This window comes from Oryx dammah, unplaced genomic scaffold, assembly GCF_014754425.2.
Source record: "Oryx dammah isolate SB20612 unplaced genomic scaffold, SCBI_Odam_1.1 HiC_scaffold_2, whole genome shotgun sequence".
Lineage (NCBI taxonomy): Eukaryota > Metazoa > Chordata > Mammalia > Artiodactyla > Bovidae > Oryx > Oryx dammah.
Window position 1 is genome coordinate 171,396,368 of NW_024070186.1, and position 243,484 is coordinate 171,639,851.

Below are 243,484 nucleotides of genomic sequence, written 5' to 3' on the forward strand. Positions count from 1 at the left end.
AGAATTGTACACTGGAAACTATGAAACATTGCTAAAAAAAATTAAAGAAGACCTAAACAAACTGAAAGACATCTCATGTCCATGGATTGGAAGACTTAATATTGATAAGATGGCAATGCTACCCAACAGAATCCACAGATTCAATGTGACCCCTATGGTCATCCCAATGAACATTTTTTGCATAAGTGAAAAAGCCAATCCTCAAATTCATAGGGAATTGCATAGGACACTGAATAGCAACAAACAAGCAAAACGTGTAACAGAAGAACAAAGAGGAGGGACTCTTCTTGATTTTTAAAACACCACAAACCTACAGTAACCAAAACCATGTGGTCCTGACACAAGGATAGACATATACACCCCTTGAATAGAGCTGAGAATCTGGATATAAACCCATACATATATGGCCAACAGATTTTTGGCAAGGATTCCAAGACCGTTCATTGAGGGAAAGAACAGACTTTACAACAAATAGTCCTGGGACAAATGAATATGTATGTGAAAAGATTGGAGTTGGATGCTTATCTCACACCATATACAAACATTAACTCAAAATTGATCAAAGATAAGAGCTGCAACTATAAAACTCTTAGAAGAAAACATAAGGGTGAATCCTTATGATTTTGGATTTGCTAATGGATTCTTAGATATGACACCAAAAACATAAGCAGCAAGAGAAAAACAAACAAATTGGACTTCATCAAATTAAACACTTTTGTGCGTCAAAAGACATTGTCAAGAAAGTGAGAAGACAACCTACAAAATGGGAGAAAATATTTGCAAATCCTTTATCTGATAAAGGTCTAGTATCCAGACCATATAAAGAACACTTAAAACTCAGCAACAAAAATGCAAACAACCCAACTAAAACATAGACAAAGAATTTGATTAGACATTCCTCCAAAGCATAGCTATAAATGGCCAACAAGCACATAACAAAATGCTCAACATCATTAGTCATTGAGGAAAATACAAATATACCCACTAGGATAGCTATAATTAAAATTAAAAAAATCCAGAAACCAAAGAGCTATGGGATTTCCCTGGTGGATCAGATGGTAAAGAATCTGCCTGCAATGCAGGAGACCTGGGTTGGATTTGTGGATTGGGAAGATCCCGGAGATGGGAATGACTACCCACTCCAGTATTCTTGCCTAGAGAATTCCATGGACCAAGGAGACTGGGGGACTGCAGTCCACTGGGTTGCATAGAGTTGGACACATTGGAGCCACTAACACATGCACACAATGAAGCTATGGATAAATTAGAAGCTTCAAACATTGCTGGTGGGAATGTAAAGCGTTTTAGCTGTTATGGAAAACAGTGGTTCCCTAGAAAGTTAAACATAGAGTTACCATGTTGTTCACGGTCACGTATTGCTGAAGCCTGGCTTGGAGAATTTTGAACATTACTTCACTAGCATGTGAGATGAGTGCAATTGTGTGGTAGTTTGAGCATTCTTTGGCTCTTTGGGATTGGAATGAAAACTGACCTTTTCCAGTCCTTTGGCCACTGCTGAGTTTTCCAAATTTGCTGGCATATTGAGTGCAGCACTTTCACAGCATCATCTTTCGGGATTTGAAACAGCTCAATGGGAATTCCATCACCTCCACTAGCTTTGTTTGTAGTGATGCTTTCTAAGACCCACTTGACTTCACATTCCAGGATGTCTGACTCTAGGTGAGTGATCACACCATCATGATTATCTGGGTCATGAAGATCTTTTTTGTATAGTTCTTCTGTGTATTCTTGCCACATCTTCTTAATATCTTCTGCTTCTGTTAGGTCCAGACCATTTCTGTCCTTTATCGAGCCCATCTTTGCATGAAATGTTCCCTTGGTGTCTCTAATTTTCTTGAAGAGATCTCTAGTCTTTCCCATTCTGTGTTTTCCTCTATTTCTTTGCATTGATTGCTGAGGAAGGCTTTCTCATCTCTCCTATTTTGGGGGGCTCCAAACTCACTGCAGATGGTGATTGCAGCCATGAAATTAAAAGATGCTTACTCTTTGGAAGGAAAGTTATGACCAATCTAGATAGCGTATTAAAAAGCAGAGATATTCCTTTGCCAACAAAGGTCCGTCTAGTCAAGGCTGTGGGTTTTCCAGTGGTCAGGTATGGATGTGAGAGTTGTACTGTGAAGAAAGCTGAGTGCTGAAGAATTGATGCTTTTGAACTGTGGTGCTGGAGAAGACTCTTGAGAGTCCCTTGGACTGCAAGGAGATCCAACCAGTCCATGCTAAAGGAGACCAGTTCTGGGTGTTCATTGGAAGGACTGATGCTGAGGCTGAAACTCCAGTACTTTGGCCACCTCATGCGAAGAGTTGACTCATTGGAAAAGACCCTGATGCTGGGAGGGATTGGGGGCAGGAGGAGAAGGGGATGACAGAGTATGAGATGGCTGGATGGCATCACCAACTCAATGCACATGAGTTTGAGTGAACTCCGGGAGTTGGTGGTGGACAGGGAGGCCTGGGGTGCTGTGATTCATGGGGTCACAAAGTGTCGGACACGACTGAGTGACTGAACTGAACCAAACCGAACCATGTTGTTCAGTCGCTAAGTTGTACATGACTCTGTGACCCCATGGACTACGGCACAACAGGCTTCCCTGTCCTCCACCATCTCCAGAGTTTGCTCAGGTTCATGTCCATGTAACCATATGACCCAGAAATGCCATTCCTGGATATATACCTAAAATATTTGAAAATAGGTATTCAAACTAAGGGCTTCCCAGGTGGCACTAGTGATAAAGAACCCACCTGCTAATGCAGGAGACACAAAACAAGGGTTTGATCCCTGGGTCAGGAAGATTCCCTGGAGGAGGCATGGCAACCCACTCCAGTATTCTTTTTGTGGTTGTTTTGTTTTCTTATTTATTTATTTATTAAATTTATTTTAATTGGAGGCTAATTACTTTACAATATTGTGGTAGTCACTCCAGTATTCTTGCCTGGAGAATCCCCACGGACAGAGGAGCCTGGCACGCGACAGTCCATAGGTTCACACAGAGTTGGACACGACTGAAGCAACTTTGCACATACTCATTCAAACTAACATGTGTATACATACATATATTGACAGCAGCATTATTCACAATAGCCAAAAGATGGAAGCAGTCCAAATGTTCAACTGATGAATGATAAACATTGTGCAGCATCTCTGTGCTATGAAATATTACTCAGATGCCGAAAGGAATGAAATACAGATACTTGCTGCAATGTGGATGAACCTCAAAAACATTATGCTAAGGGAAAGAAGCCAGACAAAAGATCACATATTGTATGATTCCATTTATAAATTCCATTTGATGGTTTTCATTGTTCATGGCAGACACGTTTTATAATGTCTCTGGGAGCCTAGGGAAACACCGTTCCCATGAACCTCTGGTCATAACATTTTCATGAACCAATCAACACATAATCTTGATTTATATGTGTTCCTTTTTAAGGAAATCTTATTTAGGGAATTCCCTCGCCGTCCTGTAGTTAGGACCCCATGCTTTCACTGCTGAGGGCTCAGGTTCTATCCCTGGTCAGGGAAATAAAGTCCTGCAAGCTGCATGGTGTAGCCAAAATTAAAAACAAAAAAAATTATTTAAAAGAAACCTTATGTAATACATATTTTTGGTTCACTAACATGGAACTCATGGCCAGCAGCACTCACGCCTGGACAAAGCTTACCTAATGCATCTACTTTTTCGGAACACCAGGCAGCACTTCAGTACTATACTTGGGGCCACTTTAAACAGCGAGTTCAGTTCGGTCGCTCACTGTGACCCCATGGACTGCGGCACACCAGGCCTCCCTGTCCATCACCAACTCCTGGAGTTTACTCAAACTCATGTCCATTGAGTCGGTGATGCCATCGAGCCATCTCATCCTCTGTCGTCCCCTTCTCCCACCTTCAATCTTTCCCAGCATTAGGGTCTTTTCTTCAAGAAGGAAATGTCAACCCACTCCAGTATTTTTGCCTGGAAAATTCTATGGACAGCAGATCCTGGTGGGCTATAGCCCATGGGGTCGCAAAGAGTCAGACACAACCGAGCAACTGAGCATGAGCATGAGCACTGTACAAAGAATAATCCGGAATAGGTCAATCCATAAACACAGAATTCAGACAGATTGTTGCAGAGACAGGCGGAGAGCAGCCTGGGTTGGTTTCCTTTTGGGCAGTGACTTGAAGCTAAATACAACTGATAGCTACACAACACTGTGAATATCCTAAATACCAGTGAATTGTTCATTCTGACGTGGTGAATTTTATGTCATATAAATTTCATCCTCCCCCCTCAAAAAACAAAAACTGTATGACTCTAAGTGGGACCCTGAGCCTCTCTTTTCCCTTTGGCGTGGTGATCATCCGCCTACAGATCAGGGCTGCTCCAAGAAGCGGAGTGAAGACAACCCACATGGAGACATAATGTAAGCAAACAACGCACACAGTTCAGTCCAGTCGCTCAGTCGTGTCCGACTCTTTGCGACCCCATGAACCGCAGCACGCCAGGCCTCCCTGTCCATCACCAACTCCCGGAGTTCACCCAAACTCATGTGCATTGAGTCGGTGATGCCATCCAGCCCTCTCATCCTCGGTCGTCCCCTTCTCCTCCTGCCCCCAATCCCTCCCAGCGTCAGGTCTTTTCCAATGAGTCAGCACTTTGCATCAGGTGGCCAAAGTATTGGAGTTTCAGCCTCAGCATCAGTCCTTCCAATGAACACCCAGGACTGGTCTCCTTTAGGATGGACTGGTTGGATCTCCTTGCAGGCTGTTTTAAACTACTGCGATTGAGGGATTTTTGTTACTGCAGCGTAACTGAGTCTATGTTGACTATCTCAGAGGTCTAAGCCTGTCATCATTGTGGGAGCAAGGAGGGATGGGAACTTGGGTATCTCACCATTCCTCGGTATCCTCTTTCTTCATCCCCCTGTTTTCAGTTTCATGATTCACTTCATCCTCTACTGTGTCCCTTCCCAAATCTAGACTCTCTAAAACTTCCTGTTTTATGCTGTGGCTGGGGAAGATAAAGTCACCTGCTCCAGAGAGTGGTAAGAATCCACCCTCTCCTCATGACAACTTCCACACAATTCTTCAGCTTCCGGTCCCAACTCAACCCAGCTTTCATAGGTGATGGGCATTTTAGTTTCTCAAACTTCTCTGGTTTCTATGGTGGAAATTAGCTTGGCCTTCATCTCTGTGTTCAGCTAATTCACTTACCACCTGTTTTCTATCTTCTGAAAATTTTTTTCATATGAATTACATATTTATTTTTCTTTCTTTATTTTTTAAAATTTTTATTTTTACTTTACATGTTTGGGAACTCATGTACACCTGTGGCGGATTCATGTCAATGTATGGCAAAACCAATACAGTATTGTAAAGTAAAGTATCTTCTGAAATTTTGCCGGCACTTTTCATCTAATGTTGTTTCCTCTCCTATTTTGCTTTTCCTCATTAGTTTAAGACTTCCCTGGTGGCTCAGACAGTAAGCATCTGCCTGCAATGTGGGAGACCCAGGTTCAATCCCTGGGTCGGGAAGATCCTCTGGAGAAGGAAATGGCAACCCACTCCAGTTACTCTTGCCTGGAAAATCCCACAGGCAGAGGAGCCTGGTATGCTACAGTTCATGGGGTGGCAAAGAGTCAGACAAGACTGGGTGACTTCACTCACTCATTAGTTTAAACCTTTCTTATTCCTTGGTGGTCATTTTAGGGAGGTTATGGGAGGCATCCGGACTCATTACTTCATGGCGAATAAAGGGGAAGAGGTGGAAATCGTGACAGATTTCCTCTTCTCGGGCTCTAAAATCACTGCAGATGGTGACTGCAGTCATGAAATCAGAAGACAACTGCTTCTTGGCATGAAAGCTATGACAAACCCAGAGAGTGTGTTGAAAAGTAGAGACATTCCTCTGCTGACAAAGGTCTGTATAGTCAAGGCTATGGTCTTCCCAGGGGTCACATATGGTCGTGAGAGCTGGACTGTAAAGAAAGCAAAGTACCAAAGAATTGATGTCTTCGAATGGTGGTGCTGGAGAAGACTCCTGAAAGTCCCTTGGACAGCAAGAAGATCAAACCAGTCAATCTTAAGGGAAATCAACCCTGAATACTCATTGGAAGGACTGATGCTGAAGCTGAAGCTCTAGTATTTTGGTCATCTGATATGAACAGCTGACTCTTAGAAAAGTCCCTGATGCTGAGAGATTGAGGGCAGAAGGAGAGAAGAGGGCATCAGAGGAGGAGATGGTTCAATGGCATCTCCAATGCAATGAACATGAACTTGGGCAAACTCTGGGAGCTGGTGAGGGACAGGGAGGCCTGGCGTGCTGCAGTCCAGGGGGTCACAAAAAGTCAGACACAACTGGGTGACTGAACAACAACAACAATGGGAGATAAAACGTATTCAGTTGGTGTGACTTGCTGGGGTCATGAATGTTTTTCTGTTCATCAGCTCTAGACCAGCACAACCATAGTTCTGGTGACTGTGTAGCACCCCATTATCAGGATGTATCCCAGCCCACCCTCACTGCTGCAGAGGATGTCTGGCAATGTCTGGAGACATTTTTGATTGTCACAGTGGGTTGTGAGATGAGGGGGCTACTCACATCCAGTGAGTAGTAGACAGGGATGCTGTCAAACATCCTTCAATGCTCAGGACAACCCCCACAACAAAGAATTATCTGGACCAAATGTTGATAGAGCAGAAACTGAGAAACTCTGTTCTAAAGGATTCCTATTATCTTCAGAATAAAAGTCAAATGCCTCAGCACAGCTTATAACACTCCAGCCTACCTTTCCCACACTCTCCCTGTCTCACCATGCCTCAGCCACAAGCATCTTCTCTATTACTGGAACACACCAAGCTTGTTTCTGCCACAGGGCCTCTGCGCTCGCTGTTTCCTCAGCCTGTATCTCTCTTACCCAGATTTTCTGGTTGCTGACATCCTCCCTGCTCTGGTCTTAGTTCAAATATCACTTCCTTTGTGAGATCTTCACCAATCCATCTTTCCCTCTCCACCCACCCCTGCCCTCATCCTTATCCAAAGAACAGTCTGTTATACTTACTGCACCCTTCAAAGTATCAATCCTGAAACGGGCTGTTTTTCTGCCTTTGTTTATATTTATTACTTGCTGTTATCTCTGTGAGAGCAGGAACCTGTCAGTCTTGATCTCAAGCATTTTGCCTGCCCATGGTTTCTGCTCAGTAGATGGACAGAAGGTCTTGTTTAGAGATCCTCAAGTATTTTACGTGTGTTTCTTCTTAAAGAATTTCTAAGAACTCTGTACCCCTTGCATATTTTTACTTAAGGTCTGAAATCTGTTTTTTGTAAGTTTAAATAGTTGCAGTCTTAATTTCCCAGTTATTATAAATATTGATATTTTAGAACATAATTTTACTTCATACTTTTAAATATACCTATCATTGTTTATTTTTAAAAATCCTTGAGCATAATCACACAGCATTATGGAAATAAATGGAAAATTTTGTAGGGAAAAATATAAGAACAGGCTCTTAGCTGGAAATTTTATTTTATTTGTTTTTTTTCTCCTTGAACTTGTATTTCCATTCTATTTCTCTCACAGACTTCTATCCTAATATAATATACTTGAAAAGTTTTAAAATTAATCACCAGATCATACTTGTCTGCAACAAAATGCTTATGTATATTAATATATGTGTATAAAAATAATTAATATATATATTAAAGTCCTGTTTCCCCAAGACTTGAATTTTGATGATTATCCAGTGTTTATAAGGCTCCAAGTTTTAAAAATTTTCTCTAAATTATCATTACAACTATTATTGGAATATAACTGATCAAAATACCATAAATATATTGCATTATGATCAGTAATGTTATACACTGAAAAGTATGTTTTGTCCTCAATGAGTTTTTAGATGAGAGAGATGGGCTAGTTATTTTTTGGTGAATAATTTTAGATCTATCTGTCCATGGAAAAGGGGCTTCTCTGGTGGCTCAGTGGTAAAGAATCTGCCTGCAATGCAGAAGACCTGGGTTTGCTCCCTGGGTGAGGAAGATCACTTGGAGAAGGGAATGGCACCCCACTCCAGTATTCTTGTCTGGAGAATCCCATGGACAGAGGAGCCTGGTGGGCTGCAGTCCATGGGGTCGCAAAGAGCAGGACATGACTAGGCGACTAAGTGTGCACACATCTGGATTAACATTATCTATTGCTGAAATGCGACAGTTTAGAAAAAGTGCTATTGCCTCCCCCCCTTTTTTGCTTTTATAAAGTAAATTCCGAGAAATGTTTTTCACATAGATAGGAGACCTGAATGGAAATTTTGTAACAGCTAAGTAATCCAAGATTACCCATGTTTGAAAGCCTGGGTAATTTGCCACATATCTCATTATGATAAGTTATCACAAATTATTTGTAACAATTTATTATCCAATAAGTTGGATAATGTTGGTTGGAAGCAAAGAACAAATCATCTAAATTGCAGAAGGATTTGTCATCCTGTCGTCGGGGGCGTTGTCCTTTCTAACTACACATTATTATCTTTTATCTTTATGCCTTTGTTTGGCATCCAGGATTTTACACCACAGTACAACACACCTCAGTAAGTTTCAAGATGATTGAGAAGCACTGCCTTGCTTTCGTGCAGTGGAGGAAAGAGAATTGTGAAGGCGGGAACATGTTGGAGGCAGGCACTTTCTCAGGTATCTTAGTTTTAGGAGAGAGAACACACGGAAGCTGAGTTTTAAGCAGATTCTCTTTCTCCTCTGTTGAGATCTAACTTCATAAAGATATTTTTATACAGATTATATAAATAGTTTAATATGAGTGTACCCATATGAAGTATCCACTTTGATGGGTTCTGACAAGTATACATCTGTGTAATTTCCATTGCACTCAAGGCACAGGAAATTTCCATTATTTCATAAAATTCCCTCGTGCTCCTTTGCTTCAATAGTCCCTCACCCAGGAGCTCCTATTCCAGGAAGAATGTATACTAACCTGATTCCAATCAAGCCTTTAGATGGTAAGTTTACAGAAAATACAAAGGACAGAGGAACACATTAAACCATGCTAATGAAGAAATGAAAAAGGAGAAATCCAAGACTGTGGTGTATTCTACAGTATAATTGTCTTGATCTTTTTAACAAGACAAATGTTTTATACACACACACACACACACACACACACACACGTATGTATATAAATATAAGAGTGAAAGTGTTAGTCGCTCAGTAATGCCTGACCTCGGAGAAGGCAATGGCACCCCACTCCAGTACTCTTGCCTGGAAAATCCTATGGATGGAGGAGCCTGTAGGCTGCAGTCCATGGGGTTGCTAAGAGTCGGACACGACTGAGTGACTTCACTTTCATCTTTCACCTTCATGCACTGGAGGAGGAAATGGCAACCTACTCCAGTGTTCTTGCCTGGAGAATCCCAGGGATGGGGGAGCCAGGTGGGCTGCCATCTATGGGGTCGCACAGAGTCGGACACAACTGAAGGGCCTTAGCAGCAGCAGCAGCAGCAGCAATGCCTGACTTTTTTCGACTCCATGGACTATAACCCACCAGGCTCCTCTAACCATGGGATTTCCCAAGCAAGAATATTGGAGTGGGCTGCCATTCCCATCTCCAGGGGACCTTCCCAACCCAGGGAATGAACCCTAGGTCTCCTGCATTATAGGCAGATTCTTTCCTGTCTGAACCACCAGGGAAGCCCTCATTAATATAAGAGTGGGGACTCTTCTAGATTAAAAGACACTTAAGAGCCAGAAATATTAAATGTAGTACATGATCTTTCATTGTGAGAAAGTAAAAATTGGATCGGACTGGGAGAAGAAAACTCAGCCAGGCCATTCCTTAGGCTGGGCTAACAGACAGGATAAAGCTGGCTGCCGAGGTAACAGGAAATAATTTTTCTTCCAAGGACACTTGCAGCTGTGGTGTGACATAGTGACCTCCTGCTCTGAGCAACCACTACTTTCTCACTAGCTGAGAAACTCTGTTTTCTAAAACTATAGAAAATTCGCTGTTTGAAATTCTGTGAATACCAATGTCCTGCCTTTCTTTCTCTGGCAACTCAGACAGTGAGCTGCCTTGAGTTCCAAGCCAGGAACAGAGCTTCAGGTAAAAACGTTCCGAATACAATGGTCCACAATTATTCAACTGTGTGCTTTCAGAAAGGACCTCGGGTCCACTTGGCTGTCCAGGCTGATATTAACCCCTTTATTCCTTGATCTCTTTGAGCTGTTGACTGGAAAGAATACACTCAATCTCAACGTTGAGTGTTATGGTTTATTTGGCAGAAATTTTTCAGATTTAAGCCCAGGAGGCAGGATCTCAAGTAACCCTAGGAGAACTGCTCCTGGGAAGTAGGGGAGGAGCCAGGTTATATAGAGGTTTTGCTACAAACGGCAGGTAGTCTGAACATCAGATTATTGTAAATTAAAGAAAACTAGATATTCCAAATTAAAGGATTTAGTGCTTCTCTATGTATGGGAAGATGCAAGAATCTGGGCTCCTTGAAATCATTCCTTTGATAGGCACCTTAACTAACAGGACACTGATAGGGTCAGTATTCAGCTTTTTGCCACCCTGACCCCCCCCACCCCACCAGGTACACAGCTGGAGGTGGCTGCAGTAGCTGATGGCTTGATGACCACACATTCTTTATTTACTAATAGGACAGTTGACATTCTTTATCATGATCTACTTTCCACCCAGCAGCCTGAATGATGCTGATAAAAATCAAGTCACTCCAGCTCCTCCACTCAATTCCTTCCCGTGACCTTCTGCTTCACTCCAAGGATAACCCAGGTCTTCGCTACGAGGCCCTTTGTGAACAGGCCTCATCTCCACTCCAACCCCACTGGTTCTCTGCTGTTGTTTGGCTGTCATGCTTCAGCCCAGACCTTTGATTTACTGCTCCCTCTTCATACATTTACTTAAATACCACTTCCTTGGCCCATCTTCCCACATCACGCTTCCTCAGTCATGTCCAACTCTTTGTGACCCAGTGGACTGTAACCTGCCAGGCTCCTCTGTCCATGGAATTTTCCAGGCAAGAATACGGGAGTGGATTGCCCTTCCCTCCTCCAGGGGATCCTCCAGACCCAGGGAGTGAACCCATGTCTCTGTGTCGCCTGCATAGGCAGGTGGATCCTTTATCACTGCACCGCCTGGGAAGCCGCTTCCTGCATCACTCCATCTAAATACTCACTCTCCAGACCCATACTTTATATTTTCCTTCTTAGCATTTGACTATCCTAAGTCATCTATATTATATTGTCCCATTTGCCTTGTAAATAGGTAAATCTTCTCTCTCCCACAAGGATTTCAGCTCCATGGTATCAGTGGGGGAGTTTGGTACATTTTGCTCTCCGATGTAGCCCAAACTCCTGGACCAGAGGTCGGTAAAATTTTTCAGGTGAAGAGCCAGGCAGTAAACATTTCAGGCTTTATGACCACGAGAGCTCTGTTATAACTACCCAGCTCCAAGGTTGTAACAGCTATAAGAAAACATGCAGGACTGTGTTCCAATAAAACTTTATTTGCACAAACAGGTGGCTGGTGGTAGTTTGTTACCTCCTGCTCAGAACACAGGCTGGCAATAAATATTTGCTGACTGAAATGGGAAGGAAGACGAAGTCATGCTCTTATGGTAGAAGGAGGAAGAACCAATGACAAGTTTCAGATTGCGTTAGAGCAGGGGTGAGATGAGGGGATGGTGGCTAAGCCTGTCTAAGGGAAGCCTGGGCTACGTGATGCTCCAGAGGCTGGGCGTTCCAGATAGAAGGATCAGCCAGGGGAAACATTTGGAGGTGGGATGAGCTTGGTGGGGGGTTCAAGAAACAGAAAGCTCTCAGTGTGGCTGCAGCAGCACAGCGACTGAGGACAAAGGGGTTCAGGATGACATTGGGGGGCTTCCCAGGTGGCTGAGTGGTAAAGAATCTGCCTGCCAATGCAAAAGACGCAGGTTTGACGCCTGATCCGGGAAGAGCCCAAATCCCACTAAGCTCACGCGCCACAACAATTGAGCCTGTGCTCTAGAGCCTGGAGCCATAAGTACTGAGCCCACTCGCCACAACTACTGAAGCCCGTGCACCCTAGATAGTGTGCGCTCTGTAAAAAGAGAAACCTGTGCACTGCAGCTAGAGAAAATCCTGAGCAGCCACAGAGAGCACAGCCAAAAATAAATTAAATTTTAACAAGAAAAAAGATGACAAGGATGGGTAAAGACCAGGTCACAGAGGCCTAGTAGGTGTGTTTGTTTGTTTTTTAAAATAAATTTTATTATTTTATTTTTGGCTGTACTGGGTCTTCATTGCTGCACGTGGGCTTTCTGTAGTTCTGGCGAGCAGGAGCTGTAGTCTAGTTGAGGCGAGCGGCTTCTCATTGTGGTGGCTTCTCTTGTTGTGAAGCACAGACTCTAGAGCCTGGATCAGGGGGTATGGCACACAGGCTTGGTTGCCCTATGGCATGTGGAATCTTTCTGAACCAGGGATCGAACCAAGTCCCCTGTACTGGCAAGCAGATTCTCAACTACTGGAAGAGATTGAGATTCTCAACCACCAGGGAATTTCAGGATTTTTTTTTAAGTTTCTTGCTCCTTTTTCTCACATTTTTTTTTTAATCGTAGTAAAATGTACACAACATAAAATAATAAATTTTATGACCGTTTTAAGTGTACATTAAAGTGTACATTTAAGTTCTGTGGCATTAATTATATTTATATTGTTGTCCAACTGTCAAATAGAAACTCAGTGCCCATTATACATCAAGTCCCCATCACGTCCCTCACCCCTGGCAACCACCATTTCACTTTCTCTCTCTGTGAGATTGACTTCTCTGGGAGCTTCATGTACGTGGACTCATCCAATATTTCTCCTCTTCTGACTGTCCTATTTCACTTAACATAATGTCTTCAGCTGAAGCTGAAGCTCCAAAACTTTGGCCACCTGATGTGAAAAACTGACTCACTGGAAAAGACTCTGATGCTGGGAAAGATTGAAGGCAGGAGGAGAAGGGGAGGACAGAGGATGAGATGGTTGGATGGCATCACTGACTCGATAGATGTGAGTTGGGCAAGCTTTGGGAGTTGGCGATGGACAGGGAAGCCTGGCGTGCTGCAGTCCATGGGGTTGCAAAGAGTCGGACACAACTAAGCAACTGAACTGAACTGAAGACTTCAAAGTTCATCCCTATAGCATGTGTGAAAATTTCTTTCCTTTTTAAGGCTGAATAATGTTCCATTGCCTGTAGATGATGTTTTCTTTATTCATCTGTTGATGGACACTTGGGGTGCTTTTGCCTCTTGGCTATTGTGAACAGTGCTGCTATGAACATGGGTGTGTGAGTATCAAGTTCCTGCCTTCACTACTTTTGGGTATCTACCAGAAATGGAATTGCTGGATCACATCCCATAGACTTTTGTACTAAGCACAATAGGAGGCCAGGGGAACTTTACACAAGTGTGTTGCTTTCTTGTTTTAATAGGAACTACCCCTCACCCCTGGTTGGTATGTTGAGCTTTGATCACAGCGGGGAGGGACAGGGATGGGAGACCAGGGAGAAGGCTGGTACAGCAGTCCAGGTGAGAGATAGCAGGAGCTGGAAGCTTCCAGTATGGCTAGGGAGGCCTCTATGGCGCAGATAATTAGATGATTACAAATAATGAAAAGTCCTGTGAAATAAATGAACAGGAACAGGAGGTTCCGATTCCAGAGAAAAATAAAAAGGATCTCTCTGGCCTTCTTCATATATGATTCACTGAACTCATGGTCTACCAGGGCAGCTGATACTTGAAATTGAGATCCTGCATTTTCACCATCAATTTATTTTGTTTGCTTTCATTGGGTGGGTTTGGCCCAGGGCCCAGAGCCTCTGGGTCTAAGGGTGTTCATTACTGTTCCAGGGCTGCAGAGAGGAAGGAAGGGGCTTGGAAAGAAGGGGAGGGGAAGACTTTTGAGTTTGTGGCTGAAAAGAAGTACGGGGAGGGCTTGGCAGTTAAGAGCAGGGCTGGGCCTCCTCTCTGCTACATCCCAGCTGTGGGTTCGTGGGCAAGTTATCTCATCCCTCTAAACCCCAGTTTCTGCTCCTGGAAAACAGAAACCTCATTTGTTTGGTCTGTCTTCTGCTTGCTCCTCATGAAGGCAGAGATCCTTGTTCTGTTCACTGATATGTCTACAGCACCTATATGGTAGGCACCAATAAATATTTTTAATTTCTATACTTATTTTCTATATTAAATTTTCATATAAGATATAACTTTGTTTGTTTTGGCCACACTGTATGGCACGCAGGATCTTAGTTCCCTGACCAGGGGTTGAAACTGTGCCTTCTGCAGTGGAAGCACAGAGTCCTAACCATTGAAACACCAAGAAGTTTCCTAAGGTATAACTTATAGAGCAAAGCCTAGCTTCCTTAAGTGGCCAGCTCAATGAATTTTAACATGTGTCTTGTGTGTATATGTGTGTGTGTGCATGCTAGGTCCCTTCAATGTCCGACTCTTTTGCAATCCTACGGACCATAGCCTGCCAGGCTCCTCTGTCCATTGGATTCTCCATGCAAGCATCCTGAAGTAGGTTTCCATGCCCTCCTCCAGGGGATCTTCCTGATGCAGCGACTGAATCCATGTGTCTGCATTGGCAGGCAGGTTCTTTACCACTAGCGCCACCTGGGAAGCCTCATTACATTTTCACGTAAGGTCTAACTTTTTTTTTTTTTTTAGTTGCAGTGTGTGACATGTGGGATCTTAGTTCCCCGTCCAGGGACTAAAACTGTGCTCTGAAGTGGAAGCATGTAGTCTTAACCATTGGACTGTCAGGGAGTTCCCTAAGGTATAAGTTTTACAGAGCAAAGTATAGCAAACTTAAGTGTCCATCTCAATGAATTTTAAAATGTGTGTGTGTAGGTATAAACCACCTAATGACCAACAGATCAAGTTAAGGACATTTTCAGCTCTCCAGCAGGCTCTCTTGTACGCCTTCCTAATCATACTCCCTAACAGTAACCATTATTCTGACGTCAATCAACATCTATTAGTTTTCGCCTGTGGTTGACCTTTATCTATATGTGATCATGAGAAATATACTCTTTCGCGCTTGTCTTTTTCTGTTTCTTATTACATGTTGTGAGATTTGTCCATATTGTTACATGCATTAGTTGCTGGATGCTTTTTTTTTTTTTGCTCTCTCATACTCTATTGTGTGAGTATGCCACAGTTCATTCATCCTTTTGACAAGTTGTTTCTAGTTTGGGGTATCTGAAGAAAGCTGTTCTGAACTTTTTTGGTAGGTGTCTTTTGTGGACGTAAGCACTCCTTTGAGAAATGGAATTGCTGTATCACTGTGTACTTGCATGTTTAGCTTTAGGAAAAACTGCCAAATGGTTTTCCAAAGTGGTTGAACCAATTTACACTTCCACTACAGTTTCAGTCGTGCTGTAACAGCTGTGACAAGATTTAGCGATTTCCTTTTAGTCATTCTGGTGGGTGTGTAATGGTATCTCACTGGGGTTTTACCTGCAATTTCCTGATGACTAATGATGGAGAGCACCTTTTCATATGTTTGCTCAATAAATACTTGTTGGAAAAATGGATGAATAAAGAATTTGAGTAAAAATGGAAATAAATCTGACCATCTTGGGCCCTGCTTAAAATCCATCAGTGGCTCCCCATCACTTGTGGGACCAGGCTGAAATCTCTCCCCTGGGCAACATGGCCCTGCACACTCTGGGCCCTCCTGATCCCTCCTTCCAAAGATGAGCCCTTTCTGCTTCTCTCCCTGGATTCCTGTCTTCAGGTTCCTCCAGGGACTTGCTCTGTCCTGCTACATGGTTTTCCACAAACTATTTTCTTATTCCAGAACACAGCTCAGACCCCATGAAACCAGACTCATCACTTGTTTCCTCAGCTCAAAAGATTCTTCCTCCAGGCAGCTTTCCCTGACTTCCACTGCCAGTAGGCCTGGATCCTTTAAAACCCTCTTCTACTTTCTTCTTAGGTTTTATCACAGCTGTAAATACCCTTTATGTGATCATTTGATTAACCTGTTCCTCCCATCAAAAAAAAAAAAAAAAAAACCCACACACTTAAACCCTCACAAGAAACCCCACAAAGAAACCCAACAAGAAACCCCAATGCTTTATAAAAGCATTATAAGAGCAGAAACTTTGTCCTGTTTCTAGCAAGACCCAGCATATAGTAAATGCTCAGTAAGTATTTGTTCACTATAAATGTCAAAGCAACAGCCCAAAGAGCTTACCTGAAAGTAATTATCCCATAAAAATCCACTCACCCTGAGGGGGACCTAGGCCACTTACTGTCTACACCATCCCTGACAAAGTACTCTTGCCTCACTGGGCTTCAGTCTCCTCAACTGCAAGATGGGGATAATAACAGTACTTACCTCTTGGGGTTCTAGTGAGCATTTCACAAGTTAGTTCAAGTTCATTGCTAACTCAGCCTTCAGAAGCCCCATGATTGTGAATGCTTATTAATTTTTACTGTATCTCTAGCCCTCCCTTTCTTGACTTCAAAGGTGAGGATAATAGCCTGGTTATTTCCTGAATGCTATAGAGAGAGTGGAGAAAATGCCAAGCTTCTCTGCACAGAGTTGTTCGGGATAGAGTTTGGAGTCTTCAGGCCTTGAGTCAGGCTGGTCCAACTCCTGCTATTTGTCAGCTGTGTGTCCTTGGGTCAGTCGCTTCACCTCTCTGAACCTAAGTTTCTCCATCTGTACAGGGCAGATTAGATTGAGTATCCAGCTCTTGCAGTTTCCCAGTCAGCTCTTGAGCCAGCAGGCTGGGTTAGCCCGGAGGACCCTGGAGAAGTCACTCAACCTCTCTGCCTTGTTTTCTTCCTTCATGAAAAGGGAGTCACAACAGAGTCCAATGAGGACTCTGGCACTCTGCGCTCATAGAGGGATCAGTGCATATTTTTGCCCCTGGTGGTTTCTATTACTGTTGCTGTCGTCTCGATGTTGCTACAACAGGATTTGAAAACTGGTCTAGGGTCTGGACACAAGTGTCGCGCTCGGTCTTTCCCGAGCCTCTAATGGGGGTATGGTGGGGGAGGGATCGGGCGCCTGGGGAGGGCGGCGGTCCGATCCCGGCGGCCGCAAGGTCTAGCGTGCAGCCTCTCCGCGTGGCCCACGCGGGCCGGGCGAGGTGAGCGGGGCGGGGTCGGGCGGGGCGGGGCCGCCGCATCCCCGTGACGCGCCGGCCAACCAGGCGGCGTTGCGGCCCCGGCTCCCTCCGTCGCTGCCTCCCGCCCTCGCCACCACCGCCGCCGCCGCCGCCAGCAGCCGGGCCCGTCCGCCCGCCGCCGCCCGCCGTGCCCGAGCCGGCCGCATGGCGCTCCGGGACTTCTGCAGCGTCGGTGACTCCGACCCCTTCTGGGTACGTGCTCGGCGGCCGCTCGGATCGCGTGGGGCCGGCGGACGCGAGCGGGAGCGGCAGGGAGGGCGGCCGGCGGGCTGGGAGGCCGGCCGGCGGAGGGAAGCGCCGGGCTCGGGCGGGTTGGGCCCGCGGTCCCGGGGTCCCTTGCCACCCCGAACGCCGCTCTCCCCTCCCCGCAGCCGGCCTGGCGGGGCCTGCTCCCCACCCTGCCCTCAGCCGGCCCCCTTCGGGAGCGCAGCTGATGGGGGCGGAAAACTTGGGTGACTGGGTTCCAAGGAAGCAGGGCGTTGGGGAGGGGTTGCAAATGCCCGGCTCTCGGGCTTTTTGGGAAAGGTGAGGGGCCGGAGCCTGGGAGAGGGGGCCGAGAAGAGGGGCCCTTTCTTCTCTGGGGTTCCCCCTCCACTTGAAAATAACCTTCCACGGACGAAGACGCCAGAGATGGGGAGTGTCTCCCTGCTTAAGTTCCCCCATCTCCTTTGTGGCTTGGAACCCCGCTTTCACAAACACCCGATTGCCAAAGGGCTGAGCTGGGGAGGGGCTCAGACTGTGGAAAGGGGCTTCCAGTGGCTGACTTGAGGTTTGCCCCCTCCCCAGTTGTTTTGCATACACATTAATTTCCTGTGGTTACATGTTTTTGACATCTTTTACTTCTGTTTAATTACTGTGGGTCTGGGTTGCGGGGGTGGGGGAGGGGGCTAGTTTGAGGGGATAGGGGAAGAATTAGGGAAGTTTCAGGAATAGCTAGGAAAGAAGGTGGGGCTGCTCACCCCCGCCCTGACTTGCTTGACCCTGGGGTCAGATTTGGGGGTCAGCTGAGGATACCCAAGGGTCCTGGTACCAGTGGATTTTGTGCTGTTCCACACCTGAGACCCGCGCGGCTCCTCTGTGTGGGGACCAACCCGAGGTTCCTTCTGAATCTTTGCTGTTGAGGCTGGCCGGGTCTCTGGAGGCCACTCTGGCTTAATCCCCAGTGTCTTGGGCTTTAGTTTCTCTCTAATGCGATTTGCCTCTTTGTTACAGGAAGCACTTCTGTGTCCTACTCTCTTGATTATTAACAGTAGGCAAACTTGGGCAGGATAGTTTTCCCACTTTTGTTTAGGAATCGGAAAACACCCCTGGTTCTTTGGAGCCAGTGATTAGCATCTCCAAATACCTTCTTGTTCTGTTTTGTGGTCCTCTCCTTGAAGGCTGCATTTGGAGTGTTGATAAGTCATCTTCGAGGGCCCCATGGGAAGGGTTTATTTGGGGGATGGGGGCGGTAGGTATCACTTGTTAGAACAACCACACACATCTGGCTGTGTCTCACATTTTCAGGCCAACGGGATTTACTCGGGGGCTGGAAATAGTACAGATGCTTTGCACTCAAGGTCCAGGATTGATTGGGGAGCAGACTTACTTGCAAAGTAGTATTGTACTTAGCAGAGACAGGAAAATCTGAGGAGTCCTTGCTCCCAGTACCCAGTGTGGCAACAACAAGATTGTTTCTGCAAGAATCAGATGGGGATCTGGCCTAATGTTGCTGTGATACTGGAGAATTTCCTTGTTTATTTTGTTCTGAATTACAGAGGGGATAAAATAGGTGACCATGAATTCTTCACCAGGATGTGTTTTATTGATGGCAACTGGCGGTTGATGGATGGCATCAGGTTTTCCAACGTCGAATGGGTTTGGGGGTGTCCTCTGTTTATTTAGTTGAAGAAGCTCATCTGAGGAAATCAGTTGTGTGTTTTGTTTTTTATTTTTCTCCTGCAAGGACTTTTGCTCCAGAAATTGCCAGGTGGTTGGCTTTCCCTTCTGTCAGGCCCTCCATCTCCCTGCTAGTCTTTGGCCTTGCAGACTTTCCTCTGCCCTTCCTCCCTCTGGATTTCTGGACTCACTGGTTGTCCCAGTTTCTCAAGGTGCCCTGGAACCAGGGTTTGAGTGCAGGCAGCGGGGGCATGAGCACTTCCAGGTAGCCTGAGAAACCGAATGTAATCAAAAGCAGGTGACTTCTGTGTTTCCCAGGGCACCCACTCAAGGCCAGGAGAGACTGACCTGCCAGCCACTAGGTAACTATGTGATCTTGGGCAAGATATGTCTATCTCTGCTTCAGCTTCCTCATCTGTAAAAAGTCTCAACCTCCTACAGTTGTTTTGAAGAGTAAAAATGAGTTCATCTGTGCAAGCCACTCAGCCCATGCCCTGCACAGAGGTAAACAATGGTTATTGCTTTCTTTCCAGAGATGAAGTTATGTGTTTCAAGTTGCTGGTCCTTCCTTTGGACCCACTTTTTCTTAAGCTGGGGCATGGGATTGGGCCATCCATCCGGTCATGCCTGGCTCCTGTCTTGACCAAAGTCATGTGTTTAGAAATCAACGCGACTAGCCCACCTGAGACTCTAATCAGAGTTTTGTTCCTGAGTCTGCCTGCCTCTGAGCCCCAGGAAAGGGCCAGAAAAACCACACGATGTGGAAATAACCCATGGTGAGGGTTCGGCTGACTTACCACCTTCACCCAGGCAAATGCTCTGGGATGAAAAAAGAGGAACCTGGTTATCTAAATGGAAAATAGGGGCCAAGTTCACCAGCCCTGGGTTTGCTTTTTTTTTTTTTTTTTTTGAGGGTGCTTGGTGTCTGGCAGGTGGGAAGGGCTGTTTTGTGGCTGATGTTTGAATGATGGTTGGGCAAATAGGCTGGGGCCTCCCCTTGCAAGCTAATTTTTTTTAACAAAAATATTGTTTATTTATTGCAAGTCCAGTGTAGAAAAATCAGAAAATGTCACAAAGTAAGTGACAAGTCAGTAAGCAGTGGAGTATGGCGGCTCTGAGCAGTGCTTGGATCCCTAGAGTTCAAATCCTGGCTCTACTCCCTGGGCAGATCACTCCCCCCCACTCCATGCCTCAGTTTCCACACCTGAATAATGGGGATGTTAACACAGTACCAAGCAAATCTTTGGCAGGTACTTAGGATGTTGTTGCTTGGTATACAGTTGGTATGGTGTTTGGTGGTTTAATCTCTTTAAGTCGTGTCCAAGTCTTGCGACCCCATGGACTATAGCCATCCAGGCTCCCCTTTCCATGGGATTCTCCAGGGAAGACTGCTGGAGTGGGTTGCCATTTCCTTCTCCAGGGGATCTTCTGAATCCAGAGATTGAACCTGCGTTTCCTGTGTTGCAGTCGTGTTGTCTACCACTGAGCCGCCAGGGAAGCCCTGGTATACACGTGTCCCTCGGTAAATTTAAGTGATGCACTAGCTGGAATTCTCTAGGTAATTTTTGCTACTGTACTTGCTGCTGCTGGGAGTGAACGGATCGGTGGCTGTGTCATGGTTCATGGAGTCCTGTTAATCATTTGGTCCTGGTGTTGATATTTGCCTTGGAGATGCCCTGAGCCTTCTTCCACCTCAGTAACCCCCTGAATATTCAGTTTGGTTGCCAAAAGGTGAGAGAAAAGGAGTGTTTTATTTTTTCAATTTTTTGGCTGCACCGCACAATGTGTAGGATCTTCGTTCCCCTGACCAGGGATTGAACTCACACCCCTGGCGTTGGAAGCTTGGAGTCTTAACCGTTGGATCACCAAGGAATTCCCCAAAAGTATTTTAGAAGCCATTTGAAATTCTCCTTGGGGTAAGGTCTGACCTTGGCGTCAGTCTAATTTCTGGCGTAATTAACTCCCTGTGGCTTCACTATAATGTAGAAAGAGCCAATTTTTTTCTCTCCATCCCTTAAGCTTCCTGTGGGTTTTTAGACACATCACTGTGCTTTCCTCCACGTTTCTCTCCTTTACGTCTGCCCCTCCTTCTGGTCTCCTCTTCCCTTGCGGACTAGAGCCACAGCTAAGTAGCTTCAGTCGTGTCTGACTCTGTGCAACCCCAGAGACGGCGCCCACCAGGCTCCCCCGTCCCTAGGATTCTCCAGGCGTCCCCTCTGTCCACCCCAGCTGAGGCCCAGAATGGCAGCATAACAAGGTAAATGGCTTTGGGAGGAGAAAAGGGGACTCTCTGAAATGACCGGGCAGGGCGAAGCTAGTCTCCTTCTCCCCGCTGGACAGGCTCTGTTTGGGTAGCTTTACCTTTGGAACGTGATGGTGGATGAAAAATCTCTTTCCGTTCGCATTCTTAGCTTTTTGGAACGGACATTTCCACCTGGTGTCGCTAGTTTACCATGTCCCACGCGGAACTTGGGCTTCCCTGGAGGCTCACAGTAAGGAATCTGCCTGCAATGCAGGAGACCTGGGTTCGATCCCTGGGTCAGGATGATCCCCTGGAGAAAGGATTGGCTACCCACTCCAGTATCCTTGCCTGGGAAATCTCAGGGACAGAGGAGCCTGGTGGGCTACAGTTGATGGGATCATGAAGAATCAGATATAACTTAGCAACTAAGCCACCGCCACCACGATGAACTTTGAGGTCTCCCTCCCGTTCCCCCTATGCCCCCCCACCTTCGACTGCCCCAGCCCTCCCCATCTTAGTTTATTACCAGGGCATCTCTGCCCTGGAAGTTCAGGCCCAAACCCTGTATCAGCTCCTTGACTCCCCTCCTTGCCTCCCATTCCACATCTGATCAGCAAATCCTGTTGCCTGTTCAGAATGTTTCCAAATCTGCCTGCTTCTCACTGCCTCCTTGCCTTCCTCTCTGGCCAGAGCCATCACAGCCTCAATCCTGCAGCTGGCTGTTCCCACCCCAGTGCTTTCCTTGCTGCCCTCCTTGACCCCACAGTCTGGTCTCAGCCCTGTAGCCAGAGGAATCCTGTTAAAGACAGGAGCAGCTCAGACCCTCTTCCGCTTCTGCCCTATACCCTGCAGCAACTCCTTGCATCCCTCAGGGAAAAAGCCAGAGGGCCTCAGAGAAACTTACAAGGCCTAAGAGCATCTGATCCCTCACCTCTCTGACCACACTGTCTGTCCCCCTTTGCTCCAGAACCGGCTGCCTTGGGGCCTTTGCACTTGCTGTTTCCCCTGCTCAGAATGCTTGTGGACTTTCAGATCCTGGTTCCAGTGTCAGCCCAAGCAGCCTTTCCTGGACTCCCTGCTGCTTCGTTGTGGCTCCCTCCAACCCCTTGACCCAGCACTTACTGCCAAAATAAGTCTACTTATTTTGTTTACTGTCTGTAAGCTCCCACCAAAAGGTCAGCTTCACAGGGGAAGGGGTTTTTGCCTGTGGTTGTTCTTATGGCTGTAATCCCAGCCTCAGCGCCTGGAACATAGTAGATTCTCAGTAACTAATGAATGAATGACAGGAGGCTTTGGAGTGACTTTTGAGCTGGATTGAAGCCTCTTCCCAGAGTCTTCTAAGGATACAAAAAACCCTCACCTGTGTAGAATGGAAACCCAGGTGGACTGAGCCTTCCATGTTCCACATCTGACTGCTTGTGTTTCGTCTTGCAAAGTTGAGAACTGAGTCTGGCCTCTTTTTCCAGGACTCAGTACGTTGCACATACAGTAGGTGCAATTAACGTTTGAATTTGAGTGTCTTGAGGTACAAGTTCCATTGGGGGATTAGATCTAGCTCGCTAGCGTTCTGCTCTGGCTTTATTTTAATGTGAAATTATTGTGATTGCTGATATTTACTGATGGGAAGAATTCATAGAACGATCTGCATTTCTGACTTTTGGAAAATCAGGAGATCTGCTTGCACGAGGGCCCTCGCTTGTACGTCGTGGGTTGTCGGCTGGGGCTGCCCCCTCCGACAGAGCAGCCTGCCAGAATACGCTGGCCCTAGGTTGGCACAATCCCTTCCCCTCCTTATTGCTGCTTTAATTCTAAGGCTTGGCATCCATTGCTTTTTTCCCTTTGTGCTTTCTCCCTTGGTCTGCTTCCTTCATTGATGGAGCCCACCTGGACCTATAGGTGTTTGAGTCAGTGTCTCCTGCTTTGAAGCCCATTAGTGAGATGACTGGGGCTGATCTGGCTCACCAGTTTGGTGTTGCTCTGTCTGGCTTGGTCGTGTTGGCAGGAGGGGGCTGGATAAACAAATTATCAATGCCCAGGGAATTTGAAGCAAGTGTCTGGTTTTGTATGTTGGCTCCAGATTTTCATGGTGGGATAAGGCCTAGATTTCATCAGATCTTAGTGGTCAGTAACATGCTAGCCCATAAAAACTTGCCTGGACCTTTTGCAGAAAGAAATAAATGGCCAGTAAAATGCTTCTGAACTGTGATGCTGGAGAAGACTCTTGAGAGTCCCTTGGACTGCAAGGAGAGCCAACCAGTCAATCCTAAAGGAAATCAACCCTGAATATTCACTGATAGGACGGATGCTGAAACTGAAGCTCCAATACTTTGCCCACCTGATGTGAAGAGACGACTCACTGGAAAAGACCCTGATGCTGGGAAAGATTGAAGGCAAGAGAATGGAAAGACAGAGGATGAGATGGTTGGATGGCATCGTTGACTCAATGGACATGAGTTAGGGCAAACTCCAGGAGCTAGTGAAGGATAGGGAAGTCTGGTGTGCTGGAGTCCATGCGGTCACAAAGAGTCGGACACGACTGAGCGACTGAACAACAACAACCAGTGTTTTGGGATACTGACAAGGACTTGAACTTCCTGAGGCCAGTGTTTCCCCCAGCCTTACCTGGTAATGGGACAGACAGGTCTTTTGTGTTGAAGGCATGGGACTCGACTTATCTTGACAAGGCTTGGCCATGCGGAAGCCCCCGTAGGGGAGGGCTGGTAGGTGTAGAGCAGTTTCTCAGCCTGGACATGCTGGACCTTTTGGGCCAGGTAATTCCTTGTTGTGGGGCCGCCCTGGGCATTGTAGGCTGTTCAGCAGCAGCCCTGGTCTCTCCCCGTGAGATGCCGGTAGCACCTTCTCCCTGTTGTGACAACAAAAATGTCTCCAGATGTTGTCACCTGTCCCCTGGGTGGGGAAGTCCCACAGCCATTGATGTGGAGGAAGCCGGAGAAGAAATTGGGGCAAGACTTTTGCCTCGACCCGAAGCCTCCTGAGTTTTTAGGCTATTGAACACCTCACTTAATTGGATTATTGGGGTTGCCGTGGAGAAGCTTAATGAGATGCGAAGAGGGTTTAACTCCAATTAGCCAGAGAAGGAGATTGCAGTTGTTTTCATGCTGTTTGCCTGCCTCTTTCCATCTGGGGCTGCTCTTCCCTAATCCATTCTGGCTGGGGAGAGGGGTGGGAAAGGGTGGTGTGGTGTGAAGGTTTGGCCCCAGAGTGAAGTGCTTGTCTAGAGAGATCAGCTGCTCCTGCATCTTAAACTGCTCCAGGAGAGGTGGACAATTACAAAGTGGAGATTCTACTTAAGTGTCCCCTTGGTTTAATTGTGGGATTGCATCTCCAGCAGGGAGGTTGCCAGGTCCTGGAAAATGGGTCTAGATGTCCAGGGAGGGTGGCGTCCGGCCCTCAGGCAGTAGTTGAGGTTTTATGAGGCTTCACCCTTCCCTCTCGACTTCCCTGATGGCTCAGAGGTTAAAGCGTCTGCCCACAATGTGGGAGACCCAGGTTCCATCCCTGGGTTGGGAAGATCCCCTGGAGAAGGAAATGGCAACCCACTCCAGTATTCTTGCCTGGAGAATCCCATGGACAGAGGAGCCTGGCGGGCTACAGTCTATGGGGTCGCAAAGAGTCGGATGCGACTGAGCGACTTCACTTTCACTTTCCCTTCCCTCTAGGTGAATTGTCTCTATGAGAACCTTCCTTCATGTTTTATTGCCTACTTGCTTGGAGTGCCTTCCTCCCTGGAGAGTGCTTATCAAGAGCCTGTGTTTCCCTGGTGCCGAGTACTGGAGTGTGATCTTTACAACTGGATTCGTTTTCCTGTTCTTCCCACAACCATTTCTCACTCATTCATTTATTCAGTTTTTTATTATTAGTTGAGCATCTGCTGTGCACTGCCACAGTTCTAGACACTGGGGATATAGCCATGAACAAGACAGACGAGGCCCATGTTCTCATGGAGCTGATGCTGGGGATGACCAAAGTGATTTTGGATAGCGGCGAATGCCACAAAGACATGAACTGGGATGAACTAGGGTGTGAGCTGCGATAGGGGTATGTCCAGGGAAGGTCTTTCAAAGGAGATGACTCTTGACCTTTGACCCATGGCAAAGCTGGCTGTGCGAGGGCTGGGGGAATGGAATCTCAGGTAGAGGGGACAGCACGTGCAAAGGCCTTGAGGTGCATGGAGTGATCAAAGGAACTGTGGAGCCCATCTAAGGAAAATCTGGCCTGGAGCCTGCTACCAAAATGCCTACAGCACTAATAAAATGACTTGTGATACCAAGAAGGGCCTGGAAATTCCAAGGAGGAAGATTGCTGCAGCTTGGCAGGGAGATGGAACATTATTACCTGCTCCTCGATATCATGGTCTTCTGATTTATTTAGGTTTGAATGGGTCTCAGGTTTTAAAAATTAAGTTTATGTGTTTATATGTTTTTATCTGTTTCAGAACATTGGCCACACTGTTTAGGGTCAGATCAGGTTGGAAATCCCCACTGCCCTTGATTCCCCTCCAAAGGCTTTTTAGGACCCATTAACATGATGAGGTGCTTTTCTTATTGATTAAGATGACTTTCTAAAGGGTTGCTAAAAAAGTCTTCTTTTTAAAATAGATGTTGAATTGACCTGGAAGGTCTTGCACAGTAACTCTTTTGATTGTGCTGTTGCTTTCAAAGAATTATCTTTTAGAAGTTACAACTTTAGGGACTTCCCTCTTGGTGGCTAAGACTCTGTGCTCCCAATGCAGGGGGCCCAGGTTTGATCCTTGGTCAGGAAACTAGATCCCTGATGCCGCAACTAAAAGATCTGCAACTAAAAGATCCTGCATGCCTCCATGCAGACCCACTGCAGCCAAAGAAATAAAATATTAAATAAATAAAAAGTTGCAACTTTAAAAAAAGTTTATGGTATAGCCACTATGGAGAACAGTGTGGAGATTCCTTAAAAAACTGGAAATAGAACTGCCATATGACTTAGTAATCCCACTGCTGGGCATACACACCAAGGAAACCAGAATTGAAAGAGACACGTGTACCCCAATGTTCATTGCAGCACTGTTTACAATAACTAGGACATAGAAGCAACCTAGATATCCATTGGCAGATGAATGGATAAGGAAGTTGTGGTACATATACACAACGGAATATTACTCAACTATAAGAAAGAACACATTTGAGTCAGTTCTAATGAGGTGAATGAAACTGGAGCCTATTATACAGAGTGAAGTAAGTCAGAAAGAGAAACACCAGTACAGTATATTAACCCATATCTATAAATTTAGAAAGATGGTAACAACGATCCTATATGCAAGGCAGCAAAAGAGACACAGATGTAAAGAACAGACTTTTGGGCTCTGGGAGAAAGTGAGGATGGGATGATATGAGAGAATAACATTGAAATATGTATATCACCATATGTAAAACAGGTGACCAGTGCAAGTTTGATGCATGAAGCAGGGCACTCAAAGCTGGTGCTCTGGGACAACCCAGAGGGATGGGATGGGGAGGGAGGTGGGAGGGGGGTTCAGGATGGGGGGACGTATGTGCACTTGTGGCTGATTCATGCTGATATATGGCAAAAAACACCACAATACTGTAAATTAATTATCCTCCGATTAAAATAAAAATTTTAAAAAAGTTTAAAAATGCTAGAATAAAGCTGTATTCTAGAAGAATATGAAGGGAAAGTAAAAGTTTCAGTACTTCCCCTCCCTGCGCTCTGTTCCCAGATGTCACCATTGATGGTAGTTTCTTGGGTGTCCTTCTAGAAAATTTCAAGCATATGCAAATATGTATGAAGTGTGAGTGGGCGGGGAGAGATTGAATATCTTTTTTCCCTCCCCAAATAGTTTCATATTCTAAATAACGTTCTATATCTTGCTCCTTTCGCTTAGAAACCAGTGTTGATTTTTCTGTCCGAGCTAAGTCCAGGGAAGTTGAAAGAAAAAGAAATAATAGTTTACCAGCCATACTCTCTCTTGTTACATGACTGTGCTGCGTATTCACCCAGTCCTCCCTGGGTTGCTTTCAGGGTCTTTGGTTTCAGTTTTCAGCACAGTGAACAGTGTTGCCTCAGACATGCTGGGGTGCTCATCTCGGTACTCTCTGTGGAGAGGTGTAAATGACTCAGCAGAGTCAGTTTCCCCTGAGAAATTGCTCGGTGGGGGATCTGTGCATTTTGAAATGTGACAGTTCTTTTTTCTTTCTCTTTGCTTTTCTCGGAGTTTCCTTTGTTTATTTTTTCAAATTTATTTATTTTAATTGGAGGCTAATTACTTCACAATATTGTATTGGTTTTGCCATACATTGACATGAATCAGCCACGGATGTACATGTGTTCCCCATCCTGAACCTGCCTCCCACCTCCCTCCCCATCCCATCCCTCTGGGTCATCCCAGTGCACCAGCCCTGAGCTCCCTGTCTCATGCATTGAACCTGGACTGGCGATCTGTTTCACATATGATAATATACATGTGCCTCCCCAGTAGCTCAGAGGGTAAATTGTCTGCTTGCAATGTGGGAGACCGAGGTTCAATCCCTGGGTTGGCAAGAGCCCCTGGAGGAGAGCATGGCAACCCACTCCAGTATTCTTGCCTGGAGAATCCCATGGACAGAGGAGCCTGGTGGGCTACAGTCCACGGGGTCACAAAGAGTCAGAGATGTGATAGTTCTGATTCTCAAGTGACAGCTGTGGTTTAAACTCCCACTAATGGATTTACTGGGTTTCCCAGGTGGTGCAGTGATAAAGAATCTGCCTGCCAACGCAGGAGGTGCAAGAGACGTGGGTTCGATCCCTGGGTCGTGAAGATCCCTTGGAGGAGGAAATTGCAACCCCCTCCGGTATTCTTTCCAGGAAAATTCCATGGACAGAGGAGCCTGGCAAGCTGCAGTCCATGGGGTCCCAGAGAGTCAGACACAGCTGAGTGCACACACACAATGGACTCACCAGCATTTATTAAGTACCTGTTGTGCTCATGGCATTTGAAAGCATTGATCAGGCTGGGAATTGACCAGACTCATGTTGCTTCCTTGTGTATGAGAGGATTTTGCCCAGCAGTTAAACATCCTTCCAGTGGGTTTGGTCCAGAGAGTGAGTGGTTTATGTTCTAATTTTAAAAAGATATGTTTAAATTTTAAACATATTTTGACTTTCTTTGTTTAAAAAGTACTTTTACATTAACAGTTCAACAACATGTAAAAGTTTTACTCATAATTTTATCGTGCTAAAACGATAAACGTTATTTTATCATGACTTACTTATTTTTACATGTAAACTTTCTAGGTTAATTGTTAGAGTTTTCTGGTTCACAGAGTGATACTCCTTGTGAGAAAACAGCCTAGAGGTATTTAAATAAAGCGTTAACTCTCTCTAACCAATAACCAAACTATTCTTCCTGTCCTTTTTCTGTAATCATGGAAATGTTTACAAACATAAATAATATGCTTAAAAATAAAGTGGGTTATATTATTATCATCACTCTACCTTTTATTTTTGCTTAACATGATCCATGGCAGTACACATAATCTCACTAGTAATTCTTAAACTATTGTATAATATTCCAAGTTATAGCTCTGTTATGATCGATTTAGCCGTTTCCCAGTTAATATCATTGCTTGCATTGTTTTCCATTTTTTGGCTTCTATAAACAATGCTCCAGTAAACATCCTTGTCCATGGGTTAAAATTCTGTAAATGTTAGTTTTTAATGAGTATTGGGGTTTCCCAGGTGGTGCAGTGGTAAAGAATCTGCCTGCCGATGCAGGAGACAAGAGACGCAGATTCAGTCCATGGGTTGGAAGATCCGCCGGAGTAGGTAATGGCAACTCACTCCAGTGTTCTTGCCTGGGAAATCCCATGGACAGAGGAGCCTGGTGGGCCACAGTCCACGGGGTCTCAGAGAGTTGGACATGACCGAACACACACATATGCAGTGGGCATTGGCTGGTTATTTTCCAGAAAGGTTGTAGCAAGTCCATTCCTAGCGACAGGGACTGGGAATTCCCATTTCTCGGCATCCTTCCCAGCCCTGTACATGGCTGACTTCTGTTAATTTGATGGACAAAAAAGGTGTCTTATTTTCACCGGTATTTCTCTGAGAAGTTAGAAGTTGAGCATCCTACTACATATTCCTCGGTGACTCATGTGTTCTTTTGTGTGCGTGTAATTGTCCTTTTTGTGCATTTTTTTCTCTGGTTTGCTCTTTCCTGTTAATTTGTGGGCGCACTCGGTATATTGGGACTCTTGCTTCTTTTGTTCATATTTTTCCATCGGCTGTTGTTTGTTGGTGCGTTAACACCCGAGTCTTGTCCAGATTGTTATGTGGTCTTCTCTTTCCTGCATTTTCATTTAGTCTTGTGAGAATTTTCCCATGTTCCTACACAACTTTTGTAATTATACCTTTAAATGTCCAAGCAGTAGTTTCTGGTATTGGTGGACTGTAATTTACTTAATTATTGCCTGTGGTTTGACATTTAGCTTGCTGTTTCCCCCCTTTTTTTTTCTTTCAAAGAGAACATTGTAATGAATATCATATGGTAGTTACTTCTTTAGAACATATTGTTTGGAGTGGAGAGAATATTTAAAATCATTGAAAATGTTTTATTTCCTGTCTGCAACAAGCCCAGCTTGTTTTTAAGAAAGTGGTAGGTCGGTTCTAGCAGGGTCTCTCTGAGGGTGCCCATCACTGTGGTAGTTGTTTCCATGATTATTTAGAGCAGATGATATGTGTACATTAGTGGCGGTGCCTTCCTCAGTTCCTCTAATCAGCCTTGTCAGGCTGGAGACCCGGAAGCCCAAGGGGAAGGCTGAAACTCTAGGGTGCTGGGGAAGGTGACCCGGTAGTAATTTAGATTATCCAGGAGCTCTTTGATAAGGCTTCTTCCTCAGAAGCAATTTCACTCACCCAGGGCCGAGGAGAAAAGGCACGTGGTAAATTAGACTCTGAGGATGGTAGTGCAATGGGGCTCTCCCTTCTTTTCTTTTTTAAAGTAATTTATCTATTTATTTATTTTATACTAGGTCCTTGTTTGTTGTCTGTTTTAATTGTTCATTTACTGTCGGCTGTGCTGGGTCTTCGTTGCTGCCTGGGCTTTGCTCTAGTTGCAGAGAGCAAGGTTCTTATTGCGGTGGCTTCTCTTGTTTCGGCTTCCGGACTCCAAAGTACAGGCTCAGTAGTTGTGGCGTGCAGGCTTATTTGCTCCGAGGCATGTCAGCTCTTCCTGGATCAGGGATCGAACTTGAGTCTCTGGCATTGGCAGGCGGATTCTTTACCACCGAGCCACCGGGGAAGCCCTGGTTATCTACCTGTTTTAAATATAGCCGTGTGGACACGTCAGTCCCAAACTCTCAACCTATCCTTACCCCCGTAACCATAAATTCATTCTCTAAGACTATGAGTCTGTTTCTATTCTGTAAGTTCATTTGTACCATTTTATTTTTTTTTTAGATTCTGCACGTAAGTGATATTACGATATTTGTCTTTTTCTTTTTGATTTACTTCACTTAGTATAATAATCTCCAGGTCTATCCATGTTGCTGCAGATGGCATTATTTCATTCTTTTTAATGGCTGAGTAATAGTCCATTGTATGTATGTATATCCATTCCTCTGTCAGTGGGCATTTAGGTTGCTGCCATGTCTTGGCTATTGTAAACAGTGGTGCAGTGATCCTGGGGTGCATGTATCCTTTTGAGCCGTGTTTTTCTCCAGATATGTGCCCAGGGGTGGGATTGCTGGGTCATATGGTAGCTCTATTTTTAGTTTTTTAAAAGGATCTCTATACTGTTCTCCAAAGTGTGTGTACCAATTTACATTCCCACCAGCAGTGTACTTTTGTCTACTGAGATCCCTGGGGGATCTAGGGGGACTATTTCACACTTGGTGCTGGAGTCAGAGCTGGCCCCGTTCCAGTTCATTTGCATATTTGGTGGGGAGGGGCTGGAGAGAGGGCTTATTCCTGGGTCAGACCCTCTTATTCCCAAAGAGGATGGATATTAATTAGTTGGGGGAGGTGTGGGGGATCAGAGAATTGGTAGCTGAAGCCACCAATTGGGCGAGGGGAAGGTGCAGCACTAGAGAAAGCCAAGGATGTATACGGCTGGGGTCTCAAGGCCAGGTTCAGGAGCCCAGGCTCGAAAATCGGTCCTGCCAGTTCCCAGGCTGGTGCAACCTTGGGCCAGTTGCTTAACTTCTGGGAACCGCAGTGTCCTCATCTGTAAAGTGGGGGTCACGATCTTGCTGCGAATCCCTCAGATTTGGAAAGAAAGGAGGCAGGATGTAGAGGAAGCTCAGAAAAGCTCAGCAGGCATGTGCTGTGTTTCTGTAGGAGGCTGGCCTGGAGGGGACTGGGACGGACAGTCATGGGCAGTAGCGTGGGGATTTCTACTGTGGCGATTCTCTTCTGGTTTATCACCTCCCTGCAACCTCTGGGCTCATGCAGGCCTTGGCAGAATGAGGATGGAGCCCAGCCTGATCTCAGGGATTCAGACATCCGTCTCCAGCATCTGAGAATTCAGGCTAATTTGCCCAGCTGTTACAGGGGGTCTGTAGGGTGTCAGGGTCTGGGCGAGGCATGCTCGGGTGTTGGGTGTCAGTTCTGAAACTGGGCTGATGGGTGGGAAAGTTCGTTCTGGAGATTTTCTTTGTCTGGCATTCAGAAGACGTGTTTAAGTGCCTAAGTGCACAGGGATGAAGGTGGGCTCTGACAGCTGAGAGCTGCTGACGGATGCATACTTGGGAAGTTCCAGGTTTTCAGTTACTGTAAACATGGTCATGATTGAATTACTTAAAGGGACTTTTCTCGTATTCTCTTCTTTGACGTTATAAGAGATCCAGTATAAAATGAAATGACAGGAACTAGTACAGTAAAATGTGATAGTCCTCCAAAATTACGCTCTTCTGGAGATTATCTGTTATGGGCAGTTTAATTTTCACTTCCTTTCCTCTGCATATCCCACATGTTAAGATGTTTTTTAAAAACAAGAGTGAGGTTTTATGAAAACGTTCTCTGTGTTTCATTTACTGTTCATCTTGGATTCCACCCATTTTTAATGAATATATTTACTTGAAGATGAAATGTCAACATGAGCCTAATTATATAATTTGCTAATAGTTTCCTTTCTAGGCGGTTGGATAGCCTTGTTTTTTAACTTCTGTGTAAGGGAGATCTGGGGAAGATGTGAAGCAAGGTGGCATGGGTGTCAGAGGGGCACTTGTTCCACCCTCTTGGATGCCCCTGGCAGGTCAGTGCCCCAGGGCTGTGAGGACAGAGCTCTTGCCCGTTGGTCCCGTGGCCTGGCCCCATTCAGTCTGCATTCTCTGAGGGGCTCCTGATTATCCTTGCACTGAACTTGATGCTGGGAATCCAAAGATGTGCAGAGCAGGGCTCCCCACCATCCTTGAATTCCAGTCTTGTGGGAGATTGAACAAATGAGTAGAAAATCATAGCCACGAAAGGCGGTGAAGGGGGGCTCAGTGGTGCTCAGTGAGTGCATTAGGGGTTTTATTTGATCCACGGATGGAAAGAAGAGACTCCCTGAGTGGGGAGATTGTGTGACGATATAAATGTAACTCTGTGTGACAAGGACCCCAAACACAGCGGCTGAAGATAGAAGCTAATTTCTCTCTGGGCTTCCCTGGTGGTAAATAATCCACCTGCCAGTGCAGGAGACATAGGAGATGCGGGTTGGATCCCAGGGTCAGGAAGATCCCTGGAGAAGGAAATGGCAACCCAACCCACTCCAGTATTCTTGCCTGGAGACTCCCATGGACAGAGGAGCCTGACGGGCTACAGTCCGTGGGGTTGCAAAGAGTCGGACACGACTTAGTGACTAAACAAAAACCACTTCTCTGTGGTGTAAAAATTCCAGCTTGGCATGGCAGCTCTGTCCCTGAGGATGCCAGGGGCCCAGACTCCTCCTGTCTCGTTGCTCTGGTATCCCAGGAGCTGCCCTCATTGTGAATCAAGAATGTGCACCCCCATGTCAACTCCAGCCAGAGCGAAGGAAGCAGAAGGGTGCAACCCAGAAGTCACCCACATCACTTCTGTACACATCCCACTTCTGTCCACATGGCCAGTAAGTTAGTCATATGACTGCATTGCTGCAAGGGAGTCTGGGAAATGTAGTTTCCTTTCTCAATAAACATGTGCTCAGCTGAAGGTCAATTCTAGGGGTTCAGGAAGAGTGGATATTGGGGTAAAACAGTTTGCTATATAGGCAAAAGCAGAAACTTAGAATGTTCTAGGCAGTGGAATAAAGCACGTGCAGAAGCTTCAGCTTAATAAGGAAGACCATTGTGGCTGGAACTTGGAAAGAAGAGGAGGGTGTTGTGAGGAGACAGACCTGGACTCTAGACGTGGATCCTCCAGAAAGCCTTGGATGCTTGCTTTTCCCTCCCCTCGCTTCACCTTTAGCACCAAGGCAGGGGTATTACACAGAATCCTTAAACCAATGGCTAAATCAATTCTAGTCTGTATTCCTATTTTTCTGGGTGACTTTGGGAAGAATTCACTTTTAGGAATAAATAACGTACATTGACGATTATTCTGTCAAGTAGTAAATCTTTCTCGGTGAATGGTTTGTTTTCAGCTTATGGTAATGCTGAGTATGTGCTCTTATGATCCCTTTTTTAGATGTGGAGACAGAGGCACAGTTAAATTTGCTCATATTCACACAGCTGGCAGAGGATGTAAGCAGGTAGTGTCCAAACCCTCCAGTTAGACCTCAATGCCTGCTCTCTTCTCCACTGTCTCACCCTCAGTTGTTTGTGTGTATTCTTCATGGTCTTGACATTTATATCTCAGTGCATCACTGTTAGGATTGCATTTGGTTGCAAGAAACAAAGTGTAACTCCAGTGGCCTAAACATCAAGGTATCTATTTTTCTACGTATCACAGGGTCCACTACCTCTGACAAGTTGCTGGCATTGAATTAGCAACCCAGTGGACTGACACCATATTCTTTGTCTTTTCCTCAAGGCCGCAGAATGGCTGCTATAGCTCTAACCGTCACATCTAGGTTCAAGGTAGGAGGAAAGAAGGAACACACCAGCTTCATTTACCTACTTTTTATTCAGGAAAGTAAATCTCATGGCCACTCTATCTGTAAAGGAGGTAGGAAAAGAGCGTTTGGTTTTATGCTTCGAGATGGCACCCCACTTCAGTACTCTTTCCTGGAAGATCCCATGGACGGAGGAGCCTGGTGGGCTGTAGTCCATGGGGTCGTGAAGACTCGGACACGACTGAGAGACTTCACTTTCAGTTTTCACTTTCATGCATTAGAGAAGGAAATGGCAACCCACTCCAGCGTTCTTGCCTGGAGAATCCCAGGGACGGGGGAGCCTGGTGGGCTGCCATCTATGGGGTCGCACAGAGTCGGACACGACTGAAGTGACTTAGCAGCAGCAGCAGTGGGAGGCAGCGAAACAGAAGGGAGTTGGGAAAGACTGTTGAGTAAGCTAGCCAGTAGTGTCTGCCACATGCTTATTTAGTAATTTAAATAAGTCCACCTTTTTGTAACCTAAATAAACTTATCCCCCCCGCAAAGAAGTTTCATATCACTTTAGAATGTCTGTGAAGTTTCAGGTTGGTCATATTCTTGTATTTACCTAATAGTTATTAAATATGTCACCACTAAAGGAAAACATAGGATATTCTGCAAACTGACTCGATCACTGCTTCTCTCCTCCAGGGAGTTTTGCCCCCAGGGGACTTTTGCCAACAGTGGAAACGCTTTTGGTGGTCGCACCTGGCATCCAGTGGGTAGAGGCCGGGGAACCCTTTACATCTGAAGCCTGCTTGTAGTTTTTAGGCGTGTTCCCACAGCCAAGGAGTCCAATCTCCAGTAAACCCGAGAAGTAGTTTACATGTGGACCTGAATTCAGCAGATTGCTCCTCCCCAGGGACCTTACAGAAACTGGGGTGAAGAGAGCTTGTAGACCTGGAAGTGGTTGAAATGATATCCCCTTTCCTGGGCAAGTCCTCTCTAAGGACGTGTTTCGGAAAGAACACTGTGCTGGCGACAGGGTTTCTCTTGTGGAGCTAGGCAGAAACCATGGCCTTTTGGAAAGGGCTGTACATACTCAGTTGAGTAGGAGATTTTATTGCCTCCTCTCTGCCTGGGTTTGGCAAAAACAACCTGGCCTGGGCAAGGGCCCGTGGAAGGAGCTGTGGAGACAAGAAGGCAGCTGGCAGATGGAGATGATCAGATCAAGCTGCTGGTAGTTTTGCCTGGGGTGGCCCGGTCAGGTAGCTTGACAATTACACGCATCCTCCTCCACCCCCATTAAAGTTAATTGAGTTGTTATGGAGCCACAGTGAGGGAGTGGGAGCGATGTCTGCCTCTTGGGAGTTAGCTTTGCTAAGACGTAAGGGTTATATTCTGGAGAAGGCAATGGCACCCCACTCCAGTACTCTTGCCTGGAAAATCCCATGGATGGAAGAACCTGGGAGGCTGCAATCCATGGGGTCTCGAAGAGTCGGACACGACTGAGCGACTTCACTTTCACTTTTCACTTTCATGCATTGGAGAAGGAAATGGCAACCCACTCCAGTGTTCTTGCCTGGAGAATCCCAGGGACGGGGGAGCCTGGTGGGCTGCCGTCTATGGGGTCGCACAGAGTCGGACATGACTGAAGCGACTTAGCAGCAGCAGCAGCAGCAGCAGCAAGGGTTATATTCATTTCTCTTTCTTGATTCTGGAAACTTAGAAAAAAGTCTCTTGCCATCCTAATGTGCAGTAGTGTTAGAGAAGAGCCTGGGGTGTAGAGAGAGGCACACCACGTCTCATCAGACCCACAAGGCCGGCAGTGGTGACTTGCATCCCAGTCTCAGAGATGCTGGGCTAGGAAAGCATGGTCGGCAGAGATTGTAGGATGCGTTGATCGCGAGACGCAGATACCGTGTGAAGAAACACGGTCTTCGAATCGATGCAGTAAGATAATAGTTTTTGGTGCCTCTCTCTTCTGTGCATGCATCCTTTTATTGTTGTAGGTCTGATGCTAAGTGTAAGTGAGACCGCAGCCTCCCTGCCTCATGGAGGCCAGTTGGGAAAATTGTTTAGAGTGAAATAGCTGCATGGGGAACCGCTGTAGCCTCTGCTCAGATGCCTGATTCTGCTGCTTACCCGCTGTGTGACCTGGTAAAGTGACTTTGCCTCGCTCTGCCTCCCGTTTTCTCACGTATGCAGAACAGGGGTGATGGGAGTGCCTGCCTCATAGAGTGGTAAAATTATATGAGTTAATATACAGCTAAGGTGCTGCTCCTATGATTGTGAAGTGATGTTATCATCACTGTTGCTCGCTATCACTGTTATTGCCATCTTCATCATCAGTCATTGTCACACAGCAGTCCCTGCTCTGATCCAAAGTGAAATCTGAGGATCCAGGAGGAAGTTGAAATGGAAAAAGTACTGGACGGTGACATAGGCCCCTTGATTGGCCCCTGAGTTAGCCACCGATCACTTCTGGTCTTCCGGGTAACACCAGCCCCTTGCTCCAGGACAGGAAGCCCTTTATTCTGTGCCTCAGTTTAAGCATCTGTTAAGTGGAGACTAGTAATGGGACCCGTGTCCTCAGAGGTTTGTTTCGGGGACTAGACAGGTTGAGACCACACCTGGGGCTATTTAAGGACTTGCTCTGAGGGTCTCTAAACCACTCTGGAAAAAAACACACCTCCCTTTTCACCTTCAGCACCAAGTGTTTCCTTGATGTGGGATCTTTCCCTGACCCGTAACCACAGCTCTTTGGTGATTGTAGATGGGGTCTGTGCTCTATGTTCTTGGTCTGCCTTTACATGCAGGTTAGAAACCCTGGTCAGAAGGAATTCCCTGGCGGTTCAGTAGTTAAGACTCCAAGCTTCCACTGCAGGGGGAGCACGGGTTCAGTCCCTTTTGTGGGAACTGAGATCCCTCATGCTGCACGGCATGGCCAGAAACAAACAAAAAGCCCCACAAACAACCCGAATCAGAGGGCACGAGGCCGGGTGGTCAGTGCCCGCCCCCCTCTACTGGCGGCTTCTCCAGGGCCGGAGGTAGCCCCGGGTCTGGTTCGTGACAGCTGGGTCATTTTTAGCAGGATCCCCCGCCACTGTTTGCTCAGGTCTTGCGTGCCTGGGAGCTTCCTGGTTGTCACTGAGAACAGCCCAGCATGGGAAAATTGTTCCTTTTCTTGCCGTTTGGGTTATTTCCTTTGGACTCGTGCCCATAGCTGGGATTGTTGGGTCACAGGCAGGGCCAGAGGTTCCGGCTTTTCTTTGTGTGTTTCTGGATTGCTTGGCAGATAGTTATTCATCCCCTCCTTTTGTTGGTTGAACAAGTCCTCAATGAGCGCCTCCTGAATTTGGTCATACTGTGGGGAGGTTACAGGTTGTCTTCTAAGAGGGCCACTTAAAACTCGGCTAGGAGCTAATTGAGAGTGCTGACTTATGGGCATTTCTGAAGCTCCGAGGACTGTACTAAGCTCTTTGTAGGTCCTAATGATTCCATCCCAACGGTAGTGGAGTAGAGGCTGATGGGGAAACAGAGGCAGAGAGACGGGAAGTCACCCAGCTGGTAGATGGCAGAGCTGGGTCCAAACCCAGGCTGTCTGGCTCGAGTCTGGATGCTAACCCGTGTCCTCTGCTGCCCTGTAAACATGGAAAGGAAGGAAATACACAGAGTTAGGTCCTAGTGAAGAACCAGGAAGGGGGCACTTGAGACGGGTAGCCTCTCTCCTCCAGCACTGCTGGAAAGAGGAGGAGGAGCTAGCTAGGCCACAGGCATTCCGGGCTGGAACAGCGGGTGTGAGGCCCTAAAGTGGGGAAAAGCTGAGTGTGATTGAAGAGCAACGGGGAGGCCATTGAGGCTGGAGCATCAGAGGTCAGGGACCAAAGAGAGTATCATGGGCCAAAGAAGTGGGGGCACAACTGTGCCTTCCGAGATCCAGTGAAACTGATGATTAATATGGTGCTCGTTAGTCCCCAGCCGTGTATGAAACAATTTCCATTTAATCCTCAAAACAGCCCTATGAGGTTAATAGACTGTTATCATTCCCATTTTACAGATGGGAAACTGAGGCCTGGGCCTGTTATGTGACTTCGTAAGGTCTTACAGCTCATATGTAGTAGAGCTGGGATGGCATTCCCGATGTTTGGCCCAGGGTCTAGGCTCTCAAGGGTGGCACCATCTCCACTGTGATGGGAGTGTCCCTGGCTGTTGCCATAGTGGCCTGTTTGACAGTGGCCATTGTCGGTCCCCCCTGGTGGCTCAGATGGTATAGCATCTGCTTGCAATGCAGGAGACCTGGGTTTGATCCCTGGGTCTGGATCCCCTGGAGAAGGTAATGGCTACCCACTCCAGTACTCTTGCCTGGAGAATCCCATGGACAGAGGAGCCTGGTGGGCTACAGTCCATGGGGTTGCGAAGAGTCAGACACAGAGTGACTAATATGTTGTAGGGTCTTGCAGGTCAGTGGCTGTGGTAGGAGGACACGGGTGGGACAGAGGGGAGTCTTTTCCAACAGACTATGTCAGATGACTAAGCCTGGAGCTGGAGAGAGGAAAGAAAGTCTCCTGGGGGAGGCTTCAGCATTCTGGCACATGGCTTTATGAGCAGCTGTCCTCACTGAAATAATGATGACGACGACAGTGACGATAACAGTGGCAGTAATAATAATATGGAAAGAGCCGACTCATTGGAAAAGACCCTGATGGGAGAGATTGAAGGCAGGAGGAGAAGGGGGACGGCAGAGGATGAGATGGTTGGATGGCATCACCGACTTGATGGACAGGAGTTTGAGCAAGCTCAGGGAGATAGTGAAGGACAGGGAAGCCTGGCGCGCTGAGGCCATGGGGTCACAAAGAGGCAGACACGACTGATCGACTGAACGGCAGCCACAGTAATACAGGAGAAGGAGCAGCAGCATGCTTAACCCCCGTGGCCACCCCCGCCCCCAACACTGAGTGCTTTTGGTTTCTGTTATCGTCGTTTTGCCACGCTGCATGCCACTTGGGGTCTTAGTTCCCTGACCAGGGCTCAAACCTGTGCCCCCTGCAGTGGAAGCTTGGAGTCTTAGCCACCGGACCGCTGGGGAAGTCCCATGACATTGACTGCCAGTAGTCCAATGAGAGATGAGTGGCTTAAAGTCAGAGAGGTGGATTGACTCCCCCAAGGCCATACAGCCAGGAAGCTGTGGGGATAGGATTCAAGGCCTTCTGCTCCAAAGCTTGTGCTTTTGGCCACTGAGTCGTGGTCCTCCCTTCAACAGGGCCTGCTCTGGGCCGTCTCTACTGTGATGGCTCCTGGCGCGGGTGCGGAGCCCAGAATTCAGGTATCAGTTGGGTGTAGGGATCCCGGGATGGGGAGGTGAGCGAGCTATAACTCCTTGGGTTGGAAGGCTCTGGGGCAGGGGCTGCAACAGTGTCTCCAGGGGATTTTTTTTTTTTTTTTACGGATGAGGTGGCTTTCCCAGTTTCCTGTTCTTGGCCCGATTCAAGAGAAGGGAATGAGACGAGTAAGCCAGGAATTTTTCTCTCTGGGTTTCACAACTCCCTGGAGCTTTTGCAGCGTGTCGGTGATGCAGCACTTTGCTGGTGGAATCCTCAGTGAATCTCTGCTCTGCTTTGCTTAACTCGTTCAGGCCCTGGCCTGCCCTCCCAGCCCTGTTTGTCACCCAGTCCCCTCCTGGCACTTTGTTCCACTTCTTTGTTCCACTCACGCCCCAAGCTTGTCTAGCAGCTACCTTCCATCCTGCCCAGGGCTCCTCTTAGAGTGCCATTCCCTCCTGTCTGCATATGAGCAAACCTGGGGCCCCTCCCTTTAAAATTTTGCCTACAGGCAGTAGCCTGCTGAGTTCCCAAGTGGAAAGTATGGTGACAGTAACTTTCATTAAGGGAGTGGTGGCTGGGTACCCGTCTGTTGTCGAGTGTGTATTTTCTCAGGGAGGTAGGACCTGCCGTAGTGAGCCAGCCTGCCCACTGGCTAAAGTCTGCTTTGGCCACAAGGCTGTGCCACCTCGGGCAAGTTCCTTTACCTCTCTGTGCCTTGGTCACTTCCTCTGCAAAATGGGAGCAATAGTACCCACTCCAGAGGGTTGGGGATGAAGATGAAATAACGTGCTATGTGGATTCAGTCTTCTTGATGACTCTGAGAAGTAGGTATTATTGTCCTTGCCATGTGGAGGAGGAAGCTGAGTTTTCTTCCTGTTCACTTTGGAATTAACCCTTCTCCCTTTTCTGAAAACATCTTGCCGTTTACGTGTATGTCTTTGATGGCACTTAGGGCTTTTAAAAATCCTTTAGCCACTTAAAATGTATCTACCCGCCCTACCTGCTGCACAAAGTTCTAAACTTCTTGAGTGCAGGATACAAATGTGGATGTTTCTGGTTCAATCCTGTTACAAAGTGGGGTTTAGTAAATGTGTTGCCTGGAGAATCCCATGGGCAGAGGAGCCTGGCGGGTGACCGTCAGGATGTGACTGAAGCGACACACACATGAATGAATGGGCAGGTGGGCAGGTTTTCAGAGTCACTAGGTATCGGTAGCAGGAGTGGGGCCAGATGGAAAAGCTGCTACAACGGTGGATCAAAACTGGGGCAGTTAAGCTTCTCGGGGACATTGATGAGCTCTATTGTCGTGACTGGGAGTGGGCAGAGGATGCTGCTGGCTTCTGGTGGGTAGAGGCCAGGGATGCTGCCAGACATCCCACAATGCACAGGGCAGCCCCACAATAGGGAATTAAAATGGTTCCAAATGTCACTAGGGTGGAGGTGAGGAACCTTGGGTTAAGGGAGCAGATAATCTAGTTGTAAGCAAGATGGCAATAGGAAAAGACATTGCATTAATTTTTTTTCTTTAACGAGAAAAAAATGCAAACAAATTCCTTCTAGATGTGTCCTCTTACCGAGGTGATGAAGTGAGGGAGGGAGGGTCTATGTATATTTATTAATTTGTTTTGAAGATTGTTAGGTTTAAGGACAGCATATGTCAGGAGAGCAGACGGCTGAGAGCCGAAGAATTGATGCTTTTGAGCTGTGGTGCTGGAGAACGCTTTTGAAAGTCCCTTGGACAGCAAGGAGATCAAACCAGTCAATCCTAAAGGGAATCAATCCTGAATATTCATCGAACGGACTGATGCTGAACCTCTGATACTCTGGCCACCTGATGCAAAGAGCTGACTCATTGGAAAAGAACTTGATGTTGGGAAAGATTGAAGGCCTGAGATAAAGGGGACGACAGAGAATGAGGTGGTTGGATGACATCACCAACTCCATGTACATGAGTTTGAGGGAGCTCCGGGAGATAGTGAAGGACAGGGACACCTGGCATACTGCAGTCCATGGGGTCGCAAAGAGTCGGAGGTGACTTAGCAACTGAACAATAACAACAGTGCAAGGTGAAAACCTAACAGAGTTAAAATGATCCTGGGTCTTAGTCATCCTTTTTTTTTTTTTTTTTAAAGCCAGCTTTACTGAGATATATTAATAGTTCACATGTCACGTGATTTGCCCATTTAAAATGTATAATTCGGCAGCTTTTCGTGCAGTCACGGAGCTATAGGTCCATCACCACTGTTGATTTGGAACATCCCATCACTCCACTTGCCTAACTTTGTGTCCTTAAGAGCTGGTGGAGCGTGTTCCCCTTCGGGATCACACATGGCGGCTGCATCCAGTTTGCAGTTTGCTGAGACTCATTCTGGTGCCTGCTCATGGCTTCCACAGGTGCTTACGAGTGCCTGCCACATGCCAGGACCTGCAGGTGAAGAAGCAGGGAGTGGTACATCCAGGAACCAGACCTGGGACCAACAGTCTGGTGGGAGAGCGGGATGCAGAAGAAGTAACATATAAAGTTAGCAGCATCAGGAACTTCCCTGGTGGTCCAGTGGTTAAGAATCCGTTTTCCATTGCAGGGGATGTGAGTTCGATCCCTGGTTGGAGAACTATGATCCTACACGCCAAGGGGCAACTATGCCTGTGCACTGCAATGAAGATCCCTCATGTTGCAACTAAGACCTCATACAGCAAAAAATAAGTCAAAAAATAAATATTAAAAAAAATTAGTAGCATTTGATGGAGCCATGTGAAATGCATTCAGTGTTTCTTGGCTTGTACCCAGGGTTTGGCAGACTTTTTCTGTGGAGGGCCAGGTTGTAAATATTGTAGGCTTTGCAAGACAAGAGGCAACATCAAGCCACACCCTTGGCAAAAACCAAACTGTCCTTTTTTTTTTTTTTTTAACATTTAAAATTTTAAAATTGTGGAGTCCATTCCTAGTTTGGGGACTGTGCAGAAGCAGCAATCTGGGCAAATCTGGCACATGCATTGTAGCTTGCCAGCCTGTGACCTACCTGGTAATTCATACGGTTTATCTCAGTCATACATTATATATTATTGTTGTTTATTCGCCAAGTCATGTCTGACTCTTTTGCGACCCCACTCATTGTAGCCGGCCAGGCTCCTCTGTCCATGGGATTTCCCAGGCCAGAATACTGGAGCAGGTTGCTATTTCCTTCTCCAGGGGATCTTCCCAACTCAGGGATCAAACCCATGTCTCCTACTTGGTAGGCGGATTATTTACCACTGAGCCACGTGGCAAGCCCACACTATACATGATATATACTATATTTTTGCATGTTCCGTAACATATAAAATGTTGAATAACAGATGATGTCAACAAATAAATCATATCTAAAAGAAATGTAAGGACAGAGTTTGGTGAGTGCCTAAAGGAAACAGAGTTCAGTGAGGGGTTTGTTTGAACAAGGCTTGGGGGTTGGGCAGGCCTCCCGAGGAAGGGATGTTTCGTTGCAGAATCAAAGGATGCCTCTGAGTGGAAGTCAGGGCAGAGGGAACTGGCCGTGCAGAGGCCCCGAGGCATCGGGTGGTCCAAGAACAGCAAGCAAGGGCGAGAGCCAGAGGCTGCCGTGAGGAGCTGTGGGCAGGGTGGAGTGGGATGGGGTTGTTGGCTGACGCTGTCCCCTTGGCTGTGGTGTGGAGGGTGGACTGGAGGCTGATTGGGCTGCCTGTTAGGAGGCTGGGGTGGCATAAACATTTGTCAAGTTTGGTTTACATGGAAGCAATCACATACCTTCTCATGGTGTGTCACTCTTTTCTTATTGTATTATTTCAGGTTAGCTTTCAAAAGGGTTTCGTATTTATCAAAAGGTCATGGGTAGGGAATTCCCTGGCAGCCCAGTGGTTTGGACTCCATGCTCTCACTGTTGGGGCATGAGTTTGATCCTGGTTTGGGAACTATAGATCCCGCAAGCCACGTGGCACAGTGAGAAAAAAAAAAAAGTTTGTGGCTGTGTCTTATTCCAGCAAATCCATATCCAGTCATTTCACCTGCTTTTGTTTTTGTTTTTGTTTTAATGTGACTGCACACTGAAATTCCATATGTGGCCTGTGTTGTATTTCTGTGGGCTGTGCTCAGTTAGCTCCACTGAGGTTTTAGTGACGTGTTGTGTCTGTGCTTCGTGACCCAGTCGTGTCTGACTCTGCGACCCCAGGACTGTAGCCCGCCAGGCTCCTCTGTCCATGGGGATTCTCCAGGCAAGAATGCTGGAGTGGGTTGTCATGCCCCACTCCAGGGGATCTTCCCAACCCAGGAACTGAACCCAGGTCTCCCACATTGCAGGCAGATTCTTTACCCACTGAGCTACCAGGGAAGCCCCAGAATACTGGAGTGGGTAGCCTGTCCTTTCTCCAGGGGATCTTCCCGACTCAGGGATTGAACCGGGGTCTGCTGCGTTGCAGGCGGATTCTTTACCAGCTGAGCTCCCCAGTAAGTCCTTCATTGAGGTATTAGTGACATACAACATATGTAATTTGAAGCTGCGCTGCATGACGATTTGATACATGTGTATATCGTGCAATGATTACTACAGTGAGGTTAGTTACCACCTCTATCCCCTCACAGTAATTACTTTTTTTGTCTTCATTTGTGGTGACAATTGTTAAGACCTACTCTCTTAACCATTTTGAAGTATACAGTACCGTATTACTAATTGTAGTCACTACCCTGGACATTAGATCTCCAGAACTTACTCATCTTACAACTGGAAGCATAACCTTTGACCAATATCTCCCCATTTCCCCCAGCTTCAGCCCCTGGCAACCATCGTCTTCCCCATTTGAGTTCCGTTTTTTGGGTTTCAGGTGTAAATGGACACAGAGCACTGTCTTTGTCTGACATTTCACTCAGCATGATGCCCTCAGGGCTCACCTGTGTTGTCATGAATGGCAGGATTTCCTTTACTTATGGTTGAATAATATGTTACCGTGTGTGTGTACCACATTGTCTTTACCCTTTCATCCATTGCTGGGCACTCGGCTCGCATCCACGTCCTGGCTGTCTGAGTAATGCTGCGGTCGGTGAACGTGGGGCAGAGTGATTGCATTTTCTTCGAGTGTATTTCGTCATGCTTTAAGGACTCTATCCCCACAGGAGTCCCTGGGTCAGTGTTTATCTTTAGTGTCCTGATTCTCATTGTGTGTCTCTAGGTTATCTATCACGGGTACCCTGGGCCACCTTGTTTTCTGCCTGCAGAGCTTACGAGCGATCAAGGGAAGCTGTGTTGGTCTTCGGGTCAGGCTATCCATGTTTTCTTTAGCTTAAGGAGTGCTTTCTAAGGGAATTCATTGTGTCATTGTTTGGAATAGTGAAAGGTTGGCAGTCACCCAAGTGGAGGGCAGTTGGGATCGTGCAGAGCGGATGGACTTATGGGGAAGAGGAAGGAAGAGTAACTTTTTACTATTTGCCTAGTGGGCTTCCCTGGTGGCTCAGACAGTGAAGAATCTGCCTGCAAGACAGGAGACCTGTGTTTGATCCCTGGGTTGGAAAGATCCCCTGGAGAAGGGAGTGGCTACCCACTGCAGTATTCTTGCCTGGAGAATTCTATGGACAGAGGAGCCGGGTGAACTACAGTCCATGGTATGTGTGTGTGTATACCCACACACATATACACACATTTATGAATTTAATTTGAGTCATGCATGACCTTTTAAAGTGAACTTAAAAATGAGTCAATGTTTTCCATCATTCCCAGCTCCCCTTGGGGGGAGGCAAGGACGAGCCCATCCTTCAGGAAGGTGTCGGAAGTGCCCTGGGCCAGCAGAAGCCAGGGCATCGGGGAGCAGGTACCAGGAGGCTGACCTTGACTCAGAGCAGGGCAGGGGCCAGGGCCTGCAGGAGGGCATAGAGGCGGGCAGGTGTGTCTCTTGCTGGGGGCACCCCTGTCCAGCCCTTGTCCCTCTGCTGGCTCTGCTGTATGAGTGTCCTGTGGCCGCTGTAGCAAATCACTGCAAACTTTTGGCTTAAAGCAGCACAGATTTATTCTCTTAGAGTTAGGAGGTCAGAGGCCAGAATGTGGTGCTGTGTTCCTTCAGGTGGCTCTTGGAGAGAGCCCGTTTCCTTGTGTTTTCTAGTGTCTTGAGGCCATTCACCTGTGTTCATTGACTTTTGGTCCTGCATCACTTTGACCTTGGCTTTGATCAACACATCTCCTTCTCTGACTCCAGCCCCCCTGCCTCTCTCTTTACCCTTGTGATTTCCTTGTGAGTCCATGGGGCCCACCTGGATCATCTTACATCTCAAGATCTTCAACTTAATCACATATGCAACATCCCTTTTGTCAAGTATGGTAATACCCTCACTCATTCTGGGATTGGGAGGTGGGCATTTTGGTGGACTCTGGCCACCACAGTTCCTGGCACATTGTGGGGGCACAGAACATCTTTGTTGGATGAGAGAATCGTTTGGTGAGGCTGAAAGTGTGGAAGGGACAGAGCAAGAGGTGGACCCCTGGCAGTTAGACAGGAATAGCAGGGACATTTGTTGCCCACCTGCCGTATGCTCTGGTTCTTGCTCAGCTGAGTGTGTGTTTGCATCATCTGATTTGTGTTCCCAGTTTACAGATGTGGAAACTGAGGCTTAGTTGCTTGCCCAGTGATGCATGGTGAGGAGCTGAAACTCTGTCTGCCTGATAAAGGGGTTAGAGAATATGGCCTCTAACCTTGGGAAGGGGCCAGGATTCTATTAAAACAGGATTTCTCAGCCTCAGCTCTACTGACATTTGAGGCCAAGTGATCCTCGGCGGGGAGGCTGTCCGGGGATTGTGGACTTTAGCAGTAGCCTTGACTTCCACCTGCGAAATGCCCAGCCCCATTTCAGGAATGACGCTGAGAATGCCTCCACACATTGTCAGGTGTCTCCTGGGGGATAACTTGCGTCTGGTTCAGAACCACTGTCTGAAAACATAAAGCAGATGATGGCACATCAGATCCACAGTATCCGTGTCACTCAGTGAAAGTCAGAATCCCTCCGATGGCCTGTGAGTCCTGCACCGTCTGTCCTTCCCCGTCTCCCGCCTTCCTCCTTGACCGCATCTATCATTACTCTTGGATCATACTGGCCTCTGTCTTACTGCTCCCGAATGCCAGATGTGTTCCTACCTCCAGGCCTTTGCACTTGCTGTTTTTTCTACTTGGAGTGCTCTTCTCTCAGATTCTTTCCCCAGATGGCTTGCTTTCTTGTTTCCTTCAAGCCCTTACTCACCTGTACCTTGTCTGAGTCCTTTTGATCGTCACCATCACACACAGACGTTACATATGTATTTTGTGTAATCTATAGTGTGTGTGTATATGTATCCCTTCTAGTTGATGCTCTGTCTCCTGTCATCAGTCTAGACTGTCAGTCCCAGGAGGGTAGGCCATTTGTCCCTGCTGTTCACTGCAGGGCCCTCAGCCCCTGGAGTGGTGCTCGCTGGATGGAGAGACGCTGCCTGCCCTGTTTGTCCCCAGACATGTTCCTGTGCCTGGCACACGTGTGACCCCTTACTGGTCCCTGGAACCTGACCAGATGGAGGCCTGGGTGAAGCCCTGGCATCTGATCCGAGGAGTCTCGGCAAAGGGGTCAGGGCTGGATGGAGAGCGCAGGGACAAGTGTGTGCTTTGCGGGGAAGGGCCCTGGAGAGGCCCCGAGGTGCTCGCTGGGCGGGTTGGGGTCAAGGCAGGTCAGAGCAGGCCGCCCGAGGCTGACACTCAGACACCCGTGATGGGCAGGCATGGCTGTTTTCTTCTTGGTGCTGGAAGTGCTGTTTAGGCTGGAGCCTTAGTTTGGCACGTCTCTCCTGTCCCTTTCTCACCAAAGTGTCCAAATCTGCAGCCTGGGTGTGAGGATTCGGCAAGGATTTTGGGGCTCCCCCCTGGGCAGGGCCGAGGCTTTCCCAGGCGCTGGGGGTGAGGGCTGGCTGGTGCCCTGCCCCACCCCCCAGGTCCCTGGGCTTTATTCTTAGCTCTGGTGAGTCAGAGCTGGGGGAGGGCTTCGGCTCTGCCCACAGCGTGATGCTGGCAAGGCTACCTTCTCCACTGCTGTGTTGGGCGGCAGCCTCAGACCTTGCCCGGCTCTCTTCCAGGACCTCATGGGGCGCTGGAGCCCCCCTGCTGTCCCTGTAAACAAGATTAATGTCCCAAAGCCCAGCAGGTCCCCTGACCTAACTCAGACCTCCCAGCTTTCTTCCTCTCAAGCTTCCCTTTTGCTCCAGAGCTCCTCCTTTGCCGGGGATCTCGCACCCAGGACAGTTCTGCACATGGGCTTTATCCACGGCCTGTCGCCTCTCTCTCCATCCCCGCCCGTCCATGGTGGGCCCCGGTCCTTGGCTTGGTCCTCCCGACCTCCTTCCTCCCTTTGCTGGGGAGCTGGCCCAGTCTCTAGGTTTGAATCCGGGCTCCGCCAGGTGCTGCCCAGGTCCCTTACAGCAACTCTTCTCACCTCCGTTTGCCTCTGTGTTCCTTCCTGTAAAATGAGAATAATCAGAGCCTCCCTCACAGGGCGGTGATGGTGATGGTGGAATGGACTGATGCACATTAAACTCAGAGCATGGTACTTCGCGTCTCAGTCAGGCTGCCGTTTTATTACTGCTGTTACTGCTATTGTTGCTGAGTGTCAGCCCCCTGGGCTTGCACCCTGCATCGTGGCTGGTGGCACTGAGCCTCGACCCTGGTCTGTAATCTCTCCATCCCAGCATCCCAGCCCCTGCTGCTGACGGGGCCCATCCAGCAAGCCAAGTCCCCCCTGCCTCCCCTGCTCACAGAGGATCTGAGTATTGATGCCATTATTAGTCCTGTTTTGCAGGTGAGGGGCCAGGGCGAGAGAGATGAACTAATTTTCTGAAGGCTGAGAGCCAAGTGGCAACTGGATTTAAGCCCAGGCTCACTGGCTTCAGGGTCCCCACGCTTTGTAGCTGGTGCTGCCGTTTGCATTCCTTTCATTTCCTTTCTCCTTTCTCCCCTTCCCTCTCTTACTTCTCCATTTCTGAAAGGGTGGACAGGCACCGGGGTCTCTTTCCCCCTCCTTGTACGTGTTTCCCCCATCTCTGAGTGGCTGGCTGCTCCTGACCCTTCCCAGACCCTCACCCTGTTATTTTCTGTCCCATCGCTTTCCCCCCTTCACAGGAAGCGTTGTCCTTTGTAATTATGTTTTGATTCGTGAGCTTATACCTTCCATGGACTGTGAGTCTTAATAGGGTAGGGTTGGTGCCTGATTGATCCCTGTGTCCCCATGCTGAGCCCAGGGCTTAGCACAGAGTAGGTAGTCAGTACATATTCTTATATGATGGAGTAATTGAACATGTGAATGAATGAAACCTTGCGCTTGTGTCTGTTGATTAGCCTCTTGGCCAAGAACTGAAACTGGAGCCTTTTGGACCATCTCACCCTTTTGATCATTCTACAATAGGAAGGTCCTGGAATTAAGTCTCATTTCACAGATAAAGAAACCCAGGCCTGGCAAGGCCACTGCATTAGGGCAGTGGGGGCAGTTTGCCCATTTTCCCCCGCCCCCGCCAGGGGGACGTTTGGCAATCTGAGACATTGTAATTGTCACAGCTGGCTGTCTATGCCACTCGCAGGTTACGTGACCTTCATTTCTTGCTCTGTAAAGTGGGTTTAATTATAATACCTGCCTCCTAGGGTGACTTGTGGGGATTCAGTTTGATGAGCGCTGTTGGCCTCTACCGGGTGGAGCTCAGAGATGCTGCTCACCACCGTACAGTGCACGGGCCAGCCCCTTGAAACAAAGAATGTTTCAGCCCCGATTGTTAGTAGTGCTGAGCTTGAGAAGCCTTGTTTTGGGGCAGTCCTCAGTGACCTGAAGGAGACTAGAGCCCAGACCTTGAACCATGGTTCTTAACCATCACCCTGCATAGCTCACGTTGAGGGGACGAGTTGTAGAAGATTTCTGTGTCTGAGTCAGCACGTTGGTTCTCTGTTTCGTACAGATGACCTTGGAATCCCCAAGGCCTGAGGACAGCATGGGCTTCCAGGCTGTCTCTGGGGTGGGGCCATCGGCCTTGCAAAGCCCTTAGCGTTCCAAGAACCTGGCTGAGAGATGGTGGAGCCCAGAAGTTAAGAACCCAGGGTCAGACTGTGCGCGGGTTCAAATCCCCATGCTGCCTGCGTCTTCCTGGCTGTGTGACCCTGAGCCAGTTCTGTAAACTCTGTGAGCCTCACAGTTCTCCCCTGAAAAGGTGGCGTTTTCACGGTCACGACTCCGCAGGGCTGCTGTGAGGTTTAGAGGGACTCACCCTTAGAAAGCTTCGTGTGTACAGTTGCGTCCAAGTCTTTGCGACCCCGTGGGCTGCAGCCCACCAGGCTCCTCTGCCCATGGAATTTTCCAGGCAAGAATGCTGGAGTGGGCTGCCGTTTCCTCCTCCAGGGGATCTTCCCTACCCGGGGATCGAGCCTGCATCTCCTGCATGGGCAGACAGATTCTTCACCACTAGTACCACCTGGAAAGTCCACACACAGGGTCTGGCGTGGCAACTGTGTCCTAACAGACTAGGCAGCCCCACAATATGTGCTTTTTCTTTATTCCCAGCTCAGCGTTTGGAAATTTTTACATTTAATAAACTCCCACTGCCGCTGTTTATTTAAAGTGTGAACTAGTTTTGTTTTTGTTATTTTTTAGAAGTAATACATACAGAGTAAAAAAATTCAGACAGTACAAAGGAAATAAAACAAAAACTAGTAGTCACCTTCCTCTCACTAGCTTCAGCCCTACCCCCTGGAGATATTCACTTTCCATGTTAACAAAATGTTAGCTTTTGTTGTTCTTGTCTCCTGCTAAGAAAATTTCCCTGCCTGGACAAGCATCTACGTCCTCTTCGATAGTAATTTTAAGTAGCAATAGGGGTACACGCACATGACGGAGACTGCAAACAATACATTTTCTATGTACAGAGACGCGTCTGCACTGAAATTCAGACCCTTGGCTATTCATGTCGCCTACAGGCTATAGGACCCAGCCTCAGTTTCTGTATCCGTAAGATGGGTTTAACTGTTCTCTAGGCCGTGTCTCCTATAGTTGTTTGTGATGTAAAGCACTTAGATCAGTCCTGGCACATGCTACTAAGAACCTTAACCAGCCCTCAGTCTTTCTGTTTCCATAGAAAGTAGAAGGCAGCACACGTATCTTCGTTTGCTTCACGTCGTCACTCAGAGGTCATCTTGGCCCAGAGCCCTTTCCTGTCCACCTGGTATAAGAGGAGTATCCAGCGCCCACCGTGATCCTCTGTTTCCCTGACTCTTCATCAGGGCGTTTGCTGTCTAGGCATACACAGAGTTGTTTGTTTAGTAGCTACCTCTTGTAATAGTATGAAACTGAGAATGGAAACCTAATTTACCTCTGAAGGGTATTGGCACATAGGGATCTCATGATTAAGAATTGTCCATCGAGCCGTAGAAACCTGCTGGTTGTACGTTATCGAGACAGTTGAATGGGAAAACGGCTGTTCAGGCCCCGGGGAACACGCGGTCCTGGTAGGTCCTCGTTACTGGACAGCATCAGAGCGACTCCGCTCCCCGATGCTGGGTGACACTGAGCAGCAGTTCAGGCTCATACCCCCCGCCTGTTGTCTGCCCGTCCTCCTCGCGGCAGCTTCCGTCCTGTCCTGAGGTCGGCGAGCTGGGTCCTAGGCAGGGCTGTTTGTGTTGTCTCCTCAGACCCAAACAACAACAACAACTCAGGCCCCAGCCAAGTGTCTGTGAAGCTGTGTTGGCCAGGCCGGGGCTGTAGGTAGCACCGCAGAGACCCTGGGCTCTAGCAGAGGGGACAGCTGGGACCCAGGCACTCCTGGGACAGGCACCGCTGAGCTGAAAGGGCCGGTCAGCATCCCAGCAGATGGTGTGAGGTCTTGCCTGGAGCTGGCAGGACTGTGATGGCTTCTGAATCTGACCCAGCTAAGGGGAGCGATGGTGTCCCTGGACATCCATAGAGTGTTTGGGATGGCCCAGAATAAACCCGAGGGTGTGGTGGGCAGAACGGTGGCTTCCCCACAGATGGCTATAACAAATCCCCTGAACCTGTGACTGTGTTACAGTTACGTGGCCAGAGGAATGAGGGTGGAACTAGGGTTGCTCGTCAGCTAACCTTGAAAACGAGCCATCGTCTTGGGTTATCTGGTGGGCCCAGGGTAATCACCAGGGTCCTCATAAAGTGGAGGAGGGAGACAGAGGAGAGAACCAGAGAGTTGGCAGCCTGAGGAGGACCTGACCTGCCGCTGCTGGCTGTGAACAAGGAAGAACGGGCTGTCAGCAAGGAGTGTGGGCGGCTTCCAGGAGCTGGAAAAGGTGAGGGAATGCATCCTCCCTGAGAGTCTGCAGAAGGAATTCAGGTCTGACAGCACCTTGACTTTAGCCTGGTCAGACCCATTTCAGACTTCTGACTTGTAGAACTATGGGATGAAAAAAAAAAAAATCAGTGTTGTTTCAAACCATGATGTTTATGGTATAAATAATTTGCATCAGCAGTTGTAGGACGCTGTTACAGGTAATTGGTTCTGAACTTGGTGGTCTTTGGATACTTTCACATCTTCTTCTTGGCCTATATACCCTGTGGGTAAAGGCATGTGCTCCAGAAAATCCTGTTAAAATTCTTACATTACCCATCACTGGGAGTCGTCAGGGATGGGGTGACTCGGTAGTCAAGCTTCCTAGGTTTGAGCCCCAGCCTCATCCCTTACAAACTGTGTGATCTCAGGCAAATTATTTAACTTCTCTGTGTCACAGTTTCCTCTTTTACCAAATGGGGATCAAAACAGAACCTGCCTTCTATGTAATCATTAAGAATAAATGAGTTTATTCACATGAAGTGCAGGGAAGCAGTGCCTGGCATATAGTTAGTGCTCAGTTAAAGCTAGGTGGTAGTATTATAAATACATTGTCATATTGAGTATAATGCTGTAAACTTCATTTATTTTTATTAATGATGTAAGAATTAAGGTTAGTGACAATAGCTCTTTATCAAGTGTTAATATATGACACTGAGCCCTGGACCCATAGCTATAGGAGATAAGTATTCTTAGCCATCCTATCTTTTTGCCTTTTCATACCGTTCATGGAGTTCTCAAAGCAAGAATACTGAACTGGTTTGCGATTCCCTTCTCCAGTGGACCATGTTTTGTCAGAACTTTCTGCCCTGTTTTAGGTGGCCCTGCTGGCTCATGGTTTCATTGAATTAGACAAGGCTGTGGTCCATGTGATCAGTTTGATTAGTTTTCTGTGATTGTGGTTTTCATTCTGCTTGCCCTCTGATGGATAAGGATAAGAGGCTTATGGAAGCTTCCTGATGGGAGAGACTGACTGAGGGGGAAACTCAGTTACAAATTGGGAAACGAGTGCGTCAAGGCTGTGTATTGTCACCCTGCTTATGTAACTTACATGCAGAGTACATCATGCGAAATGCCGGGTTGGATGAAGCACAAGCTGGAGTCAAGACTGCTGAGAGAAATATCAGTAACCTCAGATATGCAGATACCACCACTCTTATGGCAGAAAGCGAAGAAGAACTAAAGAACCTTTTGATGAAAGTGAAAGAGGAGAGTGAAAAAGCTGGCTAAAAACTCAACATTCAGAAAACTAAGATCATGGCATCCAGTCCCATCACTTCATGGCAAATAGATGGGGAAACAATGAAAGCAGTGAAAGACTTTATTTTTGGGGCTCCAAAATCACTGCAGATGGTGACTGCAGCCATGAAATTAAAAGATGCTTACTCCTTGGAAGAAAAGCTGTGACCAACTTAGATAGCATAATAAAAAGCAGAGCATTACTTTGCCAACAAAGGTCCGTCTAGTCAAAGCTAGGGTTTTTCCAGTAGTCATATATGGATGTGAGAATTGGACCATAAGAAAGCTGAGCACCGAAGAACTGATGCTTTAGAACTGTGGTATTGAAGAAGACTCTTGAGAGTCCCTTGGATTGCAAGGAGATCCAAGCAGTCAATCCTAAAGGAAATCAGTCCTGAATATTCACTGGAAGGACTGATGTTTAAGCTCCAATCCTTTGGCCACCTGATGAGCTGACTCATTGGAAAAGACTCTAATGCTGGGAAAGATTGAAAGTGAGAGGAGAAGGGGATGGCAGGGGATGAGGTGGTTGGATGGCATCACCAACTCGACGGACATGAGTTTGAGTAAACTCAGGGGGTTGGTGATGTACAGGGAAGCCTGGCTTCCCTGCAGTCCTTGGGGTCGCAGTCCTTGGGGTCACACTCCCAAGCACTGTGCTGCAGTCCTTGGGGTCACAAAGAGTTGGACACGACTGAGTGACTGAACTGAACTGATTCTTAGCCGTAGTCATAAGTGAGGCTTCAGTTCAATTCAGTTCAGTCGCTCAGTCATGTCTGACTCTTTGCGACCCCATGAATCGCAGCACACCAGGCCTCCCTGTCCATCACCAACTCCTGGAGTTCACTCAAACTCGAGTCCATCGAGTCAGTGATGCCATCCAGCCATCTCATCCTCTGTTGTCCCCTTCTCCTCCTGCCCCCAATTCCTCCCAGCATCAGAGTCTTCCAAAGAGTCAACTCTTCGCATGAGGTGGCCAAAGTACTGGAGTTTCAACTTTAACATCATTCCCTCCAAAGAAATCCCAGGGCTCATCTCCTTCAGAATGGACTGGTTGGATCTCCTTGCAGTCCAAGGGACTCTCAGGAGTCTTCTCCAACACCATAGTTCAAAAGCATCAATTCTTCGGCGCTCAGCTTTCTTCATAGTCCAACTCTCACATCCATACATGACCACTGGAAAAACCATAGCCTTGACTAGATGGACCTTTGTTGACAAAGTAATGTCTCTGCTTTTTGATATGCTATCTAGGTTGGTCATAACTTTTCTTCCAAGGAGGAAGTGTCTTTTAACTTCATGGCTGCAGTAACCATGTACAGTGATTTTGGAGCCCACAACAATAAAGTGAGGCTTAGAGAGGTTAAATAACTTGTCTAAGGTCACACAGCAAACAGAGAAGAAAATTGGACCTGTAAGAAAAGGGACAAGGGGACAGATAGTTTTGAGGGGAAGCGAGGAGGGGTGATGAGAAAAGAGAATAGGAACAAGAGTGAATTCCAAAATTTCAGCTGAAGAGCTTATAAATAGTAGTAATAATCAATATTTATTAGGGCTTTTTATGATTCCCCATGAAGGAGATGATAGTGCCTCCGTTTTGCTGGTGGGCTTTTTGAGCCCGAGAGAAGAACAGCAACCTACCCAGCAGTATGCTACTAGTAATGGTGTATCTGTGGCCTAAATTCACTTGTGTCAAATTCTGAATTGTATTGTTGAATAAAAGTTGATGCAGTGGATCAGAACTTGTATTACTAGGACGGTTTGTCTTGTAGGTGAGAGTAAATTTATTTCGAACTTGTGTAACTGTTGAATTTATTGGAGAGATTCACTGGGAGGGTGTGCTGCAGGTGATGCTTGATCCAGCAGCCTACAAAACACCAAGCTCCAGTTTCTTTCATCTCTGCTTTGCATGACATCAGCTTCATTTTCACACGTGCCCTAGTGATGCCACCCCTTCCCTCCACTCCCGACTCTTGGTGCTTTCCTTATGAATGGCTGTTGTTCAGTAGCTCAGTCTTGTCCGACTCTTTGTGATCCCATGGACTGCAGCACGCTAGGCTTCCCGGTCCTTCACCATCTCCCGGAGCTTGCTCAAACTCATGCCCATGGAGTCAGTGATGGCTCAATATAAAATGGCTAAGACACCTGTAAACCCCATATCTTCACTCTGTGTCACTGGGGACAAGGGAGCATGTGTCCTTGCAGTGATTGGATAGATTTGGACCACGTTCTGGAGCTGCTGATTAGCAGACTTATTCCATGGAGCTTTGCCCCAAGCATGTGGCCGACCAAAGGATTTGTGTAAGAACAACAGCTCCCGCTATTATCAATGAAGGGAAAATAAGTGTGGGCCTTGGACAACTCATATCCACTGCAGCATGACTTTTGGGAAAATGTCTTGTCTTGCCTCGGTTTCCTTATCTGTGCAATGGGGATAACAGCAGTGCTACTTCTCCTGAGGGCTGAGTGATGAGCATGGCCCATCCTGCTCAGAACATGCTGGCTTCGAGCGAGGTAAGAGTACCACATGACAACACACGATAGAAGTTTTATGAACTCCCAAAGTTTGTGGGCTAAGTAGGCTTGGACTGTGTTCCACAGATCCTTGAATTTCAACGCTGGGGAGAGAGGGCCATAAAAGGGTGACGAACATGTCTTGTGAAGAAAGGCCTCAATTGCAGAGATTGGGGGTGCCTTTCTTTCTCAAAGATTTTCTTGGACCAGAGCCCTGGAAATGCAGAGCCTGGGCCATTGCTGATGTTCATGTTCTAGACTGCTTACCTGTCACTGAACTCTGTTTCCTAGTAGTGGAGTTGACTGTGGCTCAGATCATGAACTCCTTATTGCCAAATTCAGATTTAAATTGAAGAAAGTAGGGGAAACCACTAGACCAGGTATGACCTAAATCAAATCTCTTACGATTATACAGTGAAAGTGACAAATAGATTCAAGGGATTAGGTCTGATAAGAGTGCCTGAAGAACTATGAACAGATGTTCCTGACGTTGTACGGGAGGCAGAGATCAAGGCCATCCCCAAGAAAAAGAAATGCAAGAGGCAAAATGGTTGAGGAGTTCTTGCAAATAGCTGAGAAAGCAAGAGAAGCTAAAGGCACAGGAGAAAAGGAAAGATATACCCATTTGAATTCAGAATTCCAAAGAACAGCAAGGAGAGATAAAAAAAGCCTTCCTCAGTGATCAATGCAAAGGAATAGAGGAAAACAATAGAATGGGAAAGACTAGAGATCTCTTCAAGAAAATTAAGGTACCAAGGGAACATTTCATGCAAAGATGAGCTCAATAAAGGACAGAAATGGTATGGACCTAACAGAAGCAGAAGATATTAAGAAGAGGTGGCAAGAATACACAGAAGAACTGTACAAAAAAGATCTTCATGACCCAGATAACCACAATGGTGTGATCACTCACCTAGAGCCAGACACCCTGGATTTCAAAGTCAAGTGGCCCTCAGGAAGCATCATTATGAACAAAGGTAGTGGAAGTGATGGAATTCCAGTTGAACTATTTCAAGTCCTAAAAGATGATGCTGTGAAAGTGCTGCACTCTATGCCAGCAAATTTGGAAAACTCAGCCATGGCCACAGGCCTGGAAAAGGTCAGTTTTCATTCTAATCCCCAAAAAAGGCAATGCCAAAGAATGTTCAAACTACTGTACAATTGCACTCATCTCACACGCTAGCAAATAATGCTCAAAATTCTCCAAGCTAGGCTTCAACAGTACATGAATCGTGCGCTTCCAGATGTTCAAGCTGGATTTAGAAAAGGCAGAGGAACCAGAGATCAAATTGCTAATATCCATTGGATCATCAGAAAAACATGAGTTCCAGAAAAGCATTTACTTTTGCTGTATTGACTATGCCAAAGCCTTTAATTGTGTGGATCACAACAAACTGTGGAAAATTCTAAAAGAGATGGACATACCAGATCACCTTACCTGCTTCCTGAGAAATCTGTATGCAGGTCAAGAAGCAACAGTTAGAACCGGACATGGAACAACAGACTGGTTCCAAGTTGGGGAAGGAGTATGTCAAGGCTATATATTGTCACCCTGCTTATTTAACTTATATGCAGAGTATATTATCTGCATGACAAATGCTGGACTGGATGAAACACAAGCCGGAATCAAAATTGCTAGGAGAAATATCAATAACCTCAGACACACAGATGACACCACCCTTATGGCAGAAAGCGAAGAACTAAAGAGCCTCTTGTTGAAAGTCAAAGAGAAGAGTTAAAAAGCTGGCTAAAAACTCAACATTCAGAAAACTAAGATCATGGCATCCAGTCCCATCACTTCATAGCCAATAGATGGGGAAACAATGGAAACAGTGACAGACTTTATGTTTTGGGGCAACAAAATCACTGCAGATAGTGACTGCAGCCATGAAGTTAAAAGATGCTTGCTCCTTGGAAGAAAAGCTGTGACCAACTTAGCATATTCAAAAGCAGAGACATTACTTTGCCAGCAAAGGTCTGTCTAGTCAAAGCTGTGGCTTTTCCAGTAGTCATATATGGATGTGAGAGTTGGACTATAAAGAAAGCTAACTGCTGAAGAATTATTGATGCTTTAGAACTGTGGTGTTGGAGAAGGCTCTTGAGAGTCCCTTGGACTGCAAGGAGATCCAACCAGTCCATCCTAAAGGATATCAGTCCTGAATATTCATTGGAAAGACTGATGCTGAAGCTGAAACTCCAATCCTTTGGCCACCTGATGCGAAGAACTGACTCATTGGAAAAGACCGTGGTGCTGTGAAAGATTGAAGGCGGGAGGAGAAGGGGATGACAGAGGATGAGAATGTTGGATGGCATCACCGACTCGAAGGCCATGAGTTTGAGCAAGCTTTGGGAATTGATGATGGACAGGGAAGCCTGGCATGCTGCAGTCCATGGGGTCACAAAGAGTCGGACCCAACTGAGCGACTGAACTGAACTGATGGAAGCTCAGCAGAATTCTGGCAGTGTTCCAACCAGCTTGATTTCTGGAACTCCCTGTGTGAGGAGGCAGAGACCCTAGGGAGGAAGACCAGGGTTAGCTGTCATCACTGGGATTGGGGGCAGCAAGTAGCTGGTAGTCTCCATGAATCCTCCTTCCTTAAGCCTTTTAATGGCCCTCAGCGTTCCCTGTTTCCCCCAGAAGCCCTCAGTAGAGGGGACCCCGCTGCCTATCTCCAGGCATGGGGGCAGGGATCAGTTCCCTTGGACAGTTGTTGTTTAGTCACTAAATCTTGTCCGACTCTTTTTTGACCCCATGGGCTGTAGCCCTCTAGGCTCCTCTGTCCAGGGGATTTCCCAGGCAGGAATGCTGGAGTGAGTTGCCATTTCCTTCTCCAGGGGATCTTCCCCACCCAGGGATTGAACCCTGGCCTCCTGCATTGGGAGGCAGATTCTTTACCACTGAGCCACGAGGGAAGCCCCCTTTGGACAAAGGATTCATCAGAGACCTGGCCAGTGAGGAACACACCAGAGGCCCCTGACCCTGTTACATCACTGCTGTGACAGTTGTGGTCAGGGCCATATTGGTGGGTGGTTGTGGCCGTGGAGGTGGTGCAAGTTCAAGGTCACGGTCAGATTTCCTCTTCTCAAGCCCCACCTCCTTCCTCCTCTGCCCTCTCCGTCAGGACTTGCCATCTGGCTCTGGGGAGGAAGCTGCCTTCTGAAGAATAAACCCAAACCCCTTCGTTGGCTAAGTGTTTCTCCGACCTCTCCTTCCCCAGAGTTCTGTGTCCTCGGGTGCTCCCGAGTTTCCGCTTGCTCACTTCCGAACTTGAACTTTTCTTTGTCCTTGAAGCTTCCTAATGCTAGGCAGCGCTGAGGGTAGCGGTGGTGATTATGATTAATTATTGGTCTGCAGCTAATAGCCACCACTTACTACCTCTAGACCATACCAGCTGGTGCAAAGCGCAGTCCCATTTGATAGTTCTTCCAGGCCTGCGTGTTTCCCTGGCCACACTGGTAAGGAGATGGAGGCTTGGAGACGTTAAGTAACCCACCCAGGTGCAAGTGAGGTCAGCGCCTTTTAATCCACATCCATCCGACCAGAAAGCCAGGATCATAGTCAAGTTCTACCTGGATGGATTGTTTCCTGGAAAACAAAGTAGCAGATAATGCTGAGGACGGGAGGCCTAGTTTGGGTCATTTGTTTACTCAGTAACCTCTGGGTCCCTGCTGGGTGAGGAGGAGAAGAGTCAGAAGTCCTGGCAGGACAGAGGTACTGATGGACAAGTAAGTCATCATTGCAGTGTGGGGGGGCTGTTCTCATAATCTGGGGAGTGAGGCTTTTTTTTTTTTTTTTAATAATTTTGTTTATTTATTTTGGCTATGCTGGGTCTTTGTTGCTGCTTTTCTCCAGCTGCAGTGAGCGGGGGCCGCTCTCTAGTTGCGGTGCGTGGGCTTCTCACTGCAGTGGCTTCTCTTGTCGCAGAGCCACGGGTTCTAGGCCGGCGGGCTGCAGGAGTTGCGGCTCCCGGGCTCTAGAGCTCAGGCTCAGCAGTTGTGGCGCACGGGCATTAGTTGCATCCCAGCCTGTGTGATCTTCCTGGATCAGGGGTCGAACCTGTGTCTCCTGTATTTCAGCTGGATTCTTTACCTCTGAGCCACCAGGAAAGCCCAGGAGAAAGGCTTCTTAAAGGAGGTGTCTCTGAGTTGGATTTTGAAGGATGAGTAGGAGTTTGTTACTATGGAAAGGCAGGAAGAGCATCTAGCAAGACATATCCCAAAGCACCAATCATTGGATCAGCCATTGGGGAATGCATTAAAGGCAGGGACCACAGGCCTTCCTAAATCTCTAGTTCCTTGAGCAGTGCCTGACCCAGGCTTGATAAATGCTCCTTTGAATGAATAGCCAAGTTAACACACTGGGAAATGGGGCTGGAGAAATCGTAGAAGAAACAGATGGAGCTTGAATGTGGATGTGGAAGGCCTCATGAAGCAAGCAAGGATTGGCTCCGAAAGGTGACTGGAAGCTATTGGAAGCTGTTTACCCAGGGGAGAAGGGTGTTCAGATTTGTCCCATTTAATAACACACAGGTATTTAAGCCTATGGTTTTTCCTCTTAGTAGAAGAAACTGACTGCTTTTAAATACACAAAGTGGCAAAATCTTCAGTTTCATTCATCATGAAAAAGAAAGGAAGTTAAGCTACAGGGAGATATTTTCCATTATCAGATTGGCAGAGATCAAAAGCTTATAATATACTGTAGTTTGGAAGCAATGACCGTGGTACTTTGTGTGGTGCAGAGTAAACTGATGGTGCCCATTGGATTCAGTGACCGTTTAAATTTTAAATGCATACACCCTTTAATCCAGCAGGTCCACGTCTAGAAAGTTATTTTACAAATATGCTTGCTTTGTGTGAAATGAGGCACTTGCTACATTTATTCACTGCTTCATTGTAAGAGCTGCCTAGCGCCCCGTTAGCTGATTATATAAGGTCAAGGCCATCCATACAAAACAGCCGGAGCAAAGGATGAGGAAATGGGCAGAGTAGAATAATCTCTCAGATCTGTTCTTAAGAGATGAAAGGATGGTACAGAACAGGGTATGGAGTATGTTTCTCTCCATCTGATTACAGAAGATATGTATTTATTTTTGTTATAGATGCATAAAATGTTTCCTGGAAGGATATAGAAGAAACGGATGGTGTTGCCTCTAGAGAGAGGGACCATTTTGGGACCAGGAAGGGAGGTAGCTTGTCACTTCTACCCTTTGTTCAAAAGAAAGGAAGTTAAACTAGCAAGAATAAAGCAGATCTCTGGCACTGACAGAGAGCAGTTTCTAATATTAAGGGGAAAAAAGTGAGGTGCCAAACCAGTATGTATTATGGCACCTTCAGGGGAAACAAAGTAGATAAACTATATTTGGAAGAATAACAATATATTGTTAGCAATATAGGAGTTTTGCCTGTGGGGTAGGAAGGGAGCGCTTTGAGTTCAGGGAGCAAGACTCATTTTTCACAGTGTACCATTTTGGGTAGTTGGGGAAAGTTTAGCACAGAAATGTGTTACCTATTAAAAGTAAATTAATATGAAGAGAGGCCAAGTGAACACATTGGGAAATGGGGCGGGAGAAATTGTAGAAGAAACAGATGGATGAATGCCTGGGTGGACAGGTGGGTGGATGGATGCATGAATCAGTGGGTGGGTAGGTGGGTGGGTGGATCATTGGATGGGTACATGGGTAGAGGAGGTGGGTGGGTGGATAGATAGGTAGATGGATGAATGACTTGGTGCCTGGATGGGTGGGTGGGTGGATGGCAGGGTTCACAGATGAGTGGATAATTATATCTGTGGATGCATGTATAGATGCATAAAACAGAAAATTTATCTGGCTGTGGTGGGGAGGACTAGGTGAGGCCCAGAGGGTCTGGAAGCAGGGTGTGGCTAGCAAGCTACTGCAGCAGTCCAGTCAAGCAATAATCAGGGCAAGGATCAGGTGATTGAAATGTCTCATATATGAACCAAGCTTCTTATATACGTAGAGAAGTGAAGTGAAAGTCGCTCAGTTGTGTCCGACTCTTTGTGACCCCATGGACTTAGTCCATGGAATTCTTCAGGCCACAATACTGGAGTGGGTAGCCTTGCCCTTCTCCAAGGTATCTTCCCAACCCAGGGATTGAACCCAGGTCTCCCACATTGCAGGCGGATTCTTTACCACAAGGGAAGCCCTTCCTACAAGGGAAGTTATATACATGACTCTATTAAGTCTTGGTATTGTTTTCTTAGTACAAAGGCAAATTCCTTTGGAATGAGTTTTTTCTGGCCAGAATCTGCTTTGTATATAATAACCACCAACAGTTAAATCCCCCTTTTCGCCATCATCTTAAGAATTTTAGGACTTAAGACTAATCATTAAAATAATTAGTCTTTGATATAAACTACTCCTCTCCATGATCAGATAAATTATTTCCAAGGCTGTCTTCCAAGTGCCCAAGTCTACAGAGGCATGAACTTTGTCCTTTTTAGGGTTTCTTTGTGTCTAGAAGTTTCCTAGCTAAATTCCTTTGTCTGTGTTGACCTTTTAAAGTTTATTTTTCAATAATTCCTTTTTCTTGGTTCTGGAAAAATAACCATTTATATCATAGAATAATTATACCTCTGAAGAACCAGTTTGGGTACTTACTTAATACTAGATCTTTCTCTCTCTGTTTTTAAAGTCAAATCTTTTCTTTTTCTGCTACTTTTTTTTTTCTTTAACTATCTTAACCATTTTTATACCTAGATAGTGTATTAAAAAGGAGAGACATCACTTTTCTGACAAAGGTCTGTACGATCACTTTTCTGACAAAGGTCTGTATAGTCAAAGCTGTGGTTTTCCAGTTATCATGTATGGATGTGAGAGTTGGACCATCAAGAAGGCTGAGTGCTGAAGAATTGATGCTTTTGAATTGTGGTGCTGGAGAAGATGCTTGAGAGTCCCTGGGACAGTAGGGAGATCAAACCAATCAATCCCAAAGGAAATCAACCCTGAATATTCATTGGAAGGACTGATGCTAAAGCTGAAGCTCCAATATTTTGACCCCCTCATGGGAAGAGCCTACTCGTTGGAAAAGACCCTGATGGTGGGAAAGACTGAGGGCAGGAAGAGAAGGGAGTGGCAGAGGATGAGCTGGTTGGATGGCTTCATTGATTCAGTGGACGTGAGTTTGAGCAAACTCTGGGAGATAGTGAAGGACAGGGAAGCCTGGTGTGCTGCAGTCCATGGGGTTGCAAAGAGTTGGACACGACTGAGCGACTGAACAGCAGCAACCAGTTTTAAGTGTACATCTCAGTAGCATTAAGTATGCTTGCACTGGTACACATCTAGGCCTCTTTTTTAAAGCTCAGAACATAGATTTTGACTGATCATCAAATGTAAAATGGTCTGCTTGTTCCCATTACTTTCTATTCTGTAATGTTCTTTGATGTGGCTTTAAAGCTTGCATGGAGTTTTAAGAATCCAGGTTCCTTGGAGTTCCTTGGTGGTCTCTCTTAATCTGATTCCGGGAAGGCTTTTGGAATCAGAGGTGTCTGGAGAGCACACATCCAGCGGTGGGGAGATGGTGCTATGGGGAGGGGGCTGCACGGGGACTGGCCGCTGGACCGCATGAACCTTACCCAAAGACTGGCTCCTCCCTAGTTCCTCCCAATGGTTGTGAAGCGGGAATCTGGGCCCAGTGCTGCCAGACTTTCTGGTTTTTTATTTTTTAAAGAGACACTGGAAATCTAATTTTTATATGAAATTTCCCCATTTTTAAGTGTTGGCAGCTAAACTGAGATTTTGTTTTAAAAGGCATGTTTAAAGTACCAACAGTAACTGCACATCACCTCTGCGGGCCTAATCAGCCTGGGAGTCACCTGTTTCAGACCTCTAATTTTATCTCGCCTAATTATGGTAGAGATAGGAAATTGAAACCCCTGGATAGGGTAATACCTTTCCCCGAAGTCATATAACAGTTCAGTGGTCAGATCAGGGCTTGAATTAAAATTTCCATTGCAGAAGTCTGAAGGCTGGTTGAAGTTTTTTTCTTGGGCAGATATACCTGCTCTATTTATGCATGTGTTTATCTTTTTACCTATTTGGTGTTGTCTCTTATGAAATACAGGTGGCTTCTTAAAAAGATAAAAGTAAAATGGATTTGTTTCTCAGCCTGGATAGCTTTGTGGTTAAACGCAGGAACTCCAGAATCAAATTGTCTGAGTCTGAGTCAGGCTCCAGGTCTTACCAAATAACAGGGTAGGTACTGTGAGATACTGGGAAATCACTAAACCTCTCTGTACTGTAGTTTTCCCTTCTAAGAAAGAAGTGATAAAGTAATTATAGAATTAAAGGAGATAATACATACAAAGAACTTAGAATAGGGCCTAGAACACAGAACTGCAATTTGGGTATCATCTATGGCGGTGGTGCTATTGGTGGTCATGCTGCTGAGGACAGTGCTGATGCCAGTGACAAAGATGGTGGTGCTGATGGTGATGCTGATATCAGTGATAAAGATGGTGGTGCTGATGATGACTGCTGTAGTGATGCTGATGGTGCTGATGGAGTGATCATGATGTGATCACTGTCATGCGATCACTGATGCATTGATACAGTGATATGGGGATCATAGGGATGACAAAGAAGAAGAATATTAGAAAGCTCTTAATTCACAGGATTGTAAAGTAGGCATGATTTATGTGATTAAAGGATGACTCGATTTACAGGAGAATACCCTTTAGGATTCCTTTAAGTGGTGGTCTCCATCTTTTGTACAATAATGGAACCTGCCCATTGTTGTCTCAGGAACTTATCTGTGAGGTAAGGCGAGACATAACCTTCATTTGTCATTCTTTGTTTGAAGTCTTTCTGGCTACTGATCTTTCCAGTTTGCCTGTTCTGCCTGGGAGGGCATCATAGTTCTTAAACCCCACAGCAGGTAGCTTTGAACTCTATGCAGGACCCTGGTCCACACTCTTGGGGGCGTCCTGTTTACCTGCGCCTGTGTTTGTGTCCGCAGGAGTGGAATGTCACGTGGAACACCAGCAACCCCGACTTCACCAAGTGCTTTCAGAACACCGTCCTCGTGTGGGTGCCTTGCTTTTACCTCTGGGTCTGCTTCCCCTTCTACTTCCTCTATCTCTCCCACCATGACCGGGGCTACATTCAGATGACACATCTCAACAAAGCCAAGACTGTAAGTCTCGTGGGATTTCATTGTGATGTGTGTATTGGGGGGTGGAGTGTGTGCTTGGGGTAAGGAAGACTGCTTGTGAAAACTGACATGTTCCTTCTGCTTAATTGACCCTGAGCTGCCTTTTACTAGGACACAGAATAATAATGTGGTGAATAAAGCCTGGGGCTCTGAATTCAGATGTGGGTTCAGATGTTGGCATTGCCACTTATTAGCTATGTGACGTTGAGCAAATTTCTTTCTTCCTTCCAGTTTTATTGAGATATAATTGACAAACAGCACTGTATTAAGTATACAGCACAATGATTTGACTTACATAGGTCATGAAATGATTATCGCAGTAAATTTAATGAACATACACCACCTCATATAGATACAAAATTAAAGAAATGGGAAGAAATTTTTTTTTTTAAGAATTTTTTTTCCTTGAGCAAATTTTCTTAACTTCCCTGAGCCTCCGTTTCCCCATATTACAGTGGGGGTGATAGAATCTATCTCACAAGATCATATGGAGGTCTTCTTCCCTGACTCAAGGATGTCTTTTTAATTAAAAAAAAAAAAATTTTTTTTATATTGAAATAGTTTCAAACTGCAGAAAAGTTGCAAGGATGATATTAAGTACTCCCTCAGCCCTGAATACCCATTATTTATAGTCACTGATTTTTAACATTCTGCCACATTTAACATTTTAACATCTTCTTACTCTCTTTTGCTCTCTCCATATACACACAGTATTTATTTTTTTCTGAATTATTTGAGAAAAGCTAGCATCCACCATGCCTCTTTGCCCCTTCTTCAGTGTATCTTTTCTCAAAGCAAGGATATTCTGTTATGTAACAACAGCACAATTAAATGTAGGAAATTCAACATGGATGCAATACTTTAAAAGAAAAAAATAAAAACCACTATGTATATTCCCCTTTTGTCGCTTGTCCCAATTCTGTCCTTTCTGGCATCCCCTCCTCCTCCCCCCCAATTAAGGGTCATACACTGCACTTGGTCACACTGTTTCTTTATTTTTCTGTTATTTTGGAAGACCTTTTCACCGTTTTTTTTTTTTGTTTGTTTGTTTTTTATGATGCTGGCATATTTGGAGAACATGGGTCAGTTCCTCAACTTGGGCTCTTGGGACCATGTTTTCTCACGGTTTGATTCAGTAATGCCTGTCTGGCTGGAGAACTACAAAAGGGCCACGGGGTACTTCTCTGGGTTACATCTAAGGCCATGTGGTGTCCATCTGCCCCTCCTTGATGGGCTTGATTCTGGTCATCTGGTCAACGAGTCTGTTTCTCCACTATACAGGTGCTGGTATGCCCCTTGTAAGAATGTGCTTTCTGGGGGAGACACGTGAAGGGCATGTATATATCCTGTATATGTGTGTGTGTATGTGTGTGTTTGCATTCCACTTTCTCCTCTTACCATGTGTCTCGGTCCTTTCTTAAAGCCCCATTTCCCAAGATTGATTTCCATAAGCCCTTGGCAAACAGGTAAACTTGAATGATTTTACCGAAGCTGTCCCCTTGCCTGTGATACCATTGCTCAGACCACATTCCAAGCCCATCTCACCATGCTGTCTGCTCCCCTGTCTTCAGCTGGATCTGCTGTCTTCCTCTTAGACCTCTAGCAGCACTTTGTACTTTTCATGGAGAGCAACATCTCCCTTTAACATGTAAATCAGAGGACTTCCCTGGTGGTCCAGTGGCTAAGACTCCATGCTCCCAGAGCAGGGGGCCCTGAGCTCAATCCCCTGGGGGAACTAGATCCCGCATGCCACAACTAAGGCCAGGCACAGCCAAAGAAATAAAAATATTTTTTAAAAAACTGTAAGATTTTGTCTGTGCCTTGCTGAAAAACACTCTAGTAACTTCTCATCATAGGGAGTAAAACCTGGACGTCCGCTCAGTGGCCCAACTTGATCTGGCTCCAGGCTCCTCTTAAGCCACCTCCCGTCACACCCACGGCTCATGCCACAGCAGGCATGAACCTGCTGAACACATTTCTGCCTCAGGACCTTTGCACTTGCTGTACCCTCTGCCCGAATTGTTTTCTCCCTCAAGTAGTCACTGTTGGCTCTTCACCAGATGTCACCTGATGGGAGAGGCCTTCTCTGACCACCCTATCTTATCTGTTTTATTTCTTCTTCCTGATGGCTCAGACAGTAAAGAATCTGCCTCCAAGGCAGGAGACCCAGGTTCGATCCCTGGATTGGAAAGATCCCCTGGAGAAAGGCGTGGCTACCCACTCCAATATTCTTGTCTGGAGAATTCCATATACAGAGGAACCTGGGGGTGGGCGGCTACAGTCCATGGTTTCATAAAGAGTCAGGCGCCACTGAGTGACTAACACTCTCACTTTCCATGCACTCATTCCTTTCTAGCGTTCAGTTCAGTTCAGTCACTCAGTCGTGTCCGACTCTTTGTGACCCCATGAATTGCAGCACGCCAGGCCTCCCTGTCCATCATCAACTCCTGAAGTTCACTCAGACTCATGTCCATCAAGTCACTGATGCTATCCAGCCATCTCATCCTCTGTCATCCCCTTCTCCTCCTGCCCCCAATCCCTCCCAGCATCAGAGTTTTTTCCAATGAGCTCTTCGCATGAGGTGGCCAAAGTACTGGAGTTTCAGCTTTAGCATCATTCCTTCCGAAGAAATCCCAGGGCTGACCTCCTTCAGAATGGACTGGTTGGATCTCCTTGCAGTCCAAGGGACTCGCAAGAGTCTTCTCCAACACCACAGTTCAAAAGCATCAATTCTTCAGTGTTCAGCCTTCTTCACAGTCCAACTCTCACATCTATACATGACCACTGGAAAAACCATAGCCTTGACTAGATGGACCTTTGTTGGCAAAGTAATGTCTCTGCTTTTGAATATGCTATCGAGGTTGGTCATAACTTTTCTTCCAAGGAGTAAGCGTCTTTTAATTTCATGGCTGCAATCACCATCTGCAGTGATTTTGGAGCCCCCTAAAATAAAGTCTGACACTGTTTCCACTGTTTCCCCATCTATTTGCCATGAAGTGATGGAACTGGATGCCATGATCTTCGTTTTCTGAATGTTGAGCTTTAAGCCAACTTTTTCATTCTCCACTTTCACTTTCATCAAGAGGCTTTTGAGTTCCTCTTCACTTTCTCCCATAAAGGTGGTGTCATCTGCATATCTGAGGTTATTGATATTTCTCCCGGCAGTCTTGATTCCAGCTTGTGTTTCTTCCAGTCCAGCGTTTCTCATGATGTACTTTGCATATGCGTTAAATAAGCAGGGTGACAATATACAGCCTTGACGTACTCCTTTTCCTATTTGAAACCAGTCTGTTGTTCCATGTCTAGTTCTAACTTTTGCTTCCTGACCTGCATACAGATTTCTCAAGAGGCAGGTCAGGTGGTCTGGTATGCCCATCTCTTTCAGAATTTTCCACAGTTTATTGTGACCCACACAGTCAAAGGCTTTGGCATAGTGAATAAAGCAGAAATAGATGTTTTTCTGGAACTCTCTTGCTTTTTCGATGATCCAGCAGATGCTGGCAATTTGATCTCTGGTTCCTCTGCCTTTTCTAAAACCAGCTTGAACATCAGGAAGTTCATGGTTCACGTATTTCTGAAGCCTGTCTTGAAGAATTTTGAGCATTGCTTTACTAGCATGTGAGATGAGTGCAGTTGTGCGGTAGTTTGAGCATTCTCTGGCATTGCGTTTCTTTGGGATTAGAATGAAAACTGACGTTTTCCAGTCCTGTGGCCACTGCTGAGTTTTCCAAATTTGCTGGCATCTTGAGTGCAGCACTTTCACAGCATCATCTTTCGGGATTTGAAACAGCTCAACGGGAATTCCATCACCTCCACTAGCTTTGTTGGTAGTGATGCTTTCTAAGGCCCACTTGACTTCACATTCCAGGATGTCTGGCTCTGAGTGAGTGATCACACCATTGCGATTATCTTGGTCATGAAGGTCTTTTTTATACAGTTCTTCTGTGTATTCTTGCCACCTCTTCTTAATATCTTCTGCTTCTGTTAGGTCCATACCATTTCTGTCCTTTATCGAGCCCATCTTTTCATGAAATGTTCCCTTGGTATCTCGAATTTTCTTGAAGAGATCTCTAGTCTTTCCCACTCTGTTGTTTCCTCTATTTCTTTGCATTGATCGCTGGGGAAAGCTTTCTTTTTTCTCCTTGGTATTCTTTGGAACTCTGCATTCAGATGCTTATATCTTTCCTTTTCTCCTTTGTTTTCGCCTCTCTTTTCACAGCTCTTTGTAAGGCCTCCCCAGACAGCATTTTGCTTTTTTGCATTTCTTTTCCATGGGAATGGTCTTGATCCCTGTCTCCCGTACAATGTCACGAACCTCATTCCATAGTTCATCAGGCACTCTATCTATCAGATCTAGGCCCTTAAATCTATTTCTCACTTCCACTGTATAATCATAAGGGATTTGATTTAGGTCATACCTGAATGGCGTTATACTGTGTATTTCTAGCGCTGTACTGTGTATTTTTTGGTTTGTCTCTTGCCTGTTCCATCCACTGGAATCACAGCTCCGTGAAAGCAGTGACTTCTGTCTGTTTTATTCATCATTCTATCCTTCACGTCTGTGGCCCATAGTAGACCCCCAGTAAATTTTAGTTGGCTTAATATTGTTGGATGAATGGCCATCGTGTGAGGGCCCCCATGTAGGCCATGGATGTCGATAAGTCAGGGACTGGAGTCTTCAGGTGCTGGGGAGAATAGTGACAGAGTCATGGCGGGGGTGCAGAGGAGACACAGACAGCATGGGGCGGCATGGATACTGGCTCACCCTGCCTAGGACTGGACTGGATCCCAGAGGATGTATGCTGTGTCTGAAGACCACAGGTGATGGTTTAGGGGGTAACCCGTTCCTCCGAGGCTGAGCTTTTTGCAGGGGTGCTGGGAGCAGTTCCAGGGCTGTCCATTGTAAGACGTGCATGCACTTCTCTTCCAGGCCTTGGGATTTTTGCTATGGATCGTCTGCTGGGCAGACCTCTTCTACTCTTTCTGGGAAAGAAGTATGGGCAAGCTACTGGCCCCAGTGTTTCTGGTCAGCCCAACCCTCTTGGGCATCACCATGGTAAGTAGTGGCTGCCATTTGGAAATGAGAAGATCTTACAGTAGAAATATGGCTGTCTTGGGTGAATTTGATTTGGTCTTGTTGGGAGGAGGGAGGAAAGGATGATGGAACTAAGGTGTAAAGAATGAGCGGGATGTTAAAGCTGAAGGGGCTAGAGATAGGGAGGATCCAGTGGAGAGACCAGCACGTGCAAATGTCCTGGGGTCAGAGCGGGGGCGATGGAGAGTTGGCCTGTGTGGCTGGGGCAGAGGCAGCGAGGAGGGGCTCAAGGGAGCTGGAAGGGCAGGGGCCCGACTCTGAAGGACCTTGAGCTTCAGGGTGAGTGGGTTTTGTCTTGTTTTTCAGTCCCAGAATTGGGTTCCAAACCTTTTCTGTGCCACACACCCCTTTCTTCTTTGCCAGTCAGGTCTCAGAATAATGTTCTTAAAATCATAAAACACATAGGCTTGTGGAGGAAACCAGTCATACACACATATGTATATGTATGAAGATCTTAATGAGGTCCGTTTATGTTTTTACTTGAGGTTTATTTTGCATAGGGTAAAATTCACTTTTTTCCTTGAGCAGTTGATGAGTTTTGATAAACCGATACTGTCAGGTAAGCACCATGCACACAATGGAGATTCACGGCAACACAACAATTCATAGCCCCTGAAAGCTCCCTCATGCTGCCCCTGCCCTCCGCAACTCCCCCACTCCCACTATGTTTTCTGCCCCTGTGACTTTGCCTTTTCCAGAAAATCATGTGCATGGAACCATGCAAGCTAGAGCAGTTGGAGTCTGACTTCTCAGCCTCTGCTGTTCCAGAGACCTGTATTTTATTTTATTTTTTTCCACAGTTGCTCAGTGTGTTTGATTGTATGGACTGGTTGGATTCTTCAGTTGCAGGACATTTGGGCTGGGAAACCAGTTATCTTTAATCACAGTTTGCAAAAGGGGAAACAGCAAAAACATATGGGCTTCTTTATCCACCAGCAGGTGTGATACCTCCTTAATTTCCAGACAGCAACCCAGCGTCCATGGTAGTTGGAGGAGAGGCCTTTCGCTTTTTGTTTTTGGGTATGACTTCTAGTGGTGACAGAGCCCCGGGCACTGCTGATGCCATTGCGCTTTGTTGCTTTCAGTTGTCATTGGTGGTTCTGATGAGGGAAAGCAAAGCTATGATTGTTTCCCGTCCGAGTTTATGGACCCCCTGGCTTCTATCCAGAGCCTCATGGACCCTGGGTTAAAACCCCTCAACCTAAAGTGAAAGGTGTGGCGTGGCAGGCTGTGCTTATTTAAGAGCTGAGCATGGTGAGAATGGGTTGTGAGCAGAAGTGGAAGCTGGGAGGCCAGTAGGGGCCCAGGGGCACCTGGGCCAGGGGGATGGAGGCTGAGACCAGAGTGAGCGGTGGGTGAACTGAGGTTGGCCTTGGTGGCAGAGCCAGGCGCGTTGCTGATGGTGAGATGCAGGGAGGGAGGGAGACGAGGGGACCGGGGAGGACAGGTGAGAACAGACATCCAGGTTTCTGGCAGCTAGGGGCTGAGGGCAGTGCCCTGGGTTCCCATAGCTCCTTGGGAATCGGGTTCATGACTGACCAGCATTGGGGTCTGCCTTCAGAGGGCTGTCTGCGGAAGGGTGGGGGCATTTCCTTCTTTCAAGGAAAAGTGGTTTCATTGTTCTTTCTCCTTGATCACTGCTGCTGCTGCTAAGTCGCTTCAGTCATGTCCGACTCTGTGCGACCCCACAGATGGCAGCCAACCAGGCTCCCCCGTCCCTGGGATTCTCCAGGCAGGAACACTGGAGTGGGTCACTGAGTCAGGTGTAAAACGGAAGTCATAGCTCAGAGTACCAGGAAATGAATCTCCCCACCACTGTCATTCTAATGAAGTTCCCTGAAGACATCTATGTATCTGTCTGTAGCAGGTTAAGTAAGTTTCCTGATCTGCAAACTGGGGCTGAAAACAGGTTGCACTGAGTCAGTGCAGGTGAGTGCATCCTAGGAGGCGGAGGAAAGAGAGGCTCAGTAAAGGAGAGCGGTTACCACTGCTGCCCGAGGTAGACGAGCCCACTGCATCAGGCTGGACTTCCTTCTCTAGATCAGGGGGTGGCGCGCAGCCTGTTTTTGTAAATAAAATTTTATTGGCAGGTGACCATATCCACTCTTCCCTGTCCCATATGAGGCTGGTTTCATGCTACAGTGCAGATTGGAGTGGTTGTGAAAGAAACTCCATGGCCCACAAATCCTAAGATATTTACTCTCTGGTCTTTTAAGAAATCTGCCAATTTCTGTGATAAACTGAGCTCCCCGCCCGTGCCACCCCTCACCGCCCCCAACTTTTCCATCCCATCCTGGATCTTGTTAAATTCTCATGGCTTTCGAGATGAATACTGTTGTCACCCCCGTTTTGCAGATGAGGCAGCAGAGGCTCAGAGAGGTTTGGTGACATGCCCAAGGTCACCCAGCGAGGCGAGAGCAGAGCTGGGACTGAAGCCAGGCCATTCTGCTACCACTGTCCTGGGGGCAGCCCTCCTCCAGGCCCTGTATCTGCCAGGCCCCAGACTGGGGAGGCCGTGGGGACCCGACCTTCTCCTGACAACTCTTGTTGCGTGCTTCTCTCTTCCAGCTGCTTGCTACCTTTTTAATTCAGATCGAGAGAAGGAGGGGAGTCCAGTCCTCAGGGATCATGCTCACTTTCTGGCTTATAGCCCTACTGTGTGCCCTTGCCATCCTGAGATCCAAAATCATGACTGCCTTAAAAGAGGTAAGTGTGACTTCGTTCCATGTCTTCCTTTGGCAGCGCCCAGGAGATGCCTGTTCCTTCTGACTCGTGTGGAAACCATGCATTTCCTTGGGAACCACAGAATGGCTACCACGTGGGTCTGGCTTCTTCCCTGGGGATTTCCCTCCCCCCCGATGCAACCTTTGTTCTCGAAGCTTCTTTCCTCCAAGCCCCATTTGTCTGTGTCTCTGTCAGGGGCAGGAGCAGCAGGCAGATGTGCACCATGCTTTGAGCCTCTGTCAGTGGTGACAGCCGAGCAGGTCGGCTCTCCATGTGTTTTGTCTGGAATGTAGCCGCGTGGGGAGTGGTGTTTGCAGGGTGACTGCCCCTGGGGGGCCCTGGACTGGTTCCTACGTTGCGTTGGTGCCACTCCAGCTGGGAAGTGGCCCTTGTTGCTGCTCCTAGGAGTTGTGAAGAGCGGGTCATTTCAGACTGTCCCGCTGTTCCCTGCCACCTGCGGGCTAATCGGAAGCTGGCATTAGGCAAAGCGAGCAGGAGTGACCAAACGTTTATTGAGCACCTGCAGTGTACATTTCAGGCGGTCTTTAATAGTGATGGTGGCTGCCATTTGTTGAGTTCGTGTTTTCAGAGTGCTAGGCCGGGGACTGAGTCTTTTTTGTGAATAATCTCACTGCCATCTCACAGTTACCCTGGCAGGGTGTCTCAGCCTCAGCAGGGATTGGTGTTTGGGGCCCGAGTCTTCCTTTTGTTTTTGGGGAGGGCTGTCCTGTGCTTTGCAGGATGTTTAGGGGCCATGCCAGTAGCCCTCCCACCCCTGAACAGAAATGTCTCCAGAAACTGCCAGATGTTCACTGGAAGGCAAAGTTGCCCGTCCTGTTGAGAACCCCTGATCTGTTTGTAGGTGGGGAAACTGAGGCACAGAGAGGTTAAGTAAGCTGATCAAGCCCCATGGCCAGTGTGAGCTGAGCCAGGCCTTGAAGGTAGGTCTGATCCACTCCCAAGCCTGGGGCTCCTCCCCATGTCAGCTGCCCTGACCAGGCAGGGTGGACCACACCATGATGTAAACACCTGTCTTCTGTTATCTTGAAGGGGAGATAACCTGGAAGATAACCCGGCTCCTGCAGCTGCTTCTAGAAAGTGATCTTTTCTCCTCCTTCCCCTCCTGTACAGGATGCCCAAGTTGATGTCTTTCGCGACGTCACCTTCTACATTTACTTTAGCCTCGTGCTGATCCAGCTCGTGTTGTCCTGCTTCTCTGACCGCTCGCCCCTGTTCTCTGAAACCATCAACGACCCCGTAAGTGTGATCGCAGATGAGCACAGAGACACGCATGTGTGCATGTGGGTGTGTGCAGAAGACACAGTATAGCTCACATTGATATGAGCCAGTACCGTCCATCTGGGAACTCATCCTGTCTTCCCCAAACACTTGGCCATAGGTAACGTCTTCCTCCCCGCTTTACCAATGGAAAAACCAAGCCGCAGACGTGGCTGGAGGGTACTTAAGGAGGCTATCCCATTCATAGTTGTAAACAGCTGTGTCTTCCAGCCCATTTGGTGGTCGTAGTGGTTTTAGACAGTACGAATGAACGTTTAAATATCAGGAAATTCCACAGGCCTTCTTAACTGTCCAGGTTTTCTAGAAAAGTGTTCTGGCGGCATCAGTGCCGTTATTCCGCATGTGAGCGGTCGGCCGGCGCTGAGGCACGTGGCCCTGGTTTCCTGCCGCAGTCCTCACTGCTCCCTGGTGTGTTAGACAGTCTTGCTCCTCTCACCTGCATATGTGCCTGGCCCCTGGAGGATTTGAGTTTGAGACCCTTGGTCTCCTGCATCAGTTTGAGGAAAATCCTGCTTGTGCAGAAGTGTATCTGTGGGCAGGGTGGGGGTGGCCCCTCTTCTGTTGGTAGGAGGAAAGGGAACGTGGCTGTTTATCACCCTGGTCCTTCTCCTTTCTTCCTCCCCACTTCCCTCCATCCTATTTTCCTTCCTCCTCCCCTGTACTCCCTTCTTCCATCCAGGCTGAGTGCCAGGCTCTGATCTGGGCACAGGGCTGTAGCAGTGAATAAAGCAGAATTCTTGCCACTTAGAGCTCATGTTTTCATGGGCCGGGGCACAAACAGAAACCCAGGACCCAAGTATCCTACCAGTTAGGTGGTGGTTAAAGCTGTGAAGAAAAACGCAAAGAAAGGAGGGGGAGATGATGGTTGGGGGTTGTGTGTGGTTTTGATAAAAGCAATCAGGGAAGCCCACCTCACCCCATCCCCCCAGGAAACCTCACTGGAGCAGAGACCTGAAGGAGCGAGAGAGCCAGGCAGGCAGGTACCCAGGGGGAGAGGTTTCAGGCAGAAGGGTGGCCAGTGCGAAGGCCCTGGGGCAGGGCTGCCGTGAATGTCGCCATCACAGCAGGAAAGGCCAGAGCAGCTGGAGCCGCAAGAGGCAGGAGGAGGCTGGGGATGGCCTCCGAGAGGTGGGACAGTCACTCCTGGGCCGGGTGAACTGTTTGGATTTTGTTCCAAGAGGGATGGGGAGCCTTTGGAGCAATCATCTGATGCTTTGTTCATGGTTAGTCAGCTGCTAATGGGTGAAATTGCAGTAGGAGCAGTTTTCGGCTGTGGTTCTGTGGGGTTTGACCTGGACCTCAGCAAAAGGCTGTGGCTGCTTTTATGGGTGATGAAAGGACCTGGGAGGGTGGGCATCAGCTCAGAGGAAGCAGTGATGCTCCAATGTGAGCTTTAGAAACCAGGGAGCATGTCCCATCCTAGGAGAGGCCCTGTTCTGCCATCTCCCTGCTCTAGGAGGAGCTGGATTGGAGAAATTAGCAAAGTGTGTGTGTGTGTGTGTGTGTGTTCATGTGTGTGTTTATGCACATAGATGTGTATGTGTGATGTATGTACATGTATGCATGTGGATGTGTGTGAATCTGTGCATTTGTGTGTTTTTGTGGGTTTGTGTGTGTGTGTGTTGTGTACATATAAAGTTCACAAGGGCAGCAGCCATGTGTGGGCACCAGGGGATCTAGCCCCTCCCTGGCACAGAGGAGGGGCTCAGATGTCTCCGGCTCTCACGTCTGCTGTTGATCGGTGTTGGCGTGCACGAGTGTGGGTAGATAATCAGGCTCTTCTGTGGAGCTGGTTATCACAAGGAACAAGTCACAGCCCCCTGAAGGGCTGCAGGCCCTGGGGTGCTCGGGGGGTAAACTGAGCCCGTGGGAGGCAGACAGGCCCACTTGTGGATCTTCCAATTCTTCAGGTTTGCTGTGGACTGTTGCTGATGCTTTATGGGGAATTACTGATTTCTGGTCCCCTCTGGGATCCAGATAAAATTCCCTTCCCTTCTCTCCTGGGTGTGTGCGCTCTGGGGTGACTCACAGAGCTGACTTCCTCCTCCCATTGAACTTCCTGCAGTTCCAGGGTGTGGGGCCTGGCCTGCCACCCTGGGGACTTAGAGCCTCAGTCTGATGGTGGAGGCAGTGTGGTAACAGGAGGAGAGACTCGTTTTGGAGGCAGGCAGACCCTGGGCTTAATTTCACCTGTGTCCCTTTATCCCTTGAGTAGATATTTCTTAGGCTTGGTTCTGGGACACAGCAGTGTGTGAAAAGATGTCGTCAGTGCCCTGCTGGGCCCATTTGTTAGCCTAACACACCCACCCTGAATTTAGTGGCACAGGATCGCAACAGCCCTTCGTTAGGATGTTTCACAGGCCTGGGCATTGACTGGGCTCAGCTGTGTGGTTCTCACCGAGGGTCTCTTCTGCAGTTGCGGTTGGATAGCGGCTGGAAGGCTTCCAGGCTCACAGGTCTTGTGGTTAGTGCTGGCCTCTGGCCTCTGGCCCCACGTGGTCTCCTCCCAGCTGCCTGGGCTTCCTCGCAGCTTGGCAGCTGGTCTGTAACAGTGTGTATTCCGAGAGTGAACTCTAGACATGGGACTGGCCAGGTCTCATTGTAGGACCAGTATGTGAGATGGCAGGTGATGCCTGGCTGCCTTTGAAAAATACTGTCTACCTCTTTCCCCCGAGGAAGCTTACCATCCTATTAGGCAGACCAGCCAACCACAATTGAGATGAAGACTGAGGATCAAGTTATGTGACTTTTGGATTTGACTTTGAGCGAGTCCCTCCTCCTTTCAGGACCTTAGCGTCCCATCCTTGGAAACGGGTTGAGGCTCAGTTTGATGCCAGCTGCCCCCCACCACCCCCCACGCCGATCCACCCCCACCCCGATCCACTCCCACCCCAGAGCCGAGGCCTGTGACTGGGAGGAGGACATGTCAGGTGACACCTCTGCCGTCCCCTTGTCACTCTCCGGGCTGGCATCATGGTGGAGCTGGGAAGATGGTACCGGTCCAGCCCCGGTCCCTGTCCCGTTCTCCAAGCAGCCGTTGCAAGTCGCCTGTCCTCAGCGAGAGTGGTCAGCCAAGCCCAGGGTCAGGTGGGGCTGGCGGTGCCGTCCTGCTCTCCCTGCTGAGTCACCGAGCGCCGTCCTCCCCAGCTGGCCCTGTGCCCGGTGTGTGACTCAGAGCCGTGTCCTGGCCCTGCTTCCCGGCGGGGCTGTTCCCCTCCATGTGCAGGCCTAGGGCCCAGGCCTTGGGGGCTTTCTGACGCTCCTGCCTGTCCCCAGCATCGGATCCTTTGATCTTCTGGCCCTGAGGCTACCGCTTAGGGCGTGGGGTCAGGGTTGCCATCAGCAGTTGGGGGCATCAGGAGCAAATGTGGCAGGTTGTGGACCGCCTCCATTCCCCCACCCCGCCCCACCGCCAACACTTCTCACAGTGGGGGTCCTCGGACCGGCAGCATCAGCAGCACCCCCAGATGCACATTTGAAATGCAGAGTCTCAGGCCTGCTGAGTCCTGCTGAGTCGGGGTCTCATTTTCACAAGATCCCCGGCTGGTTCATGGTGGAAAAGCACCAGGTTAGCACATTCTTAAAAATTACTCAGCTCATTTGGTGGAAGAGTATTTTTAGTTCTGTTTCATAAATATGAAATATTGTACACGGAGCGTTTCAAACCTGCAGAAAAGTTGGAAGACGCAGTGAGTACTTGCCATCTACCTGCCAGCTAGATTGCTAAAAGTTAACATTTTGCTAAACTTGTTTTTATCACGTATCTGTCTAGCCAGCCAGCCGGCTAAGATTTTTGGTATTTAAAACTGACCTTGAAATAACATCAGTATCCTTCATCCACACATTTAACCACGCGAATCATTAGCCAGAACTCAATATCTCTTTATGGTTCTATTTTGGGTTTTTTTTTTTTTTTTCTTCCTTCAAGTAAATTTACATAGTGACATTCCTGAATCTTAAGTTACCCATTTGATGAGTTCTGACAAATGATAACTCAAACTCCTGGAGCCCCAGGAAGTCCCCTCCTGTTCCTTCATACCAACCCTACCCCTTGCAGCCCAGAGGCCACTGCTGGGCGTAGACTGTTAATGAGAGCATGGAAAACTCCATTTGTAATTCCTTTCTCTACCGTTTAGTACTTCATTGTTCCAGGGGCTCTGCTGGGCTCTGAGTACCTAGAAATGAACAGACCTTGACCACCCCAAAGGAGAGATGGAGGAGGAGGCAGAGGGCCAATAAGCCAGTGCTGTGGGATGGACGGAGGCTTCCCAGGCAGGGAAGTGCTGGGGGCTGTGGAGGAGCAAGGAGCCAGTGGTCCTGAAGTCAGCCCGGGGCCCCAGGGCCGGCATCCAGATGAGGGGATGCCTCTGGCCAGTAGGGTTGAAGGCTGGAGGATGGATGGGAAGGTTCTCCCGCTGGTGGAAGCAGCATGTCCACAGGCCCAGCGGTGTGATGGAATCTGTGGGTGTTTGGGAACTGCATGGCCTTGTGCTTGGCTAAGTTAGGGGAGCCAGGGAGCTGAGCGTGAAAGATCAAGGGTAGAATTGAGTTTCACCATATGGACTTGGAATTATAATCTGAGGGAAAGTTTCTCAGCTGGAGGTGAGTGACACACTCAGGTTGGAAGATCCCTCTTCTTTTGGACGATCCCTCTGGCTGAAAGGAGGGTGCAGGAGGCTGGTGGCACCTAGGAAACCATTACCGGAGCCCAGGCAGATTGAGAGGAACGCTGTCCCAAAGAGCAACCCTGTTCAAAAGCCGCAGAAAGAAGAAGGACAAGTTCCTGGGGAAAGCACATGTGGTGTGTGTGTGCCACAGTAGAAGAAACCGTGGTCCTGAGCCTGGAGGAGATTTGCATAGCTGAGAAGCAGCAGAACGAACCAAGAACACCAGTGTTACACACTGTATCACCAGATTTCTTACTGTCAGACGTTTGGGTGGTTCTAATCAATAATAATAATAGCAGCCTTGGGTTAATAAAATTAACTTATTTAATCCTCACTGCAACCCAGCCTTGAGGTGGAACTATGAATCTCCCCCTATTTTACAGATGGGAACGCTGAGGTTCAGGGTGGTATTGTGGCACCTAAGTTCATAGGGCTGGATCGGGGGGTGAGCCCTTCACACCTGAGCGGGCATCAGCATCACCTGGAGGGCTTGTTACAACTCAGATCATTGCTGGGTCCCCCCTGCCCCCAAGAGCTTCTGAGTCAGTCGGTCTGGGTGGAGCCCAAGGCTTTCTGTTTCTGACAAATTCCCAGGCCCGCAGATGCTGGTGATGTGGTGGGGTCTGAGAACCTCTGGTCCGAGCCACACTGCTGCCGTGCATCTCTTACTGCTGGGCATTTAGGCATGCCGAGTTGGAGTCCTCAGCAGAAAACTGAACTAAAAAGCAGAATCAAAACCAGAAAGGGCGGTTGGGGGCGAGGGCACCCAGAGAGTTTCTGATGGAAATAGCTGAGGGCCCCAGACAGGGTCCTCCGAGCGGCCTGTGCGAGGTCATGGGTGACCGGTTCCCAGAGCCAGCGCCTGGAGCTGTTGTACCAAATTAGTTTAAACCTCCTGTGCCAGGTAAAGATGCCAAAGAACAGCTCCCTCTGTATGAACAGCTTATTCCTTTTCATCCACTTTCACCTGGGGCCTGAGTTTATCTCGTTTTCACTGAACGGGGGATTGGTCATTAATATGCTTCCTTCCTCCTGGGATAGGAGTTCCTCCGTTTCAGTTTCAGAGGCCCAGAAGCCCTGAGCCAACATCCTTGCCTTCTCCACTTTGTGGATTAGACCAGAAAAGCTTTGCTTGGTTTCAGCTGCATGAAGTGCTGCTCCGATCCTTGGGCAGCAGCCCTCCTTTTTTTTTTTTTTTCTTCTTTAACGATCAGTTCTTGATTACTTCAGACCTCTGATTATGTTATCACGTAAGGCCTCTCACTCGTGTCAGATAGGGACTTCCAGAAACCGGTTCCCAAATTACGTAATTTCTTGTCTGGTGATGGGACTCGGTGTCTGCCCAGTGTGATCTGAAAGTCTATGTCTGGATCCAGGGGGAGGGAGCAGGGCTGGGGAGAGGAATTTGGGGAGACTCCTGGATGCTGCAGCTTAGAAACTGCAATGCTCATGTTGCTGACCCAGCCTCAACTGCATCTGGGCTGGGGGGGAGGTGGGGTTGGCTCTCCCAGGGTAGGATTTGTACTAGCCAGAGTGAGCAGGAATCTCTGCCCCTGGGTCGTCACGCCTTGTGGTCTCAGGTAGGACTCCATCTGGGCACAGTTGGGTATAAAGGGGTTGAATTCATCTCCACTTATGCAGCCTTCTCCCTTCCCCCACCGCCAGTTTTATTGAGGAATATTTGACACACATCCCTGATTTAGCTTAAGGTGTGCAACATTGATGCTTTCATATACATATATTGTGAAATGATTACTGTAGTAGGTTTAGTTACCATCTGTTGTCTAATACAGATAGAATAAAAGGAAAAGAAAAAAGCAGGGTTTAGTTTGGGCTGATCTGCACCAACCAGGATCCTTGCGTGGCTTACAGAATCTTAGTTCCCCAACCAGAGACTGAACCCAGGCCCTCAGTGAAATCACAGAGTCCTAACCATTGGACCTCCAGGGGATTCCCTCCAAAAGCAGCTGTCTTGGTGGCTCAGAGGGTAAAGAATCTGCTTGCAATGCAGGAGACCCAGGTTCAGTCCCTGGGTTGGGAAGATCCCCTGGAGGAGGAAATGGCAACCCACTCCAGTATTCTTGCCTGGAGAATCCCACGGACAGAGGAGCCTGGCGGGCTACAGTCTATGGGGTTGCAAAGAATCAAACATGACTGAGTGACTAACACTAAACTTATAAATGTTGAGACCAAAACTGAATGCTTCCATCTCTCCTTCCTCATGCTCTCCTCCCAATTTTATCGGACGTTAAATTATATCAGTAACTCCTGTTTCCAGCATTATAGCAATTGTACATATTTTTCACTTACAGAACCGACTGGAGTCCTATGTCTACGTGTCCTTTTTTAAACCAGAAGTATAATTGACCCACAACACTGTCAGTTCTAGATACACATCGTAGTGATTCACTGTTACCGTATGTTTACAAAACTATCGTTACAAGTCTGCTGCTGCTGCTAAGTTGCTTCATTTGTGTCAGACTCTGTGCGACCCCACAGATGGCCTCCTACCAGGCTCCTCTGTCCCTGGGATTCTCCAGGCAAGAACACTGGAGTGGGTTACCATTTCCTTCTCCAATGCATGAAAATTAAAAAGTGAAAGTGAAAGTGAAGTCGTGTCTGAGTCTTAGTGACCTCATGGACTGCCGCCTACCAGGCTCTTCCGTCCATGGAATTTTCCAGGCAAGAGTTACTGGAGTGGGGTGCCATTGCCTTCTCCACATTATAAGTCTAGGTTGCTTCATTCTTTTTCTTTTCTTAAACCTTATTTTAATACCCTCCTCACCCCCCAAATTGGGACAGACCAGAACAGTCTGGGCTGGGTTTAATTTTAAATTAATACACATTTTTTTTTGTCATTGTTTAAATCAACAGTTGTGGCAGTAAGGGGTTATCCTTGGAAAAAGTGAAACCCATGTTAACAAAAGACATCATGAAAGAACTCCACTTAGTGATTCACTGGCTACTTACAAGTCTCCTTGCTGTTCTCTGAAACTCTGCATTCAGTTGGGTGTATCTTCCCCTTTCTCCTTTGCCTTTCACTTCTCTTCTTTTCTCGGCTATTTGTAAGGGATCCTCAGACAACCACTTTGCCTTCTTGTGTTTCTTTTTCTTGGGGATGGTTTTGGTCACCTCCTCCTGTACAGTATTACCAACCTCCGTTCATAGTTCTTCATGTACTCTGTCTACCAGATCTAGTCCCTTGAATCTATTCGTCAGCTCCACTATATAATCATAAGGAATTTGATTTAGGTAATATCTGAATGGCCTAGTGGATTTCTGTACTTTCTTCAATTTGAGCCTGAATATTGCAATAAGATCTGTCTAGTCAAAGCTGTGGTTTTTCCAGTAGTCATGTATGGATGTGATAGTTGGACCATAAAGAAGGCTGAGCACTAAAAAATTGATACCTTTTAAATGTGGTGCTGGAGAAGACTATTGAGAGTCCCTTGGACGGCGAGGAGATTAAACCAGTCTATCCTAAAGGAAATCAGTCCTGAATATTCATGGGAAGGACTGATGCTGAAGCTGAAGCTCCAGTACTTTGGTCACCTGCTGTGAAGAACCGACTCATTGGAAAAGACCCTGATACTGGGAAAGATGGAGGGCACAAGGAGAAGGGGGTGACAGAGGATGAGATGGTTGGATGGCATCATGGACTCAATAAACATGAATCTGAGCAAACTCAGAGAGAGAGTGAAGGACCGGGAAACCTGGCGTGCTGCAGTTCATGGGGATGCAAGGAGTCGGACTTGACTTAGCGACTGAATGGTAACAACAGCTTACAAGTCGGACTTATCCATGCAGTGGGAAGAGGCTTTGCCCAGACTCACTCAAGCCCAGTTAGTTCCAACCAGGCTCTGGAACTAAAAAGAGCAAGAAGAAAGGGCATCGCTTCTTTAGAATGAGGGCAGAAAAGGAAGCTCGCCAAATAAGATGCTACAGCTTTCCTCCTAAGGACTTGGGGGAAAGGAGGCAGGAACTTAGAGGGAAGGCTTGGAGATGCAACATTCCATCCTAGGCTGTTTCATTCATGATCCACATCTAGGCTTGCCTGATTTCAAAGGAATGGCAGGATTTATGAGGCCCCTGGGCGTATAAGTCTGACACCCTGACAGTTTGCACTGGGGTCTCTATGCAGGTTAGAAAAAGGCACCTGGGGACCTCCCTGGCAGTTCAATACTTACGACTCTGTGCTCCCACTGCAGAGAGCGTGGGTTCCATCTCTGGTTGAGAAACTAAGATCCTACGTGCCATATGGTGCAGCCAAAAAGAAAAAATATATATTTTTTTAATTAGAAAAAGGTGTCTGGCCCCCCGGGTGGGTGAATTTGAGAAAGGCCCCGTGTCCTTCCTGCTAATGCAGTCCCCCCTCCCTCATCCCCCCCGGCCCCCAGGTCCAGGCACCGGCTGAACTTCAGCCCCCACTTGCCCCCTTGGCTGGGCATCTTTGTGCAGGGCTGACTCTGTGTTGATGGCCAAGACCAAAAGAAGCTGCATTTGAGCTCCAGTTCCTCTCCTTAAGAATCCCCATCTTTCACGTCATGAGGTCTGCTGTAAGCAGGGGTTAGCCAACTTTTTCTGTAAAGAGGCAGATGGTAGATAGTTGTAGACTACACGGTCTCTGTTGCAAGTACTCAGTTCAGCTGTAGCTCAGAAGCAGATATGAACAGTACAGAAATGAATGGGCATCACCATGTCCAAATAAAACTATTTTGTAAGCGGCCGGACTGTGGGTCTGAGTTTGCCAATCTTGACATGAAACATCTGCTTGGTATGTCAGGTCTGCAGGAAACGTACTTGTTACTGGGGTTACCATTAGTATTAATGTTAATACTGCTAATGTCATCGCTTGAGCTTTTTACTCTGCGCCAGGAACTGTCCTGAGTACTTCACAGGCTTTATTTAATTTAATCTCACCATCACCAAGAAACATGGCCCAGGCCCCTCAGTCAGTAAGTGGCAGGGCTGGGATTCAAACCTCCTTCCAATCACCTTGCTCTATGTTGCTTCACCTCTGGGCGCCTCCTTCCCTGGTACCTGCCCTACCCGCCCCCCCCCCCCCCAACCCAGGCCCCTTGTTTTGTTGTTGTTCTCCTTATAGCTCTGACCATATATCTTTGTGTATTTATTTGAATCTTGGTTTGCTTACTGTCCTGGAGGCAGTACAGAGCGAGGACCTCACAGGCTGGTCTTGGATATAATGATATTTAGCCATCTGGCATATAAGCAGGTCTGCCCTCAGTATTTGCCTAAGAAATAAATGAGTCATTGTCCCAAGCATCTCCTTCTCTCTCTGCCAGCAGTTTACAGGGGCAGGAACTAGGCGATAGTTGAAGTGCATTTGTGACTCTTTGATAACCTGCCCACTTCCCGGGGAAAAAAAAGAGCCTGCAAAGCAAATACCACCACCTCCTCCGGGAATAATGCTGCGGCTTCCGGTTGGAAATGCTGTCCCAAGGATCTCATTCCTCCTGGGAGTCTGCTGGGGGAGGCTGAGCAGTGTGTCTCACCTGACTCCCGTTTCCCAGGTGTGAAAACTGAGACTCTGGGGTGAAAGGACTTGCCCAGGGCCATGCAGGTAGAAAGTGCAGGGTTGGGGGATTCAAACTCAGGACCATGTGGCTTTTGGTTGGTTCGGAATGTAGGTCTGTGGGCCAGCTGCATCTGATGAAAGCTACCCTGATGGCCAGGGTCCCACCTCCAGAGAGGGTGATCTAGTTCAGGGCACCTGTGTTTATGACGCTCCCCAGGTGATTCTGGGCCAGGTAGTACTAGTGAAGCCCGGTAGTTCTCGGCTCAGGCTTCATATTTGACTCATTGGGGAAGATTTTCATGGTAGAAACTTTCAGCTGTGTACAACAGTGGACAGCATAGTATAATGAGTGCCATGGACTATTTTATTTATTTATTCAAACTTTTTACCCGCCATGGACTATTCACCCTGCATCACATGTAAACATTTCATTAGGTATCTGCAACAGATAAGGAATTAAAAATTTTTTAAACATTTTATTTTGGAATAATTTGACCCATAAAAAGTTACAAAAATGGTGTTGTTCTTGTATACTCTTCTTCCGCTTTCCACAATAATATCTGAGAGATAAGGATTTTAAGTAATACAACAATGGTACCATTATATGGCCTAACAACTTACTAATTCCTTAATATCACCAAGTATTCCAGAAATGCACTGTGGTTGCAGAGTGGTGCAGCCTCTTACGTGGTATTGTTCCCTCCCCACCTGATAGCTGAACCATTTTATGCAAAGTCACGTCCCCTCATCTCTTTGGTCACCCCGTGTTGTCATAGACAAATGCTTGTTTCTTTCCGTTTGTTTTCAAAACAGTGACTTGGTTCTCTAGTACCATCATCACTGACACCAAGAGGTTTTCCTTCTCTTCCAGTATCACGGTGGACTTGTGTATTTAAAATGTGATGTATCTCAGTCCTTTTGCCTTACTGTCTGTATTGCAGCTCAAATTCTCCCTTTCTAGGCTCGTGAGAGCCACTTCTGGTTGCATCTGAGGTCTTTTACCTACCCTTGTCTTGTTGGGTGTGACAAGATATTCTGGGCTTATCTTGTACATTTCCTGCCCAGCCACTTGGCCAAGGAGACTGGGAACTGAAAACAAAAACAAGAATTCAAGTACCTGGACCCACCCCAGACCAGCTAAATGTGAGTCTCTGGGGAGCCAGGCAGATACAGTGTGTTTTCTGAGTGTCCCCGGCCGGGGTGGACAACCGTTTTGGTAGACTGTGTTTCCTAATCCGTCTCTCAGTTTCTTTCTTTTTTTTTTAGGAGTTTTAAAATACCTTTATTGAATTTGTTACAATATCATTTCTGTTTTATGTTTTGATATTTTGGGCCACTAAGCATGTGGCATCTTTGCTCCCCGAGAGGGAGAGAACCCACACCCCTACATTGAAAGGCAAAGTCTTAACCACTGGACCTCCAGGGATGTCCCTCCTCAGCATCTTATCTCTGCAAAATTCTGGGATGGAGAGCAACGTCCTCGGCTAGTGATCTCGTCGTTAGTCTGGTGACCCCACCTTCGCCAATGCTCGTGTCCCCAGATTTAGACTTGAATGTATCAGCCCTCGTGTGCAGTCCCAAAGGCTCTGTCTGATGGCCTTGGCTGTGTGGCCCTGAACTGGAGCTCATCTTTGTGGCTCTGGGAAAGAGGTTCTTTGAAAGCCTGCTTAGAATCTGTTGATGACTTCCTGTTGCCCTTGGGATGGAGACAAAATCCCTTATGTGGCCTCCAGTGTAGACTGCTCAGGCCCCCTCTTGTTTGCTGGAGCCCACTGTGCTCCCCTCTACCTCGGGGCCTCTGCACACATCAGTCACTCTGCTGGGACCACCTCGCGTCTCCCCCCTTCACTTAGTCATCCTCTCCTCACTTTTCAGACCCCAGCTTGAATGCCTTCCCTGACCTCCATCAACTGAATCAGCCAATGAGGTCCCAGTGATCTCACTGGTCATACTACTCTGCCTCCGGGATGTAATCCTTGTCACAGTTGTGGTTTTGAATTTGTTCATGTGATTGATTAATGTTTTCTCTCCAGACCCTGACTATCTGGGACTCACATTCTGTCTCCACTGCTTCCAGCTCTGGCACCCTGGGCATGGCTTTTCATCTCTCTGCCCCTGTGTCCTTAACTACAGAATGGAGACGATGCTTTTATCTAGTTCCTAGTGTGACTATGAAGATTAAAGGAGATCATTTTCATAAAACATTTAAAACAGAACTGTTACTAGCTAGCAGAGTGTTAGCAGTTGACCTGGATTAGGGTTATATTTGTTAGTTCAGATCTGTGTATAGTAGGTGCTCAGAAGATACTTGTAGAATGAGTGAGTGAATGAATGGAAGAAAGAGGAATTGAGGTCATACCAGGTTCTGTGAAGATATGAGATAATGCTAGCACTTTGTCTGTGCCTGCCACTTTGTAGATGCTCAATAAATATTTGTGGAATAAATGAGTGAACTAATATGAACCATTGGCCCACTGGGAGGACCAGGGAGCTGGCTGCTCCCTGCCTGGAGCTGGCATAGACGAGAAGTTTAACCTGTCATTTCCCCTGGGTTCTGCACCCTGTGTCTCTCTCCATAGAATCCTTGCCCGGAATCCAGTGCCTCCTTCCTTTCCAGGATCACCTTCTGGTGGATCACAGGGTAAGTCCTGGCCCTGAAACCTCGGGCGGGTGCTGGGCCACCAGTGTGCAGCTCTGCCTCCCTCGCGCTTTCCGGCAGGGCTGTGTCCTGAGTGTGTGTGCCCTGGGCATGGGTCTCGGAGACACCGACCCTGAGCCCACAGTCATGTGATACATGTATAAATAGCTCGGCCTGGGCAAGAAGCTGCACACTCCTGGCTCAGCTTCAGATTTGGCTGTTTTTGTTTTGCATTGGGTGTAATTATTATCATTATTCCCCTTCCCCCCCGAGATAAATAATGTTTGCGCCCCCCCTGCCCCCCAAAATAAATAACATAGGGAAAGGGGGTGAGAGAAGCGTGTCTGGACCGGTAGCAGCAGAGGCGCCACCACCTGCAGCTCAGCACACAGCCTGCTCGGCCTCCTCTAGTTTGCATGTTGTTTTCTGCACGTTGTCAGCATCTTACTAGGGGTTATTTAAATCCCTCCTCCTCCCCCAAGCATTGTTTCCTTGTCTTTATGAACTTTTTACACTTCATGATTTAGTATTTTTCCGAACTGATTTCCTTTTTTTTTTTTTTTTCCGAACTGATTTTCAATTGCTGTTAAAGAAGAGCTCTGGGACAGTTGATGGCGTTTGGGCATGGCCCGCAGGTCACGCCAGCCAAGCTCATGTTTCTGATGTTGGTCACTGTCCTCTGGTGATATCAGAGTGTCTCCTTTCTCTTAGGGGGATATACACTGATATTTAGGGGTGAAGGTGTGGAGGTTCTGCAGCCTCTGAAATGGTTCAGAAAAAAGAGGCATGCTTTATTGTGCTTCCCAGCCACCGTGTTTCCCAGATTGAAGGTTTGGTAGCCACCCTGTGTCAGATGAGTCTGTTGGCACCCTTTTCCCATCAGCTTTCACTCACTTTGTGTCTCTGTGTCACATTTTGGTAATTCTCACAATCTTTCAAACATTTTCATTATTATTATATTTATTATGGTCATCTGTGATCCTTGCTATTATTACTAGGATTTGCTGAAGGCTCAGATGATGCTTAACTTGGCAATTTTTAGCAATACAGAATTCTTAAGTTAAGCTCTGTATGTTACTTTTTAGACATAATGCTAGTGTAAATATAACTGTAGTATGGGAGGGAAACCAAAAAAATTCTCGTGACTCGATTTGCTGTGATATTCACTTTATCGTGGTGGTCTGAAACGCACCTGTAGTATCTCTGAGGGCTGCCTTGTATGTGTTCGCACACGTGTGAAATGTGAACAGCTGTGAGCTTGGTGAAGGGTCGACAGGAATTCTTTGTACAATTCCTATGGTTTTTCTGTGAATTTGAAATCTTTAGAAATAACAAGTTCAAATACTAAGTTTCCCTTTTACAATGAAAGTGTTCAAAGCAGAAAGACTAGGCTAGTAAACCTTAAACTCATCACCTAATATAATGATGGTTAATGCTCTGCGATATTAGCCTTAAAATTCTTTTTTGAAAGTAAATTAGAAACATCCTACTACTTTCCTCCTAAATACTCTGTATATTTGCTTAAAAACGAGGCCACTTTTCCTGGGGGATCTAATGGAATTAGCAGTAATGATGTCATGTGCCCACACGTCCATTCATGCTGAGATTTCCCTGATCACGGCTGCCTGCGGTTGTGTGGGCCAAGGTAGCAGGGAGGGCCATCGTGTCATCTCCTTCTGACTCTCATCGCCTCCCCTCTTGTGTTTTGGCCACAGGATGATGGTTCAGGGCTACCGCCAGCCCCTGGAGAGCACTGACCTCTGGTCCCTGAATAAGGAGGACACGTCAGAACAAGTCGTGCCAGTCTTGGTAAAGAACTGGAAGAAGGAATGTGCCAAGTCCAGAAAGTAAGTATCAGGCATCTGGCCATGGGCAAGCCGGACACTCCCTAGGTTGACCCCGTAGCCCTGTCCCTCCACTGTGGCCCGGGATGGTCTCAGTGCCACCCCTTAAGTGTCATAGCCCTGGGCGGGCTGCTTCCCTTCCCAGAACCACGGTTTGCTCACCTGCGAGTGGAGTCCAACATGTAGCTCAGGCAATTTGGGTAGAAAAGAAAAGAGAAAGATGTCAAGTGAGCGGGTTCTGTTTGCCATGACCCTCAGCGACCGCGTCCTCCCAGAGTTGTTTCGTTTCCCCCACTTCTCTCTGAGCAGCTGGCATCCTGAGCGTTCTTACTGTTTTAAATGGTTCGGTTTAACACGTCAAATCAACTGCTTCTCGAGGTGTTCAGCCTAAGAAGCCCCAATTGAGGGTGATTTGGGCTGTACTGGATTTTTTTTTTCCCAACAGACTTTTATTTTTTGGAGCACTTTTAGGTTCGCAGCAGGGCTGAGCAGAAGCTGCAGAGTTGCACACACTCCTCCCCCACCCACTGTCAGGGTACCCCCACCAGAGGGGCACGTCGGTGGCAGCCTATAAAACCACACTGAGTACGTGGTTTACATCACTGTTCACTCTCTGTCTTGGATTTCACACCCTCCCCCCCTTGCGAGCTGTATGCCAACCCCAAGCTCTGTCATTGGGTTATTTTGGGAGTCAGGCGAGGGCCTCTCCAGCATGTATTTATTGTGTCTTATTGCTTCAAATATAAGAGTTATCACCTGTGCTGTGCATCATTATGTCGTCACCTGTGTGATGCACCAAGGAAAACAGCTGCCAGTTAAACCAGGATATGACATTGACTTAAGACGCATCCCGCGTCCAGAGAAGCCAGGCAAGAACTCGCGAGGGACTCCGACGGCAGGGGATGGTGTCAGTCCTCCTGTGGTCATTATGGGATGGTGCCCACCGTGGAGCGCGGGCTGACGAGGGCCCAGCCTGGTGTGCGTGCATGTGCGCTAAGTCACTTCGTTTGTGTCTGATTCTTTGCAGCCCTTTGGATTGTGGCCTGCCCGGCTCCCTTGTCCATAAGATTCTCTAGGCAAGAATACCGGGGTGGGTTGCTGTACCCTCCTCCAAGGGATCTTCCCTACCCAGGGATCAAACCCACGTCTCTGGCGTCTCCTGCATTGTTTACCACTTGTGCCCCCTGGGAAGCCCCAAGCCTGGTGCACAGCCCCACAGAGCAGCTGGCCTCCCAGGAGAGGAACCCCGGCTTTCCAATTCCTCACCTTTTGCAGCAACGCCCAAGCTCCAGGTCTTCAGTCTGCATCAGGCTGTGGGTGGGGAATGTGGGACATTGATGCTGCTGGCCACCAGGACGTCAGCAGAGGACCCTGTGACGGTCTGCAGCGGCCATGAACAGAGGAGACGTTGTCTCCTGGGAGGTGGGTTGAGCTGAGCCTCTGTGGCCTTCGTGGTGAGGAGGTGCCCTGTGCACATGTGACTCTGGCTGGGCGCCATGTCTGTGACCCAGTGGAGGTTCTCGGGCATAGTTGGGGTTTCCGGTTCCCTTTGGCCTGGCCTACAGCCTCCTGCCTCATGAGAAGGCATGTCGTCAGGCTTTTTCCCATGCTGGGTGGCAGGGGGTGCCCACCCGGCTGTCCTCTGGGGTTCCGCCCATGAGCCAGTTGCTGCAGCTGTGGGAGAGGTCAGCAAGGAGACTTGCTAGGAGGAGGACCGGCCTTGCCATGTGAAGCTCCGTCACTGGCCTGGCCCTTGGTTGTTTCGTTCAGCAGCTAGAGTTGATGACTGCTGATGTGCTGAGTGTGGTTTAGGCCCTGGAGGTTCAGAGAGTGAAACGGGAGAGACAGGATCCTTGTCTGGTGCAACTTAGATTCCATGTGGGATCCAGGGCTTAAGGAGTCAAACACACCCTGTGAGAAGCTGGAGAGAGTGTGTGAGATGATGAGATTAACAAGCAGGGGCCATGAGGGCCAGAGTGACCGGGAGCCGATATGGGTTGGGTGGTAAGGGGTGGCCCCTCTGAGTGGAGATTCGGTGTCGAAGGAGGGAGGGAGCTTTGCAAACGTGGGAAAGGGGTTTCTGTTCACAGGAACAGCTAGTGCAAAGGTCCTGAGGTAGAGGTGAGGTGGCGTGCTGACGGAGCAGCACAGGGCTTTTGTGGCTGAAGTGCAGTGAGAGGTGGGGAGAACAGGAGGAGAAGAAGCAAGAGAAGTATTTGCAGGGGTTCATAGGCTGTGACTGGGCTAGGGTTTGATCCCAGATGTGGTGAGAAGACAGGTGGGCTTTTTGCAGGGCAGTGGCACGTCCTCTGGGTCTTCCTGGCATGTGAGATCTTTAATTGCGGCATGCAAACTCTTAGCTGTGGCACGTTGTGGGATCTAGTTGACTATCAGGGATTGAACCTGGGGCCCTTGCATGGGAAGTGTGGAGTCATAGCCACTGGACCACCAGGGAAGCCCCTGGGAGTTCTGTTTTGTAACAACCAGTTGGGGTGCTCTGGGGATGGTGGATCGTGGGACGAGAATCGAGGGAGATGGGTCCCTGGCTCTACTCCTGGAGGTGTGAACCACGCCAGCACCTGTGACCCCCGGGGGTGTGGGTGTAGGTGGAGAGGGTCTGCTGGGCGCCCTGGGGCTCCTGGGGAGCAGGGGACCAAGGCCTGGGCAGGGGGGCCGCCTTGGCTTTCTGGGCTCAGGCCTCTGCCTCCTCTCCTCACCCCTGAGTGCCTCCTCTCAGGCCCAGGTCTGAGCTGCTTCCCCCAGTCCCCTGACCTTTGGGTTTTAAAATCCAGTGGTTCATTGGTTTTCATCAGATGATTTTGAGTGTAACAAAAAAAGAGGAAATTTCTCAACTTAATGGCCTCCCATAGATTAAGGCCACTCTGGAGTGTGGTTCCTGTTGGAACGACTATAAAATGATTTGGCAGCTCTGAAAAAGACTTGGGCAGTTAAAAAAAAAAAAAAAAGTTAGGGACTTCCCTGGTGGTCCAGTGGTTAAGACTTCACCTTCCAATGCAAGGGTGGGGTCCAGGTTTGATCCCCGGTCCAGGAGCTGGGAATCCCACAGGCCCTGTGGCCAAAATACCACAACATGAAACAGAAGCAATACTGTAACAAATTCAATAAAGGGTTTAAAAATGGTCCACATCAAAAAATATTTTTTTAATTTATTAATTTATTTTAATTGGAAGCTAATTACTTTACAGTATTGTGGTTTCTGCCTTACATCGACATGTATCAGCCATGGGAGTTAAACAGTTACGATACCACCCAGCCACTCTACTCCTAGGTGAATACCTGAGAGAACCGAAGATGTATGTTCATGAGCTCGTGCAGAGATGTTCATAGCAGCTTTGTGTGTGGTGGTCAAAGCTGGGAGGAACCCAGACAGCTGTTAACAAGTGAGTAAGTGATAGTCACTCAGTCGTGTCCGACTCTTTGCAACCTCACGGCCTGCACCCCACCAGGTTCCTCTGTCCATGAAATTCTCCAGGCAAGAATATTGGAATGGGTTGCCATTTTCTTCTCCAGTTAACAAGTGAATAGGTGTGCAAATCTTGGTGTAGCCATGCAAGGGAGCAGTTCCGAGCAATACAACAGAATGAACTGTTGATACACTCAGCAATGTGAAAATCTCTAAATAATTAAGCTGAGCAAACAAAGCCAGGCAGCGGTACCTAGTAGGTGATTCCTTCTATGTACCAGTCAAGAAACATGAAAGCAAGTCAATAGTGACAGAAATCAGATCAGTGGTGGCCTGAAGGAGGAGGAAGTGGTCAGATGGGAGGGAGAAATTCCAGAGAGAGGAGAGCCCTGTGGAGGTGATAGGTGTGTTCATTGTCTTAATTTCCCGGATGGTCTGACAGGTGTCTAAATATGTCCATCAGGTTGTGCACTTGAAATGTCTGCACTTGCTTTGCAGGCAGTTTTTTTTTTTTTTTTTTTTTTACCATCTGAACCACCAGGGAAGCCCTGATCTTATATCAGTTATACTCATAAGAAAGCAGTAGTGTTTAAAGAAGGGTGACCATTTTAACTTAATTGTCTCTATTTCATAAAGGAATGCAAACAGCAAATAACAAACAAAAAACAAAAGGCTCCAAAATACAGGTGTTAAGCTATGTTCCCAACCTTTCAGATCCATTGCCCCCTTTAATAAGAAAGACATTATTATTACAGATATTAAATATAGATATTAGTATAACACCTCCTTAAATGTAAGGATATCCATTAAAATAACCCAATCATGTGTCTTAGTTTAAAAATCAACAAAATGTTCTTGCTAAGCTTTAAAGCTAAAAGATGAGTGAATTGTAATGAATCGCCACGTGTGTCTATGTAAATGCTCAGGCACGCACTAGAACAGAGAGCAAGGAATTGCTGTGTGCTCATAAGTGGAACCTTTTCTGCGGCAGCTGCAAGTCCTGACCAACTGGGCTCTGGTGGTTCTGCAGATGAGAACCATCGTCACCCTCACGGACAGGGTTTTGCGAAGTGGCGATTCATACTTGGCAAAGTTCTGAACAAAACTTAATTTGCACGCTGACGGCATTTCTAAAAAATCGAGGTGTATTTCATCTTGCAAAAGAAATACATGCTGTGTATGGATTTATCTCAGTCTTTCCCAGCATCAGGGTCTTTTCCAATCAGTCAGCTCTTTGCATCAGGTAGCCAAAGTATTGGAGCTTCAGCTTCAGCATCAGTCCTTCCAATGAATATTCAGAGTTCATTTTCTTTAGGATTGACTGACATGCTGCAGTCCATGGGGTCACAAAGTGTCAGACACAACAACTGAAAAACTATAACAGCAGTAAATTTATGCTGAAGATGGAGTTAGAGTCGAGATTTGGGTGATTTGGGGTACTTCCCTATTGGTCCAATAGTTAAGACTCTGTGCTTCTTCTGCAGGGGACTTGAGTTTGATCCCTGGTCAGGGACCTAAGATCTCGCAAGCTGCACAGCATGGCAAAAACAAACAAATCCATAGATTTGGGTGATTTTAGGCAGACTCTGCAATGAACATGAACTTGGGCAAACTTTGGGAGATGGTGAGGGACAGGGAGGCCTGGCCTGCTGCTGTCCATGAGGTCGCAAAGCGTTGGACTTGACCGGGCAGCTGAACAACAACGAGGCAGGCTCTTCACCTACATGGGTGCCTGGTGGGATTGTCTTCCTTTGGGATGGTCCAGTATGTCAGTGGTACCCAGCCTTTTTGGCACCAGGGACCAGTTTCACGGAAGACCGTTTTCCCATGAAGCAGGAGGTAGGGGATGGTTTCATGATGATCAGGAGCATTACATTTATTGGGTGCATCAGTTGGTAAGTCATGTTTGACTCTTTGTGACCCCACAGACTGTAGCTCGCCAGGCTCCTCTGTCCATGGGATTTTCCAGGCAAGAATACTGGAGTGGGTAGCCATTTCCTTCTCCAAGGGATCTTCCCGACCCAAGGATCAAACCTGCCTCTCCTGTGTCTCTTGCATTGGCAGGTGGGGTCTTTACCACTGAGCCATCTGGGAAGCCCTAACTTTATTTCTGTGATTGTTACATCATGATAATGTGGTAATACAAGCGGGGGAGAGCAACTGTAAATAGGGATGAAACTTCACTTGCTCATCTGCCTCTCACCTCCTGCTGTGCTGCCCAGTTCCTAACAGGCCACCGACCAGTACCAGGGCTGGGGACTCCTGCCAGATGTCAGAGAGAGCCTGGTCTCTGGCCCAGTCATCGTCACGTCAAAGGCTGAGAAACCCCCTTGACAGCCTGTTTTTGAGAAACAAAAAGCGCTCTCCCACAACAACAGAAAGGGGGAGAATGATCTTAAGTATGGGATACAGTTAAAATCCTACTGGGCCTACTTTAGTCGGGGTGGGGAGGCGGTTGCCACACCCATCTGTGGTTTCCAAAACCATCATCGCTACAGCTCTGAGGAGGATGAAAATGTGTGTTAAGGGTGTTAAGTTCATTCTCTGCCCTTCTGTATTACACTGGATATTACGGATCAAAGACCATGCCCAGAGTACATCCATAAAATTGATTGAGCTATGACCTTTTTCAGTTTGAGATTTTTGCCTTTGGCCACAACGTTAGAGATCTTATTTACTTTTTATAACAAATGAGAAGCACAGCCTGTGGGAGCGCCTCGTGGGCCTCTGGTTGGTTCACTCGCTGCCCAGTCTGCTCTGGTTCCTTGAGGTTCTTGGAGTGGCTGCCTCACCTCTTTTCAGAGTCCCTCAGTCCCAGGCCATGCTGATCCGGTGCCCCCTGCCTAGAGTGCCCTTTCTCTCACCGAGTGGACTCGCTCCCTCATCCTGCAGGTCTCAGCTTTGATGTCACCTCCTCCAGGAAGCCTCCATGATATACCCGCCCCTCACACAGACTGATCAGATTCTCTCACAGGGCTGCTTGATGCGGGGCTCTCACCATGGCTCAGCCCCAAGCAGGGCCTTCGTGGAGGAGAGAGCGATGGGCAAGTTCCTTTTTCTTCCCAGCTTCCAGCCTCCCCACCCTTCCTGTTCCCCTGTCCTGGGCAGTGTTCTCCTGACTCAGACCTTCCCTCTCCAACTTTCCTTCCATTCCCGGCCAGACCATCCAGATGCCCAGCTTTCTTCCTCCCTCCAAGAGCGCCTGCTTCCCTTGGAAGCCTCTTGTTCCCTGGATGTCTTTTTCTCTCCTGACTCGCCATAGCTGGTCCCTCCCTCTGCTCCTTCCACCCAGGCCTGAGCCTTCCTCCTCTCTGCCCATCCAAGACCTTCTCCCAGGCCCTTTGGCCGCCTGTCCCCTGGCCCGCCAAAGATGATCCTGTGTCAGTGCTAGGGCCCAGCTTAGGACGTGGTGCAGAGAATGAATGGCGGGTGTGGGGAACGGAGCCACCTCCTGTCCCCCTGCCCTGCCTTGTTGTCCTCCTTTCCAAGAGGGCATGTGTGTGCAGAATGAAATCACACCAAAAATCCCCGCCAGGATCCCAGCTTCAGGGCAAGTCAGTGAAATGAGCAGGGAAAGAGCTTTCACTGACAATACAAGAAGTAGCAATAATCCTCTGTGGTTGGTAGAATGTCCTCCCCACCCCCCACCCCCCAAAAAAGTATATCCACACACTGATCTCCAGAACCGATGTGTATACGTCACATGGCAAAGCTCAGCCCAGGGTGTGCTCCGTCATGTCCGACTCTGTGTCACCCCGTGGACTGTAGCCTGCAGGACTCCTCTGTCCAAGGGATTTCTCAGGCAAGAATACTGGAGCAGGCTGTTATTCCCTTCTCCAGGGGATCTTGCCAAGCCAGGGATCAAACCTGAGCCTCTGGTGTCTCCGGCATTAGCAGGCAGGTTCCTTACCACTGTGCCACCTGGGGAACTGGCAGAGAGTCCCTTTGCAAATGTGATTAAGTTCAGGATTCTGAGAAAGGTGACTATGCTGGGTTTTTTGGGTGGGCCTGATGTAATCATCATGAAGGTCCTTATAAGGAGGAGACAGGAAGTCAGAGAGGGAAAGTGCTGAGCTGCTGGCGGGACGAGGAGGCAGGCACTCCATGCCCAGGTGTGCAGGCATCTTCTGGATACTGGGAAAGGTGGGAAGAGATTCTCCCATGGAGCCTGTGGGCCAGCTTAGACTTCTGAGCTCTACAGCTATGAGATGTGAGCTTTGTGTTATTTCAGTCCACTCGCTTGTGTTCACTGGTCGCAGCAGCCACAGGCAATCCTACAACTTCACCCAGAGTTTACGTTTAAGTCTGGACGCGTTGGGAAGCCAGCAGTGGAGCTGAGGTTGGGGAATGAAGCACTTTAGGAGGATCCCATTGGCTGCTGTGCAGGGGCTTGGTTGTCAAGGAACAAGAGTGGAAGGAAATGGGGGAGCCCGGGGGGGCCCTGGTGACGGTCACTTGTGTGGGTCAGAGGCCGTGGTGATGGACAGTGTGGATGGATGACTGCACACACATCCCAGGAGTGGGACGTATGTGACACATACCTGATTGGACCTGGGAGTGTGGAGGAAAGGGGATCAGGGAGGATTCCCATGTTTCTGGTCCTTTCTTGGGGTGGGAACATCAAAGGGAAGGATCTGGATTTGACAGAGCCCACACCAGTGCCCGGATCTCTTACCACTTCCCAGCTGGCGCCAGTGGTAAAGAACTTGCCTTCCAATGCAGAAGATGTAAGAGACGCAGGTTCAATCCCTGGGTCAGGAAGATCCACTGGAGGAGGGGTTGGCAACCCACTCCAGTGTTCTTGCCTGGAGAATCCCCATGGACAGTGGATCCTGGTGGGCTGTGGTCCACAGGGTCACAGAGTCAGACACGACTGAGGTTTCTTAGCATGCATGCATGTACAGACCAGTACCCATGGTTTGGAGTAGGGATAGGGGAGGGAGCCAAGGCAGATTGGGAGGCTGTGGTCTCCAGGAGGGCATTTCAGCTGGTCCAGATTGTGAGGTGTGGCTTGGATGGAAGAGGCAACAGTCCCCTGTGGTTAAGCGCTGTTCAGTGATCTCCTACTGTGGACAAATTCTGTAAATTGTGAATCTTATGGTTGTCTGCAGAGGAAGCTTGAGCTGGAGCTCACGTTTGGCCATTTGAGGGCGTTGCTTTGTCTGCATTTTGTGGGAGAGGTAAACTGAACCTATTGCTACATAACAGGTCACCCCAAAACATAGCAGGCTTAGGGAAGAATGAACATTTACTGTCTCACACCATGTCTCTGGGTCAGGGATCTGGGATGGGTCTGGCTTGGTGGTTCTGGCTCAGGGTCTGTCATGGCTGCAGTCATCTGAAGGCTTGGCTGGGGGCACAGATCTCCTTCCACGTTGCACATGGTGGGCTTGACTATGCTGGCTGTTGGCAGAGTCTCACCATGGGGTCTTCTTCAGAAGGCTGGTTGAGTGTCCTCATGACCTTGTGGTTGGCTTTGCCCAGAGTGAGTGATTCACGAGAGGGCAGGACAGAAGCCAGGATGTTTTCTGCAACTTAATTTTGCAGGTGACAACTCTTTCTCCATTTTTTGACAAAGTTGTGAAGTCATTTCGCCAGTATCCTATTCTGAGTGGGAGGGGACTTCACAGGGGCGTGTATGAGAGTTCCAATTTCTCAACATCCCTGAAACCTTGTTATCTGACTTTTGGATGATAGCAATCCTAGTGGGCGTGAAGCAGTGTTTCATCCTGGTGTTGCTTTGCATTTCCCTGATGACCTAAAGAAGTTAAGCAATACTTCATGTGCTTATGCCATTCACATGTCTTCTTTGCACCTTTTTAAAATTGGGTTGTATTTTTTCTTACCAGGTTTTTAACTGGCAAGTATTTCCTCCCATTTCATGGGTTGTCTTTTCACTTTCTTGGTAGCACCTTTTGACGCACAGAAGTTTTTGGTTTTGATGAAGTTCAATTAATTTTTTTCTCTTGTTGCTTGTCCTTTTGGTGTCGTATTTAAGTATCCATTGCTAAACCCAAGGTCGTAAAGATTTTGCCCCCTTGTTGCCTTCTAAGAGTTTACAGTTTTAGTTCTGTGTTAAGTCTTTCATCCATTTTGAATTAATTTTTGTATACGGTGTGAAGTAAGGGTCCAACTTCATTCTTTTGCCTGTAGCTATCTAGTTTTTCAATACCATTTGTTGAAAAAACGATTCCTTTCTTGTTGAATGGTCTTCACAACTTTGTCAAAAATCAATCGAGTTTCTTTCTGGATTTTGAATTGGGTTGCATTGCTCTCTGTATATGCCCATCTTCCTGCCTGTCTTGGGGGTTTCCCTGGAGGCTCAGACAGTAAAGAATCCACTTGTAATGCAGGAGACGTGGGTTCGGTCCCTAACTTGGGAAGATCCCCTGGAAAAGGGAACGGCAACCCACTCCAGTATTCTTGCCTGGGAAACCTCATGGATAGAGGAGCCTGGTGGGCTACAGTCCTTGGGGTCACAATAGAATCGGGCATAACTTAGTGACTAAACAGCAGCAATGTGTCTGTCTTGATTATGGTTGTCTGGTAGTAAGTTTCGAAACTGGAAAATGTAAATCCTCCAACTCTGCTTTTCTTGTTTAAGATTGTTTTGGCTCTTTTCTATCCCTGGAGCTTCCATATGAATTTTAGGATTCGCTTGTCCATTTGTACAGAGCACTCGGATTCTGATAGAGATTGCGTTGATTCTGTAGGTCACTTTGAGACTGGCGCTTTTCTGAGCCCTTCACCTACAATAAGTCACTGAATTTTCATGAAAGCTCCGGGAGGCAAGTCCTCCTTTCCCCACATTGTACAGATGAAGAAACTAAGAGCTAGAGAGGTTAAGACACCTGCCTGAAGTCACACAGCTGGCCGGGGTCCTGAGTCTGCGGTCGTAACTGCCATGCTCAGCTGCTTCTCTGCAGTGACTGGTTTTCTGGGGCTAGGCCTCCGTGGGGGTGGGCTTCTCCAGTCCTCTCCCGGCTGGTGGGCTGAGGCCCTGCAGACCCCACAGCCGCTCCTCACTCCTTGTGTTCCAGGCAGCCGGTGAAGATCGTGTACTCCTCCAAGGACCCCGCCAAGCCCAAAGGGAGCTCCAAGGTGGATGTGAACGAGGAGGCCGAGGCTCTGATTGTCAAGTGCCCCCAGAAGGAGCGGGATCCGTCCCTGTTCAAGGTGTTATACAAGACCTTCGGGCCCTACTTCCTCATGAGCTTCTTGTTCAAGGCTGTGCATGACCTGATGATGTTTGCCGGCCCGGAGATCTTAAAGTAAGCCCCCCACCCCACTCCAGCCGGGCAGTCCTTTGCGTCCTTGACCTTCCGCTTGGGTGACACCCCTCACCCTCCCCTGAGGTCACACGCTCAGGGTTCCCTGGGCTCAGAGCCAAGTCTCCCCATCCTCACCTGCTTTGCCTGATGCTTTGCTTTAATAAGCCGTCTTAAAGGCTTGTTAAACCACGATGGTTGTCAGAAACAGAAATCTACCAGGCTCCCCTGAAGCCAGAAGGGAGAAGACGGAGGCTTATCTTGGGAAGTCAACAGCAGGGATATATAGGGTAAGAGAAGGTGAGGTTAGGGAAAAGAACGAGACCGGCACTTTGCAAGAACAGCTTACCTTTAATGAGGCGAGAAGGGGCAGCAGTCAGGTTAGTGAGCTGCTGCACTAACCCAAGGAAAGAGCAAGGCTCTATAGGCATATATGTGGAAATCTACTGTCGCCCCTGGTGGCACAGAGGATGAAGCGTCTGCCTGCAATGTGGGAGACCCGGGTTCGATCCCTGGGTTGGGAAGATCCCCTAGAGAAGGAAATGGCAACCCACTCCAGTATTCTTGCCTGGAGTCAGACACGACTGAGCAACTTCACTTCACTGTCTTAAGGGGCCTGTTCTTCTCCAAGGTTGTTCAGATTAGTTATCTCTTAAAGGGCTGGGGCAAGGAATTCAGATCAGCCAGAGGCTGGGACCAGCTGGGAGCTGGGCGTAATCAACCTTACTGTCCATTTTTTTCTTTGGGTGAGAGTTCTTTGTTTTGCATAGAATGGTGGGGGAGGACCCAGAGGAGAGTTTTCACTCCAGGCTATTTTGAGCCCTGTTAACTTTCCTTCAGGGGAGTGTCAGATTGTCTGAAAGCTGCCAGCTTTAAGGAAAGGTTTCCCTCCCTCCCTCCATCTCTACTTCTCTGTGTCTCTTTAGGGCCACTCCTTTGTTCTCTTTCTCTCCTCCCCTCTGCCCTGTGCTCCCTGCTGGGTCACTTTTGCCTGCTGAGGCTGAGCGGTCAGTGTGAGGAGCCCGGGGCTTCACCCCTGCAGCCCTGTGTGGGTTGGGCTTCCCATCCTTGAAACCGAAGCGCGAGTGCCCGACTCGCCCGGCTGGCTCGGGAGAGCGCCACCTGCCGACACCAGAGGGCTTGCCCCCGCGTGGGCGCGTGCTGTCGCGGTCTCTCACGTCGGGTTCTGTCCTCGCTGCCACACAGGTTGCTCATCAACTTCGTGAACGACAAGAAGGCCCCGGAATGGCAGGGTTACTTCTACACGGCGCTGCTGTTCATCAGCGCCTGCCTGCAGACCCTGGTGCTGCACCAGTACTTCCACATCTGCTTCGTCAGCGGCATGCGCATCAAGACGGCCGTCATCGGGGCCGTGTACCGGAAGGTGGGGTGCGGCCCCCCCGCGGAACCCTCGTGGGGGCTTGGCCAGGTCACCTCTCAGGCCCAGCTTGCAGACCAGTGGCATGAAGGTGGTCTGAATGGCTGTGGGTTGGCAGGGGGTGACCATCAGGCTTGACAGCTTAGCAGAGCTACTCCTAGAGGCTTGTCTGGGGGGCAGTGCCCAGGAGCCCCCCTGCCCGGGTCCACTGCGGGTAATTGCATTTCTTGACTTGGGACCATCCAGATCCTCGCCGTACTGTTAATGTACTATGTGTGAGCGTGTTCTGACTCCATTTGAACCGAGAAGATGGTACCTCCCTTGGATGAGAGACCCTCAGCACAGACAGCCTTAAGGGAACTGAATTACCTCCTCGGTCCCTTCATTTCTTAGCCTCTGGGCCCCACAGGTTAGGAAGAAGCTCTTCGGCAGCTGGTAGGGAACTATGGATTTGATCATTGGCTCTTAGCCGTGTCTGCATGTTAGACTCATCCAGGGAGCTTCAGAAACTTCCAAGGACCAGGCTGCACCCAAATCAAGTCAGAATCTCTGTTAGGGGTGGGGGGGCAGGCATCAGTATTTCTAAAACTCCCTAGGTGACAGCATGAAGCCATCGAGAGCCAGGGTGAGTTTATCTCTCCGCGAGATGTTGGCAGTGTCTGCTTGTCATAACTGGGGCGAGGTGTGTGTGTGTGTGGAGACTGGGGATGTTGCTAAATGTCCTGCAGTGCACAGGACAGCCCCCCAGAGGATCATCTGACCTCAGGTGTCAGTAGTGTCACAAAGGAGAGACCCTGGCCGAGACCTTGGTCCTTCAGGGTAAAGTGGGGACCAGCAGTGTCAGCATCTCCTGGGGGCTTGTTAGCAACGGATAGTCCCCCTCCAGTCTTACGGAGTCAGAAATTGTCTCCTAACAGACTACCTGGAGTGTGTGTGTACATGTACACACTCAAGTGCATGAAGCCGGGTGTAGGGAACCTCTGAGGTCCCTTCTGTACTGATCAGCTCAGGATGGGGGAGGCAGTGGGTGCTGTCGATAAGAGAGGGGCCTTTGTGACGAGACACACGGGCTGGGAAGGCAGATAAGCCACCAGGGGAGGAGAAAGCGGCGACCTCTCCGCTGGTGCACTGTCTCCTTCCTCCACGTGGGCCTGGATGGGGGCCCTGGCTGTCCCCCACCACACCCACCCTCTTTCTCTCTTCTTTGTCCCGCAGGCCCTGGTGATCACCAATGCGGCCAGAAAGTCCTCCACGGTGGGGGAGATTGTCAACCTCATGTCCGTGGACGCCCAGAGGTTCATGGACCTGGCCACGTACATTAACATGATCTGGTCAGCCCCTCTGCAAGTCATCCTTGCCCTCTACCTCCTGTGGCTGGTGTGTGTTTGACGTCATTCCCGGGCATGTGGGGAGGGACCTCCATGTGTGGGCAGTGGGTGCCAGGGATAAGAACCTCTGTAGCTCACTGGCATTTCTTTAAAAAAAAGAACACAAACTTTTATTTTGTATTGGGGTATAGCTGATGAGCAATGTTGTGATAGTTTCAGGTGAATAGCGAAGGGACTCAGCCATACATACACATATATCCATTCTCCCCCTAAACCCCCCTCCCATCCAGGCTGCCACATAACATGCTTGCTGGCGTTTCTTGCCATCATTCACATTTTATTTTCTGGCTTGTCAGCCAGCTCCTGGATATTTTGGTCCTTTCTTCAGTTGTTGGGTTATGTTCTCTCAGGTGATGTGGTATTTATTTGCATATGTCTCTTCTTGACAGTGTGTGTAGTTAACCGCTCTATAACATATCCACTGTATTTCTCCCTCTGTGTCTTCCCAAACAGTCAGCAAACTCATTTATTCATGAGTCCTAAGTTATGTTGGTCTTTCGGTTGCAGGGGGTAGAAGTGCATTTTAGAGCAACAGAAGGAAGTAAAGGGAATTTTATGGGTGAGGTAACTGAAGAATCTAGGGGACTGGCTTCAGGGATGGATGGATTTGGGAGTTCAAGCAGTGCTGTAAGGACACAAGCTCATGCCCTCATCATTTCTTAGCTTGGTGTTTCTCTGAGTTGACTTCATTCTCAGTGGGATTTCTTCACACGGCTTCCATAGCTTTGGGTTTCTATCACATTCACAGCTGTTGGTGCCAGACAAAAGAGAAGATAACTCCTTTCCTCAGTCAGACTCCCAGGGAGGCCTGTGGCCCAGCACGGGCCTAGTTGCATCCTTGAAAAAAAGTCAGGGTGAAATAGGCAGCATTCTCTGATTGGCCAGCCTGGGTCACATGTTCTCTCTCATTGTGAAAGGGGTGTGATTGACAGCCCTTCCACATGGGGAAGGGCACTTCCCAAAGTATGAAGATGATGAGCAAAGATGCTCATAGCCTAATCCAGGCCTTACTCTTTCTACCTCTGGGCCTTGGCACATGCCTTTCCTTCCACCAGGAATTCTCTTTCCTCCCTACTGATGACAAGGACTTCCAGACTATCCCAAAATTTAAGGCTGTGATAAATACCACTTCCTCTGATTTTTGCCCCCTTTCAATTAGATGGACTTCTTCATCTGGCAGGTGTCTTGGGGCATCTACTTCCCCCAGAAAGTGCTGTCGTGGAACAGTCCTTTTAGAACTGCCTTCAGGGTTGATTTGTGGACCACTAAGAAAATGGCTTTATTTTAAATGAGAGTTGATAAAAGTGTTATTGATACCTGGGGCAGGATGATTCTTCATTGTTGGGGGCTGATCTGTGTGTTGCTCCCTAGCCTCTCCCTAGGAGACACCAATCACATACCACCTCTTCACCCCTACACTCCCACCGCCACTTGCGAAAAGGTCTCCGGACATTTTCAGATGTCCCTTGGGGGAATATGTCTCGCTGGTTGGGAACTGCTTTATCAGACCAAAACCATGCTTTCTCTGACAGTCAAGAACATAGGATAACAGGCAACAAGACGGCTCTGAAATCGGGCTGCCCCAGATCAGATCCTGCCTCTTGCAGCTCTTAGGGCTTAATGTCACTACGTCTTGATGTCCTCATCTGTAAACTGTTGACAGTCAGGAAACATCATTGCAGTGATTGATGTCAGGACAATTGAATGAATCGCTGCAGGTAGTGTTCCCTGAGCAGTACGTGGTACAGAGATGTGCCTGGTGTCTTTTAGTTACTATGATTTGCTTTCAGTGTTGATTCTGAATGCTTCAGATTGTCGGTAGGAACCACGTTCATTCTTAGAGGTGGATTAATCGTCACTGAGCAGAGCTCCGTCACAGAAAACATTTGGAGCAGTTGTTCAGTCGCTCCGTCGTGTCCAACTCTGTGACCCCATGGACTGCAGCAAGCCTGGCTCCCGTCCTTCACCATCTCCCAGAGCGTGCTCAAACCCATGTGCATTGAGTCGGTGATGCCCTCCAACCATCTCGTCCTCTGTCACCCCCTTCTCCTCCTGCCTTCAATCTTTCCCAGCATCAGGGTCTTTCCAACGCATTGCCTCTCTGCATCAGGTGAACAAAGTATTGGAACTTAAGCTTCAGCATCAGTCCTTCCAATGAATATTCAGGGTTGATTTCCTTTAGAATTGTCTGGTTTAATCTCCTTGCTGTCCAGGTGACTCTGAAGAGTCTTCTCCAGCAACATAGTTTGAAATCATCAATTCTTTGGCACAGCCTTCTTTATGGTCCTACTCTCACATCCATACATGACTACTAGAAAAACCGTAGCTTTAACTAGACAGACTTTTGTTGGCAAAGTGACAGTAGAACAGTAGTTTGGAGCAGTGGAGCACCTTTTTGGTAACTAGGACTGGAGCACCCAAGGGTGACTCCTTGGAAGGGACTAACATGCTTACCCTGTAGTTCCGACCGTCCATCTCAGCTGAGTGCCTATACACTGGGCAGACTCGTCAGGCTGTCTCTTCTGACGTGTGTAACTTGCAAGTTGAAAAACGTCAATCAGTATCTTGCCTCAGTCATGATTCTTAACCTTTCTGAGGTGCAGTTTCCTTAATCTGCAAATAGGACCACAGAACAGTCTATAGCTTCTTATCTACAAGTCCTTGTATCAAAAAGCTCTAAAAACTGAAAGATTTTCTTAACTCATTTGGTGGCCAGAGCTGACCTGAGCAGATGTGTGATTTATCATCTTGATTATCCCTCTCAGTGGGAATTTTCCCATTTGCTACTGAAAAAAAGAATTGCATTTGCTTATGGAGTGCTGCTCCAGGGATGGTGGGGTGTGATATACAGGCATATCCACCTATGTCAGGGGGTCCCAGAACTCCAGCAGGTTCATGATTTGCTAGGGTTACAGCAAGATTAACAAAGGTTGAAGGGGAATCAGGGACAAGCTTCCAGGCATCCTCTCACCCTGGAGTCACACAGTTCAGTCACTTCAGTCACTCAGTCGTGTCTGACTCTTTGCGACCCTGTGAATCGCAGCACACCAGGCCTCCCTGTCCATCACCAACTCCCGGAGTTCACTCAGACTCACGTCCATCGAGTCAGTGATGCCATCCAGCCATCTCATCCTCTGTCGTCCCCTTCTCCTCCTGCCCCCAATCCCTCTCAGCGTCAGAGTCTTTTCCAATGAGTCAACTCTTTGCATGAGGTGGCCAAAGTACTGGAGTTTCAGCTTTAGCATCATTCCTTCCAAAGAAATCCCAGAATGGACTGGTTGGATCTCCTTGCAGTTCAAGGGACTCGCAAGAGTCTTCTCCAACACCACAGTTCAAAACCATCAATTCTTCGGCGCTCAGCCTTCTTCACAGTCCAACTCTCACATCCATACATGACCACTGGAAAAACCATAGCCTTGACTAGACGGACCTTAGTCGGCAAAGTAATGTCTCTGCTTTTCAATATGCTGTCTAAGTTGGTCATAACTTTTCTTCCAAGGAGTAAGCGTCTTTTAATTTCATGGCTGCAGTCACCGTCTGCAGTGATTTTGGAGCCCCCAAAAAATAAAGTCTGACACTGTTTCCCCATCTATTTCCCATGAAGTGATGGGATAGGATGCCATCATCTTCGTTTTCTGAATGTTGAGCTTTAAGCCAACTTTTTCACTCTCCACTTTCACTTTCATCAAGAGGCTTTTGAGTTCCTCTTCACTTTCTGCCATAAGGGTGGTGTCGTCTGCATATCTGAGGTTATTGATATTTCTCCCGGCAATCTCGATTCCAGCTTGTGTTTCTTCTAGCCCAGCGTTTCTCATGATGTACTCTGCATAGAATTTAAATAAGGAGGGTGACAATATACAGCCTTGATGTACTCCTTTTCCTATTTGAAACCAGTCTGTTGTTCCATGTCCAGTTCTAACTGTTGCTTCCTGACCTGCATACAGATTTCTCAAGAGGCAGGTCAGGTGGTCTGGTATGCCCATCTCTTTCAGAATTTTCCACAGTTTATTGTGATCCACACAGTCAAAGGCTTTGGCATAGTCAATAAAGCAGAAATAGATGTTTTTCTGGAACTCTCTTGCTTTTTCCATGATCCAGCGGATGTTGGCAATTTGATCTGTGGTTCCTCTGCCTTTTCTAAAACCAGCTTGAACATCAGGAAGTTCATGGTTCACGTATTGCTGAAGCCTGGCTTGGAGAATTTTGAGCATTGCTTTACTAGCATGTGAGATGAGTGCAATTGTGCGGTAGTTTGAGCATTCTTTGGCATTGCCTTTCTTTGGGACTGGAATAGAAACTGCCCTTTTCCAGTCCTGTGGCCACTGCTGAGTTTTCCAAATTTGCTGGCATCTTGAGTGCAGCACTTTCACAGCATCATCTTTCAGGATTTGAAATAGCTCAACTGGAATTCCATCACCTCCACTAGCTTTGATCGTAGTGATGCTTCTTTCTAAGGCCCACTTGACTTCACATTCCAGGATGTCTGGCTCTAGATGAGTGATCACACCTCGTGATTATCTGGGTCATGAAGCTCTTTTTTGTATAGTTCTTCTGTGTATTCTTGCCACCTCTTCTTAATATCTTCTGCTTCTGTTAGGTCCATACCATTTCTGTCCTTTATTGAGCCCATCGTTGCATGAAATGAAATTTTCTTGAAGAGATCTCTAGTCTTTCCCATTCTGTTGTTTTCCTCTATTTCTTTGCATTGATCGCTGAAGAAGGCTTTCTTATCTCTCCTTGCTATTCTTTGGAATTCTGCATTCAGATGCTTATATCTTTCCTTTTCTCCTTTGTTTTTTGCCTCTCTTCTTTCCACAGCTATTTGTAAGTCTTCCCCAGACAGCCGTTTTGCTTTTTTGCATTTCTTTCCCATGGGGATGGTCTTGATCCCTGTCTCCTGTACAATGTCACGAACCTCATTCCCTAGTTCATCAGGCACTCCACTCTATCTATCAGATCTAGACCCTTAAATCTATTTCTCACTTCCACTGTACAATCATAAGGGATTTGATTTAGGTCATACCTGAATGGTCTAGCTGTTTTCCCTACTTTCTTCAATTTGAGTCTGAATTTGCTAATAAGGAGTTCATGATCTGAGCCACAGTCAGCTCCTGGTCTTGTTTTTGTTGACTGTATAGAGCTTCTCCATCTTTGGCTGCAAAGAATATAATCAGTCTGATTTCGGTGTTGACCATCTGGTGATGTCCATGTGTAGAGTCTTCTCTTGTGTTGTTGGAAGAGGGTGTTTGCTATGACCAGTGCATTTTTTTGGCAAAACTCTATTAGTCTTTGCCCTGCTTCATTCCGCATTCCAAGGCCAAATTTGCCTCTTACTCCAGGTGTTTCTTGACTTCCTACTTTTGCATTCCAGTCCCCTATAATGAAAAGGGTATCTTTTTTGGGTGTTAGTTCTAAAAGGTCTTGTAGGTCTTCATAGAACTGTTCAACTTCAGCTTCTTCAGCGTTACTGGTTGGGGCATAGACTTGGATTACCGTGATATTAAATGGTTTGCCTTGGAAATGAACAGAGATCATTCTGTCGTTTTTGAGATTGCATCCAAGTACTGCATTTCGGACTCTTTTGTTGACCATGATGGCTACTCCATTTCTTCTGAGGGATTCCTGCCTGCAGTAGTAGATATAATGGTCATCTGAGTTAAATTCACCCATTCCAGTCCATTTTAGTTCACACAAGAGGTCACACAAGAGGTACTTAATTCCCCAGTTTGGACGATTGTGACATGTGTGAAACGTTACCAGCCAGGGAAGGTCGCGAGAGACCCCCAAGTCCGGGGTTTTCACTGGGGTCTGATCACACCGGCAGCCTCTACCTGGCACAGACCAAAGTTCCAGATTCCACGGGGAAAAAGGCTTAATCAGCAGAAGGCATATTGTTTGTACACTTTAGGCACAGTGAGTCAGTCTTAAATCAGTTCTGACAATTTTGGGAGCCCTCCCCAAACCAAGCACCCAGACCCCAGCCAGGGGCCTTTGAGCAAGATAGACCATCAGGTGGGCGTATTCACTATTTTCAGTTTCACATCCCATTACCTTTCTGAAATCCTTCAGTTCTCATTTGCAAAACCCACCCGGTTGGTAGAAACCAATATAATACTGTAAAGCAATTATCCTTCAGTGAAAAATAAATAACAGCAACAACAGCAAAAGCCCCAGCCTGGTCTTAAGGGTTTCAGATAAAGGATCATGGCCTTAATATTCTTACAGGGTCTGTGGGGCCCTGAGGGATGCTCTGGGATAAATCTGAGTAGTGAAAGAACAGCATGGGGTGGCTCACCCGTGCAGGCCCGGTGCTGAGGCTCTGTTCTCGTTCCTCCCGCAGAACCTGGGCCCCTCCGTCCTGGCAGGGGTTGCCGTGATGGTCCTCATGGTCCCCCTCAATGCTGTGATGGCCATGAAGACCAAGACCTACCAGGTAAGCGGGTGTCTCCACGGGCTCCGAGCTGGGCCCCTGCCTGAGGCCTTTCCACTGAAGTGTTGGCTGACTTCCTTCTGCACAGGCCGTGGGGGCCTCAGCCTTGCCTGCCTGTGGGAATCCTCTGGGGCGCTTTCATAAAGGCTAGTCCCCACGCCCCATTCCGGGAATTCTGAGCCACCTGAATGGGTGGGGCCTGGGCATCGGGCTTTTAAAACTTCCCATTGGGCCGCCAAGGTTGAGAACCCCTGAAACATTTAGACCTCGTGGGCCAGTGTGTGAAAAGCCATATCTGTGGGCCTCTGGGAGATTCCTCATTTCCCATGGGTTCTGTCCCTTCATGTGGGTATGCACTGTCCAGGGCTGAGCAAAAACCACCCCTTGCTTTTTTCCCCCATCACCTTACGCTGGTCTCAGCTACTTAGTATTTTTTAAGTTTTCAAATAGTCAAGTAACAGAGTGCATGTCTTCTCATTATATTTTAAAAGTTCAAATAACACAGAAGTGTAGGGCCTGTCCCCTTCCCTGTCCTCTCAACCACAGTGAACACACCGAAGCAAATCCTTCTAGAACTTCCTGTGTGGTTATGTAGAGATCAGACTCACTGTATAGTTAGGCTTGGCGTGTATAAGTGTGTGCATTGTGGTGCTATCACCATATATATTTTAACACACACAGGCCCTTTTGGCAGCATGATTTTGTCGTTTGATACCATGCCTGGGGGATCTTTCTGTGGCATGCCATGTGGTCTGACCTCATTCTCTTAAGCTCATGTCTAATGGTCCATAACAGAGGTGGGCTGGAATTCAGTTTTTGTTTTTTTTTTTTGCTTCCCCATTGATGGCTATTTATGATGTGCCTGTGGAATTTCAAATGAGAGAGCTTGGCCGCACTGATGATGCCGTAGGAGAGACAGGTTCCAGAACGTGGGCCTGGTGGGATGAGGTTTGAGGGGGTAGGGGGATGATAATGGCCTCTCATCTTCTTCCCTTGAATGGGTCCACCTCCGAAGCAGTTTCTGTCTCTGTCCTTGACCTCATGTTGCGTAAACTGTCCTGTTCTGTGACCCAGGAGGGACATAGCACTTAATGATAGGGTTCTTGTGAGCAGGACTAAATGCCCGTGAGAAGCTTAGAAAAGTGTCTGGCTTAAGGAAAAGGCTAGGTGATATCAAAAATATTTAACAGCTCTATAGCACGGGTACCCAGTGGTCAGAACCAGTGCAGGCTGGTACAGAAACACTTCAGTATTGTAACAACCATGTACCGGCTGATAAGCAGTAAAGAAAATAAGAAAATGGAGGGGGGAGAAGTATCTCTCATATTTGGATCAGCAGAGTAAGGCACGTGCCCCTTCCTCCCTGGATGGCTGTAAAGTTTTTCTTGCCTCTCTTCTAATTTTAGGAGGTTTTGCTAATAATATCAAATCTAACATGATTCAAAGCAGTTTTTTGCCTTGAAAAAATGAATCCTTTGGAGGGCTCTCAGGGTCCAGAGTCAGGGTTCCCAGGGATTGCAGGCCCGCTTTCCCACCCTCAGAAAGGCCCATTCTTAACAGATGGGGTTGTTGGTCTGGTGCCAGGGCCAGAAGTGAGCGGCCAGCCCCCCACCGCCCCCAGTGAGGTGTTGACCGCTTCTCTCTTCCAAGGTGGCCCACATGAAGAGCAAGGACAATCGGATTAAGCTGATGAACGAAATTCTCAACGGGATCAAAGTGCTGAAGCTTTACGCCTGGGAGCTGGCATTCAAAGACAAGGTGCTGGCCATCCGGCAGGAAGAGCTGAAGGTGCTGAAGAAATCTGCCTACCTGGCCGCCGTGGGGACCTTCACCTGGGTTTGCACCCCTTTCCTGGTGAGTGAAGCCGGATTTCTCCTGGCCCACACGGTCAGATGTTTTATCGTGTCTTCATTGCCTAAGTATTTTTCGGAAGTTGCTATTTCAGCACAGTCTTCTCCGACCACTCTTTTTAAAAGTACCACCCCTGCCCTTTGTTTTATTCACAGCACTTAATAGCTTCCAGCCCAGGGCTACCTGGAGCAGCCAGTTCAGGAACTGTTACAGGTTCACCAGGAGCGGAGAAGCTCGTGCTGGAACATAAACCTCTGCTCTCTGTGTCCTTCATCCAGAAAGTCTGGCTAAGAAACAAAAAAAGTCAGCAGAACTAAGCTGCATGCTTGGTGCCTTAGTTGAGCCACTTGATGGTGTCAGCTCCTTATCTGTGGGCATCTGGTCACATACGGAGGGTTGGCGGGGGACCACACTCTAAGTGGCCGTGCCAAACACACTCTGAAAGTCGCTTACTGTTTCATGAATTGTCTTTCTCCACTAGATTATCAGCTCCAGGAGGGCAAAGATTTTTTTCTGTTCACTTCTGTACCCTAGTGCCAGAACCAGTACATAATAGGTGGTCAACAAATACTTCTCATTCATTGAAAAAAATAATTCAAATCATATGAAAAGTTATGAAATAAAAAGTAATAAAAGTATATTATCCTTCCATCTATCCCTTTCCTCCAAAATGACAGTTTTGTATATCTTTTTAGGAAAAAATGTTGATGTGTGTGGATATTTTAAAAATATTAATTATATATTCAAAAAGAGTCATACTTACACTGTGTTCTGGACCTTTGGGCTTAGTATATAACTGCTCAGTTCATGCATTCAGCTCTGCATGATCTATTTGAACGATGTATATTTGTCCGGAGCGTGGGTGTGCCATCGTGGACTTAACCCATCTCCCATGGCTGGCCTTTTAGGCTGCTCCTTGTTCTTTGCTGTTACTGAATGTTCTGATACACACGTTTTGGGTTACTGTAATGGGTCTGTTCCTAGCTGGCCATCCTTGAAAAGTTTAAAGACGAGAGTAAGTTACTGTTTTCCCAACCTGGCCGCAAACCCAGGAACCATACAGAGAGGGACTGTGGAAACCCTTTAAGCCCAGTGGACAGTTAAACATGGTTAAGGATGACTTCAGATCATGCCTCCCCCCACCACCCCCCGCCATGCTTCTTTTTTCTTTCTGTTTTTGTATTATTAACTATGTCATTCTTTTTTGAAAATTTGTGCTAGTAGTGAGTGTTACTTCTTACTTACGTTGGAAATATGTATTCCTATGGGAAGTTCCTATGACCAAAACCACAATTTGAAGAAACAGAATTTCCTAATAGGCTACCAAGTTGCAGGTGGAATGTTTAAGGAAGCTCCTGCTTTTTTTGATGTTTGTCAGAGTATATTCATTTGGATACTGGATTTTGTTAGGCTCAGCTTGATGTCTCCTAGATTTTTAACACACACACAAGGCAACGTGGTGGGAATCAGTGATGCTTCAGCTTGTGCAGGCCTCACACTCACCTGCAGGCCTTGTTAAAGCCATGCTTGCTGGGCCCAGTTTCAGATCCAGTCTGTCTAGGAAGGCCCTGAGTATTCACATTTCTAACATGTTCCCAGGGGCTGCTGCTGCTGTGGGCCTGGGGCCCACACTTTGTCCTCAGCAGTGGGACCCATAGACCAGTAGCATTGGCATCACCAGGTTGCTTGTTAGAAATACAGACTCTCAGGCCTCACCCCAGACCAAGCCAAGACAGATCTAAATTTTAGCAATTGCCCTGCCAGGGGATTTGTATGCATATTAAAGTTTGAAAAACATGGGCAAAAAGGTGGAGTAAGCACAGTTTTCTGTATAGGACCACCCAGTGAATAATTTAGGTGTCCTTAGCCGTGTGATCTCTGTGGCAGCTGTTTATCTCTGCTGGTGTAGTGCAAGAGTGGCTATGGATGGGACTTGACCGGTGGTCCAGAGGTGAAGACTTCTCCTTCCAAAGGGGGGCACAGGTTCAATCCCTGGTCAGAGAACCGAGATCCCACATGCCATGGGTTGTGGGCCCCCCCCCCAAAAAAAGTAGGTATGGATAAGACAGAATGAATGGGTATGGCTGTGAGCCTATAAAAATTACTGTATAGACACTGAAATTTGAATTTTGTATACTCTTCTATGTGTCATGAAATGTTTTTTTGGATCATTTAAAAATTGGGTTTTTTTTTAGATCATTTGAAAATGTAGAATCCGTCCTAAGTTCATGGGCTGAGACATAACGAGCTGAGTCTTGGCTTAAAGGAGTGGAATGTTTCTCTGAGAGTCAGGACCCCTGCTGAATTCTCCTGCCAGCTCACGGAGTGACCTGCAGCCAGTCATTTTACCTCCCTGCCTCTGGATCTTTGAGCAGGAGAGATGAAGGAGCTGGAGCTTTCCTGGTGGCTCAGTGGTAAAGAATCTGCCTGCAATGCAGAAGACACATGTTGGATCCTTAGGCTAGGAAGATCTCTTGGAGGAGGAAATGACAACCCACTCCAGTGTTCTTGCCTAGGAATTCCCATGGACAGAGGAGCCTGGCAGGCTACAGTCCATGGGGTTGCAAAGAGTAGGACATGACTGACCATGAGCATTTGGCTTGACTTGGTTTTGATGAAGGGGTTGGGCCCCAGGACTGTGTGTGCGGCCCTGCCCTCCGCAGGCCCCTTGCCTCAGCCGACACCCCTGGATAGTCATGGTGCTCCCTTCCACTGAATTATGCTCAAGCAGTCCTCCAGGCGCATGAACACTGCCAGCAAGGTCACTTAGCTGTTCTGGGACTCTGTGTTCCCTAAGATCCTCTCCGGCTCAAACTCTCCCACCCTCTAGGCTGGAAGGGTCTGCTGTCTCATTCTTTTCACACTCCAGCCTCCCCAGCCTTCCCCAGGTCCTTAGTGACTCTCTTTGTTTTGTTAAAAGTAAAAAATACAATACTGCACGCTAGTTAACAGGGGTTGTTCTTATTTTCTTCCAACTGTTCAATCCCGCCAGGCTCCTCTGTCCATGGGATTCTCCAGGCAATAATGCTGGAGTGGGTTGTCATTTCCTTCTTCAGGGGATCTTCCCCACCTAGGGATCGAACCTGCATCTCCTGCATCAAAGGCAGATTCTTTACCGTCTGAGCCACTTTCTGGAGGCTCAAATGTTCAATAGTTTCTATGCATTAAATACAACTGTTAAATAGTCCTTACTGTATATATGATGCATTTTATTTTAAAACCAGAAAGTAATGCATTCGTGTGGTGAAGATAGTTAAAGCTGTTCCAAAGAGTCTGCAGCTGAGCTTCTCAATTCCAGCACTGCTGACATTTGGGGCCGGGTAATTCGTTGTTTCTTTGTGGGGAGCTGTCCTGTGCACTGTAGGATGTTGAGCGGCATCCCTGGCCTTCCCCCACTAGATGCCAAGTGGTACCCCTCCCCCACCTCCCCAGTTATGATGATCAAAATATCCCCAGGTGAGAAGCACCTGTCTGCAGTGAAAGGCACTGCTCTTGCCTCCACAGGCCCCCATCACCCAGCTTCCCTGTCCATACCAGTTTCTTCTGTGTGTTTACGGAAAGAGCCTGCATGTATACCAGCATAACATTGACTATATACAATAAATGTACTGAAACTGCTACATCTATTTTATCTACTTTCATACTAGTGATAGCAAATCACACAGAAATCCAAGAGGTTTGATTCCTTTTTTTTCTTTTTTATAAATAGGCAAAGATCTGAAGTCAGATCAGTCAGCCAGTTGTGTTATGCTTAGGACGAAAGGATCTTTCCCCATAACCCTTTGCTCTGCACATCAGATCCTCTGACAAAACCTGGCCATTTCTACCTAGTCACCCAAACTGCCAACCGTTTATATAATCATTTCCTGCCCTGGTCTCCCTTAGGAAAGCACAGCAAGAGTTGCTTAAAAAGTGTGACTGGCTTTTCTTGACCTTCAATTTGCCATTCAGCTTTGGGGTGATGGTGGACTTCCAGAGACAGAGTTGGCTGAGCTGTTTGTCATGAAACAGATGAGCCTGGGAGTTGGTCGGGGACCTTGACCCTGGCTGAGACATCGAAGCCTCTGCCTACATTAGGATAAAATATGTGGCCTCTGATTCCCTTGGGAGGTGTTTGCATGTTCTTTCCACTGGTGGATTCCTGCACTTCAAGGATTTTGATGTGTTTACCCACTGGTAGGTGTGATGGAAGACAGAGTCCTGAGGAGGTCAGGCAGGAATGAGGATGCCATGTGGCAGGATTGATGGGATTGTTTTTCTGGAATATAGAGCCTGGCATTTATCATGTCCTCAGGTCCACCTAATGCACTTTCCTAAAATAGCATCCCCAGGCAGCCGTCAGTATTTAGCATTTGCTATCTTAGAAGGTTTGTGAGCTTCTTGTCATCTCTGTGCCTTGTATGTCCCTGCTTTAGACTAATTGCCCTTCTCTATGCTGATTACCCGTTGTGCAGTTCTCCACCGACCAGAACATGCATGGCTCTTCTCTTCTATTGCTTGTATCCCTGGAACACAGTGCATGCTAAGTTGCTTTAGTCATGTCTGACTCTTTGCAGGTAGCCCACCAGGCCCCACTGTCCATGGGATTTTCCAGGCAAGAATACTGGAGTGGGTTGCCATTTCCTTCTCCAGGGGATCTTCCTTACCCAAGGATCAAACCTGGATCTCTTAAGTCTCCTGCATTGCCAGGATTCTTTACCACTAGCACAACCTGGGAAGCCACTGAAACATAGTGGACTCGGCAAATAGTACCCACTCATTAGGTGTATGTAGAATGACTGACTAAATGAATAGACTGAAGATTTGGATAAACTGTATTAGTTAGGAACCATCTTGCAAGTGGCAGAAACCTAACTTAGATCCACTCAAGTAAAATGAAAAGAAGGGAGATTTTTGAGTCACAAAACTGAAAAGTCTAGGAAGATGTTGGTTTTAAGCATGACTGGGGTTTCAGGCATGGCTGGATCCAGGTGCTCCAAAGATAATGTTGGGTATAATTCCTTCCCTGTCTCCTACCTCTGCTTTCTCCACAGTGGTTTCTTTGTCAGATGCAAAGTCAACATGCAGTTACAATTGATCCTGTCATCTCAGTAACCACAATGAGGAGAGAGCTCCCCTTTTCCCATTAGTTCCCAGAGCAAAGCTGTAGTGTTGAGTCTCACTGGTTCGGTTGATTGAGTGCTTGTCCCTGACTCACTGGAGTCAGGGAACAGGGATGCTTGGATTGGCCAGGCCTGGATCATGTGACTTCTGTCAGAGATTAGGCTGTAATGTGGATGTTTGATCTGTGGCTGAACCTCGTGGACTGAAGTTGGGGGAGATTCAGCTGCCCAAAGGAAAACTGACGTGTTGTTACAACCAACAAGAGGGGATGCCAACCAGGCAGAAGGAACAGATGTTCTCACGAAGACACGGCAGGTTTTTAGGGGTTGGGCTGGGGTAGTTGGTTCGGGCCTTTGCCCCATTTCTCAGTGTGAAGGGAGGCTCTGTTTTCACCCAGAGAGGTCAGTAGTTCTTCCTTGTTTATGAAGGATTTTCCAAACCCTTGACCCTCACCGTTTGTAAGGCTGTGGCAAACCCCAGCTCCCCAGCCACCTCCACATACTGGCAGACACCCCTGCTCCAGAGACCCTGGTTTACTGCCTATTTCCCGCTCGACTGTGAGTCTCAGGATCTCCAAGCCCGCCATCCACAGTGTCTGGCACACAGAGGGTGCCCAGTTAGTAACTGATGGATGAATGAGTGCCCTCTACTTCCTGGAGAAGTGGACGCTGCAGATCTCGCAAGGCCACTCAATGCGCTTCCCGTGCTGCCAGCAGTCACCCCATCAGTTGGGCCAGTGGAACTGGGGTATCCTGGTGGTGAGATGCCTGGTTTCTGTGTTGTTGAAGAAACACCCCTGGGTGTGTGCTTTCTTGCAAATCCATCCACCCACTCACCCATCCATCTACTTACCTATCCCCCCCATCCACTCACCCACCCACGAACATTTTCTGAGTATCTGCCACAATCCAGGTGCTGTCCCAGGCACTGATGATAGAGCAGTGAATACTACAGACAAAAGCCCTCACCCTTGTGGGGTGTTCGTTCATTCATTCTAACTGGGAGAGATAGACAATGCACATAATGAATGCATGAAGAATATATAGTATGCTAAACTGTCATAAGTGCAATGGGAAAGAAAAAAAGGTTCTGGCTAGAGCAACTGTGAGGGTTTACAGTTTTTAAACTGGATGATCATGGGAGTTCCCTGGCGATTCGGTGATTAAGACTCCATGCTTCCACTGCATGGGCTGTGGGTTCTATCCCTGGTCGGGGAACTAGGATCCTGCACTCTGTGGCCAAAAAAAAAAAAAAAAAAGGATGATCCAAGACTTCACTGAAAAGGTGATACCTGAGTGTTCAGCTGGTGGCAGTCAGGGGCCTGACATTTGAGAAGGGAGAGTGAGTGCAGAGGCGATGTGGCAGGACTGTGTCTGCCTCACAGAAGTAACCACAGAGGCCGTGGGGCTGGAACAGAGGGAAGGAGCGGGGAGAGCAGTGGGAGAGGAGGGCAGACAAGTTCAGAGCTGTGTCGTTTACCAATCAGTCATATCCTGGGGCCTGAGTCAAGACTGTGGCTTCTATAGTGAGTAAAATAGACTGATATTGGAGAGGTGATTTTTTTAAAAATTTTATTTTAATGATAAATAATTCACCACACCTATGTGTGCAGTTCAGTGGTGTTTATTGTATTCACCGGGCTGGGCAACCATCCCCACTGCCTAATTCCAGAGCACTTCCGTCACCCCAGAAGGAAACCCCGTACTTACTGGAGTCACTCCGCATCCTCCAGCCCAGGGCGTCCTCTCTCTACCGTCTGTCTCTGTTTTTGTTCAGTTGCTCAGTCACATCCAGCTGTTTGCGATCCCATGGACTGTAGCAGACCAGGCTTCCCTGTCCTTTACCATCTCCCAGAGTTTCCTCAAACTCTGTTCATTGAGTCAGTGATGCCATGCAACCATCTCGTCCTCTGTCTTGCCCTTCTCCTCCTGCCTTCAATCTTTCCCAGCATCAGGGTCTTTTCTAATGAGCTGGCCCTTCACATCAGATGACCAAAGTAGTAGAGTTTCAGCATCAGATATTCAGGGTTGATTTTGATTTGCCTCTTCTGGATATTTCATTTAAATGGAATCATATATAATGTGTGTGGCCTCCATGTCTGTCTCCTTTCATTTAGGACCATGTTTTCAGGGCTCATCTGTGGCGCAGTGGGCGTCAGCACTTCGGTCCTTTTTGAGGTTGAATACTGTTCCTCTGTGTGGATCTGGTGGGGGAGTTTTGAGTGAGGAGACCCTCCAGGTGGGAGGCGAGTGTGGCATCAGAACCTGGGGGAGGGGAGCCAGCACGTGCAGGCGTCCCAGGGATCGGGTGTCAGTGGCTTTTTGAGCATCTTCGTGGCTTTTCCAGCATCCTCGTGGCCATGGATCCTGGAAAATTTCCATGCCTTCCCTCAGGGTCACCTCCCTTGTTAATGTCAGAACCTGCTCTGCTTTCTAGTGCCCTGTTCTTGGTGGTTTGGTTGCTAAGTTGGGTCCGACTCTTGTGAGTCCGTGGACGGTAGCCTGCCAGGCTCCTCTGACCATGGAAGTCTCCAGGCAAGAATACTGGAGTGGATTGCCATTTCCTTCTCCAGGGGATCTTTCTGACCTAGGAATCGAACCTAGGTCTCCTGTATTGCAGGCAGATTCTTTACCGACTGGGACCTGGTTAATAGATTCTTTGGAAAAATAGTCCAAGGACTTTGAACTGAGTCCTAAAACAAGAAATAAAACAGCTGCCATCTGCTGCATTTTACTGTTCCCCAGGCACAGGGTTAAGCACTCTTCACCACTGCCTGGTTCCTTGCTGCCAAAAGCTCTGTGCATGCTTATCCTGATTTACCATTTCATAGATGGAAAAACAGAGGCTGTCTACTGTCCAGGGTCACATAGCTGATAAACAAGCAGAGCTTATGGGTTTAATGTTTAAGATGTACGACCTTCTAATAGGTAGCAAAGAAATGAGGCAGCTGAGACCCTGAAAATACCCTGCACCTCAGCTGCACCAGAATCTTGGCCACACTGGGATCTCCTGATTGCTGGCCATCTGTCCCGAGCTCAAGAATGAGGTCCCAGGCGGTTTATTTTCCCCCAGGGAAAGCCTTTAATGGCTCTTGGAGCCTGGGCTAACGTAGGGCTGGAGACTTGTGCCCATCTGCTGGGTCCAAGGTTTTCCAGATTGCCTTGGTAATGTGTGCCAGTGACCTCCAAGGGATGTTGTTAGCCTTGCCCGCAACACCTGGTACTGTGCTGGTCCCAGCAAGGGGGCGGGGCCCGGGGAGACACCTGTTGATCTTTTCCCACCTGAACAGTGCAGCTCAGCCTTGGATGATTCAGAGTCTTTCCCTTTTCCTGGTGAGGGAGGGCCTACTGTCTCAGACAGCTGAACCCAAATTCCTGTTGCCTGGGAGTTGAAATCCCAAGCCTCCCCACAGGACTTAAGGAAAGTCTGATTTTGTGGGGAAGCGAGTAGGCTTCAGAAGACCTTTGGCTGTTTGTTTCTTCTTTTTTTAAAAAACCTATGTTCCTTTCCTGGGGGTGCTCTGAGCTGGAAGGAGCTTTCAGCAGTGGTATGAGTCCTCCATGTCCACCCCCATTTCACAGATGAGACAGTGGAGGCTGGTGAGAGGAAGTGACTTGCCTGAGGTCTCAGGGCTCCTGTGTTCCTGGGGTCATTCTAGGCACTGAGGATACAGCCACATACACAAGTCCCTACCTTTGTGGAGTTTGCATTTCAGTGCAGAAGACAGACACTCAGTATCTGTAATCTTACAGTGTAAGGTAGTGATAGGTGTTATGAAGAAAAATAAACCAGGGTGTAAGGATGGTGGTGCTGGAGAAGACTCTTGAGAGTCCCTTGGACAGGAAAGAGATCAAACCAGTCAATCCTAAGGGAAATCAACACTGAATACTCATTAGAAGACTGATGCTGAAGCTCCAGTACTTTGGCCACCTGATGTCAAGAGCCGACTCATTGGAAAAGACCCTGGTGCTGGGAAGGATTGAAGGCAGGAGGAGAAGGGGGCGACAGAGGATGCGATCCTTAGGTAGCATCACTGACTCGATGACCATGAGTTTGAGCGAACTCTGAAAGATAGTAAAGGACAGAGGAGCCTAGTGTGCTAGAGTCCATGGGGTCACAAAGTCAGACACAGCCTGGCTACTAAACAGTAGCAACAAGGATGGAGAGTGGTCTTGGGGCTGTTGTGAGTTGGGCGTCCTCTCAGAACAGGGAGAGACTGGATGGGAAAGTCGTTTTGGGCAGACGGCACTGCACTGACGTTGGCTCAGAGGTTTGATCTCGCTTGGTGATGTTGAGGGACCCCTTGAATGCCCATTCAGTGTCCCCTGGAGAATGGTGGTGGGAATGGCCGGGACTTTTGCCTCCTAGCCATTGGTTTATCCAGTTCATTCTCTGGGTGTTTAGTGAGTGCCTGCTGTATGCTAGGCTTTGGGCATGTGCCTCTGCTCCTGTGACTGAGATGCTGACCTTGCCTGCTTGCAGGTGGCCCTGTCTACATTTGCCGTCTATGTGACCGTCGACGAGAACAATATCCTGGATGCCCAGAAGGCCTTCGTGTCCTTGGCCTTGTTCAACATCCTCCGCTTCCCCCTGAATATCCTCCCCATGGTCATCAGCAGCATTGTGCAGGTACAGGCGAGACTGGGGGGTTTCAGGGAAGGGGCTCGGGGGAAACAAGGCCAAAGGGCACGGAAGTCCCCTGGATGCAGCTGCCTCTGTGTGACTTGTCCCACTGTGCTAGGGCGGGGGGGATGGTGATCGAGGCCCGGACGTTTGTGCTTTTGTTGGTCCTGCCCTAAAGAAAAAGAGATGTTTTTATTTATTGACATGCATACCCAAGTGTATGTGTGTGCGCGCGCTTGCGCTCAGTCAGTCGTGTCTGACTCTGCGAGCCCATGGACTGTAGCCCACCAGGCTCCTCTGTCCATGGGATTCTCCAGGCCAGAATACTGGAGTGGGTTGCCATTTCCTTCTCCAGGGGATCTTCCTGACCCGGGGATCGAACCCACGTCTCTTGTGTCCTGCATTAGCAGGCGGGTTCTTTACCCCTGCGACACCTGGGATGCCCCAGGTGTATGAAACAAAAGTTATTGCAGCTAGGCTTTCCTGAGCTCCACAAGATTCTTTCTGAAACACTGGATCCTCTTCTATTCTAATCGAGTCTGTTCCACCCTGCCCTGTCGTACTGTGTTCTGTTTCTTACACCTCCAGCTACTTCATGCTGATGTGTTACAGAAATCAAACCAGTATTGTAATTGAAGCAATTATCTTTCAATTAAAAATAAATAAATAAATAAGTAAATGCTGCCACTAAATTGGTTTTGCAACCCACTCATGGGCTTGGCTCACCATTTGAGAAGCTCCAGCTGGACGCCCTGGAAGCCCCTAGCCCGGGTGGTGATTCTAAAGGAGAGGAAGCCACTCAGTCACACTTATACCCTCTGAAGCTCCTGCACTTTCCTGCCCACGGCGTTGGTCACACTCTTCTCCCTAATTGTGCACACGTTTCCATGAAAACTGTATCATTAGCCACATTGACAAAAAGCCTTAAAGTTTCACTGTCCAAGCCCTGGTCAAGGCTTTTAAAAAATAAGCCAGTAAAACCCCTTCTTATTATGACCAATTTCATGTGTATGCAGAAGTGGTGAGAATGGTATAAGAATGCCGCGTGCCCATCACCCAGATCCAGTGTTTTGCCGTGATTACTTCATCCGATCCTCTGTCTTCCTTCCTCCCTTCATTCCTTTCTCTCTCTCTCTTTGCTGAAGAATTTTAAAGGAAATCCCAGATCTCTTGGCATTTCTCCCATAAATATTTCAGCGTGCATTTCTTCTTACATAAGTAACACCATTATCAGACCTGACAAAAGTAACAGTAATCTCTTAAAATAATACTTGTTCCATATTAAAATTTTCTGGATTATCTCTCAGAAATGTCCTTGCTATTGGGCTGTTTAAATCAGAACCTTTGCTTTTTTTAAATTTGTTTTTGTTGAACATATGTTCAGTACACACAGCATAGTGATTTGATACACGGACTTGTGGCACTGCTGTTACGACCATAGCGTCAGCTACACCTCGGTCACCTGTCACGGTTATCATTTGTTTTTTGTGGTGGGAGCCGTGCAGTTCTCGTCTCTAAGCAGCTGTGGAGATTATCATACAGTATCCTTGGCCATTCAGCCTTCAGGACAACTTTATCTCCGAGTTTCAAGTTTGTCTTAAGCAAGACCATTGCCTTCGGTTGCTTCTCAAGTCTCGTCAGCCAGGACGGTCCCCCACCCTCCACTGTAATGCCACCTGTGGGCCTTTTAAAGGAAGACACACTAGAACCCAGACCCATTTAATTTTTTCTTCTAAGGCATCCGCTCGGGGTAGGAAATGCAGAAACTTCACAGATAAGAGAGGATGTGGGCCCCTCCGCACCCAGGGGAAACCACTGTGAGTTAGCCTCGGGTCTGTTTTTGCAAAAACGTGTTTAAAAATAACTGTAGCCTGTTGTTGCTCTCCGTGCAGGCGAGTGTCTCCCTGAAGCGCCTGAGGGTCTTCCTGTCCCACGAGGACCTGGACCCTGACAGCATCCAGCGCCGGCCCATCAAAGACGGTGCGTCCCGGGAGCGTGGACGACCTACAGGCCTTCCCAGGAGGGTGAACGTGCACCTCTCTTATCTCGCCTTCTTATGAGAGGCCCACCCCTCCCCGAGGGCCAGGTTCCAGGGCCCCAGCTTCCATTCCATTCTGGGCAAATGAGCAAACTAAGGAAGTTGGAGACTCAGCAAACACCACCCCTGTAGCTGTGCCGCCTCAGGTGGTCACTTCACTGCTCTGAGCCTCACTTTCCCCATCTGGGCAATGGAAAGGACAGTGCCTTTTTGTTTGTTTGTTTTTGGTAGATTTGTTATTCTGTAGCTTATTAATTTATCCTTTCCCAGTGGACCCCAGAGCAGGAATCTCCAGGCACTCAATAAGAAATATTCATAATACTAGTGGTAGTAACTGCTTTCATTGTAATGACACGCCCGCTAGGTGTGTCCTGTCCTAAGGACGTCACCATACTCACCCGTCCATTGCTCACTGCAGCTCACGAGGGGGGCTGTGGAAACCCTCCATCAGCAGATGAGGATGCTTGCCTGGGTAACTCACACACCAGTACGAAGTAGTCAGGATTCACATCCGCAGCCCGTCAGCATAATCTGTGTTCTCACCCATGGTTCTACATCTCCGCACTGAGATTTACTGAGCACCCGCTATGTGTCAGTCATTGTTCTAAGGACTCTCTGTGTTGCCTCATTTTTCTCCTCATGACAGCCCTGTGAGGTTGATCCCATTAACAATCTCAGTTTACAGATGAGGAAAGTGAGGCACAGAGAAGTTAACTAAGTTGCCTGTGCTTCTCCAGCTAGGAAATGGCCACATGGGATTTGAACCCACAGAGTCTGGCTCCCAAGCCCAGTAGATGTGGTCAGAGGGATGAATGTGTGTATGTATGTGAGCGGTACATCGCATGTACACACGTGAGCAGTGTAGCAGGTGTACATGTGAGCGGTGCAGCAAGCATTCAGATGTCCTCAGTGGCGTGTGGAGCACCCAGCACAGCACTTGCCAAAGATCATGGTAGTCGACTCCTCCGTGTATGTGCAAGGCGGTCGGCATGGGGGCTGCGCCCCTCAGCCTCAGCACCACCAACATTCGGGTCAGGGTCGCTTTGCTGTGGGGATGTCCCGTGCATATCGAGTTGGCCAGAAAGTTCATTTGAGTTTTTCTGCATAACGTTATGAAAACCCAGAGTTCTTGACCAGTGCTATAGGCTGCTTGAGCAGCACCCCTGGGTGCCAGTAACACCCATCCCAGGTTCGACAACTGAAAATGTCTCCAGACATTGTGTCCCTGGGGGATCAAAGTCACCCCTAGTTGAGAACCACCACTTCCTGGAACCTCCCTCCCGATTTCCCTGGCCTGTGGTTGTCCAGTTTCTGTTGAGGATCGAGTTATTCCCTGCCCCCAACACACACACACACACACACACACACACACACACACGTGTACACAGACATGTACACACACACACACACATTGCAGAATGATGCCGTCCACTCCATGGTTTGGGGTCAACCAAGGAGGTTTCAAGCTCCCCAGATCAGCTCACAGCAAGAGTCATGTTGGAAAACCCCTGGGCCTGGGTCCAGGCCTCAGGTGAGGCCTCAGCCCCGATTCCCTGCCCTGAAGGCAGCCCTTCTTAGGTGCTCAGCCTTTGAGATGTTTATCCACACTCTCCAGGTGCCAGATGGGGCCCCCTAGGCAGCTCCTGGCCAAGTTTTGTAGCCTCTAGCTTGACCAACTCTAGTGGCTTTTCTTAAATTCCTTAAATAGCACCTTCCAGCTTCCTCCTTGTTTGCTGTTTCAGGGGACAGATGGGAGCCAGGCAGGTTAAGTTCGGTTAACGAGTAACTTCCTCTCCTCAGATTTTGTTGCTTTGGTGGGTGGGGCAATTTATTTATGCCTTTGACAACTTAGAAGCACCACCCCCCACACACACACGCCCCCGCCGCCCATCTTCTCTTTAGATGGTTTCAAGTTGGCTCATCATTTAAGTCAGAAGTTGTTTGTGTAAGTGAGGGGCATGGAGTAAAAAGAGAATAAAAGGAGGGAATGTTGATGCAGGCAGAGGGGCTAGAACATGTAGGGCCGCCTTACACAGACTGTCTGGCGTGCCTTCCCCTCCCCCGCCACGATTCCCCGTTTCCTGTTGCATCCCCAAGTTTGCAGTTTACAGAGATTGGTGTTGAGGGGAAGACTGACCTGCCCTGACGTGAGCGGGGTGGCTGGAGGAAGGGAGAGACGGGATGCAGGGAGGTGAGTTAGGAGACCGCCCCGGAATCCGGGAGTTTCAGGGTGAAGGACCCTACTTTGAACATTAGAGTAGGGGCCCTGGAGGTGTAATGAGGGCCAGCCTGAGCTGATCACGGGCGACTGCATGAGGGAACTGCTGGCGCCCTGTGACCTTAGCTTCTGCTCATCCCGCCCCCGCCCCTCCCCCAGAGCTGCCTGAAGCTCCCAGGAATGAGTGCGGGAGGCCCCGGGGGGTCCCTGGCCCTCCCAGATTGTGCGGCCTCCTATCTTTTAAAGGCAGAGCCCTCTCGTGGTTTCAGCTCTCTGGGTGGAGGCCGCCTCCAGAGCTGCTGGTTGAAGTTCTTCAGAAACAGTGACTGATGTGACCAGATAATGCCTAGCATGGGTGTCCAGCCTCTGGAGTTGAACTGCCTGATACGGAAAAACAAAAAGAGCGAGCTTGCTGCTCCAGCACAGGCCGCGGCTGCACCTCCGCCTGACGTGTTATCTCTGGTGCCTTCCAGCTGGAGCCACGAACAGCATCACCGTGAAGAACGCCACATTCACGTGGGCCAGGAATGACCCCCCCACGCTGCATGGGTAAGTGGGACGTGAGAGCCACGGGGCTCTGGGCAAACGCAGGTCTGAATTCCAGTGAGCTCCAGCTCTGTGACCGTGAATGGGTCACTTTGCCTTAATGAGCATCAGTTTGGCTCATCCGGCAGGTCCCGTCGCACCTGCTTGGGCTTCGGGGAGGAGCAGATGACCGTGGGAAGAGGGTTCCCTCAGACTGTGAGTGATTCGAACCTTGCCCAGATCGGCTTATGCAACAAAGAGAAACTTCTGGTTCTCGTAACTGCCAAGGTTCACTTTCAGGTTCGGTGTGATCCGGGGACTCAGACAGTGTCTCTCCTTCGTGTCTGTTCCCCGGCCATCTGTGCTGCTTCCTTCTCAGACGTCCTCTTCCCTCAAGATCCAAATGGCCCCCATCGACTCCAGATGTCCCTCCTAAGTCATCAGGAGACCCACTTGCCTCTTACTGGCCCGGGTTGGGTCACGTGCTTCTCCCTGAGCCAATCGCTGTGCCAGAAGAGACGGAGCACACTGATTGGCTGAGTGAGTCGGAAGTTGTGATGGTGGCAGGAAGGATTGGGTCTGCTGAAAACGTCTGCTCACATGTGATATCAGGCTGGGTTGTTCTCCATCCTCTCTCCTAGCTGCCTGGTTCACCCTTTCCCACCATTTCTATGTCTGAGACACTGCGCTCCTCAGTCCTTATTTTTCTAAGTCACAGCATCCTGGGAATTGACCTGCTTCCCTGGCTACTTGTCAAATGCCTCTGAGTTCTTTCTAACTGCAGGCCTTGCTCCGGGGATCTCAGACTTCCTTAAGGAGTCTCACATCACAGGGCCAGATGGGACATTTTTAGGGGCCAGATTTATACCCCCCCATGCCCCTAAATAATTGCCCCCTTACTGAGTAGCCAAATTACTGCTGTATTTTATTTGAGGATGTGGAGAGGGGCAGATCAGACTTTCTGGAGAAACGAGTCTGTGTAACACTACCACGGATGGGACTGCATGTTTAGGAAGTTTTTCCTTATGTCTAACTTAACTCATGTCAGCTTCAACTTTAGCTTTTCTCTTGTCCTGCTTCATAAGTGAGTAGTCTGTGTCTATGCCTCTGTCCCTCTGTCTGTCCTTCCAGCCTCAAAGAGCTTATTGTTCGCGTCACCCTCCCTTGACCGACCCATTGAATATCCACCCTTCAACCCCCACCGACCCCAGATTTCTCCATCCAGACCTATAAAATTTTCCCGTCTTGCCTGGATGATCACAGGAGCTGCCTCACTGGGCTGACTGTTCTGTCCTGGCCCCTTCATCCATTTTCCTCCCAGCATAGAACAAAAGAACAATCAGCGTGACAAAACAACAATCAGTGTGACCACGTAGCAGGTACAAAAGAATTGAACAATGCAAAAGTCATCAGACTTTCCAACCTTTCCACCAATATGTTGAAATCATAAGAGCAGCTCTTGGAAAGTACAGCCAATGCAGGTGAACCCAAGGAGGCCCTGGACATGCCCACCCTCCCCCAGAGGGTGGGATCCCCCGTCTCCACTTTGCTGTCTGCTGTGGAGGGCCGGGCCTGGTCCTATGACGTGTGACAGCTCATCTTGTCCGCAGAGTGTTGAGCCTGTTGTGTTGGGTTGGCCAAAACGTGTATTCAGAGTTTTTTGTAGCAGTTTATGGAAAACCCTGAACAAACATTTTGGCCAACCCAATACTTTGATTACTGTTATATCCACCAAAGGGCCATGTCAGTAGAGACATGTTTCTGAAACTCTGATTCACATGCGTTAGGCCCTCCTGTCTGGCTTCCAGCTGGGAAGCATGTCCTCTGGGGCCCTCTCGAGTCTGGACGCCACCCACCCACCTCTTCAGGACTGCCCCCCCACTCCCTGCCTCATCTTGTGTCATTGACGTGTCTCCCTGTGGTCACACCTGTGATCTCACACCCATGAGCCTTTCCTCAGGCTGTCCCCAGGTGTCTGGGTCATGCTCACCCTTCCTCTAGCCTTGGTTTTGGGGTGGCCTCTTTGTTGAGCTTCCCCGTTGGTTCAGTAGTAAAGAATCCACCTGCAATGTAGGAGGTGCAGGAGATGTGTGTTCGATCCCTGAGTCGGGAAGATCCCCTGGAGGTGGGCGTGGCAGCTCACTCCAGTACTCTTACCTGGAGAATCCAGTGGACAGAGGAGCCTGGTGGGCTACAGTCCGTGGGGTTGCAAAGGGTTGGACATGACTGAGCGAGCACACACGCACCCTTCCTTGAGCACCTGCATCACGCCCCCAGGTGAAGTGGGTCCCCCTCCACTCAAGCCCCCTTCTCTTGTCTCGGGGTTGCTCAGGTTGCTCCTGCAGGGTCTTTCCTAAGATGCAGCTGTGTCAGGCCTGGCACAGAAGCCTCTGGGGCAGTTCCCTGAACTAATAAGCTTGTTGTAGAAACAGCAGGAGTGATGTCCAGACCTCAAAGACTCCGGACAACCCTGCCTTCCCTCTCTCCCCACTGGGGGCCCGTCCAGTGTCGGGAAGCCGGGCTCCCCCATCTGAGCTTAGGGTGTGTCGTGTCGTTTCAGCATCACCTTCTCTGTTCCGGAAGGTTCCCTGGTGGCCGTGGTGGGCCAGGTGGGCTGTGGGAAATCGTCTCTACTCTCAGCGCTCTTGGCCGAGATGGACAAGGTGGAGGGACACGTGACTGTCAAGGTAGGAGGCCTGGGTGGGGGCCGGGTAACTCACGGCCAAAGGGAAGGCCAAAGGGCAATGCGGTGTTTCCTTTTATGACCTTTTATGACCTTGTTCAGCAGGTGGGGACTCCTTTGTTCTCTTCTTCTCTGCCCTCCTAGAAGGCAAGATTGTGGTGTCATTTAGTTCCTGCTGTGTCTCAGCACCTAGAATAGTGCCCGGGGTGTTGTAGGCACTGGATAAGTATTTAGTAAACACACGAATGCCCCCTGGTCCACCCTCTGCCCTCGACTCCCTCCCCATCACCGCCCTGCAGTGTGCATCCCGGGGCCGCCTCAAGCATGGCTCTTTCGGGCTTGTTCTTTCTCTTTGTGGTTCTCCTTGTATCTCTTTTGGCAAATGTAACAACACTTAAAATTTTTTATTGATGTCATTGGAATATTTCCTTGGAGAATTCTTTTTAAGGGACTTATTTAAAATCTCAGTGTTTGTTGGATTCTTAATATGGGGCTAAAGGGAGACTGTTTTTACTGCTTTTAAGTACACAGTGTTTTGAACTGAGTTGCCGTGTCTTGGGAGAGAGTTTAAGAGGCTGCCTTAGTGAACAGATGTGTAACATCAGAATCAGGACCCTTGTTTGGCATTTAGCTCTGTCCCCCACCCCCAAGACCCTTCCCTGGGGTTGGGGATATTTTCTTCCAGAGTTTTGTTGATACCAGCATTTCCTGGAGCATGGTCTGCAGCAAATTCATCTTACTGTTTAGGGAATAAAGAGTCCTGGGCTCAGACAAGCTTGGGAAATAGTACAGATTCTGATTCCTTTCCTGTTGAACACTTAAAGGCTCTGATAAGTCCTGCAGGGAGGGGGTTAAAAAAAAAAAAACCTGTTTAACTTTGGTTAATCCTGTGTGTCCCAGACACATTTGCCTGCACCTCTTCGTTGCCTAGACAGCAACTCCTTATGTCTTAAGATTACTGTCTCTTGGAGTCTACTTTTGGGGGATGCTGGTTTGTGCCATATTTTTTATTTCAGAGCAAAATCCTTTCTTTGCTGATGATCATATGCCCTTGAGCCTAATGTGTGTTAGAGCAAAGTGTATGATAGTTGGGTCCAGACTAATGAGAGTTTCCCAGGTGGCGCTAGTGGTAAAGAACCTGTCTGCCAGTGCAGGAGACACAGAAGACAGAGGTTCAATCCCTGGGTCAGGAAGATCCCTGGGACTTAGTGTTTTAAGAAATGGTCTGTCATTACTTTCAAATACATGTTATAAAGTAAGGTTCATAAGCAGCATGAGCTAGGTTAATTGGAAGAAGACTCGGGATCATGGTGGGATCCACATTGCCTTCTGTTTGATTAACCCTGGGTTTACACAATCACAGCCCTATTGACATTTCATGCCAGATAATTCTCTGCTGCGGAGGCTGTCCTGTGTACTGTAGGGTGTTCAGCAGCATCCCTGACCTCTGCCCATGAGATGCCAGAAGCAGCCACAAGTCATAACAACCAAAAGCGTCTCTTGACATTGTCCCATATGTCCCCTGGGGGGCAAAATTACCCCCAGTTGAGAACCACTGAATACAGAGATGATGGACCAAAAAGTGAGGGTGTTTGAATATTTGGTTTGATGAGGTTGTAGATTTATTCGTGACTGGTTATTTTGCCTTGGTAAGGGAAGGGCTACCTACAATGTGGGTAGACCCCAGGTTCGATCCCTGGGTCAGGAAGATCCCCTGGAGAAGGGAATGACAACCCTCTCCAATATTCTTGCCTAGAATATTCCTTGGACAGAGGAGCCTGGTGGGCTACAGTCCATGGGGTCATAAAGAGTCGAACATAACTGAGCAACTCACTACAACAACAAGGAAAAAAGTGCGGGAAATGTGTTTAAAACGTTTATTTTGTCTCAGTAGTTTAGTTGGTAGGGCTCATGCATACTGTGGGAATTACCTGTGGGTTCTGCAGTGAGGCTTTGTGACAGTCTGGCCACTTTAAGTTAGGATATTGGAATCAGCAGTTTGGTTATTTATCTGAGAGTGGAGATGAAGAGCTGGGCTCCCTGGGTTTCATTTCCAACTCATCCTCCTAGCATCCCTTTATTTAACAGTCTTTGAGGGCTCCCCTTTGCCCTTTTAGTGAAGCTCTCATCCTGGAGAAGGGAATGGCAACCCACTCCAGTATTCTTGCCTGAAGAATTCCATGGGCAGAGGAGCCTTGTGGGCTGCAGTCCATGGGGTCGCAAAGAGTCAGACACTACTGAGCTACTGAACTGATCTGAACTGAACTGAGCAACTAACACACACACACAGACACACACAGACACACACAGACACAGACACACAGACACAGACACACACACACACACACACCCTTGTCACTAGGACCACCAGCCTCGTGTGAGTCCCCTCCCACCCCCAGCTCCTTCCTGCCTGTCTTCCTCTCACATCTTGGTCCCATCACACTGGCCTTCCTGTTGCTCAGACTTGCGAAGTTCCTCTTGATTTTGGACACACAGAGCAGTCAGTGGCAGCTTGCAGCAAGTGTCAGTGAGCAGTAGCTGGCAGCCAGGTCTTAGTTTCCTAAACTGGGAGTCCTAACCCCTGGACCACAGGAGCCAGCAGTTAGGGCCTAAGTCCCTAGCACTAGCCCTTGCCCACTTGGTCAAGAACACATTCAGGAGAGGAGGCAGAAGGTATGAGTAAAGGAAAAAGTTTGTTGAAAAGAAAAGTGCCTGCAAAAAGGTGCATGGGCAAACTCAGAGAGTCGGTAGTTGCTTTTCGGAAGTTTAAATCCTTCATAAGGGGGCCGTTTTCCAGGTCTTTGTCTTCCCCTGAGGTGTGCACGCCTTAGCCAAGATGGATCTCGAAGTGAAGGCTTCTGGGAGGAGTAAGACTCATTATGGTCTGGCATTATTCTCTGACTTTTGACCCTAAGGAGCCTTCCCATGCTTGTGCAGTGTCTCCTTTGTTCCAGAAAAAAGAGGGGAGTGGAGATCCCTTAATCCTTTACCCAAACAGGATTTTGCCCTTCTTTGTCCTGGCCATGACTATTCTCTTAAGGATATTTACAAGACAAAGACTGCCTATTTACCCTGTTTCTGTTGTTCCATTTTGGAGGGCAAATAGGCTGACTGTAAATGCCTTGACTGGAGCCCACCTCTCTCTTGTCTTAGGAAATGCAAAGAGGAGACTAGTTGTAAGCATCCAACCTGAAGCCCACTTCTTCGTCCCCCCATGAAATTCAGGCAGAGGTCACGTGTAAATGTCTAACCTGGAGCCTGTCTGTCCCCTGCCTCCCTCTCACGCAGTTCCTCAGACTGAAATGCTCTTTCCTCTTCTTTTATCAGACCAACTTATTTTAACCTATCAGTCCTTGTTTAAATTATTTTTTTTCAGTTACTGAAATACATGAAACAAATGCCCTCCTCGTAGTCTTTGTTCTTAGGCCATTCTGACACCTTGCATTATGTGGAAATATACAGCAACTTTAGAAATGGGCAGTTTTTATACAGATATCTTTGCTTAAATTTCATCAAGGAAATCTCAAGGGCTCTTTTAATGTTGTCCCAAACTAACTCTCCCTTAAAAAAAAAGTTTTTTTTAAAATTGAACTATAGTTGATTTACAATGTTGTGTTTCTGGTGTACAGTGAAGTCATTCAGGTAAATGTGTATATGTATTCTTTTTCAGATTCTTTTCCAGTATAGGTTAAGTCTTCCTTTTAAAGGACTTCTTGGAAAGTCTCGTATTTTTCTCTCTTAGCCTGTACCACAACAATAATCAAATAATTTTTTTTTTTAATTATTCAGGTACTTCCCTTTCTTGGGAACCAGGAGGTTTTGGTTGTTGTTTATTTTAAAATTTATTTTATTTTATTTTAAATATTTTATAAAATTTCTTAAGTTGAAATATAGATGATGTGGGGGCTTCCAGGTGGTGCTAGTGGTAAAGAACCTGCCTGCCAGTGCAGGAGACATAAGAGACAAGGGTTCGATCCCTGGGTTGGGAAGATCCCCTGGAAGAGGGCATGGCAACCCACTCCATTATTCTTGCCTGGAGAATCCCATGGAGAGAGGGGCCTGGTAGGCTACAGTCCATATGGTTGCAGAGTGTCAGACATGACTGAGGCGACTTAGGACACAGACGACGTACAGTATTTTAGAAGATTCAGGTGTGCATTGTAGGGGAGCTAGGCGTTTTGTTTGCTGCTATCCAGTGAATAGTTACTAAATACATAACTAATCTCATTAACAAGGATTTCAGCTCTCAAACTCTCAATATTGGAGCCAGTGACTGGCCTAGAATGGACTCTGATCCCAGCCCTGGTGTCTGTAGTCCTTTGGGACTTGGTTTCACTCTTGTTGAAACCACAGGTGTGATAAAGGTATCTTGTGAAGTAAGGCCTTCCTCGATAGGGTGTAGGCGGCTGCTATCTTGTTAACCAAGTCTGTCTGTCCTGCCACCTTCTTTCTTTGCCACCTAGGGCTCAGTGGCCTACGTCCCACAGCAGGCCTGGATTCAGAACATTTCTCTCCGAGAAAACATCCTTTTTGGACGCCAGCTACAGGAACGGTATTATAAGGCTGTGATAGAAGCCTGTGCCCTCCTCCCAGACCTGGAAATCCTGCCTAGTGGGGACCGGACAGAGATTGGTGAGAAGGTCAGTAGACTTCAGCATGGCCCCTGTATCAGTCAGCTATTGCTGTGTAACAAGCACAAAAAAATCTCAGTCACTTATGATGTTAAACACTTTGCTACTTATGGGTGGGTCAACCATGACTGGGTGACCCAGGCTGGGCTCAGCTGGGTGGCTCTGTTCCACATTGCAGGCCAGCTAAGCCCGGTTCCAGGCTGTGGCTTCTTACTAGGGCCTGGGTGAGGGGACAGCAGCTCCCCAGGGGGAAGCTTTTTCAATGGCAGCAGCAGAAGCCCAAGAGAACAACAACAACAAGAACAACAAAATGTGGTGTCTTTTAAAGCACACCATCCTTTCTACTCATAAAGCAAATCACTTGGTTGAACCCGAAGACAAAGAACCAGAGAGTGCATGTTACTTTTGCAGTCATAGGACAGACAAGTCCCAACACCATTGGCCCTATACAGGGCATAGGGGTGTCAATGATTCAAATGTCCACAGCCCTTTTCAAAACATTATCATTATGATAATGATACACATAATAATACAATAGCTAACACTTAACGGAGTAATCGCTATGTGCCAGGCACAGTGCTAAACACTTTATACATATCTTGTCCTTACAGCAAGCCCAGGAGATGGGATTTACTGTTAATTCTGTGTAATGGTAGAGGAAAAGGAGGCACAGAAAGGCCAAATGACTTCCGGAGCCCCTTCCCATCTCAGGGCCTTGGCACATGCTTTCCTCTCTGCCTGGCTGCCTTGCTCAGTTGCCCCCTGGTGGTTAAGTGGTGTGCACATGAGAAGCGCAAATGGTCTGGAGCCGACTAAAGAGCTTACTCGTCCTTGTTTTTAGTTATTAATGCAAGCCAGTGGCTCCACCAACTTTCCTGCTTTGTGAGCCATTTCTTTTATTTGAGTGAAACCTGCAGTTCCTTGGAAAGAAAAAAACAAAATTATTAGAGCTTTTGGGGTTTTCAAGTGGCAAAGAATCCTGAGTGAGAACTTAATTTACAGGCATTGTGTGGAATTCAAGGGCTGGAATGTGGTGGGGCTCAGGAAGGGACTGATTCCTCCTCTGAATTTCATCTCTGCTTTTCTGCGGAGCTTTGTCATTTTTTTCCAAAATGTATATATCTGCCACTTGGAGATTCCTCACTCTCCTTGTTTAGGCTCTAGTAACCAATGTGGGGGCTTCCCAGGTGGCACTTATGGAGATGTAAGAGACGCTGGTTCGATCCCTGGGTTGGGAAGAGACCCCCTAGAGGAGGGCATGGCAGCCCACTCCAGTATTCTTGCCTAGAGAATCCTGTGGACAGAGGAGCCTGGTGGGCTACCGTCCATAGGGCCGCAGAGTTGGACACGACCAAAGTGACTTCTCAGGTACACATGCACCCAGTTTTGGAGGGAGAGGATGTGATTGCCTTAGTTTGGGTCTAATGTCTGCCTGGGGCCAAAAAGCTGTGAACTAGAGGAACTCTCAAAATGAACCTGGCTGCCAGGACCCTGTCTCAGAGCAGGGAGAGGGTGGGCATCTCTTGGGACGGGAGCTGGGCGGTTAGCCTAGCAGGTGTCCACTCTGACTCCAGCCAGATATGCAAGTGATGCTGGCTTACCTGCTGCAGGAGGGCCCTGTGTTCCTTGTGGCCTGGTTCAGATTAGCAAACAGTGCCCTTCCTGCTGGCCGGCGGGGTGCAGGCTGGATTGCAGCACCCCTGGGGCACAGCCAGCCTTGACTGCATGGCTTCACCAGTGAGCGAAGCCCCAAGATCACAAGCCTTCCCGTAGCCAGCACTGTATGGTGCCACCAGCCTCGCCTTCCTGACCGTGCCCTGCCTAGCAGCACCCGGCGGCTCAGGTTTTCTCTTGGCGGGTTTCACAGTTGAGGCTGAACCCAGAGCCAGGACTTGAACTCACGTTGGCGCAGGCGCGATCTCGCTCCGTTACTGCTGCTCCTTCCCCGGGAGGCAGGCTCAGCCCTGCTGGGCCTCCGGCGAGGGGCGATGCATGGTGAGCTGGTGCACCCCTCTGCCTGTCTCGGCTTCCCAGGAGGCCCACCCTTCTGCCGTGTTTCTCCGCAGGGTGTGAACCTGTCTGGGGGCCAGAAGCAGCGCGTGAGCCTGGCGCGGGCCGTGTACTGCGACTCCGATGTCTACCTCCTCGACGATCCCCTCTCGGCCGTGGACGCCCACGTGGGCAAGCACATCTTTGAAAACGTGGTTGGCCCCAAGGGGCTTCTGAAGAACAAGGTACCTGCTGTGGGGGCGGCTTGGGGTCCCCGCTCTTTGGTCAGATCGTGGTGTGTTCCCTTTGGGACCCTTTCGCTTGATTGGACTGGAGATCATATTTTCGAATCCATCCCTTGGCGGCCTTCCGGGGACAGCCTTCTTGTTCTCATTGCCTCCGCTTGGCAGAAAGAAGCCTTTATTTTGCTTAAACAATAGGGGTGGTGTCGCCGAGGGAAGTACCCTCCCACACACACCATCCCCTATCCCCAAGGAGCCAGATCTCCTTTCCCTGCTGGCGTGGCCGTGGGCTGAGGGACAGAGGTTTGAGCAGGAAAACGGCCACCAGACCTTAACATGACAGGAAAAGGTTCCTTTCCTCTTTTATTCTTTTTGAAATTTGTTTGTTTAGGGGAGTTACAGAGGCTCTTCTGCTGCCTCTCCCATTAAAAAGTAAGACATGCCCATGGGAAAAAATGTAGCAAATTCAGAAAACCACGAAGGAGAAAAACAATGATGCGTCCTCTCACCGCTTAGAGATTTTTGTATTTCTTTCAGGTCTTTTTGCTGTGTGTATAAGCTTTTTTTGTTTGTTATTTTTGGCTGCACTGGGTCTTCCTTGTTGCCCACAGACTGTCTTTCATTGTTTGGGAGGGCATGGAGCTGGCTGGCTACTGTCTAGTTTCCATGTGTGTGCTTCTCATTGTGGGGGCTGCTCTTGTTGTGGAACACAGACTTTAGGGCACAAGGGCTTAGTTGCTCCTCACATGTGGGAACTTCCCAGACCAGGAATCAAACCTGTGTCCCCTGCACTGGCGGGTGGATTCTTAACCACTGGGCCACCAGGGAAGTTCTGTATAAGCTTTTTAATATGATTATCACATCATGCATATATATATATGTATACATATAATAAACGTCCCCCTTAATCTGTTGTAAGCATTCCCCTGCACCCCATAAGAATTCTGTTTAATTTTTAAATATTAAAAACCTGTTTTGGTTGTGAAAGAAATACATGCCCATAGTAACAAAACCAGACAGTATATGTAAAGTTAAAAAAAAACAAAAAACAATTCTCCCTCATCCTGCAGCCCTAGCTGCTCTCGAAAGCAGGGGCCAGCGAATCTAGCCCACTGCCTGTTTTGTAGGCAGCCCACCCGCCAGGAATGGTCTTTATATTTTTAAGTGGTTGGAAAAAAATCCTGAAGACAAATATTTTGTGACATAGGAAAATTGTATTAAAGTTACATATCCGCTTCCATAAATAAAGCTTTACTGGATCATGGCCAGCCCATCTGTTTATGTCTTGTGTATGAGCAGAGGGCCCATAAAGCTGAAAATGTTTACCATTAGGCTGTTTTAAGAAAAAGTTTGCCAACTTGTGTAAACGATTTGATGCACGTCCTCCCAGACTTTCAGTTAGATGAAATAGATATCCATGTACAAACGCTGTAGTCTTTTGGGGGTGGGGAAACTTGAAAAACTTAAGTCACAGCATGCACATTTTTTTGCAGGAGTGTCATTGTTTTATTCATCTACACATGGATGGTTCCTTCTCTGCGTCTCCTCCAGATTTTTGTTCAAAACTAACTTTCCCCATCACCCTTATTAAAATTGCAACCCCCCCACCCCCTCATCTTGGTATCCTTTCCGGTTTGCTTCCACGTGCTCACGATACAGCACACAGCATTTTACTCATATCGGTCCAGACCCTAGAATCTGGAGCAAGGATCGTTGTTTCCCTCACTCCTGCCCGTGCCCCCGACCCCCCCACCCCAGCTCCCGGCCTGCAGATTGCAGTGCTTCTGTGTGCCTGCATCCCAGGCGCATGTACAGGTGTGTGGGGGTGGGGTGAGAAATTCCCTCTTGGGCGCATGCGCTAATGTGGCCGTATCTCTGCTCTCCCCACAGACGCGGCTCCTGGTCACGCACGGCATCAGCTACTTGCCCCAGATGGATGTCATCATAGTCATGAGTGGCGGCAAGATCTCCGAGATGGGCTCCTACCAGGAGCTACTGGCTCGGGACGGCGCCTTCGCCGAGTTCCTGCGTACCTATGCCAGCGCTGAGCAGGAGGAGGGGCAGCCAGACGACGGTAGGGCTGTGTGGGCCTTCGGTGCGGGTGGTGCCTGGTCGGCCCCAGGTCTCCCCTTGAAAGTTCTCACCAGCCGCCCTGGAAGCTCAGGAGGGCATCACGTGGGGGGCTAGGCCAGGCCCTCTCAGGAACCATCTGGAAGGACTTTCAGGACGGAATTGAGAGGGAGTCCCACTACTTTAGACAGCTGGGTCAGCAGAACTGGACACAAGTCCCGAGACTTTAATGCAATATATCTCTGGGCCTGTGGAGTTTCAGGGGTTTCATGACAAAGATGGAGGAAGTGATAATTACAGTCCTCCTGGCTCCCAAGAGGCTGTGAGAAGCCAGTGGCGCGTTCACCTTGTTGTCGTTCAGTTGCTCAGTCGTAGCTGACTCCTTGCAGCCCTGTGGACGGCAGCACGCCAGGCTTCCCTGTCCCTTGCTGTCTCCCGGAGTTTGCTCACATTCATGCCCATTGAGGCAGTGACACGGGTCATGAGGCCAAACCTGGTGGCTGAGCCTGCAGGGTGGAGGTTGGCAGGACCTTAGTTCCAGTCTCAGCTGCTGCTCTTTGCAGTTGTGTGACGTCTGGCCATCCCTGATGAAGCAGTGAAACACCAGACCCGACCTTCTGGCGCCTGAATGTGCTAGATTACTGGAGCCTTTGGCACAGTGCCAGTGACAGCTGCTGCTGCTACTTTTCTTGGGAAGAGTGCCCCCTGATACCCTACGCATGTGGCATCTGCCAGGTTCAGGTAGACCTGCCCACTTCTCAGCCACCACACCTGCTCTGTCCTCACAAGAGCATGCTCTGAATTCTGGGCTGGGGCCTTACCCTGTCTTTATCTGAAGCAAACAGGGTGAGGCGTCTAAGAGTCCTGTTCTCTCTTATTGTGTGTATGCGTGTTAACTGGGTCGTACCTGACTTTGCAACCCCGTGGACTGTAGCCCGCCAGGCTCCTCTGTCCATGGGATCCTCCAGGCAGGAATACTGGAGTGGGTTGCCATTTCCTACTCCAGGGGATCTTCCCTACCCCGGGATTGAACCCGGGTCTCCTGCATTGCAGGCAGTTTCTTTACTGATTGAGCCAGCAGGGAGGGAAGCCCCGTTCTCTCCTTTAGTTGGTTTGAAATTCAGGGAATTGGTTGGCCTGCGGGTTGCCCTATATTTATGTCAGGTGGGCATCTGGAACGGATCCTCTGCTGGTGCTCCCCACCCCCTCAAGGAGCCTTGACCTGCCTTACACAGAGAGGAAAGAAGTCATCCGATGCCTCTTCTGCTTTGGTTTCAGCTGTTGCTAAAAAGAGTGGAACTAAAGCGAGATGGCCTGTCCTGCTGTGATCTCCCTCTTCCAGGAACTAATTACAGACTCCCTGGGCCCCTGGGGCGTGTTTGTTACATGCTCAGTCCCCAGGCCGGTCTCAGATAGGCTGTCTCCCAACCCCCCACCCTCCGGTTGGGGCTGCAGGACTGTCCCGTTGCACAACTCCGTAGGGCAGAGTTGTCATCGGGGTGTCTGTGGTGTGAGGATACACGTCAGTGAGTGATTGTTGACTGCTGACCAGGGCTTCTGTCCCCTACAGAGGTCATCACGTTGGCTCACTCACTCCTCACAGCTTCTCATGGGAGGGAAGATGGTGGTGCCTAGTCCACCGGGGAGGAAACTGAGGCTTACAAGAAGCTCATCCCAGTATTTCCCTGGCACTCCAGTGGTTAGTACTCTATACTTCCACTGCAGGGGCTCAGGTTCAGTCCCTGATTGGGAAACTAAGATCCCACTTGCCAAGTGGTGTGGCTAAAAGATAAAAACAAAACAAAACAAAACAGGGTCTTGTCCCTCGTGTGCCAGGGTCAGGCGGGTCCCTGTCTCTGTGAATGCGGCTGAGCAGTAAGAAAGCTATTTACCATTCACTGATTTAGTCATTCAGTTGGTGTTCACTGAGCACCCAGCCATTTGTTAAGCACTCGGGTCGTTCTCCTAGGGCTACTGTAATGAGAGTCCCGCTAGCTTAAACAATGGGAGTGTGTGGTCTCATGGTTTTGGAGGCTGGACGTCTGAGGTCAAGGTGGCGGCCTTCTCCTGAGGGCTGTGAGGGTGCCATGCCTGTCCGCCAGCATCTTGTGGTTTGCTGGCGCTCTGTGGCATTTCTTGGCTTGCAGGAGCATTAGCCAGTTCTGCCTTCCTCTTCACACAGGGTTATTTTTGTGTGTGTCTGTCTCCAGATCTCCCCTTCTTATGAGGCACCAATTATATAGGATTAGGGTCCATCCTCAGGAGCCCATGTGAACAGTCAACACCAGAGACCATGGCTGCACGTGCAGTTACATTCCTAGGTACTGGAGGTCAGAACTTCCAGGTATGGATTTAGTTGGTGGGGGATGTAGTTTGGCCCTTAAACTAGTAGCATTCTAGATTTGGGGGAGACAGAAGTGAGCAAGATCCAGGCAAGTCCTGCCCTCAGGGAGCTCAGGGTCTAGTGGGAGAGAAAGGCAGTCAGCAGTCAGCCAATGGAAATGGTTCTGTGCAGCATTAAGTGCTGTGAAGGAGAGCATGTCGGGCGATGGGCTGAAGAGTTTGGGGGTTCAGGCACCTCAGGCAGCATGGTTAGGGTTCCCTCTGGGGAGCAGTGTTCTGACACAAGTAACAGCAGAGGCCTCAGCCCTGCATGAGCTCAGTCTGTTCAAGGAACAGGAAAGAGGCCAGTGTGGCCACACCATGGTGGGCAAGGGCTGAGGGTGGGAGATGAGGCTGGCGAGGGGGTTACCTGTCCAGGTCTTTCAGCCTGAGGAGTTTGGGGTTTGTTCTCATTGCAGCTGGGAAGCTGATGAATGTCAGAGAGGGGAGGGCCCACAGCCAGAATGCACAGCTTCATTCCTCTGTGTGAGAGTTTGCTGGAGTCCTCCTGGTTTGGGCTTTTCCTTTTTTTTTTTTTTTTAAATGTGAGCCATTTTTTTAAAGTCTTTATTGAATTTGTTACAGTGTTCCTTCTGTTTCCTGTTTTGGTTTTTTGGCCCTAAGGCATGTAGGTTCTTAGCTCCCAAGCAGGGATAGAACCTGTACCCCTAGCATTAAAAGGCAAAGTGTTAACCACTAGACCACCAGGGAGGTCCCCCTAGTGGTTTTTAATAAGTCCTTTATTGAGATATAATTCACATATCATATGATTCAGTGAGTTTTAGAGATACTCCAGTATTTTATTTGTGCAGCCATCACCAAGATGAGTTTCAGAACAGTCTCACCTGCTCGAGGAAACCTCACATCCACTGGCAGTCACTCCCCGTTTCCTCCCTGCCCTGTAAGTCCTAGTCAACCACTTAATCTGTCTTTTTTTCCTTCTGATTTTTGAGTTGTAATTTCTTCTGATTTGTAATTTACAAAGAACACTGCATAAATCTGAGGCATGGGATTTGACTTAGTACATCCTGAAATAGGACCACAATAAGTTTAGTGTACAACCATCATTTCATATAGTTGCAAAAGTAAAGAAACAGAAAAAGAATTTTTTTTTCCCTGTGATGAGAACTCTTAGTAATTACTAAGCAGTTTCAATTATATTAACCATGTACATTATATTTCTAGCACTTATTTTATAACTGGCAGTTAGTGCCTCTTGACTACCTTCATCCAATTCTTGCTGCCCCCACCATCTCTGGTGACTACAAATCTGATCTTTTTTTAAAGCATAACTTACCTACAACACTGTGTTAGTTGCCGGTGGTATTTCTATATGTCACAGTGGTCACCACACAAATCTACTTTCTCTATAGGTTTGTCTTACTCTGAACATTTCTGTACGAACAGAATTCTTTTGTGACTGGCTTCTCTCACTTAGCATGACGTTTCCAAGGTCCATCTGTGGAAGCTTGCATCAGAACTTCATTTCTTCTGATTGTTGAATCATATTCCATTGTGTAGACACACCTCATTTTATTTATCCATTCAACGGCTCATGAGCATTTGAGCGGTTTCCAGTTTTGGACTATTACAAATAGTGCTGCTGCGAACCCTAGAGGTTTTAAAAGAAAAGTATTTTCTTTTGCCAGTGTGAGATAGCCAACTCTCCCTCTTAGCATTTAAACGCCCGATCAAATGAGTTTCTATGTGTCTATGCTCCTGTGGTTGGAAAGTTCTGCTGTAAGTCTCTCCTCTTGCTATAGTCTCCTTTCTCAGATTGTCTCTTAGCCCAAGTCAAGCCAAGGTCACACAAAGCATGGTAGCAATTTTGAAATAACATATTTCCTGCATCTGCTTGGTGGGCTGCTGCTGCTGAGTCTCTTCAGTCATGTCCAACTCTGTGTGACCCCATAGATGGCAGCCCACCAGGCTCCACCACCCCTGGGATTCTCCAGGCAAGGACACTGGAGTGGGTTGCCATTTCCTTCATTTAGGCAAAAATAACCCTCTGTGGATTTATCTCAGTTTTTTTCCCCAGAATGAATTCTGTCTCTTCTCCCCATTCTTTCCAGGTGAGCAAGGACAGTACTTACACCCTGTTGGCCACAGAAGGGATTTTTTTTTTCCCCTTCTCTTTGTCCCCAGCCACACGCGTATCCAAAGCAGATTATGCAGAATATGGGATGCTGCCAATTAGAAAATGTTTTGTGTGTGCACGTCAGCACTTAATTTTGGTGGTAAAAATACCATCCAGTGCCCTTGCACTGCTCTGGGGTCATGTCCCCAATTTAGCCACTCAGCCCCCTGCTGGGCAGGTCACAGAGGTCCTCTGACTGTGGGTCTAAAATCAAATTTGTTCTCTCCCCCCACCCCCCGGTCTTTTCACCTCTCTGGAGGGACCCTGACGATAAGGCTTGGTGTCAGGGACCAATCTTGCTCAGCTGTGGCCAGTGCCAGTGACCTTGGATTTGTCTGAAACACATTTTTGGCTCCTTCTAAAGGGAAATTTTTGTTTCCGTGTTGGATTAATCAAGTCCTTTGTAGAACACCCAGGCTGGAGGGCGAGTGTTTGGTTTGGGGGAATTCTGTCTCCCTCAGATGGAGAACGGGAGCTAGGCTTGGGATGGGGGGGCGTCAGGAGCAGGGTGGGTGCCACTGACTCCCTCCCTGGGAATATGCCTTATCCTGTTTCTAGGAGACTTTTTGTTTGTTGGCAAAGAGATTGACAAAGTGGTTCATTAACCTTTGTACCTGGAAGGTATAGAACATTTTTATTTACATTGGTGACTTTATTAGAAAGCTAAAACCTAGAATGGCAGTTTGCAAACAACATTTGTGCCTCCTGGGGACACTTGGCAATGTCTGCAGATGTGTTTGGTTGTCATAATGAGGGAGAGGGGGCATCCCTGGCATCTTATCAGGAGAGACCAAGGATGCTGCTAAACACTCTGCCATGCATGCGGCAGCCCCCTCCGGCCTGCCCCCCGCCACCCCCTAGAAGCAGAGAATCACCCCCTGACGATGTCAGTGGTGCTGAGGGTGTGGAAGCCACTCTGCTTTGACTTCTCTCTGCCCAGGCTCTTCCCTTATCTTGGGAGAAAGACCTTGACTCCAGCGATGTGACTGGTTTTCGAAACCTTATTCCAGTCTTATTTTCTCAACCTTGTCACTCAATCTTATTCCCCTCTTTTCCAGATTTTTGCTGAACTTTTTTTAACATGATTATAAAATCAATATGTGCCGCTTGTAGACCATGGCAAACGGTAGAACAGCTCCAAGAACCAGCAAAAACAACGTCCTTCAGCTCTCCCATTGCCCCGAGGGGAGCTGTCCTGGCATTTGGCCTGTTTCCCACCTGGCTTTTGTTTAGGACCTTTTTCCTAGGGTGCATTTTTGTCGCCAGTTTCTCTGTCTCTCTTTTTCATTTCTTTGCTTAACACTAGGTCCCAGGTGCCTCCCCTTGCTGCAAAAGTCAGTCGTAAGCACCGAACAGCAGCTGGACAGCCCGTCAGACAGATGGCACATTCCTCCCCTCTGTCCTCAGTGTCCGTGTTTCTTCCCCTTTTGAGTCTGAAGAACTTGCAGGGCTGAGGCGGGAGGCTCGGGCCGGGTGATGTAGCCAGTCGATTCCGTTTTTGGTCAAAAACCCAGCATTGACTGTAAAGCAGTGACTTGAATTCTTCCCTCAAGGGGGAAGCTTGCCTGCTGGCTCTTGCCCAGGCAGAGTTCCAGAACCTTCTTGAGAATAAACAGCCTGCGAGGTGCCAGCCTTGAGGATGAGCGGCTGGCTGAACACTCGGCCCAGGCAGTGTTCACGTGGTTCAAGGGCCGGGAGATGCCCGGTTCCCAGCATCCCAGCCCCGTCCCCTGGTGCTCGGAAGCCCTCAAGGGAGAGCCATTGGGTTATAAGTCTTATGTCTTTGCTTCTGAATTATTTTACATGATCCTCCCTCTCCCAACTCCCCCACTCCCACATCATTGATATTTTCTCCTTTCCTGGCTTTCTGTTTCTCTGTAGCATTTAACACTGCCTCACGGTAAATTCTGGATCTGCTACTTTATAGTCTCTCTCTCTCCCTTGGAATCCAAGCTCTGTGAGGGCTTTTGGTCACCTCTGTGTCCCCAAAACTGAGAACAGTGCCTGGTACATCTAGATACTCAGGGAATGTGTTAAATAAGTGAATGAATGAGTTACATCTTTATCATTTAAGGCATGTCCTGCGTAATGGTTGGACAGTAACACAGCTGTGTATATACCCCAGATTGGGAACAAGTGTGAGCCGATTTTACACATTTCTCTCACGGCTGGTTTAGAAACCAGCTTTGTGGATTTGGGCTACGACATGGCATCACTGTGTCTGATATGGTGCCTCTTCCGGCATTGGAAGGTCATCTCTGCTTGTTCATGTGGCCGTTCATTTCTTAATTTGTCCATCTGCTTCTCTGCTGTGTGCCACGGGGACATCTGGTACTTGAGCTACCATGTGGAATGGTGCCCTGTGGGTTGTGCAGTGCACATCCTGTGCAACCCCACATGGCCATCAGATGCACAAAGTGCTGGGAATAAAGTGGTAGATAAGACCTCGGAATGCTCTCTCGAGAGCTCAAAATCGGACGGGGGAGACAAACGCTAAATAATCAAGGACATCACGGTGCTAAACGTGTGAGGGAGGCGAGCCTGGGGAGTTGGAAGGACCCTGAGATGGGTCCCTGTCCTAGCCTGGGAAGGTCCAAGATGATATCTGAGCCGAGTCACCACCCCTCCCCCCTTCTCTCCACGTGGAACTGGCTCAGAGCAAGGTGTTCGTGCCCTTGAAGAAGCAAGGACTGTGGACTGGCTAGGGGCCTGTGCCACCTCCTGGCTGGCATGCCTGCCCTTCACACTGTAATACTTTCTCTCTCTCTCCCTCTGCTGCCTGGAAAACAGGCGTGAAGACAGAAGGTCAGTCTGCATTTTTCTAGCTTTCCTTATGTTTGGACACTTAGAGCTTTTAGAGAAGGGAACAGGCCCCAGGCAGTAGTGTTCTTGTCAGGGATACACCCAGATCACGTGGGATGGGGAAACCAAAAAGCACAAACGCAACAGGTCCCTTAGCTGTCCTTGCCCCTCACCTTTAAGGAAAAACATTCATCCACCTTCTCTGGGCATTTAAATGGGGGTCTCATGGGGAGGGTTCTTTTGCCTTGGTTCTTAACACTTTCTTGGGTCTTGTGAATTCCTAGGCGTCAACGTGGTGGATGATGAGGAAGGTCAGTGACAGCAGGTTGGAGTTGGCTGTGCCTGCAGCTCGAGGCTGCACATGACTTGTCCTGCTGCTGCATGCCTGGGGAGGGGCCCATGAACGTCTGCATTCCATCCCTTTCCGTCATTCATCCAGCATTTATTGGGCACCTACTGTGTGCCAGCTTTGTGATTGTCACTTGGGGATACAGATCTAATCTCCCCATCTCTCACTGGTCAACTGAGTGACCGTGGCTAAGCTGTACTGTGTCATAGGAGATGACCACAGGCAGCGAGCCTTGAAAAAGACCCTGGTTGTGAAATGCCCAGCACCCAGTAGGTGGAAGATGCATTGTAACAGTTTGGTTATTACGATCCCACCCACACCTCCTGGGCATGATTAAGACCCAAGCACAGGGTGATGAGCCCCTCGTGGAGTAGCTGCAGGTGCCAGGGGTGCCCAGAGGTGACATGTCTTCTAGAAGAACTTGAGCAGGAAAGGCTGCCCAGTCTCCCTCTAGTGACAGAAAGGCATGCACTGGCCCCAGAGCAGACCCATGCCTCCTACCTTCCAGAGCCAGCAGTGTGTGGCTGGGGGTTCACACCAAGGCCCCTTTTGACAGCGACTGAAGCTGATTTTGGCCACTTAAACAAGGGTGTTTACCAGAAAGATTCCAAGTAGCAAAAGGAAATCAAAAGCAGATAGCAGAAATCAAAGGCAAAAGTGGTTGATAAAGACTCAGGCATTGGGAGCTCTGGACATGAGACTCCTTTGGGGACAGAGCAGTGTACAGATCTTCGGTCCTTGTGGGGCCACCACTCAAAGTCCCCTGGGGGAGGGGTCCTGATGGGCTGACCTTGGGCAGGTTCCCCCTTGGCTGGGAAGCCTGGGCATCCTGGGAGACAGGTCTGGGAGACTGGGGAAGGGGGCAGATCCCCTGCAAAGAACAGGATGATGTGCACACATTTCCATTCTCCTCTTGGGACTCACGGTCCCTCCCTTGCAGACGAAGGTTTTCCAGCTGCCCCAGTTGGTGTATCGCCAGTGGACTAATAGGGTTTTGATGAAGAGGCCACCATGGGGACCTCCACTGCATGTGAAGCAGGAGTGGGGAGAGAAGGCTGAGGTTCCAGAGGGCGCCTGGGCAGCTGGGCAGGACGGGGCTCTCTGAAGTACCTGTTGCAAGACGGGGGTCTCTGGGAGTGTTGTAAAGCACCCCCACCCTGCATAGCGGAAGACAGTCAAGGTCAGGCTTGGGCCCCAATGCTATGCGTGCGTGTTTGTGCTGTCTGCAGGCCGCTGCATGGGAAGTCCTGCCTGTTAATCACTCTTCTTTTTCATTTGTTTTAGTTTTTTGTTTTTCCCCAATTAAAAAAAAAAATGCTGATTTTAAAGGAAACATTTAAAGCAGTGATTCTCAGTCGTGGATGTGCCCCAGAATTATCTACGGGACACGTTTAAAAATGCAGATAACAGTAAGCACCATGACCTCGTCTTCCATTCAACAAGCGCAGCGTCATTTCTTCCTCTTGCTCTTGGGGGCTGGTGCTGCTGTTCCTCCCATTCTGCAAATGTGGAAAGTGAGGCTCAGAGAGGTTCATTGCTTCCCCAGTTCACACAGCTAAGAGGTGAGCGAGCACTTCCCACACATCCCAGCCCCCTGACTGCTCGCAGCATGGGTTTGGCCTCCCTGGCAAGAGTCAGTGCAGGGACCAGGGCTGGCCCCAGGACATCCCCAGATGATTCACACACGGCCAAGATTGAGAATCACCGGCTCAGGGCCCCCCCCATCAGCCCAGGAATGACCCCCAGCCCTGCTTCCTTGCCATCCTTTGTCACTTCCCGTGGTTGTTGCCTGAGAGAGTCACTCTTTCTGGATTCTGCTTTAATTTATGTCGCATCAGCATGTTCGCGAGTTCGCTGCCGGCTGTGTACTCATACCCTTTTGTAACTTCTCTCCTGCATCCTCTGCCGGGGTCCGCCCTTTGGAGTCCTACATTACGTTCTCTCTCCTGCTGTCTGTCTCCAGGCACCAAAGAGTGAGGAAGTCAGTGCAGAGTGGGCGGTAATAAACATATCCCTGACTTGCCACAAGATTAAAGGAGATAATGTATTTCAGCAGAGCGCAGTGGCTGACACTGAATAAATGTCAGCCGCTGTCTCTAAGGTGACAGGGATCAGTGTTAATGCTGGGCAGATACTTCCTGGGATTGGAGCAGATACCTGGCTGGTGTGCCCATGGTGCCTGTTTCAGTTGTTGAAATAGTTGCGTATTGCTGGGAGAACAGCCACTGCCCCAGCAGTCCCAGGTAACCCCTTACCCCGATCTTTAGGACGTCCCCTTGATCCTGCAACCAGTGGGTTAACCCCTTGGCTGGGGGCGCCTGGGACTCCAGTGTCTGATGCCCTTGTCCACAGGGGTTGTTATTTATTTGGGGTTTCACCCCTGTCTGGGATGCTTGGGGACCAGAAGAGTGTGTCCTTTCCCCTGCATGGTTCATTTGTGTCCTGACCCCATGAGCCAGGCTGCACACAGCCCAGAGACCATCAGCAGAACTGGATTTTGCTGGTCGCTGCTGGCACAGGGCACTTGCTCAGGACTCTTGAGAGATGGTTGCAAAACACCATCCCTGTCCCCGAGAGAGCTGGCCAGCCGGGAAGCCTGTCTGTGGCTGCTGCAAAGCAGGTCTTACTTTCTGAGCTTCCTGGCGGCCAGGTTGTCTGTCGTCTCCCCACACGGTGACAGGTGTTGGTGTCCAGCCCTTGAAATCACCATCCTCCCCCTCCTCCTTTCTGCCAGGCTTGGCAGGCGTCGGCGGTCCAGGGAAGGAGGTGAAACAGATGGAGAACGGCATGCTGGTGACGGACACTGCAGGGAAGCAAATGCAGAGGTGAGGCGGAGCAGGCCGGGGGACCATGTGGATTTTCCCAGCACCACGTGTCTCCCCCTGCCAGTGGGGAGGGAGGAGGAACGGGGTGTCTGTAGCAAGGCTCAACGCCAAAAAAAAGCCTTTAGCTTCTGCTTCCCCCGCCCCTCCCTACCCCAGATCCTGGCAGAACCTCACTTCCCAGAGAGCAGAGGCCCAAAGGGGAAGCCTCGTTGTGCTTCTGCCAGGGGGCATGGCTCACGCAGGCCTCACGGCTGGATTTAACCATCCGTCTGCACTTCTGACACTCAAGCTCCCTACATGGCGTGGCTCTTTGCTCAAGTCACTCAGCGGGGCCTGGAATGTTGAGGCTATAAGAGCCAACAGCCAATTCAAAATAGTCACAGTAACAATAGCAGCTGCGTTTTATGTGCCATTAGGAGCCCGGTGCGGTGCCAAGTCCTGTATAGTCCATAAACCTGGAGGTAGTTTCTCTCATCTTCCCATTTTACAGGTGGGGAGACTGAGAGCTGGCCACAGGTCATACAGCCAGAGAGAAGCCAGGCTTGAATATTTGAACCTGAGTTCAGCCTCTGAGCCAGTGCTCCTAAGTTTTATGCTTTGGTGCTTTAAAGAAGGTTGCTTTTGGTCAGATCATGGGGTATTTGGAGGAGCGGCATTGACCTGTCTGTGCCTTGGTTTCTTCCATTGTCGAATGGGGTCTTTGGTGCCCCTGCTGTGTAGGATCATAGGGAGGCCTCTGTGATGTGGCATGTGGGTGCTTAGAATCGTACCTCCTGCTTTCGGCACTCAGTAAATGCTGCGCAGTTATTATTTAGGTGAGCTGGAGCTACCTAGGGTTACTTCTTTTGGGGTGGAGGGATTTCACAGACATGGGCTGGGAAGAAAATGAGCATGAGCTTCTGTGCCCCTCAGAACCCTGCCCACAGTCCCCTCCTGCGCCCAGCTGTGTGTCGTACACGACACACTTCGTTCTCTGCTCGAGCAGCAGTCAGGTTGTGAGCTCAGCGTGTGTGTGAAGCACGCATAACAGTGCCTCGCCTGGAGCATGCGTGGGGCTGAGGGGGCGCTGCCCTGGTCTGTGCAGGCGGCCAGCATAAGGGAAGAATTGGCTGAGATGGGGCAGACACCTGCAGGCAGTCTGGGGTGTCGGAGCAGGTGACCACAGGACGCTTGCAGCAGTACACCATGGGTGGACCGAGCAGAAACACACAGCAACTGGGTATTCATTTTTCTATTGCTGCGTGACAAGTGATCACAAGCTCAGTGGTTTGTCATCTCAGTTCCTATGCGTTGGGGTGTCTGGGCATAGCTTAGCTGGCTCCTCTGCTCAGGGTCTCTCAAAAGCTGTAACCAAGGCATCAGCCAGGCTGGGGTCTCAGCTGAAGGCTCGTCTGGGGAAGGATCCTCTTCCAAACGCACGAGGCTGCTGGCAGGACATGGTTCCTCAGTCCCTAACTGTCCGCATCCTGGAGGACCCCTCCATCCCCAGCTCCCTGGGCCTCTCCCACCTCCACACTCACAGCATCGGGGCAGACAAACCAAGAAGGCAGCAGAGTTGACTACAAGATGGAAGTTGTACCCCATCTCTTTGCTCATGTGTATCTGAGCCGTGTGCACACGTGGACACACATGAATACACACACCCCACGACGTCCCGCAAGCACACACCTCCCCAGGGAGGAAAGCTCTCTGGGTGTTGATCTGTCATGATCCGCATAAAGCTGATGAGCACGGGGTGGGGGTGGAGGGGAGATGCTTTTTGAATAAAATCTGCCTAAAGGAATAGTTCTCCCATGGGACCCTGGGGCCAGACCCCTCCCCTCCATGAGTCTCCTCTACATAATCAGGAGCGTGAACGAGGCCTGGTGCTTAGGGCGGGGGGTTGGGGGGACACCGACCCTGCCCAGGGCCTTCATCTGGGGGACACCCGTGTGCCTTGCTTCCCCAGGCAACTCAGCAGCTCCTCCTCCTACAGCGGGGATGTGAGCCGGCATCACACCAGCACTGCCGAGCTGCAGAAGCCCGGGCCCATGGAGGAGACCTGGAAGCTCGTGGAGGCGGACAAGGCTCAGACGGGGCAGGTGAGGAAGGCGGTCAGGTCGCTGTGCGTCTGCGGGGGCTGGGCCCTGGGCGGGGCGCGCTGGTCGTCTTGACTTAGGTCTTCCTCCCCAGGAGGCTTGAAAGGTACTGTTTTAAGCGCTGGAAACCAGGGTGGAGGGCCAAGGTGACTTGCCACAGGTCACGGCTGGTAAGCAGCAGAGCTGGGATGTGAAGCCAACGCTCAGGCTCCAGGGCATCGTAGTCTCTGCCTGCCTGACCGCTGCCTCCTCTGAGCAGCTGGCACCTTGGTGGCCATAGGCGACACGATGCCTTGAACCCAGGCTCCAGCCTCACAGGGGTCAGCTGTGTGTGGGTTGCTTTCAAGTCATCACAGACGCAGCCCTGAAGAACACTAATTGTGTCATCAGAAAAGATTATCTTTCACTTCTTTTTATTTTCTATTTTTGCCCTTATTACAGGCAGATCCTGTTTTATGGCACTTGGTTTTGTGGTACTTCACACATGCTGTTTTTTACAAATTGAAGGTGTATGCCAATCTTGTGTTGAACATCAGTGCCATTTCTCCAGCAGCATTTGCTCACGTTGGCTCTCTGTGCCACATTTTGGTAGTTCTTGGAATATGTCAAACTTTATCATTATTATAGTTTGTTATTAATATAAAATATTATATTTGTTATTGTTATACTGTGTTAACATTATAGTATTTCTAATCTTTGATGTTACTACTACAACTCACCGAAGGCCCAAATTATGATTAGCACTTTAGCAACCAAGCATTTTTTTTAATATAAATTTATTTTAATTGGAGGTTAATTACTTTACAATATTGTACTGGTTTTGCCATACATCAACATGAATCCACCACAGGTGTACACGTGTTCCCCATCCTGACCCACCCACCCCACCCCCACCCCGTACCATCCCTCTGGGTCATCTCAGTGCACCAGCCCCAAGCATCCAGTGTCATTCATCGAACCTGGACTGGCGATTCATTTCACATATGATATTATACATGTTTCAATGCCATTCTTCCAAATCATGCCACCTTCTCCCTCTCCCACAGAGTCCAAAAGTCTGTTCTATACATCTGTGTCTCTTTTGCTGTCTCGCATACAGGGTTATCATTACCATCTTTCTAAATTCCATATATATGCATTAGTATACTGTATTGGTGTTTTTCTTTCTGGCTTACTTCACTCTGAATAATAGATTCCAGTTTCATCCACCTCATTAGAACTGATTCAAATGTATTCTTTTTAATGGCTGCGTAATATTCCATCGTGTATATGTACCATGGCTTTCTTATCCATTCATCTGCTGATGGACATCTAGGTTGCTTCCATGTCCTGGCTATTATAAACAGTGCTGCGATGAACATTGGGGTACACGTGTCTCTTTCAGTTCTGGTTTCCTTGATGTGTATGCCCAGCAGTGGGATTGCTGGGTCACATGGCAGTTTTATTTCCAGTTTTTTAAGGAATCTCCACACTGTTCTGAATAGTGGCTGTACTAGTTTGCATTCCCACCAACAAAATAAGAGGGTTCCCTTTGCTCCACACCCTCTCCAGCATTTATTGCTTGGATCACAGCCATTCTGACTGGTGTGATATGGTACACAACCTAGTATTTTTAATTAAGGTGTGTGGATTGTGTTTCTAGTCATAGTGCTATTGCACACTTAATAGACTTCAGTATAGCATAAATACAGCTTTTATATGCACCAGGAAACCAGAAAATTCATGTGACTCAGTTTATTGGGACATTCGATTTATTGTAGTAGTCTGGAACCAAGCTTGCAAGTGTCTAAGGTGTCCCTGTTGATCAGTGAGAAGGTCTCAGCTGGGGCTTTGTTTTTAATATGTTTTAGTCCCTTTGGGCCGCTATAAGAGAAGACCGTGGTACAGGTGGCTTAGAAACAACATACATTTATTGCTCATAATTCTGGATGTTGGCAAGTCTGGGATCATGGCGCCAGCAGATTGAGTGTCTGGTGAGAAAGCTCCCTAGTTCATAAATGGCCATCCTCTTGCAGCGTCCTTATATGACAGAAGGGTGAGGGATCCCTCTTATAAGGGCACTAATCCCATTTATGAGGAGTCCACCATCATGAGAAGCCTGATGTGACAGGGAGCACGCACACAGGGAATATACCCGGAGTTTGCCGAATCCACGCCACGCAGGTTGGGTGTCGGGCTGACCCAGAGCACACCGCACCCATCCGTGGTGTGCAGCTGTGCTTTGAGTCACCACATGTAATTACACGGACCCCATGAGGGGCTCCACAGGAGATACCGGAGTAAAAGAGGCCCCCAGCTGTTACTCCGTGGAGCTGGGAAACAGGCTGAGCAAGTGCCAAGCGATTGGAGGCCAGTTGCGACGGGCAGGAATTGGTGTTGAGTGTTCAGAGGACTGAGGGTGTGGGGAGTGGATGTGATACTTGGTCATGGTTGCTAGGCAACATGTCCCATCTTCCCATTTTCTTCAAACTCTCTGATGCCTTCCTGATAGTCCTGGAGTAAAACTTAACCCTGTCCAGGATCCCTCAGGTCCTGTGTGGTCCAGCCACTCCCTGTTCTCCAGGCTTACCATGCTCCAGCTATCCTTGACTCCTTTCTGCTTCCCTCCTACCTCAGGGCCTTTGCACATATTAGTCCCTGTGCCTGGAATGCCCTTTTTTTTTTTTTTTTTTTTCATTTTCACCTGGTTAATTCTTTGATGTCCCTTCCTTACAGAAAACCTCCTCTGATTCCTCCCCATCCTGGGTTAGGTCAGGGTACCCAGTTTTATATTCCCGTGGAATCATGTACCACTTCCAGCCCTTCTCTGGGATTATACATTTATCTGGGCAGTTATTTGATGAAAGCCTGTCTCATTGCTCAACCAGAAGTTCCATGAGGGCAGAAACCTTAGCTTTGCTTCTGCTGATTTCTTTGCCAAGTAACTAAGGGGAAAGGGATTGTAGGCTTGAGCACAGGTGGGGGCAGTGGACTGCACAGGGTACAGTTGAGGCTGCTTACCTTGGGTAGGCACGGCTGGTGGGTGTGTTCTGTAAGATGTCTTCTCTCCTGGTCTCAGGTCAAGCTCTCCGTGTACTGGGACTACATGAAGGCAATTGGACTTTTCATCTCCTTTCTGAGCATCTTCCTTTTCCTGTGTAACCACGTGGCTTCCCTGGCCTCTAACTATTGGCTCAGTCTCTGGACAGATGACCCCATCGTCAATGGGACCCAGGAGCACACGCAAGTCCGGCTGAGTGTCTATGGAGCCCTGGGCATTTCACAAGGTGAGCCTCCCTTGCCCCTCACCTGCTGTTGGCACCTGGAGCCACTTCCATTTCTTGTTAATAGAATCAGGTCCCCCAACTTGTCAGGGTTTTGTTAGACCCACAAACCAAGCCAAACACACATGAACACTATCACATAATAGACACTCAGATATTTGTAGAATGAACGTTTTTCAAACGCTCAGTTTCCTGTGGCTCTGGGAGACAGAGGGGAAGGGAGCTCCAACGTGCCTATTTTACAGATGAGTTGAGAAACAGAAAGTGACCAAGGACCCTTGCCCCTCATTGTTCTGGCAGGGTGATGGAATTTCTGTGAAGTCCTATTTGTGGACTTTTGCCTTCTGCCCAAAGGTGGGAATTAGTTTCTACTTGTGGTTCGTAACACAGGCAGTGCTACCCTCATGCCTAGAGATACTTAGAGTTTAGTCATATCTAGAGATACTTGAAGTTATCACAACTTCCCAGGTGCTGCTGGGATCTAGAGGCCAGATGTTGCTAAACGTTCTGCAGTGCCCAGCACAGACTCCACAATGGAGGGTGATCCAACCTCAGAGGTTAACAGGGAGGATGCTGAGAAATCCTGTGTGTACCCTTCCTGTGGTCCCACAAAGATCCCCAGATGCAGCAGCATTACCAGTCATAGCTGACGTTTGCAGCACTTACCTGATGTCTGGTTCTGTTGTCAACACTTTAAGGTATTTTATTCTACTTTTGCAGCAGTCACATGAGGTAGGAGCTCATTTTTCTTAGTTTTAGAGATGCGGAAACTGAGGCCCAGAAGGGTGCAGTAAGTTGCCCAAAGTCACACAGCTTATTCATGGCAGAGCTGGCACTGAGCAAGGTAGTGTGGCTCAGAGCCCACCCTCTTCTTCCTGAGGGCAAAGGAGTTCACCCATCTGAGCCTCAGTTGGGCTTCCCTGGTGGCTCAGCTGGTAAAGAATCCGCCTGCAATGTGGAAGACCTGGGTTCGATCTCTGGCTTGGGAAGATTCCCTGGAGAAGGGAAAGGCTACCCACTCCAATATTCTTCCATATCTGTAACATGGGTACTAATAGAACATATACAGGGTCCTCAAAAGGATTAGATGCACATAAAAAACACGGTGAGTTTTTCACATAGTGTGTGCTGGGTTAATAATAGCCACCGTTATGGTTGTTATTAGAAGCTGGGAGTCCAGGCTGCTTTGTCCACATGGTCACATGGCTCCTTGCCCCTGCCCCAGCTCGGTCCCTCTCCTGCCGTGGAGTTTGACACGAGAGTGTTTGTAGGTATCACGGTGTTCGGCTACTCCATGGTGGTGTCCATCGGGGGCATCTTCGCCTCCCGCCGCCTGCACCTGGACCTACTGCACAACGTCCTCCGGTCGCCCATAAGCTTCTTCGAGCGGACCCCCAGCGGGAACCTGGTGAACCGCTTCTCCAAGGAGCTGGACACGGTGGACTCGATGATCCCGCAGGTCATCAAGATGTTCATGGGCTCCCTGTTCAACGTCATCGGTGCTTGCATCATCATCCTGCTGGCCACGCCCATGGCTGCCGTCATCATCCCACCCCTGGGCCTCATCTACTTCTTTGTGCAGGTGAGAGGTGGGTCCTGGGATCCAGGACGAGTCCTGCTCTGTGTTACTGTCCCAAGAGAGCCATTTGAGTTTAAATGGTTTAAACTTTTTACTTTTAACTTAAATGGGGACCATTTAAGTTTCCCCAGCGTGAGGCTGTGGAGGATGTCCCAGAGGAGGGTTAAGGTTTGTTTTTGTTGGTTTTGAATACGTAAGTTGATGGTTTTCAGCTTGCAATACTCAAACATCCTTTTTTCCTAATAATAAGGGTTTTATTAAGCTGAAAGTTTTAAAAGGAAATAAGTTATAGCCATGAAGAAGTGAAGTGAAGTGAAGTCACTCAGTCGTGTCTAACTCTTTGCGACGCCATGGACTGTAGCCTACCAGGCTCCTCCATCCATGGGATTTTCCAGGCGATAGTACTGGAGTGGGGTGCCATTGCCTTCTCCAGGGCAGATAATGGAGACATGAATAATAACAGCTGTGATATGTTTTCCGCTGTAATAGGATTCTGAACCTGAATGTGGGAAGTTGCTCAGCTGTGTCTGACTCTTTGCGACCCCAGGGACTGTGGCCCACCAGGCTCCTCTGTGCATGGGATTCTCCAGGCAAGAATACTGGAGTGGGTTGCCATGCCCTCCTCCAGGGGATTTTCCCAACTCAGGGCCATCTGCGCCATCAAGGAAGCCATAATAGAAATCTAGAGGTATGCTATTCAGGGCTGATACGACAGCTTCCGGCTTCCCAGGTGGCTCTAGTGGTAAAGAACCCACCTACCAATGCAAGAGACATAAGGATGCGGGTTCAGTCCCTGGGCTGGGAAGATCCCCTGGAGGAGGGCATGGCAACTCACTCCAGTATTCTTGCCTGGAGAATCCCATGGACGGAGGAGCCTGGTGGGCCACAGTCCATAAGGTCACACAGAGTCGGACACAACTGAGTCGACTTAGCACGCACGCACACATCTGACAGCTTCATGAGTTTGGTGGCTTCAGATTCCTTCACTGTTTTGTTTTGTGTTTTTTTGTGTGTGTGTGTGTATGTGCTTCTGTCATCTTTGCCTTCCATTCTTAAGTTGGTTTCATGGTCCAAGATGGCTGCTGGAGCTCCAGCCATCACAAATAAGCTCAAGAAAAGTGAACAGAGTAAGGGAGCATTTGATGGCTGCATCAGCTTCACTGTGGTGCTTCCAGTTAACAGATCAGCACGTTGAGGTCCAGGGGGCAGAACTGGGAATGTGAACTCATATCTGATGTAGCTGTCACTGCACTTTCCTGTCCCTGAAAAGGACACCTTTTTACCTTGCTCATGCTGATTCTAAGTGTTCTAAATTCAGAGTCATCAAATGCATGTATATTAGTAAAAATATTTTTTTAATTAAAAAAAGTAGCTGCAGCATACACGCTAACGGAGACTGCTGTTTAGATGCGAGCCTAACAGCTGTTGCACAAAATAACAGTAAGCCACGGGGTGCTCTGTACCTCACACTGCACTGTGTGTGGCCTGTTGGTGTGGGTTCCTAGAGGCGTTGGCCAGGTCAGCCAGACCCCATACCCTCCCACACCGTGGCTTGGCATCACCCTGTGGCCCGGCATTGGTGTGTAAACAAAGAGGGAATCAGAGCACATCTAGTTCCCAGACCCTCTCTGTGTTCTCTTTAAATCAATGCCAGCTTTTGTGAAAAGTCCTCCAGCTGCATTTATCAAAAATGTTACCCATGTTCTGACCCTGGCTGGACCTTTTCGTGGAGGACCCAGTTCAAAAGAACAAACGAGGAGGCCCAGGGTGACGTTCAGGGCAGTTCAGATGCCTGCCGGCAGCAGGGCCTTGAGCACACCGTGGATAATGTGGCAGTGGACTGCTAACATCCCTCTAACAGGAGAACTGGGAACACACTGTTGCGGCACCAACAATTTTATTTTTAAACAACAAAGGGAAAGAAGTTAGCCAAGGCCCATGTTGTCGGCACACTGTCATTATAACTGACAAAATGCGTAATGTGCGTGGGCAGGACTGGAAATGGAGGTAGAAAAATGAAAACATTGCCTTACTAATCCTTAGAGATTATGGGAGAATTTTTTTCATAGCTTTTAACTATATATTGTTGTTGTTCAATGGTTAAGTCATGTTAAACTCTTTGTGACCCCTTGGACTGCAGCACATCAGGCTTCCTTGTCTTTCATCCTCTCCCAGAGTTTGCTCAAACTCATGTCCATCGAGTTGGTGATGCCATCCAACCATCTCATCCTCTGTCGCCCCTTTCTCCTCCTGCCCTCAGTCTTTCCCAGCATCAGGGGCCTTTTCCAGTGAGTCAGTTCTTAACATCAGGTGGCCAAAGTATTGGAGCTTCAGCATCAGTCCTTCCAGTGAATCTTCAGCGTTGATTTCCTTTAACGCAGCATCTCACTCAGTGTGTATGCTAAGAGAGGGACTTCCTTGGTGGTCCAGCAGCTAAGATTCTGAGCTCCCAATACAGGGGGCCTGGGTTCTATCCCTGTCTGGGGAACTAGATCCCACATAAAACAGCTAACAGTTTGAATGGTGCAACCAAAGATCCATATGCCACAGCAAAGATCGAAGAGCCCTTGTGCCTCACCTAGGACTTGGCACAGCCCAATAAATAAACTTTAAAAAAAAAAAAGAATCAAGAGACTGTATCACAGAAACCAATCGGCTAGAATGTGCTTAGCGTTTTGATTCATAATTACCCCAAATGTCCATCACAGGAGGATGGATGCATACATTGCGGTATATTTATACAAAAGACGTGACCTAGCAGTAGAGAGGAATGAGCTACTAATATACACAAGGAGGATGAGTCTCAGAGATACTATACTGATCAGAATAAGCCAGACACAAAAGAGTACATTTGTGTGATTCTGTTTTTATGAAGTTGAAGAACAGGCAAGAGCAATGAAATAGAATAGTGGCCCTGCGGGGAATTGACTGTGAGAGAACACGAGGGAATTTCCTAGATTGTGATCCGGTGGTGCATATACAGGTGTAGATAAACGTTAAATTCACCAAGCTGTAAAGATTTAGTACACTTTCCAGTGGAAGTAAGTTGCATCTCAAAAAGAGCCTTTTAAGATGTATGTGTGTAAGGGTAGGTGTTCTTTCTTTCTCTCTGGAAAAGAATTAAAACATTATACACTGAAATCAGAGTAGTGGTTGTCTCAGGATCATTGACTTAATGTAATGTTTTTCTAATCATCCTATCTATATCACTTGAAAAAAAACTTAAATGGATATACATTAGTGTATATCTAATATACATGAATTGTATATTATATACACTATAATTATACTATATTAACAGTTAATATACACTAATATAGAAGAGGGCTTCCCTTATAGCTCAGTTGGTAAAGAATCTGCCTGTGATGCAAGAGATTTGGGTTTGATCCCTAGGTTGGGAAGATACCCTGGAGAAGGGAAAGGCTACCCACTCCAGTATTCTAGCCTGGAAAATTCCAGGGACTATACAGTCCATGGGGTTGCAAAGAGTCGGACACGACTGAGCGACTTTCACTTTCACTTTCAAATATAGAAGAAAAGCTATGACCAACCTAAACAGCATATTAAAAAGCAGAGACATTACTTTGTGGACAAAGGTCCGTCTAGTCAAAACTATGGTTTTTCCAGTAGTCATATATGGATGTGAGAGTTGGACTATGAAGAAAGCTGAGTGCTGAAGAATTGATACTTTTGAACCGTGGTGTTGGAGAAGACTCTTGAGAGTCCCTTGGACTGCAAGGAGATCCAACCAGTCCATCCTAAAGGAGATCAGTCCTGACTATTCATTGGAAGGACTGATGCTGAAGCTGAAACTCCAGTACTTTGGCCACCTGGTGCAAAGAACTGACTCATTGGAAAAGACCCTGATGCTGGGAAAGATTGAAGGCAGGAGGAGGAAGGGACGACAGAGGATGAGATGGTTGGATGGCATCACTGACTCGATGGACATGAGTTTGAGCAGGCTCCGGGAGATGGTGATGGACAGGGAAGCCTGGCGTGCTGCCATCCACGGGGTCACAAAGAGTCAGACACGACTGAGCGACTGAACTGATCCATTAGTGTTTGCAAGTCATTTTTAGGAAAAGGAATCTAAGAGGTAAGGTGATGTGGAATTCTGTTGGGGCCTCCAGGTTGTTGGAATACGTCATTTCTACCCCCGGGATTGCATGGCATCTGTGAAAATTCCCTGGCACTTGCCTTTAGTGTCTTAGCTCTCAGCCCAAGGCCAGCACCAGACAGGTGTAGGTTGAACATTCATTTTCACTCACAAGCACCAGGCACTCCTTGGAAGAATCAGGTGAGTCCACGGGGTGGATTCTCTCCAGGAATAGAGCTTAAAAGGAAAGCTAATAATTATTTTTTTAAAAATCAGACTATTCCATAACAAAAATAAGTCTCGGGTTCACTTATTAGAGGAAATAAAATTCAGAGGACATGACATGTGGAATAAGTCGAGCAGGTCAAACATTTTAGAACAGTTTCCACCCAGGAGGAAAGAAAGCTGGGAGAGGAGGTGATCCCAGAAGACGGTATTGGGGGCAGATGCCGGAGTCCTTGAGCCAGACCACGGGGTCTGGACTGCATCCCAAGGCAGTGGGAGCCGCCGGAGGACAGATGGCATCTGACCATGTGCAGGGATTGGCAGAACCCCCGATCTGAGGCGGCCCGGGTTGGTGTCACCCCTGGGTTCTCAGAGTTTCTGGGGCCCCCGGAGGGCTCCCCAACATGTGGTTCAAATTCCCATGTGAGCTGGCATCCAGAAAAAGTTTGGAGAACCTGTAAGAGCCGCCCACTCTGTTTGGTGTTCTCCATGGAAGGTCTCTGCCCCTGAAGATAGCCCAGGAGGCAGGAGACATGTCCCTCAGCGCCTGTGTTCACTTGCCTGGCTCTGCTGTTGAAGCCGGTGCAGACACGTTACATCCTCAGCACATCCGGGAGAGGGAACTTCGGTCTCAGCGGGTCCTTTTGTACAGATGCAGAAACTGAAGCCAGGAGAACAGAGGTGTCTTCAGATGGCCAGTCCAGCCTCTGTCACAGCTTCTAAATGCTCCCGGTGGGCTCTTGTTCTGTCTCTTAATGAGCTGAACACCCGGGTTAGGGCAGGAGTAGAGTGGATGTGGTCTCTGCCCATGGGGACAGGCGGAGGCAGGGTTTACGCTGAGGTCTGCTTGTCCTAAAGCAACGCTGTGGGGTCCATAAACCCTCGAGGTCAGTAGCATCAGAGAGGCCATGCTGTGTTGAGGTCAACACTTTGAGACCGGACTGTTGGTGTTCGAATCCCAGCTCTGCCACTTCCTAGCCACATGGCTTTAGGGAAGAGGTTGACCTCAGTTTACTCGTTGTGAAACAGGATTGAGCACCTCATAGGTTTTTGATGAAGATTAAAGAGCTGATGGCTGTGAAGGTGCTTAAAGCAGTGCTGGGACGCTGAGCTCCACATGTAGTGTAGTGGAAGTCACTCAGTCATGTCCGACTCTCTGCGACCCCATGGATTATACAGTGCATGGAATTCTCCAGGCCAAAATACTGGAGTGGGTAGCCTTTCCCTTCTCCAGGGGGTTCCCAGCCCAGGGATCAAACCTAGGTCTTCCGCATTGCAGGCGATTCTTTGCCAGCTGAGCTACAAGGGAAAGCCCAAGAATACTGGAGTGGGTAGTCTAGCCCTTCTCCAGTGGATCTTCCCAACCCAGGAATTGAAGCAGGGTCTCCTGCATTGCAGGCAGTTTCTTTACCAGCTGAGCTACTAGAGATCCGGGCTCCACCGGAGCGTGAGCTATTATTATCGCTGCTGCCGCCCTGGTTATTGTAGTCAGTGCACCTGCCGTTCTTGGGTGAACGCAGCCCCGGTCCAGCATTCCGCCCCCAGAGGGGTCATTTACGTCCAGACTTTCTCCAGCACGGCCCTGGAAGGATGGGATGAGGGGCCCCTCGCCTACCCCTGGTCCATTCTCTCCCCTAGAGGTTCTACGTGGCCTCCTCCCGGCAGCTGAAGCGCCTCGAGTCGGTCAGCCGCTCGCCGGTTTATTCCCACTTCAACGAGACCTTGCTGGGCGTCAGCGTCATCCGCGCCTTCGAGGAGCAGGAGCGCTTCATCCGCCAGAGCGACCTGAAGGTGGACGAGAACCAGAAGGCCTACTACCCCAGCATCGTGGCCAACAGGTGGGCGCGGGGCCGTGGGGGAGGCTCCCGCAGCGGGCGTCTGGGGCCCAGCGCCGGCCTCACGGGAGGGAGGCTTGGACTCGGCGAGAGGAGAGGACGGAAGGACCATTAGAAACAGGAGCGCGGTCGCGCGCGTGTGGCCGCAGGGGCCGCTGAAGCGCAGGCGCAGAGAGTTCTGAGTCCGGAGATAGCGCAGGGCCATCCTTCAGCCGTGGCCCTGGTGATACAGGACCATCGGTGACGGCGGCCTCGGCTCCTGTGTGTTCTCCTCACATGCCTTTCTTCACCCCCGCCCCCGGGTGATGAGTGTGGGAAGCAGTTTTAGTAGTAATATATTAGGTTAGACCGTGTGAAATTGCCCTTTGGGGGATCAAGCATGGTTGCATAGCATCGGGCTTGAAAGAAAAAGGAATAGAAGTTGGCTAATTCTTGATTGAATCTAGAACATCCCGTCCTCACTTGCTTACATCCTAAGATGTTTTTTGAGATATGAGAGAGAGAAGACTCTGGGGAGGGGTCAGAGCACCCTGGCAGTGACCCACTGCACACCGTGTAGTCCCTGAGTGTGAGTCGGGCAGGAAGATCGGGCATTGCTGGAAAGACCTTGCAATTCCCTTGCAGAGTTTGTTTAGGGAGTTTGTTGAAATCTGGGTTTCTGTGGGAATAACTCACACCCCGAGGATCCGTCACATGGATCTTTAAGAATGTGGTGGGAAAAAAACAGATTGATAATACTGCCTCTCTAGAATGCTTTACGTTTTCAAACATAGAAACAGTGTTCCTATGTGATAGCATACGAAAGTTAGCTTTAAACGTGTAGATCTGTCTATATTTTAAAGGAAAGATAATACATTTTAATGTTTCTAAAATAGCGGTGATCTAGGTCTGGGGACCCTTTGGCTGTGTTGAGAAGGGTCGTTTATTTCTCACTCTCCCCTCCCCCCATCCTGCCAAGAGACGTTTGTTTTAATTCAGGGGTGCCTGTCAGAGTTGATGATTTTTCTTAGTATTTTGGAAGTTTCTGAGACATCTTTTTTTTTTAAAACGCACACATGGGTGTGTATTTTTAAGGTTTCATTGAGAAAAGGTTGGCCCTTAAGAAAGCAAGTTTCACGGGAAGATCACTGATGGAGAACCCTAGTTTAGTCCCTGGGGTTGCCAGACCAATGAGGAATTCCTGAAATTGTGTCCCTTCTTCCCCATGTCCCATGAACTGGGCAAATGAGGCCCCTCTCAGGAGCCACTGGGGAATTATTTTAGTAAGCAGAGTGGCTACCCAGCTCCCCCACCCCACCCTCAACCGGAAACCAAGCCTCTGAGAAGCTGACCTGGGCGCATGCGTGTGTGTGTCCCTGTCCCTCTTCCTGTGTCTCCACGCAGGTGGCTGGCCGTGCGGCTGGAGTGTGTGGGCAACTGCATCGTCCTGTTCGCCTCCCTGTTTGCCGTGATCTCCCGGCACAGCCTCAGTGCAGGCTTGGTGGGCCTCTCGGTGTCTTACTCCCTGCAGGTAAGCCGGGAGCACTCTCAGGTGGACTTTTCTCTTACTGGGGAGCCGGTTGTCAGGCGCTTGGGCCTTTACTTTGAATCTCTGCGGGCGTGGGGGAAGGGGACGAGGCCAGGTGGAGTTTGAGGTGCAGGTCTAGAGCCCAGTGACTGACTGAAGCAGAGGAGAAATGAGACGGGCAGCCAGGACTCCCCCGTCAGTCAAGGAGCGTCCCTGACGGCCTGAGAGGATGCCTCCAGCTACCAGAAGAATGCACTCAATTCTATAAATTTCCCTCGAGGCACTGCTTTAGCTGCATCTGCCAAATTCCAACGCAGTGTGTTTTCCTACCTATCATCTAGTTGGGAATACATTCTCATTTCCTTTCTGATTGCTTGTGTAGCCCTGCGGGTTATTTTGAAATGTGGCGCTGGCAAGAGAGACGCACAGTAGCAGGTCTGGCTGCGGTATCTGAGGTAGCTGTCTTCTGGGCCTTCATTATCTGAATCATTTCATAATTCCCTCTGTCTTCATGAGAAGAAAACAACTCACGCTCACTCTAGACGCTCCATCGGATGACTCTTCCCCTCACAGGTCACCGCATACTTGAACTGGCTCGTTCGGATGTCGTCCGAGATGGAGACCAACATTGTGGCCGTGGAGAGACTCAAGGAATATTCGGAAACTGAGAAGGAGGTAACATAAGCCCCCGGCCTGACCTCTTGACCATGGTCTTCGGTGTAACTTGACCCAGAAGAATCCTCTGAACCCCAGCATGTGCCTTCTGCAGGCAGCCTCCACCTGACCACACACACACAAAAAAACCCTCTGTTATTTGTTATGTGTTTTGAATGGGGACTTACATTATGCAAAATGAATCATACTAATTTTCTCTTTAGATTTAAAAGTTAAGTACAAGTGAGTCATTTAAAAATATCAGGTATCAGTAACAAGAGAATCAGTATAAGGATATTGCACAAATTATGCTATTATTGGTAAGGAGTTTCCCGAAGTTTGGGAAACCCTGCAGTTATGTAACCCAAGTCCTCATTTTATGGATGGAGGAAAAGGGCACGTAGTGAGAGGCGATGGCTGGTCTGAGGTCACGTTCATGGTCAGCAGGACAGCTGGGAGTAGGGCCCAAGGCTTTGGTGTCACATTGCCCCTAGTAACTGCCTTATTCTGTCTGCACACCATCCCTGAATAGCAGGAGCAGTGTTAATGACAGTAGCAGTAATGCCTGGTGATAACTCCATCCCACCACCACCAATAATAATAGGGACACACACATTGTGCCCTTGTGCGGTGTCAGGCCCTGTTCTAGACACTCTGCATAGAATAATCCATTTATCCTTTACACAACCTTGCAACTCACCCTCTGCTATCACCCCCATTTTGCAGGTGAGAAAACAGACACAGAGAGGATTAGTTACTTGCCTAAGATCACATGGGCTTGCTTCCCTGTGGCTCAGACGGTAAAGAATCTGCATGCAATGTAGGAGACCGGAGTTTGATTCCTGGTTGGGAAGATCCCTTGGATAAGGGAATGGCAGCCCACTCCAGTGTTCTTGCTTGGAGAATCCCGTGGACAGAGGAGCCTGGTGGGCTACAGTCCACGGAGTCTCAAAGAGTTGGGCACAATTGCATGACTATCACTGCATTCCAAGAAAATGCCCCCCAGGAATGAAACTAAAGGGACCCTGGTTAGACTCTGACTTAGGGATTTACTGAAGTGACCTGTGCCAAGTCCTTGAATTCCGTGAACCAGGGCCCACCTCATCAGACAGCATTCTTCAGAATGATGAGAGTGCCCCCTGTGGAAATAAGAGCACATTACAACAGCAGGTTCTCACCCTACTTTGATTTATCCTTCCTTGATTTTGGAGAAGGAAATGGCAAGCCACTCCAGTATTCTTGCCTGGAGAATCCCATGGACGGAGGAGCTTGGTGGGCTACAGTCCACCAAGAGTCTCAAAGGGTCGCAAAGAGTCGGACACGACGGAGCAACTTCACTTGAGGTATAATTCATATGCCATGCAGTTCACTCATTTAAAGTGTGAAATTCAGGTTTTTACTTTGAAAAATACTGTACTTATTTTCACTACTTCTAATTATTTATTTTTATAGTTTTAGAATAAGAGCAAATTTGAAAAATACAAGAAAAAGATCATCCAGAGTCTTAACCACTATTAAAATATATCTGTTTACTTACCTGTTTGTATATATTACATACGATATATATTTACAGGTAGAAAGTTCCACCGATTTCTCTCCAGTCCCCTCCATGTTCTTACAGCAGTGTCTCCTTATTTATATGAGGGGTGTAAAAAAACTAACGTAAGAAGTTTATGGGGGAGAAAGGATGGAAGTCCTCTTTCATTGTCCTCTCCATTCCTCTCTTCCCTGAAGAGAGTGCGGAGCGTAGCCCAGAGCATATCCAGGTGTAGACCTCAGGAAATGTGACCTGAACGGAGTAGCTTTTCAGAAATAGGGGCTGTGTGACTCCAGGCAAGTTGCTTTCACTCTCTGTGTCTCAGTTCCCTCGTGTGTAAACTGGGGATGGGAAGGGACTCCACTCTTGGGATTGTAGTGAGGATTAAAGGAGGTCATGTGATAGAGTGACCGTCAAGTGTTGGCTGCTGCTTTTACTAAGGTCGACCTCCAGGCCATGGACTTCCCGGGTAGCTCAGACGGTAAAGCGTCTGCCTACAATGTGGGAGACTGGGGTTTGATCCCTGGGTTGGGAAGGTCTTCTGGAGAAGGAAGTAGCAACCCTCTTGAGTACTCCTGCCTGGAAAATCCCATTGATGGAGGAGCATGGTAGGCTACAGTCCATGGGGTCGCAAAGAGTCAGACACGACTGAACAACTTCACTTTCACTTTCAAACTTTCCAGGCCTTCGAAGCCATCAGAGTATCTCTCCTTTAGCTTTGTGTCTGTCTAGAGGAGACCGCCATTCATTGATTCAGTCCACAGATGTTTATTGAGCACCTCCTGCGTGCTCTGGGCTCTAGGATGTAGCAGTGAACAAGTGAAAGAACCTGTTCTTGCAGAGGGGCTGTTCCAATGGGCTGTGGGTGACGGAGTAAAGAGACACTTGCTTACAATGCCAGGAGGTAGTGAGCGCCCTCAAAGACAGTGGACGCAGAGAGTGTGGGAGAAGAGGGGCCCAGGGCTCGGAGGGCAGTTGCATTAACCTGGATCCACAGCAGCCAAGCAGGCCAAGGGGGTAGTTTGGCACAGAATGTTCCAGGCAGAAGCCGCAAGTGCAAAGGCCCAGAAGCAGCACATGTGGGTGTGTTTAGGGAACAGTCCAGAAGTCAGTGCAGGAGTGGTGAGGCAGTGAGTGGGAAGGAGGGGGCTGTGAGGTCAGAGGGGTCATTGAAGCCACTCATGTGGAGCCCTGGGGCACGTGAGACGAACTTCACACCCCTCATGCCCACCCACTGCCCACTGTCATCGCAGGCTCCCTGGCAAATCCAGGATATGGCACCGCCCAGCGACTGGCCCCAGGTGGGCCGAGTGGAGTTCCGGGACTATGGCCTGCGGTACCGAGAGGACCTGGACTTGGTTCTGAAGAACATCAACGTCACCATCGATGGCGGGGAGAAGGTGGGTGCCCCTCAACCCCTGCCCGTCCGTGGGCGGGCACAGGCTGCTACCAGGTTTCCCCTGCCCCCGAACCACAGGGTGGAGGGGGAGAGCCTTTGGCAGTAAAATCTGCTCAGAGCATCCCAACTGCAGACTGGTAGCCCAGGAGCCAGAGAGATACGTTTTGGAGATTGCCAACACTGAAAAATCTGGAATGTTTTATGTTTAAAAAAAAAAATTCCATTTCCTGCTTTTCTTGAAAGCTCAGAACTTCTGGCAGCACCGGGCCCATTCTCCCCACCTGGCTCTTTCTAGATAAGACGTGAGCCTCCCAGTTCACTGACCAGTCCCTTCCTCCCCTTTTCATGCGCTCCCTTGGCCACGAGGCCTCTAGAATAGAAAGATGCTCTCCTCACTACTAGGGATGGCTCAAGGGTATCGCTGCTCCTAGAGGACGTCTTTGCCCTGAGACCCTCAAACCCTCCTGAGGAATCAGACCGAGGGTCTTTCTGCCCATTTGCCAGAGGCCAGTGTTTCTTTCTTCTCTGAACATGCAGGAGTTGTTAAACAGCCAGTCAGGAGGCCTAGAATATTCCGTTCCCATGAGAGAGTTTCTCTAACTTGTAACAAGAGGAGGAACAGAGTGGGTGGTGGTCTCATGGAGGCTTTCTGGCTTATGTTGCATAATGAGGCTGCCCTGTGAGTTGCTGTCCAAGGGTGGAGGAGCCTGCCTCTCTGAAGCCCAGATGAGAAGGGGAGAGTTCTGCCTGGAACGTCAGTCATTAGCCATTAAGTGGGGAGCCTAGTTCCCTCAAGAGGATAAGTGGAGGCCAGGTCATGCCCATGACCTCTGCTCACTCAGCTGGGATACAGGGGCATCTTCCTGAACCTTTGAGATACTCCAGCACCTCAGGATGGGGAAACTCACCATCATAGAACTGAAAAACCATTTGATTGTTACTTAATACTGTCTTGAGTTGCAAATAACTAACTTACTAAAGGAACTGATTATAATTTTAATTTCTAAAAAGAGCTGGCAGAGAGAAGGAAGTCCTTCTTGACCTTTGCCCAAAACAGCCCCTAAAGGAATGTCTCTGGAAGCTGCTGAGGGGAGTAGATATAGTGAGAGAAGGGTGGGTCGACCAGATGACTGAACTGCTCTGTGGCTGGTACTTAAGGATGCAAGGGGCAAGAGGTCAGCCCAGATACCAGCGTTCCCACTTCACCCAGGTTGGCATCGTGGGGCGGACAGGAGCCGGGAAGTCATCCCTGACCCTGGGCTTGTTTCGGATCAAAGAGTCAGCCGAGGGAGAGATAATCATTGATGACGTCAACATCGCCAAGATAGGCCTGCACGACCTCCGCTTCAAGATCACCATCATCCCCCAGGTGGGTGGGGTCACACTGAAAGTGACTTGTGTGTATTTTCAGAATAGATGGACATTTGTTCCTGCTTTGTGGTTTTCATGACTTTTTACTGAAATTATGCTATGTTTCTTCATGGAATCTCCCCTTCACACTTAAATAACAGGGAGAATTAAGTAGGTTTCATTCATTCCTTTACTCCAGCCACCCGGTAGGCAGTGTCCTAAGCATTTCACAGGATCCACTTAAGACACTTGCTTCTCTGCTGGACAGGAATCTCTCACCTTCCCAAGAGCTAGGCTAGAATGATGAATTTTCTAGACCGATTCCTGTAGGTGGCGATTGCATAATATGTTGCCTCTTAGTGTTGTGTTGCCTTAAATTTCTTCTCAGATTTTAATTTGGAGGCAGGAGACGGAAGGGAATCCATGTACCTTAAAATTAGGAATTGCCCTAATCCGCATGCTGGTTCTCGCTTCCAGAAAGTTCCCAACATGTTTGTGTACTGAATGCTCTGGGAAATCTGACAAGAAAGAAATCTGTTTTATTTCCCTTAACTCAGAGTTTTCCAGATTTTTCTCCCATCTTTGACATCTTCAGAAGTGGTGATTCGGAGGAACTCCAAAACCCCATTTTGAACAATTCTAGCAAGAACATTCTACATCCCACCTATTTGCCCCACCCATGTCTGACCGTGCCTCGAGCCTCACACGCTGTCTGCTGTCTTCCCTCCAAACAGGACCCCGTTTTGTTTTCGGGTTCCCTCCGCATGAACCTGGACCCATTCAGCCAGTACTCGGATGAAGAGGTCTGGACGTCCCTGGAGCTTGCCCACCTGAAGGGCTTCGTGTCAGCCCTTCCCGACAAACTGAACCACGAGTGCGCAGAAGGCGGGGAGAACCTCAGGTAGGCGGAGTGATGCCCAGCCAGGCCTCCACATCACCTCTGTCGGGGCCTTGGTAGGTTTTGTCTGTTTGCATCAGGTTCAGACCTGGGCTTGAGTTCCAGCTCTGCCACATGAGCCATTTGTCTCCTAATCTCTTGGGCCTCAAGTTTCAGTATCTAAAACAGGTTTCATGCTGGGCTGATTTTTACCATGAGCTGTAATCAGGGTGATCCCAACAGCTCCTTTCTCACACCAGGTCCTTTCAGTGGAGAGTGAAGTTGTTACATTTTGGAAAGGCTTCTCTCCCAGTCAGTAAATAGCCCTGCCCTGGGCCCTCCCTTCCCCGACCCAAGGCCCTAGCTACCTGGCCCTTCTCCCAGGCTCCACCCGGGATCCAGCAACTAGAGCGGTATTGCCTGGCACAGCAGGGATCCTCTGCCTCTCCCGCTGCATCCATCACCATGACGACCAAGCACCAACCCTCAGGTGTGCTCAGTAAGAGCCGGGGCCACTCACACAAGGGGGCGGCCAGCCAGGCGGCTCTGCTGATCTTGGCTCACCCACGTGGGTGGGGGCTGCTGGCTACAGGCGGGTATTTTAGCTGGCCTCCACTGGGGCCATTAGGCTCTGCCCTGTGTGTCCCTCCTTCCCCAGCAGATCAGCCCAGGTGTGTCGTCATGGTGATGGGAGAGGTGCAGGCGTGAGCACACTCTGGTGTGCATCCCTGTTCCAAGCCTCTAGGTTTGCCAGCATCCCAGTGGCCAAAGCCAGGCACAAGGTCGAGTCCAAAGTCCACTGAGAGAGGCCCTGCAGAAGGCAGTTTGCCTTCTGGGGCAAACTTTGCTTGGGGCCAGTTTGCTAATTGTTCTACTTGCTATACTGAACTGATCAGATATCTTGGCTATCTCCTCCGGGCTCTGTGTTGAGAGTGAATCTGAGGCTGCTTCTAGCTCAACAGAAAGACTGTGCTGATCGATTAGTGATGGCCAATGTGGGCGCGGATGTGGCGGGTGGACGTGCCCTCCTGGTCTGAGCAGCAGATAGTGTCTCCTCTTCCTCCGCTCAGCTATGGCCTGGACTCAGCGTTGGGGTGGTTTTGACACTCATTTCCTGGTCTTTCTCTCCTGGTCAAGTGTTGGGCAGCGCCAGCTTGTCTGCCTGGCCCGGGCCCTGCTGAGGAAGACGAAGATCCTCGTGTTGGACGAGGCCACGGCGGCCGTGGACCTGGAAACGGACGACCTCATTCAGTCCACCATCCGGACGCAATTTGATGACTGTACCGTCCTCACCATCGCTCACCGGCTCAACACCATCATGGACTACACGAGGTGACGCCCTTGGCCCAGAAGGCCTCCAGGCCTCACGGTCCACCCCACCCACCCCGTTTACCCACTCATTCATTCACTCATGCAGCACTGACCTCAGACCTAGTGACCACCCTGGTGTCTCTTTGTCCTGGTTAGTACCAGGCATTTTTGCTATCACTCAATCAAAAGTTAACACATGTGTGGATTGTCAGCCACATTCCTGGCCCTGTTCCAGACACTGGGGACCGAGCCGGGAGCTGTCACACAAGGAGCCTGCCTAAGGGACCTTATGGATTAGTTGGGGGCTGGGTGCAGAAATAGACAATAAACACAGCAACAAATAAAAGCAAATTGTGCTGGGAGGGAAATACACAAGGCGATAAGAGAGTACTGAAGGTGATGTCACAGGACATTGACTAGAACTGGGGTTGAGGATAGGCAGCCAGGTGGATGGCTACTGCAGCAGCCCTGGCAGAGGGTGTTAGGGGTCTGACCCAAAGCAGGGACTTGCCCAGGTAGACTCCTGGAGCACGGGGTGCCAGCCCCTCCCCGACGCCTCACCTCTGCGTCCCTCCCTTGCAGGGTGATCGTCCTGGACAAAGGAGAGATCCGGGAGTGGGGCTCCCCCTCCGACCTCCTGCAGCGGAGAGGTCTCTTTTACAGCATGGCCAAAGATGCTGGCTTGGTGTGAGCCCGGAGCGGGTGCAGCTGGTCAGAACTGCAGGGCCAACCTGCTAGCAGTCAGGGACGAGTCAGCATCCTTCGGAACCCAAGCCTCTCATAGACTGAAACCAAAAAAAATGAAAACCCCCAAAACCAAAACATACACAGAGCAGCCCCCCTCTGGCCCTTTTGCCTGGAACTGGCCGTGAGGAAACAGGAGAGACGTTGGGATGCAGCCCCCCGACAATGCACACACCCTCGGCTCTGTTACCCCCCGCAGATGCACACATGTTCTCACGCCCCTGGGAGGGCGCGTATGTTCTCCCTGCTCCGTGAGGACATTCGGGCCACCAGACTTCCAGAGAAATCGGCTGCGTAAAATCTGCTAGTGACCAAATCCAGCCAACTGCCTCAGGTCTCTCCAGCTGAAGTCTGTGGATTCCGCGCCTTGGGGAAGCTCGCTGGTCCCCGGCACCTCTCCGTCCTTGCGTGGCTCTCCCTAGATGCTTGTCTCCCCAGGGCTGCAGTTGGAGGTCAGGGGCCTGGTGAAGCCCATGCTCACCCTCAGGCAGTGTCCTGAGGACCACCGACAGCCCTCTCACCAGCCATCTGGTCTACGAGGTGCTCAGCTGCTGGGAACCAGCCTCCCAGCCCTGCCTCCAATGGGACTTGCTGGCTGGATTCCGGATGACCGGGCCTGGAGGTCCAGGCTGGGAGAGCCCTCTCAGTGCCAGCTTCCCCGCTTGGCTGCTCACCTCCTTACCCACCCCAGTCTTTGCCTTCCTCCCTCCGTCTTTTTACCCACGGCTAGAATGGGTTTACGCCTCCAGGTGCCTGAGAATGAAAACCTGCTCATAGTTAATGAAGCATTCTAAGCCAAGAGCGCTGGTCCCTCCAGGTGGGAGCAGCTGGTACTGAAAAGAGCCCCCGTGAGTCCCCTCCTCGTTTGTAGATTTCAGTTTCTCACTGGGGGCCACTGGTTCACTGTCAAGGCCGGCATGGTGGATGACTTGACTTACGGTTACTGAGTCTCTTCTGAGACGAAAAAAGGACCTTTTCACAAGTGTCAGTGATTTTCTTTTTTTTTAAAGTACTGCTCCAGGGAGATGAACAGTCTCAAGACTTTAATTTCTTGGGAGGAAGCGTTAGGCCGAAGAGCGGCACCCCAGGGAGTGGCCAGGTAGGTCCAGCATCTGGAGGTTGGGGGCTGTCTTCTCAGTCCTGTAGGTCCCTCAATTGGAGACCAAAGTGAGACCCAAAAAGCAGAGAGAGGTTGCTATTCATGCTCGCTATGTGAATTACATTGCTGACGTCAAACCAGAGAAGCATCTTTCTCCTTTTAGGTGAAAATATATATTTATTTTTTGTAAGTTAAACCATTCTTTCACATTAGATAAACCAAGTGTTTCTTGGGGATCTTTTTGTAATGACTTAACACTGGAAACGTGAAGATTTGCAAATAATTTGCAGTAAAAAAAAAAAAATTTATTTCTTTCTAAATGACTGTTCCATTTTCTTTCTGTTGAGGATTCCCGCTCTCTCTCCAGGAGTCAGGATGGGGCACTTCTCGTCTGCTGCTGTCCTTTCTTCTTGGCAAGCATGTTGTTTCTAGAGGGAGCTCTTGGAATTGGGAACCTAGAGGTTAAGAATCAGGTGGGGTTTGGTGGGGACTCAGCGTGGCATGGTGGACGGACTTGAGTCCTGCTCTCATCCTCTGCAGGCTGTGTGACCCTGGGCGAGTCACTTAGTCTTCGTGCCTCAGTTGCCTCATCTGTAAAATGGGGCTGATCATACCTGCCTCCTGGGCTTGCTATGAAGATGAGCACTGATGTGGGTGTTATGTGCATGGCCCAGGTTGGGTTCTAAGACACAGGCAAGGCAAGCATCACGTGTGGCAAGAATTTCCCTTGGGAGCCTCTCTGGTGGTCCTGTGGTTAGGAATCTGCCTTCCAGTGGAACGCATTCCCCCCACCCCTGCACCCTCTTCCTCCAGGCTGCCTTACCGGAGGGGCTGGGGGGCGGGGGGTAAAGATGCTCAAGGAAAAGCAGCTGCGAGGTTATCACCCTTAGAATGAGAGGCACGTGGGAGAGTCTGGTCGGTTTTAGATGTGCGTGTGTTTGTCTCAGGGCCTGATGCTGAGTGTTAAGCTCCCGGGTCAGATCCCACATGGCCATGGGACGCGCATGTGCCTGTGGGGACGTTGTGGTTGAAGTTCACCTGCTTCATGAAGAGGGGCGGGTGCAGCCTGAGGAAGGGGAGGAGGGGGCCCTGCACACCTGCCCTTCCAGGTGAGCAACCCGGTGCCGTGGAAGGAGAAGGGGGACCAAGCTTGGTTGTGCACCTGCTGCGTGTCAGGTCTGGACTCAGCGCTTTGCACAGCTGTCCCCTGGGAGGGGAACTGGGCCGGAGAGGAGCCCCAGGCTCACCTCGCTGCTGTTCTTCCAACCTCAGGGTCCTCCCTCTTCCCCCAGCTGTTGGCATCCCCTGCTCTCTTCCCTGTTTGACAGTGGCAGCTCTGTGCGAGCAGGGCTGTCTGTTCCTTGCTGAACGCCCACCTCTAGAGCAGGGCATAGGGCACGTGCTCAGTGACCATGTTCTCTGAACCGGGCCTGAGCCCAGAGTGGAGTCACCGGGGCCCCAGAGCTTGCCCTTCTGGAGTCACGGCCTCACTGGGAGATCTGGGATCCTCGCACCCACCTGACCAAGTGGCTGTGAGGATGGATACTGATGGGGGTAAAGCACCCAGCATACGCCTAGCCCTTAGGATGCCTTCACACATGGTGATGCCATTCGTGCATTCATGCGTCTGTCTGTCCGTCCATCCACCTGTCCATCTCTCCCTCCATCCATCCAGTTGGTAAATGTTGACCCCTCCTATGTGCTGTGTACCATGCTGGGACCAGGGAGAGCACAGTCAACACAGATGTACCGATCTCCCATCTCGGCCCAAGAAGAAAAAGATCCCTTTCCCTTGGTGGGGGGGGGGGTCCGGTTCTGGAGTGGAATTTAGCTGTTATCCGTGAGCTGATGTTGGAGAAATGTGCAAGGAGTGGTATGGCACAGTACTTCAGTCGTGGGCTCTGGAGCCAGCCCGCCTGGATTCACATCTCTACTTAACGCTCTGTTCTGCTCACCTGTAAAAGGGGCCTCATGATACTACCTTCCTCAGCAAAGCATCCTAGGAGGGCGCAGGGTGACATAACTTCCCTTTCCAGTTGTGAGGATTAACTGGGCAACAGGCATTTAGAGCCTGGCTCTGTGCTGGCAGTGACCAGTGGGACTCGGGTGAGGTTAAAGGACCTACTAAGAGGCACTGACCAAGGAAGGCCTGTATGTGGCTTTCCTGGCTCTTCACTGCCTCCGCCTGCCAGCCAGGCGCTGCTGGCAGGACCCACGGCAGGGGGATTAATGGCCTGGGTGGCCAGTGGGCTGGTTGGTGTCCAAGGAGCCGTGGGGTGCGCCCGACAGCAGCCTTGTCAGCAGGCTCTCGGGGTGCTGGCTCCATGGCCCACACTCTGCTTCCTGGCAAACACTTCCCTCCATGAAGGAGGCTCTTGTGGCCCTGGAACGACCCCAAGGGAGGGTGCCAACCACACAGCTGCTGCCCATGGGGGCTCTCCCGGGGTGGCAGGTGGCTCAGCTCCAGGCAGAGACACAAGCAGCGCTGTGTCTGGTCCTTTCCCACATGTCACCACATCTTGCAGTTGAATGGACACCCGCCTGAGATGACGGCATCAGGCCCAGGATAGATGCCCGCTCTGCCACTTCCCAGCTGGGTGGGCCTTGCCAGGTTACGTCCACTCCCCGAGCCTCAGTTTCTTCATCTGCAGAATGGGGCAAAATCACTAGTAATGACGACATTTGACTGGCATGATGGGCAGGCAAGAGATGACAACACCCAACCCATTTTGAAGTTGTCAAAATGAACTTCTGGTCACATCCTGAAAAGCGGAAGGTAGCAGCTGGGTTTAGATTACTCTGGTGGCTGGAAAATCCCAGGTCAGGATGGATGCCCCAAGCTGGGTGGGACACAGCAAGCTGTGTCCTGACAAGTCGGTGGGTGTCGACAGGCTCCTCTGACTCACTACTACAGTGCCCAGGTATCGGTGCATTGTTGATGGTGGGGATCAGTGACTTGGTGGGCAGTCACTGTTTCATCACAACTAGAGGAGAGCATGCTAGTGGCTTCGAGTGGGTGGAGGCCAGGGATATCGCTGACCATCCTGCACAGGGGCACAGGACGTCCCTGACCTTGGCCTTCCAACAGCATCTCCCCTCCCTGGCACCTGGTAAGCAGAAGTGTGACCAGAAATGCCCTGGGTGTTCCACCTGCTGCTGGGGCAGAACTCGGTCTTTGATAAACAAATGGATGAAACTCCAAATTCTGAGCAAATTCTCCCGGTGAGGCCCAGGAGACCTGGCTCTTAACATCTTGGTTTTGGAACTAAACTGCATGCTGGGTTTGTGCCTGGAGAGGGCCGTCCCTTGTGTGGGTTGTGGTTTGTGCATCTGTTCAGACAAGATACTCCCAGGAGCTCAAGGATGAGGCTGGAGCGGTGGTTCTCAGTCCCGGCTACACATTGGAATCACATGGCCTGGACACCACACCAGTGATTATGGGGGCAGGAGGGAGGCAGGTGTGGGTGAGGGGTCCACGTGGAGATGGAAGTGGGCAGCATCCCAACTGTGGCAGATGCAGGAAGTTGTATGGGTGATGCAATTGCATAGAAAGTAAACACATACACAGTGAGTACAAGTAAAACTGGGAATCTGAACAGGATCTGTGGGTTGTACCACTGTCAATTTCCTGCTTGTGACATTGAGCTATTGTTTTTTAAGACGTTACTGTTGGCTTCATAGGTGAATTCTATCAAACATACCATACCTATCCTTCTCAAGCTCTTCCAAAGAACCGAAGAGGAGGGAACACTCTCAAAGACATTCTAGGAAGCCACCATCACCCTGATACCAAAACCAGACAGACACCACCAAAAAAGAAAATTACAGGCCAACATCTTTGATGAATATAGATGCAAAAATTCTCAACAAAATATAAATAAACTGAAACCAACAACATATAAAAAGATCATACACCACAACCAAGTGGGATTTATCCTAAATTCACAAGGATGGTTCAACATAACATAACCAATGTGATACACCACGTAAACAAAAGATAAAAACCACATAATCACCTCAATAGATGCAGAAAAAGCATCTGACAAAATGCCATTCATGAGAAAAAGTCTTAGCAAAGTGGGTACTGAGGGAACATACCTCAAGATCATAAAAGTCATTTATGACAAATCCACAGCTCAGAATACTTTGAAAGCCTCTCTGCTAAAGTCCAGAATAAGACAAGAATGCCCACTCTTACTTCTGTTCAAGATAGTACTGGGAGTCCTATTCACAGCAATCAGACAAGAAGATGAATCCAAATTGGAAGGGAAGAGGTAAATCGTCATTATATGCAGATGATACGCTACTATATATAGAAAACCCTAAAGACTCCGCACAAAACCTACTAGAACTGATAAATTCAGCAAGAGAGCAGGATACAAGCTTAACATAGAAATCTGTTGCATGTTTTTTACACCAACAATGAAATGTCAGAAAGGGAAAGTTAAAAAAAACGTTCAAAATTGCAACCCCCCAAATAAAATACTTAGGAATAAACCTCACTAAGGAGGTAAAAGACATATTGCTGAGAACTCTAAGATATTAATAAAAGGAATTTGTGTGCTGGAGAAGACTTTTGAGAGTCCCTTGGACGGCAAGGAGATCAAACCAGTCAATCCTAATTGGAAATCAATTCTGAATATTCATTGGAAGGAATGATGCTGAAGCTCCAATACTTTGGCCACCTGATTTTAAGAGCCAACTCTTTAGAAAAGACCCTGATGTTGGGAAAGATTGAAGGCAAAAGGAGAAGGAGGCAGCAGAGGATGAGATGGTTGGAGAGCATTACTGACTCAATGGATATGAATTTGAGCAAACTCTGGGACAGTGAAGGACGGAGAAGCCTGGCATGCTGCCTGGGGTTGCAAAGAGTCTGACACGACTGAGTGAGTGAAGGATAACAACCACAAAGATAGTTTAAAGAAATAGATACTCCATGCTCTTGAACTGGAAGAATTAATATTGTTAAAATAGTCATATTTTATGACTTATGATGTATATAGAGCACAGGGAAACTATACTTAATATCCTATAATCATAATGGAAAAGAATATTAAAAAAATATATGTATCATCACTTTGCTATACAGTAGTAATTATCACAACATTGTCAATCAGCTATACTTAAAAAAGAAAGACGTTACTATTAGTGGGGAGGGGGTATACAGGAGCTCTCTGGACTATTTTTTTTTTAACTGCTTGTCAATCTGCAATCATCTCAAAATAGAAGGGGTACTCTGTAAAAGGTACACACACCATTGCTCCAGTCCCAGGGACTCTGATTTCATTGGTCTGTGGTGGAGCCTGGGCACAGACAGGTTTGGAGGTCCCTGGTTGAGTTCAGGGGCCAGCCAGGGCAGAGAGCTGCTGTTGACTTTGGTTCTGGGATAGAAGGGGTTGGATGGGCCCTGATCAGGCCAACTTTGGGGTGGCTGTGTCCTCCTGGCTCTGGGATGATATGGCACTTTCTCCTCCCAGAGAGTAGAAAGGAGTCTAGACTCAATTCCACGGGGCCATTGATCACCCCAGGTCAGCACGTCTCCAGGGCTTGGCAGAATCTCCAGGTTGGTGGGGCTGGAGGAGAATGGAGGGGCCACACTCAGACCAGGCCTGACTCCTGTGCCAGCCTGTAAAACAGGCCCTTCTGGGCCAGCAGCTGGGCCGGGCTGCCACTCTCTGCCACCTGCCCCTCGTCCATGACCAGAACCCTGCAGGGGAGAGAGAGACAGGCAGCTCCTTAGACTCCAGCCCATGGACTCAGTTGCTCTGAAGGCTCAGCATGTCTTCTCTGAGAGAGTCTGGCCTTCTATGCAGCTTCTTGACCCTGAGGACCCAGTTGGAAGCATCTACTAGACATGTGTCCTCAGGTTCATCCTTCCCTTGTGGGCACCAGTCTTGCCCTCTGTACAATGGGCACTTGATAATGTATTCCAGAGCCCTTCTGGCTCTAAACCCTGATGCCTTCCTCTGCTTGCAGGAGTGCCAGCTACATGGAGTGGGATGGGGGAGGAGGGGAGGGGGGCTTACCTGGCACAGTCCAGCACAGAGCGCAGGCGGTGGGCAATGAGCAGTACTGTGCACTGTGCAAACCAGCTCCCCAGGGCGGCCTGCATCTGGCGCTCTGTCCCTGGGTCCACAGCAGCCGTGGCCTCGTCCAGAATGAGGATCTGGGTTTTCCGGAGAAGGGCACGTGCCAGACACAGGAGCTGCTTCTGGCCCACGCTGGGAATGAATGGGACAGTCAGGCCAGATGTCTGCACATCGGGCCTGACCCGCAGGGTGTGCCCACAAATGTGCCCCCACTCCCACGGGAGCCACAGGAGCGAGGGATGCGTGTCCCTACTTGCGGGTCCCCTGTCTACAGAGCTGATAGGAATCCTCACCTTGCCTTTTTTGAGCAGTGACATTAGGCAAGTCATACAAAGCCTCTGTGCCTCAGTCTCCCCATCTGTGGAATGGCTATTTCTATCTCTATTCTATGGTCTTCACTGTGTGCCAGACACATCCCGTGTGCTGGTGGATACTGACTCATCTCATGGAGACCACAAAGGTGGGGGTTGTGTTACAGAATCCTTCCTCGCTAGGTTGTAAGGACAAGCTAAGTCATGTAAAAGTCGTGATCATCACAGAGTAAGTCCTTCTTTTACCCCAATTACAGATGAGGAAGTTGAGGGTCAAGGACACGCAGTCACTGAGCTCCCAGAGCCTGGAGGCTCAAGGGTGTTTGAGGGGCTATTTCCTGACATGTTTAGCTTCTGCTCTTTAAACCCTTTAGGAAACCTGGCTGACTGTGGCCTGGTGGGTGTCAGATACCTGGACCTTGCTCCAGACTCACCACTTAGGAGCCAGGCAAGTTGGTAAGTCTGAAGCCCCAGATTCCAACTCTGTGAAATGGGATTAGTGAGACTGTAGCTTTGAGGATTAAAATGAATAGTGAAATGAATATTTCTTACACATCAGGCACTGTGTCAACAACTTTACATGTATTGTTCAATCCTTTCACGGGTAGGCAGGTTCTAATTATTATTCCCATTTTGCAGATGAGGAAACTGAAACACAGGGGATCAAATAACTTGCCCAAGGTCCTCCACTTATGTCTATGCTCTTGGCCACCAAGCTCTGCTGCCCCTCTACTGCCCTGACCACCCACGGGGCCTTACCACCCATGGGCCCTTATCCTAACACCTGGGTCAGGTGGGTTGAAGAATCTAGAATGTCTTGAGTTTTAAAAAGGCATCTGTGTACACACCTGTACATCTATGTTCACAGCAGCACTATTGACAGTAGCCAAAATGTTCAAACAACCCAAGCATCCATCAGTGGATAAATGGATAAGAATGTGATCTATCCAAACAACAGAATATTATTCAGCCTTTAAAAAAGGAGGAAATCTGGCACTTGTTACATCATGGGTGAACCTGGAGGACATTATGCTATGTATGATAAGCTAGTCACAGGCAGTCAAGTTCTATAATATTCTACTTGCTAGGTAGTTCAAATAGGGAAACAGGGCCCCAAATGGTGGTCCAAAATGACAATGGGAGAACATACTCACACTTCTTTCCCTGATTGGACCTGCCAAGTTCATGCTTCATTTACATTTGCACAACATCCTCCTCTCAACCCCTGCCCTGATTGGTCTTGGCTTATGCTTCATTTGCATAGGAAGTTGGAGCCCAGAGGGAAGACACAACCCCTTCCCTGATTTGTTTTGGGCTCATGACTCATTTGCATGGGGCACAACCAATCAAGCCCCAGGAACCACCAAAGAGGAAGTAACAAGAGATATAAAAAGGAAAATGGAGACAAGACCCTTCCTACGGGGGTTGGTCTGCTCTCTCCTCTCAAGAGAGTACTGCTTGCTTAATAAATCCTGCCTGCTTGAGCCGTCCTGGTCTGTCATTTCAATCCTTTGCTATGACAAGACAAGAACTGAGGGAGAAGAACTGACCCAGTATCCTTAAATGAAGTACCAAGAATTGTCAAACCCAGTGAAACAAAGTTAAAGGGGGCTGGAGGGAGGGACGAATAGAGAATTGCCGTTTAACGGCTATGCTGCTGCTGCTGCTGCTAAGTCACTTCAGTGGTGTCCAACTCTGTGTGACCCCATAGACGGCAGCCCAACAGGCTCCCCCGTCCCTGGGATTCTCCAGGCAAGAACACTGGAGTGGGCTATAGAGTTTCCATTTCACAAAATGAAAAAATTCTGGAGGCACATGATGTAAATGTACTTAACTTTACAGAACTGAACACTAAAACATGGTTAGGATGGTAAATTTTATACAATTTCTTAAAGCTTTTAAAGGCATACATCATATGTTACTTAACAACCCCAGTGAGAAAAATAAAGACATAAATTGCCTTGTGTCAGCAGAGGTTGGCTTTTGACACCAAAGAAATTTAGAAACAACTTTAGGAAAAAGAAACTTGATACTTGGAGACTGTGTTGGAGTTAGAATTGCTTATGAGGGATGGGATTTGTACTGAGGGTACAAACAGAACAGGGTTGATAATCCTATATGATGATCCTATGGAGATGACTTCCAGGGCATATTACCCTGGTTGGGGGGGGACATTGGCCACACCTGCCTCTCCCCCAGCACCTCACAAAGCTTTTGGCTGGCTGGGGCGACCCTACCTCAGGTTGTCACCTTGGTCGGTACACTCGTAGTGCAGCTGGCCAGGCAGGCTGGCCACCGTGGCTCTGAGCTGCACCGTCTCCAAGACCTCCCAGATGGCTTCATCTGTGTGCTCATGTAGCATGTCAAGGTTCATTCGCAGAGAGCCAGGGAACAAGGTGGGGTCCTGGCCAGGAGGGACAGCGAGTCACCCCTCCCACCTGTGGCCCCCCCCCCCCCCCCTGGCCACCCCCCCCCCCCCCGCCCCCTCCTCCCACCTCTGTCCACATCTCCCACCTGTGCCCACCCCTCCCATCTCTGCCCACCCCTCCCCAGGCCTCACCTGGGGGATGATGGTGACCCTGGACCGCAACGTGTGCAGCCCCACTTGGGCGATGGGGACCCCGTCGATCCAGATCCCGCCTTCGGCCGCCTCCACGAGCCGCAGCAGGCCCCCAGCCAGGGAGGACTTTCCGGCCCCTGTCCTGCCAACGATGCCCACCTGCCAGGGGATGGGATGGCACTGTCTGTTCCAACCAGGCCTGGCCAGAAGGCAGGCCACAGAGGGTTCCTGGACATGTCTTTGCTAGATGTTTACCCTGCACCCAAGATCCATCCATCTATCCATCATCCTTTGTGCATCCATCCTTCTATCTGCCCATCTGTCCTTCCATCTGCCCACCTGTCCATATATCCATTCATCAATCCGTCCAACCATCTGCCTGTGCATTCTTCTCTATCTTTCCCTCATCCTGATATATCTCTCCCATCTTTTCATTCATTTCCCCACCCTTCCTTCTGCTCCTTCATCCTTTCACCCTTTCCTGTCCTTTCATCCACTCCATCATTCTCACCTTCCCTTCATCCCATGTCATCTGTTTATGTCCCATCCTTCTCTCAGTGCCCCTTCCTCCTACCCCTCCCTCCCTCACCCTTCCTTCCAACTACACTCTGATCCTTTCATCTGTCCATCCTTCCTTCCACACACCATCCTTCATGCATACTCCTCCCTTCTGTCTCTTTCACTCCACCCTATCCATCCATCCATCCTTCCATCCATGCTTCCTTCCTTCAATCCAGCCCCAAACCCCAGCCATCCATCTGTCATCCTTCCATCTACCTGCCCATCTTTTAATCCATCCCCCATCCTTCCTTGACATTTTGTGGGGGATCAACATGGTTTAATAAATGAATAAAGCATCTGTGTCACCCACTGTATGACAGGCACTCTTTAAGGCACCTGGAATACAGAAATTAAGGAGTCCCTGCTCCAAAGGGCTCACCATCTGGTCTTGGAAATAGTGCCCTTGAGTAAACTTAATTTTAACCCAGTGTGATGAACAAGCCCTCTCTATAGTCAAGCTCTGGCCCTGCAGCAATGGAGGCAAGCACGGAGCTGCTGTTCATGTTGCCTGGGATGGAGGTTGATCAGAGAAGCCTTCATGGAGGAGGAGATACTTGAGCGGACTCTTGAAGGATGAGCAGGAGTTCAGGGAGGGTGAAGATACCAGCTGAATGATACCAAGTACTCAGCTATAACCTCTCCGAGGGCACCACCATGTGTGCATCTGGCCTAGAGGCTGCTGGTCCACAAATGTCGCCTAATCCCTTGAAGGACAGTGAGTGAAGTGGGTAGCTGGGTAGGGCCTTGCATGCCAAGCTGAGGAGTTTGGGTTTTACCGGAAGAATGTGAGGAGGGAGGGAGGTCTGGAGCAGGGAAATGACACGCTCAAATCAAGATCACAGGTAAACAGGCTGGAGGTTGTGAAACAGGAGGTTGGGGGGCCTGGAGCAGTGGGGGGAGGGCAGAGAGGAAGTACCGTTGTGTGGGGAGGGTAGAGAAAGATTCAGGGATTCAATGAAGCAGCCTGACTGCTGCTGCTGCTAAGTTGCTTCAGTCATGTCTGACTCTGCGACCCCATAGACGGCAGCCCACCAGGCTGGGATTCTCCAGGCAAGAACACTGGAGTGGGTTGCCATTTCCTTCTCCTGACTAGGCATCTGTAAATAAAATGATGCTAGGCTTGATGCTGGAGTAAAAATGCAAATAATCATGAATAAAAAAGAATTGGTGAACACTTTTACAGCACTTGCTATGTGCCAGGTAGGCACTGCTCCATTCAGTTTCTATGTATTAACCCAGTTAAATTTCTCAACAGCTCTAGGAGGTTGCCATTATTATTCCCATTATTACAGAGGAGAAAACTGAGACCAAAGCATGCAGTGACTTGCCCAAGGTCAGCCATAGCAAAGCCAGAAACGGAGCCCATGCAGACTGGATAATATGTGGACATTCAGCACAGCACCCAGCACACAGTAGGTGTTCAACTAAAGACAGAGGAAAAAAAAGAAGTTGGGGAGATGCTTCATTATCTGAGACATCAAGAAGGTGAGTGGTTTCACCGAGAAGGAAGTTGGTTTGGGGAAGATGGTAAGTTCCATCAAGGGAGTGGGGGGTCTGGAGACTGGGGACGAGGCGGGGAGGGAAGGAGGGAGCTGGTGCTAAGCACCAGGACCCTGGGGTGATGCCCAGCCTGGCCACCACGAGGAGGAAGTTGTAGGTGAGCCGCTCACCTTCTCTCCTGCGTTGATCTTGAAGGACACGCCCCGCACGGCCAGTGGGAGCTCGGGTCGGTATCTCAGCCCAAAATCCCGGAACTCAATCTGCCCCCTACGAGGCCAGGGTGGGTGGGCTGCACAGGTAAGTGGCTTCCAGGGAGCCTGAGGCAGGAGGGGACACTGGGTCAGGGGAGCCTTTCTCCAGGCTTCTCATGAAATGGCCTACCTCTGTGATCCTCAGTTTCCTCTTCTGTAAAATGGGCATGCATGCTAAGTCACTTTAGTCACATCTGACTCTTTGGGACCCCACAGACTATAGCCCGCCAGGCTCCTCTGTCTATGGGATTCTCCAGGCAAGAACACTGGAGTGGGTTGCCACGCCCTTCTTCAGGGGAGCTTCCCAACCCAGGGATCAAACCCATGTCAATCATGTCTCCTGCACTGCCGGGTGGGTTCTTTACCTAGTAGTGCCACCCGGGAAGCCCCATAAAATGGGCATATTTATTGCTATTCTATAGGGTTCTTAGGGGGCATAGACTATAGCAAGGCTAAAAACAAATAATATTGAGTATTGTGAAAATTATAATGGTGTTTGCTACTCTTTAAATTATTATTATTAGCCAGTATTAATTGTCAAGTAATATTCTTTCACTAATAGAGGTAGATACTCTCCTTTTTTCTTAATGAAAAGTGCAACTCTGTGCAGTGTGGAGACTCATGCTGCCATACGCTATTCCTGTGACCTTGAACAGGTCACTCCACTCTCTTGAGCCTTGACTTTCCCATCCATGAAATGGGGCTAATTAGAGCGGTGGACATGTGTTGAGTATGACGGTGTGTTGGACTCGGTATGAAGTCCTTATTGTGGGATGACCTCCTAGTACACCCAGAACTGTCAGGCTGCTGCTGTGTTTCTCTTCTGCTCCTACAATGCTGCAATTATGTTTCAGTAAAACCAATCCCATGGACTGTAGCCTGCCAGGCTCCTCTGTCTATGGAATACTCCAGGCAAGAATACTGAAGTGGGCTGCCATTTCCTTCTCCAGGGGATCTTCCCAATCCAGGGATCAGACTCAAGTTTCCCACACACTGCAGGCAGATTCTTTACCATCTGAACCACCAGAGAAGCCTCCGACTACCATGTTACTATCACGCTATTGCTATGCTTCTGTAATGTTGCCGTCATGTTACTATCATGCTGTTACTCATAGTCCCCTGTCATTCAGAGTGCCCTGCTGGGCCTCAGCTAGGAAGCAGAGGAACCAGGATTTGACCTCGTTCCAGACCCTACCCTCTTAACTATGACCGCCACCTGGGCTGTGACTCCAGTCTACAGCGGTGGGGGCCCTGAAGCCAGCGGCAGATGTCAACCTGGGTCTGCCGTCCTGTGCTGTGAAGCTCGGATGGGCCCTGCTGCCCCCGCCCCACCTCCCGCCCGTCACCTCCTTGGGCGTCTGGGCGTAGTCCTTCAATCGCTCCACTGATACAATGCTGCTCTCCAGGTCTGTCCAGCTGCGAACGGCCCACTGCAGCATCTGGGTCACCTTGGTGCAAGAAGACCCCTCAGGACAGCTTCAGCAAGACCACCCCGTAGGTGAGGCAGGGGCTGGGAGGTGGGATCCGGGGCAGATGAGGGGGCAGAGTTTGACGGTAGCCACAAGGACCCCTCTTTCCCTTTAGTCAAACTGGAGTATATGGACCAGAAACGAGCCCTCAGACATCAGCTTGTCCAATCCTTCTTGAAGCAGGTAGGGAGACAGGACCAGAGAGGGTGCACAGCCCTCCCAAGGACACCCAGCAGGGCCCATACCCGCTGACTTTCATTCAGAGAGGACTCCCTCCACTGATTTCCGTCACACCGGGAACCTCACCAAGCTCCTCACCAGGGCCCACTCGCCCTGTCTGCGCCAGCCCTGCCCCCAGCCCTCCCAACTCTCCCTCTAAGTTTGCCCTCACTCTCCAGCCACACCACCTTTTATGCTGTTCCTCTAACAGCAGTCGCACCTCTCCCCCCATGCCAGGGCCTTTCCTCCTGCTGATGCCACACCAGGACCACTCTCCACTTCCCTTCCCCATCATCCCACTCAAGAGTCGCAGATCTCAGGCCCCCTCCTCAGAGATGCCTCTGGACCACGCGCTAGAAAAGCACCCTTCCATCAGTCAGGCTCCCTCCTCTTACTTGCTATATCCTTAAGCTTAGTTGCCTCAACTATAGAATGAGGACAATAACAGTACCCCTGATGGGGCTGTAGGCAGGACTGAATGAGCCAGTGTTTATAAAGCTCTTAGAACAAGGTCTCATTCACAGTGAATGCCACTTGCGTATGCAAGTGTGTGTTTATATATATATATATTTTTTTTTTTCCTTCCCTTAGAAGTGAAAAAAGTGAAAGTGTTAGTTGCTCAGCGGTGTCTAACTCTTTGTGATTCACAGACTGGAACCCGCCAGGCCCCTCTGTCCATGGGATTCTACAGGAAAGAAGACTGCACTGGGTTGCCATTCCCTTCTCCAGGGGATCTTCCTGACCTGGGGGTCAAACCCAGGTCTCCTGCATTGCAGGCAGATTCTTTACTGTCTGAGCCACCATGGAAGCCCTCCTTTACAGATGTCATAACCTGACACTAGATATTGTTATTAAGAGTTAACAAAACATTAACAACATGCTGGAAATGGACTCTATATACGTTATCTCAATGAATCTTTACAACAGCTGGAAGGAAGGGGTTACTGCCCATTTTTCAGAGGCGCACACTGAGGCTCTGGGAGGGAAGAAGAATCTTGCCCGAGGTCCAGCCTAGGCTCTTGCAGAGCCATGTTTTCCTCACTGGCTGGTAGGCTGGACTTGGGTCCTTGAAGGTCCCCCTAGCAGGGGTCTGCGTCCACTCTGCCCACAGCCCAGAGCCCAGGTTGGGGGGTGTCTGGAGTACCTGGAGGGCGGCAGAGACAGAGAAGCCCACGAGGCCGGGGCTGAGGTGGGCCTTGCTCAGCACCGCACACATGGCGGCCACGAACACCAGCCCGTTCCCCACCAGCTCCAGGTTGGCAGCAAGCCACCTGCGAAGGGACAGGTAAGAGTGGGGTCAGTGGGGGCCTCTCGAGGGACACCTGCTTCCCTGGGCACAAGGGCTGTGCCAACTCGAGTGCCTGCAGGGTCCTGGCTATGATCTCCTTCACACCCAGGCCCCGCCTGAGCTCAGAGGGTGGGGGAGGCCCAGGCTGCCCCGTCTCGCCTGCGCCCAGCTCAGGACCCAGCACACAGTAGGTGCTCAAGTAAGCTCTGCTTTCTGTCCCTGGGCTGTGGCAAGCCACATCCCCTGTGTTCCCTCTGCCTGAACCCCACCTCCATCTTCACCTGACCAACATCCTACCCTCACACAAGTCAGCTCAGATATCACCTCCTCGGAGAGCCCTTCGGACCACTCCTTCCTTCTATCACTCTCAAAAACTAAACTAATCTGTTCTTGACTATCGGCCTCCATCAGCAGATCGTGAGCTCCATGAGGGCAGCAACTCCATCTCGTTCACGGCACTGTCCCCGCCAAGAATCCAGCACAGGATCTGGCACGTAGTGGGTGCTCAGCAGATATATATCGAGTGGCTAAAGAAATATGCGCCCCTTTTATTGCATTCCTGTGCTACCATTCGTTGATTCATTCGTCCAGCAGATGTGTCTTAGGCACTTACTGTGTGCCACATATGCAGGAGATGCTGGGGACGAGATAAAAAACCCTGTCTTCAGGGAGCTCTGGGTTTCACTGCACATAACACCTAGTCCTCCTAACAACACCATGGTGGGGAGACTCTTGTCCCCAGTGGACAGATGAGGACACGGGGGCTCAGAGGGTCCCAGTCCACACACATGATAAACACAGCAATTTGAACCCACATCTGCCTGATTGAGGGTCTGCCACTTCCTAGATGGCTGACCTTGAGGGAGTCCCTTCACTTCTTTCCTCCCTAGCTTACCCATCTGTGGGATGAAATAATATCTGGCTAATTACAGTTGCGAGGGTTAAATGAGATACATGCGCCATATATGGTGCAGAAATCATTGACCTCTGGACAAAGTAGGTGCTTCCTAGATGTTTGTAAGCTTCCTCCTCCCTAGGCTAGGACCCCAGGAAGGGGCCAGGGCAGGTCCGCCAGAAGGCAGATGGAGTTGAGACACTACCCGCAGCTACAGAGCTTCATAGCCCCGGCTGGCTGGGGACCTGGGCAGAAAAGAGAGGAACTGACATTTACTGAATTCACATCTGCTATGTGCTTGCCCTTCTCCACACTCTGGCATCACACTGCCTGGATTCAAATCCTGATTCCACCATATATTTGCTGTGTGGCTCTGGGAAAGTTCCTAAATCTCTCTGTGCCTGAGTCATCCTCTGTAAAAGAGTCTCTGCCTGGTGGCATTGCTAAAAGGATTAAATCAATTAACCCACAGAAGATGCTCAGGACTGTGCTGGGTATATGGTGAACACGTTACAAGTATTAGCTATGAGTATATTTGTTTAATCTCAACAGCCACTCCACGAGTGCACACCCACTTTAACGAATAAGGCTCAGAGAGGTTATGTGACTTGCCCAAGATCACCCAGCTAGCAAGCTGGAGAGCTGGGATTTGCACCTGTGTCTGTCTGTGCTCAAAGCTGGTGTTCTTATTCTTGCTTAGTACTGAAAGAAGGCTGAGGATGTTTATGTAGCTCCTTTGTCATCAAGGCAACAGAGGGTTCTGCCCTTTTTCTGACATCTGTACCTCCTGCCCACCTGCTGTTGGGGAACCCCCAGGCCAATCTGCATCTGCTCATAGTGTGAGCCGTGTGCACCCCTGGGATCTAGGCTCTGTTTACCCTCAACTTGCAGTGTGACCCTGGGCAGGCCACTTGACCTCTCCGGCCACACAGTATGACATTCTCTCATTCTCAGGGGACACAGATGGATTACAGGGGCTTCTCTGACCCCTTCCTACCTGTCAGCCACCAGCCGCGGGAAACTGACTCTCTGGCTTTCATCCATGTGGGCGTCATTCTGAGCCACAAAGGGGCCCTGGACCCGGAAGGCCCTGACCACTGGCCCACCCTGGAATGTCTCGGCCACGTGAGAACACACATACGAGTATCTGGCTGACTCCAGGCGTCTGAGCTGGCACGAGCTGGCCACATATAGGCTCTGAAGCGGGATGGCAGAGAAGTCACAAACACAGAGAGAGTCTGAGAAGCAGAGGGAGTTGTCACCAGCTTAGCTGTGTGACCTTGGGTCAGTTGCCTCTCCTCTCTGGGCTCCAATGTCCTTGCAGAATCAGAGTTCCATGGGTCGTTTTAAAAATCACCTGGGAAGCTTCAAAAACTCCCATTGCCTCACCCCAGAACTATTAAGTCGGAATTTCTGACATCATCAGCATGGCTTTGGAATTTTTAAAAAGCCTTCAAGTGAGTCTCAAGCACAGCCAGGGTGGAGAAAGCACTAATCTGTTGTATATGTCTCATTCTCAGCTCCAAGGCCAACTGCTTCATGCAGGGCCAGTCATTGCGGAAACAAAGCCACAACAGGCAAGGAAGGCAGCTGGACAAGTCGAACACATTCACTTAACTCGAGGATGACATGTCGGGTGCTGGGGCCACAGTGATGCACGCAGTGTATGTTGTTAACTGCTTTGACATTGGACGTGTTGTATAGCTGGCACAGGGGGAGGAACCTGCCTTTGTTATCACCGGGCTGCATGCCAGGCTCTTTCCAAATACAGCTGACTCTTGAACAACATGGGTCTGAACTGCATGAGTTCACTTATTTGCGGATTTTTAGTAAATCTCAATAGTAAATACTACACTACGACACAATTCATGCTTGGCTGAATCTGTGGATATGAAGGTACTGTGTATACAGAGGAGCGACTGTAACCTGGAAGCACATTTTCAATAGCAAGGTGGGTTTGTGCCTCTAATGTCCATGTTGTTCAAGAGTGAACTGCAGTATTCGGTCATGGTGAGGTGGGCATTTGGAGGTGGGCAGTGATGTGAATATAGAAGCAGTAAGCATCGTTCACAGCATATACTTAAGAACACCAGGGACTCAGAGGGATTGAGAAGTGGTCCAAGCCTCTACAGCACACAAGTGCCAGGACCTGGATTCAAATCCATCTCTGCCCAACTCCAAAGCTTCAGACAGAGAAAGCAGTTCCTCCCCCAGCTCCAGAGGGCATAGAAGAGACTTGGGATAGTTGTGGATGGAAGTGATACCATGGACATTGTCTGGCTATCGTGTTGTTTTTTTTCTACTTCTGATTTCCTTGAGGGGATGGGAGGTTAGCTGTCAATAATAAGATCTGATCAAGGAGATAGTCACATGACCCAGCCCTGCCAGGCAAAGTAAACTATTCCTTTGGTCACAGTGATGAGTTCAGGATGAACACATGCCCCATGAAGGGCCAATCTGAATCTTCCCTGGGACTGATGTATGATTGCCAAGCTGGAGAAAGGTTGCTTGTGCTGGGGTTGCTGAGGTGGGAGGCTGTAAGTACAGGGTCGCCACTGGGCCATCAGACCTGCCCTCTGGAGAAGGCGTGTGTGCAAAATTAGGCCAAGCAGAGCTGAATAAGTGATTCTTAAATATTAGCATGGATTGGAATGATCTGGAAGGTTCTTTAAAATCCAGATTTCTGGGCCCCACCTCCATAGTATCAGAGTCAGGGGGTCTTGGATGGGGCCTGAGAAGGTGCATTTCTAACTAGTTCCCAGGTGAAACCGATGCTGCTGTTCTGATAACACACTTTGAGATCCACTCAGGGGTGATATGGAGTGATGGCACCCTGATAACAGCTGATCTCCTACACCCTGGGAGCATAAGTCATTGAATTCAGTTCTTGTGTTTAAGCTAAGTTCAGCTGGTCTCTGGTTTTAACCACGGAAAGAGTCTAGCCTAACACAACAGTCTTCAAGAGCTTGCAATGCCTTCTTGGTTTCCAGATCACTGGAGAACAGGAAGCTGATTTCAGCAGCAGCCTGATAAACTGTTAAGACATTAAGAACTTTGATGTGAACATTTGAAAGACAGAGATGAGAATAAGTGTTAGACTGTGGTGTCTCTGTCTCTGAGAATTCTTCTAGGGGTGGCCCCTAGACATCCAGCTGTGTGGAACCTCTTACACTGAGACAGGGGATGGTGGAGGTGACGCTGGATGACCCCAGGAGCCTCCTTGAGCTCTCCTTACCTGAAACCCAGCGTAGAGGAGGAGCAGCGGCAGGATGGCCACGACAGCCAGTGGGGTGGCCACCGTCACCACCAGCCCAACCTCCAGGAGTCCGAAGGCATACATCAGAAGAGACCGGAGTTTGTCTGGGATGTCCACATCTACTATGTCTGTCTCCTTGGAGAAGCGGTTCAGCAGGTTCCCAACGGGCATCCGCTCGAAGAAGCCAATAGGAGACCGGGCCACGTCCCACAGCAGCCCCCGGAAGAGCAGGCTCGATGCCCGGATGCCACCGAGGAGCACTGTGGCCATGGAGGCAAAGAGCCCGATTGCTGGGGACAGAGACATCAGGGCATCAGGGCTGGAGACCCCATCACCCCACGGTGGCTATCTTATGATCTGACCACCCTGATTATCCCTTGATGGGACCACCATATAGAGGGTTGAACAGTGTCCCCCCTCCAAACTCATGTCTACCAGGAATCTCAGAAAGCCACCTTATTTGGAAATAGAGTCTCTGAAGATATTTTTAGTGAATGAGCTTGAGACAAAATTATCCTGGATTTAGGGAAGGGTCTAAATCCAATGACTGGTGCCATTGGATAAGAAGAGAAGGTGCTGTGAACGTGGAGTCAGTGATACACCACAAGCCCAGGTACGCCAAGGACGGCCGGGGACCGGCAGAAGCTAGACGAAAGGCATGGGACAGTCTCTCCTTCAGAGCCTCCAAGAGGGACCGATTTTTGCTGACGCCCTGACTTTGGACTTCTGGCTTCAGAATTGTGAGAGAATAAAATTTCTGTTGTTCTAAACTACCAAGCTTGTGGTAATCAGTTTTATGGCAGCCCTGTTGTTCTTGTTGTTTAGTTGCTTAGTAGTGTCTGACTCAGGGTTCTTGCCTGGAGAATCCCAGGGACGGGGGAGCCTGGTGGGCTGCCGTCTATGGGGTCGCACAGAGTCGGACATGACTGAAGCGACTTAGCAGCAGCAGCAGCAGTGTCTGACTCTTTTGCGACCTCATGGACCGTAGGCTGCCAGGCTTCTCTGTCCATGGGATTGTTCAGGCAAGAATACTGGAGTGAGTTGCCCTTTCCTCCTCCAGGGGATCTTCCTGACCCAGGGATTGAGCCCACATCTCTTGCATCGGTAGCTGGACTCTTTACCACTAGTGCCTCCTTGGGAAGCCCATGGCAGCCTTAGGAAATCAATATACCCGCTTCCTCCCAGAGCCCATCTATGTGCTTGGAATGGAGCTGACTTCACTCTCTGTTTCTAGAGTAGGGAGAATTTCATCCCTGGACAATCCAAACCTCTGCAGTTAGTTCGGGGTGAACACATGACCCAAGTCAGGCCAATAAGAGTGAGACCTGGGACTTTGCTAGGACTTTTGGGAAGAGGTGCTCACTTTTTTAAGGTGGCCAGACTGGAGCTGTGAGATACCATCTTACCACCAAAGCAGGTTGCCTGCCTGCACAGGAAGCTACCATAGAGGAAGAAAATGAAACTAATCTTCTAGCATGTGTTGAACCTCTGGATCCAGCCATACCTGAAACTAGTTACCTATGGATTCCAGTCCCATAAGCCAATACGTTCGCTTGCTGCTTAAACTAGGTTGAGACATATAGTTTTATATAGTTAGTACATTATACCTATATAGTTTGTAGCTATATTAATTTCAATTAGAGCAGACTTTATATAAAGAGGGCATTATATAATGATAAACGTGTCAGTTCTCAAGAAGACAGAACAATCCTTAACGTGTACTGCCTAACAACAGGGCATCAAAATATGTGAGGCAAAAACTGGTAGAACTGCAAGGAGAAATAGATGCATCCATTATCATAGTTGGAGACCTCAACTCCTCTCTATAAGAAAAGGACAGATGCAGTGGGTGGAAAATCAGTAAGGACAGAGATGAACTCAACACCACCATCAGTCAACTGGATACAATGAACATCAACAGATCACTTCATCCAATGGCAGCAGAACACAAATCCCTAAGTTCATATGAAACACTCACTGAGACAGACCACATTCTGGGCCACAGAATACACCTTCACAAATTTAAAAGAGGAGAAACTTTACAATGTCTATTCTCAGACTGCAGTGGAATTACACAGAAACAACAAATACTTGGAAAATCCCCAAATACTTGAGGATTCAACAACATGTTTCTAAGTAACACATGGGTCAAAGAAGAAACCTCATGAGAAGTTTTAAAATATTTTAAACTAAATGAAAATAAAAACACGACATCAAATTTGGAGGATGTAGTGAAAACAGTACTTAAAATAAATGTGTAGGCTTCCCAGGTGGTGCGAGTGCTAAAGAACCCGCCTGCCGATGCAGAAGACATAAGAGATGCAGGTTTGATCCTGGATGAGAAGATCCCTTGGAGGAGGGCATGGCTACCACTCCAGTATTCTGGCCTGGGGGGTCCCATGGACAGAGGGACTTGGGGGGCTCCAGCCCATAGGGTGGCAAAGAGTCAGACTGAAGCGACTTAGTGAGAGACTGACAGTACTGAATAAGGATATATTAGAAAAAAACGCTGCTCTAAAATTCACCATCTGAGCTTTCACCTTAGGAAACTAGAAAGAAGAGAAAACTGAGTCCAAAAGGAGCAGAAGAAAGTAAACAATAAAAAGCACAGTAGAAATCAATGAAATGGAAAACAGGAAATCATAAAGAAAATTAAAGAAAACAAAGCCAAGTTCTTTGAAAAGATAAAAAGTTTTTTAAAAAGATAAGCTTATAGCCAGACTAAGAAAAAAGAGAGAGGAGACAAATTACTAATATCTGAACTTTTAAATAAAAGGATGCATTACAGATCCCATGGATATTAAAAGTATAATAAATGAATACTATGAATAACTCTATGCCTATAAATTTGACAGCCTAGGAGAAATGGACCAATTCCTTGATAGATACAATCTACCTAGACTTATGCAAGAAGAAATAATCCAAGTAGGCCTATTCAGAAACTATTAGAGAAACTGAATTGATAATAGCTTTCCAAACCAGAAAGTGCCAGGCTCAGGTGAGTTCCTCGTTGAGTTCTAACAAATATTTAGGGAGAAATTATATTAATCTCTACAATCTTTTTCAGATTCTCTAGAATTTCTTTCAGAGGATTGAAGCAGTGGGAATGTTTCCTAACTTATTCCATGAGGTCAGCATTCCCTAAAGCCAGAATCAGACAAACATTACAAGAAAACAACATAGACCAATGTCTCTAAAGAACGGACATGTAAAAACCCTCAACAAAATAACAAATGAAATCTGACAATATATGAAATGAATTATACATCATGACCAACTGGAATTTATCCCAGATGTGCAGAGCTGCTTCAACATTTGAAAAATCAATTAATGTAATCTACTACAGAGCAGACTAAAGAAGAAAAATCACATGATCATATCAATAGATGCAGCAAAAGATTATAAAATCCAGCACTTGTTCGTGACAAAAAAACAACCCCCCTCAAACAACAAAAACCTCTCTCAGTAATATATGACTATGTCAAACTAAAAAGCTTTTGCAAGGTGAAGTAAATTATCAACAAAATGAAAAATTAGCTTACTGAATGGGAGAAGTTATTTGCAAATGATACTTCTGATAAGGAGTTCATATCCAAAATATACTAAGAACTCATGCAACTCAATGTCCAAAAACCAAACCACCCAATTAAAAAATGCATGGAGAATCTGAATGGACATTTTTTTCAAATACTACATACAGATGGTCAATGGGTGCTTAAAAAGATGCTCACCATCACTAGTCATCGGGGGAATGTAAATCAAACCACAATGAGGTATCATCTCACACCTGTCAGAATGTCAGCTATTCTCAAAAAGACAACAAAACAAGTGTTGGCGAGGGTGTAGAGAAAAGAGAACCCTTGTGCGCTGTAGACGGGAATGTAAACTGGTGTGGCTACGACGGAAAATTGTATGGGGACTTCTCAAAAAATTAAAAGTGGAACTTCCATACAATCCAGCAGGTCCACGTCTAGATATTTATTCCCCCAAAGTGAAAACACTAATTTGAAAAGATATAGGCACCGCTATGCTCATTGCAGTATAATTTACAAAAGGCAAGATATGGAAGAAACATAAGTGCCCATTGATAGATGAATGGATATGTAAGACGTAGTATATCTACAACAGAATATGACTCAGCCAAAAAGAAAACTCCTGCCATTTGGGACAACATGAAAGGACCTAGAAGGCGGGCTAAATGAAATGACAGAGAAAGACAAATCCTGTGTCGTTTGACTTATACGTGGAATCGAAAGAACAAAACAAATAAACAAATATAACTAAACAGAGTCACACATACAGAGAGAAAAACAGGAGGTTGCTATAGGGGAGGGGAGAGGAGGGAGGAGAGAAATAGGTCAGAGAGGTTAAAAGGGACAAATTTCCCTTTACGATATAAATGGGTCAAGAGGTATGAAATATATAGTGTGAGGTAATATTGTTAATAATTATATACTATCTTTTTATGGAGACAGAGCATAACTAAGACTTCCCATGGTCATCATTTTGTAATGCAGACAAATGTCAAATTACTGTGGAATTTAACAGGAAACTGGCATGAGACCAACAGTCAACCAGTACCGTAAGGGAAAGGTGCATACTCTGAAGAGGAACTAACACAGTGTTGTATGTATTACACTTCAAAAACAAGCACACTCATATCAGATTTCTGGTCACCAGAGGTGAGGTATGGGGGGTAGGAGAACTGGATAAACATAGTCAAAAGGTACAAACTTCTAGCTATTAGGTAAGTAAATACTAGGGGTGTAATGTGCAAATGCTAAATATAATTAACACTGAAAGTGAAAGTGTTAGTCAGTCGTGTCCAACTCTTTGCATCCCCATGGACCGCAGGCCCGCCAGGCTCCTCTGTCTATGGAATTCTCCAGGCAAGCATACTGGAGCGGGTTGCCACTTTCTCCAGGGGATCTTCCTGACCCAGGGATCGAACCTGGGTCTCCTGCATTTCAGGCATATTCTTTACCATCTGAGCCACCTGGAAGCCCTAATTAACACTGATGTATGTTGTATATGAAAGCTAAGAGAGTAACTCCTAAGAGTTCCCATCACAAGGAAAAATTGTTTAATATTTATTTAACATTTTGTATCTTATACAGAGATGACAGATGGTCACCAAACTTATTGTGGTAATCAGTTCATGATGTAAGTCAAATCACAGTGCTGCGTGTCAACTACATCAATAAATGTGGAAGAAACATACAGTATAGAACTCAGAAAAAATAAAAAAGACTGTGTGGTACTGGTGAAAGCACAGACAATGAGATCAACGAAGCAGAGGTGAACGTGTAGAGCGCAGATAATTGTAGGCAGGGAAACTATTCCGTATGACACTCTAATGATGGACATATGTTATTATACATTCAACTCTCAGAGTGAACCCTGATGAAAACTGGGGACTCCGGGGGACTTCCCTCTTGGTCCAATGGCTAAGACTCCACACTCCCAATGCAGGTGCCCCAGGGTGGACCCCTGCTCTCGGAACTAGATCCCACATGCCGCAACTAAAGATCCTGCATGCTGAAACGAAGATCAAAGACCCCACGTGCCTCAACTGAGGCAAAGCACAGTCACTCCCCCGCCCCCCCCAAAAAAGAAGAAGAAGACTGTTAAAAAAACAAAACAAAAAAACAACTGTGGACTTCAGGTAGCTAGGATATAGGTTCATTATTTGGGACAAACGCAGCACTAGGGGGGATGTTGATAATGACCTAGGCTATATTTATGCCGAGGGGGGGGGGTACGTTTCTATACCTTCTGCTCAATTTTGCTGTGAACCCAAAACATAAAGCTATTTAAAAAACAGAGAGAGAAGTTGGGGGGCAATGATGGTAGGGAAGTGGTTCAGGGTCCACCTCCTCTGGGGGTAGGGAGGGGGGCAGCGGCAGCCATGTAGGGGTGCTGGAAGCCACCAGCAGCCAGACTTTGGAGTGGTCCTCTGCTTGGGGGAGGGACAGAGTCTAGCTGACCTGCTGCCCCACCTAAGTGCTCAGGTGCCCCCAAACCTGGCGGCCAACATTCTGCCTTTGCCAATGAGGCTGGGAGAGACTCTAAGGGGTCTATAAAAGTAGGGACTTCCCCAGCCCCAGCTTAAGGATGCAGGTCTGTGTTTGCACCCAGGACGGTTGCACAGATGCTCAGGAAAGAGAGGGTGAGCCCGGGTGTGTAGGTGAGGCAGCCCCGAGGAACTCTTGGGTGCAGCTGGAGGATGGAGAGGGGTACCTTGGAGACAGCCCAGGAGCCCGAAGACCCAGCCCCGCAGGGCCGCGTGAGTCTGCTGCCCGTCCACTGTGGGGTCGTCTGCCCACAGGCTCAGCCAGTAGCCACGGCAGAAGGAGGCCACTTGCTGGCAGAGGAAGAGGAAAAGTGCGTAGAGGCAGAGCGGGGTGCCCACCGCTCGTAGGTAGGTCAGGTACATGGTAGCCTTCACCTGTAGCACACATAGGAGAGATATGGGCAGAGCGATGTCCCAGGGGGAGACAGGAAGGGCCAGGGGCTCGAAAAACACACCAACAGGCAGATGGAACCACCATGCAGTACCTCCCGCCTGGAGCACCACCTCCCCCAGGCCCACCCGGTCTCAGGACCCCCTTCCTCTGTGGCTCCCAGGTGGCCAGTGGGAGCCTTAGCGGGGCAGGGTGGCACTTTCTGGGTTGGGAGTGGTTATCTGAACACCTACTACAGACAGGCATGTGTCTCCATCCTCCCATTTCCCCCTTGAGAGATGGGAGACTGAGGCACAGAGTGGGTCAGTCATTTATTTAAGGTCTAGTTCCTGCAAATATGAAATTCTGCATGCAGCTGCACCCAGAATGAACTTGTTCAAACAGCCACCTGACCCTGCATTGCTGTTGCTGACCTGTCCTTGACTTTCTCTTGCTCTCAAAAGAAATTCCGAACCTCGGTACACCCTCCGACCTCACCCGCCCGCTTTGCACTATCTACCGGTCTCATGGGATCCTTCTCTCTGGCTTCTTCTCACTTCAAGGCCTTGACCCCTGCTGTTGCCTCTGCCTGCAATGCTCTTCCCTGCTCTTTCCATGGCTGGTTCCTTCACCTCCTTCAGGGATGTCAAATGTCACTCTTCAGAGCATCCTGTCCAAGTAGGCCCCCGACTCTTGGTTGGTCCCTATCTCATCACTTTTCTTTATTTTCTTTACAGCATCTATCATTACCTGATATCACCTTTCTTATTAGCCTAATTGTTTCCTAACCCCACCACCACTGGCCTGCAATCTCCACCAAAGCAGAAACGTGGTCTGGCACACAGTGGGAGTTCTGAAAATGTTTGCTGGGTGGATGAGTAGGTGGATGGTTGAGTGGACGAATGGGTGAGTGAACAGGTAGATGGGTGGGTGGAAGAGTAAAAGAGTGGGTCTGTAAGAGGCTGGGTGGAGAGATGGATGGTAGCATGGATGGATGGGTGGATGACTGGGTGAGTGAAGAGTTGGATAGCTGGGTGAGATGGATAGAAGCCTGAGTAGACGGGTGGGTGGAAAGGAAAATGGATGGATGGATGAATGACTAGGTAGGGAGTGGATGGGTGGACAAAGCAGCATAGGAAAGAAGAAATACTGTAAACTTCAGATTCAGACTGTCCTAAGGTTGAGTCCCCAGTGGTCACTTGCTAGCTGTGAGAACACAGACAAATCTCTAAACTCCTTAAGGACTCAGTTTCTTCATCCCTAAAATGGAGCCATCATCACCTGAGTTTATGGTGGTTGTGAACATTAAGAAGTATGAAGTGTCTGGAATCTTACCTGGCACATAGTAGGTGGTCAACAAAGGTGAGTCGTGCCCCCCAGCCTCTTCCCGCACCCAGTGCTGTGTGTGCCGGGAGGTCCCGAGCCCCGGGGGCAGCAGCAGCCGTGGATGTGGGGGGAGGGGAGCACAGATGGTTACCCTGCCATACTGCGTGCGGTCCTTTCCTTTCGGCTGTCCTGGCCCCTCAGGATCATCCAGGGGAAGCCCTGCCTGGGCCTCTGAGGCAGCGCTGTCCTTCTCAGGCACTAACTTCACGAACCTGTCATTTAGAGCAAATGAGGACAAATCAGCGTCTCTCCTCATGGGGTGTATGGTAGCCACCAAGCCACTCACTCACTCACTCACTCACACATTCAACTAACACTGTGAGCACCAATTAGGTGCCATGCTCCCATTCTCCATTTGCAGTGCCAGCTAGATGCTACCTATTACCCCAGAGTCGACCAAGCCTGTTCTTCCAATGCCATGTCACTGAAGGAGCTTCTCGGCTTTGATTTTGGCCTGAGCATTGCTGCAATCATTTTGTACCTGCTGTTTACTCTCAGATTTGTCAGTCCAGGTTTTCAGGAAGTCTGCTGAACACTTTCAGATTGTTCCTATTAACTGTGGCTGAGTAGGCAGATGACCTTAAGTATGAATTGCCATTTACTGTGAAACCATGGGCAGCTGACTAATCTCTCCGTGCCTCAGTTTCCTCAGATGTAAAATGGGGATAATCTATGTCTGTCTATCTATCATCTATCAACCAATCATCTACCCATCAATCTATTTATTCATCTATCAATTTACCTTCGTGATATTGTGATTTATGTTAAGACATATACATTTGGTCTTTGACCCCATCCCTGGCACAGAGCTCCTAAAACCCTTATAAATTCCTAAGTGAGAAGAGCCTTGAGAGCACCCCTGTTCTGCTGAGATGACTCTGGGTGGGTTCCTGGACGGGGGGCTGGTCACCAGAAAAACTAAGCCATGATTAGAAGCTTGGGATTTTCAGCCCCACCCCAATTCTCCAGCGAGGGAAGAGGGGCAGGAAATGGAGTTAATGATGAATCATGCCCACATGGGGAAGCCTTCATAGAGCCCCAATAATATGGGATTTGGGGTGCTTCCAGGTTAGTGCACACACCCAGAGGTTGACACACCGGGCTCCACGCAGACAGAAGCTCCTGCGTGTGAGACCCTCCCAGACCTCGCCCTGTGTGTCTCTTTATCTGGCTGTTTTATCTCCTTGATCACATCCTTCAATAAACTGAATGCAGTGGGCTATTTGAGCAAATCAATCAAACTCAAGCAGGGTGTGATGCAAGCCCCCGATTCGTCCCCAAGTAGGACAGAAGTTGTGTGAACCCTGGGGACCTGCTGCTTGTGACTGACATCTGAAGTGGGGGCGCAGGCTTGAGGGACTGGAGCTCTTCGCTTGTGGGATCTGACATTCTCTCCTGGTGGTCAGCGTCAGAACTGAGTTCAATTGTAGGACATCCTGTTGGTGTTGGAGAATCGCTTGCTGTGAAGGTTTGCGGTGGGTAGGGGAGCACCCATCTGGTGTCAGAAGTGAATGATGTAGTTGTGTGAGAGCTTCCCTGGTGGCACAGTGGTAAAGAACCTCCCTGCCAGGAGACACAGGTTTGAAACCCGGGTTGGGAAGATCTCCTGGAGAAGGAAATGGCAACCCACTTCAGTATTTTTGCCTGGATGATCCCGTGGATAGAGGAGCCTGCCGGGCTATAGTCCATGGGGTCGCAAAAGAGTTGGACACAACTTAGCAATGAAAAGACAACAACGATGGAGAGAAAGGGGGTTGATGATTAGCAAGTTTTTCCAATACAGTATTCATCTACCTACATCTATGTATCTGTTTTTCTCTGTCTTGCTATTTGTGTACCTACCTACCTACTTACCTCTCTACCTATTATCTATCTACCCACCCATCATCTATCTACATGTCTACCTATCTGCTCTTAATTAGGATACTATACACCATGGGGCTGCCCAGCGAATGGCCCAGGAGTGCTCTGGGTGACCGGCTGTGATGGGAGGAACTGGGCCCAGCCTCAGGGACTGAGGCCCTTCCACTGTCCTTTGTAGTCCCCCAATGATTGGCACTTAAGTTCTCCCTCTCTGGCACCCAGTGGTCTTATTGTTCTGTTTTACAAGGTCACTGTCCATAAAAATGGAGCGCACAGGTGGTCCGTCCCCCTGTTGCAGATGGCACCTCAGTGAGTCCAACAGTGAGTGACTAGAAGGAGCTGGAGAAAGGGGGACACCAGGCCTCCCCCTGGTGACCCCGCCAGCACCAAGCGACGCTGATACCCCTCAAAGCATGAGCCTGGCACGGACATTAACAAGCATGGTCTGACTCCTTCTTTGCATCGGCCCTGCCCCGCTACGGCCACGAGACATCTCTGACAAACTCCACGGCCTTCATCACACCTGAGATTGGTCATTCTGTGAAAGGACACGTGGGGACTTAGTCATTTTGACTAACTGACCGGTCAGCGGTCTCTGGTGAGTTGTCCTGCACTGGGCCCCGTGGTGGGTCTTCAGCAGGTGTTCAACCCAGAATGGTTGGGGCCGCCCCACCCTCCTGAAATGCAGGCGGCATAACACTGCGCCTCTGCTTCGGCCTGGGCTTTCGGGCCCTCCCTGTCCTCAGCACCACAGCCAACTCACCTCTCTGATCCGCCCTCAGGCCTCCCACCTGCAGCAGAGTCTCTGGGGTCTTTGGCACCGGCCGGGTGTTCTGTTTCTGCAAGGTCAAGGGAGCCGCGTCACTCGATGGAGATCGGTGCCTCGGGGTCCATTTGCTGGCTGTGACACCCACTGTACTGCTTCCACTTGCTGACCATGCGCATCCTCTCACCTGGCTCCTCCTCTCTCACTCCGTCCTCCCTGGGCTCTTCCCGGAACCTCATTCATTCACTCACTTATTCACTTGGCAAAAATAACCAAGCATCTGCTATGAACTTGGGGCTGGGAAACAGCAATAATCACTGCCTCAAGTCCAACCGCTTGAGTCCCCCCAGTGCCTTTGCACAAGCAGCTCAGTTTCTGGAATGTTCTTTTCCAGGTAGCTCTCACCCAAACTCAGATGTCCTCTCCCCAAGGAAGAACCCTCCTGCCCACCATCCCCCAGGCTGGGAGGGTCCTATCTTCAAGCCCCAGGTGGGTAACACAGTGAATCAACGTTTAGGGACTTTACCACGGTGAGCCACTGCTTAGCAGAGGAAGCGGAGCCTGGGATGGGGGAAGACTGGCTGTGAGCCTCAACTCTGTCTTGCAGGGGCAGCAAACAGCATACAGATAGAGGTTCAAACCCTGACACTGCCACTTATGAATCAGGTCAACATGGACCAGTTCTTGAACTTCTGGGCTTCCGTTCTCATCTAAAAAATGGAGGTTCCCGGTGTCATACATCAAACTCCCGCGGGCTACCTATTTTACATATGGTAATGCATGTGTTTCAGGATGATGCTCTGTGATAACCTGGAGGGTTGGAGTGGGGAGGGAGGTGATGGGGGGGGGGTTCAGGAGGGAGGGAGGGGACACAAGTATGCTGGTGGCCGATTCATGTGGCTGTATGGCCAAGGCCATCATAATACTGTAATTATCCTCTGGTTAAAATAAATAAATATTTTTTTAATGAAGGTAAGTACAGTACTGAGCTCACAGGTGCTAAGTGGTGATTAGATGAGTTAATGGAGGTGACCTTGGCAGTTCTTTATCATCACTGTGGCTGAACGTGGATCACTGACTTTCCTACCAGAACACTGTCAATTTTTCCAGTAAGGATTGTGTACTCTGGGTAGGTAGAACCCCTAGCTGGCACGCCCAGGGGCCTCTGGCCTCAAGACACCAAGTGACCTCCACAGACTTGGGAGCCGAACACACCCAAGTTCTAATCTTGAGATCTTGGGCAAATTATTTAACTCTCTTTTGGCTGAGCTGCTCCTCTGAAAAGTGGCTGCGATAACTGCACAGCAGGATGGACTCACAGAGCACTCTCGTGAGCACGTTGTGGGCCTCTTCCTGCTCCGACCTGGACCCTGCTGCCAAGCCCTGGCAGCCCCGTCCCCTTCCTCCTTGGCCACCACGAGGCCGTGGGGGCACTGGATATGCTTGGGGTCTGGGGTGGTGGGTCCTGTCTGAGGGCTGGTGGCAGTGGGCACCCTGAATCTGCTGCCCCAGCACCCGGTCCTGAGGAAGCTCTCGGCCAGGACATACCCTGCAGCATGCGGGATTGAATGCATGGCCCCGGCACCGGGAACCCAGAGTCTTAACCACTGGACTTCCAGGGAAGTCCCATCCAACAATGCTTCTGATAACGCTACATAACTCAGTAGGATTAATCATGGCATAAATAATAAACTCAGGATGAATCTCCTGCCCCAACACAAACGTCAAACTTTCAAACTGCTGCCAATTCATTGAGCAAGTGCATACCCCCAATCTAGTAACAAAATCAAATGATACGTCTGTGGTACATAGCACCCACAAAAAACACAAAACTTCTTGCATGGCTGTCTTGAAGATTTGCATGAATACCTACTTATCTATACCTACTTGTTCTGATATAAAATGCTATAATTTACTTACCACTAAGTTACATTTGCCAATCAGAGCTACATTCTTATTGCCTTATCTGGTATATCACAGTACATCTAGGTATTCTAGTCTGTTTTCAGTCACTAAGTCATGTCTAACTCTTTGCGATCCCGTGGACTGCAGCCCACCAGGCTCTTCTGTCCATGGAGTTTTCCAGGCAAGACAACTGGAGTGGGTTGCCACCTCTACTCTAGGGGATCTTCCTGATTCAGGGATCCAACCTGCATCTCTGGTGTTGGTAAGCAGATTCTTCACCACTGAGTCATCAGGGAAACCCTTGTATTACACTTGACCTTCCCTGAGAGCTCAGCAGGTAAAGGATCTGCCTTCAGTGCCAGAGACACAGAGGACGTGGGTTGGATCCCTGGACTGAGGAGCCTGGTAGGCTCAAGTCCAAAGGGTCACAAAGAGTCGGACACGACTGAACAACTATGCACGCATGCACTTGACCCTGGCCAAAAGGCTGAGAAGCTAGTCTAGGTATCATATTTGGGCCTTGTTACTCAAAATGTGGTATATTGACCACAACCATCAAAAGCCTTTGAATCCCAAAATCTCCATGGGGAGAGCTTGGAATGGCATTTTAAATGAGTGTTTCAAGTAAAATTTTGCATCCAAAAGTCTGTGAACCACCACTGTGATGAAGAGATGTGAGCCTGGCTCGTGTAAAGACATATACACGTGAAAGTTGGACTCATGTGCTGCATTTGCATTAAAAAAATGAAAAATAAGGTGAACAAAATAACTGCACAGTGCCTCATAGAGGGGTTGTGAAGACCACATAAGACAATGGATGTTTATAGAAGCATTTAGAACAGTCCCTGGCCCATAGAAAGTTCCACTGGCACCAACTGGGGGATGGGTGGCCTCATGGGAGAGCTGTCTGCCTCTGGCCTGGGCCTGTAGGGAGGGTGTGGTCTGAAGGCTCCACTCTGGCCAGTGGGAGCTGTGTAGCCTCCTCTCCGAGGGTGGCAGAAGCCAGGCACAGAGAACCAGCAAAGCCCAGCCGGTACCTCCTTCTCCTCCATCTCCTGGCTGTCTGGCTCCATCTAGAAGGCCCACCAGGGCCCCCTTCCTGTGCAGCAGCTCCTGGAAGGAACCCATCTCTGCAATGGCCCCATCTTCTAGCACCACGATCCAATCAGCCAGGGGCAGGATGTGCAGCGCGTGGGTGACGAGAATCCGAGTCTGGCAGGAAGGGATGGAAGTTACACTCACGCACTTGACCAGTGTTCCAGAGCTAGGGGAGGGGGCTGGCAGTGTCCTGGGGCTCAGAGTGGGGAGACCTCCCCTTCTTGTGCTCCTGCCCTGTTTCTTGAAAATAGCATGTCCCAATAGAGAAGTAAAGGAGCTCCTTCAACCTATCTTGAAACCAGAAGACACAGTTCACCTGAACCTGGCCAGTGACCTGACGCAGAGCTGTGGTAGCTTAACCACAGACCTGTAGGTAAGAAATGACTGAAGTTGTGAGCCACTGAGATTTGGGGGCTGTTTGTTATGCAGCGTGGTCACAGCAAAAGCTGACCATTACAAAGAGGAAAACTGAATTCCAGGAGGGTGGTGGTGAGCAGATGTAGGTTAGAAATTTCTCTACCTTTCCACTATGGCCTCTGAGACATTTTTCCAAACTTACCGTCCCCTGGAGCAGCCCGTCAGGCCCAATGACCCGGTTGAAAACATGCTGGCCAACATGGGCATCTAGAGCTGCCAAGGGGTCATCCAGCAGGTACACGGCAGCCTTCCTGTAGACGGCCCGGGCCAGGCTCAGCCGCTGCTTCTGGCCCCCAGAGAGATTCATGCCCTGTGGTGACAAGGGAGGGACGGGAACCTGGGTCTACACCTGCAATGCCAGTGTGATGGGGGACATGCCTGCTCACCAGAGTGAGCTATGGCTCACACTGCCTGTCCTCCATAGCCACTTCCAACCGGAAGTACCTGCTCTCAAGACAACACGTCCCCAGCATCCACCCGCCTGGCTTCTCCCCTTTCCAGCCAAGCTTCCTGCATCTGCCTCTCCCTCCCCTTGAGTCCAGTTTCTATTCCCGTTTCTCCACTGATACAGCCTTCCCCATGGACACCAGTCACGCCCCTGTTGCCTAATCCAGTGGGAACTTTCAGTCCTTACTTTCATTTATTCATCATTCCACTCATATTTACTGCATGGCTATCATGTGGGGAGAGCTGATGCTGGAGTGGGGCACGGAACATTCTAGGTCTACCTCAAAGGGGGGTCCAGCAGGATTTGCTGATGGATTAGACATGGGTGTAAGAAAAAGAGAGAATCAAGGAGGACACCAAGGTTTGGGCTCTGAGCTCTGCAAGGATGGAGCTTCCATTACCCAGCATGGGGTGGGTTTCGGGGGAGCAGGGAACAGGAAATCATGTTTGGTTTAGGATGTGACAGAAGTGGAGGGCAGCAGGCACCCCACTCCCTCCGTTTGGCTGCAGGATGCCTTGTCTTTCTCCCCAATGTTCCTTCTCAGCTGTTCTTTCTGGCTCCTCCAGACCCTTTCCTGGAAACTCTCCTCTTCCTTCCAGGAAACCTTACCCATTTACTTAATTTTATCTCCCATTTCTCCACCCTCAATTCCTTAATCCAAGGGTCAGCAAATGTGTTCTGTAAAGGGCCAGACAGGAACCATTTAAAGGTTTGCAGGGGCTTCCTCGGTGGTCCAGTGGTTAAGAAGCCATCTTGCAATGCAGGGGGATACTGGTGATCCCTGGTCTGGGAAAATCCCATATGCTGTGGAGCAACTAAGCCCGTGTCCCACAACTACTGAAACCCCATGCTACAGCTACTGAAGCCCCATGTACCACAGAGTTCATGTTCTGCAACAAAGAGAAGCCACCGCAGTGAGAAGCCTGTGCACCGCCACTAGAGCAGGCCCTGCTCTCCACAACCAGAGAAAGCCCACATGCAGCAACGCAGACCCAGGGCAGCCGAAAATAAATGAATAAAGCTTTGCTGCCCCAACCCCACCCTAGTCTCTGTCACAGCTGCTCATCTCTGCCCTGACTGTGCAAGTACAGCCACGGACCACAGGTAAATGAATGTGCGTGGCTGGGTTCCAATAAAAGTTTATTTACAAACCCAGGTGGTGGGCTGAATTTGACCTATGGGTCGTAATTTGTCAATCCCAGCCCAACCCATAGCTCTGGATGCACACATCCTGTTTATCAGACATCTCAACCCAGATTTTTTGGTGAGGTCCTGAGACAGGAAGCAATCTGACCATTGTCACGCAGAGAGGCAGGGCAGGAGCCTCGGTCACTTCATCCCCAGTTGTTAGAGAGCCCCCACCCCCCACCCACCAACCCCTGCCATGTCTCCCGGCCTCTTCAGTCTCCATCTTCAACCATTCTCATTAAAGACTATTTACTGAGCACTTGCTATGTGCCTGGTCCTGAGCTGGGCCCCTTTCCTCCCCTACTTTCTTGCCCACTCTGTCTCCCCTGTATCCTTCCCTCACAGGTCAGGGCAACCAATGGCCCCCAGCCACCCTGCCTCCCTGGCCCCTGAAGGCCCCCCAGGACCCTCACCTGCTCCCCGGTGCGGGTGTGGACCCCTGCAGGGAAGCCATCCACATCTGGCCACAGGGCACAGGCCTCCAGGACCATCTCCAGCCACGGTGCATCCAGCTCCTGCCCGAAGCACACATTGTCCACCACAGACATGTTCTGGACCCAGGCCTCCTGGGGCACATAAGCCACCGGACCCTAAAAGACAAACAGGCTGATAGGGACGGGGTTGGGAGCAGTTTTGGAGGAGCGGTGGGAGCCAGGTTCTTGGCAGTGGTGAAAGGCAGAGAGGAGCTCAGCTGTGAGACGGTGAACCGGGAGGAGCAGAGGCGGGGGACAGTCCAGTGAACGGCAGGGGCCCAGCCTCACCTTGATGCTCACGGACCCCTCCACCTTGGACAGCTCCCCGAGGAGGGCAGACAGCAGGGAGGACTTTCCCGCCCCCACGGGACCAACGACAGCGAGCAGGCAACCCTGGGGCACCGTGAGGTTGATCCTGGCAACAAAGAAGGGGCAACGTGTCCCTGAGTAGGACTCAGCCTGAATCTGGGCAGAGTTGGTGAACCCCAGACAACTGGCCTCGGCTCCTGGTGACTCACGGGGGGCGGCTAAGAGGATGTCTGGGGCCCCCCTTCCTGTCCCAACCCCTGTATGGCTATGCGAGCTGCCATCCTGCATGCGACTGTACCCGTGTCCACATATGCATGGCTATGCGAGCCGCCATCCTGCATGCGACTGTACCCGTGTCCACACATGCATGGCTATGCGAGCTGCCATCTTGCATGCAACTGCACCGATGCCCACACACGCATGCACATGTGTACACAGATGCACACACACACATGGTTCTGTGTACACTCACTATACCACACACACATGCATGCACACAGGTCTGTGCACACTTCCTATACCACATCCACATGTGTATGCACATGGGTCTGGGCACACTACACCACACACACACACACACATGTACACAGATATACACATGTACACATGGGTCTGTGCATACTCACATCACACACGCATGCACATGTGTACACAATGCTCACATGGGTCTGTGCACACTCACTACACCATACCTCATACACACCTGTACACAGATACATACATGCCAGCATACACAAGGGCACATGTAACTGTGCCCACATGCACTGTACACACAGACTGCACACAGATGCACACCCTCACACAAGTACACAAACACACACACACCATACATGTGCATAGAGACATGCACATGATGTATGCACAATCTATGCACACACAATGCACACACAAATGCTCTCGCACACACGTGTGCACACACATGTACACCCATATGTACACATGTACTCACGCACACAGAGTTTACTGGTTGGGAGGATTTAACTAGCATCTCCTGTGGCCCAGGTCACAGCCACAGGCTCCTCATTGCTCTTCCTACTGAAGCCCTTGCCCCCCACCCTGTCCATGCCCTGCAGTCCATCCCCCACACACAGGCCCGAGGGACCTGCTCAAACCCAACCCCCCAGAGGGGGCCCTAGCAGTTCCTGCTTCTCTTGGGGTAAAAGGTGAGGTTCTGACAATCCTGAAGGAGGCCCAGCACCCCATCACTGCAGCCGTGCTGATATCCTGTTTCTCACCTGGGGGATCGTGCCCCACAAGTGTCAAGTGGCAAAGTCTAGAGATACTTTCAGTTGTCACACATGGTGGGGCTGCTCTCGAATCTAGTGGGTTGATACTGGGAGTTCTGCTAATCCTGCGACAGGGCACAGGACAGCCCCCACCACACAGAACTCTCAGCCCCAAATGTCAGTGATGCTGAGGTGGAGAGTCCTGGGTCCAGGCACACACCTGCCTCAGGACCTTGGCACTTGCTCTTCCCACTGCCTAGAAAGCTCCTCTCTCAAACACGTGCAAGGCTCATTCCTTCCCGTTATCTGACCTCTGTTTAAATGCCAGGCCTTCCCTCACTGCACGTACCCCTCCCTTGACATCACTCTGCCCCCTCACCCTGATTTCTCATTTGTGCCCGCTGCCCCTCCCCCACCCCACCCCACCCCCTGCCATCAGAATGTCAGCCGCAAGAGCACAGGGCCCTTGTCTGTTTTCTTCACTCTATACTCTATTTTCTTCAGTTCCTAGAACAGGGCCTGGCACATACCAAGTGCTCGATAAATACCATGAAATGAGTAGATGACAAGCAACACAGATACAGTCCAGGGTGTTTCCTCTCCCTTCACAGGGAGCTTTGCAGTTGGCTAGGGTTTTCTGCCACAGAGACCCAGCCAAAGAGCTGGGGGCTGGAGGTGACAATGGCCAGTCTGTCATAGCAGACACAGAAGTCGCCACGGCTTACTGGACCCTGGGGTTCCTCTTGGCCAGGCCTCCATCAACATCAGCATGACCAGCCTGGGGAGCAGACGGGCGTCTCCTCCCTGACAGGCAAGGCTCAGAAACCCTGTTCCCCATCCATCTATGGGAACTCTAGCTTTCCCGTCCTCCCCCACCTCGCCAACATCCAAGGGAAGGCTGTGCCCAGGGCAACCACCTGTACCTGTGCAGGCAGGGAGCGCTTTCCTGGGACCAGGTGAAGGTGCCTTCCTGTATGCTGATGCAGTCCTCCCCAGCAGCTACAAGGCATACAGGCCAGTTACACAAGATGCTCCCGGCTCACCCCTCCTCCAGATCACCCACGGGCCGCAGGAAATCTCCCCCACTAAACAAACGGTTCCTCCATGCACTGGCTTGTGTGACCCTGCGGTGGTCACAATCTCTCCCTGTCGGATGGTTACATAACTCGGTGGTTGGCAAACCACAGCCTAGGGGCCAGACCCTGTCTGCTGCCTATTTTTATAAAGTTTTATTGGAACACAGCCAGGCCCATTCATTTATGTATTCCTGGGGTTGCTTTTACACCAGAAAGGCAGAGGAGGTGTGCAGTTACGACAGAGAAAAAAGGACTTGGAAAGCTTAGTGAAAGTCACTCAGTCGTGTCCGACTCTTTGCAACCCCACAGACTGTACAGTCCATGGGATTCTCCAGGCCAGAATACTGGAGTGGGTAGCCTATTCCTTAAAACAAGTACAATTGGGTCCTTCACAGAAAAGGTTAGAGGGCAGCTGATACAATTTATCATCTGATCCTGGACCCTGGAGATGGAGTGTTACTAATTTCACTGGGACCACTGATGTAACCAGGGACATATAGTCTCCCCATGTCTCTGGGTCTCAGATATTTTATCTATGTAATAAGGGAGGCACCAGATTAGTGGGTTCAGACCCTGAATTCACATTTAGAATCACCTGGAAAGATTTTTTTAAAAAAACACAAAGCTCTCCATGGTTCAGCTCAAACCAATAAAGGAGACTCTGCTTGAGGGTGAGGCCTGAGAATCCTACATTTAATAAGCAGTCATCCACTGGACTGGATGGTCTCTAGGGGAGGGTTTCAGACACACTGCAGGATGCCCAGTGATATCTGAATTTCAGATAAACCATGAGCACTTTTTCAGGATAATTTTGCCCCACATGTTGCATAGGAGATACTTATGCTAAAAAATCTGAATTTCTTAATATGTGAAATTCACATTTAACTAGGAGTCCTGTGTTTTTGTGAATTTGGCTGCCCTACTCCGGGGGCTTGTCCTTTCTTAACAGTGTGGGGTGTGGGGATACGTCTTCATTTCCGTCTGTAAAGTGGGTGGGTCACGGGAGCGCCTACCCCGTGGTGCCGTGGTGAGGTTCGAGGGGGTCATCACTAAGTAAAGCACTTCCAAAGTGCTGGCTCATGGTAAATGCTTGGTCACTGCCAGCTGTTGGTGTTTGTGTTAACCTCACCTGTGAAGGTGTGTGATAGTGCAAGGGCTGGGGTGGGGGCAGGGGGGGTGGTGAGGCTCTGGTCATAGGCAGGTGATCAAGTGTGTCAGGGTCATGACTTAAATAACACTCAGGGGTTCTGGTCCAGGGTCCACGGGGCCTCCTGCCGGGATTCAGGCTAGTTATCGGGCAGCTCCCGAGAGTCGGGGGCCTGCTTTCTCTTGGTGGCCCTCAGGACAGTCCTGGCGGAGGTGGGTTGCCATAGTGGGGAGCAGAGTCCAGGAGAGGGGCTGTTACTGCCTGGGCCACACAGCTGGCAAGACAATCCTGGGATTCCAAGCCAGCATCCACCTCCAAACACTGAATCACATCAATTCGCCTAAACATGGCTGTGCCCAGCTGAAAATGTGCCAGAGCCGTGAGGAGCCTCAGAAACACCAATTTGGGGTTATAAGGAAATGGCAACCCACTCCAGTGTTCTTGCCTGGAGAATTCCAGGGACGGTGGAGCCTGGTGGGCTGTCATCTCTGGGGTCGCACAGAGTCGGACACGACTGAAGCGACTTAGCAGCAGCAGAGGTCTCTTTGCTGACGTAAGTTTTATTGGATTATTGGATTTTTACCAATAATAATTCTAATAATAACTAAAATGTATTGGATGCTGATTTGCTGCAGAGCCCTGCTCTAACTGCGAGGCTTCAGAGGACCCATTCAACCCTCACAACAATCCTGTGCAGAGGTGCTGTGATGATCACCATGTCCATTTTGCAGATGGGAACACTGAGGCTCAGGCAGATTAATAACTGGTCAACATCACCCATTCTGGGGTCCGTGCTGGAGCCAGAATTTGGATTCGGATGATTTCTAGGTAGGCAGCTTGATGCTTCCTTAGTCACAAGGGGAGGATTCATACACAATGCCTGTTCCAAGTAACACAGCCTACAGCATGGTCTACACATGCAGTCCCATTATTGGCAGCGCCCAGCTGGGGTCCTGGCATTCCACCAGTGGGAAGGGGTCCCTGCTGGTTCTCTTGTCTCTCCCACCCCCCACTGCTGAACTCAGCTCTCACCACATCTGGAGGGACTCGAGTCCACAGCCCCAGGGTCAGTTTCTTCCAGGGAGAGGAAGGCAGCTAGGCGGTCAAAGGACACCCGGGCCTGGAGAAACCAAAGCCTTAGGTCAGCTGTACCGTAAGGGCCACAGAGGAACTCAGACTTCAGGTGCCGGGTGCCTCAGGATAGTGGGAAAGCTTCCTGACTACCAAGCCCTACGCATTTACAAGGCAACAGCACAAAGCTTTCCAGGTCGCGGACAATGAAGCGCATGAGGTTGGCGCAATGCTGGTGGTGACCTCCCACCTCCTTGCTTCCATCATCAGGAACGATTACAAACTCTGTCCACCTCGGGGTGTCTCCACCCCCGGCCCCAAGCCCATCTTCCGGGATGAAAGAATAAACAGGAATGTCTCAGCTGGAGCAGTTTTCTCATTTTCATCACACGCAAGGAGGCACAGTGTGAGTAGAGAGAGTAAAGGAAGAGAAATGGAATGAAATCCTTTTGTATTAATGTAAAAAAGGGACCAGAATGAATCCTTGCAGATGGATTTGCTAGAAAGGTGATGGCTGCCTATTTTGAGGATGTTTGCTGGCTTCTTCCCACTGTTCGCTGTGACCGGCCGTCTCTTTCCCTGCTTTGTTTCCTTGTTTCAGCCCAGCCTGCAAGGTTCCTCCCGGACAGCCTCCCCTCACCGCAGCCTCACCTGGACGACGGAGTGGATGGAGAAGGGCAGGAAAGCCTGGGCCTTGTTGAGGATGTTGAGAACCGTGAGGGTCACGAAGGCTTTCTCGGCGTCCATGGCGTTCTCCTCGGCCACCAGGGTATGCACAGCAAACACAACCAGTGCCACCTGGGTGAGACACAGGTGGTGACAATGAGCTGCTAACTGTGGCCAGGGCAGGCAGGCTAGCTGCAATGTCTCCAGGGGCCGAATGGCCACACCTGCCATGTTGGAATGGCTTCTCTTCCACCCAGATCGTCCCCCAGATTCTGCTATTGATGGAGGGAGTTGTGTGTATGTGGCCCCCACTCTTAGTATCAGAAACTCTTAGTTCCAGGCATTGGACAATGATGTATTTTTCCATCTCGTTAGCATTTTCGTGGTTCTAGACAACAGTGGGATTTATGACTCTGGACTCTGGGAAGATGACTCAAGTTGCAGGTATCAGCCACCACGGAGCGCTCTGGGTCCTGGTGGCACTTGTGGTTCTAAATGTCACTGGGTGGGGGGTTCATTTCCAGGGGTTGCTGGTGTTATGTTTCTGGGTGTTGTTGATACGATGGTCATGCTAGGTGACGGTCAGTCTGTGACGGTCACTCGGTGTAATGGGACCCCGTGAGCCTATATGGGGAGCCCTCATCCCGCACCCCCAGCACCCCGCCTCCAGTCCTTGATCTGCCGGGGGACCAGAGTGACATCACCAGAAACGTGGACACTTGGAAGGACACCAGAGACACGGAGAAGAGGAGGCTGGAGGTCTTCAAGGCGCCCAGCTCCTGGGCCCGGATGTGCAGGACTCTGTCCAGAAAGGCTCCCTCCCAGCCATGGTACTTGACCGTCCGCACGTTCCTGAGGATGCAGCTGGTGAGCCGCGCCCGACAGTCCTTTTGCCTCATTTGCTCCTCCTGGGACCAGAGGGAAGAAGAGAGGAGAGGATAGGAAGTCTGGAATAGGATAGGAAGTTCCTTCTCTGCAACCACCACGAGCCCCCACCCCTACCCTGCACCTGCCTCCTGCACCAGCGCGGGTCCTGAGACCTGCAGGCTTGCCACCCCCTTCTGGCCTGAAGCGTCCCTTCTTCCAAACGCCAAACCTGATGGTGGTTCCTCTTCTTGGTGATGAAGAAATTCAGAGGGAGGAGGCTCACGAAGACAGCAATGGCGGTGAGGGCAGACGGTCCTAGAAGCTGGATAAAGAGGGGGCCAGATGTCATGAGACGCCTCCAGGAGCCTAGCTGTCAAGACGGGGCTGGTTGGAGTGGGGGAGTGGTTGTGATGCTCATACTCAGGTCCCAAGGCAGTGAGGTGTCAGGGAGTCCAATGAGAGAAGCCACCAGGTCATAGAGACCGGGACTCCTGGGCTCCTTAGAAGGGGACACGTGGAAGATGGAGCCCACCTGTGTTTGGTGGGGGAGGGAAAAATGATGACCCTCACGTGATGGAGGGGGCGGTCGTAGTCATGACAGGTTATGCATCCAGATGGGCAGGGTTGTGCCTGGCTACAATGGTGAAAACAGACTCTGGAGGGGGATCTGGGTTCCAATCCTGAATTTACGCCACACTTTAGTGTGGCCCTGGGCAAGTGAGAGCTGGACCCATAAAGAAGGCTTAATGCCAAAGAACTGATGCTCTTGAACTGTGGTGTTGGAAAAGACTCCTCTTGAGAGTCCCTTGGACTGCAAAGAGATCAAACCAGTCAATCCTAAAGGAAATCAATCCTGAATATTTATTGGAAGGACTGTTGCTGAAGCCATCTGAGGCAGAGTTGACTCATTAGAAAAGGACCCGATGCTGGGAAAGATTGAAGGCAGGAGGAGAAGGGGACACAGAGGATGAGATGGTTGGATGGCATCACCGACTCGATGGACATAGTCTGAGCAAGCTTCGGGAGTTGGTGATGGAGAGGGAAGCCTGGCGTGCAGCAGTCCATGGGGTCGCAGAGTCAGATATGACTGAGCAACTGAACAGCAACCCCTGGGCAAGATACTAACCCTCCCTAAGCTGCAGTTTCCTCATATCAGAAGGGAATGGAGCTGTTTCCACCACCTGTAGCAAGTGCTGCTGTTGTACAATCATTAGCTGAATCTTCAATTCACCTCCCCGCAAGGGTTGCCAGACTTAGCAAATACATATATTTAACTGCAAGCCCAGTTAAATCTGAATTTCAGATAAACAGCAAATAAGTTTTTAGTGTAAATATATCCCATGTCATGTTTGGGATAGACTTATAAGAAATACTTCTGTTGATCTGAAATTCACCTTTAGTTGGACGTCCTGTATTTTCTCTGGCAGCCCTGCCCCCACCAGCTTTGTGACTGGGGACAGGTCTCTTCCCTCACTTTTTGGTTTGTCTTTCTGGAAAATGTGAAAGTGGCCAAGAGGATACATGATTTTTATGTGGCGGAAACAGTAAAATGAAACAGCTAGCCCGTCTGTTTCATTTATGCAGCAATATCGCCACCCAGGGGTCACATGGAGAGGCTCCCAGAAGGCAAACACCCTCCGTAGCTGGGAGAATATTCAAAGGACTGTGAACAGAAGGTTAAATAAGCTCTCTCTGGCAAAAAATGCTGTAAACACTAACCCCAATGCCCACCCCTCCCCCTTTACCACGGTCTCCTGGTGACTTTCTGAAGTTAGGGATCGTCTGCCAAGAGGCAGACAAAAGTGATGGGTGGTGTCATCTGCAGATTCACTGGGGTCGCCGGTCAGTCTGCTTCACTGCCGTGTATTTTTCCCCCGTGTCCTCCCTCCCTTTCTCTCCAATAATAACAGCTAACATCTATTTACTTGCTGAGGACTCATTACGTGTGCTAGGTCCTAGACTGCAAGGTGGCAAGTCAAAAAGCATCCAGGCTCTTATGGGGGGATGGGGGTGGAAGCAGCAGCAGAGGTACGATAATGACGATAACACAGCTGGTATTCTGGAACACTCCACACTCACTCACAGTCAATAAGCCGTTGATACACCCACCCAGGGGCCCGTGAAACCCGGCATGCAGGCCAGATTCCTCCACCTGTTTATGTGCAGACCTCAAGCTGTACAAAATGATCCATAGGTTTTCCACTACCAGACGGTTGATAATGAAAATCAAATGAAGATTCTACAACACGTGGAAATGATGTGAAATTCAAACTTCAGTGTCCATAAGTGATTTTATTGGAAGCCTACCAGGCCTGTTTGATGAGTATGGTCTGTAGCCGCTTGTGCACTAGAAGGGCAGAGCTGAACAGTTTTAAGAGAGACGCTACTGCTCCCAGAACGTCATACCCTAAGAAAACCACAATTCAAAAAGACACATGTACCCCGGGGCATGCTCACTGCAGCATTGTTTACAATAAGCAGAACATGGAAGCAACCTAGATATCCACTGACAGATGAATGGATAAAGAAGATGCGGAACCTGTATGCAATGGAATATTACTCAGCCATAAAAAGGAACACATTTGAGTCGGTTCTGATGAGGCGAATGAACGTAGAGCCTGTTATACAGAGTGAAGTCAAGTCAGAAAGAGAAAAAACAAATATTGCATATCCATGCACATATATGGAGTCTAGGAAAATGGTACTAAGAAATCCATCTGCTGGGAAGGAATGGGGATGCAGATATAGAGAACAGACTTGTAGACACAGCGGGGAAAGGACAAGGTGGCAAGAATTGAGAGAGCAGCGTTGACATATATACACGGCTGCTGCTGCTGCTAAGTCGCTTCAGTCGTGTCCGACTCTGTGTGACCCCAGAGACGGCAGCCCACCAGGCTCCCCCGTCCCTGGGATTCTCCAGGCAAGAATACTGGAGTGGGTTGCCATTTCCTTCTCCAATGCATGAAAGTGAAAAGTCAAAGTGAAGTCACTCAGTCGTGCCCGACTCTTAGCGACCCCATGGACTGCAGCCTACCAGGCTCCTCTGTCCGTGGGATTTTCCAGGCAAGAGTCCTGGAGTGGGGTGCCATTGCCTTCTCCGACATATACACACTACCATGTGTAAAACAGCCAGCTAATGGGACGCTACTGCATATCACAGGGAGCCCAGCCTGGCGCTCTGATGACCTAGAGGGGTGGGGAGGGGGTGGGAGGGAGGCTCAAGAGGGAGGAGATATAAATATATAGACAGATAGATAGTCATAGTCATGACTGATCTGACTTATACAGCAGAAACCAACATAACATTGTACAGCAATTATCCTCCAAATACAAAAGTTTTTTTTTAAAAAAGAAAAAAATATATATCTGACCTGGTGCTCTACAGAAATGTTTGTGAGCCTGACACCCACACCTGGAGTAGAGCAGACGATCTTTAAAGTGCTCCACCCCCATGTGTAATCAACAAGACAAACACTTATAGGGTACAGCTGGGTCTCGCTGTCTAGGCACTCAATGAATTCCTTAACTCAAGGGCAGAGGCCCTTTCTTTAATTCCATATGCAGGGTATGATGTTGGAGGCAGTAGGATCTCTCTTGGAAAAGTTACTGATTATTTTGTAGGGCTTGAGGTCCGCACATAAGCAGGTGGAGGAATCTGGCCTGCATGCCGGGTTTCATGGGCCCCTGGGTGGGTGTATCGGTGGCTAAATAGCTGTGAGTGAGTGTGTGGAATGTTCCAGAATACCAGTTATGTGTTATCATCATTATTGTACCTCTGCTGCTGCTTCCATCCCCACTCCACCCCCATAAAAGCTTATAGCCTGGATGCTTTCCGACTTGCCACCCTGCAGTTCAGGACCCGGCACACATAGCAGGTGCTCAGCAAGTACACAGACGTTAACTATTATTATTGGAGAGAAAGAGAGGAAGGACATGGGGGGAAATGCAGGGCAGTGAAGCAGGCTGACCAACGACCCCAGGGAATCTGCAGATGACACCACGCATCACTTTGCCTCTTGGCAGACGGTCCCTAACTTCAGAAAGTCACCAGGAGACCCTGGTAAAGGGGGAGGGGTGGGCATTGGGGTTAGCATTTGTAACATTTTTGCCAGAGAGAGTTTATATGTCCTTATTACTTTGCAGATGAGGAAATTAGGCACAGAGGGGCTAGTTATGGGGAAGTTTCACAACTAGCAAGTGATAAAAGCAGGGTATGAACTCACTACAAGGTCTGTGATTTTAATTAAAAATTTTAAAAGAAGGGAATTCCCTGGCGGTCCAGTGGCTGGGACTTCAAGCTTTCACTGCCAAGGGTGCAGGTACAGCCCTGGTTAGGGAAATACGATCTCACAAGCTGCGTGGGCAACCAGAAAAGGTCCTACATCACAAAACAGATGGAAGGGAGTCAGAATTAAGTTCTGATCCCGCCCCCTCACCCCAGCCCCCAGTGGCTACTTGATGTGTTTTGAAAACTAAGTAGTAAATTCCTGCCCCTAAATTTTCTGTTTCATTTTTATTCGTGGTAGTGGTGGTGGTGCTGCTGCCCCAGCGTTACTGATAACTTCAAAACGTGCCCAGCCAGCCTACTTGGTATCCTGATGCATATATGCGTGCATACGTGCGTGGTAAGTCACTTCAGTTGTGTCGGATTCTTTGTGACCCTATGGACCGTAACCCGCCAGGATCCTCTGTCCATGGGATTCTCCAGGCAAGAATACTGGAGTGGGTTGCCATTTCCTCCTCGAGGGGACTTTTCTGACACAGGGAGCGAGCCCATGTCTCTTATGCCTCCCGCATTAGCAGGCAGGTTCTTTACCACTAGCGCCACCTGGGAAGCCCCGATATCACACCCCCAAAGTGCCCATGTCATCACCACCATCATCATTATTTGACAGACGGGGAAACCGAGGCCCAGACAGGTGAGCATCCTGCCCAGGGTAAAGTGAAGGCCGCCCTGGCATGAGACTTTGGCCACAACAGCAGCCCACGGGGTGCGGAAAAAGACAGGATTAAAGGGGACGACGAGGAGGAGGGTTCTGCTCAAATCCCGCTCCCCCTGCCCCAGCACACCTGCCAGAGGTAGACAAAGCACACGACGATCCAGACGAGCGGCAGCCACAGCCCGTTGAGGTAGGTGATGCTCTCGGTCAGCCGCTGCACGTCCACAGACACCAGGTTGACCACGTCTCCCACTGCACTGGACTTTCTGGAGCTGCTGGACAGAGCCAGGACCTGGGAGGGGCGGGCAGATGGAGATCTGAGTCGGAAGGATGCGGGGGAGGCCGACGGCCACCTGGCAGGCTGGGCTCTAAGTTATACTGCCCCTGCTGGCTGAGGCAAGTTTCTTTACCATCTGAGCCTCAGTTTACTCATCTGTAAAGTGGGCTGATAAAATCTCCTAAGCCCAACTCCCAGGACCACTGTAAGAATCCAGGGAGATGACAAAAACGAAAATACTGTGATTTCCCTGAAGTACTGGAAACAATAACAATAACACAACACATCAAAGCCTTGGATTTATGATGATAATGGTAGCCATCTGCCGGGCACGTTGTCCTAGCTGTGCTGTTCTCTGCCTAGTCGCTCAGGCTCAGTCGTGTCTGACTCTTGTGACCCTATGGAACGTAGTCCACCATGCGCCTCTGTCCGTGGGATTTTTCAGGCAAGGATATTCAAGTGGGTTGTCATTTCCTTCTCCAGGGGATCTTCCTGACCCATGGACTGAACTCACACCTCCTGCATTGACAGGTGGATTCTTTACCACTGAGCCACCAGGGAAGCCTGATTGCAAAAATATAGAGTGTCTTATCCACAGTGTTTTAAATTAAATGACACATATGGTGCCCGTTCCATACAGCTGTCTGTTGTGTCCCATCATGGAAAAAATGATGAGAATGTTCATGTATTTAGCACAGTGCCTAGGACATAGGGTTTCCCAGGTGGTGCAGGGGTAAAGAATCCACCTGCCACTGGAGGAGACCCAGGAGACGCAGGTTCAATCCCTGGGTCAGGAAGATCCCCTGGAGGAGGAAACGGCAACCCACTCCAGTATTCTTGCCCGGAGAATCCCATGGACCCAGGAACCAGGCGGGCTACAGTCCATGCGGTCACAACTGAGTTGGACATGACTTAGTAAGTAAACAACAATTTTTGTATCACTTTGGGGGAAAAAATCAATGCCAACCATTCAATAAATTAAAACATCTTGATTAAAAGAGGAAAGAAAAAGTGAAACTAGAATCAGTGAGATGGATAATTATTAACCTCATTTCACAGATAAGAAAACTGAGGCACTGAGAAATTGACCAACTTGCCCAGAACCAGAGGGTTTGGATTGGAATCCAGGATAACAGAAGCTAGACAGAGTGTTAGACTGATCCCCCCAGGCATTCAACGTGCCTTGTAGATACCTGGTTTTCTAACAGCCACAAATTTGCCCTGATTCTGGGGTCACAGTGGACCCCTTCCAGCCTGTTGAATACTACATCCTACTTGCAATCTTCTCTGCTGGGTGTGTCAGGGAAGAAGTGAGGGGGTGAAATGCTGAGCTGGAAACAAACAAGTATAGAAATTCTCCCAAAAAAATCTTCCAGTCTTTACTGAGCACCTGCTCTGGGCCTCACTCTGGGCTCTGTGGTCAACAGAGGTGAGGTGCTTGGTCTCCTGGGAGTGGAGTTTGAGCTGGGGAATGAAATTAAAGATGTACACAGTTCACCGTTTAATAGTAATTATGATGAGTGTCATGAAGTGTTTTAAAATATAGGTTTTATTATTATTCAAGTATGGCAAGCCCACAGACCAGAGAAGACTGATATTGACAAGAGGTTTTATTACACTCCAATCTCAATAGAAAGGGGTATTCCACGCTACAGGATGGGGGGCACTTGGGGAAGCACTGGGGTGGGGCAGGGTGGGATGAACCATAGGCAAGAGCTTGCTGTGGTTTTCATGGGAAAGTTAAGACAGGGTCGGCAGGTTTAGGATTGGCTAGTTTGAGCAATTCCATCTGCTCTGGGCACAGGAACTGGGCCTCATTGTCTGATACCTGGCCCTGGGGTGATTACAGCAAGGACAATGGCCAGAGGCTGAGGGCCTCAAAAGGAGGCAGCTGGAGTGTGAATCAGGGTGGGTTGGTTTGCATGTGAAAGGCATGCTTTCTGATGAGTCACTTACCATCTGGAGGAACTGGCTGACCTCAGAAGGGACAGAGGGACAGTCCCTCCAGGGTCAGCAAGGCCCCAGATGCCAAAGCACCAGACGCAGAAAATAAGGAAGCACGGCTGGACTTACTTGGTGGTCCAGTGGTTTAAAATCTGCCTGCCAACGTAGGGGATATGGGTTCAACCCCTGGTCGGGGAGGGTCCACATGCCTTGGGCAACTAAGCCCCTGAGCCACAACTACAGAGCCTGCACAGCAGAGCCCGTGCTCCACAACAAGAGAAACCACCACAATGAGGAGTATATAGCCCGCAACTTGAGAGTGGCCCCTGCTTGCCGCAAATGGACAAAGCCTAAGCACAGCAACAAAGACCCAGTGCAGACAAAAATAAATAAATTAATTTTAAACCTGGTTAATACAGAAGCAGCCCAGAGGGCAGACTTGGGGGTCTGACCCATCAGGAGATGAAGAGGCTGCCCTGAAATGCTCCAAAAAATGGGAAGCACAAAGCCCTTAGGCTGCCTTCCCGCAGCCTCAGCTCCACGTGTGGACTCAAAAGACGGGACAGGCCACACCCGTCCCCAGCGAGCCACGTGGCTGGGAACTCAGGAGCCATTCACACAGTCACCCTGCAGCTGTTGCCTTTGCTCCCCTCCTCTGCCAGGTGACAGCTCAGGTGTGAGAAAGGGACTCAGCGGGGACTGGGTCGCCCTGGCTCAGAGGCTGCAGACCCAGAGGGGCCAACATGTCTTGCAGCAGCAGCCTCACGGGCTTCATTTCCAAGAATGACTGCACAGAGAGAAGCCCAAAGCGCTGGCTTCCCTCCAGGTGTCACAGTTCACTGACAGAACTTCCAGCCCAGATTCCATTTACCAGTGGCTCAGAGATCATTTCAACTGTAAGTAGTGCAACCTGGTCAAATAGCTGACAGTCTACCTTTATCTGGTTTCCACACAGCCCAAAGGTTAGTCCTTTATCCACAGAGAGACGAGTGGAAGTTCACTACATGAAGAATTGGGGGAAGGGTGCCCAGGCAGTGGGAACCACACGTGCAAAGGCCCTGAGGTAGAAGGATGCTTGAGGCACTGAAAGGAGACTGGTGCGGCTGGAGGAAAGGGAAGGAGGTGTGAAGAAAGCATGTGATGTAATCAGACAGAAGAGGTCTCAGGGTCAGATCACACAAGGTTTTACAGAAATAACCAAGAAGGTGAGAGTGCAGTATGAGCAACTATGAGAAAAGTGAGAATGAGTGTGCTTGGGGTGCAGATGAGAGTTCAGTGACATGGCTCTCTTTGGCTGGGACGTCTGTGTGTAAACTGGGACAGGCTGGAAAGAGAGGAAAGGCCACGCCCCTCCCCCAGGGCTCACCTTTCTGTACACCAGGCCAGTGATGGCCGTTCGCATCCTCATCTGTAGCACCTTGAGTCTGTACATGTGCTGCTGCTCGAACAGCGTTTGCAGGCAGGCGGAGAGGAACATCAGCACGGCGAGCAGATAGCCCTTCCAGGCCGGGGTGTTGGGGTCCCCGATAAACTCCAGGAAGAGGCTTGCAGGAGGAGAGGGAGGGAGAAGTTGGTGAGAGAGGGTGCCCGTGGCTGCTGCCTCTGCCTAAACCTGGCCAGGTCTGGAGGACCAGACAGTACCAGAGGGTCTTTTGTTTTTGCAAAAACGGTTGCAACTATTTCTCCCACTGTCCACGCTCATTTCCACCATGACTTACACCTCCAATCAACAGGCGGAGTTTTTATCCTCACCTGTTATGGCTGAATTGTGTCCCCCCAAAATGTATATGTTAAGGTCCTAACCCCCAGCGCCTGGGAATATGACCGTGCATTTGATGACAGGGCCCTTTAAAGAGGCGATTCAGTTCAAACGAGGCCATTAGGAGGGGCCTGAATCCAGGACAACTGGTGTCCTTAGAAGAAGAGGAAATCTGGACACACAAGGAGACCCTGGGGGTGCGTGTGTTCTGAGGAAAGACCACATGAGGACGCAGAGAGAAGGCAGCTGTGTACAAGGCAAGGAGAGAGGCCTCAGCGGAAACAACCTTGATCTTGAACTTCTCGCCTTTGGTGATGGGAAGACAAAAATGTCTGTTGTTCAAATGGGACCTAATTGAATTTAGAAGCTTTTGTACAGCAGAGGAAACCAGAAACAAAAACGAAGAGACTACCTCCAGACTGGGAGAAAATATCTGCAAACGATGTGACCAACAAGAGATTCATCTCCAGAATCCACAAACAGCTCCCACAGTTCAGTGTCAAAAAAAGAAATAACCCAAATAAGTGGACAGAAGACCTCAATAGACATTTCTCCAAAGAGGACACATAGATGGTCAAAATGCACATGAAAAGATATTCAGCGTTGCTAATTATTCAGTTCAGTTCAGTTCAGTTGCTCAGTCATGTCCGACTCTTTGCAACCCCATGAATCGCAGCACGCCAGGCCTCCCTGTCCATCACCAACTCCCGGAGTTCACTCAGATTCACATCTATCGAGTCAGTGATGCCATCCAGCCATCTTATCCTCTGCCGTCCCCTTCTCCTCCTGCCCTTAGAGAAATGCAAATCCAAACTACGAGGGATCACTCCACACCGGTTAGACTTTGTTTTTGTTCAGTTGCTAAGTCATGTCCAATTCTGTGCGACCCCATGGCCTGGAGAACACCAGGCTTTCCTGTCCATCACCATCTCCCAGAGCTTGCTCAAACTCACGTCCATTGAGTTTGTGATGCCACTCAACCATCTCATCCTCTGGTCAGAATGGCCATCACCAAAATGTCTACAAACAATAGATGCTGGAGAGGGTGTGAAGAGAAAGCGATCCCTCCTACACTGTTACTGGGAATGTAAATTGCTGTAGCCACTATAGAGAACAGTATGTGAGAGGGGTAGGAATGTGAGTGAAAGTCGCTCAGTCATGTCGGACTATTTGTGACCCCATGGATTATATAGCCCATGGAATTCTCCAGGCCAGAATACTGGAGTGGGTAGCCCTTCTCTTCTCCAGGGCATCTTACCAACCCAGGGATCAAACCAATGTCTCCCACATTGCAGGTGGATTCTTTACCAGCTGAGCCACAAGGGAAGTCCAAGAATGCTGGAGTGGATAGCCTATCCCTTCTCCCAGGGAAGAGAACAGTATGGAAGTTCCTTTAAAAACTAAAAATAGAACTACCATATGATCCTGCAACCCCACTCCTGGGTATATCCAGAGAAAATTATAATTCAGAAAGATGTGTGTGCGTGTGCTCAGTGGCTGAGTCGTGTCCAACTCTTTGAGGCACCAGGGAGTGTAGCCTGCCAGCCTCTTCTCTACATGGAATTTTCCAGGCAAGAATACAGGAGTTGGGTACCATTTCCTACCCCAGGGGATCCTCCCAACCCAGGGACTGAACCCACATCTCTTGCGTCTCCTGCCTTGGCAGGATGATTCTTTACTACTAACACCATCCAAAAATATACATGCACTCTATATTGTCACCCTGCTTATTTAACTCATATGCAGAGTACATCATGAGACACGCTGGGCTGGAGGAAGCACAAGCTGGTATCAAGATTGCCAGGAGAAATATCAATAACCTCAGATATGCAGATGATACCACCCTTATGGCAGAAAGTGAAGAAGAACTAAAGAGCTTCTTGATGAAAGTGAAAGAGGAGAGTGAAAAGGTTGGCTTAAAGCTCAACATTCAAAAAACGAAGATCATGGCATCTGGTCCCATCACTTCATGGGAAATAGATGGGCAAACAGTGGAAACAGTGTCAGACTTTACTTTTTGGGCTCTAAAATCACTGCAGATGGTGACTGCAGCCATGAAATTAAAAGACGCTTATTTCTTGGAAGGAAAGTTATGACCAACCTAGATAGCATATTCAAAAGCAGAGACATTACTTTGCCAACAAAGGTCCGTCTAGTCAAGGCTATGGTTTTTCAAGTGGTCATGTAAGATGTGAGAGTTGGACTGTGAAGAAAGCTGAGTGCTGAAGAATTGATGCTTTTGAAGTGTGGTGTTGGAGAAGACTCTTGAGAGTCCCTTGGACTACGAGGAGATCCAACCAGTCCATTCTAAAGGAGATCAACCCTGGGTGTTCTTTGGAAGGAATGATGCTAAAGCTGAAACTCCAGTACTTTGGCCACCTCATGCGAAGAGTTGACTCATTGTAAAAGACTCTGATGCTGGGAGGGATTGGGGGCAGGAGGAGAAGGGGAGGACAGAGGATGAGATGGCTGGACAGCATCACCGACTCAATGAACGTGAGTTTGAGTGAACTCCGGGAGTTGGTGATGGACAGGGAGGCCTGGCGTGCTGTGATTCATGCGGTCGCAAAGAGTCGGACACGACTGAGCGACTGAACTGAACTGAACTGAATGTTCATTGCACTATTCACAATAGTTAAGATGTGGAAGCAACCTAGGGTCCATCAACAGATGAACAGATTAAAAAGATGGATACTACTCAGCCATAAAAATGAGTGAAATAAGGCTATTTGCAGCAACATGCATGGACCTAGAGATTATCACACAGTGAAGTAAGCCAAAGATAATACATGCTATCACTTATATGTGGAAGCAAAAATAGTCATACAAATGAACTTACAAAACAGTAATAGACTCACAGACATAGAAGACAAACTCTACGTTACTAAAGGGGAGGGGAGGAATAAATTAAGAGTTTGGGATTAACAGCTACACACTAACTATTATAAAATAATAATAACCAACAAGGATCCACTGTACAGAATAGGGAACTATACTCAATAGTTTATAATAACCTATAAGGGAAAAGAATCTGATGAAACTGAATCACTCAGTTGTGCATCTGAAACACAGAATTATAAATCAACTAAACTTCAATTTTACAAAAAAGAAATGACAGTAGAAAAGATAAGCACCGGAAAAAGGATTTCTGTTCAAGACATCTAGTCTGTAGTCCTTTGCTACGGCAGCTTGAGCAAAGTAACATGCCATCCCTTGAATCTGGGCTGGCTGTAGAGCCAGCTTCGGCTTCAAGAGAAAAGGGCTTTGTCTTGAGACCCTGCCAAGCAGCCCTGTGAACGAGCTGGAAATCAGCCTTTTGAGGGTGACAGACCATCAGGGGAGAGATGAGCTGTCCCAGTGAGACTACCTCGGTGACTGCAGACACACGACTGAACCCACCAAGGAAAGAACCACCCAGCTGAACCCAGCATGAACTGATGCCCCACACCATCAAAGCTAAGGAAGTGGTTTGAAGCCCCTCACTTTGGGGGACTTTTGTGGTACAGAGAAAGCAAAGTGATGCAGTCAGGCCATATTCATTCATTTTCCCTCCCCGAGGAAAAGGGAGTCACTTTTTCATTTATTTCTGTTCTTCCTCAGCACCCTTTTCATCCACCCTCAGTGCCTTGAGCGCCAGAGGTCCAGGCAGGGGTGGAAGGAGGGTTGAAGGCCCTCCAGGCCCTGGAAGGACATTGTTCAGGGAACACCAGCGTCAACAAGGCACCCAAGGCCTGGACCCACCTGAGGAGCTTGGGCACCGTGAACCGGAAGACATCACTGACGATGAGGCTGAGGGTCCCCAGGAGGAAGGCGGAGCGGCCCATCTGCCAGATGGCCCTCAGCAGCGGGCCCCTCTCCCCCCGCTGTTTCGGCAAGAGGGTCTCTGTCTCTGGGGCCTCTTTGTTATGGCTTCCTTTCCTTTTAAATTCCGTCGCCTTGGTGTGCCTTAGGGGAGAGAAGACATCAGCTCTGGGCTCTTCTAATAGACTGAAGGTTTATGTCCCCACCCCTGTCCCGCCCACCATCCAAATTCATGTTGAATCTAATTCCCAGTGTGATGGTATTAGGAGGTGAGACCTCCAGGAGGTGATTAGGTCATGTGGGTGCAGCCCTCATGAATGGGATTAGTGACCTTAAGAAAAAGACCCCAGAGAGTGGGTGTTACCCCATTTCACAGATGAGGAAACTGAGGCTCAGAAGGTAAAGCTGGGGAAGGATGCACGGTTGAGAAATGAAAGGGCTGGGACTCAATCCCAACCTTCACAGCACTTTCTGATCCCTTAGTCAGCCCACCCCAGCCAGCCCTGTGGTGGTTCTGTTGAGGACCAGTTTAGAATACTGCTGAGGTCTGAGCCTGGCACCCCTGGTCTGAGTGAAACCATAGATGGAAGCTCTGGCAGCTGTGACGTCTAAGATCCCAGGCTCTGGGTTATCAAGGAAAGGTTCGGGGGAAGAAGCGACAGGAGGAGCGGGGAGGCCCAACAGCCCTTCCAGAGGCAGGCTTTGGCCGTAGGGAGAGCCTGGCAGCCATGCGGTTGCTGTGTGGCCTTGGGCAGGCTGCTCCCCTCTCTGTGCCTCTGTGTTCTCATGCAAAGATGGAGCTGGCCCCACTCTGGGTCCCTTCCAGCTCTGACAGCCTATGAGGTTATCAGAACTTCAGTGGTGCTGAGAGCTGGGACCCGGGGCCAGGCACTGGGATCAGTCCTTCACGCACATAAGCTCAACTCCTCTCAACCTCCCTGCCCCCTGGGTGTCACAGGGTCCCCATTTGACCTCAGAGGAAACTGAGGCTCTGAGAGGTGGTGACAGGTGCCCGAGGTCACACATGGAGGACAGAGCAGGGATTTGAGCCTAGAATTTTTTTTGAAGATTTTTTTTAATGTAGATAATTTTTAAAGGCTCTATGAATTTGTTACAACATTGCTTCTGTTTCATGTTTTGGTTTTTTCACTGGGAGGCACCTGGGATGCTAGCTCCCTGGGCAGGGATTGAACCTGCATCCTCTACACTGGAAGGTGGAAGTCTTAACCACTGGACCACCAGGGAAGTCCTGAACCCCAGACCTTGACTCACAATTCACACAGAGCCCCCTCTCTCACCCAAAAATTAAAAAGAAAAAAGCCCTTGATGAGCGTAGGTACCCAAGCCCTCACGAACGAAGTCAAGGTCTTGCCCCTCCCTGCTTGGCCTGGCTTGTGGTTTAGCTTGGCATCTCTGATGAGCTGTGGCTTGGCCTCCATCATGAACTGGGCATGGCCTGCCACTCGCATTTGGGTACTTGGGTCTTGAATGCCAAAAGGATATTACCTTCTTAGAAAGGCCATCCCTGCCCACCCCTGCCGACCGGATGGAATCATTTCATTCATCACCCTCAGAGGCATGCTGTCTCCAGCTCCTGTTCTCATCTGTCTTGTTAGGACTCCAAGTGGGTAGACTTTTTTTTTCCCTGCATAAAATCCTTCAACGGTTTAATAAAATGTCTCCATTTCTAGACACAGTCTTGTGTGGCCTGGCCCCCTCCCACTTCCCCACTTCCTCCTGGTCCTCTTTCCTGGGCTGGTTTTCATTCCGCTCCTTGACACATCCACAGCTCACCTTTCTCAGGCCTTGGCACAAACTGCCCTTGATCTGGAATGTCTCTGCCCAAAGCTTGACTTCCCTTTCAGCATCACCTCCTCAAAGACACTTTCCCTGCTGGCTCCAACTGCAGTAGCTCTGTTTCCCCATCCCAGACCCTTATTTTTGTCCCAGCATTGACTTCAACTTGCAAGTATCTGTCTCCTCCACCAAAAAATCAGCTTTCTGGAACGAGAGGCCTCAGCTGTCTTGTGTTCGGTTGTATCCCCATCCTCCAAACAGGGTTTGGCTGCCAGGCCCTCAGTCAAGCACCCACTGCCTGGGAATGGACTGACTTCTCCAGATTTCCTCCTGACACTCAACTTAACCCACTGGTTGCTTTTACTAGAATGCTGTGCAACTAGTCTCCTGTTTTCACAGAGCCGAGTTTCCAGTTGCCTTGCAGAGTAAACGGCCCAGCCCTCCTCCACGTGAGTGAGTTTAAGGATCAGTGGCGTTCCTGGGCCTCTTTCTTCAGAGAGACGACTTGTGATATCCCCGTTCCCTGCCCCCTCAACGTCAGCCTTTATACTTCCAGAGCACAGCTAACGGGGCGAATACCCCTCCACCGCAAGCTGGGCCTACAGTCCCCCTTCCCCTCTCAAGAATCTTCTGAGCATCTCCTCTGGATGAAAAGTGTGAAAGTGTGAGTTGCTCAGTCGTGTGCAACTCCATGGACTGTGGCTCGCCAGGTTCCTCTGTCCATGGAATTCTCCAGGCAAGAATACTGGGGTGGGTAGTCACTCCCTTCTCTAAGGGGTCTTCCCGACCTGGGGACTGAACCCAGGTCTCCTGCATAGCAGGCAGATTCTTTACTCTCTGAGCCACCAGGGAAGCCCCCCTTAGGATGAAGGGGAAGGACAACTCTCAGTCCTAGCAGTCCTAGGACAATTTGGTATTTTTAGCACAAAAGGCTACAAGGAGCCAGTCATTACCACCCTGCTTGCAAAGAAATAAAGAAATATTAGTTTACTACCTGTCTTGAAGCCTACCCCTACCCCCAGCCTCTGAGGCTAGCAGTATTTCTAATTCAGCCATTTTTCTAACCCTGCACTCACATCTCTACCCTGGTCATCCCTGTAGCCCCAAGATGTTGCCTTTCCTTGGCCCCGTCACCCAGGGATCAAACCCAGGTCTCCTGCATTGCAGGCATATTCTTTACTGTCTGAGCCACCAGGAAAGCCACTAGACTTGTTGGCTGGTCTTTGGTGTCTGGTTCCGAAGCAATTTAGTGGATCTGTGCAAAAATGACCACAGAGCAAGGGAGGGGGTGTGAGGGCCAGATGTAGCTGGGGGATGTAAAAGGGAATGGTAGAGATTGTGGCAAAGTGAAGCGCACACGCCCTGTTCCACAGGGCAACCACTTCCCAGATCCATCCCGCTGTCATGAGGGATGCGACCTAACAGTACCATTCTACTTTAAGAGACACCCAAATTCCATATTTTTGTGACATCTCCAACAGCTTAAATGTTGGTGACTTACCCCCCAAAACAAAACAAAGCACAAACCTCAAACAACAGCAAGACCCATGCTGGCCAAACACACCTGTGACCCGACTTGGCCAGCAGACGAATCGGTCTGTGACCTCTTAAGATGACGTCCTCACCCTTCCCGCAAAGGTTGCAACATATTTTAGAAACAAAACCGAAGTTCTCTCCTGTGCATAAACAGTGAGCTCAGAAAATGCCTGAGCCAGATCTCTGTATAACCCTGCCACTCTGCTTTCTTACTGTCAGTTGTTCACAGATTCTCAAACCGTTCTGGAGAATGCTTCTGCTGCAGCTCTAACACTGGGTGACAATCATTCTTACGCTGGCAGTGGAGAGCGGAGCTGGGAGAGGGTGGACAAGACCTCCAGGGACCATTGGGATGAACTCAAAACTCATTTAAGAGTGGAGGGGCAGTACAGCAAGATATGCCTGAGGTGAGAGAGAGCTGCTGTTTCGACTTGTCATATTATTTATCCCTTTTGGAAAACACACACTCTTCCTTCTGGGAGCAGCCCCTCCCCTCCCTGTGTGGCTCTGATGCCAATCATGCGGCCTGCCCTCCATGCCTCTCAGGCACATGACTCAGCCAGCCAATCAGAGTCCTTCCTTGAGATTTTTTTTTTTTTTTTAGGTGGATGGTGGGGAAGGGGGTGTTGAGTTGGCCTAGCATGGGACAGGCCTTATGGAGAGACCAGTGTCGGGACAACAGCTGAGCTTAGAGATGGAGGGAAAGAACTGAATGTCACGCAAGTTCTGAATCCAGCTACACCTGAGGCCAGACCCACCTTCTCAGCTATATGAGCCAGTAGACTCTGTCTCTCTGGCTCCTTCTAATGTGTGGGATTTAGCCATCCATAACAATAACCATGAAGTCCTAGAGTATGCAAGAGAACCTTGGCAGCCCTGCCACAGAGCTACTTTTGTCTGTGCCCTGAAACATCAAGCTCCAGTGAGGTCAAGCGACTTGTCCCAGGTCATCAACCACTCGACGGCAGGGCTACATTTAACCCAGGCTTAATTATACCTATTTGAGAACTTATTTCTCAGGGACTCAGCCCATAGTAGGGGAGGGGGTGTTTGTGGGACCAAGGGCTTTGCTGACCAGCTTCGGGCTAGGCGCCCCCCCTTCCACACACTCACCGCTGGGTGGCACTGCGGTTCCTTGCCCATTCCTTTTCAAGCTGGGAAACCAGTTCTTCAGAGGAGTTTTCGCTCCCAAGTGACCAGAGGTCTTTTGGCCCCAGTGGCCTCCGGTAGCCCTTCCAGACCAACCTATAAAAGAGGGTCACCACAGCCAGCCCGTCCCACGTCCACCTCTGCAGTGTCCTGTTTTGGTAGCTGTGTGATCCCTGGTAAGTTGTTCACCTCTCTGCACCTCCACTGGCCCCTCAGTACAAGGAAAGCAATTTATCTAACTGCACTAACAGTGTAGGCGCTTCCCAGTCTACAAAGATTCTCTCATTTAATTCTCACATGAGCCTATAGGATAGATTACTATTGACCCATTTTACAGATGAGGAAGAAAACAGAGGCTCAAGAAAGAGTAAGTGACTTAAACAAGGAGTAACCTGTAACAGGGGAAATAAGCCTCCCTAGGAGTCAGAAATCCAGAGTTTAAAACTATTACAGTGGAGGAATATTGAACTTCTCCTCATTCTCCTCCGGGTTCACTGCTCCAGCCACCTGGCCTCAGGACCTTTGCACATGCACGTCCCTCTGTTTAAAACTCTTCCTGCCACTTCTCACTTGTCCTTCATCTCTGGCTTGGACGTGATTTCCTTAAAAGCCCACTTGATGACCCCCACACCTGAGTCCAGGTAGATTCCCCCACTGCAAGATCCCTTAGTTTCCTGAGCTGTTTCTTTCTAATGCTTGCTGCAATGATCATTGTTTACTTTTTTTTTGGTCTGATTATTTATTTAGTCTTTCTCCTCCATTAGCGATAAGTTTCATGGAGACAAAGATTCTCCCTCTTCTATCATCACCTCCTAGCTCAGGGCATGTGTGTGCATGGGTACTAAGTTGCTTCAGTTGTGTTCGACTCTTTTGTGACCCCTGGACTGTAGCCTGCCAGGCTCCCCTGTCCATGAGATTTTCCAGGCAAGAATGCTGGATTGGGTTGCCAGGGAATCTTCCTGACCCAGGGATCAAACCTGCATCTCTTATGTCGCCTGCATTGGCAGGCAGGTTCTTTACCACTAGCAGGCTCCAGGCACAAGATTTGTCAAATAAAATCACCACTTTTCAGTGTTGTGACCCTGGGCAAGTCACTTCCCAGCAATGGACCTCAATTTTCTCACCTTAAAATGAGAATGTTTTCTCGCGCTTGGGACTGCTATATGAGATGACTGTAGTTGGTGCACTGTTGAAGGAGGTCATCAAGAGGATGTGGCCACTGGTGGACCTATGACCTGGACCCGGGCAATCTGAGGCTCCTCCTTCCCCTGTCCTTGGAATGTACGTTCTGCCCACTGTTCCCACATTAGGAGCTACTTTGAGAGTAAGTGTTAGACTATCTGGATGGTGTACATGTCTGAACCCTGTTAAGGCTTCTCTGTAAACTCTAGGGAGTCCAGTGAGATGTACTCAGCTTGCAGGGCCCAAGACAAGCCTCGTATGTAAGATCCCTGGCTTGTTGTTAACCCTGCCTCCTTCCAGCCTGGAGTGGCTGCCTCTTCTGTCTCTCCTTGACCTTGGTTAACTGAGGCCAGTTTTCAAACCAACATGCATACACAAGAAGTTAACTTCCCTGGTGGTTAGGAATTTAGGAATCCACCTTCCAATGCAGAAGATATGCGTTTGAGCCCTGGTCAGGGGACTAAGATCCCATATACCTTGGGGCAAATAGGCCTGCAGGCCATAAAGAAAAGAAATTAACTACTGCAGACTTCCACAGCAGGAATTTTTTTTTTTCCCTTTTAGGTCTCTCATCTTTCTTGTGACACCAAGGAGGCCTTGTTTGGAGCTGGTCTTGAGCTCCTTTTCAAGTTCCTTTTTCTAATACAGAGTAAACTCAGGCAAGCAACAGTTTGAATCCAGAAATTATTCATAATATTTGTTTTTCACTGAAACTACTTTTAGCATTCTACATGGCAAGGGATTCTAGATTTTTGTGATCTTGGTAGTGATAGAAAGTTTCCCTTATAAAAGGTTACTAAAGTAGAGAAAGGAGACGGAAATGGCAACCCACTCCAGTATTCTTGCCTGGAGAATCCCATGGACAGAGGAGCCTGGTGGGCTGTAGTCCATGAGGTCACAAAGAGTCAGACACAACTGAGTGACTAAGCACACACACACAAAGTAGAGAAAGCAAATTAATCTAAAGAAAAAACATTAAGTACATTGAGTATAAGTGATACCCAAATAAGGCAAAAAGCTTGAGGAATGGCCCATAAATGCCTGCATTTGGTAAAGAGCAGGCTAGGTTCTCTTCAGAGATGTTTAGCAAACTTCCAGGCTCTTTTCACCAATTTCATACCCTCCACCAATTCCATACCCTCGGAGTAGTCTTCGTTGTTGTTTAGTTGCTTAATCTTGTCTGACTCTTTGTGACCCCATGCACTGTAGCCCTCTAGGCTCCTCTTGTCCATGGGATTCTCCAGGCAAGAATACTGGAGTGGGTTGCCATTCCCTTCTCCAGGGGATCCTCCCAACAGAGGGATCGAACCTGTCTCCTGCACTGCAGGAAGATTCTTTACCATCTGAGCCACCTAGAAAACCCTCATAGTCGTCTATCCTTCATTTATTTAACAACCACTTTATATAAAACTTTTTATGGGCCAGATTCTGTTCTAAGTGCTTCAGAAACCTCATTTCATTTAATCCTCAACCCTGTGAGGTAGATGCTATATGATCCTCATTTCACAAGTGCAAGACTGAAGCACAGAGAGGTTAAGTAGCTTGCCCAAGGTCACACAGCCAGGAAGTGGTGGAGACGGAATTCAAGTATGATCTGATGGCAGTGTGGTCAAGAGAGGGTCCAGGAAGTAGGTACGTCCTCCATGCCTGGTGTGCTAATCCTGGAGAAACATCTTCTCCACCAGCCTGGGAGCCTCTAGTGAGTAAAGATTTGGTCTTTTGCCTCCTCACCCTTGGTGCTTGGCAGATAGTAGGTGCTTATTAAACACCTACTCTGTTGGTGGAAGGACTAGATAGAGATATGATTTTATTGAGTGCCTTCTATATACAAGCACTAAGCACTTTACATTTAATGAAGGTAGAGTTGTTCCCATTTTACAGAGGGGAAAACTGAGACTAAATGCTTGTGATGTTGCCAGCTAAGAGACAGAGCCAGGACTCCAATCTCACTCCAGTGAGTGAGTGGCAATGGGATATGGATGGTGGACACACTAAAATCCCAGCACCCAGGCTGGGATGGATGACTTTGGTAGGCTTGGGGAAATCTCCTTGGGAAAGAGCTGTGGTAACAAATAAGAGCGGCACATGTAGGTGGGTGGGGGCACCCCCCACCCCCACCCCTGGCCCCTTCCCTGCTACTTTACTTACCCGGAAACCCACCAGAACATGGCCTTGGAGGGGAAGGAGGCCCCAGCCTTAGGACATGGATTCTGCAAAGACAAAAGATTGAGCAGTGGGAGGACTTGGTCTCATAATCCATGGCCAGTATGTGGCAAGCAGAACTAAGGGCAGGAAGACAGAATGAATTGACAACAAGCTCAATACTGAAAACCAGACTGAGATGTCCTGTATACGTCACCACTGCTGCTGCTGCTGTTAAGTCACTTCAGTCGTGTCGACTCTGTGCAACCCCATAGATGGCAGCCCACCAGGCTCCACCATCCCTGGGATTCTCCAGGCAAGAACACTGGAGTGGGTTGCCATTTCCTTCTCCAGTGCATGCATGCATGCTAAGTTGCTTCAGTCATGTCTGACTCTGTGCGACCTCCTGGACAGCAGCCCACCAGGCTCCTCTGTCCACGGGATTCTCTAGGCAAGAACACTGGAGTGGGTTGCCATGTCCTTCTCCGATCCTTAACCACAGTAGATACCAAAGGGCTTGGTGCTTCCTAGCAGGCAAGACAAAAAGGGATTTGGTCACAGGACTGAAAGTGCCTCAGTTCAGTTTAGTTGCTCAGTCATGTCCGACTCTTTGCAACCCCATGAATTGCAGCATACCAGGCCTCCCTGTCCATTACCAACTCCCAGAGTCCACCCAAACCCATGTCCATTGAATTGGTGATGCCATTCAACCATCTCATCTTCTGTCATCCCCTTCTCCTCCTGCCCTCAATCTTTCCCAGCATCAGGGTCTTTTCCAATGAGTCAGCTCTTCACATCAGGTGGCCAAAGTATTGGAGTTTCAGCTTCAACATCAGTCCTTCCAGTGAACACCCAGGACTGATCTCCTTTAGGATGGACTGGTTGGATCTCCTTGCAGTCCAAGGGACTCTCAAGAGTCTTCTCCAACACCACAGTTCAAAAGCATCAATTCTTCGGTGCTCAGCTTTCTTTATAGTCCAACCCTCACATCCATACATGACCACTGGAAAAACCATAGCCTTGACTAGACAGACCTTTGTTGGCAAAGTGATGTCTCTGCTTTTTAATATGCTGTCTAGGTTGGTCATAACTTTCCTTCCAAGGAGTAAGTGTCCTTTAATTTCATGGCTGCAATCACCATCTACAGTGATTTTGGAGCCCCCAAAAATAAAGTCTGACACTGTTTCCACTGTTTGCCCATCTATTTCCCATGAAGTGATGGGACCGGATGCCATGATCTTAGTTTTCTGAATGTTGAGCCTTCAGCCAACTTTTTCACTCTCCTCTTTCACTTTCATCAAGAGGCTCTTTAGTTCTTCTTCACTTTCTGCCATAAGAGTGGTTTCATTTGCATATCTGAGGTTATTGATATTTCTCCCAGCAATCTTGATTCCAGCTTGTGCTTCCTCCAGCCCAGCGTTTCTCATGATGTACTCTGCATATAAGTTAAATAAGCAGGGTGACAATATACAGCCTTGACGTACTCCTTTTCCTATTTGGAACCAGTCTGTTGTTCCATGTCCAGTTCTAACTGCTGCTTCCTGACTTGCATACAGGTTTCTCAAGAGGCAGCTCAGGTGGTCTGGTATTCCCATCTCTTTCAGAATTTTCCACAGTTTATTGTGATCCACACAGTCAAAGGCTTTGGCATAGTCAATAAAGCAGAAATAGATGTTTTTCTGGAACTCTCTTGTTTTTTCGGTGAAAGTGCCTAGGTAAGAACTAACAGTTGCTCAGAACAACTTTATTAATACTGAGACCAAGAAGTTCTCAAAGCAAGGACCATGCATGACACAAGCAATGTTTTCAACAATATCCTTCAGTGAATGTGACAAGGAGGTGAAGAAGAGGTGAGATTTTACCAGATTTTACCAGGCTCCAGGAAGACTGCACAGATTTAAACTCTTCACCAATAGGGCATGAGAATGTTCATTGCACCACATCTTTGCCATCAACGTGTGTTATCAATTTTAATTTTTTTCTGCTACTTATTGGACAAAGTCCTGTTACAGTTTTAACTTAAGTATTCAAACTGTTGAGCATCGTTTTAGATGATCTCCACTCAACTGTCTTTTTCTCAGAGAATTCTTTCCAGATTTCACAGTGTTATCTGCTGTAAACTCTTATGGACCATGAACTTCTCCTATGGAGCACTTCTATTGAGCAAGTCACTTTAATCCTGAATTTTTATGATGATGAGTTGTAATTTTCCACACATTTGTGTAATTGTGTGATTAATGGTTCCCCTATTGGAGAAGGCAATGGCACCCCACTCCAATACTCTTGCCTGGAAAATCCTATGGATGGAGGAGCCTGGTAGGCTGCGGTCCATGGGGTCGCTAAGAGTCGGGTATGACTAAGCGACTTCACTTTCACTTTTCACTTTCATGCACTGGAGAAGGAAATGGCAACCCACTCCAGTGTTCTTGCCTAGAGAATCCCAGGGACCAGGGAGCCTGGTGGGTTGCTGTCTATGGGGTCGCACAGAGTTGGACACGACTGAAGTGACTTAGCAGTAGCTGTATTGGGTATTAGTCACATGAGGACAGAGACATCACTTTTTACCAAAGATCCTCAGTACTGAGCTGGTGCACAGAATAGGTTGGCAAACTACAGCCCCCAAGCCAAATCCAGCCCACTGTTTTTCTCTGCGAATAAAGTTTTATTGGAACACAGCCATGTTCCTTTGTTGACATATAGTCTGTCTGCTTTTTGCAAAACCTGACCTCCGTAGCTGCCATACAGAGACCATATGGCCCACAAAGCCCAGAATATTTTCTATCTCGGATGGAAAGAGTTGGCCAACCTGTGGCATAGAGATGATATGTAACACGGTTTTGGCTGAATGAATAATAATAAAAAAATTTAAAGGCCTGTGCTTTAATTTAACTTCCTTCCATCACTTGGGGGGCACCGAGGACCAGAAGAGGAACAGGGACAAGCAAGGCATTGGTTGGAGACGTGGTGACTTACAGCCTGTGGGGGCCTTTTCGGGAAAAGCGGGGGTTGATCAGCGAGGCAAGACAGTGCAAACTGCGCCATCACCAGAGACAAGTACAGGTAGGGTGACAGGTGGTGGAAAGGGTCGCTCTGGAAGTCCTGTGGGAGAGAAAGCAGAAGTCTCACTGAGTCGGGGCTTAGGAGAAGCAGAGACTGGGGAAAGTGTCAGGAAGGGGAGAAGGGACAGAGGTGGGACGGGGTTTTTGATGCTGGGAGCAGTGCCCAGCTGGGGGCTGGAGCCACCAGGTTTGAGAGTCAGAGCCCCCAGCCTTCCTCGCCTTGAAAACACTCGGCTTACACAGATTCTGTCCAGACAAATGGCAGGCAGGGTGTGTGCCCTTAGGTGACCACTGGCCTTAGCCACCAGGACACAAATTGAAGGACACTTTGTCCTTCTCCCTGGGCAACAAAGGAACCCCACCCCCCAATCTCCCGTCCCAGTCCGTGGCCAGCGTTCTCTTGTTTAAGAAGGGAGCTGGTTTCAGGGAGCATTCACTCTGCCTCGGGCACATGCTGGAGTCTTGACACACACTGTCTCGTCAAGTCCCTCCCCACCCTGCCCCAGCTGGGGTTTACTTGCTCTGTGTTACTCATTGGGAAACCAAGGCTCAGAGAAGTGACAGTACCTTGCTCAAGGCCACACAAATGATCTGCTCCAGATCACGAGCTCTTGCTGCCCTGCCATAATTGCTTTTGCACCCCCTGCCCTTTCTGGCCTGAGCACCCTAACTCTTCCCCCCATGCTCATGTATGAGGTTTATGTAGAGCTGATTCCATCCTGGGGTGGGGGTGGGGCAGGCAGATGATGGAGGCCTGACCAATGAGCATGTTCTAGTCCCTGGCTACCGTGCTTGGGCTAGGAATAGATGCAGGACCTACGCTGGACCAACGAGAGCTGGACCCATCAGGAGATCTTCCAGGTTTGCTGTATCTGTGAAGCGAAAGCCTGGAATAATTGGGGCTCTCCTTGCCATGCCATTGGAGAGTGAAGCCAAGAGGCGAGAGCCAAGATACAGGCAGAAATGCAGCTCTAGCTGAGTTCTCTGAATGTCTGAGCCAGCTACGCCTACTAGCAGGTCCCAGGTATGTGAGCTAATAGATACCCTTGGACTCTTCCTCCTTGAGCCAGTGTGAACTGAGTTTTTATGTTTTTAAACAAGAGCCCAAGTTTCAGATCACAATTTCTCTATTGGATTTTTTCCTTCCCTGTTTTTGGTTTCGTTTTGGGGGACAGATAGTAGACAATTTGATAGTGCAGCTACATTACTCCCCATAGTGTCATTTTTACTATCGTTTCTGTCAGAAAGGTTGTCCTGAATTTGGGTGAGATGGACTTTGGCTCTGCAGTCCCGGGTGACCTAGAGGAAGTCGTTCACTTCTCTAAGGCTTAGGGTTCCTCATCTTTAAAATGGGATCATTCAGATCTTCACTGAATTCATGACATTAAGTGCTTGCCACAGGGCCTTGCACATGGAGCTCCAGAGCATATATGGTCCCAGTAGTAGTCTTTCTATGCTGTGTTCCAAACAGCTAGCTGCTAAGTCAACTGTAGAAAGCTACCCTCTGGTAAATCAGTGGAGGGCCTGGGGGCTATTCCCATTAGTTACAAAAGTTGCTTTGTTAAAAATCTGTCCTTCAGGACAGAAAGTGTTTCTCTGCCTTCTTCTTTCAGGAGCCGGAGGGAGTAATCATATGAAATGGTGACCAGCAGACTCTGATCAGTTTCCCGATCAGACGTCTTGGGTGAGCGTACCAGCCATGCAAGCGGTTTTCAACTGGGGGTGACTTTGTCCCCAGGGGACATTTACCATTGTCGGGGGGACGTGTCAGATTACAGTAATGGGGTGGTACTACTGGCATCCAGTGGGTGGAGAGCAGGGGTGCTATTCAACATCCCACAACACATGGGACAGCTCCTCTCCGCCCCCACCCAAGAGAGAAGTAGGTAAAGGGTACTGAGGTTGAAAAATCCTGGTCGAGGTTATAGATTTTTCTCTTTGCAGATCACGCCCCCTAACGTGGAAATACAGGTGAGTGTGCAAAATAAGTGTGTAAATACAGATGCATGAGGGCACGGGTGAAGGTGGAGAATGAGGGGAGACACGCACTTAGGTGGTGTCAGAATGAACACAGCTGTGTGCCAGAGGAGGTCATCCAGAGGACGTGACCCCTGGCTGACCTGGGAGCTGGACCCAGAGGCTCCTCACCCTCACTAGCCACTCCAGTCCTTGAAGTGTGCATTCTGGCCACACTGTTCCTGCACTAGGAACTACTTCAAGGATGCCACCTTGAAAGAGCAATGTGTTGGTGAGATCCACTGGATGGCACATATGACTGAACCCTGTTAAAACCTCTATAAACTGTTAAGTTTCTGGCAGGCAGGTGCAGAGATCAGTGTATTTTGCAGCGGCCAAGACAAGCATCATACGTAAGTTCCCTTGCTTATGAGAATCGTCACCTTCCAACTGCGGTGGCGGCCTGTTTCTTTGGCCTCTCTTGGCCCTCCAGGTCTTGGGTTGGTTTCTCATTTCACCCAGGAACCTCTGAGGTTTTGAACCAACAGTGTGTCGGTGCCCATGCAGTGTGTGTGTGTGTATGAGTGTGGGACATTTGTGCACAAGTCCTGTAGGAGCTTGAAAGCATAGACACAACTGGATGGCGGCAAGTGTGAGTGCAGGCGAGTGTATGTGTGTGTATGTGATGTTTTGGAGTCTGTGGTTGTGTGATACACGAATGAAAAAAAGTGAAGTGAAAAGTGTTAGTTGCTCACTGGTGTCCAGCTCTCTGCAGCTCCATAGACTGTAGCCCGCCAGGCTCCTCTGTCGATGGAATTCTCCAGACAAGAATACTAGAGTGGGTTGCCATTTCCTTCTCCAAGGGACCTTTCCCACCTAGGGATTGAACCTAGGTCTCCTGCATTGCAGGCAGATTCTTGACCGTCTGAGCCACCAGGGAAGCCCGGTGTGTGAATGGGGGCATACAAGTGTGTGCAAGTGAAGTGTGTGACTTGAGTGTGTAAGACAATAAGAATTTCTGTTGATAAAAAGGTATGGGGTGATGAGAACATCTATGTGAAATGCCTGTGTGTGTGCTTGAGTTTCAGTGCTTGCGAAGTGTGTGACCCTACGGAGAGAATAAGCCGTGGTGGAAGCGGGAGGAGGATGGATGGGACCCAAGGCCTGAAACCACCATACTGGTTCCCGGGTGACCCAGGCCTCCACTTACCCCTTGCGAGGCCTGCTGGGTGGCGCTGGCGGCTGGGAAGAGAAAGCAGAGTAGCCAGTACCCGAAGAGCACCCCAGACGCCTGGACGCCCTTCTTTCTCTCGGTATGGATCAGGAACACGGCGAAGCTCTGGACAAGAGGGTTGGGTGGGAGGTGGGCCGGGGGTTGGGGAGGCTGGGGGAGGAGAGGGTCGGGAGAGTGCCCCCTCTGCCCCACCCCTCCACCGGGGCAGGAGAAGCAGCAGCCAGGAGCAAGCCAGCAGGTCTGGGCCGCGACTCACCACTGTGGTGAGCCACACGGTGGGGTGTATGAGGAACTCGAGGGCCTGGGGCATTCCCTGCTGGATTCTCCAAAGAGTCACAGACACGCTGGAGGTGCACAGGATTATGAGGGCGAACCCAAGCACCTGGGGAAACAGGCTGGGATAAGGCTGATGGGAGAAAGAAAGATGGCAACCTTTCTGCCAGTCCCTGCCAACTGGACAGTGGCCCCGGGTAGGGCACTGTAATGTACCAGCGTGACCACTTAACAGGGCCGACGGGAAAGAAAAATGCTGTAAGGGGTGATGCAGCTCAAGCTTGACCTGTAACTGTCACATACGTAATGCACCATACAAATGACGTCGGTGGTTTCCAAAATGCCAGTGGTGCTCCCACAATGCAGAGGAGGCTGCTTCGGGGATGAAGGCACAGCATGAAAAGCTATTTACTCTCCAGGGGAAAGAGTTATACCCTCTTTAAGTCTCTTTCCATCCCTACTGTTAAATCAAGGAGGAACTCTGTTGGGACTGATACGTTTCCAGGCCTTCTTTGACCGAGCTGCCATCAGTCAAATCGGTCTCTCTTTTGGACAAGAGAAATCAAGAAGGGGAGACAGCATGCACACGCAGACCTGGGAGCCTCGGAGAAACCACCGAACATGTCAGTTAGTCTTAAGCAGGAGTCAAAAGTACCATCTGCGGTCTGAGTTTGGCCTCTTGTCTGTTGTATCACCTCGGAACTAAGACTGGGTTTCCCATTGTTTACTCATTGAACGAAACTTTAAAAAGCCTAATATGCCATACGTGAAATTGATATGAAGTGCAAATTTCTGTAACTATAAATAAAGTTTTACTGAAACACAGTGATGTCTACTTGTTCACTGTTTGTCGTCTGTGGCTGCTTTACAGCTGCAAGAGCAGAACTGAGTAGTTGAGACAGAGACCACACATCCTTGGGATCTCAGACAAGTACTGATACTCTCTGGCCCTTTAAGGAAGAGTGTGCTGACCCTGGAGAGGTGGTTGGCAAGAGGTCAAACATTTACAAGGTGGTGTGGGAGTAAATGAACCATGGAGGGCGCGCTTCTAGAGGTTTGGGGAACAGGAGAATGAGCAGAGATGCTCACATTTGGAATGCCAGTGTTTTTCTAACACTGGACTACACACCAATTTTAAGAGTGTTCTTTAGTACTGCCCGGCGGGGGGAAACACAAAAATCAATGCCTAAGTGTTAACATTTAAAAGGTGCATCCTGGTGTGGCTCTAAAATCACCGTGTGTGTCTCAGGAGTGTACACCGCACACTTTGGGGAATGCCAGGCTGTGGTGGCCATAAGCTCGTCTGGGTGTGTGGGGGTGTCTGCGGGTGTGTTTGGGATGTACGGTTTTTATTATCTGAGATGATTGGTTTGAGAGCGTCTATGCCACTGAGTTTCCCTCTGCAGCCTCTGGGTATTGCTCTATTTGATTAACAGGGTCCCACATGTCCACTTTGGGGTCTCTCCCTGATTCTGGCCTGCTCCCCCACCCCCTGACCATTGTAGGCTCCCAGAGGAAGGGGCTACCATCTTGGCCTTGAAGAGGCGGGACATTTGAATGTAGCCCTTGTCATGGCGGTGGATGTAGAGGAGGTGGATGGGGCCAAGGACCCAGAGGTACATGGGGGGCACCCAGACCCCTGCTGTTTTCAGGAAGCACAGGCTCAGCAAGCGGGCAGCGGCAGGCTCGGGCTCCGTCTGGTTCCAGACCTGAGGGAACACCAGGGTGACCCTTATGATGGTACAATGCAGGGGTCCCAAACTCACCACTTGGGGGGCCAGGCAACTCTTTGGCCCCCCAATATTTACACGAAAAATGTGCTAAGCACTTTTTGTTGTTGTTCGGTCACTGAGTCATGTCCAACTCTTTGCAACCCCATGGACTGCAGCATGCCAGGCTTCCCTGTCCTTCACTATCTCCCAGACTTTGCTCAAACTCATGTCCATTGAGTCGGTGATGCCATCCAACCATCTCATCCTCTGTCGTCCCTAGAGTACTTCATAGCTGAGTAACTCCGCTGACCTCACCCAACTGGACGGGGGTGGTGCTGGGATCTGAACCAAGGCAGTTGGGTCCCAGAATCTAGGAGACCTGGGATCCATGATGAGTGCTGGGCACAGACTTAAGACCACTCTGCTGTTGTTGGTTGGTAGCTAACTCATGTCTGACACTTTGTGACCCCATGACTGTAGCCCGCCAGGCTCCTCTGTCCATGGGATTCTCCAGGCAACAATTCTGGAGTGGATAGCCATTCCCTTCGCCAGGGGATCTTCCCAAGCCAGGGATCGAACTCATGTCACCTGCCTTGGCAGGTGGATTCTTGACTACTGAGCCACCAGGCAAGCCCTATAACTACTCTAGGAGGCAGGTATTACTGTTCCCATTTCATAGACCAGGAAACTCAGAAGCTGGGAAGGTAACAGGCTCTTTTAGGCCCACACAAATAGGAAGGGACAAAGCTGACTCCACGCTGGCCTGGCTAACCCCGAAGCTTGTTCTACCAGAGGTCTCCATCTGTACTTCTTACTTCTGGTGGCCTTTCCTAACAGGAGAAGTGTGAATGTGAATTTCAGAAAACAGGGGTGCTTTAATTCTTCCCTTCTACACCACTGCCACCCACCCTCCCACTAGAGTCTTCTGCTGAGGCAGGAACCAGAGACGTGGGGAGTCCCGTAGCTGGGGGTGTCTAGAGGCCCCTTTCACAGGGTTGGTCTCTTTGGGGAACAGCTTGGTTAAGGAGATCGCCCAGCCCTGCTGTTAGTCTGGCAGATCTGTCACCCTCCCGGGGGTCCGCCCCTCCCCTGTATCGCAGCCCGAGAGAGATCTGTCCAAGAGATCTCTCGAGCCAGCCGGAGAAGAAGTGCAGCGGGGTGGGGACACTCACCCCCGGGCCCGCGCAGGGCTCGCCTTGCCCGGCCATCGGGCGTCGTCCGTCTGTTGGTCTGTCTGTCGGACTGTCGGGGTCCGAGGACGGCTTCCTCGGCCGCGTTCCGGCCGGGGGAAGGGGCGGGGATTCGAGTTCTTGGATTGCGAGGCCGGGGGCAAGGTCCGGCCGGGCGACGGGGGTGGGGCGCGGAGGGGTGAAGCGAGGCGAGGTGGCGACGCACTCAGGACGGCCACCCAGGGCAGCGGGGGCGGGGGTCCCGGAGCCCCAGAAAGTGCGGTGATGTCTGCATATAATCCCCTTTCCCCCTGGCGCAAGTGTCATCCCGAACTTCCCGAATACTGTGGGTCAGCAATTCCAGGAATTTATCTAGATAAACGAACCCAACAGGTGTGCACAAGTCCAGCGACCGACGGAATGGGGGATGGGAGGGCCCCGGGTTAAGTTTGGAGCCTCAGCCCCTTCACCTGTGGGACCGACCCTGTCTGCCTCTAGGATAGTGGGAAGATTTTAAAATTACTAATAAAACGTCTAGCAGAGTGTTTGGCACACTAAATGTTCAATCAGGGTTAACTTTCATTAGCATTCGTAGTATTATTTCATCCCTAGGTTACTGAGCAGTGGTTCAAAGTGCCATTGAAGAAATAGGTTTAATATGTTAAAATGGTTACTGAATGCTAAGCGAGAAAAAAAAAAAAGATTATAATACAAAATAGTTTACGATATATGTGCAAAGAAAAAAAGTAGTATATGCTTAAGTTAGGGAAAGTAGGGAATGAATTCAAGTCATTTACCTTTTTCTTTTGGGTCTTAAAATAATGTGTGTCCCAACCCAGGCCTTCTTTTGGGAAATGACTTTATTTAACATATGCATAGACAAAACGATGGAAACGCACTAAAGCAGTGTTCATGGAACTCCTAATTTTCTTTTCTTTTTCCTTGTTTTCCTTTTTCTATTTTCTTTCCTTCTGCAATGACCATGTATTCCCTTTCAAGACAGGAATAAAAGACAGCTTTTTCAGACAGACAAGAACAGGTGCTCAGTTTGAGTGAAGAATTCAAATCCTTTGCACTGTCCTGGCTGTGTTGTTACTTTGGTGTCTTCTTTTTCTCTTGCCTTTTTCAGGGACTCTACAGCAGGGGCTCTCTGGTCTTTTCTCTCCTTTCTTTCCTGAGATTCTTCAACCCTCTTCTGGGGCCCCGGCAGTATGCTTTCAGCTGTCTTCCTGCTTAGGTCTTCTGGAAGAGCCGGGATGCAAAAACTCAAGGCTTTTTCTTGAAGCTGAGTGTGGCAGGTCTGCTGTTTACATTCTGATCATCTCTGTTTGTTTGAGGTGGTTTTGGTGAAGGCTGATGGAAATTATCAGGAGGCTTGAGGACCCCCCCCACCCCCAAGTCCCCATTGCAACTGGACATGGTCCTAGAGCTTTATTTCTTTGTATATATGAAGATGAATTTGAGGGAAATGATGAAGGTTTGAGGGGGGTTGGTCAGATAGGCAGAAAGCACACAAGAGGAAATCAACCAGGTAAGCCAAGAACAGAACTCAAATATCCCAGAGCCTACTTTCGAGCTCTCTGAACAGCACATGGCTGAGTGCTGAGCTCTGGTGGTGGTGGTTTAGTCGTTAAGTCATGTCTGACTATTGCAACCCCATGGATTGTAGCCCATCAGGCTCCTCTGTCCATGGGATTTCCCTGGCAAGAATACTGGAGTGGGTTGCCATTTCCTTCTCCAGGGGATCTTTCTGACCCAAAATAGAACCCAGGTCTCCTGCATTGCAGGCAGATACTTTACTGACTCAACCACCAAGGAAAACCCCAACCCTAGATAAGTCCCCTTACCTCTCTGGGCCTCCGTTTCCGGTCTGTAAAATAAGATGATTCCATAGGCCAAGCACTTCCTAATTGATGACTTTCAATCCCCTGGTATTTGCTAAGACAAACCAAGGATTTATGTTAGGAAACAAATGGAAACATCTGTTTTAATTGTAATGATAAATAATGAACCTCTAAAAAATAAAACAATTACTTAAATGGTTTCTCTTTATAATCAGTGAGTTGAGAGTCTCACTGTATTTGGAATGAGAATGAAGAGAGAGAAATCAGATGCTCTTGGCTGAGATCCTCTAGGGGATGTATCCTTCCATTGTTGCCACTGTGTAGTTTAGTTATTCATAGTTGCATAGTGCTTGAGTCTTAACCACAGTGGCAAATTTCAG

At 48.9% G+C, this 243,484-nt stretch overlaps 3 protein-coding genes across 6 annotated transcripts; 1 reads left to right on the plus strand and 2 right to left on the minus strand.

The window, feature by feature from the left end:
- The first annotated feature begins 17,288 nt into the window (after positions 1-17,288).
- On the plus strand, positions 17,289-170,902 carry ABCC1 (ATP binding cassette subfamily C member 1). 4 transcript variants are annotated; one of them, XM_040256946.1, is made up of 32 exons: positions 17,289-17,376; positions 64,675-64,851; positions 69,800-69,925; positions 72,533-72,670; positions 73,820-73,945; positions 86,770-86,831; positions 88,544-88,675; positions 99,137-99,367; positions 100,571-100,748; positions 101,958-102,119; positions 108,471-108,563; positions 110,211-110,414; positions 119,997-120,143; positions 122,030-122,117; positions 124,867-124,942; positions 127,479-127,605; positions 132,065-132,241; positions 134,299-134,466; positions 136,354-136,537; positions 144,139-144,165; positions 146,938-147,028; positions 149,004-149,109; positions 152,165-152,372; positions 153,641-153,951; positions 159,908-160,107; positions 161,488-161,614; positions 162,185-162,286; positions 165,056-165,202; positions 166,412-166,570; positions 167,286-167,452; positions 168,566-168,760; positions 169,322-170,902. In XM_040256946.1, exons 1-32 carry the CDS (start codon positions 17,329-17,331, stop codon positions 169,428-169,430), a joined length of 4,593 nt encoding a protein of 1,530 aa, XP_040112880.1. In that variant the 5' UTR covers positions 17,289-17,328; the 3' UTR covers positions 169,431-170,902. The 4 variants fall into 4 exon arrangements, with proteins under 4 accessions (XP_040112880.1, XP_040112863.1, XP_040112872.1 ...); XM_040256929.1 differs by having other exon boundaries at positions 148,977-149,109; positions 169,322-170,890; XM_040256938.1 differs by lacking the exon at positions 144,139-144,165 and having other exon boundaries at positions 148,977-149,109.
- A 3,209-nt stretch (positions 170,903-174,111) lies between these two features.
- Positions 174,112-238,834, minus strand: LOC120882493 (multidrug resistance-associated protein 6-like). Its single transcript, XM_040266508.1, has 30 exons — positions 238,814-238,834; positions 238,363-238,488; positions 238,083-238,211; positions 234,831-234,956; positions 231,864-231,925; positions 228,498-228,629; positions 223,992-224,195; positions 219,858-220,035; positions 216,401-216,562; positions 211,560-211,652; positions 211,168-211,371; positions 210,449-210,595; positions 209,759-209,846; positions 207,427-207,502; positions 205,257-205,383; positions 204,909-205,085; positions 203,002-203,169; positions 202,382-202,556; positions 199,437-199,512; positions 196,902-197,022; positions 195,222-195,429; positions 188,961-189,271; positions 186,723-186,922; positions 184,687-184,813; positions 183,201-183,302; positions 181,774-181,920; positions 179,543-179,701; positions 179,220-179,386; positions 176,609-176,803; positions 174,112-176,289 (listed from the first exon to the last, which is right to left on the minus strand). The coding sequence occupies exons 1-30, from the start codon at positions 238,832-238,834 to the stop codon at positions 176,181-176,183; spliced, it is 4,317 nt and encodes a 1,438-aa protein (XP_040122442.1). The 3' UTR covers positions 174,112-176,180.
- A 385-nt stretch (positions 238,835-239,219) lies between these two features.
- LOC120882504 (multidrug resistance-associated protein 6-like) lies at positions 239,220-241,299 on the minus strand. Its single transcript, XM_040266511.1, has 3 exons — positions 241,264-241,299; positions 239,877-240,088; positions 239,220-239,250 (listed from the first exon to the last, which is right to left on the minus strand). Exons 1-3 carry the CDS (start codon positions 241,297-241,299, stop codon positions 239,220-239,222), a joined length of 279 nt encoding a protein of 92 aa, XP_040122445.1.
- Positions 241,300-243,484: the final 2,185 nt, after the last annotated feature.

Excerpts from the sequence above, each read along its gene's own strand:
- ABCC1 (XM_040256929.1), top strand. The coding sequence starts at position 17,329 with ATGGCGCTCCGGGACTTCTGCAGCGTCGGTGACTCCGACCCCTTCTGG. Across the intron at positions 153,952-159,907 it reads TCATCTACTTCTTTGTGCAG|AGGTTCTACGTGGCCTCCTC; the intron begins GTGAGAGGTGGG and ends TCTCTCCCCTAG. Across the intron at positions 165,203-166,411 it reads CCATCGATGGCGGGGAGAAG|GTTGGCATCGTGGGGCGGAC; the intron begins GTGGGTGCCCCT and ends CACTTCACCCAG.
- LOC120882493 (XM_040266508.1), bottom strand. The coding sequence starts at position 238,834 with ATGGAAAGAGACTTAAAGAGG. Across the intron at positions 231,926-234,830 it reads CGAAAAGGCCCCCACAGGCT|AATCCATGTCCTAAGGCTGG; the intron begins GTAAGTCACCAC and ends TTGTCTTTGCAG. Across the intron at positions 202,557-203,001 it reads ACGGGCTGCTCCAGGGGACG|ACTCGGATTCTCGTCACCCA; the intron begins GTAAGTTTGGAA and ends CCTTCCTGCCAG.
- LOC120882504 (XM_040266511.1), bottom strand. The coding sequence starts at position 241,299 with ATGGCCGGGCAAGGCGAGCCCTGCGCGGGCCCGGGG. Across the intron at positions 240,089-241,263 it reads AGCCCTGCGCGGGCCCGGGG|GTCTGGAACCAGACGGAGCC; the intron begins GTGAGTGTCCCC and ends GTGTTCCCTCAG. Across the intron at positions 239,251-239,876 it reads TCCTCTGGGAGCCTACAATG|CTGTAAAGCAGCCACAGACG; the intron begins GTCAGGGGGTGG and ends CTGCTCTTGCAG.